This window comes from Sander vitreus, chromosome 5 (assembly GCF_031162955.1).
Source record: "Sander vitreus isolate 19-12246 chromosome 5, sanVit1, whole genome shotgun sequence".
Taxonomy (NCBI): domain Eukaryota; kingdom Metazoa; phylum Chordata; class Actinopteri; order Perciformes; family Percidae; genus Sander; species Sander vitreus.
In genome coordinates, this window is record NC_135859.1 from 20,523,060 (window position 1) to 20,777,477 (window position 254,418).

The 254,418-nt window shown below is 40.6% G+C and overlaps 3 protein-coding genes across 8 annotated transcripts; 1 reads left to right on the top strand and 2 right to left on the bottom strand.

Moving 5' to 3' along the window:
- Positions 1 to 7,938: 7,938 nt before the first annotated feature.
- plk2b (polo-like kinase 2b (Drosophila)) lies at positions 7,939 to 13,397 on the bottom strand. Its single transcript, XM_078250921.1, has 14 exons — positions 13,161 to 13,397; positions 12,962 to 13,069; positions 12,741 to 12,857; positions 12,301 to 12,430; positions 11,902 to 12,085; positions 11,500 to 11,698; positions 11,220 to 11,367; positions 10,881 to 10,972; positions 10,443 to 10,575; positions 10,135 to 10,215; positions 9,574 to 9,733; positions 9,054 to 9,183; positions 8,786 to 8,896; positions 7,939 to 8,478 (listed from the first exon to the last, which is right to left on the bottom strand). The coding sequence occupies exons 1-14, from the start codon at positions 13,344 to 13,346 to the stop codon at positions 8,287 to 8,289; spliced, it is 1,971 nt and encodes a 656-aa protein (XP_078107047.1). The 5' UTR covers positions 13,347 to 13,397; the 3' UTR covers positions 7,939 to 8,286.
- Positions 13,398 to 18,714: 5,317 nt separating this feature from the next.
- rab3c (RAB3C, member RAS oncogene family) lies at positions 18,715 to 30,104 on the top strand. Its single transcript, XM_078250922.1, has 5 exons — positions 18,715 to 18,822; positions 20,587 to 20,811; positions 24,289 to 24,407; positions 27,137 to 27,261; positions 27,443 to 30,104. Exons 1-5 carry the CDS (start codon positions 18,805 to 18,807, stop codon positions 27,631 to 27,633), a joined length of 678 nt encoding a protein of 225 aa, XP_078107048.1. The 5' UTR covers positions 18,715 to 18,804; the 3' UTR covers positions 27,634 to 30,104.
- A 1,655-nt stretch (positions 30,105 to 31,759) lies between these two features.
- pde4d (phosphodiesterase 4D, cAMP-specific) lies at positions 31,760 to 241,610 on the bottom strand. Of its 6 annotated transcripts, XM_078250924.1 has the most exons (17): positions 241,469 to 241,610; positions 219,104 to 219,162; positions 201,459 to 201,697; positions 58,954 to 59,145; positions 56,498 to 56,534; positions 56,329 to 56,405; positions 55,895 to 55,944; positions 49,100 to 49,212; positions 40,190 to 40,283; positions 39,636 to 39,811; positions 39,368 to 39,466; positions 39,103 to 39,267; positions 38,828 to 38,927; positions 36,622 to 36,776; positions 36,407 to 36,529; positions 35,733 to 35,915; positions 31,760 to 35,641 (listed from the first exon to the last, which is right to left on the bottom strand). In XM_078250924.1, the coding sequence occupies exons 2-17, from the start codon at positions 219,146 to 219,148 to the stop codon at positions 35,138 to 35,140; spliced, it is 2,352 nt and encodes a 783-aa protein (XP_078107050.1). In that variant the 5' UTR covers positions 219,149 to 219,162; positions 241,469 to 241,610; the 3' UTR covers positions 31,760 to 35,137. The 6 variants fall into 6 exon arrangements, with proteins under 6 accessions (XP_078107050.1, XP_078107049.1, XP_078107052.1 ...); XM_078250923.1 differs by lacking the exons at positions 201,459 to 201,697; positions 219,104 to 219,162; positions 241,469 to 241,610 and adding an exon at positions 195,623 to 195,930; XM_078250926.1 differs by lacking the exons at positions 201,459 to 201,697; positions 219,104 to 219,162; positions 241,469 to 241,610 and adding an exon at positions 89,680 to 90,935.
- Between the last annotated feature and the right edge of the window lie 12,808 nt (positions 241,611 to 254,418).

The window sequence follows — 254,418 nt, forward strand, 5'->3', positions numbered from 1 at the left end:
ATGCCCAGCAGAGAAGTGGCAGTCGGTGTTCAATTCCTCCACGCTTGTCTCGGTGCCCCCTCTGATATAGAGATGGATGCAGAGATGGTCTTGCTTGTCCACTTAGTCTAGATCAAAACTATAGGTCGTTGCTGATATCTATCTTTACCTTTTCCTCTGATGTTTACATGTGAAAACTTTGACCATCCAGGCTAGCAGAGTCAGCAGAATCAAAAACAACACACTTTCGACGTTCTGCGTGTGTGTTGCGTCACGGCAGTTTCCTGCAGCGTCGTTATGTTGACCAGACACGCTCACCTCACGCATGACGCGAATCTGCAATGGAAAATGGAGTACGTTGCACCGCAGCTGAGTCGAGCCGAGCCGAGCTGGTACTAGCTGTGGGTTAAAAAAAAAGCCAAAAGACACACCAGCTAGCGGGGCCATGTCTCACCCAAAAAGGTCCAACTTCTTCTTAAGAAGGACAGCACTGTTGTTGCCAACTTGGCCTTTGCTTGTGGTGTGACTGATTCACTTTTCAGATACATTTAAATTAAAAAGGTTGATGATTGATCATATAATCATTTTCAAAACATTCAAAACTGTTACTTTATTTCTAAAAAGCAGCAATAAATAACATTAAAATCTAGAGTGTTAATGTAATTTCATACATTAGCAGTGAAATTAATTAATGCATAGTAATCGTGATAATCGTGAAACCGTGATTAGTTTTCAGACTATAATCGTACCAACAAAATATATAATCGTTGCATTCTTAATATGAAGTAACAAATCCTCAGATTCTTCAATGAGCGGAGACACACTGTGTCTGATAGAAACACCTCTGTTACTCATGCATCCGAGCTGCCATAACGAAGAAAAAACAGCCTAGTAGTAGTCAATGAGTTGGGCTGATGAGACAGCTGCAGGAAAGGTCCAGCAGGCAACCCGTCTTTGTGGCAACCAGGTCCGGCGGTGGAGTCCCTCCTCACAAGGCAGTAGCCACAGCGGCTAATTAACACTGTCCTCCAGCAAAGTCCTCGTCTCTCCTGGCCCTCGTGAAAGCTGCGGCTGGCGTTTACAGCCAACTGTCCCAACCGACGGTGCTAGTTTAAACTCCCCGTTTTACAGTTAACACTTAACAATTTTCCAAAGCTAGTGAAAACAACAAACGCGTCTAACCTGCCTGAACTTTACTTAAAAACTACAGGATAACAATACCAAACTGCTAGCTGCACACGACTGTTAGCTGCAAAATGATACTTGTGCCAATAATTTGAAGTACTTTAGTCTACAACTGGGGTGTCTGAGGTGTCAGTCACCTCAACAATTAACTTAGTTTTTCCTCTTCTTCGCTCACAACATGTTTCTCTCTCGTGCTTTACAGTGCTCTACATGTCGTCTCAGACTTCCTTGTTTTTCCTACTTCCCAAAATAGTGATCTCTGATTAGCTTAGATTACCCAGTCAGAAAATACATCAAAACAAAGGATTATGAAAAATGCAGTTTTCATTGAATTTACCCAGATATGAAATGAAACACCATTTATTCATGTATTTAGCTGTATGACAAACACTTTTGTATTTATTTAGCTGTATTTTTGTAGGTCCCTACACAGATGTTATCAGAGTCACAATTTACCCCAGATAACCCAAGTTTACTTTTCAATTTTTTTTGTGTGATAATAATGTTTGTATAGCAGCGTTTTTGCAAAGGTTTTATCTGGGTGGACACTTCCTGTGGGTATCTGGAGGGTAACAGTTAAGGGGAGTATAATGCTGGTGCAACATGAAACGAAAGGGATACAGCAGATACAATTTGGTAAACAAAACAAAAAAGACAAAGCAAGTGAGGGAGCAATAGCAAATTGCCTTATCTGAAAGTGATAAATGAGACCCCAAACTAACTAGAACTAACTAGAATGCATTCAAAGGTGAGCAGCAACCTGTATGTTCAGTACAAAGTCCCAAAAATTCAGATTGTACTATCCTCTAAAAACAAGCTATTCTCTACACAAATGGATTAGGGCTAATGCCTCAGTCTAAATTTAAAAATGTTGTTTTCTGGCCTGCCAGCAAACATGGTGTTTGTTGGAGTGATTCAAATGGTGTGCATGCAAGAAGGAAGACCCTTCTGTTCTGAATAAAATAACCACTGTTGTATGTACAAATGTACACTGCAAAAACATATTCTCCAGTTTTATAAAATAATATGATCTCAAAGCTTAACCAAGGAAATGTACACGCAATACAGGATGACTAACAGAGAGCAGCCAAATGAATTGCAGCTGGGTGTTTATGTGCAGGCGAGGATGAGAATACCAGTTGTCATGGAAACAGTAGTGTGTCTCCCACTCAACTCAATGACAGAGCAAGTGGAGACTGTGGATCTATTATCAGAGATGATGCAATGATTGGCTCTTTGATGGGGCTGTCAGACGAATCCCCGGAAACACTGCCCTACCACGCTAACCTCATGCCACACTCTCCCGTTTCCTCTTTGTCCTAGCATTTTACCTGTTTTTCTGGAGCAGGCAGAACGTTTTTATGAATGAAAGCTCCTAGACTCACAAAGAGGGCAGCAATATGTCGAACAGACAGACATGATTGCAGTGAAACTACTGTCAATGAAAGAACATTTTACTCAGCCAGTTTCAGTTACATAATGAGAGGTGCTGATTTTCCTTTCAGTGAAAATATTCAGCTGAGACCCTGCATGTAACAACATGTGAAGAAATACTAGTTCATGTTTCCTCTGTATGGTTAGATTGTTAAGTCACAGATAAGGCAGTTGTGGTGCTTGTCTGCCACACAAAACTTTCAGTTGAACATAAATTGCTCTTCATTAAAAAATAATAATAATTAAAAAAAATAATATAAAATTATAATGGGATGTCCCTTTTTCTCTCTTTAACATTAGCTGCTTTGAAAATGTCCTGTGTGTCCTGAAATGCCAGAACTCTGAAGCATCATCAAAGTTTAAAAGTTAACCTTTTGGAGATTAATTTCCCACCAGCTGACTTCATGAATCCGATCCTCCTCCATCCGGCACTACAGTCCGTTAGTCCACCCCTGCATCTTTGCTGTGCATGCTGGGAGAACGGCAATTTAGATAACATTACCTTTGGAATTTACTGGACCAGCTTGTAACAGCTGGCTCGGAGTAGGGTTGGTAATATGTCGTTTGCAGTTTTATTGGCACTAAAGTGTGTTAGGGCAAGTATGACATTGAGGAAGCTGTACCACGGAATCAAGCCATAACCTTATATCAAAAAATTTGCATCTATTGCTAGTGCTGCTATTACTGTAATGACTTTGACGCATATTTATATGAACATACATGATTTAGATATTGTATTATTGTAACAATAAAACATACTTCTGTCTAGCAGATTTGATAGAATGTAAAGCTCCAGCATCAACGCATTGAGATGAACAAAAACATTCAGCCGTGTTGAGCATCGCAGCCCCACCTAAACCCAAAGGGTGATGATGTGTGTGTGTGTGTGTGTGTGTGTGTGTGTGTGTGTGTGTGTGTGTGTGTGTGTGTGTGTGTGTAGGATTTGCTTTGTCCTTCTAGCTCTACTGTGAGTCACAGGATTGAAACGCTGCTTTGAAGCCTCTGGAGTTTCCTCCCTCCACAAGGCAGGGCTGTATTTAAACACTTCACAGATCTTTGTGAAATGCCTTGCTTTCCACAGTGACACCAACACTGTTCAGCTTAAATAGCCTCTGAACCACGTGGTTATAATAGTTGGTGTGATGGAATGATGGGAGGAGGACTACATGTTTTTCTCTGCTGATGACTCATACATGAACTTTGTATATCAAGTTGATTCATAGATAGATAGATAGAATAGATAGATAGATAGAATAGATAGATAGATAGATAGATACAAAATGCAGTAAAAATAAATGTAGTTTAAGTAATAAGTGATGAAGAGATGTAAATGCACTGCACGATTTTTAAGCATTATAAGACTTTATAAGCAGTTAACCCTCAGACAAGTTGAAACTTTGCAAAGAGGAAATTGAGTATGAGAAAGGAAACTATAGCACACCCTTTCATTTGCCTGTATGGATCGTATGCAATTCATCTACTTTGTTGCAGCTATTTAGGGATTTCACCTTAACGATAGAAGAACTGAGGGAGTTCAGTAAATTTGGTACACAATCACTAAATTTGGAATAGTATGTATAGCTTCCCTAATGCTGGATACTACTGTATACACACCATAGTAATAGCATAGCCATTATATTGTATATTTTCAACTCATTAGTAATGGCTCAGGAAAACTCAATGTGTTGCATTTTTCATTGCTGTGGCAGTTCATGCAGAGTTTTTTTCATTTTCCCCTCTTCAGTCTTATCTTCACCCTTTGTCTGCCCACACACAACCCTGTGATGTTTTTATTAAAGAAGTCAGCAGGTCGTTACCCCATTTACTGGAAGTCACATTCTCTACTGACATCATCGAGGAGGGTGCTGATGCAGTACAAGGAGACATAGCAAAAGCGGTGATCACAGAAACTGAACGGGACTAAATTATAACAATCAGCCTGTGATGCTCATCCACTGCACATGACAGCTTTTGCAAGAATCCAGCAGCAATGTGACGAAGACTGTGTACAACGGTTCATCTCAGGTCACTGCAGCTGAGCTAGTCTGACACATGTGATCAAGGTCTGAATAAAGAAAACCTCCATTACATGCATTTCACAAAAGGCCAAACATTTAAGTGATGCTTGGAGCTCTGTGCATATGTTGTATATCGATTGCATTTGGGTTTTTCAGTCATGACCCTCGTGTTTAGGTTTTAACCATTTATTGCAACAATAATACATATTTCAGTTTGGCTCATGTGATGCTCCGAAATTAATCTGACACAGACCCTAAGCTCACAGTGGATATAATGGATGTTATATGAAACATGCCTGTCTGAACTACAGTGTGACTCCATATGCTACAAGCAAATATCCTAAACGGACAAAAAGAAAATACAAGGAGTGATTAACAAATGCTAAGAGATTTCCTTTCATGGATTGAATTTGAGGGGGCCTCGTTGTCTTAATTCCTCCTTTACTCTTTGCTGCTGAGTTGTCCAAACATTTTGATCCATAAATGCAAAAAGAAACTATTGTAGCAATCCAAAAAGTTTTTATTTTCAACCAGGAAAAAAACCTTTTAAGATTGCTGTACTGAGCATGTACTGTGGCTACTGCATCATACATGATGACTCATTCCCAACATTATACTGTACGTATTTGAACATGTGGAAGGAAACCAAATATGTTGAGAAGCAAACACACATTGTTACATGCTTGAACACATTATGGACACTTTTTCTTGGTAAGACTAAAGTATTTGACTAAGTTTGCACTGGCAACTTTGTACATTTGACTGCTGTGCATTGCTCATCTCTCTAGTCAATACTGTAGGCTACAGCAGATAATGGGCATAGCTACAGTCATCCCAGCTCCCTCTGCAGTACATCTGTTTTTGTCCATATAGTAGGAGTGCTGACATTTGATATGCAAAGGCCTTCTAATCCCCCAAGTGCATCCCATGGTTTGCACTTATAAAAGCATGTTTTTCTTTCTGGCAGAATGTGCCTACTATCATTTTTAATGCCAAACTGACTCACTCCTCTGCCTGCAGAGAACTTTATGATAGAAGCTGAGGTATAAAGATCCCCTTTGTCACTACAGCTTAGACTCATTTCAGAGCTAAGCATGTCAGCATGCACTAAACTTTTCCCACTGTCAACGTGAGGAGCAGCAGCTTTGTGTGGGTGATACTGAAAACTACCAGTGTTATAACATGACAGTGACACTAAAAACATCAAGTGAACTCGTGCTTTTCGCTTTTTGAACTCCACAGGGTTTTCTAATTAGTTTATCTATGTGGTATGCTCACAGACGTGTAGGAAGTTGAAGCCAATAAAGTTGATCAGCTAACATTTGCTGAGTCACAGAAGAGATCACGACTTGACCTGAATTGTCGCTTACAATAATTATTATAGGAGCTGAATCTACATTGGACTAGGAAATGTTTTTGCAGAGTAACTGCCACTCTCCCTCTCGCTTTCATGGAAAGAGGCAGCAGTCTGTTATTAATTTGGTTCATCCCATTGCATCCATCTGATGAAGATGCTGGACTCCCTTTCAGATGTTAGGACCAGGGGTAAAAATGCCGTCAAAGGCCAGAAAACTTCACATCAACAACGAAATCTATTTGTGTCTGACTGATGCATCCATTCCAGGGGCCATTACTGTCAAATAACGCACACTCAGACCTGGAGGTGCTGTCATAAATAATTCCTGCTCCTTCTACTTGTAGGCTACTTCCTGTTCTGCTTCTGTCTGTGTGGGTATGGTTATGCATGAGACATTTATTATTGACCTCTGAAGAGCAGAGATATTCTGAGTGAACATCCGAAGGTATGACTCAAACATCCATGTTCAACTTCCATCATTACATAAGCTCGGAAGGTGAAGAGGTGTCCAACAGACAGCCGGATCGAATACTTATGTGGAGAACAGAGCAAGTGCAGCGGAAGAGCCAATCAGCCGCAAAAAACACAAGTTACAATTAAAGCACAAGTATGTCAGGAAATGAGCTTGACTTTCAGCAAGGACAAGTGGTGCCAGTGTCTTAGGCAGCTTTTATTGATTTCCGACTCTCACCAAATTAGTCAGTGGATGCTTGTTTCCATGGTTACAGTCAGTGAATGTGAAAGGAGGTCTAAGAATGATTGTAGCCTCAAATGCTCTGATGCAATCGCTGACATAGTAAAACAGAGTCTGTCATATTATTAGTCTCTCCTTCTAGCCATGTCGTTATTTGGCCACCTTTCCTTCTGTATTTCCGACCCACCCAGCTGGCCTGTTGATCAGTGCCTTTGTTTGTATGCAAAGTAACGTGCGCCTGTTTGTGTGAGACAAGGTCACCCACACTGCACAGTCAAGTCATCTTTGCCATCCTTGATTTATCACTGCGGAAGAAAACTCAGTAAAGACATGGCCTTGAGCCAGAGAATAAACAACTTCACTGACACTGTAAACCTGCCCTTCATTATGTATCCATTGCTTTTTGTGGGTGCCCATTTCCTGTTGAAGTTTAGGATCAAATACTTGCTTTGACTTGGACCAGTGCACAGATGAGTGTATAATCCAATTCTTACCACACCATACAGTACATAAACTCAGGAACTGCTTCTTACACATGAAATAAGGACACCGTTCATTTTCAGGTTTGTTTGCATTGCATTAAAAAAATCACAATACCAGCATCTATTTTGAATGCAGACTTGTCAATAAACATCTAATAATATCTTTGGGCAGACAGAAACAAAGTTGTGTTTCCGAAAATAAAAATGGGTACAAACACTCAATGAGAAGGACAAGTACTCAGTAGTAGATTTTTTTTTTTTTTTAGAAAATGCTCTTTAATATTAAATAAATAAATACTGCCATAATTTTTACACAATAAGTTATTTAGAACATTTTCTACCATGGTGATAATGGCTCTTAAGGGATCCTTTAAGAATCTCTGGTACTGTTTTTTATATGTAATTCTCTCCCTGTCACTCTTCCGCCTCACATCACCCCTCTGGTTCCCAGCTCAATGTGCTGAGTCCATCCGTCATCAAAGAGAACAAATCACAGTTTTAGAAGTGAGTGTGATGTTACACCCCTCCCACTCACGCTCACACACACACGCTCACACACACACACACACACACACAAACTTTGTAGCATCCAAATCATTTGTCTCCATTGCTAAGTTGGCTGTGACAAACACTGTACATAATTTACAATTTTCCACAGTCTAGCTCTGGTTACATTCAGAGCATCAGTGTATGGATTCTATAAAACAGCATCAACTATACTATACACATTTAAACTGGTGCCAGCCCAGCGTATGTCTTTACTTCCCAAACATCCCTCTTTCACCCCCCCCAAACATCTGAGGTTCACATTCGTACCAACATACTCATTCCAACATGCTCAGTCTTTCCTTTCCTCCAACAATCAACATACAAATCAGCCCTTTACCATCGTAACTGTCATTGTGCTACATTTCATTCCCCCATCCACAGAGTCTGTCCGTGTTATTTTTTTCACCTGCACCTCTGCTGAGTCATGAAGGTGCAACAGTGAAGGAATGTTCATTAACTTTTCACAGATCCATCCTCAAACTTGTCCTTAACACACAGATTCCTTTCGAATCCTGGTTCCACTGCAGCACTGCAGCAGCACAATGTGTAGATTTGGCTGTGTAACGCCATCCAAAACACATTATTAGATTAGCTGCATCTCTGCAGAAGCATGTTGAGGGAGTACACCATGCGTTCACGCAGGTCAGTGGGACATCCAGACGTCAACAGGGAGCTGAGTTTGAAGGTTTTGGAGACGCGGTCCTCATTGATGTAGGTCAGCATGTACTCATCCCTCTGACAACACAGGATAATCTTGGTGTGGTCGTGATAAAAGTTGATCTATAGAGATTAAAAAAAAAAGTTTATTTGTTTATTATCTATCAATATTCTCTATCAATTTTGGGCAAAACTTATTTGATTTGTGGTCTAACCCTCCTCTGTTGATCTGTGTTATGCATTCCAATTAAAAATGTGCTCCTCTGCAGCAATGGCTGTGTTTCCTGTGATAGTGTGTTTTTATGTCTTTGGTGTTTTTTGCCACCAACGTCTCCTTCCAGGCAGCGCGGCAATGGTTATGTTTAGGGTTAAGGTTAGCTGCCTGGAAGGCGCCGTTGGAGGCAAAAAATACCATTGAGCATGTTTTTACCTGGAAAGTGCCATCGTTAAAGAGCATCATGAGGGCGCGGTCGGACTTGAGCCACTGCAGCAGGTAGAGTCTGGGCATGTGTGAATCCGTCATACTACCCAGGTCCCCGCCCTGAGAAAGCAAAAGAGTAACACAGCCGGATTAGACAGGCAGCAACATGAAAGATACCGTTTCTAATGCTTCAAGGGATGGAAAGACAAAAGACACATTATTGCAAGAGAGATACAGGTTACAGGGGGGGGGGGGGGGGATAGAGAGATTTACTTACATCCATCAGGTTCTCCTCCATGTAGTGGGAAAAGTACTTGAGGACAGTCACCTGGCTCACAAAGTGTTCAGGAACCTCGCAAGTGGGGAAGACAGAGCGCTGGCCCAACTCTGCATAGTAATGGATGTTCCTGAAGAGATGGAGAGAAGGAGATAACAGAGTTACACAACCACTCAAATAAACACTACATAAATGGACCAAACATTAATGGATTTCCTTGACATTCAAAATCTGTTGTTATTCTTGACTGAAAATATTGCTCTTGCTTGAGAACAGTCTAGGTGTCAGTGAGAACATTAGCTAAGATATTTTGGTTGAGATGGAGCCTGTAAAGACATAGGACTGCTGAAACCTAACAAGTCAAGCCATCCCTTCAATTTGGTACTTATGTCAAACCACTAACAGGTTCTTCAAAGTAATGTACTCTTGCACGTTTACACAAGCCATCTCAATTATATGTAGTGATTAATAACTGTCAAACTGAAGGTGGAGTGTTGTGAAAGCATAGACTAGTGCATACTTTCGGTCTGGCAGGAGGCTCATGTGAGTGCCGTTGTTGAAGAGAACTCCCACAGTGTGATCAGACAACTGGTAGCCAAAGCCGTACTTGTTGGAGTAGTCCACCCATTTAGTCACCCATTGAAGACTGCAGCTGTTTGAGCCCTGAGGAATGTCGTCGGCTGCAGGGTGAAAACACAGAGGAGGAGGATTAGAATACAATTACAAGGACGATTTAAAGAACCAACCACCTTGACTGTGAAACCATGAACAATCCTTGACTTTGTTAAAGCAAATAACTAAACTCCAAAATTTCCTCCAGGTTCACTGTTTGAAACACGAAGAATGAGCTGGGAGGAAATTTGGGTGTTTTAAAATCAGGGAGGGTTTCTTTGAAAACTAAAATATGGAACATGAATGCAAATATACTTTCTGAGTCCTTTGATCAACGTGTCTCTCTGTTTAGACATGTCATGGTCAAATACAGATAATGAGCTTTAGTTGTATCACGAAACTGTTCAATGTGTAATCATCTGATCAACAACTACATGTACAGGTCTCTCATTTCAACAAGTCAACTCACCTTTAGGCATGTTCTCCAGACATCCCCTCAACACGCTTGCAACAGTCTCAGCCACGCTCCCCGTCGTGCTGTCTTCCAGGCCTTTAGGAACAACATCACAGGCTCATTTAGCTTGATGTGATGTCAGTACAGTACAAGAAATTACTTTGCACTCTAGCTGTTGCATCAGATCTCTCCATCATTGTTGCACTTAATCAAATTGATTGTGTTTAACTTACAGTTTACACGTCAGAATAGAGTATTATATAACATCAATTTCTGTCTGTGATCACTGGGCTGTGTGTGTGAAACGAGGCTGGTAAACTCACATTCACTGCTGCTGCTGCAGCTCCCCAGACTCCCCCTGACAATCAGACGGATGGTATCTCGCGTTGTCGGGGACTGACTCTCCGTTGCAGGGCCACCAGGGCTTTCAGCAGATGGCGGAAGTGGACTTCCATTCTGAAGGTGAGAATAAGTGACGACAGGGTTTAGAATCTGCAAGTTTGGATAATCTCTTCCTACTATGACTAAGCAGTCACCCACAGATTCTAAGTGGCTGGCTTAAATGTTAAAAATAAGTGCTTTTATAAGTGCTTTGCTCTGAAATTGGTAGATATGAAGATGGACATTGGATTCTCCTCAACATGATATCTCAAATCTACCTATTAATTTAATGGCTGCATGAATAATGTGCCTTCGGCATCGCCTATACTCTAAGTAAGTGAAGTAAATATCTGTTTTGTGTTGAAAGAATGATCTCTTACCTCAGAAATCTTTTTGCTCTGTTTGCTGATGACAGTTCTCTCCAGGTCATGCTGCAGTTTGTAGATCTCCTCTTCCTCTTTAGTTAACTTATCTAGCAAAGGCAATGAAAGAACACAACATGTCAGAACATGACCTTTAAACCAGCAGCTACATACACTGATATCAAAGCAGTATGGGATAAAATGTAACTTGTGATTCCAATCGTCTGATAAACTAGATTTAACAGTGTTTCTTGTAGCAACCACAATTGTATAAATCGAAAGATAACTGACTGGTGTGACGAGTGGCATATAAAGTGGTACATACTGTAAGTGCTCAGTGGTTGATGTAATACTCACTCAGAGTCTCGTAGTATTTGACCTTGTCTCTCTTCCCACCAAAGAGCGCAGCAGCAGCTTTCTTGAAAAAGCTCTTGGCTGGACTAGAGACATGGAAATCTGGTGCTGAATGGCAACAGCTAGCTGACAGACGCTCTGGACTGAAGCCCTATGGAGAACAAAAGTGGGTCAGTGTGCGGCTGGTGCGAAAGGGCTCACTGTTATACTCCTACAGAGTGACATTTAGTGAGACAGACGGTGAGCAGAACAGACAGACAGGGAGGAGAAAATAGGGTCTAACCTGTGTGAAGAAATCATGCCTCAGAATGTGGTCCAGGTTAGGTCTGTCCTCTGGGATCTTGGCTAGCAAACTGGTGATTAGCTGCTTAGCCTGTGGCGACAGTGAGGAGGGCAGGGAATAGCGCGCCTCTCTAATACACTTGTATGTCTCCTTCAGGTTGGTGGTTTCAAATGGGGGCCTGCCCAACAGCATGGTGTACCTGGAGCGGGAAGGGCAAAAGTGAGGTGATTCCCTTCACAAAAAAATATATTATACTGACTGATTGTAGGCAAAACAGAAATGCACAAGGCCATGAAATATGATGCCAATGTGTCTTTTCAAGCTGATTGTTATTCAATAATGGTTTATATCGTTACTAAACCTTTTAAGTATCTAATGGTGAATTACAGTTTTCCTACTCACATTACACAGCCAAGGGCCCAGATGTCTGATTCACAGCCGTGGCCCTGCTTGTTGAGCACCTCAGGGGACAGGTAGTTGGGAGTTCCGCAGATCGTCTTCCTCCTGTTTCCCGCAGGCTCCAACTTGGCAGCCAGACCAAAGTCCCCGACCTTCAGCTCCATCGACTCACTCACAAAGAAGTTACCTTTCGGGAAGAAAAAGAATGAAATGATGAGCACTTGATATTTAACCCAGGATCAAACGCTAAATACTGCATGGATCCTCTGATGAAATGATAACAGAGGAAGAAGTGGGTTTGTATGAGAAAAAAATATCCTCACTGTACAGAATGCATCTTTACAATTGTTCATAATGTGTCTCAGCACTGTAGTGTGTCACTGCTGCATGAAGATTCCTTACCAAGTTTCAGGTCTCTGTGAAGAATCTCTTGTTCATGCAGGTACTTCAGCCCAGATACAATCTGTCTTAGATAATAACGCACCTCTGGCTCAGTCAAAACTTTGCGAGCCTTCAGGATGTGGGCTAACGACTGTAAAAAGACAAAACATAAAGAAGAGAATGATATAGATGTTTCCTGAAAGTGTAATCACTATAGAAACACAGTTTCCTCTGAAAAAGAATATTTTCTTTAATCTCATAAAACTGTAGGGAGGTATGTAGAGTTACTGTACCATACAATTCATTAATTATGTCATTAGAGGTCTTTTATAGTGGGGGCATACCAGTGCTGCCTCATTGACTTTAGGTGCAATGCAGGTGTTATTCAAATTTATAACACAGCAGTGGCAAGAACAAGGTACAGTTGTTGGAGACCTTAGTATGTGACAAGTAGCACTTACTTTTCTACTGCAGTATTCCAACAGGATGTAGATGTTCTCCTTGTCCTCGAAATGATGATAAAAGTGCACAATGTGTTTGTGGTGCAGTGCTCGGTGCAGCTCAATTTCTCTGTCAATCTAGCAGGGGAAGAGACAAAATGGTCACAATAGTAACTGGCAATTTTGTGATATCTGCTGTCTAGCCACACCAGTGCGCACAGGCGCCGGAGCCGCGCGCTTACCTTCTCTCGTTGGTGAGGTTTGGAGACGCGTGCATGCGGGATGATTTTGGCTGCGTAAACTTTGCTGGTGGAGAGGTCGGTCATCTCGTAGCATTTAGCAAACCCTCCCTGGAAAAAGAACACACACTGTTAACATGCTGCGTCTTCAGGTTACGTGATAAATCCAAAAAGTCGACTACAGTCTCTATGCGTGAGCTACCTTTCCCAAAACTTTTCCACGGCAGTAGCACTTCCCAGTGGCAGGGTCAGTGATTATCCTGGCCATCTCCGAGGGCGCACTGCGCTCATCCATTCGTTTTCGACGAGGTTCGCTCGACCTCTGTGTCGATTCACACATGCTGCTGCTGTTTGTATGTTGGGGCCCGATATTTCTCTGTATTTCCATTAGCGGTGGTTAGTTGTCTCGCACTCAGAATGCAGTCCGGAAAGCTTGTCTCCGAGTTTTTATGCTCTGGCATCCACCCCACCTCCCTGCCTGCCGCCCTCTCTCTGACGTCACGGTGTGAAATGACAGCATGAGATCTGCCAGATGTCAATTACCTTGCACGTACATTATATTGGTGTTAAAGATGGCACGTCCATGACATCAAAGGGGATAAAACAGCCTGTGGATTCTGTTATTTAATCATTTCTAAGGGTTCATATGATTATTATCACCTGCCGCCATTCACAACAATAATACAGAGACATATGTTCTGCAGTTTACCTACTGTATTTTGTTCATGGAATCCGGAATCATGGAAAAAAAGATATTTTACATTTTGGTCCAAACTAGAATTCAAGGCGTTGGAAGTCGGATGCATTTGGTCGATAAAATATCCACTATGCAGAGGATAAACATGATCTGTATTCTACTCAGGCTCAGCTCATCCTGTGTTTCTGCACCAAACTCAGTTTGGAGCACTAGCACCCTCAGGTGGAGATTGTAGACTAAGTCTAAGACTAATACTGTATTACAACTGTGCATGGACATGTGAGACTGTATTAGACTGTTAGGTGGAGAGTGAGCAGTAGTTTGAGTGGAAACATTGTAGAGGTAGCAGTATACTGAAAGATTTGTGCTTTAGCTTGCAGATGAAGGTATATTTTAATGACCTACTGTATGAACAATTAGACAAATGACAGCGTCACTGCAGGTGCTAGTTTCCGTGATATGCAATACAGAGAGTAGATTGCTCAACCAAGGCTGCACAATTTCCCAAATGTGTTATCTTAACAAAACCAAATGTTTTGTAAAATGAAAACCAGAGAAATTGTATCTCCCTGTCAATACAATTTTCATAAAAATGAATTGGCAAATGGCCTTATTTTCCAGCAAATTTGATTGAAATATCGTTGTACTGCTAACAAACAAACAGACAAACAACGGGTTACACATATAGCCATGGTTCTCAGACTAATGTGTCTATTATTCTAGATATTGGTGGTGCACGATGGTATTTATAACAAGGTTGTCAGCAAATTGGCAAAGGCTCAGTCGGTTGATGTCAAAATCATCATGACATCTTGCTTAGTCAGAGTCCCTCTCATCCTTGCAATGTTCAAAGACATCGTTCAAAAGGAGCACTCCTGATCAGTGCTCACACGTGACAGATATTCTCAATGTATTTCCCCAAAGTGTTTACGATTACCTGCTACAAATGTGTTTTCTTTGTCTGGTTTTCCTTTAAATATATTATAAAGAAAACAGAAATGTGTCTGGAGGGGTTCATGCTGTTGAGAATGACAATGCTAAAAACAAAATAACCCAGAGAGACTGTGACTTAGTACTGCACTGTTTTCGGTACTTTTCTTAGGTGTGAGTGCACATTGCTAAAGTCATAAGCAAAAGTTTGGTCAAGACCGGAGCCGACAGACGCTTGTCGTGGCCAGTTGGGGAAAGAAAAACGACTAGTGATGACACACGCACCCTCAGAAAGCTCTTTCAACAGCTTCTCACCCAGGACCCCCATCTGTAAACCAATCAGAAAAGGTTACATTAGTCACTTAGCAATCAAATGCTATGTAATGCTATATGATTCATACAACATAAGAAGATTTTCAGGGAAGGAAAGAAATAATTCTTCATAGGAGAACTCACCACTCCTGGAGCAAGGAAAGCTGTCACATTGTTGTACGTCACAAATAGGGTCATATGCTAACTTTGATCAGGCTTGAGAAAAGCAATATTTTTTGTAAAGGTTTTACCTTCGAGAAGTCTTTTTTAACAAAGGTGCACTACTGTCCAGCGGGCCTTGCTCCTGGCATAGGACACTAATATTGGGTTAATCTCCAACCCTGTGCGCACTGGAAACCAGAAGAAAGAGGAGAAAACACCTGGAAAATCAAATCTGAAATCTGTAAAATACAACTACAGCACCCAACAGAAGAACACACCTGTATACAAAACACTCAGATTTAAACTCTGGGAAATCATGAAAAACAGTTTTCAGAGTTAGATTTTCACTCTAGTTTTTGGCCACATATGAATGTATTTTTTTCTGAAACAATTGCAGCTCACTATTCAGTCTTCCATCTCCTGATCCCAGATCTTCTAAGGGACCTGTTCAACCCTCAAGCAACCGCATAATGTTCAGTGTCTGATCTTTACTGGAGGGCAAATAAGGGACCTGGAACACATAAGTAGTAGTTAGTAGTAAGTCAATACAAGTCACAATACAAGTCTTTTTAATCTGTCTATCAGAGTCCCCCTATCGCAGATAAGTCTTTATCAAGTTCTACTGAAAGGGAGAATTACAAACAAAATTGAAAGTTATTATAATATCAGTATAATAATCGTGACACTACAGCAATTTCTTATTTTTTTGTGAAAACATCTCTGCATATGGTTCATGTAAAATGTGTCTTACATGAACATGTCTTTTGAGTGCTGTGACTATAACGTTGAATCTGATCTCCCACTCACTGTCAGTGGAACTGTTTTACAAAATCTGTCTGAGTGACAGATTCTGCAGGGTTCTCTCTTGTCTAGCTGTGGTGAACTGGGTTTAATCTGTGATCATGTAAAATTCCACTTTTCTTTTAGCATAACATGTTTTATGTGAGATATAGCTGGAAGGATAAACAAAACATATTATTCCAAAAAACACAGGTCAGAGATATATTAATCATTAGCACAAAAAATCGTATTTAAAAAAAATTATATTTTGATCATATTTTTTAGTTTTTAGTATAGTATTAGCTTAAAAACTGCTTATTTCTATGAACAAATTCAAATGATCAATGCAACAACAAAAATCTTCAGCACTACTTAACTTCTGATCTGCTCCTGCTGCTTCTTGTTCATCTTGTACTAACACTGAACAAAAATAGTGCACGATCCATTATGTTACAACAATGAACGAAATGCACTTCAGACTGACGTACTCTAGAAGATGGTGCAGTTCTCCATAAAAACTAACAGTTTTAGGCTTACCATTTTCTTCTTGCTAGCAAAATGAAATGAAATGAAAAAAGCAAGTTATGCTTCAAAATATGCCATTCAAAATATGCAATTTATCGTTACTGTTCAAGTTGTTCCATCTTGGTTTTCACACAAACATGCAGCATATGGTATTTGAAAGGGTGGAAAGCAGGCAAAACAGGCAGAAAATAACAGAAAAGCAAAAATTAAATTGCAATAGCTTTGCCCTAAAATGTCAAGATTTGTACCTGAATTCATCAACAAGACCACTAAACACCCATATACATTGGTTTTCAGATGAAAAAAATGGTGTGCTTCTACGTCTACTGAAAATGACGTAGCCGAAAATATACACTCACTAGTAAGTGATTGGTTAGGGATAAGCTTATAATACATCAATGGGGATAAGTAGTTGCCCTTTCACACATGTAGCACAGGAGATTGTCCGTGTCAGACTCTTTCTCACTGTCTGGAAATACTTGTTGGTTTTGGCAAGGGGTGGTGCCTGGGTAGAGCGTGCTGGAGGCAGTACATAACACGGATTACATCGCGGTCACGTTCGTTATTTGGTCCAAAATAAATCTCTTGCAGTTCCTTGTTTTTGTCTGAGGATTTTGTCATCGGCGCTTACCGACAGAAGTTCCTAAATCTTGTCATCTCCTCAGTGAGACATTTTTATTGCTGTCTTCTTCTTGGATGTTTGTTTCCTTCCGGTTTCGCACCAGCCACATAATAGAAACATTATCAACACGCCCACTCCCTCACAGTGAATTTTGTTCAACTTTGTTTGGTCGGTAATTAACGCGTGGCATCGGTGTAGATGCGTGCATTTTATGTACTAACAATTGCCAATGAATAACTTGTTGTCCAAGAGTTCAGACTTAAAGTTGGATATGACGATCCGTTTATTTTAAATAAACAGTAAACTAATCAAATAAAATAATAGTTCCTCTTTTAATCTTACCACGTTATCATACACTTAACCATGGTCAAAAAAACTGTGACCTTGCTGTGCGCAACACAGCTGAACCAATTAGGCCACATTTAAATAAACCTTTCCCAACCCCAGCGTCACACGCTGGTTCCCAATGAAATGGCTCCAACAGAAACCAGTCACCATCTAGGTTTAAAGAATATCTTTCCTAATGTCTATGCTTTTATGAAAAATAAATTATTGGAATATACATTTAGACATTATACAGTTATTTTGTCAAATATAATGATGTAAAACATTTGTCATCAGGATATCTCACACTCTTGAATTTCATTTAACAATTTTTGCAAAGCTTTGACCTTAAAATTGTGTAAAGTTGTTCAGAATAAAAATAACTAAACGGTCTCCATTGGACAAAAATATCACCTTAGCTCAGTTGGTAAAGCGGGCGCACACATGTAAGGGTTTGCTCCTCATGGTTTGAAACTGTCTGAAACGACAGGTCCGTTCATTAAATGTTATGTTAACACCACTATACATTTAAACTGCCTTTAAACTTTCAAACACGCCAACATATTTTTTAGGATTTCGGATTTTGGAAAACAACGGTGCAAAATACTCAAAAGTAAACGAACGAATGAATAATTGACCTACTTACGAGCAGGATACACACATGTAGCGAACAGATTTGGTACATTTGATAACTTCTTAACATATACTGTATGGTTCTAACACACAATCAAACACAAACATGTGTGTGCAGTTTACCTGACCCGCCCCTCTGCTGCGCACTCAGCAGCCTGCGCACACAGATCCTCCAGTCAAAGGGGAGTCAGCACCACATCCCGCCCTATACCTTCATACTCGCCTATCAAATGTATGCTAACTGGCCGATACAAGACTCATGCCAGCTAGAGCCAGAATTGGTATTCGAGTAGTCCACGCTTATGTAATGTCTGTTAACATTGTGTCTGACTGTGGTGCTTCTTTGCGCACGGTGGACTAGGCCTACTAACCTCCCGGTGTGAGATGAGTAACATAAGATAGATAGCCTAATTAACACCAGTAAGACTACGGGAGAATAATTGCTGGAATGAGCCAATTGGTCCTCACCTCGTTATGACAATGGTACAGTTTCACATTTACATCTCTCAAATTAATTATACAGGCCAGGTACACTAATAAGTCTAAACGATGGCCGATGTGATTACAATTGCAAAGATGCCAATTTTCTTTCACTTCCGCCGCGGCCTCATCCTGCACTTGCTCCCATTGAAAAGGCCCACAATAACAATATTCATCACCACTCAGACCTCTCTTATTTGCTCAGCCGCTTGTTCTCTGAAGCGGAGCTGGCTGCATGGGCGGGGGGACGGCAGCAAGACAGACCGCGAGTGACGCAAAAGGAGAGGCCATTATATTTGCTTCCTGACAAATAGAAAGAAAAATATACTGTCTAGCTGGGAGTTTATTATAGCTGCTGGAGTGAATTTAAAACAGACAAAAATGGACTTGTATGGGAAGGTAAGATGCATGATTGTATTATTAAGCTTATAAAGCTCATTATGAAGAGAGAGAAAGAGGGAGAGATCATCCAGCGTTGAAACCAGCACATATATAGCCTGTGTGTAGCCTACTGAGCAGTGAGGCTGAACAAAGGTTTCCTGTGTAAGTGCAGTCTTTCTGTAGGCGATGTCTGATGCCTATTGAAGAACGAACTACAAAGCATTTTCCTCTGCTTCCACACATCTGCTGACAGCTGTGGAGCGCTGCATGCTGAGTAATGTAGTCGAATCTCGACTTTTGATGCCATCCTCCGCTCCTGCGCCGATACCGTGCAAAAACTACAACCCCCATCTTCTTGACCCTTTCGGTGACGCCAGAGACACGCATGACACGCACTTTCCCTTTGCTCGTGCTCGTCTCACGCGAGCCAGCCTCGTCAGCTCAGGGGCGCGTGCCAAATGCGAAGCGGAGGAGGGGACAGCTCCCAGGTGCTGAAATTGGTCGGCGCTCGAAAGGGAAAGAGAGACACAGAGAGGGGAAGAAAATCAACGCCTGCATTAGACACAAATACAAAAATCGTATTCTGCAACACAGGGGCAGATACAGATAGAGCCAAGGTCTTCAAAACAGGTTTGTTCACACAATGTCCTCAACGCGTTTTGTTAGTTTAATTTATTAACAGTTATGTGGAAGAATTTCATTAATACATAAAATGACCTCCTGCCCAGAATTGCTCGTCTAGCATTAGCTGGCATGCAGCTCCATGTTCAACTACATCATGTAATTTCATATCAGATCGTTGGTTTTATCTTGGTGTGTGTAAATACCAGAATTACACTGATATTTTGAAAGCGATGTCCTTGCAAATACTGCCTCGGTGTTTTTTTTTTTTATTCATACACGGAAGTGAAAAGAAACCCCGTGCAGGATGTGCAGGATCGAGGTCCGGCATCTTTTATAACTGGGTAGGCTACAAGGAGAGCTCGGCTACCCATGTTTGACATATAATCGCAGCTTTGTCAAAACATTCACCTTGGAGCAAAGATGACTGTGCTCTTGACATCTTGCTCGTAGCAGCTTGTCCTCTTAGGTCGTTCCCTGCTGACAGCTTGCATGGAAATGCTCTGTGTAGATGCGTTTTTAAGGTAAAAGATACATTTCTATTGTACAACAGTAGGCTATGGCAGTTGTAATATGGGAGAAGATCTAATGCTGGTGACATTTGATTGTATTTCTAGTAGGAAAGCTTTTTAAATATAAAATCAAAACATCACACTCAGAACCGTAGTAACATTTTAACTGGGATGTTTAATTGTAGTTTGACATGTTACAATACAAATAAAATATGGGTGTATTTTGCCAAGTAGGCTAAATGAAAAGCAGTGTATCTGAATTGTATTCATGAACTCTTTAGGTAATTAAAGTATTGACATCAATTATAATAATCCTTTAGTTTCATTAAAGTAATCATTTTGGCTTAAGAGAAGACAAAGTCAGCTTTTTAAAATCCTGGTTATCTAATACTCATCAATACAACAGCTTGCTGCGTTAGTCATGCTGGTTTTGCCTGACACAGCCTTCTGTCACCTCTGATCTGTGGCCTGTACAGCAAGCTTGTACTGGATCTGCGTACAACATTGAGAGTCAACTGAAAAACAAACAATCCGTTTTTTTATAAGATGGGTCAAATCTTCTGTGTGTCACAGCTCGGATAAGCTTCATAGTAACTCAAGGTGAAGCTCTTAATACATTCGTTTCAGTGTCTCTCTTTTTTTTTTGCAGATGGCTGCCACTCAGGATGTAAAAGGGAAGGGAGAGGGAGGGGACCAAAACTTTGACTACATGTTCAAACTGCTAATCATCGGCAACAGCAGTGTGGGCAAAACGTCTTTCCTGTTCCGCTACGCCGACGACGCCTTCACTTCGGCCTTTGTCAGCACAGTGGGCATTGACTTCAAAGTGAAGACTGTGTACAAGAATGACAAGAGGATCAAACTGCAGATCTGGGTATGAAATATTAACATCCAAGCATTAAACATTTAGAAGGGAGCCACAAAATGTTGCACCAGATGAAAAAAGTGGACTATAGCTATCAAAAATGTTATTTCTGCTTATCCTGCACTCCTTGGCTGGTCAACACAAGACAATTACTTACATATTTGCTGTTAACTCTTGAAGGACCTGCTTTTTCTCCATTAATTTAGAAGCCAAACTCTATATAGAATTTGCATATGCTCTAATGATTATAATTTCTAATTTATAGTAGGAAGAAAACACATTTCTAGACTACAAAGCCGCAAAGTACAACAAGCTGTAACTGTGGTTTTCCTTTCATATCAAAGTTTCTTCTGCCATGCCAACCATGCACAAATGTCCATTTCATACAGTTACATTGAAAGCATTTGCATGTTGAAACATAGTTAATGTATGGAAGAAATCTGTTTCCTGTTGTCCTCCAAGGTCTCCTGGAGGGCTACCAAAGCTCTAAGGGGCTCTTCAGAGACGCCCTGCCCCCTCGTTTCTCTCCGTCTTTGTGTTCCTGCGGAGTGACTCCTGTCTGTAAAAGGCTGTCCATCTATACACAGAGACCACTTTCTCCTGACCCCTGCCCATATCTTTCTCTGTAGATCAATATGTTTCAAGGGCTGTGACAGGTTGTTGCTTGATAGCTGTATGCTTGGCCATACAAAAAAAGTCCTCTACACACGGGATTAGCTATGTATTAATTATATTTAAGTCAGGGCAGGTCTCTTAGGACAGATCATGCTTGCTTGGTAATACTAAGCAAGCATGATCATACCAAGTTGGTATGCTTGGAAACATTTCCCTTTTGATCCTTTGTTGTTTGCATTATGTTATATATACTTTAGTCAAAGTATAGATTGTATGTTTGAAGCTGATCCTGTTTTTTTTCACTATTCAGCTTTGTAGGTTTAGATAGATAAAAAAATAAAGAACTGATGTCATCGCGAGCAATCTTTTAAAAGATCAATTTAAAACACAAAAAGACCATTTCACTTATAAAGTGATAAAAAGTAAAAAAGTTTTCACTGTCCTAACTAGGGAATTTTATAATATAGTGTTTAAATTTGAGCATATGGCACATCCTGAAGCTTTAGCTTGCTGTATTGTGTTTTCTTTGTTTAACATTCCACACTCCATTCAAGTATGGACACAGATGGAAGTCTCAATATTACTGACAGGAGACTAGTAAGTGTTAGTTTGGCACACAGCGGAGAAGAACACAGAAGCAACACCTTCCTCAGAATGTGTGGGAAACTGAAGAGTGTCTGAGGCTGTTTAATTAGGAGTTCATCTGAGCTGTTAAAGCAGATTGTCTTGTCATACCTCTAAGATAGTGAGGGATAGATATGTAAAAGTTCCTCTCTTTCTCTCTACTTCTTTTTTTTTCTATTTTTCTTTTGTGTGCCTCACCAAATAGCAACTTTCCTTCTGAGTTTTTGCTCTCTCTTATAATACCAGATACATTTTGCAGCAATTAGTCATCCCCAAGACATTTGTCGTTTGCTAACCACATAAAGAGACAAAGAAGAAGCCCTCTAGCAGGATATGAAAACTAGATTTGAACAGTGGCTAATCTGGATAATGTGTTTGCATTATTGGCAAAGACAAGCATATTCAGAGAGAAAAAGGATTGCCCTTGTATTCAGTTAATTGGTCTGTCTTTTTTAATTGGGCTCAAAGAGAGCTGAGACGTACAATAAGTGGCCCTTTAAGGTGAAGGCTATTGGCTTATGTCAATGTGGTAGTCGCACTATTGATCTGCTAAGAGATAAAAGCATCAAAATTCATCACCGATTTTTCCCTGTTGTCGTATTAGGCTGAAGTGAATGAAGCACATCGCCGAGAGTTGCTAAGATGAACCTTGTGAAAAAGTGGAACTCACTTTACTGAATGAAGAAGAGTTCAGGCGTGTCAGCCTCTGCTCACTACTTCTCTATTTGAAGCAGTCAGCTCTTTGGATTGGACAGACCAAAAGCGAAGCTTTTTAAGGAGCTCCAATTTACGGGACTCAGCATTTCTTTCCCTGTCCTGCTCTGTCTTTTTAACTGACAACAAGCCGGCTCACTGAATTAACCTGGAAATGCAAAGGTCATTGTCAAGCACTTGAACAAGAATCAATGGGCTACTGAAATGTCTAAGCCTCAGAATTCAGACAAGAGAAAAGACTGAGGTTAAAACAGGAGGACTTGTACATACTGTATTATGACTTGGTGCATGCACAGTAACAGTAAAAAGAAATCAATGAAACATATTCTTCCTTCTTTTCTGCTGTTGAGAATGTCACTCCACAAACGCTGCTCTTTATACAACACACACTAGCTGTTTAAATTAAAAAAATGCACACATTCACATGCATTTTTGGTAAACTGACAAAAGGTCTTAGCTGTGGTGTGTGTGGAAGCTCAGCAGGCTGCGAGCTCTGTCTCTATGAAGTGAAGGTCAGAGCTGTCCTCCGGCTATAACAGGCACACTGTTGCAGCTATGTGCAGACTGACAGAAAGCAAAACCACAGTGGCAAATTCAATCCAGTGCTGCCTGTCCAGCTTCTGTTTAACATGAGCTAAGTGGAGCAGCTAAAAGTGCTCCATCATGATTCACAGAAGCCGGCAAAAACATATGTTGTGGGTGGAACAACAGCGCAGTAAACACACAGTATAAACAGGAGGGACATCATTGGGATTTATTATTATATAATGTATCATAAAATAACAAGTATACACATCTTTGAACAAACTATACATATTCCTGAGCACACATTTCTCTGCCCTCCTCATGGACACACTCTCTACAGAAGAGCTTCATCTGTCTGCATCAGGAGCTATTAGCAATTTTATTGACATTCCATAGCAAAGGCTGCAGTTGGCGCTTGTTTCCAGGGTAATCTGTGTACAATACTCCTCGAATGCTGTGTAATCACCCGCTTGCTTTGCCTTTGAGCAATTTGTTCAGCCTTATTATGAACAGCAAGCAGTTCCCCAATGTTGAAATCATTTTATCTCTATTTCTAGCCCTTTTTCTAAGAAATGCATGCCATGAGCTGAGCTCTGAATACTGCACTCCACAGTGTTTAACACAGCTGAGCGATTATTTTATCGAGGAGAGGAAAGAATCAATCACATCAGCCGAAACTGAATTGCTGTTTTTGGCATCTTATCAATGCAAAGCCAGTGAGGCTGTGCGAATAATGATTATTATTTGCACATCACGAACACAACATAGCCATATGTAAATGTAGATGTAAAAATGTAGATCCTGAATTGTGCTCCGATTTGAACTGAAGAATCTATTAGCATGTATAAATAGGCGCAGATTAATAATGTACATGGCTTCTCATTTACAGTTATGGACTTGCATATACAGTATGTGCTGTGCAGGATCATGTCAATGTTGCTGAGCCTGACAGTATAAATAACAGTCAGCTGGCTAACAGCAGGGCTAAATCAAGTTGTCTGTGTGTAGGACACAGCAGGCCAGGAGCGCTACAGGACCATCACCACTGCTTACTACCGCGGGGCCATGGGCTTCATCCTAATGTACGACATCACCAATGAGGAGTCCTTCGGCGCTGTGCAGGACTGGTGAGTCGTTTTGAGCTCATTGGAATCAATGTTGGTCTGTTTTTGACAGGGTTTGTATGTAGATGTCATATCCTATCCTATTTCTTTCTGCGGGTTATATTGTATTGTTATGAGCATCAGATCAACACAGCAAAAGGGCTTCCTGTTTGTTGCTGTGATGCAATCAGTTGATATCCTGCACACTCAATATTGTACATTGTTTTTCCTTTTTCCAAGACAAATCTGCAAACAGTTTAGCATCCCTATCTCCTAACAGCTACTGTACATTTCTCTCTCTCTCTCTCTCTCTCTCTCTCTCTCTCTCTCTCTCTCTCTCTCTCTCTCTCTGATATTTGACAGTGTTATGTAGTGTGCATGGAGGCTTGGAGATCTAGGGGTAACTTGTCAAGGTCATGACTCTCGTCCATTTATGAGTCACACAAGCGTCTGCAGACTGAAGAGCAACTCTGAGCCAAGTCCAAATGTCTGTGATTTATGATGAATCATTTGTGTCTAAAACAGAACTTGGTAGGCAATGTTCAATTGGCTGCAGAAACCAGGTTTCTGGGTTGTGATTCTAGCTCTAGAAGCAAGCACGTTCTCATCGGCACAAACAGTGTGGCACTACAGCGAGAAGCTTTGGTGAAATGCAGAGGAATTCCAGAACTGCCAATTAGAGATAAATGTGCGTATTGATTTACAGTTTGCTGATGTTTCTCCTTACACCCTCACTCTCCACAGGTGTTGTGGTGAGAAACTGTCATTTTCCATTTTATTTACACCCTGCTGTCCTACAGTTATCTCTGTCTGCCAGTGCAAAGAGATTATGGGAGCACAGAATGAGCTTATTTTGAGAGGAAATATTTCAGAATCATCATATTGTCATGATGTTACTGTTTGAGCTGCAGGAAATCACGATATAACTCACACAGACTTGATATAAGATGGTGATATTTTTGCAGTTAAGACTTAGCTGAATGCCACATGGCTTGCATCCATTTAGAACTATAACAAGCACTATTAAGGCCAGTGTCTACTTACCCCACATCACTTAGCTACAGTAGCAGCACTTGGCAGCTGCTTTAGGAGCATCTGTCATGGTTAAAACGGTTGCATTAGCTGCATTTAAAGTGAGCACATATTTTAAGCCTGGTGTTCTATAATTAGGGATGAAATGTTTAAAAGAAGGTACAACTGGGATTTATTTATTATTAGCATACATTGTGTTAAAATGCTTCACATTATCAACCTGTTTTGTATTTAACTAGATTTCCAGTCATTCTACGCAAGAAAAACAATGCTCTCCTGTTAAGAGAGGTCAGAGCCAGACACACCTATTATTCTTTTAAGGCCTGTCTGACACTTTGATGGAATACTGCAGTCTGAGCTCTGTCTGTGATGGGTATCTTAATTAACAAAGCCAAGTGTGTCGCTGGCAGAGACAATCCCGGAGAGTTACCTGTGAGCTTAAGTACCAGACATTGCACAAATCAGTCAACTGTATGGGTGATGCTTTTTTTTTTACCCTTCATATAACCAAAATTCTTCTTTTTTTTGCCTTTGCCACAGGCTTTAATTCCACTTTCCCTTTCCCTTGTTCCTTGTGACAAGGTTGTAGAAAAAAAGATGTTGCCATGGCAACGGCTCCTTCGCCGACTCTGGCTGAATTAAGCTTATGACGTGCTCATTTCCTGCCAGTGACAGAGACAAAACAGGGAACTATTGTAATGCTGACATCAAATATAGAAATCAGAAGAAGAAATCATGCAAATGAATTACGCTATACACACCATTTAATGATAGCAACAATCTCAAAGCATTTACTTCACATTTTTCATGTTGTCCTCTGTTCTCCAGGGGCTAAATTGTATAAAAATGTTTTATAGCCTTTGTAGCTGTGTTAGACTTGATACAAACACAAATGTTTTTTCTGTCAGTGAACATTATCAGCAGTTGGCTTCAAAATGACCCACATCTGAACCGCTATCAAACGTCAGAACTATACAGAAAGAAATGAGCGCTAACATCATGCTGCTGCTGCTCTCGCTCTCTCTCTCTCTCTCTCTCTCTCTCTCTCTCTCTCTCTCTCTCTGACTCCTTGTTTCTTCCTCTCTTTCTTACTGGCTCTCTCTACTGTTTTCAGCCTGTGGTGTGTTCACTGCCCTACTTTTAATCAGACTGCAACACCACGGGAGATGTTTGTTCTCTTAATGTGAATGTGTGTGCTCACAATGCAAATTATGTCATACATCAGTACATACATACATGCATACATACATTCACACACACATACAAACATACAGTACGTACATACATACATACATACATACAATGCCTCATTTCATATACACTATCTAGCTGTTTTATCTGGGATGGGAATCCTTTTTCTGGCAGACTGAAGCTCAGATAATGACCCACATGTGCAAGGTGTGTGCATCCAATTAATTAATTAAGACATCCAATTAATAGCTTACCAATCAGAAGTAGGCAGAAGCCAAAGAACAAATCTAAAGGAAAGGATAAAAAGTATGACAAATATCAATGTCAAATAGCTAGAAAATACTTAATGATAACCTACCTAACTTTTCCACTGATACTATCAGTGACTCAAATATTACATGTCAAACACAAGGTGATGTAATCACTGTTTATGACCGGTCTAAATGGCGAACAAACCTTACATCATGTCCTTCACTCCAAACGCAGCAACAGCATTTGACTGTGATGCTTTTGTTTCTGATTGTGTGCAGGTCAACCCAGATAAAAACCTACTCGTGGGACAATGCACAGGTTGTGCTGGCTGGAAATAAGTGTGATATGGAAGAGGAGAGAGTGGTCTCGGTGGACAATGGCAGACTGCTGGCAGAACAGTTGGGTAAGTCTTGGAGCAACATTCAACCCTTTTGGGATATCATCAAAAATACTGCAACATGGAAGCAGCTTTGTTTTCAATAGCTTTTCCTAAAAATGTAATAATAAATATGTATTGTATGTTGTTGTCTTAGTCGGACCTGTCTCTTCCTGTTCTCATGTTACTTGCTCTCCCTCTTTCCAAGGTTTTGAATTCTTTGAGACCAGCGCCAAGGACAACATCAACGTGAAGCAGACCTTTGAACGTCTCGTTGACCTAATTTGCGACAAGATGTCCGAGAGCTTGGACAGTGATCCGGCCGTCCCCACAGGAGCTCCCACTGCCAAACTCACAGACAGCGCTCCGCCCCTCCAGCAGTCTGGATGCAACTGTTAGTGACTGATGTCAGGAAGCAAAAGGGAGGGCAGCGCGGGTCCTCTAAGGTGGTAGTGTGCAGAGTTTTGTTCTCCCTTATCACTCCTGCTAGTGCTGCTTTCTCTGGACTACAGCTCAAACCCTGTTTAGTAGTAGAATTACAAAATGCTTTCGTATTATCTCTCAACTTTATCACCTTATATCAAGAGCAAATAACCAGACAAACAGACATGGCTATTGTAAAATGTGTAACATTACAGGATATCTATAATATAGAGACACCATATTCTCATTCTTCAGCTAGTTAGTATGGTTATAAACCAAGTATGTGTGATAAGGCTGGAAATAGTCCATAGTCATGATGTACAGTTAATCCTTAAAACCTTTAAAAAAATCCTTAAGACCTAGAATAGTTATAAAATGAGGGATAGAGTCAGTGAGTGCTTACATTTTTATTTTTTGTACAGTATGTATTTTCCTTTTATAGGACTTTTTTGTCTCCTATAGCTGCCAAATCTATGATTTAGTGCACTATGGTATGTAGCGGCTTTCCTTTGTGTAGTGAGTGTGTGGTTGTTGTGTGACTGTACAGTAAGTGTGTGTGGGTTTGCATGAGTGTGAGTATTATGTCTGAGTCACAAATGAGTGCTGGAACTTTGTCATCTAAAAAATAATCTACCTTGGATAAATAAGTGGCCTTTTAGCATCTCCAACACGGCCTCTGTAAGTTCCTCTGTCATGTTTACTTTTGGAATGAATCCAGTATGTATAATGTTGATGTGAGTACTATTCCACGTTTTGCTGTCTGTATATGTGTAATTTCTCTGATAAGTATATCTGTAAATCTTAAAAGCAACTATTTCTATGTGCTTAGCCTCTTAGATAACCCTTTATAGTTTGATGCGATGAGCATGCTGCCAAAAGTCAATCATACATGCTGTTTTATCTAAAGATAAAACCTAAACATCATCAACTCCATATGATAGATATGATCCAGCATTTAATTAAATACAAATCTCACACTGACAAGGCACAGTACAGTGTATGATATACAACAACTGATCAGCTCTGGCATGGAAGAAACAGCCATATACAGTTTAAAAAAAATCTTTATTTCAGCATGCTACAATTTCATGTTTGTGCTTTATTAAAATGAATTCCCTGCTTAGAAAACACCATAGACATAGACTAAACAGTAGTTTAAAATCTGAATGCAGGCATATACTGTGCTGTAGTGGTCTTGATGATTACTGAAGACCATATAGTATAAAGGTTGTAGCTTAAATCCAGAAAGCCTTTCAGTCCTACAACTCATAGAAAAAAAAACATTTGTGCCAAAACGTTACAATTCCTTTAGCATCGTCAGTTGTTTGTTGCATAGTTGAATAAAAACTCCAAAAAATTGCATGAAGCCAGTTCTGACTTATCTATGTAGATTTATATATAATAAGATAGTGTATATATCACTCTGTGTTACAGTTTTAGAAGCATTGTCATAGCAGTTGCTGTGAGATGCAATGGGCCAATAAGTGCAATATTTTATGAATGAAACTCTGTACATAGTTTCTCCTGTCCTCGAGTACAACGACTCTATCTGCAGTATGTGAGTGACAGTTTGGTCAGAATGGCTCTGAAACTGATGTACAACCCTAAAAAAAGTGAGTATGTGCTTCATTCAGTGAAAGCAGCCACTGGATGTGTGACTTGGTGTGTGTGTGTGTGTGTGTGTGTGTGTGTGTGTGTGTGTGTGTGTGTGTGTGTGTGTGTGTGTGTGTGTATATGTGTACCTGCCATATTGAACAGACAAATTACGTAATATAGTGCATTGTTTGTGTATACCTTTTGTACAAATGTATTCACGTACTATATGCTGTTCCTGCTAACTGTTGGGTGTTGATTGATCTTGTATTATCATGTCAAAATACAGTGTTATTGTGAAAGATAGTCAGGGAGATAACTTAGTCCATGCCATTTGCCATACTGTTGAAATTCCAAGAAAAGGGATACACATACTCTGTGTGCATCTGTGTATGTGTGTGATATTATAATTGTATGCTAGTAGCCATGATATCAATTATTGTGTTGATCTCCAGTCAAGAGTCATTTAATAGAGGAATAATTACAGTATGTGGCAATCAAATCTCAAATCTGGTCCAATCTCATTTTAGAAAGTATGACTTTACATATATAATTAATATATATTGTTTCTCAGAGTGCAAGCAAAGTTAGAAGTATGTTTTTGAGATTATAAGAAATAAATCAAATTCTATCAGTGGGTCTCTGTGTTCTCTCTCGCTCTCTGCTGACTATATAAAGGCATGAACGAGGGATTGGGTGGCTGCTGCCCTCTAACCCGGGCCTGCTGTCTCAGAAGCATTGCTCTGTCCTGTTGTTGCAGCTCAGACGCCTTGTTTCATTTTGAGGCAATGTACACCACCTAGTGTTGGAGGGCTACGCTTGCATCGCTGGCGATTAATGTGAAACATTTGACATTATATTACATTTGCCTGCTTTGGTGGTCAAATGCAGTGGTGGAAAGTACACTTAAGTACTGGATTTAAATAAAATTTGTGGGTACTTGTATTTTACTTGACTGCTTACATTTTATGCTACTTTACTTATATTTCTACTTCACCTCATTTCAGAGGCAATTATTTGACTTTTAACTCCACTACATTTATATTACAGCTATAGTCTTGAGATACTTTGCAGATTAAGATTTTACTTATAATGAATTGATGTACATTAAACTACCCAACAGCACATTACAATTGGCCTCACCTTAACAGCTTCATTAAAATGTCACTTACATGTTTATGCATCAGCAGTAATAATCTAATATTCAATAATATAACACCAGTGGTGAACTGTAGCTAAATACAATTACTAAGTTTTGCACTTAACTACAATTACTTTCAATGTTATGCTACTTTTTATGTTTACGCACTTACATTTCATTCAAATGTGCTTTTTACTCCACTACATTTATCTGAAAGCTATAGTTACCAGTTATTTGGAGACCAGTTATACAGTAGTACTGTAGCTTCATCCTCACCAGATACAACATGAAACTACTACTTAAACAGTGCATGCATCAATAATAATAATCCAATGATACTATAATATATAATATAAAACTGAGGGGCCATTCTGCTCCAGGAATACTTCTTATAAGAGTATTTGCTTAAGTAAAGGATCTGAATACTTTTTTTGAACACTGTACACACACATGTACCAGCTTTATATACCAAAGTGTGTAAACCTGTATAACCTACTGTTGTGAAACAAACATGTCAAAGAGGGATTTATTGATCACTTCATAACTGGTACTATCACAGTATCATATACAACATATTTCGTTTACACTTTACTTGAAGGTATCTCCATAAGAGTGATATGACACTAAATGTGTCATAAACATTATAAACAAGTCATAAATGTTTATGACATAACACTTCTTTGAGTAAGTGTCATTCGTTTTTTGTCAAGACAAGTTAGGGTTAGGGCTATAGTTAGGGTTAGGGATCATGTGTCATGACAGTGTCATGTCACTCTTATGTAGATACCTTCAAGTAAAGTGTTACCCATATTTCTTTGTCTTTATTGCACTTTTTAGGATATCCATGGCTGGTGACGTGTAAAAAAAACAAACTCTTTAGACATACAAAGTAAATGTGACAATAAACACAAATCACAGCCTTTTCTTCCTCATTAGGACTGCAGTGATAACTGCTCACTGAGATGAACAGCAGATTACACTGTTCAGTTAGAACGATGGACAGAGCTGAATGAACTGCTCATGCCCTTCAGCCATGGTGGCTCAAAGACAGATATGATCACCCAGAGATGGGTAGTGCATACAGATTATAACAATAATCAAAACAAAGAATAAAAAAATTGAGCATATCTTCTAAAAAGTGTATTACTGTAATATGAATCTCTGTAAGACGCTGTATAGGGACACAGAGTAAATCTAGAACAACTACAGACCACACCCAGCGGTCTGTGGAGAGTTACTGAAATGCCAAATATAGAAATTTTCCTCTCAGACTGTCATCTCTTTCATCAGTGAAACAAATGTACAGTGCATCCATCCCACACTTGACTGTGTATAACACTGCAAAAATGACAACAAGAAACCAGTGAGTAGGCAGAATCAACCCATGCTTTTATTTAATCCATTGCATATAAAAACTTTTTTTTCATTCTTTTTTATTTGTTTTTTTACATAAAGTTGTATGATCTACAGTGCTATCCAATAGACTGCAATTAACAAGGAATCCATTAAAATAACATTTTAATTGTCCTGTGAAACGTCCAGACAAGTTGGCATTCTAAAGACATAACCCAAAAAATAATTGTCCTGAAGACCTTTTTTTAAGTTACAGTTTGTGTTTTCCTTTCATACCATAAAAAATAGAATGCAGAATGAGAAAAGAACCCACTGTTTCCATTGGTCCAGGGCTGTTTAGAATCTACAGTATGTGTGTCAAAATAAGAGTCCCTGTTTCGGGACAATGATTCACTCACCCAAACCCCTATCCCACCCACCCCAATCTGCCCTTCACTACATAAATAGAATAAACCCTTCTCCTGTCCGGCAGAAAGATGTCAGTTGTTTTGAATATTGCAAGTAATGCGAGTGGAAGTGTGGGCTGAGCATAGATAAGCAACACACTGTCAGTGTTTCAGCCATAATTAATGCAGCAGTGGCTGAACATGCAGATGTGTCTCAAAGCCTCTGTGCTTCGTAGGCTGTGGTCGCGAAGCAACTACACACTCCTGTTGCACCCCATTCAGTGTTTGGAGCTGTGGTACAACCACTTGGATGTAGACGACACTGCAGTAACTCTGCACACACACAGCAAAGTTACTCCCATATCGTTTAAATCCGACCGGTTGGGTCACATCTTTGAGTGTAGTGGCAGGGCGTAAGGAAGGTGTGAGTTGTTTCGACCAGGTCTACAGCAAATACGACTCATGTACATCCGGCTATAGGCCACACATCACTCAAGTAGTACATCTATGGCTTGTGGTTGACCTGAATCCCTGCAAGCTTCTGCACTGCAACTGAACATATTTTCTTCACAGAGACACATTTTTGATGGAGCAGTATGTGTTTGGTTGTGATAGTAAAAAGGCAACATTTTCCAATTCACAACAGGAGATCAGGCCAACCCAAGCCAAATATTCACTAATGCAGCAAAAGAGAACTAGAAAAAAAAAATTGAAAAAAAGGCTAAAGTAAATGACATGCGTTGAATTTAAGGCACAGCCCATGGGCCAAGGAACAGTTTCTTTTTAAAAAACAATTTGGCTTTCCCCTCTCTTCACTGAGCTACTTCTCAGATAAGCAACATGTCAATGGATCATTTTTACACTGAAGCTCTTACACTGTAATAAACATTCTCTCAACAAGATGTACGTAATACAGCCACACCATCATCAAAAGGGATGATAAGAATCAACCATTTACAGCAAACGGCATTATGATAGTAATAACATTAATAATTATATATTATATACAGCACAATAAATATAATTTTGTAAACAGCGATAAAACCAGAACATTTTATTACAGGTAAGGGCATTGGGTGAGGATGAAAAAGAGAGAGAAAAAAAATCTTGGCACAAAATGAATGAATGAAGTTTCGAAATTAAAATTAAAATAAGCCCCCTTTAAAAAACCACTGTGCAGTATTTCAAGTGTTTTTTTTCTTTTTATATTTGTTGATTTTTCATATTTTATGTACACAGAGAAAAAAAAGGTATATTTGGGTATTGTAACTGCCAAGCCTGTACTGTGGTCTATGCTACAGTTAAATATTTACTGTACCACCTTTATATTGCAAAAATGACTCAACAATTAGAAAAATATACCAATAAATAATAGCATCAGGTGTAAAGTGAAAAATGATAGAAACATGGAAAAAGGAGTCTTGGCCCAGGTGTAAGACAGCACTGTTCAAGCCTATGTATTCATGAGTGAGTGTTTTGGCGCGTTTAAACATATTACAAATGTTGAAGTGGTGATATATGAACATATCAGTGCATTAGAATATCTACGTAGAGGATAGATTTATCTGATGACTACGCAACGGAGCTGATTGTCTTGTCGAAAACAAAGACAGCAACTGGGTTTAATGTAGAGATAGCAAAATGAAACATTATTTTGATGAAAAAAAATGCATACCTCTTAACAGAAAAGAAAGTGTCTGAAAACCAACAAGTATGCAGCTGTTTGTGATGTGGACGTCAAACAAAATGGGCAAGAAAAATAAAAGGACAATAAAAGCTTTCAGAACATTGGTATAAAATCACCCCAGTAGTTTTTACCACCATTACTATTTCTGTATACTCTGAGCGCTAATCAAGCTTCTAAAAAAGGTGCCTTTTGTATCAACTACAAAGCATTGCATTGTCTCAGGATGTGTTCAAAAGAACTGCAGGCAACAATAATAAAATTGAAAGACTTCATCATAAACAATTTCAATGAGAGTAAAGCATAAGACTTTGGGTACCTGCTTCCTAGTCAGTAAAAATTCTCACCAAAATAATAAAAAAAAACTATGAATAAATTCCAATTTTCAACTCCCAGGAATAACCAAATAGGGGTATAGTGGCATGGGAATAGTAGTATAAATGCTATTGGAGCAAGTGCAAACACATCAGAACACTCCAAATGTAATCCAGCCATGAAGACATCCCTTCAAAACACTGAATATCTGTTACACATTTCTCCCCATTGGTTTTCGAAAGTTCTCTGATCTTCTTTGCTAACAAAAGAAAGCCTTTGATTGCAAAATTAAATTCAAAAACATATCTGAATCTTACATACAGTACAATACAAAAATGAAAGTCTACGACAGCATCATGGCTGTTTAGTTTGAGCTTTGTATCAGTTAGGTTTTAAAGGAAGACTTCCACATCAGAAATGCATCTCGAAAAGCTCCCCTGTGTGCTGCAGCTTTCATCTCTGCGGCGTCATCTGCCATTAGGTTTTCAGCAGACAACAGCATAAAATGCCTCCTAATTCGGAAAAAGAAAGGAAATGGCCTAATTGAGAGGGGGATTCTCCTTGAACACATCGTTAGCCGTCTCTGTGGAGTATGGGCACTTGATAAAACACAGAAACACCGCTAAACTTTTAGACAAGGCTGAGACGAAGCGGAGGAAAGGAAAATTTGATATTATGTGAACAGCACTGAGCAGACTGTTCTAAATGTACTAAACTTAAGTTTGTAAAAAGGAAGGCGTAAATGTGAAATAAAGACACACCACTTTAGTACAAACAGGTATGGAGAGGAGTTTTCCTGAGTGCAAAAAAACTTGAAGTACCGGTGGGCGTGTCTGAACGAAGCTGACAGGCGGAGTGGCAAAGGTGGAGAGCAGCACACGCTTTGGAACCATAAACATAGATGTATAAAAAACACAGACAGACCCCACAAAACCCCAAAAAATATTCTATAAATAATCATCTGTCATTACTAAGAAGAACAGTTAATCAGGTGCTGTCCATAAACTGCTATGTGTCGGGGGTTTCCTCTTTCTCCTCTGCTACCTCTTCTTCCACGGCACACGGTTGTGAGCAGGGTGTCTCCCCCTCTTCCGCTACCTCCTCCTCGTCGTCCTCCCCCACCTGTTCGTCTAAAGGAATCTCTGTTGATTCAGAGTCCTGTGTACAGAGTGTTTTAGAGTCAGTACAGCTGTTTTCCTCGTCTTCTTCCTCCTCCTCATCCTCCTCCTCCTCCTCATCCTCGTCCTCCTCCTCCGGCTGGCTGCCGCTGTCTTTCTCAGTGTCCGACTCCCCGTCCTCCTCCAGGGTGAGCTCAAATTGGAACTTGTCCCCTCCTGGGGGTCGAGTGCCGTCCTCGGGCTCGTCTAAGGTAGGAGAGGGGCTTTGGGGGATGGTGCTTTGGTACCACTCCCTGTTGTCTTCCAACGTGTCCAGGATGTCCTGGGCGTCCGGGTGGACGAGGTCAGCCCACGTCTCCCACAGAGGGTGAACAATATAATCTATGAAGCCAACCTACAGGAAGCGAGGGGGAAAAATATGTAAATCAATGTGCGTCTACGCACAATATGCATATACATGTACAGTACATTTGTATGCGTATTACCTGGCTCTTTTCTACCGAGGCGTTGTGTTTGTCACACATAGGGCTGATCTCCATGCTCCTCTCCCGCTCTCTGTCACCCTGGCTGAAGAACTCCTCCATGATGCGGTCCGTCCACTGACGGTACAGCTGGAGAGGCTTGGTGGGGTTGCTCAGATCTGCACAGTGCACCATGTTCTGTAGAACCTGAATACAACAAATAAAAAGGTCTAAAACATGGGGCCCAAGCTAGCCACATGTTCCATGATTCAGGATAGAATGAAGCATAAAAGGCTCTGTCACAGCATCATTTACAACAGTGATATTTCAGGCTGAGATTTTAATGAATTTGTTGTGATTAGTGAATTTGCTTGCAGAGATGAAGTAAATTTGTGCTTTGGTTTCAGCATTCAAACTTGCTAAAATTTGATGCAACTAATTTGGAGTCCAAAATAAAGGAAGCTAGCATATTACAGTCATTGTGTCCTGCAAGTAGTCACAGCCTCACCATGGTTTCAGTACCACACATGTTGACACCCAACCATATTTCATTGTGCCACTTCAGAAGGCACTTAATAATGTATTTTTATAAAGATGTGAAAGGTTTTCAGAAGCCGAAGTCTTTGAATATACATGAAAATCACAAAAACACAGTGATATGGATACTTGGCGTTACTGGTCTGCAGCTTTATTCTGACCTGTATCCTGTCAGAGTAGTTGTCCAGCAGCAAGACACCAGAGCTGGTCACCTTCTTGGTTTCCACCATAGTTTTCAGATCAGCCAGTAGATTCATGTGCTTCGACATGTCTGTTGCTAGCACCTGGTAATACCAAAAAATATAGAATAAAGTGATTGAATGAATGTATAATGTAGTGCAAATAATGCATTGCACTTAATATTTTTTTCACTTACAATGTCAATGACCATCTTTCGCAGTGATTGTCTTTGTTTTTTGGTCATGTTTTGAAAGATATCACAGTTCTCTTCTTGTAGAAGCTTGAAACCAACTGCTAGATGGTGGTTCTCCAACACCGACGAGTCATTGTACATCAACGCTAGCTCTGAATCTGCATGGAGGACACAATTAATCCTTTTAGTTAGTGGGATTGTGGTTTTTCAGGTTTTAAATAGTATAATAAAAACATGGCATTAACAGAATTTATGCATCAAGAAATTTGAAATGATTTTGCCGGGATTATTTTGTAAGATAACACAATGCAACAAAGTACATCTCATGAACAGAATGAGGTGCTAATTAGAGTTACAACATTCACTGCTAATAGGCCTGAACAAATTTGATATGTGCTGCTGTGACACATCCAACCCTTGCTCTGTGCATGGCAGAAGAAAGCCCCAGCACATTTTCCACTGAGAGGTTTCCCCACTCTGGGTCATTTGAAGGTCCTCTAGCTGTATTTAGATTTCCCATTAAGATGCATTAGTCTCGGCCATAGTGGAACAGAGCAGCAGAGGGGAGAAAGGGGATCCTGCTCTGTTGCTCTGTGGCTGACAGAAGATCAGTCTGGTGGCTCCTAACTAAGATGACTCACACTGCCTTTACTGCAGGGATTCCCCATTTGGGCTTATGGGAAGTGTGTGAGACTGTGCTGTGTCTTTTTAGTTCTGATGAAAGTATTACTAATAGTCTTATGCAACGCACACATTTGGAGTGGTTTCCAGAATGGCCCACTGGATATAAAATCTATTTGTTTGTGTTTTCCTCTAAATTGCCAAAGCAAGGCGATATTCAGGGCACCTCCAGACATGAGCGAGTGAGTCAGTTAAAGCAGAGGTTCTGTCTCTTGCTTGAGGACACTTCATCTACCAACACAACACCATTAACCCAGTAAGTCTGGTTAAAGGCTCAGTTCACTCACTTCCATCATTTCCCTGGGAGGTATCTAGTCTTGCAGATAGTTTTGCTTTCATCTTTCCAGATTTTAAAATATCTTTATGATTTCTGCCTCCACTTTACAATAGAGGCTGCAACGATGGATATCTAACAACCACAACTATCTTCAGCCGCCTGCATGGTTAGATACCACTAGAGGTAAAGGAGAATATATGATTTATTTATTTATTTGTAGCTTTTGTAATTTAGTAGGCATAACTATTATCCCATTTTATCCCAACAACAGCATTTAAACCACACAATACTGTATGTCAAACAAAGGGTTTCCCTATGCAGTGTTGTCTACTACGTCCTGTGTTGGTAAGGATGTTTTTTCCCCCCTGAGAACATGTTTGCCTGAATGATGTTGTGTTACAAGGAAAGGGTACCATTGTGGACAATATTGATTTCCTCTTTGAACCCCTCTTTGTTGAAATCACTTGTCAAAGCCATCACACATGAGGTATGATGGCCGCGGCCTCCCTGCCACTGGGTGTCCCTGTGCCTGTTGGCTCGGGTCTCGTGTTGGCTGTGTTGCAGGTGCTGATTGGCGCTGACGAGCTGCACCTGGTACAGGCTGCTATTTCTGGCTCCTGCCTTCAGGTCTGGCTCTGACAGGCATGGCGTGATGGCGACTTTAGCCTATTTCTTTACTCTTTGCTTAGTTACGTTGGTTAATGTTATGTTGTTTTTTATTATTATTTTTGATTGTTTAAAAATAAAATGGTTTTCGGGCGCCTGGGCAACTCACCTGGTAGAGCGTGCGCCCATATAAAGAGTCTTAGTCCTTGACGCAGCAGCCACGGATTCAACTCCGACTTGCAGCCCTTTGCTGCATGTCATTCCCCCTCTCTCCCCTTTCAAGTCTAAGCTGTTCTGTCGAAAATAAATATTTTTTTTTAAATGGTTTTCTTTAGCAGCCTACTCTTGTCTCCTATTTTTGTCATGGTCTAAGAGCCGGGCTGTGACACTAAAAAAACACTAACTGGTACGTGTGCATGTGTGTTCCGTTTTGAAAATGTTTGCCATCCATGTACAGTAAATCTGCATCCAAGTTTGGTCGGGTTAATTGTCTGCAAATTGCAAGTGTGTGTGCCAGTGAGGCAGAGGCTACAGTGTGCACCTGGGTATCAGACTGTGAGTGTGTGTTCGTTTCTGTGAATATGCACTAATGACACTGCTGAGCCACTGACGTAGCTGCTAAGACAGCACCGTATATAGACTCACTGGTGTTGATGAGGAACTGGTTGGAGACACCAGGATGGTCCACGTCGTGAATTGCACTGGCAAAGATGGCAGCTAAAATCTCAAGGTCTGTGAACACAGCCTGGTATAAAAGAATCAAGCACAGAGGGGGAGGAGGGAAGGCATTGATGAGAGAATGAAATCGTTTGATAAAAATATCCTTGCAAGTAAGAGCCAATGATTGGACTTGAAGCAGAAGTTTGATTGAAGCTGATTGTGGTGAGAAGTGTGGGCTTTTATGCGCACATGCGCCTCACCTCAAGGGCGGGGGTGGATAGCAGCACATGAGTTGACTGGGTGACGTCAGCAGCATGAATGTTGTTATGGTAGGCCACATCGCCATGATAATGGTCTTCTAAGGTCATCAGGTATGTTATAAAGGTGTCAAGTGGAATTTTAAATGTTTTTAACAAGTCTCTTTCCTACAAACACAGGAGAGAGTTCATGGTCAAAACAATTTCAAGATTCAACATTATTTTGTAGTAAAAGATTAAGACAAAAAGAACAAGTGACAGTGCTTACCTGGAATATAGTGTGCATCATGACTGTCAGTGGCCGATTCCCAGAGAACTCTGAGATTTTAAAAACATTAAGGCCCCATTTATTCACATGCTCAAGCTCCTGAAAAAGGAATTTGAGACACAATTAGAAACAAAACATCCTTTTGTGCTTCTTTCTGTTCCTTCATTATTAACTGAGCCCCTACCCCAAAGCACATTTCAGATGTGTGACTTATTTTAGTTGCTGCACAATCTGTGTGTACACTATTTGTCAGGACACACAAACACACCTTAGCGAGTTCATCCTCCGTCTCAGTCTTAACTCCGAAGCGAGGGATATTAGAGTTTGTGAGGCTGGAGGAGTGTTGCAGCTTTTTCACCCCGCTGATCTGAGACATGGGCTTGTTCTTCTTCTCCTTCTCCTTCTGCGTCTGAGGTGTTGGCATCTCCACTTCATGTTGCTTGTCTGGAGAGACCCAGTGAAACACAAGTGAAAGGTGAATATGATGATGATGACGTCTCCCACTTCATTTTGGGATTATGTTGGAGTGGTTGAACCAGAAAAGAATCTAGTTATCTTCCTGAAAATGTAGCCTGAATTTGATATGATGGTACTACTATATCTGGGTTTAAGTAAAACACTTGTTTACGAGATTAATCGTACTGCTGTTTAAACAGGGTTTCTGAAAAATTATGTATACTGCATGTGTATGGCCATATACGAAACATGACACCACAGACTCACTCTGAAGCTTGGCAACATATTGTTTTTTACATATCAGGCAGAAGGAGATTTTTTTTAAATTCCAAACCAGTAAGTCTATCTTCCTGTGTCATCACTCACCCAGGAAGGTGCTGGAGATGAACTCAGAGACCTGGTTCCCAGAGCGGCTCATCTCTGATAGGTGAGTCAACTCCCTGTTCAACATCCTCTTGAACTAAAAGAGAAACACACACATAAACACACACACAAATTAATGAGGGGTGTCACACTTTGTGATACAGGGCAGAAAAATCCCACACATATTTAAATAAATCTTACGGCAAACACAATTCAAGAGCTAAATAGACTATGCTCATTTGACTATAAATGTTCTCTAAATATGTTTGAGGCAAAAAGTATGAGTATGACATTTTTTCTTTTATTAAAAACACATTTTCCTGATGGCAGTCGGGAAATCAAATGGTTTCATCAACACAGACCCTTTTACTAACAGATTCTTTAATTCCCAGTCATACCAAAAGAGCTGCACTGCACCCAGGAACATCACTCTTTGTGGTTTAACACACACACACACACACACACACACACACACACACACACACACACACACACACACACACACACAGGGTCAGAAGGGGGATGTACTTAATCAGTAACCTAATTTCCCAGTTTCTTTCTTTCAATTTCAGTTTTTCTCGTCCGCACTGCCTGCTCCTCCCTGCCTCTCCCTCACCCCATTCTCTTTTCTCTCTCCTGTGCCTAATTGGAGTGGCAGACTCAAATTTAGCTCCGGGATTTGATTTTAAGACCAAACTGATTGACAAGGAGGAGAATGCTTGAAATCAGGGATTTTCTAAAGTGGCTGCAAAACAACAGAGTTACAAAAATGGATCGCAAATTAAAAAAACTCTCAAACTAAATTGCTGCATTATCTGAATCATTCTGGCTTCAGTCCAGGTGCATAATTTATGTATATTGATTAAGTATACACATTAATATTGATCACTTAAAATAGACCATTACAACACTGCAGAGTGATTACTGCGCAATTGTGTACTGACATCCAATTGAATAACACCCACAGGCATTTATTAGGTGGCTTTTTAAAAGGGAGAGACACAAGAGCCATCTGTAGTGTGCTTTTGTCAGGGAATAAAAGCCAATAGAGTAGAAAAGCACCAAATACGTCACGTAGAGCTGTATTCACATGACGCATAACTATTAAAACAAATAAATGGAATGCCAGTGAGATTAGATCACTGAAAAAAGGAAGAATTAAAGATTTTTGCTTTTTTAATTAAAATGTATGGCTAACCTAAAAAAAAACATCCCTCGTAACATCCAAAAAATATGGAGCAACTCAACTACCCAGAGGATTGTTGACCTAAAAATGTTTTCCCAGAGCTCTATGAGTTAGTTTTATTCCATCTAAGAGACCCTTTGTGGCAATAAAAAAAACTGAAATGACCAACAAGTATTTAACAATTTACACGTGTTGTAAATATATCTCTGCTTTTAAATCCAAATTCACTTAACAGTGTATGTTCTTCTTTGCCGTTCATCCAGCCCTAAGTACAGTGCAAGCATCATCAGCTGCATCACAGATGCATCAAAATAGATGATGGATCCAGAAATGTCACACCTTTGAAGCACTGTTTAATGTGCGACATAATGTGCGAGGAGCTACATACGTACATTATGTGGTTTCTATTTGTGGTCATTTAACCCTGCATCAAAATCTGTGTCATGGATGCACCTCAGTTACAAAACACACAATTTAAACAATCACATTAAAATAGGTGTAGAAAAAAAAGGATTACACCTGAATAATGAATTAAAATAGATTCATCCGAGACCCCATCTTACCTTTATATATCCCCAGGACACAGAGAGCAGATAATTTGCTTCAGGCATTTTGACAAATCAACAAAATCAATCCAGAAATACAGTTCGGGTGATGAAAGCGCTAGACAGCTAATGAAATAAAAACAGTCGGCAGCTCTGGCCACTAAAATACTTCAACCTGAAGAGCCTTCAGAGTTTGGTTCAATGTCCATAAATGAAGCATCATGTTCCTGTCCTGCAAATATCCACATAAAAGAGTCCATGTTCCAGGAAGCAGAGAGGAAAAGCAAATTCTGAGAGAGGAGCAGTGGGAACGTGGCTCCCCAAAGATCCGATGAGAGCATATCGTGACCACACACACTGTGATGCACATGATATGTGCACACACTCACACACACACACACACACACACACACATACACACACACACAGTTGGATACAGGGACACACTGCTGAGGTTGTGAATAATTGATAATAGTGCGGATGCTTGGTAGATGCCAAAGCACCAGGACAACAAAATAAATTCTGTAAATTCTCAGCTCCCAAACAGGGCTGGCTGCCTGCCTCTATGTGTATGACACAAGCTCCCATGTGACGAGCACAGGCTGCTTCTCTCTGTGTCACACAACAGCAGCAAATCAGAGCCCAGATATGGAAGAAGTGTGAGCTCATCATCACCTCTTATTGGCTTGGATTGAAACAGACTTGAGGTCACCTGCTGTGTGATTGGCTGGGATTGAAGTCAGTGGAAAAGCCTGACCCCTTCCTTTTCCTTCCATTCCTGCAGTGCAGCGGGATGTGGTTTTGTGTGTGTGTGTGTGTGTGTGTGTGTGTGTGTGTGTGTGCGTGCGTGCGTGTGTGTTCACATACAGTACATGCTTGTGTATTTGTATGCAAGACATACATGTATTTACATTACATGCAATAGTTTGTGTTTTTTTATGCGTTTACATGTTGACTGACCTAGCCTTCTGTACAATACAATGTACAAGCACAAGTTACCTCATCCAACATGATCCAACACAAAGAAACTGAGGTCAGCTTTCACGCCTGTATTCATGGTAGATGAGTCACAGTAACATCACTGTTGATATGATGTATTACATGAAAACCAATTAATCTTGCAAAAAGAATGAGCGTGAAATGAGAATTAGCTGAAGTGGGCTCAGTAGGACAGAAACTGAAAGCACTGTGTCCACACAGGCTGCTGTGTGTGTCACTGAGCTCGAGACGTTGTCACTTTAGTTGAATACAAGGATCAAACCTTATTGAAGGAAGAGTTTTAATGCACTTTTGCCATCAGTAACAGCATGAATGGTTATAAAAGAAATCATGTGTAAATACAAATATGAACAAATATGAAATAATCATAAATGTATTTCATGTCTCTGGAAGTAATTTCTATTGCAACTAATTTAATAGCACCTAATTATATTCCATTTCAATGCTATTGTATTTGATAAGATAGTCTCATAGTGAACCTTAAGAGAATAAAAAATATTTAAAGTCAGACCTTATAACCTTATATACCTTAAAATATCAAGTCAGACGACCAAAAGCCAAGCGTTCCTTGCAAGGGTCTGCTTCGTCTGACAACAATACTATGAGAATGGTGAGAGTGAACTTAAACAGTAAAGTTGCGGACCGGACAGCTAAACAATAAGCTAAAACTCTCTATAAAGCTCAATAAAGCTCTGTAAAGCCGATCTGAGCAGCAGAGTTTGGGAATAATTCTCTGTAGCTGTATCATTATGAGCGACCCCTTTTTACATTGTCACATTCTCCTTAGATACGTTATTATAAAAATATTGTATAATATAAAAAGAATATTATAGCCTTTATACAGAATTAAGTTCAGGTATAAAAGTTGTTGGAAAAATAAAAAAATGGTTTATGATATAGAAAAGATTTGATTTTATACAGAGAATATGTAATTGTTCAAAAGTTTAATCTTGAATCACAAATCTAAAAAGGATGTTTCTTCTTTCTTTCTCGTGGTGTTTTGTTTGTGAGCGCATATGTGCATAGGGGTGGCTGTGGCTCAGCGCTTTGTCTGGTAAGGTAGAAAGGCACTATATAAATGCATTATGGTAAATACATTATCATATACAGTACATACATGTGTCAGTGATGTTCCAGTGGCTACATGGATTGAAAAGGGACCAAACCTGTCTCTGCTTACTTTACACCCCACCTCTGTAGCCAGCCTGGCACTGTGAGTAATTTACAGCTACGCTGGAGCAGATGAGTCAACTGTCTAACTGAGATCCAGCAGCTTTGATTGACTCTGAGCCAAGCAGGCCAGCACAGGCCCACCACACACACACACACACACACACACACACACACACACACACACACACACACACACACACACACACACACACACACACGCACACACACACGACCCTCCGAGTCCTATCCACAAAAACTCTTTCTCTCCATCACACAAATACACACCCATATTGACAGCTTAGCCATGAGGTGTGAACACAAACTATTGGGTAGAAATTGGAAAGTGTCACAGTAAGCTCAGCTGTGACTTGTGTGTAATTTGTTCCTCGGCGGAGTGACCAAAATTCTCCACTCGTAGCTGTATATAGCCCACGACACCTCCAGATCTCTGTTGCATTTGTTTCTTTTCTCACATTCCACATTTATTCTGGTGGCTAACGCCCCCCTCGCTACTGAATACAGGAGAATAGGAACACTCTAATTGCCACTACTGTTTTCAATCAATGTACCACTGATCACTTAGATGTAAGCCTGCTATCCATTTATGACCTTCACAAAATGTTGAGAAGGAAATCTATACAGTATGTAGGAATCTAAACGGTTATGGTAAGTGGTAAGATAGTCTCGCATTGCCAGACCTTCCTCCACAGCGCTGCAGAGGAGGGTCTGGTGAGTCCACACAGAGCAAAAATGTGCTCTAGTTTATTGGATACTTTTTTGGGCTTTTCCACCTTTAATTTTTGACAGGACAGCTAGGTGAGAGAGAGGGGAAAGACATGCAGGAAATTTGTCACAGGTCGGATTCGAACCCTGGACCTCTGCGTCGAGGGACAAATCTTTCAGTATATGTGTGCCTGCTCTACCACTGAGACAACCCAGCCACTATTGGCATTGGCATTGGCACCAACCACAATTGGCTTGGGCGGCACTAAGTGCCGCACTCTGCAAAATAGCCTCGGGAAGGAACTTGTTTGGGTGGAATTGTACGTTCAAAGGTTGTTTTAGTCGTGCAACAGTAAACTCAGATTGGACAGATAGTCTAGCTAGCTGTCTGGATTTACCCTGCAGAGAGTTGAGAAAAGGTTAACCATAGTCCTCATAAATCGACCGGAGTTTAAATGCCAACACACAGAAAGCCCAAGGCAATGGATATCCGGCCTAAATGAGTGAAATCCGGCGGAATTTCCATCGGCAACGGAGCAATCCCGGAAGTGGAACATCGTGGATATAGACTAGTGATAAGACTTTTGTAAAAACAAAAAAACTAATAATAACAGAAAGATGCAAAGATAAATAGATCATACTGGGAATGGAGATAGGCAAAGAGCCATTCTATCATCTTTCAATTCAGAAAGTTCAAAAGACAAAACCAACCAGCAACTTGTTCAGTTACTGAAGAATGACTTCAACCTGCACTTGTAAAACTAACGAGTTACTAACAGAATGATGACACAATACAGAGACGTCTCCTGGCTGAAGTAGATCTAACTTTTGAGGACATAGCAGGACGTAGTGAAGTACATTAAAATGTAAAACGCATCAACAAAACCTGAGCACAAATCAACTACTGTATAAATAGCCTTTGCTGAATAAGAACTCATCCTGTCTGATATCATCACTGTATGGCATCAGAACAGCACCGTCACAGTAATACCGATCATGAGCTGCTCATATCTCTTTTCAACCTAACAAAGCAGATTGCCTAAATGGGATCTCCACAAGTGTGGGCTGTGTGCATGAGTGCAAATTACAACATTGCCAGCAATGTTTAGTTATTTTTATGAATTCAATACCATGGATAGTGCCACTCGGCCAGGCATGCCAAAACACTTATTTATGAACTTCAATGGAAAATTAAATACATAGCATAACGTGGTGTCAACATATAACATAGCATTTTCAAGCCAGGGAGCGGAGTTCACTTCAAAAGTTCAAAGCAATATACTTTCACAAAGGGAAACACTCAGGAGTGTTTTAGTCTAAACCACAATCTTTTTCCTAAACTTAACTGTCGTCACTACATGACGCTTACTTTGTCTTGACTAAACTAACGCCACTTCCATGGCCCCTGAAAGGACCGTCACCTGACGGTGCCTGTGGCTGTCTCACAGTCACCTATTGGCGGCTAAACACATCTACCAACTGCTGCTGATACGGCGGACCTCTGTAGCCGGCATCACGGAGCTCTGTAGCGGCCTACAACTAGCAACTGCTGCTTGTATTTTATCATTCTATCGCACTATAGACTGTTCACGTTACAGCTTTTTGCTTAGCCTAGTTTAAAATACTTCTACTATTCTACTATTTTAGAAATGGTCTATTGGTGAAGTAGCATTGATCACTTTGAGGGGGGGGGGGGATACATTTTTTGTCCCCACCGGGGATAAAAAATAATTCAGCAGAGACAGGGATATATAAACCAGAAAGGAGGAAATCCCACACATGTTATTACCAAGTAATGTTAGATTCAGGTCAATATGCCCATGTGTTGTTGCTTGATAGGCTTGAGTTTGCCATATTATACTTTCAGCATATTTGTTTAACCTCAATAGCATTTGAGGTTATTCCGGAGAATATTCTAGACATTATTTATCATTGTTTTGGATTATTGCAATAATAATAAACATTTGCATAAAGCAAGAATATTTGTCCACTCCCATGTTAATAAGAACATTAAAAACTTGAAAATATCTCTTTAAAAGTACATTTAGAACAGGATACAAAATGTATGATTAATTTGCAATTAATCGCCAGTTAGCTATGCACAATCATGCGATTAATCACGATTAAATATTTTAATCAATTGACAGCCCTAGTTTGTGCCAACAAGAGGGAGAAACAAATGTATTTAAAACGTTGCAACAGACACATTCAGGCATATCAAGAATTAAGGTTTTAGCCTAGTTGTATAGCATGTGTGGTGGCCAGTGGAGAGGATCCAGGCAAAACACTGCAGGTGTCCACCTAGACACTGGTTTTAGTTAGCAGATGTCACTCTGAATGGCTAGACATTTACATTACCAAGGCTGCAACACAGGATGCCAATTTTAAGAAGCTATTTCAAAATTTCAGTATTGCATTGTGTGCATCTCAGACTTTTCTTTGTTGATAAATGAAGGCTTATGTTGAGTACTGATTTATGAAAGTCTGCAGGATACAGACACAAAGTACAGTATGTGTGTCAGATGTAGTGACTGTATTTACCTATGAAGTGTGTGTGTGTGTGTGTGTGTGTGTGTGTGTGTGTGTGTGTGTGTGTGTTGCTGAAGTGAGATAGCAGACTGGTTGGGCCTGTGGCTGTTGCCATGACAACCAGAGATAGCTGTCCTGGTGAGCAATAGTGAGGCAGTGCATAATTTTGTCTTTCTTTTAATCTTTTCACTTTGAAATAAGGTGATGTCTCGGTCATGCATGTGACCGCGGTAACATCAGCGGTGAGTGTGTACGTTTGTGTAAGTCCTTTGTCTGTCCATCCTCCCTGATTCTCCTCTTGGTCCATTCCCCCTCGTGTGACATCACAGTGTGTGACATCACCAGAGCTAATCAGCATTCATAGCGGCACAGCAGCCTCCATCTACACACACACACACACACACACACACACACACACACACACACACACACACACACACACACACACACACACACACACACAGACATACACAGACACACACACACACTGGAGGCGACTGGGCATGCTCACAGCACAAGTCCCTGTCTGCATGACGATGCTATAACTAACACACATAAAAAATATAACACAAACTGTCCCACGTGTGCTTTGATGGCTGAGTACTGAAAAAGGCATCAAAACACATCATATACAACCAAATAAAGATTGTAGAAGAAGTTTGCTCCTCAGGCTCCAATAGTAACTGCTATGGGTTGATAAAAACTTGACAAATAAACAGGGAGAGGGGCTTGATGACAAAGGAGCAGTTCACACACAGAGGAGGTAATGTCTAATAAAATTATACTACACCCATTCAAATGAATCAATTCAACGACCTGTAATGTATTGGATCTATCTGCTCCTGGTAATTTTCATAAAGTTGTGCTGCACAACAGCTTGGCCTATCATTAAACAATAAACACCATTCCACTACTGCTGAATGACCATACAGTATATAGTACATTTCTTTGTAATTTTATATGTCTTTATTTATGTATGGAAATGCAGCTGTAGCAGCGGGTTGATTAAAAAGTCTGCTTACAGTAAATGGTGTATTCACGGGAACTCTCCCTTAAGTTAACCCATGAGGACAGTGCTGTTTGCAGCCAATTCCAGATATTTCTAATAAATAATCTAAATAGATAATGTAACCTGAAACAAACACTAGATATAATATACAGTATATAATAGTGTTGGGTGAAGATCAGTATATATATATATATATATATATATATATATATATATATATATATATATATATATATATATATACACACACACACACACACACACACACACACACACACACACACACACACATACACATACTATGCATCACACACAGAATGGAATGGTTGTTTAATTTTAATGCTTATACGTTGAATACCTTTGATTCTATGGCTTGGAAAAAACTGCAGGATGGTTTATTTGTTTATTTGTAAATGATGTTGCTACTCTGGTTTCTGGTCTCTTTTTCTAAATAATGGTGTCTTGCAAGTCTGCTGTGTGTATTGTTTATGCACGACACAATAATAAAAATCCAATTAATTTATACATATACATCCTGTTCTCATCAGCCACAAAAAACACACCACAGTGAATCCTGGGTAGCACCCTCTGACTCTGTTTCAATAAGAAACACAGGAAGTACATTTATAACATTGGGCAATATAAGTCTGACAAAAACAAAACAAAAGCTATACCAATGAGTCCAACAGATGTTATCATCAGATGTTGGCCTCTAGAATTAAAAAAGTTGATGTCATCGTTTTTCTTACCTTGTTGGAGGCCATCTCGCTGACAGAGTGTCTTGTCTGCAGCGTCTCCAGCTGGTCCAGACACCAGTCCAGCTCCTCCAGGGTCTCAGTGGCCAGTTTCTGGTAGGCCTCCTCTGCAGGGGCAAGACAGGAGGGCAAGGGGTCAGTAAGGGCCCGCTTCAGAGGGCTTGTGGACGGTCCAGGCCCGGGGTCTCCCACCCCACATACAGCTAAGCTGGGATACCCCGAGTAGACACATGGGTGACTCTTCATACTGGACAGGTGAGCCAGCTGTGCGGGCCTGGGAGTAGTCCTGTATCCTAACCCACAGATCAGCAGTCACAGGTCAGCTGAAGCAAAGCTTACTGATTCCCTTGGAGAAAAGAAACTTCCAGTGCAGTCCTACAGTTCAAATCGGATTCTTCCTTTTAAGAGTAAGTCAGATACAATCCCAGGAAGTACGCTTGCAGGTGATGGATGGTAAACAGCCACCCTGAGTCACTTCTGGGTGTCCAAATGAATGTTAATAGTAAGAAAATCACAGCAGAGAATACAGAGGTAACCCACAGTGCAAAAGGAGCAACAGCAATTTCTCAGTAATCTCACATAGACAGACTCATTCACTATCTCCCAGACATAGCACACATATCACAGTCAGTGATCTAGGTGTGTAAGGTTTACACTATCATTCTTTAGAGAGATGTAATTCCAGTCATGTAGCAGGATGAACAGCAGTCTGCTTAGCAGGCCCATGTCTGCCATAGGAGAGATGGAGGGAAGACCGGGACGGTGGAAAAGAGGATCCCGTGTGAGACTCAGAACCAGTCAAGATCCATGTCAATACTGTCCAGCAAGGAACAAACACCAGATTGTTCACAGCATGCTGACATGGTTAACAAATACAAGACACCTCAAACACACACGGACGGTAACAGACACACACATGCATACATACACACCAGACGAAATGCTAACCATAACACATCATGATTTTGTCTCCCCTCTCTACCAATGAAAACATCCATGATATCCGTGAAGCAAAGGGTATAATCCGGTACTGTGTGTGTGTGTGTGTGCTGGATAGTGTTTCCTATCGATGCTGTGTGTATAGAGGGTGGGCTTCTGTTGCTCCGGCATCCCTGGTAGCCAAACGTGCTGCTCTCCCCAAGCTGTACCTAAAGCCTGAGAGGACTGCACTGTGGATGGGGAAGGGAGAGTTACAAAATGTGGACTGGAGTAATAAAGGAGTGGAGCCAGAGCTGGGAGCTCCTTATGCTGTGTGTATACTGTCTGCATGCTAAGATATGTTCAGTATACAAATACACCAAAAATAGAGAGGGTAAACAAATGGATGGCTGATGATATGGTAAAGTGTTAGAGCGTTAGCATCACAATCCCTACATCTACTTCAGTTTGTTTTCATTTGAAATTGAAGACATGCCTCTCTCAAAGTCAGCCTTTGTTAAAAGAAACCTTGTCAGAAGCCAATTAATATTGATGCCTTGACTAATTTGGGAAAGCACAGGCTTTTAATGCTATGTGATCTGGGATCTGAGAGGGGGAGGGGGGGTGTCACGTTTAGCTGTAATTCAATTAACCAGACAGAGAAAACAGTGGAAGATTAAAATACACGAGGACCACATTTAATCGCACGACAGTTAGCATTTTGACCCCATTAAAGCCTTTGGAAAAATACTGTGCTGTCTTTATTTAGGCTTAAATGATAAAATGCTGCTTTTTCACTTATCTTTCATTCTGGGACAATCCATCCCTAAAAGTAAATGATGCAAAGTTTAAAGCTCTGGTTTGCATGTGTAGATTTTTCAGCTCCTGAATATTTCAAGGGGCTATCGCAATTTGGAGTGATGAATTATAATATTGTATTGTACTATGTTTGGAAACATGCACCACATTTTTGTTTCAATGCAGAACTATTATTATTATTATTATTAGTAGTAGTGTATATAAGCATGACCACTGACCATTTCTTTTGTCACCTCCTATTATCAAGAATATCCCCCCTCTCCTGCTTCATTGTCTTTGACAAATCTCTCCCTCCCTCCTGCCATTAGTCCCCTTCCTCTCCCACACTCCTCGTTTCCTTCTGCTGATCTATGAACATCCTTCGTCCTCCCTCTTTTGTCTCCTTTCTGTCTCTCTCCTCAGTCTCTCTCTCTCTCTCTCTCTCTGGTGTGGTGTCGGTGGCTGGGGTGCTACTCTTTCTGACAGCAACTGCACTGACGTCAATGACATTCTTCTCATGCTTAGTGCGACATCAGACACCAGCGCTTGGAGAGGCCACTCTGCTGCACAGACGCAGGGCTGCAGCCAAACTATGTACCGGAACAGCTCGACAGTGAAGTCGGACTGTGAGAGGGAGAATATGAGAGAGGAGGAGGAGGAATGGGAAGAAGGAGAAAAATATGCAGAGACAATGATTTATTCCTCGTCCTCTTGTGTCGTTATGCCTCCACATGGAGCATTGATGTCCTTATGCCAATGTTGTGGGGAATTTGAATGGTATGGAAATAAAGCCAAAGGACAATATTGGTAAAATATTCATCTTTAGTACCTCCACTCTACCCCATATGGAAAGATAAAGGAATGTCCATCTCTTTAAATACTCTAATACATTGTAAGAGGCCTGGGCCATTTAAATAAAATATCCTATTTATCTGTCCAATCACCTCAAGCCCAAGTTGTTTCCATATAAAGTACAAGATACAATGTCAAGGAGAGATGGAAAGGTAGAGTAATTTAGAGTAGTGGCCTCACTCATTATATAATGAACTTTATATCCAGAATACAAAACAAATGTTTGAAAAACTACAATACCATTTTGGACTGAGTGTATGGGATGTTAAGTGGTAAAAGAATATTGTCCACAATCTCATGCTGAATGATTATGAATCAATGTTTCTCTCTTTAGCTTTAACCAGCATATATTCTCATCCACAATAGATAAAAGGTCACAGAACTACTGGTAATTTAAAAGAAAATCTTAAGAGAATTCTGAAATATCTTCTTTATCTGAACAGTAAGTCAATGGCAGTGGGATGAGCATAGACAGGAAAGTAGAAATAGAGCAAAGAAGCGTCAAGGTAATCATTCTTGAAATCACTAGTATCCTATCCCTAACTGATGTACTGAGTTACTATTTTTTTAAATTATTCTTCCTTTATTGTCTTTGTCTGCAAGAGGACTTAGGCGCCTCATCAGCAAGCCATTGCGTTACAAGTATTCAATACTCAAACAAGCATGCTCATGACTCACAGCTGTCACCAGTTTATGGCAGGGCCCATAATGGCTGTGCACCAGTATGATTGTGTTCTAAATATAGCAAATGTCACCAGTTCCTCATATATAAGCAGGTTATGTATCAGGAATGCGATTCTTGGGAGAAATGTTTAGCTTGATCTCCCTCAAACGTGGAAGAAGAAAGCACTTTTACACTTGAAAAAATAACAATAGTGATACAATAAATGTTTTTACCCCTTTTAACAATATAAATGACTGTGTGTGCTTATGTGATTATATGGGTGTCTGCGCACATGCCTTAGAGATCATTTTACTAAACAAAACACAGTGAAATTATTTATTAATGATGGAGGTTATATGGTTTCCCCTGCAAACAGCAGCTAGATTACAGCCATTGATACTGCTAGAAAGCAAAGTGACTGTCAAGGACAAGTCTATTCTAGCCATCTAAGACTGTCTGTGCCATGTCCTCCTCACAACAAAAACTCAAAAAGTAGGCCAGAAAGATGCTGTCTGTCTATTGGTTACTATTCAAGTCAGGTAAGACTATATATACTCAGCAAAAAAAGAAACGTCCTCTCACTTTCAACTGCTTTTATTTTCAGCCAACAACATGCATAAAGCTTTGTATGAACATAACAAAATTCAACTACTAAGAACTAAACTGAACAACGTTTCACAGACATGTGACTAACAGAAATGGAAAAATTTGTCCCTGAACAAAGGATTGTCAAAATCAAAAGTTGCAGAACATTACAGGGAAGACATCCTCCTCCCTCATGTGGTACCCTTCCTGCAGGATCATCCTGACACGACCCTCCAGCATGATAATGCCACCAGCCATACCGCTCGTTCTGTGCGCGATTTCCTGCAAGACAGGAATATTAGTGTTCTGCTATGGCTAGCGAAGAGCCCGGATCTCAATCCCATTAAGCACATCTGGGACCTGTTGGATCGAAGGGTAAAGGCAAGAACCATGCCCCCCAGAAATGTCCAGGAACTTGCAGGTGCCTTGGTGGAAGAGTGAGGTAACATCTCACAGCAAGAACTGGCAAACCTAGTGCAGTCCATGAGGAGGAGATGCACTGCAGTACTTAATGCAGCTGGTGGCCACACCAGATAATGACTGTGACTTTTGATTTTGGCCATCCTTTATTCAGGGACACATTTTTCCATTTCTGTTAGTCACATATCTGTGAAACGTTGTTCAGTTTAGTTCTTAGTAGTTGAATTTTTTTATGTTCATACAAAGTTTTACACATGTTAAGTTGGCTGAAAATAAAAGCAGTTGAAAGTGAGAACTTTTTTTGCTGAGTTTATATGGCCTGACAATCCATTACTGAAGTATTGATAAGTCCATGGATGAAATACTTAAACATGGCCACCTCATGGCACCAAGGTTATAATCGTTAACGAAAACGAACGAAATAACAAAAACTAGATGGGAAAAAACATTGTCGTTAACTGAAATAAAAATAAAAGCAAGGCATTACAAAAAAACGATAACTAAACTAAAACTGTAATGTCTGTTTGCAAAACTAACTAAAATAAAATACAATTAGTGAGTAAATGTCCTTAGTTTTCGTCTTTGTCGATGTCTTTCATAGAGCAAATAACGTTATATCTTTCCAACCATGACATTTCCCGTAGACATGTATAGTTTCCGTCTGGGAACCCAGAAATCCCGACATTCCACATCAAATTGCACACAACATAGTCCATGCCCCTCGCCTCGTCGCCGGGCATCATAGCGGGCACGTTGTCACGTTACGGGCATGGATGTATGGATACAGGGCCAGGCAGCATGACAGAGACAACAGCAGGACAGAGAACACTACAGGCCTGCTTTCACCGGTGACCCGATAGCTGCTGGTTAGTAAATATGCAGGAACACCACAAGTGGGAGGAAGCGTGGGTTAATATGTGTATTGATACTGGGATGTCTACACAACTGTGTGAGTCGATTGACTTCAAAAAGTTCGCCACTTTACTCGAACCAAAGTTCAAAACACCTGTTCATGTCTTCTTTAGTCTGCTATTTAGGTTTTTTCCTGGAACACGTCACTTACACATTTTGCACTTACTGCAGCGTCTTGTGTAGACTGTTTACATATTTATGACTATATGTAGGCTACATTTTATGTACTGGTGTTATTGTTGAATACATTGTGAATACATATTTCTAAAATTGTATGATGTTTATGTTGAGTTATTATTACACAATACTTTTTCTGACCTTTTTGAATATTGTCCCCGACAAATAACCCATATAAAAAAAGACTAAAACTAATAAAAACTAAACTAAAACTAAGCATTTTCAAAAAATAAAAACTAAACTAAACTAACAAACCCGCTTTAAAAACTAATTAAAACTAAACTGAATTTGAAAACAAAAAGTCAAAACGAAATAAAAATAAAAACTAATGAAAAATGCAAAACTATAATAACCTTGCATGGCACCGAACTGACATCTGTATTGTATAAACCAAAACTAAACACTTTCTTTAGCTTATCTCTAAGAAAGTAAGTTGATTAAGAATGTGAGGATCAGGAGCTTCACCGACACAAAGTTAACATCCACTATAAAAACTGCCTCGTGGAATATATAGGCAGGGTTCACAAACTGTCTGTCTGTCTCTCTGTCTGACATATGGTTACAATGGATGCCAACTTGCAAAGTACCACAAAAAAGCAGTGAACAAACCTCTCTACCTGTTTACCTGATTTTCAGAAACTGACTGAAGATTTAACAGTATCTTGGCTATACAAACAAATGATATCCACAAAAGGCCACACATATCCAAACTTTACACAAAATAGCAAAACAACAGCTACTGACGGGGAAATATTTGCTCTTGGTTAACCAGTTATATAGTTGCCATTTTCCGCAAAATATGTCTTCTTCCATATTTGTATTCTGACCATGTTGGATATTATGTTCATGTTCTCTGGCTCTGCCAGCCAATCACCACCATGCTGATATCTTACAATAGACAAAAAAATCACTGTAACAACTCCAGCACCCTTTATTGAATCTATTTAGCCTCCAGTTTTAAATAAAAGAGTGCATACTGCTACTACTATTAATACTTCTAATATAGTATCACTTTGCTTTAAGTCCCCTTATTTAGCATTAACTGTACAAGCAGCATATAAACATATAATAAATGGTTTATAACACACCATAATGTTGTTGTGAGCAGATATACGACCATTTGTGTGTGTTAACGTACAGTATTTGTCAATTATAGAGTTTCCTATGATGACATATTATATTATAATTGTTGACAAATACATTATTAAACACTTGTATCTGCTTATACCTACATGATAGTGTGTTATGAATGTCATTTATTGAATGTTAATATACCGCTTATAAATGCTGAATAGGGGGACTTCAAGCAAAGTGTTAACCTCTAATGTCAACAATAGTAATTGTGTTTTCTTTTCCTATAGCTAAATCTATTCCTGATTCCCAGAGCACACATTTAATTGCACACACGCACACACACACACACACACACACACGCCATCATGCTGCTCTGGCTGTACACGTACCTGTGAAGGTGGTCTTGGTGATGGGTGGTGGGTTACACATTGGTGATCTCCTGTCATGGGGCAAACAAACACACACTGGCATTTCCTTCAGAAAACAATACAATCATTAGTTTACCTCAAAATATTTTATTTACAACCCACTCATTTCTATACATGTAGGGAGCACTGTAGCAGAGGTTCCCTTTACAGACTAATGCTACTGTTGTTGTAGTACTCTATAAGAACAGCAGGGGGCGAGCAAAGCCAGACTGTGAGTGAGCACCGGACACTTATTTAGTAAAACTTCTTAGTCATGAAGTGCATGTTCCAAATACTGTGATATGCTGGCATGTTGACCATTGCTGTCTGTAATACAGTCTCTCCTCCCACTATGTCAGATTTAATTTGTATTTGAAAAAACAAACAAAAAAAACCCAGCAAAGCTGGCGACTTACTTATTGGATGCTCGGTCTTGCTGTAGATTAGTTAATGCACCAAAGTTGTTTCGTACAGTTCTCAAGCTGGCAAGAACCTGAATGGAACATGATAGATTAGAACTGAATAAGTTAGTAAAAATATGAAGACAATACATAAAATAAGAAAAATATTTGCACAAGCGCTCACCTGTGCAAAGGGCGTTACAATCATATCGTCACCATGACTGAAAGACACAAAGACAGTGTCTTTAATGTAAGCTGCAGATCTACAGTATATTGACATTCGACAACAAAGGAGTGTGCTCATGTGGTGACAAGGTCAAGGGGAGGACGGGGAGGGAGGAGCGGGGGTCATCACATTAGATTAGTTTCAGCATCTCTGATGCACTCGATCACAGTGACATGTTTACTCATCACATTAGCGGACCAGCTGAGGCCCGACGTCACAACGCGTAATAGTTTCAACAGTTTGAGCTTTCAATAAGGGATTAATTGGTGGACATGTCTCTGTACACATAAGGTGGTTTAGTGAATGCCATTTTCAGAGAGATATTTTCACAGCAAGGACACTGTAAAACCTGCAAGCTATCTTTGCACTTGCTGTACAGCCATGTCCCTCACACAGTCACCCTTTTTCCATGGCTTCTCCCTCTCTTTCCACCCCTCCCCTTCTCTGCCCTAAATTATACCCCATAGGCAGTCATAATTCTATCTTTATATTGACATTTATTTATCCAGGAAAAGTCAGCTTCATATGGTTGACACAGCTTACCATGCTTCCCTGAGGTTCATTACCATGTAACTCACCACTGTAAGTTAATACTCTCGGGTAGGATGACCTGCTCTGGCCACCCATAGGTGCTGTCATTGGTACATCTTAATAAAGCAATTGGTCTGCTCCAATGCTAGCTATTTGTCTTTATCACGCAGAAAAGTGCCGGACATTACTCTTCGCGTTCTCAGGACTTCTTTATGCCTTCTGTCCCAAATGCCCATATAGAAATTGTAATTTGTGTATGTTGCAGAATAACTTGAATCATAATAAATGAATATTATTAAATGCTTTTAATTTTTAAATGAAATAATTAAAAGCAGATTCCTTAAGATGTCAATGTTTTAAATTTACCTGATTACGAAACTGACTCTTTTAAATATCTCTTTTGAAATGTGAGTTCCCATTCTTGATTTTTAGTTACTTTTCATTTGGTCTCTTATTGTATTTTCTGTCTGTAACTGTGTTTTTATTTATGCTGTTCTCTGTCTTGGCTCCCTTAAAAAAAGAGATTCTTAATCTCAATGGGACTCTCCTGGTTAAAAAAGGTTAAAAGAAAGCTAAAGGAATCTTAAACAGTAAACCTTGAGTCCGAATCCTGCTGACCTCCGAGTCAACATTTGTTCAGGTGACATGACTGTGTTAATGGTCATGGAGCTTGCCTCCTCCTGCTCAGTTCTACAAGGCCGCAGCCACTTCATGCACACACACACACACACACACACACACTAGCATGTGAGCTAACATGCCTGGCAAGAATGTCAGAAGAGACGCAGGCTTGTCATGTGCTTCTATCACAAGACAAATAGGAGGTATTCAGAGTAAAGATGATGGGGCTATGTACTCTCTGAGAGTAGACGGATAAGAGGAGCGGCAAGAATATGAGTTAGGATATGGCTGTTCACCTCTGACTCAGGCCTTTTCGGGGCACACAGGCTGCCCTAGCTCTGTTGCTTATGTTTTCTTGTAAAAAATGTCCTCTGGAATATGTTGTTCTAAAGATGACTCTTTGTTAAGTAGCCTACTTTAGGAAACATGCAATTTTTCTTTTACATGTTTACGTTGATTGTGAAACTTTCTTATTAATTTTATAGAGAGCCTTTAAGACAAGTTGCCTCCTAGCTTTCTCAAGTTTCCATGTTTATGCAATTTAAGAAAAAAAAAAGATATGAAAGGATGAGGCATAAATGATAAAGATTTTTTTCTTTTTAGTAACTGGATAGTGGGCGTGGGTCAAAGAAGGGTCTTTGGGTTAATACACCAGGAAGCAGCAGTGAGGAAGAAGTCTAAGGTTACTGCAGGACATTATTTTTCATCCTTTTGTCTATTTGTCATTTCTTCAAGCTGGATCGAAATGCTATATTTTAGTCAATATTTTTATTTCCTGTAGCACTAAGTAACTGGATAGCCACCACTGTGTGGGAAATGAGGAATGTGCTTTCATTATATACACTGACCCAGAAGATGCCAGTTGGTGTGTGTTTGTTTTATCATAATGTCTGGAGTGTGTTCTACTCTATCCATCCCATTATTCTTATGAGTTATACAGACATAATCAGCAATTTGCCAAATATCAAGAGTCACATAAATAGTGCTTGTGGACACTTTGTGACTGACCACCTTGTTTATGCTACTGGATATGGCTAAGAATAGATGTTACACCACACAATCAGCTGTTGGTCATGCACACTTCCCACCAGGGCCAAAGCTAGCCGCGTGGCAGCTTTAAGATCTGGTCTAATAAACATTCAGCCGTGACACAGATTCAGAGAGGCAAAACAAAGCATAATTGACCACATTTAGCACAATAGGCAGCATTTGGGTGTATTTTATGAAGGTCCAGGTGAAAGCAAAAGACACCATGCACTCACATGTCACTGGCAATGGAGGAGTTCCGGGACATAGACTTGGGTGAGAGGTCGTAGTCACTGTCGGAGCGGTACAGGAACGACTCTCTCCGTTGGCTGTGGACAAAATTGGCCTGCAGGATGAGGCCTGAGCCCGGGCTGGCCATGGGGTCCAGGGGGCTGCGACCTGATGACGTGCCATTGTCCACATCGAAACTGCATATGGAGAGAAAGATAGAGGGAGAAAGACACTAAAATCTGAATCTGATACTGTACAGCTGATGCTAATTGTCTTGCATAACTAAAAACATTATTTTGAGGGTATTCGAAAGGTCAAGCAACATATGTGATCATGTTCAAACACTCCAGAAAAGGAAATAATAAAAAGGAAGATGAGGGGAAGATGGTAGTGATTAATTCTCCTTATAATCAATTTAGACCGCCACCTGAAATGATGCCACTCCAGTCTTTACATACAACATCTAATAAAAGTGCACACCATGCATGAATGAATAAATTAACTTCTAAAAAGGTGCTGTCTGTAACAGACTGTACTTATTGCTGCATTATGTGGCTTGTCTGTCCATGTCTAAATAAATCAAAGGCTTTATGTAAACATTAATATGTTAGAGGTATTGTTGACTTCAGAGCTTACTCACATATCAACTTAACCCACATGAATATTTTTTCCATTGCAGCAGAATAGGCTCTGACATGCACTGTTGCTGTTAATTGAAATTATAATCAGTTTATCGCTCATTATCTGGCTGATTATTGGATGATTATGATTGGAAAAATAATTGGCCGCATCACCAACAGTTGGAACTAATGCAGCAATATTCAAAGACATCTACATACAACCACAAGCGATATGCTTTGTTTAAACTCTGCACAGGGGCCACAGGGACTACCTCTGAACTAGCAATGCCAATGACTCACAGCTGAAAGGTGTTTCTAAACCAGTGACACCGTTTCCCACTGGGATGTTACAATGAGCTCCTTAGTCTCCTTGGTGATTGTTCGCCCAGGGGTAACTAATGCCTGTCACCACGGATATCTGCCTCATCACTAAGTCTATCAAGCAATCCCATAATCCCATCCTGTGTGGATGCTAAGGTCAGGGGGGGGATTCCCCCAAGTGCGAAACATAATACGCACAGGGATGACATCCCCTTTCTCATCATCATCATCACTATGGAAACAACCACACATTTAATCCAATATCATCTATGACTAACCAGTACAGAACACCCTGCTCGTGTTAGCGCTATGTTCAATATGGAAAGAGCAGAGGATGTCTTAAGAACAGAGTGAACAGTGTGAGTGTACATACGTGGAAAGCACGCTCCATTGCTGAACTTAAACAGCCAACTAACAACTAAAACCTTGTCATTACACAATGAGAAACGACTAAGATTGCCATCAGTACCCTTCCTGGTTTCCATCTTGAGCTTGTACATTTTCTTCAGGGTATTTCACATCCTCAACAGATGATTCACTGACCTAACAGGTGCAAGTTATTATCACTTTGAATGTGTTTAGCAGGTTTGGTTTGTAAGTTGTGAAAATAGGGGATTGTACTCATGCTTTGGAAATGTTTTATGAGTGTGATTTTAAGAGGAAGAAGTCATTATGCTTCTCACATCTAACACAATACTGTAGGTTATCTCTGAGTATCTGAACATGCTAGACAGCCACAACGACACACAGGACATGCCAGGCATATTTTCCCAGACAACCAAATGGCTAAACGCTGTGTTATCTCTGTGTGAACTTTCAGAGTAGCAGCAGCTAAATTAGTGTGAGCTTTGGTTGTGGAATAGGATAGTTTGGCCGTCTGCCTGATGACTGAGGGAAGGGCAATCATATTGTCCTCTTCCTGGTCTCTAACTTGCTCTTAGGCTACATCCACACTATTACTTTTTATTTTTAAACGGCATTTTGAAACAAAAATGATCTCCACTCATATTAACACGTCTGACAACGCATTTCACATGACCATTCACACTGGGCATGCTCATGACAATGTAAACAGGAAGCAGATTGACGAATGTTACTCTGTGGTTGAAAATTATGGATGTATAAGTAGGGCTGTAACGATAACCGCATCACCACAATACCGCGGTGACGTGACGCTAGCGCAGTAATGGCGTTTTTTGGGGAATTTCTTTTTTCTTTTTTTTTGCTGGTGAAAGATACAGGAGTGCATATGTTGTGTGATATGAAACATAGTAGGGAAGGGAAGGACTCAGCCAGACATTTCTCTATTCTCAGCTGAGATGGGCCTGCATAGCACTGCAGTGTTTTACCATTGCACTTTGCACTGCATAAATTTCCCTCGGCCCATAGCTTAATCCCGACAAAACACCACAGTTGAATTTCAGCCTGCATGCACGTTTTTGTAGCGTGACAGCAGACTGCTGGGTCGCCCTCTCTCTCTGCTCAACTGCTAGCATGCTGTGTGTAAAGGCTTGATCATATTCTGGAACAGATGTATCAGAGAAAGCTACGGACCCCATAGGCGCATAGTAGGTCTGTTTATACTATCCGCTTGGAGGACGCGTTTCTCACATGCACAGTAAAAAAATTAACTAAATTCACTAAAAATTGGAGGTGTGCTGGGCGTCCGCACGGAGCCTACGCGTATACCCTGTGATGATGACATTTATGTCACGTGGACAAGATAAGATTTGCATTTTTTTTTTTTTTAACTATTAATGTTGATGTAGCCTTAAGGCCAATTTATGCTTTTGCGTTAAATCAACGCCTTAGGTACGTGGAGATCCCGACCCTATGCAAAGCCTGATGTGCATAGGGTCACTCACACACACACACACACACACACACACACACACACACACACACACACACACACACACACACACACACACACACACACAATCCCATCCACACCATCTTATCACATCAAGTGATCCATCTGTTTTCTTTACTGCAGGTGTGAAACTAACCTGACGCGGCAGATGGTTTGTTACACAGAACCTGAGAAGCCATCATTGGAAACTGTTTGAAAAAGGTCAGACACTTTCATAAAATACCTGCCAGGCGACTGGATGAATCATCTGTCTATCATGTCTGCCATTATTGTTTTGAATGAAATGAGGCAGCTGTCACACTAGATAGCTTGTAGTTCAGACACAAATGCATTACTTGAAGTCTGACAAGATGGATTTTCGTGTGATACTTGATACGTGATCTCGGAATCCAGCTTCAGTGCAAAGTAAGTGTGAAACCACAGACACACAACAAGTGATGTATTAACTGTCATTCCAGGCACAGGTCGGTCCGTTCTCCAGCTGTTCTTTGTAATAAATGTGTATGGGTGTTTGTATCATGTTTGCATTTGAAACAGAGACAAAAATGATAGATAGAGAGACAGTGAAAGTGACAAAACATAACACCCAGCATATGTTTGACAACTGATTCATTATCACACTTACTTTGACGTCACAACCTACACAGATTGTCAGCCAAACCCCTGACATGTAAATCTACTCACAGTGTGTATGAGTATGTGTGTGTATACAGTCAGTGTGACTCCACACAGAGATGCCCTCTTTGGGAATGATGTTAGCAACAAGTTTACTGAGGTATTGCACCAGCATTGACATCATAGTGGGAATGTCTGGCCTTTTCCCTGCTCTGACACAAAGCAGCAGCCTTTGACGAGCAAGCATATATTGGGGGAAAAAAAGAAAAAGAAAAAAAACTTGATAAAGCTACCCATTACAATTAATTTTCACCTGCAATTTGCGGGTTGCTAGCAGATAATATGTTTGTGTTCATTTGCTGTTTTCTGTATATATTATAAAATCCTCTGGAACAAACTTGTGACATTTGGACTATAAATTTAACTTAAAATCCAGGTATACAGTGTGTTATCTTTGTCATGTCTAAAAATGGATCACTGAAAAATTAAAGCAAGACACATAAACTAAGACATAATTATTACAGTAATCTAAATAGCATTACTGTGGTAAGAAATGTAGCTACAATAGCTGCAGCTATGTGAGTAGACAAGAATATGGCCTGTAGGGACAGTGCTTCCCACAGAAGTAGAGTTTCATGCTTGAGTTTAGGTTGCAGGGAAAAAAGAAAAAAATACAGGATTGCATGTTGCTAAAAAAAAACTTTTAGCTGCACTGTAACAGAGCATTGCTAGGTTAAAACACAAGAAATGTACAGTACTGTAGTTGTAAGGGCACTGAGATAGATGAGTAGTGGCTGACTTTATACTGTAGGACACAGCTGGGTCACATATGCCTCCGGACACCACACGCTTCTTTTTATCCTCTGTCTTTGACTCTCCATCTCTGTTGTCTCGAGCTTCTCTATCCTTCTGCATTTGTCTTTCCCTCTCTCTTACACACACTCTCACACTCTCTCTCTCTCTCACACACACACACACACACACACACACACACACACACACACACACACACAGAGCCCTGGGTCACTTGAGCAATTAGAAACACCACACGATTTGACGTGACAGTGCTGTGAGGAGACATACTGGAGAAAGAGGTCAGGGCATAAGTGTCTTTGATACATAATCAGTTGGTGGGCCAGAAAATGCCCAACAATGCAAGAGACAATATGTAATCCAAACATGATATTTAAGTTCCTTCCCAAAGTGCCAAGAATATCTTGAAAATGTATAAAACCTTCTCTTTCACTAGTACTAGGACACATTATACATTTTTTTTTATTAAAATTGACTGAAGTTGACATAAATTGCAGTTACAGATGTCTTTAGAAAAGTGTGCCATAGTGTTGATCACAACAGAGCTGTGGGTCGAATTAAATACACAGAGGGAAGACGACACTTGATTTATTTTAGAAAGCTGTGAGGACAGGCAGTGGAGGAAAGACAAGGACATGTCAGAGCTGTGTGTGTGTGTGTGTGTGTGTGTGTGTGTGTGTGTGTGTGTGTGTGTGTGTGTGTGTGCACGCGTGCGTGCATGTATGAGCTTTCAAGTGTCTGTATTTAAGAGGATTGTGAAGAGTGTGTTCCCTTGCATGCATGCGGAGTGTAGGTATGTGATCCTGACAAATACAACAAATACAGCTTATACCCCTGATCACTTTAAATGCATAATAAAACCAACACGGTGCAGCTGGAAAACAAATCTGAGAAAAGTAGAGGATTAGTGTTTTTATTTAAGGAATGTGACCTTCTCTGACTCAATGTGCTGTCCAAAGAAAACAATGAATCCCACCAGAGACACAACAGGAGATTAGAATGAGTTATCTTATATGTTGATTTACGAATCAGACAGTCAGGTCAAAGATATTGAAACCACCAAATATATTACTAATTTATCCTCACTGACATAAACATAAAATGTCATTTTTATGTATGAGGCTAAGGTACTGAAAAATAATGATTTAGTACCAGTACTGAAACTCAGGTACCATCTGTATTGAAAAACCTCCAAACCTCCAAAAACAATTTGTCCCAAGTCACTTGGCCGTGGCTTGGTAGCGTTGCATTTCCCACTACTCATTTCCGGGTTCTCCTTCTCCATAAACAACATGAAATCGTGAAGAGGGTTAACTTTTCCTGCTACAGATTTCCCACCGTGGATAGAAAGCACAGGGGAGACACTTTGTTTCTGTTGGAGTCGGCACTCGCTCAGAAACTAATTATCGTCACTCTCTCACTCGCTCTACCACACACTATCCATGCACATACACACATGCCGGCCCTGCTATTTTCTATAAGTATAAACTTCAGGCCACTATGGTGAAAGCTCTGCGTGGAGCCTCCGCAGAACCATAAATCAGGCCTTACACACACACACACACACACACACACACACACAATCCCATCCACACCATCTTATCACATCAAGTGATCCATCTGTTTTCTTTACTGCAGGTGTGAAACTAACCTGACGCGCCAGATGGTTTGTTACACAGAACCTTCTGAGAAGCCGTCATTGGAAACTGTTTGAAAAAGGTCAGACACTTTCATAAAATATAACTATTTTATAAAATAAACTAATAAAATGTATCCTCACTGACATAAACATGAAATGTCATTTTTATGGATGAGGCTAAGGTACTGAAAAATAATGATTTAGTACCAGTACTGAAACTCAGGTACCATCTGTATTGAAAAAAATAAGTTCATTTAAAGTTTAAAACACTGCATCACTGTAATCCAGCCTTAAATATCACATAGACCAGCTAGCTCTACAGTAGGTGAAATGTGCCAAACTTAGAATGAGTAAAGGGATAGTCAAAAGACGGAGCATTCAGTTCTGCTTCTTTTTCTTTGCCTAAGCTTGCACATACAATAGGGAACTTAATGTTGCAGCACATGTAGGCAAAGCAGCAAATTCAGTTCCATTGGTAAATACTCTCTTTAACATCCTGGCTAAAAATGGCTCCAAGAGACAACATGTTAAGTGCTCATAAACCTCAGCACTGTCTTTGCCATCTTGTATGGACAGTCAACAGGGGAGTGGGCAGAGCCAAACAATTCCTTACCACCAGAAAACTTAAGACAAATGTAACAGAAAAACACACAGGGCACTCAGACCATTTAGATAAGTGACTGACTACTTGCTGATAACAAAGACACGTTTTCTCTATCGGCCGTACTCATACAGTACACACCCCTTCTTAGACACACATCACACGTAAACGGTAGCAGTCATGCAAACACACATGCACTAAGTGAAATTAACACCAACCAAGTGGAAAATCCTGGCAAAATTGGTCTTTGGCAAATAAATCAGTAAGGTGTGTGTGCCACATTGGCTGGTGAATTTTATAGTTGATAGCATTTCAAAGTAAGGGTGGGAATCACCAGAGACCCCACAATATGATATCATCACGATACTTATGTCATGATACGATATTATTGCGATTTTAAACATATTGCAATATTCTGCGATATATGGCAATTTATTACCTTTTTTCCAACTTCAAATGATGTCCCCAAAGGAAAACTTGCCACGGAAAATATTGCGATACTATGCTGCATCAATTTTTTTTTCCACCCCTATTTCGAAGTCTTTACATCAAAGTGCAGTTTCTCATTAATGTACAAGACTTGAATCTGTACAGAAAGCTGCACTGAAAGAAGGTAGGGGCTTCTTTTTCTCCCTCTCATTCTGGTTTTTCTTGCCCTGTCAGGTATAAGCAAACTGAAACCTTCCCTTTTAGTCGTAACACTGCATTAGTGCTCGCAGTCACTGTGCCATTCAGAAAACTCAGTCAATCATGAGAGACATACAAAGAGGTGACCATGGCAATGCGTCATCTCAGGTCACATGGTTCAAGGCAAAGGGGTACTTTGCACTTAACTATGAACTTATTTTCAGTCCCATTCATCATCTCAGGTCAGAATTCCTAAAGGTCAAATTTGAAAAATATGTTAGATAACTGGCATGTTGTCAGACCGTATGAGAGGCCAGATAACATGTATATTTACGGCCTGCCTGAGATGCCTAACTGCGGACTGACAAAGGCCAGAGGCAAACACTTGAGTTTAAAGTCACACATTCCCCACTTATCCACGCTTTATCACAGCATACCAAACATCCCTACGGGTTTTAAAGTGGGAAAGAGGCGTTACAATAGGTGTGGAGCTAAAAGGATTTCATAAACATCTGATCCCCAAATCCTCATCTTTCACCTTTTACCAAACTCCCAAAAAGCTAACACGCTGGTAAATACTCAAAGGTTTGTGTACACAAACCTGCATTTACACAATTGGGTGGAGTGGGGTCTGAATTTGGTCAAGCCAAGGGGCACGTCACACACAGAGACCACATCGTTGTCTTAAATACATAAGCACACAAGCACTGATGCAAGCAGACACAGCATACACCGTCACAAACATGACTGGATGCTCTCGCTGTTTCACTTCCTGCCTGGTCCGGGTGGCTAGCATGAAAATAGACCTGGCGCGTATCTTTAGCGGAGTGGACCAGAAAGCCGCTTCACGCACACTTCTGGGACACGCAGTTGCGCGGCTGGCGGAATAGCAAGCATTGACTTGTATGGCCGTGAATGCTTGTGGGGCCCACGGCGCCTCTGGAACGCAGCAGAGACGCGCCCAGTGGAAAATGCCTGTTAGAAACACACACACAGATAACTGGACATGTGTGTTTTATTTTATATGATCAATTTTCTTCTTTTTTTAACATACAGAACAGAAACACAAATTGAACAAGAACAAAAACCCTCTCCCACCCCCCACCCTCTGCAGTCTCGAGGAAAACAAAACAAAGAAACTAACGGAAATCACACCTTGCCTAATCACTCTCCTCTAGTTGTTGTGGCGCTGAGGTCATTAGGTCTGATATTTGTGCTGCTGCGCTTTTCCATAGGTCAATTTAGTTTTGTTAATCCTTGCTGTAGAGAGCTCAAGCATAACTATGTCTAGAAAATAAGCCAACCACTGTTTTATACAAAAGCGAGTGGGGGGGGAAAGAGAGAGCCAGCGTTGAGCTATCATTTTCTTGGTTGCAGTTGAGCCAAATTTTCTTCTGTCTCCTAAGCAGATGTAGTTTAGAGTCATCATTAAATAACAAAACAATCGGGTCAGAAGGAATTAGATATCCTATCACATCAGATAGTATTGATGTTGTTTTATTCCAGAACCCATGCACCTGTTCACACTCCCAGACCATATGTAGGAAAGTTCCAGTTTGTTCATGTTGACAGAACGTGCAATAGGGAGTGGGAATGACTTTAGAGACATATCTCTTCTGAGGAGTCCAATATGTCCTATGACATATGTTGTCAGTGGACATAAGTGGATAAGTGGATCTGCTGGTGGTTTGGGTTCTTGGAACAATGGAAAATGTTGTCCCAAACTGTCTCCCAATTAATTGCGTTCCCCTCAGGGCTCAGACATGTGTTTAATGTACTTCTCTTGATGAGAATTAACTGACTTTCTGCATTACACATGCATACATTGCACAAGCACACCCACCCTACCACAAATAGCTTATCACTAGAATTATCACCTACAACTCAGGTTTAAAGTGATACTTATAGTCACAAATCTACTGTAAATCTTGTAAGCTCATTGATAACAATTGTGAAATACCAAGCGATGATGAGAATTAGTAAAAGAAGCCTTGATACAACAGTAAATAACAGAAGAAAAGAGGGCAGGACAGATGGAACAGGCGGTATGCTTTGTCCAGCTGAGTACCGCTTTTGGTAGTCAATCAAGAAGATGGCTCATACAAACCTAACACTGCCAGATTATTAGCTTTTAACATGAGAAAAAGCTACATTCAGCTCTAACACTAATATGAGTGTAGCTACACTACACTTCACACCCTCAAACCACATCACGTATTGTCTGTAATCTGCACCGCTCAGCGAACTACTACCCTCAGAGACCTAATTAATATGTCTTAATTTCACACAAGCGTCATTTCCTGCTGGAGAGGTTAAAGAGCAGATTTATAAACTGACAAAGTGAGAGTACTGTGAACCTCCCACAAACGCTGTGTATTTGACCAGGGTTGTTCTGATCCATTTACATCTCTGCCTCAGAGTACAACAATGAAAAAACTGTGCTACAGGGCCGAGTGCTGACAAGCAAGGACAAGTTGAGACGGGAGGGGAAGGAGACATGAGGGGGAGGGCAGGGCGATTTGTGCCCCTGGCATGCACTCTGCATCCTGCATTTATCTGGAGCCATTTGCAGACAGGAGAATGTATGGTGCAACACAACACATTCTTCAATGAATGATTCCTTTGCTGTTTTACAACTTTGTGTTTTACACAATTTCACTGGAGGAATAGACAGTGAGTTCTAATGAAAGCACACTGAGGTTAAGAGACCAGGGTAATGACAACTACAGCAAGTGTCATGTCGTTATTAAGTCCGTCTCATAAAGCACAAAATAAACTAGAGTTAAGGACAGACCAAATCTAAAACCAATCACATATCTTGTCATGCCATGCACACAAAAACCCTGTAACTGACATATCTACAGGGTACAGAGGGTTTCCACAGCAAACCATGGAAGAGGCAGATAAGTTTTAAGGTCAAGAAGAGTAATGGCAACCAGGTACAAACAAAGTAAAGGAAGGACTTAAGAGAGGAAGTATTTCGGAGAGCGACAAATAGGCGGATGGAGAACAATAGAGAAAAACACACACACAACAGGATTAACATGGAAATGTTACCAGCAGGACAAAGTTCCCCGTCTATTTACCATAGTCCCTCTGTGTTCTTCAATGAGCTGGTGGAGCGCGACCGTGGTTTAAGAATGATACTCATGGTCTGGCTTTTCCTTCCACATTACATCTGCAAACACACACACATAGAGCCACACACACACACACACACACACACACACACACACACACACACACACACACACACACACACCCTCTGGGCTACCTGGAGTCCTCTGACCAGCCCTCTGCAGTGCCTGACCACAGTCCTAACTGGTCTGAAGTGATCCAGTGGGAGCTTCCTTCCCTCAGTGTTAGTTCGGTGGAGTGGTCAGGTCTGCCAAGCTGCTTGAGAGCAAACCCGAGTACAGTCAGATCCAACCCTCCATCCAAGATTATTCCACACCGCTGCTCCTGCTTTTCCCCGAGCTCTGAGCGTTTGACAGTATGTGGTTCTTTACCCGGCTCTCCCTCTGTCACTCACTTGCGCTTCTCTTTCTTGCCAGCGTGTGATATTCTTCTTTTCTCATGCACCCAGGCACACACAATCTGTTCCACTTTCTCAATCTGCTTCTCTTTTTCAAGTCCCTGAGGTTGTTTTTTTTCCTGACTGGTGGAAGTAAGATCTCCTCTTCCTCTCACGGTCTTTTCCCCCTCCCTCCTTACCTCTGTCTCTCGTTCTCTCTTTTCACGACTGTGTCCCTGTCTTTGAGTTACTTGACTCTCCTGTGCTGTCTCTCTGCTTCCCTAAGCTGCAGCTTGGGTATGTCTGGAGTGGGAGTGGTTGTTTTGGTAGTAGTAATTCCTTGAAGGGCGGGACTTGTGTCAGTCACTCGGCTGCCACACTAACTTAAAACCAACAGCTTAAGCATGTCAATGACCTGGAGAGAGCGTACAAAGATAGTGTTGGTTGACTTTCATTATTGCAAAAAAAGAAGCAATGAAACAAGGATTTAATGAAAACCTCATGCTTATTTTGTGTTAACATGTTAGCATTATTAAAATTGCGAATAATGTGTGGGAGTGAAAATAGGTGAAAGGAATTGAGGACAAAATTAATTTTACTTTTACTATTAATCGTAGCAAGCGGTTTTAATAATGACACATGGTATCTAATGATGTATTCAAAGTTTATGAATAATATAATGAATAAACTTACTTGCCAGCTTACTGAACAGAAGCAGCATGCTTTTTTAAATTGCCTAAAGAGTTTTAACATTGATAAATATATAATTTTAGTTTCTAATTTATGTATGCATGTAGATCATTTTCTGTGATGTTAAAAGCCATTGTGGCTTAAATGTGTCACAAAGTCTGACATTGTTTTTAAAGCAAACAGTCTTAAAACAGAAGAGAAGAGAGAGAGTAGGTCCCAGTAACGTACCGCGTTCAGGTACGAAGCACAATTTTCCCTAGAACCAACTGAACCTATTTCAGTTACTCTATTCAAAGACTTATTATTATATTCCACCGTAACAGAATGGCTTTCTTTTATTTCTTATCATTCCCAAAACAGAGTAGGTTGATTTGGTTTGGTTATTTTTATCTTAATGTGCTTATTTTCACATAAAGATAAGTGTCCTGTGCCTGCTGGCTATAAAATAGAATCATCAATGTGTTACTATCTATAAAATAGATTTGAGTGTGGAGCTCAGCTGGCATTGTCTGCTGTCAGAGTTGTGGTCAAAGGAGCTAACATTAGCACTCCACCAGGCAGACAGGTGTATCAACTGTCTGGGATGTCAATCACACAAAACGAGTGAAGCCAAGCAAGCTACTCCACTTGTGTATGCACTCTATGTGTTTCATGTGTGTAGCTTATAGTATGTTGGAGGACCACAATGGAAATTAGACATATACAATAATGTAAAACACACAAAAACAAACAAGTATGATGGGATATAAAACTCAACATAGTATGCATGTGCTATTTCAGCCTGGTAGACAATATAAAAAATCCACATGCATATGCAGACACATAGCGTATGTAAGGATTGTTTCACTTTTAAGCATTGTCTTGCATCTTCATATTCTGTTCTAGCACTGCAGACAATTATTTCAGGATTGTGTGCAGTTTTTTCTGTTGCAGTTATCTATTGGGGATGAAGTGAAAACAGCACCAGATCAGCAAACGCAGTAAAAAAGTAGGACACAACAATTGAAAGAAACACTGAAGCATCAGTGTACACATTACGCAAGTCCTCTCATCTTGTAAACACTGAATATGTACATGTCATCAATACTGCATAAGTAACTGGAGATGGATGTCAGTCAGAGAATGCTTCTCTTTTGTTGAGGGAAGAATAATTTGCTCATTGCACCAATAGACTGATAATACTGAGGTCATCCACTGGCCACTTTAGAAATTATTACGTACAGTACTGTAGATGTGCTTTTATGTCATGGAAGAAAGGAGACAGACCTGAGGAAAAAGCGACACAAATGACGTATCCTATTTTTTTGTATACGCACATGCAGATGAGCTCTCATTCAGAAAGAAAATGACACATGGACAAAACATGGCCACTAGGGCAGGGTTGATAGTTGATACTATATGTTTTACATTGATATAAAAATAAAATACGTAATACAAATATGTGTGGACCACTGTAAGTGAGTTACAGGAGTTGAATAGGCACATCTAATGCTTTCAGTGTAGCATGGCAGAATGATGGAGTTTATAGCTGAGTCAAAGTGGTGAAACTAATCTTATTACCACGGTCTGCACATTCCATGCGGTCAAGGAAAGAACAACAAAAGAGAACAGTTTCCTTAAGAAAACTCTTTCCTCCCCTGCCTTAAAACCACATGAATCCCAAATCAAAACACAACAGACACCATGATGACAAGATCTATGCAAACATTCTTTATCCCATGTCACCATGCTGAGTTCCATATTTAAGAAACTGGACACATTCAGACCATATTATTTTACTTTAAAGACAGATCTGTTTAGATTGAAGCAATCAGCAAACTGGGTCTTAATCAGTAAGAAACTGATATACCTACAGTTTGAGAGGCACACTATCGCATCTTGTTTTTCTCTCTCTGTCTCTTGTGAAAAACAACGTAGCCCACTGGTGCATGCATCCATTCACACAGACACACACTCACAAATAATGAGTATTTACTTTTAGACTATACTACTGCCATCCCCAGGAAGCAGAGGTGTAAGACACAGACAAAAATAATGAACCTGGTCCTGCTTAACAGGGGTTGAATTTGCAGGAGGCAAGAATGTTATTTTTCCTACGAGTCATAATCAAATTGTAAAATCCGCATGAAATCAATGTAACTTGTACTACTTTCAACACTATGTAGGTCCCTGTATGCCAGAAAAGATCAATACCTCAGCTTCCCCTTGCGGGATCAATAAAGTATGTCTTAATCTTAATCTTTGAATCTTAAAAGAAAATGCATATATTCTTATTAATTTTTTTCTGTTAGAGGTGATAATGTGTTTTATTCAAAAATAAATAAAACCAATAACAACCAGCCAATTCTGCAGTGATCTTGATTATACATTTCTCACCACAGTAGAAAAAAATTGCCTCCCATATATATTCCCAATAACTGATTTTTTAAGCATTTAAATTTACAAAACAGTACATCACCATCTTCAAGATTACTGCATTTGTCCCTAGGGAACTTTGTCTTGGACATAAAGGCTGCCCCAGGCCACAGACAAGTGCAGACAAAGTACATTCAAATACATGCAACACAGACCCTCATTTCACACCCTCCTTACAGTATGTCCTGAGTTTAGGAGATCCACTGATAAAGGGATGAAAGAGTTTTTACCTATTCAAGCATCTTCTCTGTATTTAATAGGAACCCTATAGTATCTAGCTGATGGGAGCAGTTTGTATTCTGAATACAGGACATGGAAGGGGTCTGCCATAATTTGTCTAAGCCTATTTAACTATAATCTTCTCAAAGAGCATTTTGAGGGGGGGATGCTCCCTCACTCCTATCAATTTCATTGCTGTGTGGACCAGTCAAAATAACATCATTACCCTCTGTCCAACCCCAAACACCCTGAGCAAAAAGTAAAGTCTCTGTTGGATCCTAGTGCTTACAGAATTCACATGGACATTCCAAGACAGATTACAGTCGATAGATGCAAGTATTTGCAAGAATAAACCTGGTTAATACAAGCGTTATGGACCAATAGTGGAGAATAATCCTCCCAATTGTCCTGGATCAAAAATAATTTCCTCTTCTTTCTTAAGTGTTTACAGGTGCTTCATTGCTAATGTAATAGAAAAACAAAAGAAAACGAAAACAACCTTTACAGTAAGAACCCAATAAAACTGAATGAATGAACTGAGTGAACTAATAAATATTTCAGTTTTTCGGCAAAATAGAGGATGCATTCAAGCAATAGAAGGTCACTGCTATGACATTATTGTAGGCTAAATATATTATGTTAATGGTGACGTATTAAACCCTACCTGCACTATCTAATAAGCACCACTTAATTCTATGATTATTTTGTCTTAATCCTGTTCTATGCAATTCTGTGCACATCAGAGAACCACTGCCACCTAGTGGTAGATTCCGTATAAGTGTTGTTATAAAAACCAGTTGCATAGATTGAGTGACCAACAAAAATAATTGATTTTGTTTTGTTTTTGACCTCTCCCATGAACCAGGTTCAGTATATGGTGCAGATAAACACACTCAGTAAATGCTGATATAAATAGCACGTCAGTAAGGAGCAGGCAGTGAGCACAGATGGCTGGTCCACAGTATTGACAAGGCTCCTTCCATATCTATATGTCTACAAACGCCACCAGCCATTACTGCGCTCCATATTCAAATACTATAGGTGCACAAACACACGTACACAATTGAATTTCATGTTTCACACACACACACACACACACACACACACACACACACACACACACACACACACACACACACACACACACACACCAGATGATAGCACATCTTAGGTTTTGTCAGGGGTCGCTGAGTACGTATTAGTCAGAGAAATGCAGTATAAAAATGGGTCTAACAAGGTCTTAACATTTTTTGTGTGAGCTTTAATGGACAGAGAGTGCTCTGATGATTAGCTTACGCTCTGCTGTGGTTAATGAATGGACTTGTCCTCTTGATCACCTTGATGCTTTAGATGATGACTGGATGAAACCTGCTTATTTATCATTTACCTGGCTCTTAACCATGTTTTGTAAAAGCAGAATAGCTACTCCGCATGGAACACAGAGAGACACAAACATGCACATACACACAATTACACACACTTCAGGTCGACACTATAGGTTCAGCAGAGTAAAGAGCAGAACTACAGCTTCGACAGAGCTCTAACAACACAACCAGCCACCAAGCAACCACCATTTACACAACGCTCGGTTGTGAACACTGTTCCAGTTCTGTGTTGTCCAGGTGGAGCTATTCATCAGCTAATGTTCTGATAAGAGATACAAACACAAAAATCTGCACACTAATACATTACATAGTCACAGTTTACACTCATGGAGCAATGATAAAGACAGATTTTTAGCTCGGCTGATGTACAACTTCACCAAGTTGTCTTCTACTTGTTACTTTCTTATTTACTCTATCTCAACTTTTCACATGCAAGCAATGGTTGGATATTAATTATAGAAAAAGCAACACAAACAGAATCTACCATTAAGTAACACCAATGAATACCAGATGCATTTAAAGAATGCAGCTACTATGAAATAGTTCCACATAAAAAGAAATCCTCAGTACAAGACAGAAAGTTTAGGCTAAGGTCACATCATCGACATGCTGTCCCCCTTCCTCCCACAAACAGTTTTAGTCCCAGTGAGCAATCATACCCTCTCCTGCCACGAGGTTTGATGTCGATGGGCTTGTTTGTAGCAAAGGGTGAGCCGTTGGAACAGGCGTGGCGGTAGCGGGCTATCCTCTCCAAAGATAGATAATCTGAGTTCACAGGTAAACTCATTTTGGTGAGGTTCTTAACCACAGCCACACACACACACACACACACACACACAGACTTGTGTCAAGACAGATGTAGAGAGAGAAACGATAGAGTGACAAGCCTGATAAAGCTATCTCAGTAGGAAGGAGGGAGGGGTGTGTGAGAAGAGATGGGTGAGGAGAGGAGAGGGCTCAGCATGGGTGTGACTTGATCAGGAAAAAGAGAGAGTTGGAGATTGAGAGAGTTGCAGGAGAGGGAGGAGCAAAGTGCAGAGGTAGAGCAAACTTATGTTTTCCCTCAGTTAACCATCAAGAGTCAGTAATGACATCCACGAGAATCTTTTTAGTGATATTGTAGACTTGCAGCAAAGTTACATAATCATGTTGTATGTACAACGCCAATCTACATCAGGTAAAGCTTTATGATGGATAAGTGAGTAAGGCAATCAATGTACAGTAAAGATGAAAAGTAAGATGACATTGATCATGTCAGTTCACTTTTCATCATCCATCAGAAGTCCAGATTTAAACTGAAACATTAGTTTTAACAATAAAGTTGCTCCCACTGCAAGTAATGCTGTAGTTTGTATCTTCCATACTGCCTGCTTCTTCATGCACACTGCCAGTAGGTGAAATTATACCAGAACCTACATTTTTGTTTGGTCTTGGGTGATCCCTGAGATTGTGGGTGAAGTGTGTTTTTGTGTGTGTGTGTGTGTGTGTGTGTGTGTGTGTGTGTGTGTGTGTCATTTAATCTGTTGTTAACAAACAAAATACTGATGTAACAGGCTACCAAATAAACCGTTCCATATACTTTTAAAAGTGTTTTTATCTTTGTTTTCTATCCATTTTTCAAAATTGCTTCTCTGATCATGATGTAGTAGTAAATGTAGTATTTAGTTACGGTGTGAGGGGTAAGCTTTATACCAGTAGGGCATGTAAAACACACCAACTTTCCAAGTATATCCTCCCAATATATACAACAAGCATTCATAATATGAGTAAAAACCAGAACACCTTAAAGAATGAAGAAATTTGCTTCATGTAGCTAAACGACATTTGATTTACATGTCAAACTAACTTCTGATTAGCACACAAGTGAACAGTGGGAGACAACAAACATACAGTACATAAACTGTAAAACTATTTGGTTAAATACATATTTGAAATGCTGATAAAACCAAGAACAAAATGACTATTAGTCACTTCATGTCAGGGCTTTTTTTTTTTTACTCAAAAAAGTCAAATTGTATGTATTGAAATTGAATGAAACCAACCTAAAGCCTCAAGCCCTGTCTCAACCATAGACTGTAAAAATAATGGACAGAGCATGTGTGACGTCACCCATTGGTTTGTGGAGATCTGCTATGAGTCGTCGAGTTTTTCGTCACGGGCGCAGCCATCCTGGTTGCGGATGTGACGATTTTAGACGAGAGGGAGGAGTGAGGGAGGAGCCCTTACACTCTACATTACACACTTTCACTGGCAATCACATCATAGCCACGCCCTAAAACAGCCCCTGCTTTATCGCCGATTTTAAAATCAATGAGACCATAATTCAAAAAATGAACATCATTCTGTGTTGCAGAAGACTTAAAACTAGCAATTGAGACCATAAACTCATTATGAAAATGTTTACTGAGGTAATAAATCAAGTGAGAAGTGGGTCACTTTCTCATAGACTTCTACAGAAACCGACCTCCTTTTGCAACCGCACGTGTCGCCCACTGCTGGAATTCAGATAGAATGCAGGTTTAAGGCACTTCTGCATTTGCAGCACTTCACCGAACTGGATGCCCTGTCAACTAATTTTACAGTCTATGGTCTCAACCCCCCAACCTTGGTTATAGCTAATTTCCACCACAAGGGGGGAGCAGAGTACCACAAAAAAACGATCTGGAAACAGCGGTGCAAAACCTTGTATCAGGAGAAATACACGTCAAATTAACAGTAACAACAGTGAGAATTAGTAGAGCATGTATATTCATTTCTAAAAATAAAGCACACAGCTGTTTGTAGATAGGATTTCATAATAATAATAATAATAATAATAATAATAATAGGAGCTGTAGGTGGAACAGGGTCAACTGAGCATGCATATTTATGATCTTTCAAATGAGATTACTGACATTTGTTATCGTGAAATGTAGTATAATTTTCAGTCACTTTATCACTAACAAGATAACATCTAAATCACTCCAACTGATACATCTCTTAACTGTTCCTAGCTGTCAGCAGGGGGCAGTCTGCTCTGCAGAGAAAATGCAGTTACAATAGCTAAACCATCAGCAGTTCAAACACACGAGTCGTGAATCTCTGTGGAGTTACGGCTTCTGCTCAGCTCTGACAGAAGCAGCCAGCATGTGACAACAGCTCCTGGGTGGACAGGGAAGCTGTCAAAGTCACAGTCACTCGCACTGAACATCTGAACACCACTACATGTACAGCCAGATAAAATGCACACAGATCAATACAACAAGGCTTCACAGATCTCTACTTCACTTGCACCCTCTGGCAAACACACAACCTGTAACACAAGCATATGTCTGCCTATCTGCCTGAGTTGGCCACACACTGTCAATGGCAGCGACGAGCTGTGACGGAGCATCAGGTGACGGTGGACTTTCGTCACTCAGTGTCCCTGAAGCTCAACGCCATAAAATCAGAACCCCCCTATCTGAATGTTCAAACGTGTACATACAAGCAGCAACACCTTTTCAAATAGAAGGTAACTGTATATTCTTATTTTCAATAATACATTGCAAATCATATTTTAAAGGGATGTACATACTGGAAATATTGTTGATTCAACCCAGTAGAGAAAGAAAGCCATACAAATGAAAATGTAACATTGTCAATATATAACAATGAGACCATGGTCTTATATTCCATTGCTACCTTAAAAATAGACAACAAAGTAACACAAGCGAAAAAAGCTGACTGCACTGTAATCAGTGATAGAAATGAGCAGGCAGGGCTGCAGACTCCACGGGTTAAGTACAAAAGTGCATAGTTAATTGACTGCCTGTGTGCCAGAAATACAGCAAGGGCTTTGTGATGCGCTCTCCTCTCATGACTGGCAGGGTCAGCCACCTTGTTAGGTGATTAGGATTGATGTTGCATGACAGACTGGTGACTGGGACAGAGGCAGAGGGAGGATTGAAACAGCAGCGTTAGGTAATTCCATAAAAAAACATATGACACGTGGCCGGGTTGGTTCAGTGAGTAGAGCAGGCGCACATTTACTGAGAGGCTTATGCCTCGACGCAGATGTCTAGGGTTTGAGTGCGACCTGTGACGATTTCCTGTATGTCTTCCCCTTCTCTCTCCCCTTTCTCACCTAGCTGTCCTATCGATTAAAGGCGGAAAAGCCCAAAAGAAATCAAAAAAAGAAAAGAAAAAAATGAGAGACCAGCTGAATGGCAAGTTAAGTCAGTAAAAGATGACTGGTGAAAGAGAAAGGCAAGGGAGAGTGAAGACTGAAAGTTAGTAACGCTTGGTATCGTTTTCTTTGAATTTTCCAATACTATCGCTGATAGAATTCCTGAGTTGACCGATACCGATGGTACCGATACTGATACTATAGAGTTTAGGACATGTTTTTCTTCAAACTTTTCCCCACATTTTTAAATGTTAGATCTCTGAACTAGGGATGCTTCAATTCAAGTCACTGATGACAAATTACCATTAAATACAGTTTCTTTGTCACTATAAAATTAATTGGTTCCTCCATCAGTTACATTCATTGAGTAATGGTACTTTTTAGGTCCACAGCAATAAGTGGATTTCTGGTTCAACAGCTGATTTATTAGCTTCAGCTTCATGTAAGCTAACTGAATTTTATAAGAAAGCAACGGGCAACAGTATGATATAGCATGATGAAAAATAAGGTATAACTGTGTGGCATAAAGCTGCTGTTACAGCCTAGTGCCGTGACAACTGCACTTCCACTGCCGTTGCAAAAAACATTTAATATGATTACAATGATTGGATATTTGTTTTCAAGTATGTAAATCAGCAAAAATGTAATGGGATTAAGAGACAACAATAGAGATTCATGCAGCACTGTATTTACGTAAATGAAACGGCTCTCAGCCAGTCATGTTATTATGTGTCAAGGAGCAATTTCTTTGCCTCAGCTAGGCACGCACTTACTGCCTGCCTTTACAGTCCCCTGCTACATTCATGTTTATAATGTGGTTGCCATGGTGACCTGCCAGAATTCAAAAGGGACAGGTAGGTCCTGACAACCAATCAGCTTTCAGTTGCTAAGGATACAGCGGCAGATTGTGTAATGAATGACAGTGAGCTTCTTGGAGGGTCAAGGATGGAAAGATGGAGCGGAGCTATCAACACTGATTGTTATATTTGAGGTTTAAAGATGTGCATGTTAACATGCACTCAAAATGATCCACCCAAACATTTCATTGCAGAACGTGACTGGGTTCACGCCAAGAAATTAACTAGGCCTATTCATTAACTATTCGCAGCAGCTATGCATGACTTACCTGTGCTCTATCTATACATCCAGCTGGCTCAAGGACTGGTGAGAGGATTTAAACTGGCTAAACTATTGTTTGTCTCACAGACTCACCAGAGCACAAAGGAGAATAGAAAGCAGCCCTTACCACATAATAATAAAAAGAAAAAGTCTGGAGAAGCATGATCGCTGAAGATAAGACCAACAAAAGCTCCTGCTTGTGCTGTGCATGTGTGTACTGCAAGTGTGTGTGCATCTGGCTGCGTACACTGACAACAAAGTGTGTCGTGACGCGTTTAGGCTGAAGTGAGTTTGGACACTATGAATGTGAGAACCATGTACTGAGACCAGCATGATGATATCTGGCTCAGAGGCAAAGAAATACTTCTGTCAGCACAGCACTCTGAGTCACATCCACATCAGAAACCCCTACCAGCATACCAGTATCATAAAGGGGTGAAATAACCATTAAAACAATAAAATCATGTGGAAAAACTGTGAGAACTCAGGTTGAGGAAGCATCTCAGTACAGCTTTTACTTAACAACCTATCTTAATGTGCACAAATGCGGATTCCATGCAGACTAGAAGGTTTGTGTCTCAGAGCTCAAACACATGTCTGAAACATGCCTGTTTCATGCCTGTTTCAGACATGTAATTCAATAAGCAGTGCTGTTTAAGTACTGCTGCCAGTCATGTACAGTACCTGTTGTCAATGTGTAAGCGGGGGTTATGATATCCCACATATGGTCTAAAACAGTCAACTGTGGTCACAGTGTTAGCCATTAATCTCAAAAGCAATTTTGTAAATGACATTTGTTGTGCCAAGTTAGGCATTGAACAGCACAACAAACCCTCACATGAAATGCTTGTTTGGATATCATATGCATGTGATGTGTCTATGAAAAGCACACAAGTTATGTCAGTAATGGACATCAGACACTGTCTTGGCCGGCAAACGGAGACCGGTTTTTGATGGACACATTAATGGATGGATGATAACAGGATGGAGACACCCATGGACTGCACCATTTTCTTAATGGGCTCTTGGATGTCACACAGGGACACACACAATTCTAGCTGTAGTGCACCGCGAGCACATAGTGAAGCTAATAGGTTTACCTTGGAAGCAGTCCCAGTGATGTCAGAGCAATCCCTCATTAAAACCCTGATGACTTCACCACACTGGTGAGCGTGTGAGAGCTGAAGCCACATGCTTATGGAGAGGTTCGTAGAGTGTGTGTCCAATGTGTGTCCAATGTGTGTGTGTGTGTGTGTGTGTGTGTGTGTGTGTGTGTGCGGGAGGGAGGGAGGGATACCCTGCCATTGAGTGCCAAGAGTGTCCCCGCTGCAGTCCAGGTAATCCAGGTAATTCAGGTTAAGATGTTCCTCAAAACACACACAGGGAACACCAGCGTCACAGGGGCTCATCTTCATTATAATAGGTCCTCATATGCAGTTCATTAAGTACACCTCCCAATTTACACAAACAACTTTAACATCCAGACAGAGGTGTAAGAACATTGCAGAAAGAGTAGGGTAGAGTTAGGGACCTGTTAACCCTAGATGTAGAAATGTGCAGGCTGTAACTAACTGCAGAGATGAACTTATGTAAATGCATAGGGACCCTTTTTCCTCCATATGTTTACATAGTCATGATGTTTCAGGAAAATGCCCTGCAGATCATCCCAACAAGTCCCCTAATCTCAAGCTCTTAAAAGCATATTTGGGAAGACATAAAACAGGATCTTTGTGGCATGAATGTACTTCTGGAAAAAACTAAATGAACAGACAGTAAAAAGGGGTGAGTACTGGCTGAGTGCATGGTGAAAAGCGGATATTAAGTGTAGATATTCAGTGCTGTCACAAATATTCTGTGATTCCTATCCTGCTGAGAGTGTTATTCTACAACCTGCAGAGAGTCTATCATACCGGATGGATGACTAGTGTAACAGTTAGGGTTGTGTCAGTGGGAGTGTTTTTCTTCGAAGGGAGCACTGTACAATTGCATTCAAAATATACCAGCGCATGCAAAAATACAGAGGAAAGTGAAATATGTAGACTAAAATTGGTTATAAAAAAGAGCTTGGATATACAGAGTTTGGAAAAGGAAGTCTGCAACCAATGCAACAATAAAACTGGACAAGAGAGAAAAACAAAAATAAACAATTATCAAATAAAACCCTTATACGAACAGGGTTTTGTGTGAACTTGAACTCTACAGCTCAAATCTATTACACAGCACTGTCCTTGCCAAAATAAAACACTACAAATTAAGACAACTTGACAAGTCATTCACCTTCCTTTACCCTCAGGTTTCCTAGCAAGCATTAGCTGGAATTACAATTCTGTATAAATTGTAATATATCTCTTCCAGCCAGGTATGTCTGAAAGCATGTGTGTGTGTGTGTAAGGGGGCACCCTCTCTGAGCCTAAGCCTTTGTAATCTCTTTGTATGCCTCCTCATATACAGCATCAGGGCAATCCTAATCATCATCACAGACAATTCCCTCCTGAGATAAACATAGTCATCGTCATGCTTTCATGCTAATAAGAGGTAATTGGTTTGAGAAGCAGACCACAAGGGAGGTGGTTGAACTAAAAACAGCTGACAAAGATCTTCTGAGAATGAGTGTAACTTTCTTGGATAAGTCAACACACCTTTGGAAATCTGAATCTAAAAGGGGTTACTTGTTAAGTTGTAGCCTCGCACAAAAGCAGCAGCCAGAAATCAAAGCCAGATGAACCTCCAAACACACACACACACACACATGCCCACACACACCTAGACAGAAAGTTAGCAGTGACGCATAAACCCTTCAATCTTAATGTATGTTAAAGAAAATCCCAGGGCTAGGCCTCCACATTGTTTTTCTCAAAACGATTCTCCACATCTTTTTGTTTTGTTACAGCTGTTGGTTTTTTAGCTGTGGTGGGAGCATATAACAAGCCGTTCTCAGAGCGCTGCTTTGTTCTTGCAGGAAAGGGCCTGCGCATGATAACATCTGTTGGCTAGCCGCAGGTTTTGTTTGGGTCAAATAGTGACGTACACGGCTGCACAGCTGCACTCCAACTCACCACAGACAAACTAATGATATTTCCTAATTTCTTTGTCACCAAATTAGCAATGGCATTTCAATGTTAGGGAAATTACAACAGTTATTTTCATTATGGATTAATCTATCAATTATGTTTCCGATTAACTGTGTATAAAATGGCAAAAATGGCAAAAAAAAATGTTTCATCCAGCCAGCAGTCCAAAACCAAAAATATAAAAAAGCTGATTTAAGCAAATCTTAACATTTGAGAGGCTGAAAACTAATCGTTTGAATACTACGGATCATAAGATGCCATCTTCATGATTTATAATTATGGACACACACTCAATAAAACAAAAAAAACATTCCACTCTAATATTTGATCAAATGGAGCTACTACAGCCATTCAAAACGGCCAGACGGCTGACTACTGTACACAGATCTCAAGCAAAGATGAAGCTGTGATCTACCTACTTTTCATTTTACATTTGACTAACATCTGCCATCACTGTTGGGGAAAAGTCCCAGCTCCCTTAGCTCCAGCTTGAGCTTGTTAAATTTCTACTTTTGATTTATGCTGAGCTCATACAAGCACCTGCAGCTATCCCCCGCCTCCAATATGTCTGGCTGCCACGCTGTATTGTTATTTATCTGTCCATCTCCTTGCCTCAGCCCCGAAGATAAAAACAAGATTGAATGCCCTATCTTGCAGCTGCATTGTGGACAGCGGTGAGAGACAGCACAGGCTGCGATGAATACAATTTAAATGAAATAGATATTTAAAATGAATGTGATGTCAAAGCTGCCTCCAGGTTTTTCAGAAATGTGGCTCATGTATGTGTTTCCAACATACTCCAGTGATCAAGTTATGTAACTATGGAGTTATAAAGCCACAACTGTTGAATCCAGCAGTATGTCTCTAAGGAGCGCATTGTTCCTCTCGGTCTTATTGCTATGTTTTTATTTATTTAATTAATGAAAGGCTAAGGGGACAAAACAGTAAATGCATCCATGTTATAGGCTAGTTGACAGCTAAAAGCACCAAACTAGATCACACTAAATAAAGACCGTAAGTGATTTCTGTTAATTACAAGCCAAAACATCAATACAAAGGCACACATGAGACATATTATTGTTATTATTACATTAGTTATTATATTATTAAAATGCTGAAAGCAGCCCATCATCAACTAGATAAACAGGGACATATGACTAAGGTTAAAGGTCCCATGACATGGTGCTCTTTGGATACTTTTATATAGGCCTTAGTGGTCCCCTAATACTGTATCTGAAGTCTCTTTCCCGAAATTCAGGCTTGGTTCAGAATTACAGCCACTAGAGCCAGTCCCACAATGAGCTTTCCTTAGTATGTACCATTTCTGTGTCTGTAGCTATTGAGGAGGAAAGAGGTGGGGGCAAGGTGGAAGGTGAGGGTGTGGCATTGACCAACTGCCACTTTGCTCGTTTGAAAGCCATGATGTCTCTCTCTCATGGGTGGGACAAGTTCTCTGGGCGGGCAAAGCAGAGAAAGGGGAGGTAACATTGCTCCTTATGACCTCATAAGATTCCAGGTCGGCCCATCTGAGCTTTCATTTTCTCAAAGGCAGAGCAGGATACCCAGGGCTCGGTTTACACCTATCACCATTTCTAGCCACTGGGGAACCATAGGCAGGCTGGGGGAACTCATATTAATGTTAAACTTCATAAAGTGACATTTTCATGCCATGGGACCTTTAACTAATTTTATTTGTCTGGGTGAGAAAAAAATCTGATATGGTAAATTATTTCAAAGTGTTAGCCTATTGTTGTCTGCCTATGTGAAAGTGTGTTTTTGGCTTTGAGATGCTGAAACACTGTCACTAGATATTGCTCATTCTGCACTGTGGGTGTGTTCGAAAACACATGAGGTGTTCCTGTATAACACATAACACAAAAAAGTAAGAGAGGAAAACATTATCATCTGTAAATAAGTGGCAGAATAACACAATAAAAAATCCAAGAGCAGCAAAGTGGGAAAGAGATATTGGATGATAAAGAGAACAGCCCAGCTTGGGCACAGAGACTCTTAACATTGCCAATGCTGACTGACTCAGTGTGTGTGTTCAGACAAACAAACGCTAACAGCAAATGTCCTGCAAAATTGGTGTGAAACAATGAACTGATCATGTAGCAATTCAAAAGAGGGGCTAACTGAAATCTTTCTAACAGAGAGAAGGTGAAACAGTGGAGCCTTTGTGAGCAACACCAGTATGTGCTTCCCTCTATGCAGGCTAAACTGAGAGCCTCAAACATATCAGTAAGAACATGTCTGTCATGCTTCAAGTAACTTGATAATCAATTTAAAGGCCACACTGCCTCACGGGAAAAAAGGAAAAACAACACATTCCAGTTAAATCTTACTATCACAGCTCTTACTCAGACATGACTTTATTACATATTAACTGAAACTGAAATCAGTGAAGACAGTCATCCCTTTTTCAGAAGGCGAGTGTCACAGGATCTGATATTCTACAGCATAAGATTAGTTATTAGTCATAAACCGTGTGGTCAGACGGGGCTGTCCGACTATACACTGCTGTTTGACAGATTGTATAACTGAAAGCAGTGCACACTGCCTGCATCTAAAGTTAAAACCGATTTATCTAGGGATACAACAAAAAATTATTTTGAATTATTAATAATTTTTTTTAGGGTAAATTACTATGTTCAATGTCATGAATCTGCAATTCCTCTCAACTCAACAGAACATTTTAATTCATTCAAAATTCATTTTAGTTTTTACGGCTAGCAACTTTACTATATTGGTTCACTCTCAGCGCTGTTGTCAACCTAATTTCCAGCCACAACAGGCAGCTGTTGGTGGAAAAGGTCTAATAAACCCATTTACACTGCTAACAAAGTCGGCAGCAAGCTGGTGAACTTAGTGTAGAAGCTAAACAAAAAAATATGTCCATGAAGAGTTGGTGGAGACTAAAAGGAGGAGAGTGAATATTGGACTTGTACGTGTAGCACAACTTTTAATTAATGCTAATGTTGCACCGGATCTGTTGGATGTGTAAAAAGGTAATTTTTTGCCAACACGTTTGCCATATCAATTTTTAGCAATCTTATCAAAATGAAAATTAGGAACAATTTCAAATGTGAAACTTAAACTGTGGACCTCTGCATGTGCAGTTACAGTATTTAGTGCATAATGCCAATCAAAACATATGCAAGGATTTTGTCCTTGCGAATCAATTCAACACAATTCTCAAAAACTTTCTTATTCTAATCTAATTTTATCATTAGTCTTTTTTACTTGCTTTTTTATTACACTGAAACTGGAGGCATGCTGTGTCCTTTTATCCCAACTCAGTCTTTTTTCACACATAACAGCCTGGTTTCTGAGGGAGAATGCAGTGGAAGAAAAAGTGTGAAGAAGAGAGGAGCGTTAGACTGTGTGGTCCTGCACAGTAGGCTTGGCAGAGATTGATGCTGTAGGTGAGAAGTGGTTCTGTATCACACACACACACACACACACACACACACACACACACACACACACACACACACACACACACACACACACACACACACACACACCCGACCCTCTGGGACAACCGTGAGTGATGACTTTCTCTCCTCAAAACTGACAGCAGGTATCTGCTGTATCCCAAAAGCCCATTTTAAAAGCTTGGCCCAAGTCCCAGCAATGTAACTTGGAGTGATAGAAAGTAATCTCAAGTTTGGCTGAGATTGACCCAGCAGCGCTAGAATCAATGACAATGTGCAGTGGGAGAAAGTCTCAAAGAAATGAGATAACAATGCTTTGTGTCTTGTTATCTTTCTGACAAAATGTGGTACGTCTGAGGAAGCCACCTTTGGGGCCAACTAGAGGGGGGGGGGGGCGCTGAATTTCCTTTCTGGTTAGTGTTTAATGCAGTTTAGACAATCATACATCTTAGTCTATTCATTGTGGTGCTGAGGGCAACATCCTGCACATTTAAAAAATGTAGGATGAAAACAGCAAGCCAGTTATAATAACTCCCGAGAGTCTCTATACATTAAAGGTTATGTATGCAGTTTAGGGCTGTCAAACGATTATTTTTTTTTAATCACGATTAATCGCTGAAGTTCTATAGTTAATCGCGATTAATCACATATTTCATCACATGATTAAAATTCTATTATTTTGCATTTCAGAACAGGTTTTAAGTACATATTAACAATCAAAAGCAATTCTTACCAGTGTATCTTGATTTGGAATCAAATGAATGCAAAGAAAGTTACTTTATGAACTTGATTTTAAGATTTGTAAGAAAAATGTGTGAATCTGTCATTATTGCACAATTCCTCCAAGTACCTAACTAAAAAACTAAAAATCCATATCCTTACTAGAGTCAATATAGTGTTTAGTAACTCCTAAATAATGTTGATTACTCACTGACGTCCAGTGATCACCGGTTAATGAGCAGCAAGTCCGTGTTAACACAGCCCATCTCCACTCTTACCCGGCGACAGAGAAACAGGCTGGATAGTCCGGTACACTGTTGTTTCCACAACAACAAAAACACAGCAGTCTCTGAACTCGCGTTGGGAATTTCGTTGAAGTTGGATGTAGTCCAGTTTTTGTCTAATGAGCGGACACTCGCAAGCAGGATTGATGGAACAGGTGGCCGGCTACCGTTAGCTTTCCACCTAGCTAGGTTATACTCCAGCCCCCGTTCGCGTTTCACCGCTGAGGATGTCCCCCTGTGATCGCCCGCTCCGGCCGCTGCCCGCTACGGCCGCTGCAGCTGCTCGCTCCGGCCACCGCAGCTGCCCGCTCCGGCCACCGCTGCTTCGGCTTTACACAATGTGCACATGGCTTTCGACTTGTCTACGAGCCGTCCGGGCATTTTAGAAAATAAAAAGCGCCATTCAGGATTTCATTGCTGCTGTCTTTCTCCATCATGCCTGCAGCCTGCAGCAGCAGGATGTGATACGAGGAAGTGGCAGCTTGATGATAAGTAACGGTGCTGCAAAGGGTCAAAATAGTAGCCTGTTAGGCATGACACAAAGCCGAGTGAAGTGTAAAATAAATTAATAAATGCCGGCATGCGATTAATGCGATTTAAAAAAATGAATCGCATCGCGATTAACGCGTTAACACTGACAGCCCTAATGCAGTTCAGAAGCATAGTGATCGATAAAAGCTCTTAACTGTAACAATAATCCTATAATGCAGCGTGGTCTACTGAGAGAGAGGGATACTTTGCCAATGATGTTCCTCCATGGCCTCAATACACTCTGGAGTGAGATGCATTTACCCAGATAAATACAGCAAATACATTTGTGTGTTCATGTCTGGGTAGGTGCATGTGTGAATGCACATTTCAGACAAAAATGCATTTAATTTTGGGGCATAGCTTGACTGTGTAGAGAAAGAGAAGAAGAGATCCCTGCCTGAGGTTTGAATGGAGTCTGACAGGCCCATCTCCCATTTTCAGAGACTAATGCTTGACTAGGACAACCATGACAGCCCTGAATTGTTGTTGTAGCACTGTCACTAGATGTGCTACATCTATCCAATTCAGCAACACAATACATTCCATCAGAATGTGAATTACAGCTTTCTCTTACACACAGATATTTCATTGTAAGCAACTACTGTAAAACAGACACTTTGTGTAGCTTTAAAGTGCTGAGAGTAATATATTGTGAAAGAAACATGACTTACCAATTCACTTATCTTAACTTTCCACTATATGGTCACCTCCACATTCTGTTTATACAGCCTGACTGTGTGTGTGCATTATAATCCCTACCAGTGTGTGTGTGTGTGTGTGTGTGTGTGTGTGTGTGTGTGTGTGTGTGTGTGTGAAGAGGACAGAAAGGAGCAAGGATGTTTAGCTGTGTTTCTGTTTACAATAGATGGGTAGATCCACGTTTGTGTTTCTTTTGTGTTTTGACATCTGCATAGAGTTCATCGATTTTCCACATTCTTTTGTGTTCCATTTACTTCTCCACAGCTCGTTCACTGTCTCTACTGGAAACCTATTAAATTGCATTATCAGGCACATCTCATCCTCCGCAATCTGAGCAGATTTATAAGTTAAATCAATGGCCACTAGTGAGTACAATTTGTGCCACATACTGTAGATTGCATAGACATCAATCTAGATCTCATCTTTCACATTCTCCTGCCTTTACATGCATCATCCACCAGCCCAAAGAGAGAGAAACAACAGAGAAAAAGATGGAATATGGTTTGCATGTCTGTAATTGGCTTTAAAACAAAGCATAGAGAATACTCAGAAGCCCAGGGCTGCTTTTGACTGAAAAAAAAATACATTAAATATGATAAGGTCTAGCAAGTGTAGCATGTGTACTGTCGCACCACAGAGAAGAATAATGCCAAAGAAAAACAATTGACAAACGGGTCTGACAGACAGCAATATAACTACCCCTACTACCATTTGTTGAGTTTAATATATTTTGTGTGAGCATTAAGAACAATAACCACTACAAAAACCAACGTTGTTGGAAATATGAGCATTGTCCATATCCCAACAGCCCACTATGATGACATAACTCCCTCTGTGTCCCTTACCAGTTCATAACGTAGCTGTGACAACTATTCCCATAAGATTCCCAGCCTAAGTATGACTAATCAAAACAAGACAGCAGAGAAACCCAACAATACAGCACCTTTTCCAAGATATTTTTACAGGTAGTTTTGCTATTGAAAATCAGTCTCCAACTAAGCAGTCAAGACCTCTGTGTGCTTTCTATTTCTGACTCACCCTTGACTTTATCTACTTGTGCATTTAGTGTGGGAGAAAAATGACAGGAAATGGCTGGCCCATTTAACAATACATTTCCCTGAATACATCTGAGCTGAGCTGGGGAAAACCTACACTGGGCTGGGCTAGGCTAGCATTAGGGGAGCTCTAACCATACCACAAAAACAACACACATGCACACAAATAAATCTGCGCACCAATTCACGTTGTAAGTATTTTAAATGACCTCATGCACATACTCCTTCATGTTACCAGGAAAGCGGCAGCAGTAAACGCATGAAAAGACAGAAAAACACACCAAAAGTAAACAACTTAAAATGCATCTTTAAAAAATGACTACGTCCATTACTCACCATATCCAGGAGTGCCTTCTGAAAGGAAAATGGCTTAGGTGCATCATGGACCTGTCACTGGAAACACCTGGACATTGTCCAGGCTTCATACCGAAGCTGTGCCAGGACTGATCCCCCTACCTGATAACCTTTCACCCTTTGAGCCCCTGTATCTACCTAGCTATCTATCTACAGACACTGCCCCACAGTATCCACAGGCCACAGCACAATATGTAGTGTCCCATACTGTAGTCCTCTGCTGTGATGCGCCCATTCAGACCAGTCTTCCAGTAAAGAGCCCCTTCTGAACTTCCAACCTCACTGGTAGTGCATCACAACAAAAGGTGCCGGCTTACATCCAACAAGGCAATCTTAAAAGTCAAACATAGCACCATAAAATCCATTGAGTTCCAGAAGAGAAATAAAAAATCCCAATAAATGTGACAATAAAAAAATAAAAACATTAACTGGGGCAGACTTAAGCCCAGTGTGAATGTCTTTCAGCAAGCGTCTCGGCAGTGCGAGCACACATGCGGCCACCCAGCAGGACCAGCTAAGCTCTCCGGCCGCTTCTCTTTTTTCCGTGGGATTCTTCCGGCAAAGGTTTGGAAATTACTGTCCCACATCCACATGGTGAACTGGTTCAGGGACTCATTCCTCGGGAAAACATTCCTTTTCCTGACCGCCAACAACAGCAGTTGGAGAGGCAGTGGTAGTCACACCAGCATGACAGAGCATGTTACACACAGTCACTCAAATGCGCTTTCACCCTCTCAGCTTTGCCCCCTTTGTCTCTCCTACTTTGCATCTCCCTCTTTGTTCTGCCCTTTCACAACCTTCCAGGAAGGGAAGTGAGGAAATGGGGAGAGAAAAAAAAACAGTGAAGAGCCTCTTCGGTATCTTCCCTTCTCTCTGTCTCGCTCGTCTCTCTCCCCCTCCCTCCCTCCTTGCTCCAGTCAGTGCGATGTCCTGACCCTGTGTAAGAGGTGTGCCTGCTCCTGCAGGATCCAGTCAGCTAAACCTATTGATCCTCTTACCACATACTGCTCATCCTTATTCAGATAGGAACACTTCTGCACATGTACAATTTGCATACACACAGGAGTGCACATATTCACACATCCTCTATTGTATTAAGTCATATGGGCAAAGTGTTAGGAGAAGTAATTGCCCTGATTTCCTCCACTTAATTCCATCTTTCGCTCTTCTTTTCTTAAGTAATATGTGTGTCTCTTTCAAAGCCCTCCTTCGTCATCACAACGCAAGCACTGCTATTGCCCTGTCAGTTTTTTTTGTTTTTGCTTCTCTAAGCACACCCTGTCTGTCTCTAGTGTCAGCATGCATGCCAGCGAACCCTGACAATTCAAACCGCACTGTGTGTGTGTGTGTGTGTGTGTGTGTGTGTGTATGTGTGTGTGTATGTGTGTGTGTGTGTGTGTGTGTGTGTGTGTGTGTGTGTGTGTGTGGGTGTGTATATGTGTGACGTACAGTATAGTCTGTGCGTATGTAACTGTGAAAGCATGCAGGGGGCGTCCCCCAAGGCATGTTTGTTTCAAGAAACTTGTTATGTCTTACTTTGCCTTACTATCCTTTGTTCTTACACCAGCGGCTTCAAGCCACATACTGTCTTTTATATCTACTCATTTATGAAGATAACAAGATAAATCACAACTAATCTACAATTCATCATGTTGTTCATTGTGCATGTCTGTCTAGGTAACAGTCTGTCTTTGAATGCATGTGTATAAGTGACTTTGCGTGCACATATCAATTCACACATTTGTGTGCAAGTGGTGTTGGCAATGAAGTTTTGAGTCGAGGTTGAGGTTAGCACACTAAGGTTGTTTCTGTGTGTGTGTTTTGCATTAAAGCCCGTAGTTGTGGCTGAGCTCCAGTTGCTGCGGCCTGAAAAACAGGATCCAGCACTGCTTCTTACACACATCCTGCCCAACACACACGTCAGCAGCCTCTTAAATCCTGCCAAAAGTCAAACCACCTCACAGCCTCTGTAAGCCTGCACCTTCAGCCACAACAGCCACTCTTGAATAGGGTGGAGTGAAGCTGAATGTTGAGGAATGCTTGCGGGAAAATAAAGACAGATTGCAGTTCTCTGGGGGAGTGGTGTGGATGGTGGGTAGTTTTAGTGTGTTCAGGGGAAGGGTTGACAGTTTAGGCAGCAACAGGGAGAACAATTTCAATATAAAGGGCTTTAAAGGTTAAGCAAGAAAGCAGCTCGAAAGCACTGAGGCACCTGTTATTCATTATGTACACATACAGAAAAAAACAACTCTCCATCTGTCTCTCAGATTTATTCTTAAAACAGTCATATTGTTTCAGATCTCTTGCATTTAAATGGAAACTGGGGCCAGCATCTAGCATCTAATAATAGAACATACTGTCCACTGTATGTCCCTGTGCGCATGTGTGTATTAATAATTAATAATCTTAGTCCCTGCTTTAGGGGCTGTTGGCCCCTACTCTGCTCAACACTGGTGAGCTGTCAGGACTCATCCTGCAACCTGAGAGAGAGAGAGAGAGAGAGAGAGAGAGAGAGAGAGAGAGAGAGAGAGAGAGAGAGAGAGAGACTTTGTCAAATAAATATAAAAAAGCAGTAGAGTGGGTGAGAGCGAAAGAGAGAAAAAATCTATTACCCAAACTCCTGGGCAGTTCAGTGCTTGTGTTTTGTTTTTTTTACCCTCAAAGTGTTTAAAAACTTTCTTGTGGCAGCGATATGGCAGTGATGTTTCCTGTTTACTGTACGGGATTTCCACACCGCCTCAAACCATAGTTTAAAACACACTCACATGTCTGATCACTGGTTGGATGATTGGCCACCGCAAGCATTTTTTTTGAGTGTCCCCCCTGCGGCAACCCCCACCGCAGCCCAAAATGAATGGAAAGACCTGCGTTTTTGCCAGACCATCAAACGACCAACGCAGGCAGTGTGAACGTAGCCTAAGAGCATATGCTAGCATCTTTTGAACAAGAAGGGCAATGATGAGGCTTTTCTTTGCAATTTTCTTACCATGGGTCTAAGAGCTGAAAAGGTGGAGGATGAAAGTGTAGCAGTGACAGAATAAGGTAGGATTGATGAATATTAAATTAAAGATTAAATGCAGCCATGCTGCAGGGAGACAGAAACATTGACATATCGACGACGATATGTGCCTGACAGAAAGCCAACACAGTGACATATTACAGCCATAAAGTACAGTGTTAACCCATCATCATCAGTGAAAAAATCACATCATATTTAAATCAGCTGGCCTTTTCCATTACATTAGTGCTCCGACATGGCTCTCTTTAACTGGGCATCAGGGGGAAAGAGGCCGGATTACACAGCGGAATAAGTACATATCGATTTCACGTGTACTGACATTTAGCAAAGTACTTTTCTTTATTTATCTGCAGATCGATGTCCAAAGAACACAGGCTGAACAACCTCTACAGTCAAATCACAGAGCTGGTCCAACAGCATGGCCTGCCAGATGCATGACTGTTTTAGCTTCAAAACAGACATGACTTTTCAGGCCATAAAACCTGAAAGGCAATGTAAGGTTGGCTTCGTACCACGGAAATCAATATTTTAACTGTGCCACATATTAATGCTTAATCACATAATGGAATTGATGTGTAGCCAAATAACATTTCTATACCACAGTTAGCATTTAACAATTAAATCCACACCAGCACAGCTCAATCATGACATTAATATAAAAATCCCATATACTTTACATCCAAATAGGAATCTCTCTAGAGACTAAGAGAAAACTGGGCCCTCGTGCATGTTTTGTTCCTTTGAGGTAGGCCAGCTGTCCATCACTCTGTGTCGCTGTGGAAATGCCTTGGGCCCAGTCCTCCTCCTTGCCATTCACAGATGGTTATGCAGTGGCATTTGAGCAAAGGTTAACACATTTCCCCTTCAAATCATATTTTTGTAATTAGATTCCCACTAATGTCTAACGGGGACATGGAGGCTTCAAGGGCCATTTCTAGAATGTGAAAAATGTTGAAGTGCCCAAAAATTGCTCACTTGTGAAGTGGAGAAGGTTTATGACTCTTTGATTTTTGGTGCTGACCAAAGACAGAAGGGAGGGACTTCCCTTTTGTTGAAAAAAATTCAACAAAGAAGCAGTAGTCAGGTATGAAAGATATGTAGAGTTTATGTACAGTACAGTACAGTATAGTATAATACAGTACATATACTGTGAGTCTCTCATCTTTCATATATCAGTTAATTTACTTTTAAGAGAATGAAAACTGGGCTACATATATTGTATTTATTTATTGGACATTGTATAAAAAAAGCATTTTTCAAAGACTATAAATTCTACCTACCATTTTGTGTGATAATAAAATTGAGAAAAACTAAAATTATTTTGAGTATGACTAAAAGCACCAATCTGTCACAGTAAAGATTCTTCTTGAATGTGTTTGATTTAATAGATTTATACAACTTCACCAACATTCATTTACTGCCTAAAAACACCTAGCTTTACATACTGTTGCTCACGATTTACTAAGAATAATATTAAGATGCACTCAGGTTGGATTTAGCTTAATTTGACAGCGTTCTATTAAGGTAAATTGGGCTTAATTACACAGTGAAATGCAGCACAATATTTACAATTAAATAAGATTTAACCTCCAACACCGGACAAACGTGTATTCCTTAAACACAATTAATAGATTCCAACAGAAGTAAATATAACTGATATATAAAAACAAAGACCAAAGGCAAATATGTGTCACATGTAGTGATTGACTTTCACCTAGAGCAACAGAAAGGATACTTAATCTGCCCTTATTTATAAATCCGCTTCAACCAGATGGCGGGCCAGGCACCATGGTTAGAAGCATGATGAATATCTGGTTAAAAACCACCATTGTAAACTGTGATATCTAGTTTGACTGCTCCATGAGGCTGTCTTCCAAAAGCAGGTACAGATGGGAGCATAAGGAAATATCAATGGTCCATAACCTGCGGCAATCTCCACTACAACACCATCTGGTGAAGGGTGTCTCACTAACAGTCAGTGCAATCAACTCTGCTCTTCTCTCGGATACCTTCATTATCCCATTACATTGATAGAGAAAACATCACTTTTACCATTTTAAAATGTCAATACTGAAATCAACAGAACACGTTTTATACTCATACTGTAATTTGGTACTGAAAACCTGCCAATACACGATGCATTAACAAGGGTGTAAGTACAAAGTGTTCACTTAATACTATTGCTCATACACAGCATTGGCTTACCCTATCAGGCGCTTTATAGAGGAAATTATCTATTTTATATATATATATATATATATATATACTATTTTCTATTTGCTACAGAATACTCACCAAAACATAAGGAATTTGACCTGTCTATGTGGATTTGTATTTTTTCACATGTCCTTATTATTATATGTCACGATTTATAAAAGTGTACGTTCAGTGTAAAAGGTGAACTGCTGATCAGGGAAAACATCAACCTGCTATAGTTGTAAACATGAGTAGGATATGTAGGAATGTATTGCTGGCTTTGGTATTTCCCCCTTGACGTCACAAATTGCAGAGGCGTGTCCACACAAGTGATAGAGAGTAGAGAAGCCACAGATACTGGCAGTCAAAAGTAAGACCAAAATATAATTCTTTAGCAATGGCCATACTAATACAATTAACCATATTTATTTATATGCACAGTGTATTTATCACTCTAATTAGGTACCTGTGGCATACAACATACTGTAAGTTTGTCTTACAACAAATGCCACTGTTCTGTGTTTTATTTTGCTAGTTGACCTTTCCAATGCACCTGCTATCAATAAAGCAGTAATTAAGAGTTGCAGGGCTGCAGGATTTATTGCAGGATTTGGTATTTGCCACTTGATGCCACAAACTGCATAGGTATGTCCGCCCAAGTGATAAACATGGAGGAGCCATATATTACAGATTATTTGTTTTGAACAAACAATAGGCTACTAAATAGCTTTAGCAACATGTCATCCTTTTATTTCAGTTTGCAGTCTGCTGGGTCAATGAGGAAGTGAGAGATCAACCCCTAACACTGTCAAATGATTTTAATAAATCAATGTAATGTCACAGGACTGGTGGGGAATTTTAATAACTTTGGGATACTATTATTTTTCAAATTATTGTGGAGAGCAATGCTCTCTGAAAACTCCAAACTGACCTGCTTTCTCTTCCTCAAACGGTTATACTTATATATACATATATGAATGCAGTTTATGCATATGTAAGTATGTATGTATGTATGTACCGTAATTCCTCAAATAAAAACCGGTAGTCAATTAAAAGCCGGGCCTCTGATAGTGGCCGGGGGTGTGGGCAACACAGACAAATAAAGGCTGGAAAAGTTAGTGTGGATAATCTCCTGAAATGCCTTTTATATAATGTGCATTCAAGTTAATCATAATGTACATTTCTACCAATTTAATTTAACAGATTCAACAATATATTGATGCTTTTTTCCACACTTTTCTGGAGTATTTTAGTCAATGCGGCTGTATGTGTTACCAAAGCCAGTCCACCTCATTGTACCGAATTTGGTTGCAGTTCCACCAGAGTTCCACTGGGCGTGATCGCGGTCCAGTGCTAAATGAATAGGACTCTATGGAGCTAGACGGCTAAATTTGTCTCTTTCGCCTGATTGTCGTTGAGAAATCTCAGATTTGATTGTAGTTTTTGCAAGTTCAACATGGATTATAGGTCAAAAGTTGAATGAACGAGTACTTGTGTCCTTTCGATTTCTTACAGGTTGAGTCGTTGTTGCCCATAACACGCTAGCATTCTGCTAATGAATGCTGATTGGTCAGTGAAGGACTGATTACGATCGGAGATCCCGCTTGACGGCATCCGAAGCACAACCAGAATGTCAGAGTGAATATTTCGGCGTGGTCTTTAAAACATTAGCAAACCTCTTTCTAGCACGTGTATTAACGGGGAGAGGCTAACCTGTCAGCTGTGTTGTCGATGCTTCAAGAGAACAAAGGAAGCGACTCAGAGCTTGCCGTAAAGCAGTATCTCTGGCCGTATATGTGTATGACGTCATTGACATTTTAAAAGGCTTTTTAGAACAAAAAAGCCACTTTAAAAAAAATGTCTTAGCCTCCCCTTTCAAATGCAACATTCAAATTACTAGACAAAAAATGATATCCTGAGAAAAGTGGATTTTGAGGGGTATAGCTCCATAGAGTCCCATTCATTCTGCACTGGCCTGTGAGCGCCCCCTATATGGAACTATGGTGGAACTGCAACCAGTTCAGAAGCCGGAAGTAACGAGAGAGTGGAACTTCTTCCCTTATTAGAAATTCTTTGGTGTTGTAGATGGCAGTCTACATTGGATGTAACACAGGTCTCATGACGGACTTTTCTACAACAAAATGAAAAGAGTTTTAAAGTATGCGGAGGAAAACTCGGGTTAAAAAGCCCCGAGACATTTCGACATTGACCCCAGGATAATCCGTTACTGGAAGAAACAGAAGGATGAGCTGACAAGATTAGCCGACAAGAGCAGAGCACAGCTAGCTAGCTGGAGGTGGGAGGAAAAAAGTTAGCCTGGAGCTAGAAACAAAGCTAGCTAGCTACCGTCTGTAACATTAATCAGATACTGGTGTGCTGCAAACCAACAATGTGTTTTACTAAACTAATGTATGCTCTTATTGTAATCTACCAGCAATACTGTAGTACCTGTATTTGAAATAAACACCCGGTACATTTACAGGTTTCAAACTGACACAATGGTGGTGTTTGATTAATTCTGACCCAAATAGCTTTGTCGCCCTTCTGGCTGTTGTTATATGGTTGTTATATGGTCATATAATATATATATATATATATATATATATATATATATATATATATATATATATATATATATATATATATATAAGTACCGTATATATATATATATATATATCTATGGTATATGGTGGTATTTTTGCAAATGTTTCTTTAAAAGTGAATGATCTCTGTCCACTGGAACGCTATGGCTTTTCATTTAAAACAGTTTATTTAAAACAATTATACTTATCAAACAGATGGAATTAGAAATAAAGGCCTGCCTCTAATAAAAGCCTGCTTCAAATACAAGCATGGTACCTTCTGCAGTTCAGGTAAATAAAGGCCCTGGCTTTTATTTGAAGAATTACGGTGTGTGTATATATATATATATATGTGTGTGTGTGTGTGTGTGTGTGTGTGTGTGTGTGTGTGTGTGTGTGTGTGTGTGTGTGTGTGTGTGTATGTATGTATGTATGTATGTATGTATGTATGTATGTATAAAGCTCACAATAATTATCAAGTGTTTTGTCAATTTCCAGCATTGTACTTTTTATCTGTTGCCATCAGAAAGTAAATAGGACAAATTAGATGCAACATTAAACATTTCAATAAGAGCTTTGTACCCGGGCCATTAAATGAAGCTTGAGTGTATTTTGGAAGTGGGTAAATCTGGGAGCACGCTAGTTAGGGTGTTTCAGTGGTCACCAGTCAGCTGCATTGTGTCCACTTTAAAATACAAGGGCTCATTAATGTCACCACCAATCACCATTCTGCACAGTTGTCATAGAGACAATCCTCAAAGGTGGCAGCTCTTTTGCTCAGTGACAGATGTAGCTTGCTAACAGTAATTATAAGTGACGTTTGATAGTAGAGGTTGGTGACCAGACGGCAAACATTTCAACATGTCATAGTAGGAAACGCACAGGTGTACACAGTAGTAGTACAACATTAGTAAAGACTGTGATCCATGTAGCGGAACAGAGCCATCATTGATGGTATTAATTACACCTGTGCTTTTCCTGCTTTGAAAAAAAAAATGCCTCAAGTAAAAAAAGACCATTAAAATGAAAAGATATCTTACATACAGACTAACAAATTGGTGTGATCCCGTAGGTTAATCCTCATATATCATCCAAAAGCTGAAAAACTAGAATTAAGAGTTATCTAATTGTTGTGGTGGCCAATAGTACTATCATAACTACTCTCAAAGCCTAAAATACTTAAACAAAATACTACACAATATAAATTAAACACTCAAATGGCAGCGTATCTAAGATTATTTTCAAACATTATTCTATTTGTTAAAACTGACTTGTGATAGATTTACCTTGCTCAAATCCAAAATTAAATAACAGCATTTACTGGGCTATTAATTGCTCTGGCTTGTACTCGGTCGATGATTGTGTCTGCAGGAGGACACCAGTGTAATTAGTTTCATGTGATAAATTGTTTGGCTCTAATTTGCCACTTGTAACTGTTCAGGTTTTCACCTGTGAGCTATGAGGACATGTCTCGCAGCTAAGGTTAACTATGTAGAAAAGTGACAAGATACATATTGCTTACAGATGTGTTGAAAAAGATACATGCATGCTCGTAGTGCATAGCCGATGTCATACACGGTGTCACTATTGTAGCTACCTGTTTCTCAATCTCTGTAACCCTGTTGTGTAGATCTACAGTTTGCTCCCACTCGTACCCCCTAAACATCTGTATCTATCCCATCCAATACTTTCTGCACCTCCATTTCCAGCCATAGTGTCAGCTCTGTTGCTCAACCCCTCCAAAAATAGACTTTTCCTGCATTGCACCAACGTTGTGTCACTGTTGCAGCCGAGGCACTCAACTGGCTCCCTCTGCACTGGCTGACTAGTCTGAGCCTTAATCATTGCACTGGATGGAGTGTCTATCTGGGTGTGATTAGTGATTCCTCTGGGGGATGATATGACCTCCAGCAAAGCGCTAATTACTGTAGGCTCAGGGGACAACAAATGTCTGCTTACACTGAATGAATGAAGAAGTATTTAACTTAGATCCTGTTCTGTGTAGTTTGTGTTCAGGCAGTGTATCTAATTAGGGCCTGTGCACATCATTGGTCGGCGGAGGCTGTATTGAAACTGATAGGATAATTATTATTCTGAAAATAAATTGCATTTTTGAGGGGCTAAAAGGTGTTCAGGCATCAGAACCAGTTTAAAATGTGATATTTTATATCTTGTGCTTGGGTGAAACAAAAGGGCTCGAAGCACCCTCTACACAATTTCAAAGAAGTAGCCCTTGCAGTATGTTTCACCTAGATGTATGAAAACTGGTAGGTATATCTATCATGTCCAGACTTACAAAAAAGCCTCTTGGAGCATACCCTAAATGCAACAGGAATTCAGCTATTTTTAATTTACTGTGCATTTTTTGGACGTTTCTGACTATTTGCAGGACTGGACTTCAAACTAGTTCAGTACAATCTAAAAACCTTTGTAAAGCTAAATTGTGAAGCTTTTAATCTGTCGACGAAATGCATCAGCATGGAATTTTCATGTTACACCACGAAACAGGAAGTGGTTTGTAACAAGGCTGTACATTGTCCAATGTGCCCGAAACTTCCCGTTTGAGAAGAGTCCTGGCCTGAAGACATCTACATGTCAATATTGAGTGATACCACACACTACACAGGAAGTAAAGTCTAACTTGGGTGCACACAGTGATCGACCGACACAAATGCAGGGCCGCTTCGACCGGCGTACCACCATGCTACAGTATCATGCGCACAATGACAATGGTAACATGCTGAGGCTTAGCATGTTTAATGTTCACCATGTTCACCAATTAGTTAAGCATGTTCTGATGATCACCTGATGAGAGCATCACCACACCAAAGTGATTAGAAATCATCCTTAGGGGAACATGAGCGTCTATACCAAATTATGTACCATCCAATAGTTATTTCAGTCCGGACCAAAGTGGTGGACCGACAGACTGACATTGCCATACCTAGAGCCATGCAGCTAGCACTGCTAAAGCAAGTCACAGAGAGAACAAGGAAGAGGAAATATTGATTAAAGCTATTGAGATAAACCTGAAAACTCTTTTAAATGAACAAGAGAAGTGATTGACTATTTGGAAGGATAATTGTGTACAATGTCATTGCAAAGCTTTTCTCTCTCATGTTTTTCTCAACTGCCCCAAATTCCATTACAGGGCATGCATTATGAAGAGGGTGCAGAATGTAGGAAAGAGTATTGTGGGGGACTTTGTGACATTAAACTGTTAAAGTAATTACAGGTTAGGAGGAAGGCTTGCAGGCTGTAAAATTATCTTACTCTGAAAATGGCTCAGTCTGTGACATTCTGTCTGCAAACTGTGGAGGAAACCACCGAACTCTGTCACACAGAACAGCACACGCCCTTCCGAAGACTTGCATAATGGGCTCATATTTTAGTTTACATGCACAGTGATAAAACACAAGTAAAGGGGCAGTATGAATGCAGAACTTACACAACTTGTTAAAACACAATAAAGACATGCCATCTGCTGGATTACACGGCCTCAGAGTAATAAAGGGGAAGAAGAGAGCAGTTGTTTTAACAAATGTAATATTACTCAAAGTGATCACGTGACCGATGTGAGGGCAGATTCATCAAAGACGTGCAACACAACATGTGCACATTCAATTATAAAGTAAAAAACTTTCCAAATGGGCAATACATGGAGGATAAATGTACAGTATAAATGTGTTGCATCTCCATTATGTGAATGATAAGCTTATATAACACAAAAACAATGGGTTATAGAGTTATTATAATTATTATAATTATTATTATTATTAATTAACAGAATGTAGCCCACCTAAACAGATTTGTCCTCAGACAAATGGATTATCATATAAAAAGCCTGTAGAATAATGAAGTTTAAAGTGCGATTGATTTACAGTAAATGCCTGCCAAATGAATAAAATGATGAATTATTTTGCAATTGAACTGAGAAAATGACCTCCCTAATCAAAAGTAAGCCTGTGATTACAATGCTGTTCTGTAAATCAGATAATCAAGTATCACATTTTGGAGCTTAGACCATTATAAATAAATTTGCTCTTTAGGGACAAAGACGAATTTAAAAAAAGTAGGTGATGGTACTTTTTGCGAAATGTTTAAGATAATGAAAGGTTTAAATAAGTCGAGGCAGTAGGGTTAACCAATGGCAGGTCATAAAAGTTACGCATTATTTGTGGAGTGGCTCAAAACAACCATTTGTGAATATCACTTACAAATGTAGACTGCCAAGGGGAAAAAAAATTATTATGCTCACATGACCTTTTATGTTAGTATTCACGTTACTCTGTTTCGAGTAATTTATTACTCCCTTAATATCATGGCGATAATAGCGTTCTGTGTTTGCTTCTTGACAAGGAGGTGACAGAAAAAGCTGAGTAATGGCTCCCATGACATGTTAAAGTCAAACGTTCACCTCAACCCAACCACCATGAAGTTACAGACAGCCGGGAAGAGGAACAGACAAATGGCATAAAAAACAGAGAAAAGATTCTGTGAAAGTCACTGCGGGGGTTAAGGTGAGACGAGATCTGTGTAAGGCTTGTTACATTTTTGTGAAATCTGTGTGAGGCTGGTGCAGGTTTATGATTTCAGATTTGGGCCTGCAGCCTACTTCCTGTGAGGCAGCAGTGCTAACCACTGAGCCACCATGTTAAGGTTAACAAGTGCAGTATTACATCCTCCGCTGAACGAAAAGCAACTCATTCAGTCTCACACACTCTCTGCTCTCTGTCTAAGAACTAAAGGTTTGTTTTATAATTGTCAAAAGAGCTGGTTGATAAAATAAAGAATGGATCACAATAAAGTGAACAAGCACTCAAATGCAAACAGATGTTAAGTCCAGTGAAGATTGCCTTCAATAGAGCTAACTTGCCTGTGTGCCTTTCAGTTGGCAGTGAACTTGTGGTTCAAAAACATGCAAATATGAATGATTGTGTGAATACTGTGTGCTTGCAAACATATGGATATGCCTCTCTGTACCATCTGTTTGGTTTGATGTAGTTGCAAGCTCCAACAGGCAGGTGAGTGCAGAGATATTAACCACAATTCTAAATTTTTTATAACATGAGCTCAAAGGAAGAACTTACTGCTCTACTGGAAACTATAAACCATTTGGCGGATCACATTTGTTGAAAAGAGTCACAGAGCAGAACAGAGTGCTGAGCAAAAAGCACCCCCCCTCACTGGCAGGTATTCACCCCCTGAAGAGACTGCTGAGCAATATTCCACCCTTGGATATGTTACACACAATAAAGCTCCCTGATGTTCAGTGCGTTCTAGGAATTATTCTGTAATGAAGTGGTATACACTCTCTCACAAGCTGATCATTTGTTATTGTGAGAGATTGGGTCTCACCTGCACATAAACACAAAACTACACTCCAGTGTTGGTTGGAGAAAATCATGATTTTTGTTACTTTACACTCAGCTGATGCATTTCGTTTTTATTATTTTATAAGTTATACATTTTATAAGCTGCTCAGTGACTGAAAGTTGTTGAGTGTGGGACTTTCACATATAAATGACCGTTTGTTACATTCAAGCCCTTGCCAAACGAGTTCATACAATGCTGATTAATCTAAGCCTATTGCTGCCAGGGAAAGCTGTCTGTATTTCGCAGTATATAGGAGTTGTGGTGTCTGTGGCGACTTTCCCACGCTGGCACACTGGCTTGGAATACGGTGGAAGCTATTCCGGAAAAATCCTAAGTGTCCAAGAAAAAATTCTGGAGTGGAAGAAAAAAAAGCCCTGGCATTCAGGATTATGGTAAAACCTGATTGAATGAAGATGAAGAGCGCAGGGGGAGATGCGGTGAGCTCGCCTGCAAGCCACGCCAACAGTGTTTGTGTAATTACTCGCACTGCCAGAAGAGGGAGACAAATGATCCATATGCAGGTTTAAGGGAGATGGTAATATACTGTAGTATGACAGTCCTGGAACGGGGACAGGAAATGCAGGTATTGTGATTCATCTTCGTGCCATCAATACTTTCCTAGGGGTTGTCAGTAGTTAACCAATTCACCAAAGGACAAAAATGTACCCAGGAATAAGGTAATCTCCAACAGCCATGCTACAATGTTTAAGGCTGGATTTTTCCATTACGCGCAACACATTGTCAGCTGCAGGAGTGCTGTTTTGTATGTGACCCTACATGGTGACTTCTACTGTTAAGGGTGCAAACAAATAGTGAGCTTCCCCACAGAGATCAACAAAGTATCATGTTACTACTATCATTAAAACTGTCCACAAAGGTAATGGTTATGCCATGCTGACAAACACCTGCTCCCACTGACTGTAAAACAGCTGCTTCCAATGGCACAGTTGTGTACATCTATTGTCCAAGCCTGGTATGGTGCAGACATCCAGTCAGCCATTGTGTTAACAGGGAAGAATTAATCAGGCAGATGCAATTATCCATTTCTGGATTCATTAAATAAATCTAATTACATTCATATTGGAAAAAACTGGGCTTAAATGTATCTGTACTGTGTAGATTAGAATTAGTGTAAATTTATCTATAATTTTTTATTTCCTAAATATTCTTTCTCCCCCACTAAAACTAATCTTTTTTCCTGCAACTGAGACTCCAACTGTATCACAGGAGGGTATGCTGCAGAGAATGAGTGGGTGGGGATGGATGCACGGATACACAGATAGAATACAAAAATACAAAATAACAACATACAAAAATATTGTTATTCTACGGGGAAGGCACGGATAGAAAGAGATAGAGAGCAAAGCAGAAACAAAAAAGAAAATGAGAGAACAAACAGAATGCTGATTGGACGCATCTACAAGTTGCTTTCTGCTGCATTGTGGCACACACTTCTTAAATTCTGCATCAGCATAAACAATCCCCTAAATCCCACCAAACACAACTCAACGGCTTTAAACATTGCTACACTTTGCACATACATACATAAAAACACAAAAGTGGAGAGGGATAGGGAAAGGAAGAGAGAGAGTGTGAGAGAGAGAGGGAAAGGGCAATAGTGTGAGAACAGCATAGTTACATAATAGATAGAAGCAGCATGGGAGCTACCAAAGGGGAGCTCCTAGGCTTCTGCAAGTCGCAGAATGACGCATTGCCCACACACACACACACACACACACACACACACACACACACACAAACACTCAATGCAGCAAATGGCACACATTCACATTGATGTGCTCCATACAAGAGAAGCCACTCCCATACATTTATCATAATCTAGCGAACGGCAGCAGGATTGACAATCCATTTATTAAAACCCTGCTTAGCATCAGAAGAGCAGAAATGCAACATGTACAATCAATTTGATTCGTAATACATATGGCATTTTAGAGGCCATAAGCCACAGAAGTTGAGAAACATTGTCGTAAGCCAAAAAAAAGATCTGCTTTCTTTTTTGGCATGGAGTCAAAAACCTTTGGCTTTTTCCTACCAAACCAGAGTAAGAAAAAAAACATTATTGCTTTTTATGCCTCTGCATACAGTTTAAGATTTTTTTAAACTTTTGCAGAGATGGTTGGCTGGTTGAACTAACGTAGAACTTTTTGTGAATATTTACATAGTTGCAAATTACTATCAACAAAGAAATAAAACGATGTCAAGCTCACTATCCACCTACTAATTACATGCACTCATGACAACCGTGGATGAACACACGCTACTTCTGTCATGGCAATAATCCCACTCTGACAATAAGGAGTGGGGACTGTGAAGGGAATTGTCTTTGATCATGTTGTAAGGAAAATGCATTTGACCAAACACATGTTATCAAGTTAAAACTTCTTTTCTATTTGATTATGCTGATTCTCTTAACATGCAACCTTTTACCGAGTGAAACATAACTGATTACGTATGCTAACCCCGATTTTCCACTGGGCACGTCTGTGCTGCCTTCCGGCTGCATTCCGGTTTTGTTCCGTCCTCTGCCACCCGCCATACCACACCGGGAGCATCTCAGAAACGGAGTGTCTTGCCTGCCCGACTCGCAGATTATATATTCTCTACTTTGTACTTTACAGAACAATCACGTGTTTATTAAACTAGTATCTACCTTCCACTCCAGGCACTCTTACAGTTAAACTCCATGCCTTCTCTTTTCTGGCGTTGTCCTTATAAAAAAGATCTGTGGTGTCTATTATGTTTTCCACCTCCAAGATGAATCTCTCGTCGTCTGTGGTGTTGTAGAGGAGACATACGATATTGGGGGGTGTCTTTTGGTAAATGGACTGGATTATCTCCAAACGGCTCGCGGGAAAATAGACCTGGCGCATATCTTTAGTGGAGCAGAGAGCCACTTCACACGTGCTTCTGGGACGCTTCTTTGTCTTGTGTACCATGCTCTGAGCATTAAAAGTGTGACAATACTGTAAGAGATTTTTGTCTTGTTCCTCATTGTCAGAGTGGGATTATTAAATTGCCACGACACGAAAAAGGTTAGTTTCAGACACAGATGTGTTTGAAAAGATTTGTTTGTGAGGTTCTTTCTTACTAACATTTGTGGAAGGCTAGTGATTGCAATGGTAACACAAGCTGTCAGAACCTCAGCAGTGCAAGGTGTATAAGACTATTTTTCATTAATCAGAAATGCATCAAAGCCTAGATAATGTTATGTTATTATAGCCTATCTAGAGGAAGAGTGCCAAAACGATGCTAATAGCCTAATCATTTTTATCACCAGCCATCTTTCTGTCTTTATCTCGAGCTGTCTCTAGCAATCAATCTGCTTTGGTAGCTATTTTTACACCAAGGCATGACTGCAAGCACACAAACACACAGCACAACAACGCTGAGCTGAAATGGGATCGATTGATGAGCTACGAGGAAGGCAACCTGCATTCCTCCCATCTGGGAATGTAGAAGAAGGCTGCTGCAGAGCACTTTGCAATAAATACAGGAAATCAATGTCCTGCAAATTAATGAGAGACCCCCTAACCTCAGCATCTGATTAGATAAACAGATTAGCAGCAAAACACAACACCACCATTAGGTGAAAGCAGTGCCGGCACATACTGCTCATGCCAGACCCATTGTACGGACTGGTAACCTTATAGTTAGTAATTCAAATAGGCTGAGATTTTATTATGTTGCTGGTGCTCAGTTCTGAAAGATAATTCACATTGTGTTTTTATCATTATTTATCACTATCATGCCTACATGATCACTGCTTACAGTTATAAAAGATGTAATTGAATAAATGGTCAGGTCAAGTGATGCTAAAGATGGTTAAATAATTAAAAAAACTTGGGTTGAGTTTCTAGTTTTTGACCACAATAAAGATATACTATTGCACAAAACAGAAAAATCCACAATGGTTACGTTACCTTTCAAGCCATCTTATGTTCAGATAAAATCTCTGCTGTTTTGTTACTTACCTAGAAAGAGAAACAAGGGAGAGATAGAGGGAGGGAGGGAGGGGGGAGACAGAGAAATACAGAAGTTATCAAGACAATCTATTGACTGCAGTGAGATGTAATTTGTACTTAAACAAGCACATTGGGGCACATTGTATATGACTCCTGAAACCACACCTGCACACACGAATAATGAGAAAGGCTGGGAGTGTATATCAATATACTGCAGTGGTGAGAAAACCACTCTCTCTTCATCCCAGTGCAAGCCTATAGATCTGAGCCTCCCATATTTTAGCTCTCTTCTCATCTCCCTCCACACCCTTCACCCTTTGTTATCTAAATCCAGAATCCTCCTCCTTCACAAAAATGCCTGCAAAATTATAAGTAGGGCTGGGTATCGTTAAAAAAATAATAAAAATTGATGAGAAAAAAAATATCGAGAGGAGCATGATACCTTGACTTTGATACCGGTTCCTGAACGATACTTTGTCCGATATCAATTTTATAAAATTCATTTTAACAAAAAGAAATTACGGTATAAGTTTTTTTATTTTTCAGCTGCTTTCCACAGCACACAGTAGTCCTGCCTCTCAAAATACACACACACACACACACACACACACACACAAGCCCTGTTACTGTGCGTAAAGTAGTGTTTTTCCTGCATGACTCTACGACTTGTAACGTTAGACAGCCAATCACCAGCATTATTAGATCTTGATACAAGCATGCTGCATGCTTATTGGCTCACTGACGGTGATGAGATTTTAAGGTATTGAAATTTGGCATTGAATGAGAAGACATCATTTAATACTAGCTAATATAATATATTCGGTCAGTGCCTGAAAGTATTAAAGTTCGGTACCCAGCCCTAATTATAACGATGTCATAGATTACTGTATGTCAAAACAACGAGGGGTGAGATGAGATTAAGCCTACTAACAGGAAAGAATATGACAAATATGAACACAGTGACACTGTCACATATCATCAGATATGCAAAAAGCACACATCACAAGTAAACTGAAGTGGCTCAGGCACCTGGCCCAGGGCACTTCCCATTGGAGCATACTATACGTTCGGACACAGGACATGCCGGTGGGACTACATGAGCTCACTTGGAATGTTGCTCATGATGCGGGGATACAGGATATCTGGGCTATCCCACTCCACAAATCCCCATAATGTCCCTGTACAGAACAAGTAGCTATAAGAGGGATGAATAGTTGGACAAATGACATCTCTTGTACTATAAATATCTCATCTAAATTCTGATAACACTTTAATATCATTGCAAGCTAACTGTTTTTTTTTAATCGGATATCTGGAGCAAAACATGGACCTATTTCAAAAACTGCTAACAAGACGAACACCAAACTATATATTAAACCCACTTTACAAACATGTTCATAAAGTTGTTCAACTGAAGTGTGGTGACACAAAATAAAGTAACACACACGGCCAAGTTGCATCCTTTAATGTGCATCAACGGACATAGGCCTACCAGGAAACTAGACCCGGAACCCTCTTTCTGTGTGCAAACCACTGCACCACCGTGCCACCCACAACATAGACCATGATATAAATTTAGTCAGAGAGAGGAGAGGATTTTATTCTTATTGCCTACACATCTAGTTATATAATACATACAAAATGCAGTACAAATTGGTATCAAAGTCAATTTTTTTATTAACATAACTTTACCTCTCACTTTTCATTCATCAATTCCCTATCCATCCCCATCCTCTACCTGTCTGCATTCCCTGCATCTTCTTTCTCTGTTCTCGCTTGGTCAGACAGGTTGACAACCTGCCTGAATGCGTTGCTTTGGATCGCGTGCAGACCAATAAAGTTGAATGGATCGTGTGACAATCAAAAAGGCAGACTCAAAGAAAATGCAGCTAAAATGTCTATCTTGCACAGTTACTTTTATGAATCCAAACACTGAGACAGACAATCAGCGATACAGACAGAGAAGGAAAGCCAGGCACATGGATAAGCAGTGCTTACTAAAAAGGGCAGATACACAGGTACATAGACAGGCATATGAAAAATGAATCCCTTGCTTGATTGGCTTGCAGCCAGGAGCAACCACCTTTGGCCATTCAATGTATCCTCAAAACTATTTTCTCACTTATGTCACTGTTGAAGCTAGGAAGGAACACACACAATATATACACACAATATATATATATATATACACATATATATATATATATATATATATATATATATATATATATATATATATATATATATGCAGGGCTTTGCTATCAAAACAGCATAATTTTGGCTATTGATATGATTAAACACAGATTCATTTCAACGTAGTTTTCAGGGTAGAACTAAATATTGTGTTACATTGTCTGGTTATTAAATAACTATATTTAATCAGGTGGCTCAAAAAGAAAGACAAATGGAACCTCAACAACTCTTTTGTAACCATCTCAGTCCACTCTGTCATTATTCAGAAATGTCGTTGAGGTGTCTTGTTTGAGGAGCAAAAAGCCTTTAAATGGAAGACGCTAGTGGAGACGTCACATCATCCATCCACAAATTGTCAGTGGTGACATTTAAAGAGAGGTAGTTGGTCTACAAGCAGCAAAGACACCAGCTTTAAAGACATTAGGGATACACAGGCTCTCAGACCCATTTCTCAATGTGAGAACACAAACACAAAATTAAATGGAAAATAGCTACTACACAGGACTAATTCAATATTGCAATCCAAACTCTTGTGAATGTGCGCTTGACTGCATTGAGAAAATGGGGAAAATATGTTCTATTATGTCAGCCATGCTTAAGCCCATATGTGACCTCTACAAAAGCTCCATGACTCATTAAGCTAGGCATTACTGGGCCTTTGATTGCACACATGATGAGCTAATACTACAGTATACCTCGCCTGCATGCATTTGGTGCCAAAGGCTAGGCTGAACGCTACAGGGACTAAAACCCATTCTGCTCCAGGACTTTGAATGCAGGGGTAAAGGATCACTCTCTTCATTTAGCTGATTCTAATGAGGCTTGTTTCCGTGGTGACTAGATTCTCGGCTGGTGATTTATGGCATCACACAGTCATCACCTCTGAAGCGTCTGGTCCTAGAGTGAATGACGACAGCTTGTGATTGGGAACAGCTGCGGAAAACAGGTGTGTGCTTCTCATTACGGCCATAGCAAGATAATGATGGCTTTTAATCACTAGTCCCGGATAGGAGAGAGAGAGATAGTGTGTGTGTGTGTGTGTGTGTGTGTGTGTGTGTGTGTGTGTGTGTGTGTGTATAGAGTTGTGCATAGTTCAAGAATGAATGCACCAAAGACAGAATGGACACAAAGAGTTCCAATGCTGCATCCTGCTTTACCACAAAGTAAAACACATCATCTTTGTTTTCTGGCATGGATTATAACCTTCTTATCATGTCTTTTCACTCTCCTTTCTACGAGGCATCAGAGGAAGAAAAATGAAAAATAAAAATAATAAAAAATACTAAGAAGGGGGAGTATGATGTAAAAAAAAAAGGAATGCAAGTCTGAGGCCCTCACCTTAGTACTCGCTTAAGAACTTAAGCTCCACAACAAACAAAGATACCAGAACTGGCTCTACCTAATCATAGCGGCTTATTCCTCATGATTCTGTCTACAATTGGGAACCCACCAATAGCTGCTTTCCCACCACTGGCAGGCATTGCTGATGCCTCCACCTTCTCCTAGCACACCGCAGGCTTTAACACATACTAGCAAACATACAGAAATATGCACACAGACAGAAGACTGAAAGAGATGCTAACAAACAAATGCAGGTACTGCCAGACATTTTCACTAGAAAATCATGTACACACATGATCATATACTGTACAGAAATTATGTAGAAATATACAGTATAGGGTGTAATTGTAGTGATAGGGAATGTATAGCTACTAAATTAGTATGCATTGACGTCACTCTTTCACATACTACCCACCCTCACCACCACAAAATACTACCACCCTCACCACCACCACCACCGAGACAAATATAAAATACAAATATAAAAAATATCAAACAAATATGCAGGTGGCTGCTATGAATAGAAACCAATAATTCTAAAACAGTGGATACACGGTTTTAGAATTATTGGTTTCTATTAGGACTTCAACAAACGATTAATTGTTTTTAATCGCGATTAATCGCTGAAGTTCTATAGTTAATCGTGATTAATTGCATATTTTATCACATGATTAAAATTCTATTATTTTGCATTTCAGAACAGTTTTTAAGTACATATTAACAATCGGAAGCAATTCTTACCAGTGTATCTTGTTTGGGAATCAAATCAATGCAAAGAAAGGTATTTTATGAACTTGATTTTAAGATTTGTAATTATTTATTTACTGTAAACAAAAGAAAAATGTGAATCTGTCATTATTGCACAATTCCTCCAAGTACCTAACTAAAAAACAAAAAATCCCTATCCTTACTAGAGTCAATATAGTGTTTAGTAACTCCTAAATAATGTTGATTACTCACTGACGACCAGTGATCACCGGTTAATGAGCAGCTCATTTCTGCACAAGTCCGTGTTAACACAGCCCATCTCCACTCTTACCCGGCGACAGAGAAACAGGCTGGATAGTCCGGTACACTGTTGTTTCCACAACAACAAAAACACAGCAGTCTCTGAACTCGCGTTGGGAGTTTCGTTGAAGTTGGATGTAGTCCAGTTTTTGTCTAATGAGCGGACACTTGCAAGCAGGATTGATGGAACAGGTGGCCGGCTAGCGTTAGCTTTCCACCTAGCTAGGTTATACTCCAGCCCCCGTTCGCGTTTCACCGCTGAGGATGTCCCCCTGTGATCGCCCGCTCCGGCCGCTGCCCGCTATGGCCGCTGCCCGCTACGGCCGCTGCAGCTGCTCGCTCTAGCCGCCACAGCTGCTGCTGCTCGCTCTGGCCACCGCTGCTGCCCGCTGGTCAAACTAACCTGTACGGTGGGCCACACAACCTCGTTTCCGAACATTCATCTCTCCCCCGCCCCCCGAGGGCTGGTGGTCTAGCATCACGTTAACTGTACTACTATGCTTAGCTCCGTAGGTGGTAGCTCAAGTTTGACGTGCTTCGGTGATATTTTAATTCAGCTTTACACAACGTGCATATGGCTTTCGACTTGTCTACGAGCCGTCCAGGAGTTTTGGAAAATAAAAAGCTCCATTCAGGATTTCATTGCTGCTGTCTTTCTCCATCATGCCTGCAGCCTGCAGCAGCAGGATGTGTTACGAGGAAGCGGCAGCTTGATGATAAGTAACGGTGCTGCAAAGGGTCAAAATAGTAGCCTGTTAGGCACGACACAAAGCCGAGTGAAGTGTAAAATAAATTAATAAATGGCGGCATGCGATTAATGCGATTAAAAAAAATTAATCGCATCGGCCCTTAATCACATCGCGATTAACGCGTTAACGCTGACAGCTCTAGTTTCTATACAAAACTAATTTAACTAGTCTGACTAGTCAAAATTACTTCAACAAATTGCCTTTAGACACTGGAGATCAAGGCGTGCCACTTTATTCTGTACTAGCTGACGTTTCCTTAAATCGTTTTTCGTGGGCATTCGCCCATATTATCTGGCAGTAATTGGGCTGGGAAAGAATAAGAGTATTAAGTACAAGATTGGTTAATTCATTTGTAAACTATTTTCTGCATCGCCATACTAACGCTAATGCATCGCCCATTTTATTGACATTCCTTTGATATGTTTTGACCAGGACAATGTATTGTCTAGGGTAATGCCCAATAGCTTAGTTTCCTTTACTTGCTGGATTGATGTTTTATTTATAAAGAGTTTGAGCTCCAGCTCTCGTCTTAAAGAATGATTTGAACCAAATACTATGCTTTTTGTTTTGGCTGCATTAAGCATCAATTTGTTTTCACGGATCCATTTCCCAGTCATAGCTAGTTCCCTGTTCAAGATGACAGTCAGATCTTCAGGTGTTGTTGTTGTTGCTACCATTAAAAAAGACTCTTTGTGATCCGTTTCCCAGATAGCTTTTCATCCAGCTAACTGCAGATGGTCTAAATCCGTAACACTCAAGCTTTTCAAGAAGAAGCTTATGGTCTATAATGTCAAATGCTGCTGTAAAATCTAAAAGGACTGCTCCACAGATCATTTTGTTGTCCAAATCTTTGTACCAGTCATCTGCCATTTGCACCAGAGCTGTACATGTAGAGTGTTCCTTTCTGTATGCATGTTGGAAGTTAGTAATTAGATTATTTACTGAGAGGTATTCTTGCATTTGATCAAATATTGCCTTTTCAAAGATCTTACTTAGTGCTGGTAACAAGCTTATGGGATGATTATTAGGGGCACTAAAAGACTTCTTCCTATCTTTGGGCAGTGGAATAACTTTTGCTTCTTTCCATGCCTGTGGAAAAGTTGATAGTTTAATGCTGGTATTCAGTATGTGACAAATTGGGGACGCAATATGATCTATGACCATTCAAATCAGTTTATCATCTATATTATCAGTCCCTGGTTGTTTGTCATTACATGTTAACTTTATTATGTTGTTCCAACTTTTAATACTCTGAGTTCAAAATTATAGGATTTATCAGTCATATAATCTTTAATATTAGAAATGGATAAACCATTGTCTATCCCATATGATAATTCTTTCCTCAAGTTATGTACCTTGCTTCTGAAATAATCATTCAAGTTATTTGCTATTTCTATGGGTTTTGTGATAAAAGTACCTCCACACTCAATAAATGTGGGTTGTAGAGAGGTTTTTCTTCCCATTATGCTATTTAGTGTACTCCAAAGCTTTTTCCCATCACTCTTCGTCCTGCTTAACTGTAGATCATAATATTGTTTGTTTTTCTTTTGATTAAAGGAGAGTTCCGGCCAATTTTTACGTTAATTTTGATCGCTATAGCTACGCGAGTACTTTCGATAGAAAACCCCCCGACCCGAATCAGTGCAGGTAACACGGAGAAGCGGAAGCTACGTACCACAAGCGTCCCACTGAGCTAAAACGGCAGTGGTCGGGGCAAGTTTTAGAGTGCCTTTGTGCCTCTTAACAGACACAAAATGCAATGAATATGTCTGTGCCACATGAACAGGGCCCTTACGTGTCAACAAGATGCGTTTTCAACTCAGACATTGTTTAAATTCACCTACCCTGGTCCCTGTCTCGATCTGGCCGGTAGCTAGCTTGCCCTGCTAGCTGATAGCTATAGCGATCAAGATTAACGTAAAAATTGGCCGGAATTGTCCTTTAAGCTTCGTGACAAAATTCCTCAATTTACAGTATTTTTTCCTGTTAGTAAGACAACCACTTTTTTTGTGCCGTTTCCATTGCCTCATTCTTCTGAGCCATATGGCCCTTTACTTTCATGTCTACCCATGGCACTCTACAAGTCCTCACCATAAATTCCGTAGCAGGTGCGTGTTTGAAAAAAATTGGTTGAATTTTTTTCAGAAATAGTTGTAGTGCTGCCTCTGGTTCTTTTTCATCGTAAATGTTTGACCAACCTATATAGCGAACATCTTTAACGAAAGCTTCCTGAGAGAACCTCCTATAGGATCTTTTGTACACTACTCTTGGCGTGGCCTTAGGTACTTTACTTTTCCTTGCAATCACAACTACATTGTGATCAGTGCAGCCTATTGGGACTAACACAGCCTTGGTATAGAAATCCTTCACTTAATAAAATATGATGGATACTAGATGTGTTGATCCCCTTGTTGTTAGTGCATATTATTGTCGGCTGTGTCACCATTTGTTTCAAACAATATGCATCAGTTACTGTAACTAGTTGGTGTTTTAAAGTATCGTTCGGTAATAGCCAGTCAATATTCAAATCTCCTGTAAAAACAACTTCCATATTCAGTTCACATACTCTATCTAGCATGTTACCCATAGCTTTTAAATAATTACAGTTTGAGCTTGGTGGTTTATAGCAGCAGCCCACTAATATAGATGTAATGTGAGGTTAGTTAACTTGCAGCAATAATACTTCAATTTCTTTACACATTATATCCTCCCTAACTTTCACCAGAATATGATTTGAACATAAAAAGCTATACCACCTCCATATCTGCCCCTGTCATTTCTGTATAAATTATACCCTTGTATGCATACAGCGTCATCTCCAAATGTTTCATCCAAATGCGTTTCAGATATTGCAAAGACGTTAATTGTGTTTGAGAACAACAAATGAGTAATTTCATCCACTTTGTTCCTTAAGCTACATATATTCACATGAGCAATCATCAAGCTTTTCTTTGGAAGTATAGCAGCAATAGCCATGACATCATGACATAAAATAAATTTCCCACCCCAATATTTAACCATTGTTTGTGTGTTCAAATTGTTTATGTCATGTGTTAAAAGTTCCCTTTCTTTCTCCTTCCTGCCTTTTGTGGATGATCAGCTTGTCATACCTCAGAAAGGCAATGTCCCCTCTTTCTCTGGCAGCTTTCATCTTTGGGAGCAGCTCCTTTCTTCTCTGCCGGACTAAGTCAGGATAGTCCTCATTTATGTAAATGTTTGATCCTTTAAGCTTTTTTGCATTGCTCAAAACTCTGTCTCTTAATCCTTTGTAATTTCACCATCAGGGGTCGAGGTCTACCAGATATGCCATCAGCTGTTTTGGCCAATTTTCCAGCTCAATCAACTTGTTCTATCCCAATGGTGTGTGGATCTAGGTCCAATTTGTCCCTGAGGAAAAGCTGAACCTTCTCCTCTGATTCTGACCACCATTCGTTCTCATTCTCAGGGAGACCATCAATAATCACATTGTGGCGCCTGGCTTGACTATCAAGAAAGTCCGCTTTTGCATCTATTAGAATCATTGATTCTGCCAGTTTGTGTATGTCAGCTTCATTTGATTTACAGTTCAAAGATAGAATGGTGCTGGCAGCTTTCAAGTCATCCACCTCCTTTGTGTAAATTGGAGGCTGACTTTTAATTTCTGCAGCTCTTTGAAAATGGCATCCAATCTTATGTTAGTAGTATCCATGAAGGTTTGCACAAAAACTTTAAAATTGTTTTCTTGCTGTTGTAGAAGTTCTTTATAGAAAGCTTTTTGTTTGTCAAGTAATTCACCACAATGCACCTGTTCATGTGAGATGTAATGTACATTGTCCTTTTCTTTATCCTTTTGGTTGGCCATCCTTGCAGCTTGGGGGAGAGTCTTTTAATGTAGGCCCCAACAGCCTATTGTAGGCACCAACTCCACTGAAGGGAAAAAAGTCCAACTCAATTCATTTTAAGTCACAATTAAAATTGTGTGCGTGGAAAGGAAACACATGAAGCCTCTTCTGAAACTTCAGTTGAAGTAATTATGAGGATTTCTGTCCGATTAACACAAACACAGTGTCACAGACAACACACTCCAGTGCAGCAGCGGTAACAGGTGTTAATATATGGGCTACTGTATGTTGAAAATTCTTTTATCATCTGTGTCCCCCCAATTTTATTCACTCCTTAAAACAGACTGGGGGAGGAACTCTGTAGGAGGAGGCTAACACCACGGACCACATTTCAGTTAAATATTCTGATGACACAGGAGTTGTGAGCTTAATTTGCGAGGACAAAAATAAACATTGAGGGAGGGATACAGTTTAGATTTGAGAGAGCTATAATTACGTTGTTTTATTGCTCACTTGTATGTATTAAACCCTCCCTTGTTGCATGGTTTTACTCCTTCACAGTAAGCAACAAAAACAAGATGAATGTGTGTGAGTGTGGCCAGCGAAATCTGGCATCTCTAAGCACAGTGACATCTTCAGTATGTCTGACACTTGTGCAATTAGGAAGGGATTCATTATTGTGAGTGACCCAGCTCATTCTTTAAATAGAAAATATGAGCTGTCAGTATACAGTAACATTTAGTTCTGTTATGTTTGGGAATTACTTGTATGGTTCACTGTAGTTCCAGTTGTTATACGGTTGTTTGTTTTGTAATGTCAACTGACAATGTGTCACACGCAACTAATTTCTCCTAGGGGGCAATAATATCATCATCATCATCATCATCACATTACTCTCACAGCTCGTTCCAGCATTTTCCATCTCCATTAATAATGTAGGCCTCCTCTCCCAATGTGGCATCAGTCTGTGAATGTCAACATTTTAAATTAGGTCCCTAGAAAAAGCAAATGTACGTCATCTGTAATGATATTCAAACATAAAATTTTAAACAAGCTCTGTATCACTTTCAGATATCATGGATCACATCACATAGATTACAGAGTTCACTGATTTGGATTAATGTTAGTTTGTATTGTAAGTATAAGTATGTAAGTAAGAATTCTTTCTTAATTACAAAGTTGTTTTTTTATACATATTACTGTGATGAGAAAATCAGGAAATGACAGAACTTCTGCACCTCTTACATCACATTACATTGCTCAAGGTAAAATGATTTTTGCTGCATCATACCTAAACACACTGGTTAAACTTAAGAAAATTGGCAGATCTTCCATCACTTGCTGCCTCAGCCCTAAATGGGCATGCTTATCTTGCTTATGTCTCTATTTATGATGGAGTAGTTTATAGCACTTTCATAATATCAGTATTTCTTAAATTGCTTATGTTTGAAAATGTTTACTATGAGGCACTGGGAAAGGCCAGATCATTTCTCCCTTCTGCTCTAACAGCCCTCCACAGTATCACCTTGTAGACCTTATATCACCAGTTGCATCATACAGCAGCAGATAAAGACAGACAAGACCTACTGTACATAAACTGTCCGGTCTATTCCAAGCACAAAGCAACCTGGGAAATGGAGACGTGAGGGAAAATTAAATGCTACTGTATTCTGTGATAGAAAGAAAAGGAAAACACAGAAATAGATGTTTTTGATTCCAGTTTGGAAATATGACAGCAATTCTTTAAGGAACTTTTCTTTTTTTTTTGAAGTAATAAGCAAGGGAATGAGAAGATGCGTTTAGTTCAGTGTATCAGTGGTCAGGGTTAGTACTCGTAGTCTAGCCATACATTCATTTTTTGGTTGTTTATGTGGGTCCGGGTCCCAGTGGCAGCAGGCTGGGCAAAGTAGCCAAGATATCCCCCCCCAGGCCATGTCCACCAGCTCATCCTGGGGGATCCCAAGATGGCCAGACAGGATAGGTAGTCCTACCAGAGTGTGGGTCTGCCCTGGGGTCATCTCCCAGTTGGATGTACCCCAAAACCTTCTGTAGGAATGTGACCAGGACGCATCTTTGAGAAGCCCGAAGCACCTCAACTGGCTCCTTTTCAAGCAACAGCGCAGTTATTCTACTCCGATCTCCTTTCCGACGTCTGAGTTGCTTGCCAAATCTCTATCCAGCCTGAGCCCAACTACCATGCGAAGGAAACTCATTCCGGCTGCTTGAATCCACAACCTGACTCTTTTCAGTCACTACCCAAAGCTCATGTCCATAATTAAGGGTTGGAACATCCTATAGGTCAACTGGTAAAGTGTTCACCACCACAGCCCCGTAACGCCCACATTACTGCTGACACAGCCACAATCCGCCTGTCGATCTCTCCTTCACTTGGGGAAGTAACTCCCAACCTCGAGTGAACAATCCATCATTTTTCAGCAGACTACCAATACCTCATCAGGTGCAGACTGTTTTACTAACTGCTGAACGTGTATTCATATTGTTAGTGATAAAGTAAACTTCCAATATGACATCATTTTTGATTTACAACCACATATGAATTATGTTGTATTACTGTTTAGAGTCAAAGATAAGATTAATCTTCATCTTGAAGACTAAGATAAACTCCAAAACATGCAGCTGTGCAGTTTGGTTTTGCTGAGTCAAATCATTTTTGGGTGGTTTCATATGATGAGGATAAGTCAGCAGCACAGATTAGTTTTACACTGAACAGCAGCAATATATCGCTTTCACTATGATGAAGGAAAAACTATTCCTTTTAATACTGCAGATCAGTTTTATTCAAGGGATCGTACTTCGATATACAGTACACCTTTCTCTAACATTGAAAGAAAAAGAACATCAGCTATTTTACAGTGGGTACAGTGTTGAAAATGGTTGGCTTTTGGCTTTTCTCCAAAAACACAGATTACCATTCCCTGGATGCAAGTCCCATGCTTCATTCAACGGAAGGAGTTAAGTCTAAACAAAGAAGTCAATGTAGAATCAGGCCAATGACGCAGAGACACAGATCCCACTTTCATTTCTTTCCTCCTCTCCTTTTTTCTCCCTCATCCACCTCCTCCTCTCTGGCGTTTGAGATAAGCTTTCTGTCGTATACCAATTTTAAAGAAGATTAAGCAGTTCTGGCTCTCAAATCAATTTTACCCACCACTGCAACATGAAGACAAGTGCATACGCATACACACCAACACACAAGTGCCTGCACGCATAGACATCAACACACAACTCATACCACAGAGAAGACATGGCATTGCAGCGCCTTAATCAAACACACACCAGAAGTAATTAAGAGAAGCTGAGGCATGATAGCCATTATTTCCTTAGTCAAATATCAAGGCACATTAAATTCTAAAATTAGCTCCTTATTTCCAGTTGCTATCAATATATAATACAATACAGGAAGGCTGGAGTCCAGCACTCCTGTTCCTTTGTGCTAACCTAGCTAGTGCTAGAAGTTGTTCTTCATTGGAAATTTGAGCACAGGTGAACCCAATTATTGGGAAACCTCGCAGCAAGTCAGGAAAAAAAAAAAAACTAACCAATATCTAAAATAACTAACAACCATAGAAAAAAACAGGTCCACAGAGCGTCTTAGCAAAGCACTGAAATTGAGGCGTGAGCACCCTGGATTAGATACTGTTGACAAGACACGACACAATCAAATATCATGCCAAGAAGAGAGAAGGCACACAGCGATACAGAAAGGTCAAGTAATAAGAAAGCAGAGGGGGTTTGAACTCAAAGCCTTCCAACATGCTTGGACACACAGCAATCCCTTAATGCTGCTAGTCACAAAGAGTTCACATCCAGGTTAGCTGCCTGTTGTCACGGAAACCAATGAGTATGTTTTAAAGAGGCCAGTGGATGAAAGCACCTTGGAAATCAATGAGCAGTCCAGATGCGACAAGCTCCTCTGAGAGCTTCCTTAAATTACAGCCCTGTTGACTGAGAGACTCCAGGGTATATACAGAAATCCTGGAGGTAAATTCAATACCTTTTAATACCATTTTTAATACCTTCTCAATATCTTTTAAAACCAACACGCCATTGAGTTGTAGGTTTATACAGCAACACGTTTCTAACCATTAAACGGAACAATGCAGATAGGGACAGTCAACAGAATAGATTCACTGACTTTGGAAACATCTTGCATTTATTCCACCTTTAGAATAAAATTAATAGATGAAATAAAATGATAAATGAAAGCAGTTCAAAGAAACAAGCATTCACTGATGCCATTATAACCACTTAAAACCAAGTGAACCTTCTTCTGTACGTAGCCTATAGACACCTTATGCACAAATGAGTACACATGGAAAATATTCCATGAGGCAAGTGAAATACAAGAAAACAGACATACATACAGACAAGCCAACAAGCATTCACTGTTTGAACTTGTGATGCCATTACAGTATAACCATTTGAAACTAAGTGAACCTGTGATCTCATGGTAAGTGCTTCAATTGAATTGCTTTTCTTCCATGAGTTTATCAACTTGCCCTCCTCCTGAGGGTGTTAGATTTAGTAATGAACTGGGCCATTTATACATAAAACATAATGACGGAAGAGTTGCGACGGTTCTGCGTGAATTCCCTGCTACTTGAAAACAAAGAAGATGGCTGCTGCTGCTGGCGAACAGCGGTCTTTCGATTCGGCTTTGGCCGCGACTCTGGAAGACTTGGAGTTAAGCTTTTCTTTGAGAAAAGAACAAAGAACGGCACTGAAGTCATTCTTAAAAAAGTCTAGTATCTAGTCTTTAATCTATAACTATATAATAAACTAGCTCCGCTACCTTCTTCGTTGCTCTGCTTGGTTGTAGCACTATCCTATTGCGTGCAGAGGGAATTTGAAAGACAACCGTTTATCCCGCCCCTCGGATTGAGCCCTGCCAATGGTGTGTTCCCAGACCCAACATCTTGATGTGGGTCTGGCTTGTTAAGCTAGGCTATCACCCGATGCGGGATAGGATATAATATCACACAAACTTTACAAGATCAACTTAAATAGACATAATAAAAACAAATGGACAACTCATTGGTTGCAAAAAAATAATTTAAAAAATGAATACCTCGAAAAATGGTGATTAATACCTTTTAATGGCCTTAATTTTTACTAACTTGATTTACTACCTTTTAATACTTTTTAAAACCCCGCGGACACCCTGGACTCATTGTATCCTGATGTATACATCTACCTTCACAGTAGATGCTAAAGGTTGTAATCACTTTTAATGCTGTTCATGATGTGTGAATCAGTCTTACTCACTTGTCTCTCAAACTGTGGCAATGTTAAAATACTGGACAGTCTATGTTCAGGATGGAAAGGATGTGTTATATTGTCTTTATGGACTGTCACATTAGTTTGTTGTGACAGCATTGACATAACCATGTCAATGGAAAGACTAATTATAAGATCATCATCCTTTTGACAGGTAAGTATTAATGACAATTATGTAGGTCTACACATGAATATCTGTCTATCAAGTAGTGCAGCAAACAGTTTGACAAGGTAAAAAAAAGAAAGACTATAAACATGAGATGAGCCATTACCACAAACAAAAACTCATTATAAAACAAAGTATTCTATTGACTCCAAAAAAAATAATAATCTACAGACTGATCTTAAACTTCAAAACATAGTAACCCTGAACAAGTTTAAGGCTATGGTGAAATCCATTGAGTCCAGGTTGTGTTTTACCTGATTATTTTTGTTACTCAAATCTATGTTTGTTATTTTTTTTTGTTAACACTTTTTGTCGCTGCTATTCTTGGCCAGGTCTCCCTTGTAAAAGAGATCTTTGATTGTAATGGGGTTAACCTGGTTAAATAAAAGCTAAATAAAAAAAGCATAAAGACTGAATACAGGGCGAACTGGCTTGACTCTGTCGAAAGGTTTTAAAAAAATCCATGACATTGCCACCTCTCCCCCAATGCCAACCACTTACTTTTAAATTAAGAGTACTCACTCAAAGCACTGTGTTACCAAAGCTGACGGCAATCATTTGATGCCATGTGGGGCTGACTGACACTGTCATCACTCACTGTTAGCTAGCTGGATCAGTCATCGTGAACAAAGTGGATTGTGTCATAGAGAACACATTTAAAGTGTTAATTAAAGTGTACCTATTAAAGACAGGTTTAACTCCCCAGCAGCTGCAGGATATTGTTTAAAACCGTTGTTTGCTTGGAACAGCAAACATCGCTGCTTAAAGTGACAGTGTATTCAAACATTAAACCAGCAAGCTGAGGAAAACAGCCTCAGTCAGTTTATCACATCTGACGCGAAGTTTGATGAAGGAGACAAACCCAAATGCCTAGTTTGTGCACTGCTAAGCACAGCAGCTAATTCCCACTTTACAGCAATTAGGCTCTGCCTTGGCGAACATCAGGTGATTGAAGTTTAAAACAAAACTGTTACTGCAGTCTGGGAGAAACGTGCAGTGCTGCTTCAGAACTGCAGCAAAAAGGGGATGACACCACCATCGGAGCTTTTCAAAAAAAATATAAGGACCACACCATCCTTTGCTCATGCCAGAGCTGTATGTTTTGAACAGTTTCACATCCCACTTATGCAACAGCAGCTTGTACTATTGAATCTGATTAACCTACAGTATACAGATATAGCTAACAGCACCTTTTGTCCAGAATTTGTTTTACCCTTTCTTGGTTCAGAGCTGAAAATTAACTGTGCTGATATCTAAAGCTCTGAGGCAGATTTTTATCCACATTATCAGACAGCACAACTCAACACCCTGGACACTGTAAGTATACTGGCCATTTCACCTACTACAAACACCACTGGGATAATTAAACTCTTTCAAAACCCCACAGGTTTTGGCCAGTTTACATCACAAATATATCTCTTATTAGTGTGAGACATTTTACATATATTTTCTTTTTATAAAGGGAAGAGAGCATTTGGGTCTGACACTAGTAGCAAAAAGTATGTTTGGCTATATATTTGGATTTGTGTGCGTGCATACGTGTGTGTGTGTGTGTGTGTGTGTGTGTGTGTGTGTGTGTTTATACATGTTGTGGGGGAAGTGTGATGTAACTGTTTCCCTGTTTACACTATGTGTGGGCATTACTGCAGTGCATGTTGCCAAGCTACTGAGCCTTTGGGATTAAAGAGCAGACATTGTTCTTTATCTGCAAAACTTCTCCGGAAAAATCAGAGATGTCAGAGAGCAATATATGAAGCCAAGTTTATTCAGCAAAAAAGGACAACACTATGTGAACTTTTTAATTATCCACGTATAAACATTCCCAGCTGAGAAAACATAGCGTTATGTGAGTGAACTTAAAGCAATGAAAACAATTTTGGTGGGTGCTTCAGAGGGGACAACAACTAGATCTTAGGTAAAATAACTGTGTAATAATAACGTAACGGTTTCTGTGTAAAATAACGTGAAAAATCTCAGGACCAATAATATCTATATTGACAAGAAATGTTATTACAGTGTATGTGCAATTTCAACTTTATTTATCTCACAGCTGTTTTGTCTTTATATTGTTCTTCTACTTTATATGTATTATATTTATATATATTTTCTTTTCCCATTGTATTTCTTGTTAAATTTTTTTGTAAAACTGACTCTAAGAGCAATGCACAAAAATTCCAATGCCCCTATATGGCGCTGTACCTGTGCAAATGGCGATACATATCTAGCTAAAATAAAATTACAGTTGAGGGAAAATATTTACGATTGGTGTTGTAAAAACCGCCCAGCAGATCATAGCTTACACACTCCCACCCCCTTAACCAATACCCTATCTTTTCACTCTCCTGTGTCATGACAGTTGCTCTGGTCGAGAACATCCATTAAAAGCCATGAGAGGTGGTCTGAGGCACTGATCTGTTTTAAGTACCTGCACTAATCCTTCCACTCTAGGCCAATATCCAGACACTCCCTGAAAGCTAGCAAAAAGACCTTGTTAATGCAGTCAGACACAGCACACACAAGCCCCTTTCACACATGCACCGCAAACATGAAATGATCCAGATTAGTTAGTTAGTTAGTTAATTAGTTAGTTAGATTGGACATCAAACAGAGTTTACCCTGCCAGCTTCTTAGTAAAAAGATCTCTGTGTGTAATCTCCGAGGAACTCATTTGAGAATAGAGCTGCTCAATGTGCGAAGGTTTCACGGAGTGGGCGTATTGATGACATTACGAAGAAGACAACGAAAATGTCTAATTGGAGAGACGACGAGATTCGGTAACTTCTGCCGGTAAGGGCCAACGCCGAAATCGTCAGAAAAATTCAAGGAACGGCAAAAAAGACTCAGTTGTTTATGACCAAATTATAAACCGGCTTTCCCTGACGGGGTGTAATTTGTCCTGTCTGCTGCACGCTCTACCCAGTGCCACCCCCTCCTCTAATCCAAACAGAGTATTTCCAGTAAGTGAGAACGCATCTGACATGGACTATCTCCTGTTGTGTACTACATGTGTGAAAGGGAAAGGCCAGACTATGTCAGGACCTGATTCCTTGGACATTGTCCAGAGTTCATATGTGAAAACGGCTATAGCTGGGTCTGCTCCATTATAATACCTGTTTGTTACAGACTGTGACTTCAAACATCAATTTTGATGTTGTCAATATTTTGTCCTGATTCACAGTCAACAATCTGAACATATAGATGTACTGCACATGCACATACAGTATACACATAGAGCCGTGCACATGTGGAGTTTTCCATTCATCTCCCTCATCCTCTGCTTCCTAATATCCATGATAAACTAGGTTCCACCCCATTACCTTATTCTCTGTACACTGTTTTTCTTTTTCTTTTTTTTTCTTTTTTTGTCTTCTAATACTGTGGGGAGAAGCACTGAATCGATGCAATCAGAGAAGACAGCCCCAGTGGTCAGACAGACAGAAAGACAGCAGAAGACTAGTAATTAGGGTAGGCACTGACACAAACAAGAACACACACTTGTAAAGATGTGCAGATGTATTTGCACAAATATACGCACACAAATGCGAGCACATAAAAGATGAAAACACACCCTCATAAAAGAACAGGATATTGGAAGCAGCTGTGAAAAATGATCAAGGGATGACATCAATAACAGGATGGCTTTCACAACACAGGATGCAGCTGCATCTTAATTGGGCATGCAACTCATTAGAACAGCTAGAGGTGGACACTGTCTCTCTGTACTCAGGCCCCATTCAGCCAGAGAAATGCAAGGTGGATTGAACAAGCTGTGTGGGTCACAAAGAGAAACTCATTGGATTTCCCTCGTCACTCAGTGGTCTCCTGTTGCAGTTTGCTGCATCTCTTCAAAACTATTTTTTAACATTATTTTTAAATTCTGCGACAACAAAAAGGCGCAATGTCAGAGTGCTCCCCACCCCACCTGACCACTAGGAGTCACAGGCGTCTACAAATCCTTTGTGCTACTTCTACCTCTTACTGTCATATGTCGTCTTTGCAATTGCTGCATGGATGACAAGATGCAGCTTGCCATGTCATTACATATCTGGCTTGAAGCTATAGTGCGCAACTATTTTAAATTAATGAACGTCCGTTACATTCAAGCCATTTCCAAATGAGATGATACAAACTAAGTAAGCCTATCAGCTCCACAAAACTCTATGTATTTCACAGTATGGGTATGTTTACAAAAATGGTGTCGTCCGGTGACTTTCGCGAGCAGAAGCCAATGGGGTAAGCTTCTCCTCGGAACGCGTAGCTCCTGGCGCCATTTTGATGCTAACAAGCCATCACCTCCCGTTAGCATTCCATTGACTGCCATTCATTTTGGCGCCACTTTGACAGCGAATAACTTTACATCTGAAGCGTTTAAAGATTCTATTTGTCCATTGTTTATTTCTAAAGAAACACAACAATGTATAAAAGGCTCCATTACCTTGCATCTCACGTTATGGTTCCGTAGCAGACGTTTTTGTAAAAATAGGCTAACGATTGTGTCATAACCACGCGACTTACTGTCGCACAGTAGAGGAATTACCGTATAGTACAGGAGAAGCTCGCAGGCAGTTTTGACTCACATTAGCTGTTTAAGTTTTATTACTAATTACTAATAATTAGCCTGTGCCTATGTTATCTCCTTACATATACCTACGCTCTCCGTCTCTGTAAGATTGGGAATGATTGAGATTTCTCTTGGCACAGCTACCAGAAGACTTACAACTTTCAGACAGGTTGCTCACGTCACATTTACGTTGTCTCTCTCAGTTGGATGCTGCGCAGTAACGCTCAGCCATCACCGGAAAAGTGCTTCTAATATTCTTCACTGGTCTCTGTCCAGAGCAACGGGATCTGTTGGTCCATTTTATACATGTCAATGGCAGAAGCTCGAGTAAAGTATTTTACGTCCCCGCCCAGAAAGGACAACAGCAGTGTTCAGCTTTGGAGACAAAGGGGACACAAAAATTACAAGAGTCCCTCATGTTTTTAGTGTTAGTGTTTAGTGTTAGCAACTGCATGGAGGAGGGGTGGGGGTGGTGCGCGATCATCGAAGGCTTGCGTCATGTGGATGTTCCGACAGTGTTGTTGTCATTACTAAGAATTCCTAATGGGAGCGACAAAAACTACGCACTATAGCTTTAAGACCACTAAGAACTAGAGTGAACTAAAGTGAATTCAAAAGGATGAAACAGGCCCAGGGATCTTGTTACAGTAGATGATGGAAGATGACACAACCTCAGAGGAGCCATACACTGTACAATGCCCTTGCTGCGGCTCCTCATATCAGACCGAGCCTTGAAAAGCTGATTTAAGATGCACACAGAATAGGTATTGGGTGAGTAGTAGCCAGAGGAAAATGGTAGGTTCTCTCCACTTTCTGGGCAAGGACAGACTTTTCTTTCTTTCTTTCAGACTACAAGTTTCTTCATGACATCATTTTTTGTCTACTGTACATCCTTTATGCGATATCTCTCAAACACATGTCTAATCTTTGTGATAAAGACAAGTATGTGTCTCCTCTCGTCTTTGCAACATATGGTATCAAACCGAAAAATCTAATTCTCATATTTGATTTCTTTTCTTCATTTGGAGATCTGGCATTAACTAGAATTTAGTTTTTCATTGTGTTCCACTTTCTTAGCATAGAAAATACTCAAGTGTATGAATCTACCAAAGTTTGTCTGTGGAAATGCATATAAAGATTATGGAAATAATACAAACTATTGACATTCGATTATGAACCAAATATTATATTCCCTTCCCTCCACAATATACACTAAACAGCTGTGTGTTTACTTAAAAAAAACAGATGGCCTCTAAAGTTTTCTATCTGCCTACTTCACATATACTCTGCATCTGTAATCCTGTAAAAACAGCCACCAATCACTGCCTCGCGGTGCGCTTGGAAAGAACCAATACAATGCCTCCTTGCTGCACGTACTCTACCCCTCCCGTGTACGAGCCTGAGCTCAATGTGCGTCATTGCCACATCGCTAACAGTAGTGAAGTTTGTTTTAAACCTTCGGTATGATAACATTCGGAGTTTGGCTGCCGCTGAAAGAGACATGAAGTAAAATTGCGACCCTTTCTCCGCTCTGCCATGAAGCAGCGGTGCTCGTGTACGTCTGTGTGGGTCGGAGCCCCGAGGGCAGGGGGAGGGGTTAGACGGAGCCCAGACGAGATGCTACTTTCAAATCTTGCTAGCTTTTAAGCATTACCAACCCTTCACACTGGGTGATCTGTATCTCGGTGGCATATTAAAATCCTTTGAGTATGTGGTACAGCAATTTGGAATCCCTAGGTCTCAATTTTTAGATATTTGCAACTTAGCCATCTGTTAGTGGGGCTTTTTGGATCCATTTCCTCAGCCCCGAAGGCACCAGAATGTTTAGATAAGGTGTTGTTGAAATATGGAAAAGGTCATGAGGCTTCTGGGTATTATTCAATGCTTATGCAGAACCTGGAAGATGGAGCCTGAACAGCCCTCAAGAAGACATGGGAAAGGGATCTGAGTATTAAACTGGATGATGAGGAGTGGGACAGAATCTGTAGGAATATTAAAATGATGTCACGTGATGTGAGGGTGCGTCTCATTCAGTTCAAGATTATGCATCGCTTCTATTGGACTCCCTCCAGATTGTCTAGAATTGGTCTGAAAGAGACACCAAATTGTTGGAAATGTAAGACAGAGGACGGCCAATTACTTCATGTCCTATGCTCCTGTGATAAGGTCCAGGAATTTTGGACCAGGATACATGATAACCTGTGTTGGACTGCAGGGACCCAGATTTCATTCAGCCCAAGATGATTTGTTCTGGGAGATGGGTCAATCCTAAGTGGGATGAATAAGCTTCATAGAAACTGGGTCCAAACTAATTTAATGATAGCCAGATAGATTATTTTAAGAGGATGGAGGAATGAAGGGGTGCCGTCAATCCAGGAGTGGGCTTGTGATATGGCTAGGGGTGGCGGCGTTTGAAAAAATGTTATTTAAACAGTTTGCCCGATTGGATAATACCAGAAAATGGGGAAAGTACCTGAACTTTCGGAGGACTCCTAAGAAGCCTTGTGCTGGGGAGAGACATGTATGATGGGCTTATGGTGCTGTCATTTATACATATGTTTATTTGGTTTATGGTTTATTGTCTATTTTGTTACTATTTTGTTGAATTATCTGGAATATCGTAGTTACTGTGTCGTCTTTTCTTGTTTTCTGAGTTGTATGTTTTTGTTATTGAAAAATAAAAAAATGTTAATCACAAAAAACATTACCAACCCTGCCTTTAAGAGGGTTATACTTTCAATTATTCTTTAATGAGCTGAGCCTGTACACTATAATCATGAAATGACCAATGGATTTACCACAGCTATGCACCATTAATGGATCTCACTTCAGGCTAATAAGGCTCTCTCAGAGAAAATTATAATGAAAGCTTTAGGCCACATCCAACCCTCATTTTGTGTGGTGAAAATTTTCTTTTTTCTCTCTGTGATTAGAAAAAATCTTCACCGCGGTGAGAATGGAGCTGTGAATAGGGAAGGAAACATAGCCAATACCTCTCAACCTCCACAGCGGCCATATCAGAAATGCACAAAAGAGTACATGGCCATCTGCAGTCCATTACAAAGATACTTATAGCTATTAAAAACTTCCCCTCACATTGGCAGTCATCTTCTCAACTCCATCCTCAGGCTATTCTGCCCGAGGCTCTGGTGCAGCTGCGTTTATCAGAGCAGCCTCCTAATCAGTAACTGAATTCTCTCTTAGCAAACAAGTCAATGTTCTGGTGGTGAAATCAAAATAAAACACAGCTGACGATAATAAAGAGAATTAAAGAAGAGAGTGTGAGAGACACAGCAGGAACAGTCCACTAATTAGATAGACCTCTGAAACCTTGTAGGGTCTAAGTTGAAATTACTTTCATGTGAAGGGATCACACTCCTGTTTTCCTTACTGAATAACTAAATTAATGGTAAACAACTGAAATGCTACTGTAAAGAATAATAAAAGGATAAAATATACCACACTTTTGTTATACTCCCTACAGAGCCATTATCCATCTGCCTGTATGTGTATTCAGTGGAATAAAGTTTACATAAAGACTTACAACATTTATAATCTATACATTTTATTTATGTATTGCAGCAAATTAAAGCCAATCAATACATTTCATATATAGAAATATAAATATATAGAAATAATATATATATAGAGAGAGAAATATTATTACTGTCAAAGCGTTAATAACGAGAGAACGCAAGTTCCTTTTAATGCCACTAATTTTTTTAACGCGCGATTAACGCACAGACCTTCTTTGATTTAGCTCCGTAGTTTGGGAAATGAGGAAGCAGCAGCAGTAACATGGACAGTGTTGGCAACTTAGCGGCAGAGGGGCGGGGGCTGCAGAACAGGGGCTCAGTTAAGTTAACTAGGACACTCATGCGATTACTTGCGGTTAAAAATTTTAAGCGATTGACAGCCCTAATAAATATATATAAAAATGCATGAATGGCTGACATGTTGGAGCATGCATTGACAGAATGTATATTAGCATGTCAAAAGGCCTTTGATAAAGTGCAGCATATGTGGCCTCTTCAACTTTGATTCATTCTGTCATTTAATTATACCATGGTCTGGTTGAATACTCAATTCTGATTGGCTGCAGTGTCCACTAAAAAGGGATATAAGACACCTATTAACGAGTTCTGGTGAAACAGTTTACTGTTCTAAATGAATGCACTACATTAAATGGAAAAGAAAATCTGAATATCTTATTTCCAACACTGAGTGTAGTAGATATTAACATTTACCCACCCCAGATTCAACATACATATAGCCCATCAATTTAAAATAGTAATTTCTACTTTCAGATATGTCAAAATTAAATCATCATTTCGTCTCAGTCATGCACATTTATTGAATAAAAGTTATGTACTGGAAAAGTAAAGCTAGAGGTTTAAACTGTTTTTATTTGTATAGGCTTGTTCTTTATGCTTCCAAAATGTGTGCTTTATTTTGGTTTGATTATTGTATATTTAACGTTCTACCAAAATGTTGCAGGAATAAAACTATAGAACGTACTAGGAAGTACAGTGCATGGGAGTTTGTTCCATTTTCACCTTTCAAAATTTCAAAAAGACACTCTCTTTCCAAATCTGGTTATTTACAATGAATGAATTCTTGATATATTTAAGTTTTGAAGAACCTTTATAGAAGCTTTTCAGCGGTAAAAGGTTTCTTAAAGGTAAGCTTATTGTGAAGAAGCCTTCCTGTAACTTTTTTCTGATAATGTATGACCGTTCTGCAGTCATTTGAGGTCAGTCAATGGCCACTACACTCATACACAAGGTGTAACACAGAGTAGAGCATCAGGGGTTATATTTATAAAAGGGGCAGCGTGGCACTGATGTAGTATTTATAATATCCATTTATTAATGAGTGCAGTTCTGTTCTATAGCTCTATAATATTCAATGGGATGATTGGATTACAGCAGTATATACAATCTTGTTTTATTCACCTCAGCCAACACCGACTCGGCCACACGCTCAGAATACAGAGTCAAAGCTGAGTCATAACCAGTTTCCTGTCTAATATCTAACAGTAAGAGAAGAATGTTTGTGTTAGTATAAGTTTGTGTGCATGTATGCAAGATTATGTGCATGTCATCTCATTTATTAGTCCAAATCTGCCTGTCTTTGAGAATTAAGACGCTTGTACTGTGCCGACGTGTTATGCAGCCAGCACTGTTAACACAGCAGCAGCAGCACTGCTCAAATGCTCATATGTATGCAAATCACATGCGCTGTATTCTCCTGGGTGGAGAGCAGTGTTTGGGCTGATAAAACCTGGAGAATCCTCCTTGCTGCACAGCAGGATGACAGCTGCAATCCAAAGCCACCTCAAAGGAATGGAAGGTTATTACTTGAGCAAAGCTACACCCTGAAAACAAAGAATGTTAGGAAGGTATGGACCCTGGACTGGGAGGCTGGGAAAAAAAAAAAAAAAAAAAAAAAAAAAAGGCAAAATGGCGCTTGCTATTAATAGAAATTTCATCTAAAGTGACAAACAGAGGTAGCTATAGAGTCCTATTTCACCTGGAATACCCACTTTACAGTGACTGAAAACTCACTGTGGACACTCACTGAGGAGGCAGTAAGAGGGCTTCAGTTGAAAGGGGTAAACGCATCGATGGACAAATCACCTCCACATCAAGGCACTGAGAAACAAACACGTTACTGACGTTACTATCTGCTGAAGGGCATTTTGTTACAGAACTGTGTTACTTATTAATTTACCCTAAACAAATTTGCACTGCTCTTGCGAACTAAATATTTTTCGACTAAATTTTGCCTCCATACTAAGATATCCTATTGATTAGGGCCGAAACTAACATTTATTTTCATTATCGACCAAAACAGATTTTTTGAAAATAGCCAAAATGAACGTTATAATATCCAAGAGTATGTGCTAAGGTGACATACTGAACTTGCAGAGAATTACAAAACATCAATCATTTATCTTTTTTTGGGCATTTTCAGCCTTTATTTTGACAGAACAGCTGAAGACATGAAAGGGGAGAGAGAGGGGGGAATGACATGCAGCAAAGGGCTGCAGGTCGGAGTCGAACCCAGGCCTGCTGCATCGAGGAGTAAACCTCTATATATGGGCGCCTGCTCTACCAACTGAGCCATCTGGGCACCCAATCATTTATCAAATTTGTTAATAGATTGATCAACAAATCATTTTAGATCAAATATTACTAGAACTGATAAACCAAGTACATCCAACAAAATAATAAAGCCTTCCACAACATATTGAACTACTGTAGTGTTATATTTACTCTTGCACTATATTATATTCTATTAATACAGAAAAACACTTGAGTTCCATTACTTAACCATATCAAATATTAGTCAGGTGTACACTGTTTATTTAAACTTGTTGACTCTGCTGCTTTTAATCATACCACTGTCACTTTATCAGCACTACTTACTTTAAGATGTAATTTGTCTCCAAATACTCTGTATAGTTTCTATTTTATTTAAGTTTTTATACCTCTTATTATTTATTTCTATACTTATCCATACTCATTTCTGTTGTTTCTATTGTACTGCTGCAACAACTGAATTTCCCCACTGGGGATCAATAAACATGTATTTTATCTTATTTTAACAATTTTAAATAGGAATAGTTTTGGGAAATGCACTGAGAGTTTGATCAGAAGATTGATACCACTTTTACATGTGTATGGTTATTATGAACAGCGAGCCTGGCTCTGTCAAAAGGTTACAAAATGTGCCTATCAGCACCTGAAGCTCACCATTTCACATGTTATATCTTGTTTGTTTTAATCTATACAAAAAGTGTAAAAATGAAAAGTTGTGGTTTTATGAGGGATTATGTACAGGGCTGTCTCTTGGTCAGGAGCAGTGACCCCCTCCACTCACTGTCAAACTAATTCTTTTATTTTTAAAAAGCGCATTTTGTCAGATTCCAATCACGTCCAACCAAGAGTCATATGTACAGATACTTGTAAACAATTGCAATACTTTGACTTATAATTACTGTAGGAACTCCATCATCTGTCTTAAAGTCAGAAATGGCAAAGAGAAATGAGAGAGAGCAGGAAAGTCATACAAAGAGAGATGATACAACCCAGTCAGAAGTAGAGAGAGTCATTCTCTGCCTAGATTAGCACCACTGTGTTTAGCTTGAGGTCCTCTACTCCTACACTCTCCCTCTCTTCTGCCATGGCTCCTTCCTTCCATCCCACCCTTCCTGCATTCACTCACCCATCTATCATCAATCATTCACCCAGCTATCCATCAATCCATCATGTCCACAACACTCCAGCCATCCCAACCAAAGCTCCCTAGTCGGACCACTCAGCCAGAGAAGAAGCACTGGCATCAGCACCACCAGTCAAATCCACCTGATCTCCCCTCGCTGAAATCCCTCTCCTGTTACATAAAGAGACACTCTCAATGTTGCAATGCAGCATAAGACGCTGTTGTGCAAAAGCATTAAAAATACCTCAGGGTCAGTGAGAAGGCAAGTTAAAAACAGGATATCAACAGAGTTATTCTGGTAGAGAGAATGAAAAAAGTAAGTCGTGAGTGTCGGTCTGTCTGTCACTTGAATGGGAGAGCACACCATTCAACCCTTGTTTTATATGTACTGTGTCTTTGTGAGGCTGAGAGCAATCGATTAATAACTTTGTGAGAGAACATTTCTCAATCACATCTCCTGTGTGCATAATACAGGGGCATTTATTAAATAACAGCTATTATGAAGCAGACACGACTCTTGAAAGCAATTAACCTCCTGTCATACTGCAAGATGTAAGCATGTTAGAGAAGGTGCAGTGTGCTGGCAATGATTATGTGTCAATATATCTGAAAGACAGTTGCTCATACAAGTAAAAAGTTACATATACATCACATATGAAGGAATTATTAGCAATTGCTGTGTACATATCACAACCATCAACTCCTGTCCCTCTCAAATTGACTATTGCACTGCTAATGTGTGTTAGCTTTTGTTAAAAACAAATCAAATCCTAAACATAGCCCTTGATAGCAAGGCACAATGTAATACTGAGTCTTAAGTCTGTTGTCAACACACCCAGTTTTGCAGATACCCTCTTTAATTCCGTACAAAAGGCGACACTAATGCTTCTACTGCTGTTGGAGGATGTGCTGCAGCTTAGGTTGTAATAATACTGGCAACAATTGAATAATAACCACCACACTTAACTTAAAATCCTCTCAGACAAATTAACTCCCAGTCAAATATTTACAGCTTTCAAAATTCCATCATACCATTAACACATTTTGTCAACAGTTGGGACTGTTAAAAGTTAAAGGTTTGCTGTAAAATGAGACCAAACCCTTTTTGCACTGCACTCAGAAATCATTCCATTTCATTAAATCCCCAGAAGTGCCTTCTTTATGTCTTTGTAAATGAATGCAGCCAATCAAATTCATTCAGAGAAGCTAATCAGCATTTGAGATGCATTCTCTACAGTATTCTCAAAGTGATTGTAAAACAATTTGTGTATGGTGTGCACGGTGTTGTGCCGATAAGGACAGTGAAGCAGTACATCAGGCCAATCTGTCCATAGAGAAGGATTGTCTTGTTAATGAAGTGTAGAGTGGAGCCACTGAGGACTGTGTATTTCACCAGATTTACAGCGCAGTGGCCCTGTGATTCCCTGCAGCTGTTAAACAATGAGGAGGTGATTGGAGCAAATTGCACTGCAGTTGTCAACCTCCCTCCTGCTTACAGCCAGGGATGGTGTCTCTCTCTTACAAATTGTCTCTCTCCAGTGTCCTTGCTCACACGCATGACAAAAGCACAGCAATTTTTCTCCAAACCTCCCACACTCTTTATCTCTGTCTGACATTCTGTCTGCCACTTGTTTTTTTTTTTTTTTCAAATGTCAAGACACAATACAAGTACATGTACACAGTAATTAAGTGGTCATTGTTCTTTCTTATCACTGTCTTTTCCTACTCTTACTCTCCCGTCACCCAAACAGTCATGATGCAAAGACCAGTGTCTAATAAAATACACATGTAACGTCCAAATCCTCAGACACGTGAAAGCAAATGTATTCCTTCTTTCTATTTCATGTGATGTTTTCCACAGCAAGCTCAGGTGAAGGCCAAACAGTATCAAACACTGACTGAAACCAAAAAAGCTTTATATAATATATAGTTATTACAATTTATATAATACGTTTTATTCAAATGTACCATAAGTGATAAGAGATCAAATACGCATCACTACGCTGCTCTCGTGTCCGGTGTAGCCAGTTTCATTGTTTATAGTGGAAGCGTAGTGTTGGAATGTCCGCTCTGCATACATTACGCGTGCAATGTAGCTAGACCGCAATGGTGACTTTATTTTTTAGAGAGAAGATGTTTTTAAGAAATCCCTTAAAATTACCCTACTCAAAAGTATTGTCTGTGGAGCCACAGCCTGATGGGCTACCGTTCTGTGCCACAAACTTCATTTTTGCACCTAAACTAATAAAAACACTTTTATTTTTTCAGAGTAGCTCTGTATCAGGATGTCGCTGCTTGTTCTAGCCGTTTGGCTAAAATTGACTTGAGATTGACTGGAGCCGAAATAGAATTTTAAAGAATTGGGCTTATTTTCTGGGTGGTTTATAGCTCTGATTGGGCTACTTTTTTGAAGGGAGAGGGAAAGCAACTCAGACATACTTACAATAGAAGATGCTTGGAAATCCATGGGACAACTAGATATTACGTCATGCTAAAAAGCACATTGACAGTAGATCTCAAAGAGGGAGCAGGTGTGAATCGTTGATACTAAAACAGTACTTGAAGACACAATTCAAAATGTATTCCCACCTTAAAAGAATGACCAGAAGGCTCCCTCCAGGCGCATACTGAGTGTCATCATGACAAAATATGCTGAGTAGCATTTTTTCTTGTCTATAATGAATGCACCATCATGCCACTAGTGCCACTTGCTCTTTTCACCCCTGCTGTTTTCATTAGTTGCAGATATCCAACAAGTGGGACTTTCTTGAAAATCTGACTCACTTGCCCCACTGTCATGCTGCTGACAAGGCTGAGTGTCAAAACAGAACAGGGAAAATCCATTCCAAGAATGAAAGTGTGTCTGCTTCCTAATATGGAACTGTGATAGCTTTCTGCTTAAAGTGGCACATGGAGAATGATGGTGGTGGTGTGTGAAATTGCATACACTGAATTAACAACTATAATATAAAAAAAAAAACTATAATTATACAGACACACAGGAAGCAGTGTGCCTCAAAATAGCAAAAAGCTATAGGAGCCATTATCTCCCTAAGCTATTAGCACCAACAGATATAAGAAGCAAAGGGAAAAGAAAAGAAGCAGGGAGGAGAGATGATACAATATGTATGTATTCATATGCAAAAGAGTAGAGGAAAGATGAAAGAAAAAAGAAAAATGGGGAAAATGGAGAAAGTGAGACTGAACAGTAAGTGCAGAATATGAATGGAAACTTGAAGCAACTGTCTGCAATCAAACACACCTTAAGGTAGAAGCAGAGGGGGGAATTAAGGAGAGAAATGAGAAGTAACAGAGTAAAGTATCTCTGATATGTGAATTTATGCGTGAGAATATGTGAATTTTTGAATTACATAATGAGACGTTACAGAGTCCAGAAGGGAGGTGCGTAATGGGAGAGATTGTGAGTAAAGGTAGAGGGACACAAGCCAATGCAGAGAAATAGAGAGAAACATGGAGAGGGAAGAGAAAGACATATGACACACAAATAAATGAAGGAGATGAGAATGCTGGAATCGGTTAAAAGGGAGGGAAAAAAATGAGTGGGGAGGAGGCAAGAAGTACATAGGAGGAGAGTGAATGGGGAATAGATATGAGGCGAAGGGAGGGGATGAGGCGTGGGCGAGTGCAACAGAGGCTGATAGACAGCCAGGAATAGAAGACTAATTAATAGTCAAAAACTGCAGGCAGCCAGGTGTGGAGAGAAAGCCACAGCAGGATGGTAGAAATGTAGCGATGGATGGCTTCCTACTCTACCTACATGTACCTAACAAGACAGGCAGCGTTGGGGTTTATCTCTTCCCATATTGTGTTGTATATCACACAAAGGTAAAATGAGAGAAGGCATGGGAAGGGTGTGGGGGACACACACGGGGGATAGCCAGAGAGAAACTCATAATCTAAGGTGAGAAGAGGGTCTCCAAGGAGATTTGACATGCATTACCTACAAGAGAGATTTTCTCACACACACTCCTGCCATTTCTTTGTGAGAGGAAAGCATTCAAGTTAAACTGCAAACAAAGTTTGATTACTCAAATGGCTTATCACACAGCCACCTCCCTCGCACACAGGGTTCAACAAACACAGTCCTGACATTGAAAGTTTGCCAGGGTGCGGTTTACACCACACGACAAAGACAAACACATATGCACTTTGTAAGCCTATGCAGCTCCCCATCCACCAACATACAACAGTGAAAATAGCTATCAATCTTCCAATCACTATCTGTCCATCTGAGTCTCACCATGTGTGTGCGACAGTGAAGCGCCTCTGTTTATGGGTGTTATTGTTGAGCAGCATGCGGCGAAGCAGTCGCGGCGAGTTGCGGGGGGAGAGCCGGGGGGAGATAGAGGAGGGCGACCGCCGGTGTCCTCTTTGCCTCTCTGGCTGCAGCAGGTTCTCCCGCAGGATCTTCACCAGGTCTTCATTCAGGCCGGAGTGTTTGGGCATGGGGGGCACTGCCAGGGTGTCCTGGTGGGTCACCCCCATGCCTGCCTGCTGGGCCATGCCTGCCCCGGCTTCACCACGAACACCAGCAGCGGCCAAATGAATGAACAGCAAAGGCAGCCAAGATATATCAGAAATAAAGCAATACACACGTCAATATATGCTTCTTCTCTGTCAGAGTCCAAAGGTTTCCTTAAAATTTAGGAATCTGTAGAAAAGAAAAGGGGAAAAAAAGCAGATCCAAAAATCCTCTGAATGATTAACTGAAAGGCTTAGCTGGAAATTCCTCAAACCAGCAGCTCCTTCTGTACAAAAGCAGGGGATAAAAAAAGAGACAAAAAATCCCTGTTCTTTTTCTCCTTTTCCGTCTTTTAAGGAGCCAGCAGATGAACAGAAGCACTGCCTTTGTCTGCTCTGCAAGACTGGATGTCTGCTGTGAAAGTGCAAGGGAGAAGATAAAGGGAGGATGGAAGAAAGAAAGAGGGAGGGCGGAATGCAAAAAAAAATAATAATAAAAGGGAATTCCGTCTATTCCAGCCCTGTCTCCCCAAGGACTGCAGGCAGACTAAACACAGTAAGTGGAATCGAGACCAGCGAGTTTAGCTAAACTAATTCAGTCTATTCCAGCCCAGAAAAGCCCATCTCTGTCTGGTAAAAGCCAAAAGGGAACCTGTGTTGGTTCACCCATAAAAACCCAGCCTAGCATGACTCAATCCAGTAAGGCTTGGTTGAGTTCTGTTGCATCCAGTCGCAGCAATTTATCCTTCCTTCCTCTCACTACACAGAGAGACTGACTGCTGACTGCAGCCAGTTTATAAGCTACTGATCATTTGTGTGTGTGCCACACAAAGAGAGGAGAAAAACAGGGAGGTATGAGGAGAAATATGGTAAGCTTCAGTAACACTAAAAATGGTGTACGCATGCTCGCATGCGTGTGCTTGAGAGCCGAGGCATCTGTGAAGGTGCATTTGTCAATGCAGCAGACCACACTTAAGTACCCATTAGTTATAGCCTGGATGCCAGCCGAACTTAGCCCCGCCCACAACACTTGAGGTTGGGAAGTTCAGTCTGGACTTGATCCGTTGTGGAGCAACTATGCTTGAACCAGAGCTGTTTGGACCAATCAAATTGTCAGGGCGGGCTTTATACAATGATGGACAGATGATCAACAGTAACGTAATCAACCACATCACCAAAAAGCGCTTGGGTTGAATTTGTTTACAACAAAGATGGCTGCCGCTGGAGAATTGAGATGTGTAGATTCCGCCATCGCGTCTGTTATAGAAGATATCGACAGCGCATTCATTTTAAAAGAGGAACAGAGAACCGCGATCACATATATATATATACACATTGCCACACCCGTCCGCACGACACGAAAACTGCCGCCTATGCCTTTGCTCTGTCGAAGCCTGCATTTGACTTGCAGCTTCTGTGACGTCTGTCTCCGTTGCTCTGATTGGTTGTAGGTCTATCCAATTGAGTGCAGAGGCATTTTTTCCATTTTCCACTTTCCTGGTTCTGTTGAAACACGCCCTACAATCACAGCCCAATGGAGCAGTATCAGACTCATATTCTGACTAGAATCTGAGTATGACGATGTCAGGCTACATTAGTTATTGAGTAACCCCAAATCCAATCTCAGTTTGAGAGGACATACCTGGGAAAATGCCATGTGTATATGTGTACATGTGTACAAATTTACATTTGACTAACATTTTAACCAGCACGTTTTAAGCATTTCTTATCATTGCTGAATCATCCCAATACAAATGCAAAAATATACAATTAAATGAATTATTAGTTTATCTTTGGCTGTTGTCGATTATATACTCAAAGTATGTGGCACTTATAAAGCTGTATAGTAAGCTGCTCCCCATCAAGGCATTCCAGATATGCAGTAACAAAAAGCTCTGGTTACAGTTCACATTCCTGAGATTTAGGGAAACAAGACTAACAGCCATGCTAACTGCTCTACACAGCAGTGGCACAGTGGTGATGTGATCTAACTGCTAACGTCAGCTTTGCAACATGTGCACAATGACAATGTGAACATGTTTATCAGGTATAGCCTAAAGTTTATGCTCACCATTTTAGTTTAGCATGTTAGAATATTTGTTTATGCTAAACACAAAGTTCAGCTGGGGCAGGTGGGAATTAGTTTTGCAGGAAGCATGTTTTGCAGGTGGCCAGTGTTGGGACCGGGGAACTCGTACCCTATGAATTCCCAACACCAGACATTTTAATTTCAACCAAAAATGTCAACCTGTTGGTGGCCCTAAATGAATAGTCAATAATCAGAATACATTGTCAAGGAACCATGAATGTGTGTCCAAATTTTGTGGCAATTGACCCTTTGTTAAGCCCCGTCCATTTGATTTTTAGCCGCTGCTACTCCGCCAAGCTGTCGCAGCTAGCATGGTGCCCACACTGTCACTAACTGCATTCCCCTAAGAAAGATGATCTAATTTTGGAAAAAACTGAAAAGCAATTTCAAAGTGAAGCAGACAGAAGGGTCTACAATATGCATTTGAAGGATCTCCAGGATGTCAAACTGACTCAGCAGCGAAAACAGGTGGCGGTGAGCGGGGGGAGCTCCAGCATGGCGGGAGACCGAGCGCTGTTGCATGCATCTACATGTACTGCCCACGCTGCAGTGACAACTGTCACTGTAAAGCAGGGTATGTCTTTATTCACTGTTACAATCATTAAAAAGCAAAAGCGGCATGTGTATACATTCGCTATACCTTCAGTAGCTAGCATAGCATAGTGCTAGTTAATGATGTGCTGTACTCTGCTAATGTTAGCTCCACAGGTTTTAACATCCTCCTTCCAACCTCTCCGGGTAACGATTATCACTCTTACACGTGCCCCAGGCACAATGTTTTACCACGTCTGGCTCGAAATCCACAAAACCAGTCAAAAATGTAGAAAATCTGAAATGATTGCATGAGAGACTATGGAGCAGAGCCGCACAGTTGTCGCACCCCGGTTAGAGTTGGCTGATGCTACACTATAGTCGCTTTTCCATTACATGGTACCTGCTCGACTCGCCTCGACTTTTTTAGTTTTCCATTACGAAAAAAAGTACCTGGTACCTGCTAACAGGTACTTTTTTTAGTACCACCTCAGTCGAGGTTCCAAGCGAGCTGAGCCGATACCAAAAGGTGACGTGAAAGCGACAGATGGGTGTCCTGAACAAACCCGCTATTTTTAAACAGTTTAACCAGCTGTTTTTTTTTTTTGCTGCCTCCAGCTTCATTTGAAACTAAATGTGTCTTCTGGCTGTGGCAACAACAACACACCTTCCACGTTCTGTGTGTGTGTGTCGCGTTAGGTCACGGCAGTTTACTGCGGCGCCGCTTGTTTTACAGTTCTGCGGAGGCTCCAGGCAGAGCTTTCGCCGTAGCCTACGTACACACACACATGCTGGCTCGACGCACACACCAGCGCACAAGTATAAACATCAGGCCACTTTTATATAGGCTACGGCGAAAGCTCTGCGTGGAGCCTCCACAGAACTGTAAAACAAGCTCAAGTGGCCTGATGTTTATACTTGTGCGCTGGTGTGTGCGTCAAGCCGGCATATAAAACGACCAGCCACGCTGAGGCGGTACTAAAAACTGCAATGGAAAACGGACGCACAGTGTGTCGAGTCGAGACGAGTCGAGCAGGTACCATGTAATGGAAAAACGCCATATGATTGGTCTGCATTCGAGGGGCGGGGCTTAGCAAAGGTTTAATTCATCTTAGATTTAAAGAGATTTCACTGGATAATTTGCTAGATGAAAAGTTAGGCAATCAATATTCTGGATCAAGTACAGTTAATTTACGGGATAATCGCTGGCCGGGTGTTCCACAGGATGTCCCTCGCCTTGCAAAACTTCATTTCGGGAAACAACAACAACCTTCGAGCTAGCAAGCTACACACTGAACATGGCAAGTTTTGAAGAAAATTTGGATCGTGCAACAAGGCAGGCCTGCTTGGTTATTTCGGGGTTATGATTGTAAAGATTTGCAAATAATGTTTACGGCATTTACTATAACTGGGAAATTTTGGGACCAAATACTGGGGATTTGCTATGGACAAAATACACACAGCAATACAATGTTAAGAGCAAATTGCGTTTAACCATGTATCCAGCTAATTTATATAGCTCATGTTACTGTATTGTGTGAACAGTTAACTTTAAAGTGCCCATATTATGAAAAAAACACTTTTTCTGGGATTTGGGGTGTTATTTTGTGTCTCTGGTGCTTCCACACGCATACAAACTTTGAAAAAAAATCTATCCATGCTGTTCTGAGTGAGATACGGTTTCTGAATGTGTCCTGCCTTCAGTCTCCGGGTGAGCTGTTCAAAATCGGCACGGCTTCTGACGTCACAAGCCGAAACGAGCTGGCTAACCGCAACAGTTAGCTCGTAGCGTTATCATGCTAACGCTAATGCTAACGCTAGCATGCTACCTCGTTCTCAATAGCAAAGCACTGCTACAACACACACAAGTTCACCATAATCTACAAAAGAACTACTTCCATGTGCGCCCTCATTTAGAAGTCTCCCAGCTAATCCTGCCTTGTAACTGACCGAAGTTGGAGAAACAGCCTCTCTTTTACTGTCTATGGAGCTAGCTAGCTGACATGATCTACATCTGAGCTACTGCACATGTGCGAGTGCAATCAAAGATAGTACAGAAGAAGAAGAAAAGACGTCTCACTCTGTAGCTAAAACAGAGACCAGGTGAAAAGAGGATCTGCAGCAGTGAGAGAGAGCTGTGCAGTACAACAAAAATATGGTAATTTTTGAAAATTAAACCATGTAAACCTATTCTGGTACAACCTTAAAATACAATTATGAACCTGAAAATGAGCATAATATGGGCGCTTTAATATTGTGTGTGGCATTTTCTTTTGCAGGGTGCAAATGTTCCACCAAAACAAGTTCCTTTCCGAGCAAGGGGGTAAGCTTCTCCTCGGACCACGAACCTCCTATGGCGCCATTTTGATGCTAACAAGCCATCACCTCCCGTTAGCATTCCATTGACTGCCATTCATTTTGGCGCCACTTTGACAGCGAATAACTTTACATCTGAAGCGTTTAAAGACTCTATTTGTCCATTGTTTATTTCTAAAGAAACACAACAATGTATAAAAGGCTCCATTACCTTGTACCTCACGTTATGGCTCCGTAGCAGACGTTTTTTGTAAAAATAGGCTAACGATTGTGTCATAACCACGCAGAAGCGCGCAGGCAGTTTCGTCTCACATTAGCTGTTTAAGTGTAATTACTAATGTTAACTAGCATTTTAGTTAGCAATAATTAGTCTGTGCCTATGTTTTCTCCTTACATATACCTACGCCTCTGCAATATTCGGAATGATTGAGATTTCTCTTGGAACAACTACCAGAAGACTTACAACTTTCAGACACGTTGCTCACGGCACATTTACGTTGTCTCTCTCAGTTGGAGGCTGCGCAGTAACGCTCAGCCATCACCGGAAAAGTGCTTCTAATGGCCTTCACTGGTCTCCGTCCAGAGCAACAGGATCTGTTGGTCCATTATATATATGTCAATGTTTCCGAGTCCATTTTGCAGATTGACCATCTTTGCGACCGGAGTTTAGCGCCGCCCAAGACGATTGTGATTGGTTTAAAGAAATGCAAACAAACCAGAGTGTTTTTTTTCTCTTATCTGGGAGTATGTGTGAAAGGGGCCAGACCTTTCTCCGCAGCGCTGTGGAGTAAGGTCAATGCGTAAAATGCATAAAATGATTGTTTTATTCATGCAACAGAAAACTCAGATTGGACAGATAGTCTAGCTAGCTGTCTGGATTTACCCTGCAGAGATCTGAGGAGCAGTTAACCATAGTCCTCATAAATTGACCAGAGTTTAAAATGCCAACACAAAGAAAGCGGAAGGCAACGAACATCCGGCCGAAATGAGGGACATCCTGCGGAATTTCCGCCGGCACCTGAACAATCCCGGAAGCTGAATGTTGTTGATAAAGACTAGGCAATGCGAGAATAGGCAATCACCAGTCTTTAAAAGTGCTAACCCATTCTACCTCCATACCAAATTACATTCTCAAATGTAACATTTTAAAGTTTCTATTCTTTAAAGACGATTTAATTATTTGAAGGAACTTTAGAATATTTATCAGTTACTTCAAAATCCACATATCAGAATAAATTAGATGCACCACAGAACACTCATTTAAAAAGAAAATGCATACATTCATTTTTATATAGCTGGTTAGCCTTTCTCTCGTTATTTTTTTTCTCCAAAACAGTGGTGAAGAACACTAGGAGCAAATGTCAGGAGTTAAGTTTCATTAAAACAAAATTATGACTGGTGTGTTAATTGCATGCCAGATTCATCAGAGCACACAAGACCAAATTGCCTCCTATACCATATGACCGGTTGCTGACAAACAATACTGTGGGCAAAACAACATTACCGATCTGTTTTAACTGAATACTTAACTGAATACTAGCTTAGCTAATAACAAAGATTTTTTTGGGGCAGTGTATTTGGGCCATTTTTTGCCGATTTTCTTTTGATAATTTAATGGTTTGCCTCCGAAGAACGAGTGAGAGCCGCTGGTACAACGCTAAAACGAAGTGTGGACATACAGTAGGTTTGGGTATAAAGACTACTCAGCGACAGACTCTTGTTCAGCGAGCTAACCCAGTAACACAACGTGGCCAGCAATGACAGAGAGACAGCTAGTAAATACAGTAATGTAAAGCCAACATATTTTCAAAACTAACTCTGTGAATTAAGGGTTTATTTTGACCAAACCAGAGTTAGTGGGACTCATCTGAGTCTCATGCCTTTGGCCTGTCAACATCATCAAAATGCAACCACCAGTCAAAGGCAAGCTGTGGCAGTCAGTCAGACATTCAGTCATGACAGCTATGAGAGCTGTTGTCCTTCATTTGACAGCATGCAATTAATCATCACCTCACAAAAGTCAAAAGAGATGAATGCCATTCTTTGAGCAAATGTTTTATTTGTTTTTGTCTCACATGAACATATCATTACTGTCATTCTTTCCCACTCCTCTCTTATACTTCTAGCTTTCCTTTCCTCTCTTATGCTACTTGTCTTACTGCCTGTCTTTTTTTCTTCTTTTCTTTGTAAAAGTTTTTTTCCTTAACCCCTCCCTGTTGCTGCACATGACTATGAGCATTTCCACATGGTTACCAGGGGCAACATGGATGGAGAGGGACAAGTGGATTTGGCTGAACTAAAGGCTGGAGGAACAAAAACAAGAAAGGGGGAGCCAATCTGCAGGGCAAAACTGTAGTATATGCAGACCTTATTTTTACAGTCTATGATGCAGATGCTCAAACAGACCCACAATAACACATACAGAGAAACTGGCACACAACACTGGCATGCACTGAGAACGCAAATGAAAGTGCAACGTGCACCTAGTACAGGCCTAATGTTTTTTTTTGGTTTTTTTTAATTGTTATGAAAGAAAAAAATCTGTATGGCGATTGCTAAACAGAAAGTGCAGTAGTTGTGTTTTTTGTTGTCTTCAGCAAAAAATGTGATATCACTGGAATACAAAAAAGTGATAAGGAGCCCCAGACTTTCCCCGCTTTCTTTAATAAACAGGCAGTGGACACAAAAACATTAACATCTGACAGTGAAGTGTAATAGTCCTCCAAAAAATAATTTTGATGAGTCAACACCTCTCAGAGTGTCTTAACAAAAAAATTACATTATAGGTTTCACAAATGTAGCATTCTGTGTATGTATTGATGATAAAATGTCAAGCTTTGTACATTGTTTTAGCCTACATAGGTATGATTCGTACCTGATCGGCAGATAACGCATCTTCTAACTTCACCATACAAAGAGGAAAACCGAAGATCAGAGTATTTAGTCGTGTATGTATTCACCATAATTCGGTTGTGACTCAGTTTTGACAAATGTTTTGTCTAATTGTCCCATTTCCCTTCTTTGTAAAACAAAACCTTATATGAAAAATGAGAGGGGAACACTGTCATCTTAAATAACACATCAAATCTGTGTGAAAATCTGAGCTCATTGCCCACTATCTCCTTGCAAAACATTTTTAATCTTCACAGATTGAATGCCTTTCTTTTGGCAGTACACAGCATGCCGTCAGCTCAAAGAGCACAGTCTGGAGTCTGGGTTGTTATTGGCAAAGGGGTTCATTGTGTGATACTTGACTATCAAATCAATGCACTTAATTTCATGTTTTGTCCAAAGGATGTCTATGATGACTAAGATTGACTACAAGATGACATGTACTGTTGCTATAGTTACCACTTACATAAATGTAATGTTCTAGCAGACATATGATGGTGAGGGGACAGTGCTGAAATACTATTGAAATAATATTTAGTGGGAGGAGAGGGGGTGGCAGGCAGTTAAAGAGACACTGAAAGGGTGACTTAAACAACGGTTTTTCTACAGTTCAATGTAGACCCTAAGCAGTCTTTAAAAGCCATTATATTACTAACGCAAGCATCCAAAACCATAATGCAGCTCTGCCACCCTCAAGTGGACATTTTCTACCACTGTGAGGTCCAGTGGCAGGTCCAGGAAACACGTACGGTGGTTATAAATGGTTATAAATGTGTGTTTTCTCTTTTTTTTTCTTGTATTGTGATTTTTGACACTGACACTGACATGTATTCCTGGTATTCCTGATTAAGTTGATATCATCAGATCAAATGAACATGAACATTTGGACGCAATCAAATTACCCGAGTGATTAGCTGACGACAAATGTTAAAATGGTGCAGCAGAAAGAAAAACTTGCTGAACTAATAAGCTTTAACTCACTCTGGTGTACAGATTGCCATTTACAAGGTTCATGAGTTAATCATGCTTTATGTGGAGGCATTTCTATTACAAAACTGTAAAATGGATTGAGTATTTTTAGCAAAACATATCTGCCTCCTTCCAAATAAATTGGTAGAGTGTTCATGCATTTGTATTAGTAAAGCTGGAATCATGTTTTCACTCACAAACAACTAAGCAGTCCCCTTCTCATATACTTGATTACAGCCTGCTTACACACTATTTGTTGCCATATTGCAGAATATAGGCAAAGCATATTCATACACACAACAGAGAAGTCAGAAGATACTCACCAGGGGACATGTGGTTTCCACAGCTGCTCAAAATGTGCATGTTCATTTTCTACAAAAACAAATTCATTTGTAGGCATCCCCAAATATTTGGTACACATACAAAATGCCACTATAAAATGCTACTCAGGCTTGCAGCTGCTGTTGGTTTTTGCACTATGGAAAAAATAATTTTGTATTTAGGTTAAACTAATAGTAGTACAGGCTTGTTTCTATTACAAATTTGAATATCAATTCTAGCCATCACACTCTGTGATTACTGACATTATGTCTATATCTTAGTCAAGTAAGAGGAGTATAAAAGTGCCTTCAGTATTCATTTGTACATAATCAGTTAAAGGGCCACATATGATAGCGATGATCAACAGAAATTGACCATAATATAAACATCATGAAAGCTCTGGTAGAGAATCCATTATCAAGCGCAGAGAGAATTTCATGTATTTGACCAATAGATGGCAGCATTTGTGTAGAAATGTTTTCTAGTGAACAGAAAGTTATCAGTAAGATGCAGACCATGACTTCATGCTGCCCAACCTGCTCGGGCCAACAGAAATGAGACTCTTTATGCAGTTACACCTTTGTTAGTCTTTGATATGATAGCCACTTTATTCAGGGCTCATCCCCATCTTAGGCCATGTGGGGTGATTATACCTACAATTTTCGTAGAATCTTATTTATATCAACTGTCATTTTTATCCTGAGCATGCAGTACTATTAAGAAGTGGTTTCCTCCTTTAGAACAGTGTCATTTTTCTTAACATTTAAGGAGCTCTCGCTTCAGATGACTCACTGCCCGTGGTGAGAGCAGTCGACCTTGTGAATGCAAAATAGAGCCAGTCCACTCCTCTAAAAAAAACACTGAGTGAACACTGGTTCTGCATCACTGTTCAACATCACAAATAACCAGGCGCTGGCTCACGAGAGAGAGCTGAAAACTTAAGTAAGCAAAACAAAACCTGCATGCACTGTAAGTATATCATCAAAACAAAACCCTTTCAAACACACCTGTACAGCTGGTCTCTCAGCCACAGTGAGGTTATCTCATGGACAGTTAGTTGGCTAGCACAGCTGTTATAGTGTCCCTGACAGGGACTGTGGTAAAATTCCCTCCTTCCCTCTCACTGATGGTCACAGGTCACATCCTCTCCCTCCTGGCCTAAAAGCACACAAATGCACACTCAAACACATACAAAAAGAGGAATTACAACTGACAGGGTGGCTGTGGTAGAGCTAGTTACTCTGTAAATAATAGGCAGCAAATGTTACAGTTTTAGATGTGTAGATTCAAAGATCAGATTGGTAATTAGGTTAATTCTGCCTGTGGGCCCTAAATAAACTATGGCTTGTGTTTTTGCATTCATCATTATGGAATAAAGTGAGTTGATGCTTTCTAAAGCCAACAACAGCATTTTAAATATCTGGCATCCAACACTAGCCCCAGTGGCTCAAATTACTTCAAAAACAATTTTAACAGAATCAGGAGACAGGAAAAATAATGGAGCATAGGCCTATATGCAATTCTCAAAGCATTATGAGTCGTAGCCAGTGTGCGTCAAGACTGAATAACCCAGTAAGTTAAAACTTCAGGGAGTCTTCAGTTATTATTGGATTCACTGCCAATGAAAAAAGTAATGTAGACCCTGGCCAGGATCCATAATAATACTCCGCGGGAACGTTTGATTAAATGCGTGCGAGTGTGCATGCTGTTGAATAGCAGACTTTGTGTATCCGTCTTATGTTCAGTTGCATTTATTTTTGAGCATGGCAATAGTTATTTATTGAGCAGCACCCTGATATGAACATAGCCTGCCACGATGAGAGGAAATGGGTAGGGGAGATGCAGAACAGAGGGACCGAGGAGAGTAAGGGAGGAAAACGAGCGGAGCAGCTTTCCAAGAGAGAGAGGAGTTCAGAGCAGGCTGTGACTGACGCAGGGTGACAGCAAATGGAGGTGGATGAATACAAATGACCACAGGGAGAAGGAAGAGAGGTTAAGGGGGGAGGGGACAAGGGGAGAGATGAGGACAAGAAGATCAAGGTAGCTCCAAAAAATAGCCTGTGATTGTGAACATGGGGGTCCCGGGTCCTGTGTGTCTCTGTGGATGCATATTATATATATATATAGTGAGTTGGTGGAACACAATAATGCTAGTGGCCTCTTTTCCTCCTTCTCTACATCTCATTGGTATACTTCATAAAAGAATGAAGTACTTATCATGGTACATGACTGCACACATCCAATTCACACACACACACACACACACACACACACACACACACACACACACACAAGACAAAGCATTTTAAGTAAACACAAAAAAAATGACTTTGCTCATTACAAATGATCTGTTAAATGAGATAAGAGTGTATAATAATACGTCTCATTTAGGAGCGGAATAATATGGGGATGATGTGGAGTGGCCACTGATGCATGACGAGAGGGGAATTACTACTCAAAATTGACACTGAATAATTAATCTCCACATTTAAAAATAACACCTAGGAATTGTAGAAGAATATTCACAAGACTTCAAAAGTGGAACTTTTAAGTAATGCTGTCAGTTAAAGGGATATTTCACCGTTGGAAAGACGAATATATCTTTAAATTGGGTCACTTATGTAGTAGAAATGTGGGGGGAAAAAAGTATAGAAATTGGTGCCTTCTAGGCCGAGATAAGCCAGAAAATGTGTTTTTGGCTTATATGGATGAAAGACACCAAATCCCAGAATGCACTTGCTTCGCTGCTTTAGACTCCACTCCCAAGCCACGCCTACCGTTTACAGACAGACAGTGAGGCAGCATTCAACTCAAATGTGTTTTATTGTCATTTCAACCATATACACAAAACAACGTTTCACCGTGGCTCTAGTGGTGTTACACATTTAAAATATATAAAAACGACATTATATAAAAACAACATACGAAACAGGCTACATTTAGCTAGTGCACACACATATGCTCCGTAAAGTTCAGCTAACGCATACTAGCATTAGCGCTTGGTGGACTGTAAACACGATTATAAACACAGTCGTAAATTTGCGTGTAATGTAGAATGGTCGGCATTTAATAGTCACAAACTCCACCAGCAGTTAGCATTTAGTTGGATACAAGCAGCTCATTTCTGCACAAGTCCATGTTAACACAGCCCATCTCCACTCTTACCCAGCGACAGAAAAACAGGCTGGATAGACCGGTACACTGTTGTTTCCACAACAACAAAAACACAGCAGTCTCTGAACTCGCGTTGGGAGTTTCATTGAAGTTGGATGTAGTCCAGTTTGTTGTCTAATGAGCGGACACTTGCAAGCAGGATTGATGGAACAGGTGGCCGGCTAGCGTTAGCTTTCCACCTAGCTAGGTTATACCCCAGACCCCGTTCGCGTTTCACCACTGAGGATGTCCCCCTGTGATCGCCCGCTCTGGCCGCTGCCCGCTACGGCCGCTGCAGCTGCTCACTCTGGCCACCGCTGCTGCTCGCTTCGGCCGCCGCAGCTGCTGCTGCTCGCTCCGGCCGCCAACGCTGCCCGCTCCGGCCGCCACTGATGCCCGCTGGTCTAACCTGTACGGCGGGCCGCAGCAACCTCTTATTCCCGAACATTCATCTCTCCCCCGCCCCCCGAGGGCCGGTGGTCTACAAAATTTCCCGGTAGATTTTTTTGTCCCACTCCGCTGCAGATTCCGTCTGTCTGATAGTCCAGTACACTGTTGTTCAGCCATGTTTCCACAACAACAAAAACACAGCAGTCTCTGCACTCGCGTTGGGAGTTTCGTTGAAGTTGGATGTAGTCCAGTTTGTTGTCTAATGAGCGGACACTTGCAAGCAGGATTGATGGGACAGGTGGCCGGGTAGCGTTAGCTTTCGAACCTAGCTGCTTTCCACTCCTGCACACTGCTGCTCTCGTGGTGCATTCAAAGTTATTGTCAAATACCCTTTTCCCATCCAGTGGTTGTTTTCGCTGTTTTGTGCTCCTTTTTTTTTAGATCAACTTTTTATTGTTTTATATTTTTTAACATACAGAACAGACAAACATATATATATATAAATAAATCTTTCGGTTCAGGAACCATTTTAAAAGTATCGTTGTATCATGTTGATAAGAGCATTAAAATGAGAAAAAATAATGGGACAAAAAGAAATCAAGGGACATTTAGAATAGAGAAAAATGTGCGATTGCGAGTTAACTATGACATTAAATATTTTAATCGTTTGACAGCACTACTTTTAAGTTTTAACTATGCCACTACACAAACCTCATAACAAAGGCTGAGAACAGTGGCAATTGCATCATAGTCTCAGAACACTGTGCTGCATTAGGACCAGGACATGGATCATTTGAAGACCCATGGAAATAATGACAGGCCATGAGTACATATAGTAAGCTGAAGCACATGTGGCCGTTACTGACATTAAATGAGTACTTCACAGATTTAACATTGCTCTCTTATAACATTGTTGGACTAATGATGGACAATTTAATAAACAGCAGTTATCTTCTTTAATTCCATGCATTCTTCCTCCTTGACAAAACCTGCCGCCTACATTACGCAGAATGCAACTCAAGACAGTTCGGTCAGAGATTTGGGTGTATTATGCAAGTAGCAGCTTATGTAGCCTCGAGCCACTAGCCTCAAGCAGAGATGAGGAGCGGGCTACAGAAGGCTGGTAAGCTTAGTTTATTCTAACTTCGCACGCCCAGATTGTTTTTCACTGACTCAAGTGACATCACTTAAAACAATTAATCTGATTTCTGATGGAAACTTGTTCAACAAGGCAGAAAAATAAACCAAAAGTGCAGTTCCCAAACAGACATTTGCCTCATTAATGGACTCACGATGGTGCAATCCACAAAAACATGTGTTAATCAGCAACCCGAATCAGACCGGGAGACGAACTCAGCCAACGCCGGCAGTGTAAGTGTGAGAGAGAGAGAGTTTTTATTTTTTGACCGAGAGCCGAGCAGCCCAGAGCTCCGCCGCTAAATTTTCTTTTGTTTACCTTTATTGTGCATTCGCTTAGTTTTAGTAACAGTTTAAGACCTAGTTTATTCACACAAAAGTATGTTGTGTGACGTCATTTGCACACGCGGGTAACCATATGCACGTGACAGCCAGACAACAGGCAGAGACTCATGGATTTATTAGTTAGATGAGCATGTTTTATAAGGCTATGGATATACAGTACAGTATATGTAAATGAAGGGGCTAGTGTTAGAAGGGGGAGAATTGAGGAAGATGTTATAAAAAAGGGAGATTTCTTTGTAAAATGAATTACAACTGTATGTAAAACTGTGCATGATACTTATTGTCACAACAAGACAAAATATATCAAAATGTATACAAGAGGCATTACTATCCACTATCACCAAATAATGTCTATTGTTAAATCCAAACAGTCCAGCATTTTGTATCTATCTAGTATCACTTATTTTAATAAAATGTGTACTTTAAAGATAACCGACAACTATACTTGGTTAGTAGCCATTGTATACATTTCAATATATCTGTTCACGTCTCTTTCATTGAATTTTTAAAGGATTTCCCTAATCCTCTATAGACAATTGTATCTGATCTTTTTCTTCCATGGACTACGTGTCTGGAAATAAAGTAAACTGACTCTCAATTGGTAGATGATGACTTTCGTATTATTCATGTTTGCACTCAGGCTAAAGTGATGATACATCTTTTAGGTTTTGATACAGAGTCAAACCTCACACAGCTTTACTGGCCAGTTTAGCCACCGGCTTCTTAGGGCCTCTTACGTCTTCAGTATATTGACAGAGAGAGACAGACAGAGAGAAAACCTTGAATCTAAAGCAAACATATTAATCTTTCACACACCCACGCAATGGCGTGGTACATGTTTTGACACCAGCCAAAGCAAAGCACTTCCATCAACAGTTTCCAAGCCACACTGGCATAACAAAGAGCACAGTGGAAGACCGCAGGGACTGCTAAATCATGGGAATAAAAGTGAGGCAAATGGGGAAAATTAAAGTTCAAAGATATTTTATTTCTGCTGAGCTCATCACAGTGGAGAAAATGAGGGCAGTCAAATAAACCAACATCAATATCATGTTATTCCCTGGGATACTTTCTTATTTCTCATTTTTTGTTATGTAAATCCACTACTTCATTGCCTTCATTTTACAGTTCAGTCTATCCATTTAAAAAAAGCATAAATAATCTTGTGGTTTGGAATCATTTCCGTTATTTGATGTATTTTATTGAAAACATAAATATCTAATCATTGAAATTGCAGATAAGAGCACCAAGAAAATGATTGTTCCGTACATTCTTTAAAAAAATCCAACAATATAATGAAAATGAAAAAGTGACTTTGTTGGTTGAGGTAATTATTGGTTCTATACAAGACTACAGTAGGTCATGTTTCTATTTCATATAATTGTTAATAATGGTACTAATTTCCTGAAATAGACGATGGACTTCGTTGTTGGGGTCTAGAAAGTAAAGATAAACTGAAACTGTGGCTGATGTGTAGTTATTTTGTATGTTAGAATTTTATACACAATCAGAGGCGGGAAGTAGGGGTGCTGGAGGTGCTGCAGCACCCCCTGTTGGCAAAATGCGATGACAATAAAATGATCGCTTATAAATATCTCTGGTTGTTGTTTCTGTTCCACGACATTTTGTGCAATACACCTTCTGTCATGAGCAGATGATCCATGAAATGAATGAAGCGGTTAGATAGAACAAAACAGGTTTTCTTCCACCCACTTTAAATCCCATACTTTTCCTGAGGCAGAAATATGAGAAAGTATGTCATGTTTATCTACTGCAAGATTGAGCGCCATCGACTTTTCTAAGATACTCTATAATGGATTCCGTGTATGATAACATCTATGAGTCAACATAGTGGTTTTAATCTAATTTCAACCACACACGCTCTCTGCAGTGATAGCTTTGTATCAGTAGTCGTGCTCTATGCTTTTCCACAAAGCACTACAATATCTGTTCTAACTGCTGACTCCTCAGAGCCTTGGAGTACAGCACCATCCACTCTACCTCCCACTGTTCCTCTACCCTTTCCTGCATCCTTGTTTCCCTCCCAACTTGCACTCCGTCGTCCTTGTGGCCCCAGTGGACATGGTTGGTGTGACCCTGTCTAAGCCTGATAGTGGTGGTGGTGGTGGTGGGATGGAAAAGAGGGGCTCTTTGTCCTCTCCACTGTTGTCCCTTTCACTCCTCTGCTCCCTTTAGGAGGAAGCATGCTGAGTGCCTCCATGCACATCTCTTCTCTTAGATGTGCACGAGCCATCCGCAAGCACCAAGTAATTATTGTAGATACCCACTGTGCTCTCATCCTTTTGCTTTTGAGCTGCACTAGTGTTTGTAGTACTTTTTTTTCACAGTTGGAAAGCGAATGACATGACTTCTGAATGCATGCCCTTATATGCACAGTATACTGAAAATATATAGAAATTGCGTACCTGACAGATACATGTTAAAAGTCGCACAAATATTAAGAACAATCACCAACAGTTTGTCACATGTGGTTGGACTGCAACGTTTTAAGTTGTAAGCACCAGCCTGTGGCCACAAATTCGGAGCTGGAATGTGGAAAAGAATAGCCTGACATTCAGATGTTGTCCTAGCCCTTTCCCCTGCTTCCAGTCTTTATGCTAAGCTGAACTGGCTGCTGGCTGTAACTTTTCTATTTAAACAGACATGCGCAAATAAGCCTGTTTCCGAAAATGTCAAAATATTCCATTAAGGTGTCAAATACTGATCTTAGGTTATCCAGTATCAGCACACAGGGCACACATCTTATTGCAAAGGCACAAGCTGGGGCATGCAGGGCTCTTAACTCTTTACCATATGCCTCATGTTGCTCTGAGGCTCCCTTGCCAAACCAAGGGTCCTCTAAAGGTCTACTCACAAACACACTAATAAGAGAATAAGTCTCACTAGACCATATAGTACTACTTAGTATGAAAGGCTCTCTATTCCTTCTCTAGAGAATTTTGAGAGGTCAACCAGAGATACAAGAACTTCAAACATTTAAAAGTTATCAATAAAATTAAAGATGACAAAGTAGGGAGAGTAAGATATGGGTAAGAAAAGGTAACATACACTAAAAGTACAAAAGAGAAAGGAAGAAGATCAAGAGATTCACAGGCAGGAGAAGTTAAGTGCTTACACTCATGTTGAGTAGAGAAACACTACAACCCCTTTGCTCAAATTCACCCTGCTATTCTGTGCTTGTTACTGAAGCGTCACTTAAGGCTCTGAGCTCTGCTCTACTTTCATCTGTTCTGGTGTAAACCTCTCCCTGCCTCTCTGATGTATAGCCAATTAGTACACCCATGTACAGTATGCAAGTTTTGGCAAGGTCATAATATATTCATATATTTGCTCTTGGCTCCTTTTGTGCTAGCGGACATCTCCCACACATACTTATGTTGTTTCTGACTGATTATTTCATAATTTCATTCCTTTTAGCCTTGGGTGATTATATTAAACATAGCAAATCAAATTTGCATGGATCAAGTGAAAGTACAAATGCATGCTGCTTGAGTTTCAGCCAGGCAATTTCTATATTTCAACAAGTGCATCTGCATTATTTATTTCTCTAATTTGCTTAACGCTGGATATACTTGAACAGCCTAAGCCTTTTACTTGTGGCCACTGAGCAGCTTTCCTGGGCTGTAAAGTGCCTTGCTCAAAGCCTATCAGCAATATCTATTAGGGCAGGGACGATATGCTTTTGTCCCGATTAGATTATTTCACAATACATGGGTGCTATTTGATTTGTATTGCGATTTTCATTCATTGCGATTCTAGAAGTATTGCAATTCAATAGTATTGAGTTTTGTGATTTTCTTTTCCTTCTTTACCAAAAACAAAAGTTGAAAAATACACTTCAAGAGACAATATATCATGAGGCATTTCTAAAAACTATTTGTTTTCTAAAAAGAATGAACATCACATGTCAGTCAGTCTGACATTTATTTCATTTGTAAAGAAGTACTTTCTGCATTTTCTGCTTTCGGTCGGTTTTGCTGAAAACGGATATGATGTAGTCGCTGTCAGCGGTACCATATAAACAAAAAAAAACATTTAGGTGAATCATTGGTAAAAAGACAACAACAAAAAACACTGACTCTAGGGAAAAGAACCGATTTTAAAAATTGTCGCCAAGAAAATCTTGATGCATACGATTTTCAAATGTTTTTCCCACCCCTAATATCAACTAAGAAAACACAAGGCATTTGCCGGTCATTGTTCTCCATTTAAATTGTGCCGACATGTCTGAGATTCAAAACAGTGAAATATATTTGTTCAGTCTCTTGGCTCGATTCTGGGCGGTGCCCCTGGTTATGCGCTTTCATCAAAAGCAATGGCACTGGCTAGGGCTAGGCGATAAAACGATAACGATATGTCTCGCGATAGACACGTAATCAATATCAATAAAAAATGCGTTCAAAAAAACCGTCAGATAATTCTTTTTTCTTCATCAGAAAAAACCAGAGGTTGCGAAGCAAATTTGGTTGCATGAACAAAGGCACTCACTCTCTGGTCCTAGCAACGTAGGGAATGACAGCTAACAGCCAATCATGTAACAGTATCATGTTTGGTTGCGCCATATCGTTGTCTCGTGTTGGATTCTTCAATAACAGAACCGGCGTGGAGTGATAAGTGGAAAATGAGTGATGCAGCGAGCAAAGAAATTGTTGATAAAACAGGAAAAGTCAGCTCGCCAGTATGGCAGTTTTTTGGATTTTATAAGTCTGGCTGTAGTCAGATCAATGTCGTCTGCAAATTATGCAAGACCGTCGTCCCCACCAAGACCGGTAATACCACAAACTTGTTTTACCACCTTAGCCGCGCTCACCCTTTGGAGCACAGCCGTATTCGCCAGCAACGTCCAACAACATCTGCAGCTGCAACACCGCACAAGCAGCAGACCACCATGGAGAGGTACTCTGCATCAGTGCCTTATGACAAAGCATCTAAACGGTACAAAGAAATAACGGAGGCAGTGGCATATCATATAGATCACAAAGACATGCTGAGCACTGTCGAGAAGCCAGGTTACCACCCCCGCCCCCATGTACGGTTTAGGCTGTAGCGTGACTTTTAGACGGAGAAAAATAATAATAGCTTTTACTGTACTGTATCAGTTTTTTATTTTTTTATGTTACAGATGTAAAGTCTACCTCAGTTTTATTTTAATTTCTCCTATGTTTACAAAACACTGCACATATTTTAAAACACTTCATTCATCAGAGGGGGAATCAGCTTGTGAACTTCCTAGCACTAAACTTGCAGTAAATAGTTCTTCTCAGGTTTCTCTATGTTCATATTTAACACTTTGCACTATTTTATTACACTTTATTAAGCATTTCTTACGTATTCTTTAATTTTGCACCTTAATGTTAAGAGATAATTGTTAAGTGTTCATTGTGATTTTAGACTTACGTATGTTTACATTTTAATTATTTTAGTGTTTTCCATGGTTGTGTTGCCATGTCTGCCTTTATAACTGAGGGGATTATAATCAGAGGAAGGTTAAGTTTAAAGAGAGTGAGGAAGGACACCACTTGGCTGGCTGGCTGACTGAATGCCTAGGTGCTTGGCAGATGGTGAATCACCTGACTGCCAGCCTGCTTACTGAATACGTGTTTGCTTGAGTGGCTGGCTGGTTTTTGTCTCTGATCTCTTCTCAGCTAGGGAATTGGTTTTATGGTTTCAAGGCTTATTGGCCGACTTGCCAGCTAGCCCACCTTCTGTTTCCAAGAGGATGGATCCACATAACACACACACAGTCTCATACACATTTAACCTTTTGTCTCCTTTACTACGCTCTGTGTATACCTCAGCTTCCCAGAGTGTTATTAATGAGCACCATAGAGAGATGTTGCAGGGGATATATTCACTACCTGTACCATACACACCTTTATATCAATGTCACTGATTTCCCTGTTACTGTTTGCTATAATAAACTACATTTGATTAAGAAAAATCTAAATCTATGCATGACAATTTGTTTGTCATTGTCTTCCATGTTACTGTGTACACTAGACTCTGCATTGCCGTGTTTAGCATCCATTTACTGTAGCTGGAATTAACACAGGTCTATATGCTCAAGGAGCCCTAACACAATCACTAGCCACAATTGATCTGTGTTGGTAAGAAAACCACTAATACATCTCACACAGCTTTGATATACATCACCCGTAAGCAAAGATCTGCATGACCTCTATGAAGCAACCGCAGCTCACCTCAATATCACGTGCCATCTCTATACAATATCCCCTTTGATTAGAGACAGCATGCACGTTTTCACCTCTCAGCCAGCCCTCTTAGGTCAACCTCTACAAAGCTATTCACTCCCCATTGTGTGTCTACATCCCTCTATTCATCTTTTACAATTTAACATTTGAGAATGTCACCTTCTCCCTGAGATGGAGCGAGAAGAGCTAATACAAAGTAAAGCCACACTGGAACAGTATGCCTGAATACACTGACTGAGTATTGCCTCCAGTCCCCAAACAAGCTTACATTTCCATCCCTGTTAGTGAGTGGATCTGAAACTAAGTAGAATGTCTCAAAAACATATGAAGGATTTAGCATGAAATAAACTGTGAGATAAGGAACAGCTGATCACAGTGTGGCAGTGATCCCCAACTGGGATTTCCCATTTTAAAGAAGAGTATCCGTTTAGCCTTTAATGGCATATTAACCAAAGAGAGACTTGATTCAGCAAGTTGGGTAAATGTCTACAGAGGTTTGTATTCTAATAAATGTCTTGTCATTTATAAATTAATTATCAACTTTTCAGAGGAAAGTTTGATGCAGTTGCATGACTTCTTTTACTGGAATTAAATTCGTCATTTTAATGCATTTCTTTCTTCAATAATGGCTAAAGGAAATAGAGAAGACTAATTATACTGCTGTGTTCATTGGAAAAGTACTGGCTTTCAGAAACCCCAACAAGCTTTCAGCTCCACAGCTGCTTCTGATGACAACATTTAACAACGATATCCCAGAGGGGATACAACTGACTGTATGTGATACCAAAGAAGTGTTTAATAATTGTGTTGCACTGTTCAGTACTCAAAGTTTAAAAACGTGAACTCATTAGCATCGACCATCGTTATCCATGTGATTTAAGCCATGTGGAACAGAGCACATGTGGCGTATCTCATTTCAGCTCTTTCCATATGTCTTAGCAGGTCCTTCTTGCTTTCGTTATCCAGCTTTAGAAGGACCCAGAGAGGCTGCTAATTTAGGTAGCCCTCTCATCATTAGTACAGCACAAATCAGGTAACAGACATCTACAGAAGATAGAACCTCGTAACACTTACTAACACCAGATGGCTCTGACAGGATGAACCCCACAGAGACCACTTAGAAACGGCTACAAAACTGTCACAATTTACATGTCCCACGGTGAACTTAACACCAAATGTTTAGTGGTGCAATTTCCAAATTGTGAACAGATGCATTTTTTTAATGACAGTAACACTCCTGCTATACAAAGCACACTGCTGAAAGTGTAATGGAATGTAAAAAAAAAACATTTAACTGTAAATTACATTAGAATATTTAAATTACCTGAAAACATAATAATAATAATCCTAACCTGCTCTTTGCCCTGTACTCTATTACTTACACTCAGTCTATTTCAAAGCCACAAAGAATTTTTTGAATAATGTGCCGTAAGGCTTTTGTGACATTTCAAATGTCATGAGGCAGTCTGACCTTGCATTCACTTAATTTTAAATGAACCTAGTATGGAAAAAAAACTGTTGATGTTTTTCATGGTATGTGATGTTTCATGTTTTCTGCATTTATCCTCTGCAGGGATCTGTGGTTGTGAAAAAGGCTCTTAGATTACCCGATATGAACAGACACCGGCCTCTCTCAGTCTTAATAACTGCATAACAGCGACAACCAATCAGGTTGCTCAGAATTGAACGATTCATTAGTTGTTTTTTGCTACTGTTATTCTTTCACATTGAGCTTTAAAATGTGGTGGCACAAGAGGCCGGCTGAAACAAGCAACCAACAAAAAGATGTTGATAATTCAAAGAACAGTAAAAGAAGACGTGTTAATACCAAGTGGACAGTTGGCAACGACGGCAAGGTTCCTGAATGGCTGATTTACAACAGCATTACAGAACAAATGTACTGCAGTGACTGTCGTGTGTGTGGCTCAGAGAAAGCAAAGGTAAATCCTTTTGTAATAGGGACTAAAAACTCAAAATTAGATACCTGAATGCTCATTGAGAGAATGCCCAAATCAGTGAAACTAACATTCCACGTTATCACTGTTACAGTACCTTGCACCCAGGCAGGTTCTCATTCGAGTGTACACACACATACACACACATGCGAGCGACAGAGCGCCGCAGTTTGAGATAAAGAGAAGAGAAGGTGAACTACTGCATGCAATGTTTCTGTAAGTTATTAATAACGTACTCTGAACGCTGCTTTGTCACTTTTTGACCTGCCCGAGCCCGTGATATTTTCTTGTCCCCTGAACCGGCCCGACAGCAGTGTTAGGTGTGTAATAATGTGTGTGTAAACAAAACTACGAAGTTAACTGGCTAACAACATCATTTTTGAGACATAGATGTCAGGTCCTGGTGATTCATCATAGTAGTAGAAATGATTGGAAGATGAATGTAGTTTATTGGAGAATGCATAGGGGCACTTTGAGTACAGTTGTCCTTTCCACTAATTCATTTGATAATATTAAAGCAATTAAGTTAACAGAAATTGCAATTGCATGCAAGCATAAAAATATCCTCAAATTTAACAAGTGGTTATTATTAAGGATGGCTCTAAATTAGTCATTGAATCAATTTCTGTACTTTTAGCTTTTTAATATCTTAAAATATGTGATATGGGGCCAAACACTTACTCTGGGTGGAATTACAAAAATGCATGCATGCATTTTTCTCATGCTAGTATAGCCAGATGCAAATATCAAACCCCCTGTTAAAAAGGAACCAAAATACAGACACTGACATCTGCTCTGCTAAAAATAAAGTAGTCCAGCCTCACAAAGCCGCTAGACTCTGTCTCGTTAATGTACTGTTTCTGCCCTTTAAGTGCTTGTACTGAATGCATTTACTCAGCAATTTTATTTTAAGTATTTTTATATTGGATGACATTGGGCCTCATTCACCAACCGTTCTTACAAAGAAATGTGTTCTTAAACCCCACTTACGCACTTTTTACGAAGATGCTGACATTCACTAATGTTTTCTTATCTTGGATTTGTTCTTAGCTAAGAACAAAAACTAATAATTGGTTACTGCATTTTATTTAATTATACAGTTGTTTACAATGATAGTATTGTACTGTAATGTATTTCTGATCATTTGTTGAAAAAAAAAAAAAATCATAGTACGCAAAGAAACACTAACACTGCAATTTACATCAGCAATTAAACTGATTAAATCCTGCGTTACTTGGTGATTGATCGCGCTATTTATAGGGCCAAAATGGAGTGGTTTTTACTTCGTTACATTTAGCAGCAATTATCTATACTTTCTACTCACTACATTTCTACAACGTTCCGTTACATTTTCTGATCAGTTTTTCCCCCTGCCAAACCGTCTTCCTGACCGTCACACGTTTGTCTCACCAGTGAAGTTTGGTTGCCATAGATACTGTATATATGTGGGCACCGCCGACACTTCGTTCATATCTTATTTATTTGGCTGGACCTCTTCACATCTCCTCCCCATTTTCGCTGCTTCACACACTTTATTTGCTTACTTGCATGGTTAAAGAAAGTAAAATCGTCTTAAAATACATCCATGAATAAAACCAACCACATTCCGATTCTAACAACATATTTCCGTTTTATGCTGGTTAGGATAGGAACTTCTTTTAAAAGTCAGGCCTTGTTTGTGGTAGTGGACATCTTCTACTTTTACTAAAGTAAATATGTCTCTGGTTATTTGTACTTTTACTTAAGTACTGAGATTCAGTACTTCTTCCACCACTGCAAGTCATCTGCAACTCCAACAATTATCTCTTGAACGCAGTCTACCGCTTCCCAGGAGGTGCACAGGAAATGGCATGTCCTTATATGGGTATTTGCGGGGCGTTTTCTTATGCTAATTAGGAACAACTGGCACGCACTTTCAATTACGAAGACGTGGGATTCATCAATCCTAAGAACACAGGTGCAAACAATTCTGCTGTTTAAGAACACGTCATGAATCCGACGTAGACTTTTCTGAGGGACTTTCTTAAGAACACATTTAAGAGAAAACTTAGGAAGATATTGGTGAATGAGGCCCATTGCCTCTTTCTTCTGTGCTCACAATAAATCTGTTAATGCAGATTAGGTGAGAGAAAATCAGTTAAGTTATTTACATGATTGCATGAACTGACAGCTCACCATAACAATCCTGTAAAAATTATTTTGAAAAAAGATTTTAGCTTAGATCAGAGTAAGCTGCTTTAAATTTTGCTTTAAGAAAAAAAATAACATGAACTGTGATAATGCCTCCTCCATGCAAACTTAAATGCAGGAAAGCACAAAATGTTTTCTTTTACTAGATACCGGAGATGTTTCAGAGGATTGAATTACTAAGGATACTCACACTGTTGACACATGGGTAATTACTCGCAGCACATTCCTCAAATTACAGATTGCAGATGGGTCGGATGTACCACTCCTGCTGCTATGTGATATAATTGTTTGGTCTATAAATTGACAGAAAATAGTGAAAAATGCTCAAATGATACTAGATAAGAAAATAATGTACATCAAAGTGAAAGAGGCTAAACTCAACATACATGAAAGGCCTGTGTGTGTGCCTTCGCCAACAAAAGCTACAAACATGGCACTTTGCAGTTGGTTTTGCAATGAGGGATATAAGCTGTTGGAAACACAAAACTGCACTGCATTAATTTTGCAAAAAGAATTGCAAAATTGCAAATGTGTGTGTGTGTGTGTGTGTGTGTGTGTGTGTGTGTGTGTGTGTGTGTGTGTGTGTGTGTGTGTGTGTGTGTGTGTGTGGCCAAGTAAACCCTTCACATTCAATCAGGCCCTCATTGCTTTTCAGAACAGCAGCAGAAGACAAATTCTTAACCTTTAGTTTGGATGGATCTTGGTTGTGTGGCAGCATAGGGACAGTGGTTTATAGCCACTATGTATTTGGTGCAATTTAAATCCTGACTGCTTATAGATCTATGGAGCTCTATTCATCTCCAGAGAATACTCAAGAGACACCAGGGAGCAGAGACACAAGGATACTGGGGGGAAGTTATATACAGTATATACACAACTCTTCTCTGGGGAGGATGTAAGAAACTCAGAGCGCAAATGAAACAGAGGAAAAGAGTGGTGAAAGCAAAAGCATTAGAGAGTCAGTATCAGTGAGTGTGATCTACACTAATAGAAGAGGTATGCAGAAAGGCTATAACCACATAAAGTTCACAGACCTCAGCAAGACTGTGATGGCTTGCAATAACTCTGTAAAGTGCACTTTCAAGGAAAGATGATCAACAAAAATATGCATATTCATTTTAAAACAAAGTCAAGATTAAAACTCAAGGCACACAACTACAAACATGCATTTATGAAAATTTACATATGTGATAATCACGCTTTGCTGAGTTCAATAAATCTCAGCCATCATCATCAAACTTGCAGCCTAATGTTAGGGTTGTGCCGATGAATAATATCACCGACATCACGATGGAGAGCCACCATCATGATGTCACACCCCCCAAACTGTCAGACACACTAACCCTAGTCGCAGGCGCTGGACAGGAAATTGACAACTGCGTCGGTCTTAAACTAGCAAAGACAATTTGCACTGCGCAGGGTGTAAGATAGGGCCCATTAAGTGGAAGCTACTGTTTTTTTTTTCCTTACGTGCAACCTATTTGTGAAAAAACCATCACTTTGAGCAGAATGGATTGGCTGTAGTGATACAGTCTCTCTTTCTCCCTGTCAGTAGCAGCTCGCTCTACCTGGACTAGTAACAGACTAGTATCAGTATCAGCATGCAGTAAAGTCATGCTCTGCGCCTCGGCTTGGACACAGCGGTTTCGAGCGAGAGAGAAAAGGCGTTAATGTGGAACGCTATGACACTTTCCTTTCTCCCCTCATTGGACTACGTTTGTGGACACTACTGTGTGCGTGCATCAATAAGTAAGTCTGATGTCCTGTGGGTACGGGACGATGTTATACAGGATTTATGAATGTACGTTAGCAACAGTAGGCTAATTCACAAGGCTGTGTGAGCTAGTATTGTGCATCTGTTCATGTGCGCTGCAAGAGTTATGTTTCGGTTTATTGAATGCGTTATTCAGTGCAAATATAACCGAGAATGTAGTTTAATCTCAGTGATGATGGTATATTAGGTTATTACTGTCGCTCTTGTCAAGACATTGTTTGTGTTAATAAAGTTGTACTTTCCAGTGACCAATCAGAGAGCGTGCTGCTAGGCAGACACGTATCATAACAGGAAGAGTTCTAAAAAAGAGTGAGAAAAAACCGTTTGATGTATGTTACCGAGACGTCAGCAGTGAGACAATAAAGAAAGCCAAGTTAAGAGCAAATAAACTGTGTTCGCCAGCAGCATTATTTGACAGCTCTGTTAAAGGCAAACGTTCCACTGTACTGTCCTTATGCAGATCATAGAGATTTGATTGAGTACAGACTTTACGGCGCCGTAGTTAAGTGAAAGTGGGTCAAATTGTAATTTACTGCCAGCAGGCGGCAGCATAGCTATTTCATATTTACAGAGGGCATTTAAATGTATGTCTGATTGTTTCTATGTCAACTATTAGCCCATAGTAATAGAAAAAAATATGTAAAGAAATATAGTAGCGATGACAATATCATCGTCCATCGCGATGTTTTACTGTAAACATCGTCAACTGCCAATTTAGGGGACATTGCCCAACCCTACCTAATGTACACTTCAGCAATTATCCATAAATATTAACATTATGTACATTATTTTCTTCTCCCACATGAACATATGATGTAGTCTCCTTGTTATGTGGGCAGCTGTTCTCTCCCCATTCTGTGTCCCTTTCCTCCCTTGTTTTGTCCCCACTTTGTCGGTGGTGTCTGTATGTGTGTGTTTGTGGTGTCTGCCGGTGTGTATGGCAGACTCGCCTGAAAGTAGGTCAAGGGGCGTGGCTGGAAGATCTACCTCTCCGTACAGCTGTGGGCACTTCCACTGATTCTTACCTGCGCAGCTGCATCTAATTCCACTATCAACCTGGCAGTATTTATTCCTGGGCATGGCTCTCCATCAGTGCCAGATCGTTGCACCTACCAGTGTGGTAACTAGGCTCCCAAGTTGCAGTTAGCGAACTCGTTTGTTTTGTCTCCTTGTTAATATCTCTTGCTCCTGCTAACGTGCTTTATTTTTGCTCCGCTCAGACCCACACCACTCAACCTGCTGCCGTGGCGTTCCGTGTCTCCAGCTCTTTCACCTCCAGTTTTCCACCACCTCATTTGGATTCCTGCAAAAGAAACGTCTGGATATTCCACTGTCTGCCGGCCTCAGTCGCTCTCCAGTCCGGAGCCGACCTACTTAGTATTTTAATTTTTTCATTACTTGATGAACTGAACTTTCATTAAAACCACTTTGTTTATCTACACTCTGAGTCCGTGGTTGTATTCTGTGTGCTGGGTTTGAACCATAGCCTAACAGAACGATCTGGCCATGGACCCAACAGAGAAACGACACGAGGCGAACGAGGAAAGTTTCCAGCGAGCTATCCAGGCTCAAGGAACTTTGCTGGGACAACATGACCAATTGATTCGGACGTTATTGGGAAAACAACCACCAACTGCTTAATCAGGTGACTCAGCTAACCGCTCAAGTTTCAAAGTTGTCAGTTCTCCATCTCTCTCTGATCCCCAGTTTGTCGCACCCCAAGTGGTTACCTCGGACATGGCGCAGGCTTCGCTCCATCGGGAACCCCCTGTCACGTCGCCAGAGCCGTTCTATGGAGAGTTGGACATGTGCCGGGGGTTTTTGCTACAGTGAGTTGATTTTTCGGCAGAGACCACTGTCTTTTTCTACTGACCCATCAAAGGCACATTATGTTCTGGGGTTGCTGAGAGGGAGAGCTCTGGTGTGGGCTGAGGCTGTGTGCTCAAACCAAACTTTGACTGGACTAACTTTTGCTGATGGGGGGTTCTGCCAAATTGAAGACTGTTTTTGACCATGTGGGAAATTCTTCCAAAAGATTATTTAATCTGAAGCAGGGCTCTAACAGTGTGGCGGAGTACTCAATTGAGTTTTGGACGTTGGCAGCGGATTCCAAGTGGAACGAAGAGGCACTTCAAGGGGCATTCCTAAACGGTTTGAATGAATCAATTAAGGATGACCTGGCTACCCGTGACGAGCCAGCTGACTTACATTCTCTCGTTTCCCTGTCCATTAAACTTGACAACAGGTTGCGGGAGAGAGGCTGTCAGCCACACCTCGGAGGACAAGTTTCCCAGCCTTCAACCTCCCAAGCCTCACCTCCCCGGAGTCGGCTGCCTCCTGTTCCAGGCCCCATCCCCAGGACGGGGAAGAACCAATACAAGTGGGTCGAACTCGGCTACCTCCTACAGTGCGGCAACAACGCCTCCAGGTGGGTGATTTCCTATACTGAGGGGATGCCACACACATTCTGGCAACATGTCCTAAGAGACCAAAAGACAAGGCTCGCTCGTAAAGGTGGGCCTACTTGCGAGCCCCGAATTGGATCCTGAACCCACCATTCCCCAGTTAAGTTACTTTACGTTTCCAGAATCAGTTCCTGCCACTCTCAGCTCTCATAAATTCAAGTGCAGAGGACAACTTCATTAGTCACCAGTTGGTTACACAAGCTGAAATCCCCGTTGAGCCACTACCTACCCCCCTTCGTGTCACAGCCCTTGATGGGCGCCTCCTTGCAGAGAACTCATCAAACCACCCCTGTTTCCTTAGTGATTTCTGGCAACCACTGTGAAAGCATTCAGTTATGAGTCATGTCCGACTCGGCTACCCCATAATCCTTGGCTACTCCTGGCTGGATTTTCACAACCCACAAATTGACTGGACTCCTCACACCATTCTCAGTTGGAGCACTCACTGCCATTCGGATTGTCTTAGGTCAGCTGTTCCACCCACTAAAAATAACCCAACTCATCCCATTTCTCATCCCGATCTGTCATCTGTCCACAAGGTATACCATGACCTAGCTGAGGTCTTCAATAAGGACAAGGCGCTGTCTCTACCGCCACATAGACCCTATGATTGCCCCATAGAATTGCTTCCTGGTACTCCCTTGCCCTCTAGCCGCTTATACAATCTGTCCCGACCTGAAAGAGGCTATGGAGCAGTATATTGGTGATTCTCTGGCTTCTAGCATAATCCGTCCCTCGTCGTCTCCTTTTGAGTGCTGGATTCTTCTTTGTAGAAAAGAGACGAGTCTTTACGCCCCTGTATCGACTTCCGGGGTTTAAACAACATCACCGTTAAAAACAAGTATCCCCTTCCACTCATCAATTCAGCCTTTGAACCCCTGCATGGCGCCACAGTGTTCTCCAAGCTCGACCTCAGGAACGCCTATAACTTCGTCAGAATCCGAAAGGGAGATGAGTGGGAAAACTGCATTCAACACTCCACGGGTACATTTTGAGTACTTAGTCATGCCTTTTGGGCTCTCTAACGCCCCTGCTGTTTTCCAAGCCATGGTGAAGAATGTTCTTAGGGATTTATATTTTTTTTTTTAACTGTTTTGTCTTTGTTTAGCTTGATATTCTTGTTTTTTCCCAAGTGCCCCGAGGAGCATGAGTCACACGTTCGTCAAGTCCTTCAACGACTCCTGGAGAATTAGCTGTACGTCAAAGCAGAAAAGTGAGTTCCACAAACGGTCAACATCATTCCTTGGTTTTATCATTGAGAGCAGGCAGGTGAAGGCGGACCCCGAGAAGATCCGGGCAGTTACGGAGTGGCCCACTCCCACCAACTGTAAGCAACTTCAACGGTTTTTGGGCTTTTCAAATTTTTACCGTAGGTTCATTAAGAGTTTTAGTAAAGTGGTGGCACCTCTAACTAGACTCACGTCCCCTTTCCTGTGGTCCCCTGAAGCAGAGCAGGCGGTTTGAGTGTTGAAGGAACTGTTTTCTACCTCCCCCGTGTTGATGCATCCCAATACCTCACTGCAGTTTATTGTGGAGGTGGACACGTCAGACTCAGGTGTGGGAGCAGTCCTCTCCCAGCGCTCCCCCACTGACCAAAAGCTTCAGCCTTGTGCTTTTTTTCCCAAGAAGTTGTCTCCCACAGAAAAACGACGACGTTGGAAACTGGGAGCTACTGGCGGTCAAGCTTGCCCTAGAAGGGCAGCATTGGCTGGATGGAGCTGAACAACCGTTTGTGGTCTGGACTGACCACAAACTTGGCACACATCCAAGCCACAAAGAGACTCAACTCTCGCCAAGCCAGATGGGCCCTATTCTTTAGTAGGATTAACTTTATTTTAACATACAGACCTGGGTCAAGAAATATTAAACCTGATGCTCTGTCCCGCCAGTTTGCTGACCCCTCGGAGACCGGGGAGCCTGAGGCAGTCCTACCTTCTTCGTGCATTGTGGCGGCTATACAGTGGGAAATCCAGTCCGTAGTTAAGGCTGCACTCGCCACAGAACCTGGACCGGGTAATGGACCTCCCAACCTACTTTTTGTTCCTGAGACAGTCCGGTCTCAGGTGTTACAGTGGCTCCACACCTCCCCGCTTTGCGTGTCACCCTGGGATGAGATGTACGTTGACGTTGTTAAAGAGACATTTTTGGTGGCCATCAGTGGAGGCAGATGTCTGGGCTTTTGTGGCAGCCTGTGCCCAGGGTAAAGCCTCCCATCAGTCCCCTTCTGGGCTGTTGCTACCCCTCCCAGCCGTCCCTGGTCCCACATAGCTCTGGATTTTGTCACCAGTCTACCCAAGTCTGGATCCTAAACGTTTCGTTTTGGATCCACAGCTGATTACGGATTTCCATCTTGACCACCCAGACAAGCCTGGTGGGTCACCAGGAGGCGACCGTTGGGGGGTACTGTTATGTGGGCAGCTGTTCTCTCCCCATTCTGTGTCCCTTTCCTCCCTTGTTTTGTCACCACTTTGTCGGTGGTGTCTATGTGTGTGTTTGTGGTGTATGGCAGACTCGCCTGAAAGTAGGTCAAGGGGCGTGGCTGGAAGATCTACCTCTCTGTACTTCCACAAATACTTCCACTGATTCTTACCTGCGCAGCTGCATCTAATTCCACTATCAACCTGGCAGTATTTATTCCTGGGCATGGCTCTCCATCAGTGCCAGATCGTTGCACCTACCAGTGCGGTAACTAGGCTCCCAAGTTGCAGTTAGCGAACTCGTTTGTTTTGTCTCCTTGTTAATATCTCTTGCTCCTGCTAACGTGCTTTCCTCCTCTCCTCCTAATGTTATAGTATGATTATCTTCTGGCTCATTAACTACCAATCTGTGCTTACCATAGCTACTAATTTTAACAAAGGGGGGGGGGATTTATCCACAATATAAAGGAGTATCACATCTTTTGCAACAAAATAAGTCAAGCAGCATTGTGTCTTCCATCTCAATGCACAGCCTCCACTTCTGACATCTCTTTTCACTACTGAGTGTTATCTCCTGTAAAAGGCAGAAAATAATTGGTCATAGCTACTCATTGCGATAAAGATGGTAAAAGGTTCATGTTTTAATTGTGATTTATATGTACTGTATATATAACTGCCTCACTGCCCACATATACATCTATTAATAGTATTATAAAGCAGATAGACTAGAGTCACTATTGAGCTGAAAAGATTCACACTTATTATTCAATAAAATGCCTTTTGTGATGTTATCAGCCCAGCTGACTCATAAAAGGTCTGTGTAGTCTTAGTCTGGCTCAATGGATGTACATTGCTGGGATACAGCCTGACCTCCATTGTGTCTCTCATGCAGGACTAGTGTATGTGTGGTTAAATGGCAAACAGAGTACACTCTAACAAAAAAAAACTCCATTTATGTAGCACTTTTCTGAAGTGTTTACAAATCATTTACAAAAAAGATCAGAATCATGTTATACCCTTGTGATAGGAACACCAACTGTAAGCAGGCAAGGACAAACCCCCCAAAAAACTGAATTGGGAGAAAAGACCACTTTCTCTGTGAAAAGTACAGTATCAGCTTTCAGTCTGTTCATGCACACCATATATCTCATTAAATACTGATTTAGGGGAAATATGCTAGAGGGCATAACTGCACTCATTTTGACACACACACACACACACAGCCAAGTTTATGTAATGTGCAGCTCACAACTTTAAAGCCACTAGTGGGTAAGTGCAATGTGCTTAAATATATTTTAATGAATTGTGTAAAGTAAAAAATAAAATTGTATTCTCAATGTAAATGGGTTGGATCTTTAACAATGTGACAGACATCAAATAAACTAATTCTCTCTTCTTTTTTTTACAGTAACAATTAGGACATTGACAGCATTAAGGGAAACAGTAACATGTAACATGTAAAATTGCATCTACAAACTGACTTTCTCTCTCTCTCAGGCGTACACACACACACACACACACACACACACACACACAGTGGCAAGGTGTCCGACTCACTGTCCCTCATGTCATGGCAAGCTGCAACGTATTTCGCAGCCAGCAGAGCAGTTAGTCCTTCTCCTAGCAGGTGGGCCAATTTATCAGAGTCTTTAAGGGAGCTAAAATTTGGAATTTTGTTTGAGAATTGTAAAAAGAATATCCTTTTCTTATCTGTTCAAACTTTGGACAGTATAGGAGAAAGTGCATCTCTGTCTCAACCTCACCAGTCGTACAGTGACCACAGATCCGCTGCTCTTTTGGAAGCCATGCTTTTTGTACCGGCCTCTCTCTATGGCAAGGCTATGGTCACTTAGCCTGTACTTGGTAAGAATCTGTCTCTGCGTTGTATCTCTGGCGGTGGAGAGGTACTCTGCCAATTCATAATCTCTTTTTAGTGACAAGTAGCATTCTAATTTGGACTGTTGATTTTGTTTGATCATCCCAATGTTCCAGATATTTTTTCTTACTTAAATTCATAATTTGTTTTATTTTGATCTGATTTTGGAAAGCCGTGTTGATCTGAGATCGATGGGTTAGTGTATTAGTTAACTACGGAACCAACTGACAGAGGGGACTGGTTTCAGGGCTGACCTCTTGGCTTTTGATTGTTTGAAACTTTATGGTATTTTCTACACTGGATTTCAGATGTATCCAGAATTGTAATGATCTTTTTTGTACATTTAAAGCCAATGTGAATCTGCCTAATTCTGCCCTGCATGCATTTGTGGGTATTTTCCTTTGGACCCTGAGAATATTTCTGATACATTCTGCATGCAGGGATTCTATGGGGTGTTTATCCCATCTAGTGTAGTCAAGCTTACTGAGTGGACCCCATATCTCACATCCATACAGTGCAATTGGCATGATGACACTGTCAAATATTTTGCACCAGGTGTTAATTGGAATTTGTATTTTACTAAAATTCCTTTTGATGGCATAGAGAGCTCTGCGAGCTTTCACTGTTAGCACATTCACTGCAAGGTCAAAGCTTCCTGAGTTTCAGGCCTAGGTAATCATAACATTGTGAATGCTCTAGAACCGTGTTTTCCATGATCTGGCTTTCTTTTGGAAGATTACAATCTTGGTTTTTGCCAAATTAACTGTCAGGGCCCAGTTCTGACAGAAGTGCTCTAGCAGATCCAGGTGCTGCTGTAGCCCTTGTTCGGAGGGCGAGAGCAGCACCAGGTCATCTGCAAAGAGCAGGAATTTAACTTCTGTATTGTTTAGGGGGAGTCCAGGAGCTGTAGATTGTTCCAGTAACCCCGCAAACTCATTAATATAGATATTGAACAGGGTAGGACTCAAGCTACAGCCCTGTCTCACCCTACGCCCCTGAGTGAAGTATTCTGTTCTGCTGTTATCAATTTTCACAGCGCATTTGTTGTCCATATACATGGATTTGATTATATCATATATTTTACCCCCTACACCGCTTTGTAAAAAGTGTTATAAAATAATTCATCATGCTAAATTGAGTCAAATGCTTTCCTAAAATCAACAAAACAAGTGAAGATTTTACTTTTGTTTGCTTGAATAACATGTTTGTTGATTAGGGTGTGTAGGGTATAAATGTGGTCAGTGGTACGATGTTTTTGTAAGAAGCCAATCTGACCTTTATTCAAGACATTGTGTTCGGTAAGGAAGGCCTGTAGACGGGCATTTAGAATACAGCAGAAAACCTTCCCCAGGTTACTGTAAACACAGATGCCTCGGTAGTTATTGGGGTTGAATTTGTCTCCACTCTTAAAGATAGGGGATACTGTTCCAGACCTCAGGAAAGCAGCCAGCTTGAAGAACAAGATTGAACAGCTTTAAAAGGGCCTTTTCCAGCTCAGGGGTGCTGTGTTTCAGCATTTCAGTCCTGATGCTGTCAGGTCCACATGCTTTTTTTGGTTTTAGTTTATGGAGTGTGTGTGTTAATTCCTCTTAAAGTCAAGTGGGTTTTGTCTTTTATGATTTTTTTCAAGGGTGTGTAACTTTTGTGTAATGACTTGTTGACCAATTGTAAGGTTATTTGATGGGATTGTGTTGTAAAGGTTTTCAAAGTAATTCCTCCATGTTTCTCCATCTTTCAGAGGTGTGTCTTGGTTTTGTTTTGGGTTTAGGTTATTCCATTTTTCCCAAAACTGATTCTGGCTTATTGAGGTTTCAATTTCTTCTAGGGTTTCATTATAGTGTGTTTGTTTTTTCTTTTGAATCATATGTTTATATTCTTTGAATTTGCTGCAGTAGTTTTCTCAAATTTCTGGGTTGTTTGGTGTTTTTGGTTGGAAATTTTTCTAAGGTTTTTCCTCATTAGTTCACACTCCTTGTCAAACTATTTTTCTTTGTGGGTTTTGTTTTGGTTGGCCTCTCCGGGGACCATCACCTTATCGTGGTGGAGAGGTTTGTGTGCCCCTATGAACCTGAGGGCTGTGTTGTCTGGAGCTTTGTGCTCCTGGTAGGGTCTCCGAAGGCAAAGTGGTTTCAGGTGAGGGGCCAGACAAAGAATGGTTCAAAAACCCTATGAGTGACCGAGGTAGAGATGGAGTGACCCTGCCCGGAGGAAGCCCGGGGCCCCCGTCTGGAGCCAGGCCCAGATGGAGGGCTCGTCAGCGAGCGTCTGGTGGCCGGGTTTGCCACGGAGCCCGGTCGGGCACAGCCCGAAAAAGCTACGTGGCACCTATCTCTCCATCCCATGGGCCCACCACCTGTGGGAGGAACCGCTGGGGTCGGGTGCGCTGCCATATGGGTGGCAGTGAAGGTCAGGGGGCCTCGACGGACCAGACCCTGGGCAGCAGACGCTGGCTCTGGGGACGTGGAATGTCACCTCTCTGTGGGGGGAAGGAGCCGGAACTTGTGCGGGAGGTGGAGCGCTACCGGTTAGATCTGGTGGGGCTTACCTCTACGCACAGTCTCGGTTCTGGAACCATACTCCTGGATAGGGGTTGGACTCTTTTTCTTCTCCGGAGTTGCCCAGGGTGTGAGGCGCCGGGCGGGTGTGGGGATACTCACAAGCCCCCGGCTGAGCGCCGCTACGTTGGAGTTTAACCCGGTGGACGAGAGGGTCGCCTCCCTACGCCTGCGGGTTGTGGGGAGGAAAACTCTGACTGTTGTTTGTGCATATGCACCAAACAAGAGTTCGGAGTATTCGGCCTTCTTGGAGACCTTGAGTGGAGTCCTGCATGGGGCTCCAGTCGGGGACTTCTGCTGGGGGACTTCAACGCGCACGTGGGCAATGATGGAGACACATGGAGAGGCGTGATTGGGAGGAACGGCCTCCCTGATCTAAACCAGAGTGGTTGTTTGTTGTTGGACTTCTGTGCTAGTCATGGATTGTCTATAACGAACACCATGTTCGAACATAGGGATGCTCATAGGTGTACTTGGTACCAAAGCACCCTAGGCCAAAATGATCGATTTTATAATCGTTTCATCTGATCTGAGGCCGTATGTTTTGGACACTCAGGTGAAGAGAGGGGCGGAGCTGTCAACCGATCACCATCTGGTGGTGAGTTGGGTCAAGGGGTGGGGGAAGACTCTGGACAGACCTGGTAAGCCCAAACGGGTAATGCGGGTAAATTGGGAACGTCTGGAGGAGGCCCCTGCCCGACAGACTTTCAACTCACACCTCCGGCGGAGGTTTTCGTGCATCCCTGTGGAGGCTGGGGGCATTGAACCCGAGTGGACAATGTTCAAAGTTTCCATTGCTGAAGCTGCGGTGAGGAGCTGTGGTCTTAGGGCCTTAGGTGCCTCAAGGGGCGGTAACCCACGAACACCGTGGTGGACACCGGTGGTCAGGGAAGCCGTCCGACTGAAGAAGGAGTCTTTCCGGGATATGTTATCCCAGACGACTCCGGAGGCAGTTGCAATGTACCGAAGGGCCCGAACGGGCCGCAGCCTCTACCGTGAAAGAGGCAAAGCAGCGGGTGTGGGAGAAGTTCGGAGAAGACATGGAGAAGGACTTTCGGTCGGCACCAAGGTGCTTCTGGAAAACCGTTCGCCACCTCAGGAGGGGGAAGCGGGGAACCATCCAAGCTGTGTACAGTAAGGATGGGACGCTGTTGACCTCAACTGAGGAGGTAATAGGGCGGTGGAAGGAGCACTTTGAGGAACTCCTAAATCCGACTAATACGCCCTCTATGGTAGAGGCAGAGCTGGAGGATGATGGGGGGGATTGGCATCAATTTCCCTGGTGGAGGTTGCTGAGGTAGTTAAACAACTCCACAGTGGCAAAGCCCCAGGAATTGATGAGATCCGTCCAGAAATGCTTAAAGCTCTGGGTGTGGAGGGGTTGTCTTGGTTGACACGCCTCTTCAACATTGCGTGGAAGTCTGGGACAGTGCCTAAGGAGTGGCAGACCGGGGTGGTGGTTCCCCTTTTTAAAAAAGGGGGGACCAGAAGGGTGTGTGCCAATTACAGGGGTATCACACTTCTCAGCCTCCCCTGGTAAAGTCTACTCCAAGGTGCTGGAAAGGAGGGTTCGGTCGATAGTCGAACCTCAGGTTGAAGAGGAACAATGCGGATTCCGTCCTGGTCGTGGGAACAACGGACCAGATCTTTACTCTCGCAAGGATCCTGGAGGGAGCCTGGGAGCATGCCCAACCAGTCTACATGTGTTTTGTGGATCTGGAGAAGGCGTATGACCGGGTGCCCCTGGGAGATACTGTGGGAGGTGCTGCGGGAGTACGGGGTGAGGGGGTCCCTTCTCAGGGCCATCCAATCTCTGTACGACCAAAGCGAGAGCTGTGTCCGGGTTCTCGGCAGTAAGTCGGACTCGTTTCAGGTGAGAGTTGGCCTCCGCCAGGGCTGCGCTTTGTCACCAATCCTGTTTGTAGTATTTATGGACAGGATATCGAGGCGTAGTCGGGGTGGAGAGGGGTTGCTGTTCGGTGGGCTGGGGATCTCATCGCTGCTTTTTGCAGATGATGTGGTCCTGATGGCATCATCGGCCTGTGACCTTCAGCACTCACTGGATCGGTTCGCAGCCGAGTGTGAAGCGGCTGGGATGAGGATCAGCACCTCTAAATCGGAGGCTATGGTTCTCAGCAGGAAACCGATGGAGTGCCTTCTCCAGGTAGGGAATGAGTCCTTAACCCAAGTGAAGGAGTTCAATTACCTTGGGGTCTTGTTCGCGAGTGAGGGGACAATGGAGCGGGAGATTGGTCGGAGAATCGGCACAGCGGGTGCGGTATTACATTCAATTTATCGCACCGTTGTGACGAAAAGAGAGCTGAGCCAGAAGGCAAAGCTCTCAATCTACCGGTCAGTTTTTGTTCCTACCCTCACCTATTGTCATGAAGGCTGGGTCATGACCGAAAGAACAAGATCCAGGGTACAAGCGGCCGAAATGGGTTTCCTCAGGAGGGTAGCTGGCGTCTCCCTTAGAGATAGGGTGAGAAGCTCAGTTATCCGTGAGGAGCTCGGAGTAGAGCCGCTGCTCCTTCGCGTCGAAAGGAGCCAGTTGAGGTGGTTCGGGCATCTGGTAAGGATGCCCCCTGGGCGCCTCCCTAGGGAGGTGTTCCAGGCACGTCCAGCTGGGAGGAGGCCCCCGGGGAAGACCCAGGACTAGGTGGAGGGATTATATCTCCAACCTGGCCTGGGAACGCCTCGGGATCCCCCAGTCGGAGCTGGTTAATGTGGCTCGGGAAAGGGAAGTTTGGGGTCCCCTGCTGGAGCTGCTACCCCCGCGACCCGACCCCGGATAAGCGGACGAAGATGGATGGATGGTTTTGTTTTGGGGTTTAGGATTACCCCTCAAGAGATTTGCTTTGAGGGCAATCCTGTGATATAGTTCATTTATTTGATTTACTGCCATAGTTACATCTGCATGATTTGGTGTGAATGTTGTTACTAAAAAGATTAGTAATTTCAACTGATTTAGCTGCATTGATGAATTTGCATACACTGTGAGATGTCCATTTAGGACATATTGAGTTTTAGAAGTTTTTTAGTGTCTATATTTTTATTCCTGGTGTCCTTTTCAGAAATACATTTATCTGGCAGTGGTCTGAAAGTGGTAACTGTGGTCTTGTCTTGACAGTGAATGAGTTGATGGAGGAGGGGTCCATGTCAGTAATTGCGTAATCAACTACACTAGACCCGAGAGCTGAGCAGTATGTGACCCGGCCTAATGAGTCCCCTGTCATCCTACCATTAAGAAAGTACAGGCCTAGGCCTCAACACAGATGCACTAGCTCCTTACCATTTCTATTAATGGCAGAGTCAGGGTTGTGTCTAGATTTCATCTGATTTTCCAAGTTTGGTGATGTAATGAATTTGTTATCTCTCTCTCTCAAGTCCTGACAGTGGGTGTGTATGATAAACGGAGCAAGACAAGAGAAGACAAATGGGTTAAGATGCCAATGAGATTTCAGTCCCTGATGGTGCACCCACAGTATTCCATGGTTTTAGAGTGTCAGGTGAGGCTGAAACCACAGCTGGCTGTGAAGTTTGCCTGAGAGCAAGATTGACAATGCTATAAACCTCTTCCACAACCTCAAGCAAAGGCATGTTGTTGAACATTAGTGTAGCAAACTTTGAGGGGAGACTTGTGGCTTTTACAAGTCAAATTACCCTGCATGGGGTGTAGATTTAAGTAGTAGCATTTGTTATTTGGTGCCTTCATTACCAGCATCCATAACCATACCAAAAACAAAAGTCTGAGAACTACTGACAATCTTGAGTTTAATGTTTGACTTTACACCATATTAGCTACACAAGCAGTAGGAAAAACTGAGTTGTCTCAAATGGGCAAGATACATTTGTATTTCCAACTTTTTTTTACATTCCCAAACCCTGCAGCCTTTGAAATGTGAATTTCTGATATGTTACATTTGAGCCTTGAGTCATCTTGCAAAGTAGGGCACAGTCATTTGGTGCTCCAAGACTCCCTGCAGACACATAACAGTTTTGTTATCACTGTTGCATCTAAAAACATAGATCAAATGTAACAGACTACCACATTCCCCTTGCCCTGCCCAACTGTGCGCATATATAGCCAAGTAAAAACATATGGCAGAAAAAGCTGGACCTCTACAACTCCTGTATTTTTGACTGTGAGGCTATGAGCCCTTTCTATGTCTCCTTCCTTGCACATAACCCACTGCCAGGCAAACCTTTCATGCCATGATTTTGGACAGGTATCAATTTTTCCCTCATTTCTAGGGAAACATCAACATACCTAAGCATGCCTTTATATGCATGTTTTTGGTGCATTTACTCAGCAAAGAGTACGCAGAATGCATCGTGTGTATCCTCGAGGTCTGATAAACATTGAAATGATCTCATTCCTGATAAAAGCAATTTCACAGCCGATTTTCATTAATATTCGTGCCATGTCAACAGCGGCTTGACCAGAAGTGTGTATTGCATATTCACATGCCTGCATGCACGTATACCATACAAACAAAAGGGGAACCCACTGGTTTGCTATATACATAGCACTGCTAGTGTTCAAAATCTCCAAAGGGTAACTTTAGATTTTTTATGTTTCGTATTTAAAAAATGTGAGCACCCAGTTAAGAGTTTGATGAAAACTGCTTTAAACCAGAACTTTCCCATCTTCTCCTACTCTACACAAATAATCTCCTCATACCCCTCTTTCATGCTCTCAGCTCACTGTCCTCAAAGCATCCTCATGAGACCCCTCCAACTAATGTAGTCATGACGACTATTTCCCAAATGAGCAAAGTGACCTTCTGTGAATGGAAAAAAAGCAACAGGACAAATATTTTTTCAGGCTTAATAAATATAATTTAATGTACAACTGGCCTTTAAGTTGTGCAATGCAAATTAACAGTACAAGTCAAGGAGTGGTTGGAATTGTTAAAAAGGAAGCCATTGTCAACATTATCTCTGCTGGGGGCTCAAAGTTAGCACTGGTTTCTACAGATCTGCCATTGTTATTTGTCCCACTCTTAAGATTGACAGATAGGGCGTAGTCTTCTGTAAGTCACTAAGAAATGCTGAAGATGTGCTGTCAAGTGGCACAGTCTGTGAAAGGTGAAAGCTACAGTCCTTACTTTTAGGTTTTTAGCTGATACTTTCTGTGGGAGTGACACTGACATGTTTTGTTGTACATGGGAAAACATCCACCTTTGGAGTCAGACGAGACGTGAGTATTTCTACTGAGAGCCAATGTTCACTAAACAAAAAATACATTGAAACACAGGCAGCTAGTCAGTCAGCTTGTCACAAATGGGCCAGGAGAAGCGCTTTATTTTTAATCATTTTGAACCAGTTGCACCACCAAACTTAATAGTACAGACAGAGCTACAGTATACGGCAGCAAAGTAGATGGAAGAGCGATTAAAAAAAAAAAAAAAGACTTAGCTACTGTAACAGTTCTAACCAACATAACTGAGCTACTGTGCGGCAGTGGGTATTTATGTGTACTGTTCATTGTTGCTTGATTCTGATGTGGACAGGGGGCCAGAGATTTCTGAATGTGTGTGACAAAGGGGTCTTGGAACTGAATAAACTAAAAAAAAACTAAAAAAACAAACAATACCAAATAATACTAAAAAATACTAAATCCAAAATATGTTTTAGTATAAAATACTCACCCCCTGTAAGCTTGGAAAGTGGAGTGGTTTTAAAAGGTTTATGAGGATTTTGTTACTTTTGTTCACTGTGCAAACTTCAATGTAAGTGAATCAAAACATTTAAAAAGGACCACAACCTTGTTCTCTGTGAAGACGGAGCCACCCTTTAAAACCTACAGCAAGTGTGTACTTTACATGCTACTAGTAGCAATTTAGCAGTACTGATATTATAGTTCCATTTGAATTTTTCAGCGTTATACAGAAATATAGCTATTATTCAGTCATTGTGTATTATACAGTGGTGGAGGAAGTACTGAATCTCAGTACTTAAGTAAAAGTACAAATAACCAGAGACATATTTACTTTAGTAAAAGTAGAAGTACCACAATGACAACCCTACTTAAGTAAAAGTAAAAAGTACCTGATTTTAAATGTACTTTAAGTATTCAAAGTAAAAGTACCAGCATAACGATTTATTCTCTTAATCTTATTTGTAAATAAGAAATAAGAAAAAAAAGTTGGTTAGTTGGTTAGTTTGCAGCTTGGTCAGTGAAGGCACTGTGTCTAGTGACCCGTGATTTACAAAGGGGTGGTTCAGTTATTTTTGATGCTGAGCTTCGACAGTATCCATACTGTCCACTACCACAAACAAGGCTTGGCTTTTAAAAAAAGTTCCTATCCTAACCAGCATAAAACGGAAATATGTTGTTAGAATCGAAATGCGGTTGGTTTTATTTATGGATGTATTTTAAGACGGTTTTATTTCCTTTAAACATGGGAGCGTAAGCGAATAAAGTGTGTGAAGCAGCGTAAATGGGGAGGCGTATATGAAGAGGTCAATATATAGATAAGAACGCGTCTTACGCAGCCTGGCAGAGAAGTAAACGATGCTGTGGAGAGAAATAGATGGCAAATGGTAATAATAAAAAACAAATATTTTAATTTTCACTTTTACCGGAGGCTGAATTACCGAGGGTCAGCGGCGCTGCGCCTGGGCTCTGGAGCACCGGAGCCGGCTTGGAAGCCGATGAAGGATCGGCGGTGCCCCATATAGATGCACAAAGAATCTCAGCCTTGGCTGACAATAAAGTTGTATCGTATCGTATCGTATATACTGTATCTATGGCAACCAAACTTCACTCTTGAGACAAACGCGTGACGGTCAGGAAGACGTTTTAGCAGGGGGAAAAAATTTTACGAAAATGTAACGGAACGTTGTAGAAATGTAGTGGAGTAGACAGTATAGATAATTGCTCCAAAATGTAACGAAGTAAAAGTCAAAAGTATGCACTATTGAGTCTACTTAAGTACCGTACAGATACGTGAAAAATTTACTTAAGTACAGTAACAAAGTATTTGTACTTCGTTACATTCTACCATTGGTATTATAAGTAAGAATATATTAAATGTTTTTGTACATGTGTGGTTATACATCGTCAGGCAATAAGCACTTGCTCAAATACAAACTTTAGCATGCTAATATATTAGCGGTTGTGACTAGGCAGTGTCATTGCATAGGACTTGTTGAATCTCAAAATGCTTTGTTTGTAGTGAATGGTGTATTGGGTAATAATGTATTGTTGGAATTGGATGTTATTAGGGGTGGTACGGTTCATGAAAAGACATCCGAACCCCTCGGGTCGCATGTCGCGGTTCGGAGCGTGTGTGTGTCGCACGGTTCGTCAGTACACTGTCAATGTGCACTAACCACTTACTGCCGTAGTGCCCACTTTCGACACCTATGTTAAAACACTGGAAACGACGAGGGGGATGAGTGGGACGAATGCAACACATGGCAGCTGATTGGACGAACACGTCACATGGTTCTTGCTGCTCCCGAATTTCAAAACAGACTTTAATGGTGTCTCGTTCTGAATACGATCTCGTATTTTACGAAAATAGTTCACCGAAAAGTGTTTCTGAAAACATTTTAAGTGAGAAATAGGCCATACAGTTGCTGAATCTGTCTGTTTTATTGATCGACAAAGGTCAGTTTAAAAGATTTTTGTCCTATTTTGAGAGGCGCCGAGCCGACGGCTCCTCAGGTGGAGTGTGGATTGCTGCAGGTCATGTCACATGCAGAAATTGTAAGTGGGAGAGATAAGGAAGGCTGCCTGGAGTTGGAGGATGCGCCAGCGTTGTATATAGTCTGGTGTGTGGGAACATTTTGGATTTCATGTTACTTATGATGACAGCGGAAATAAAACAATAGATAGAACTGCCACTGTATGCATGTATTGTGCAACATGCATTCAATATGCTAATTGTAGCTATATATCATATGCTGAAGTATATTCATAGTGTTAAAGATTAAAAGAAAAAATAACAAGAACTGTACAGAACCGAAAACCGTGACCCTAAAACCGTGATACGAACCGAACCATGGATTTTGTGAACCGTACCACCCCTAGATGTTATGTTATTGGATTCAAATAATGGATTTAAAAGAGTTGTGATTCTATAAATACAGTAATTCTAAAAGGTGATAAACCAAACAACGTTGGATAATATACAACAGAACAGTCTTGGATGGTGATGCAACTATAAACATTGGTACACAATGTGAAGAGTTCCACTAATGGCTCTGTAATAGGATCCATCAGGACCAGCCTCTTCATTCTTCCCCATGGGTCTGATACAAAATCCATCTCCTGTTAATAAGCAAATGGTCCTGGGCCGATTTATTAGCCTGTCAAATCCCTACAGTGACATAAAATCAACTCATGAGTCACAGTCTTAAACTGCTAATCCACCAAAAATCTTTTCAATATCAAATGCACACACCCTGTAGGCTTGTATTAGAGCTTAAATCAAGCCTGACCCAACCGGAGCCCGTGCACGTTATGTCCGAGACCGGCCCGGCCCAACACATTAACTGGAATTATGAGCCCGAGCCCGATTTCAACCCGACACTTTTTTAATACGTGGGCCGTTATAACTGACATTCTCAACTACAATTCAGAGTTGTTTGAACTCAACGCATTTCTCTGTGAGGGCTTGCTTCGCCCTCATGCAACGTTTTATTCCGTTGAAGGCTGACTATCATCTTTTCTGCCACGGCGAGCCTGCTTCATGTGTCTGTTCATCATCCAAGTCTCCGTTTTATTTGCTGTCATGGGCGAGCAGTGTGCCGCACTTAGCCTAATGCACTCGACAAAGCCGACACATATGTTGTCACTGCCCACGACTTGTTTAAAATGGTTCCATACTTCCGACTTTCCTCCAAACTTGCCAAAGGTAATTCTCCTGTTTTTCTTTTTTTCTTTACATCCTCAAGCTCCATGTTGCACTTAAGCTACGCCATACAGCCCAGCAGGCCCGGTGATGCTACGCCATACAGCCCAGCAGGCCCGGTGTGATGTGTGCGAGAGGAGGAGACTCCGCGCATGACACGTGTTGCATTTTGTAACTGTAGTCCAACTTGTGTAACTTTTTGGACACATTTGTTATTTTGACCTAAATATAGCCTATATAGATAATATTTCTGATTATGGCATAGCTTTCTAATCTAAACTCTAGCTTGTATATTAGCAGAGAGCTTGCCACGGTCATCTTAAACTCATGTCAGTTACAGGCTCAAACAACTCCTGCAGCACAATCCACTTTTCTGCTGTCCATCACCTATGCTCAGTATATTCCTAACACTCAGGTTAGGTTTATGTTTGCTTGCGTTTGTCATGAGCGACAGCATGCAAGCTACAAAGGGAAACAGTGTGACCATAGAGATAAACAAACTGCTGTCAACCTTTCAGGGCTATACAGATTTTAAAGCAACACTAGAGAACGTTTCCCGCTTCGGTCCCCTTACAGGTTGGAAGCGGAATTGTCCCAGTATGTCTCATTCGAACTACGCTACCCAATCTGGCAAACTTGCATAGTGCGGTTATAGCCGGTAGAGCGCCGCAAAGTGAATGCAGAAGTGCCGTTCACCCTGTTACGAGTTGATGAACCACTGAAACAATTTTGTATTATTTTAAGTTACAAAAAGTTCTCTAGCGTTGCTTTAAAATTAAATTATCAATTTTGGGAGAAAACAGGTACAACACTTTTTTCTTCCTAGCACAGTTAATCTACAACAGCACTGATGAACCATGAATTATGCATGCATGTCTTCAGGTGGGCGGCTTTTTTTTTTATCTGTCTCAAGGAAACAAAAATGCAAATTACAGATGACCTTGTGTTTTTGAACGGAAGTTACACTGTACACCACACAGGCAGTGGCATAACTGCTGGCAAGCCTTGACATTTTATTATGTTTTAATGCTGTGCCACCATAATAACTTTCAAGCTAGATTGTTTTCCCTTCATTACAAATTTGATTTAATTTACTTTATGACCATCATAATACTACTAATACTAGTCACTAGTCTAATACTAGCATTGACAGACCATACTCCAGTGCAGTGTCAGTGCTGGAGTTTGGTCTGGCTACACTACTATCTATTCTGGGATTGGGAAAAAAGACAATCTGGCTTGTTTGTATTTCTTTCAACCGTCCTGGGCGGCGCTAAGCCCAGGATACAGCAACGGTGCACTTGCAAAATAGATAGCGCGTATGTCAGGCTTCATGCAAGCAATGTGCATCCGTTGAGCCAGACTATCATAATACTGAAGCTGTATTTACTGTAATTTATTATCGTGATGTGGTCCGTTAGTGAGTCAACCATACATGCCAACAAACACAATGCAGAAAAAACCAAACAACTATCTGTGTCGGTGTTAGTTTTGAACTGTATCCAGATAGACAACAGACTCTGTACTACACACTACACTAAATATTAAATTTAAATAATAATATATAATTAATAAATAGCCAGCTTTTCAAAATAACCTTTGCAACGTGCAATTTTAATCCATTAAACTATTTTTAAAAAATGTGCACATTGCTCCCATTATCGTGACACGCTCTCTTCCACTTCGCCTGACAACTCTTCTCTAAAACAAACAGCTCTGAGATAACAGAGCTCAGCCCATAGCTTCACTCACTCAAAGCAGATAGTATGCGTGAAATAAAAAAAGGGCATGTAATTTCACTGTGTGTAGTGTTTAACTACGCTAACTAACCGTGTGTTGTGAACCGCGTGTAGTGATAACAGCTCACGACGGTGAAATGGCAATTTATCCCTTTAAATGTGAATAAATGACTCAATAAGTTACACTCACTGCCAGCAAATGCTCTTTCCGTTGTGATTGGTGGTATCTTGACAACTCGCCATTACCTTGTTTCCTACAGACTGTAGGAAATGTTTAAACATACAGAACAGATAAACACAATTGAACAAGAACAACAACCCTCTCCCATCCCCCAACCCGGAAAGAAAACAAACGACTAAACAGAAAACAAAAACAGGGATCTGGAATCACACCTTGCCTAGTCACTTTTCTCTAATTCTTGTGATGCTGAGGTCATTAGGACTGATACTGCTGCGTTTTTCCATATATATATATATATATATATATATATATATATATATATATATATATATATATATATATATATATATATATATGTATTTCTTTTTTGAAGACTTAGTTAAGGCGGCCACCTAAACTGCAAAGTGCTGCAGGAAACCCTGGCCAACTTACACATAGCAGAAACAAAGCGACTTGGGTATCCCATTGAGTTTTCGTGCTATTAAACAAGTGTCTCTCACCTCACTTCCTGCCATCTCTCTACTGTCAAAATCTCATATAAATAGTCATACAAACATCCCAAAACTGGCCTTCTAATTATAGCTTCCACTAACTCTCCAAGAAAAATATCTGGGCCTCTTTACTATGCCAAATGTTTGACTGTCTTTACTTCATTTCTGCTCTCTACCATTTCATGCAATGGAGGAAAGAGGAGAGACGTTGTCTCTGCAGTTTTGTTTAAGTCACAGTGAGTCACGGCAATGCAGAGAAAGCGGTTGCAAGTGTAGTTATACTTTCCAAAACTTCATGCAGACACCGTTCGCTGCGATATAATATATTGGCAAGGCGAAAGCAGTCGCAGTGCTGTTAACGTTACACTTCCTTTAGAGGTTTCTATGCCCTGGTGACTGACGGAGGTTGTAAGGCAAACACATTTCAGCAACAAGGCAATTCAAAGTGCTTTACATAAAACATTAAGGAGCAATTAAAAATCGTCATGAAAATAAAACAGGCTAAAATAGAATATACAAATACAGGAATAAAAGTTACATTGCAGCGTAAGAAATGAATAATTATTTGTTTTAATAGGTTGAAGGGACAGGATTGGGAGGGGGGTTGGAGGTGTTTTATTTTGTTGTTTTTGTTGATTTTGTTTTGAGTGTAAAATGTTCTAAATAAATAACATGTTCTAAGTAAATAGGATGGAATTATTTTTACAACTGAAATTAATGTTTTGTTAACCGAATTTCAGGTACCGGTACCGATGCTTAAAGAGTAAGATCAATAAATAGAAACAGCATTTTTTTAGAAGAAGAGAGAGACAGGAAAAGACAATTGGGAAGATGGAAGAAAAAGATGAAAACAGGGGAGTAATTGTTTGTCAGTACATGCACAAACCAATGTTGTTATTTGTGTGCCCAGGTTTGCATCAGTGAATCAGGAGATAGAAAAAAATGTGTCTCAAGACAACATACTGAGTGAAAGAAAAAAAAATTGGCAAAGGAAAAAAAGAATAATCAAAAACTGAGGGAAATAATCTTAGTAACCATGCACCGTGCCTTGCATGACTGAATGTTCCCACAACAGCTCCCGTCACTACAGTGCAGTACAGTATATGAAACCCTGTTCATGTTCAGAAAGCCTTGCACCTTGCTGTCAGGCTGTTTATTGTTAGCCTGTTTCTTCCAGCAGGTGGTACTTAATAGCTTGCAACCTAATTGCTCTATTACAGCCATTGGGTGAGATTACTGGATGCAAAGGAATGTATTGCTCCCCAGTGTTGTTTACTTGATCAGCATGCCGTTGAAAGAAAGTAGCGTACATTAGCGGTCTGCACAATGGTTTACTGATATGCATGCATTTACAGTGTATGCAGGCTTAGGACCAAAAACAGCCTCTCATAGTCGTATACAAAAATTTGTATATGAAGGTCATACTATATATCTATAAATTGCAGGAACGTCTGTCTGTCTGTGTCTGTGTGTGTGTGTGTGTGTGTGTGTGTGTGTGTGTGTGTGTGTGTGTTTGTTATGCGCATATCTCTCGAACCGTTAGTTCGATGGATTTCAAACTTGACAGTTGTCTTGCTGCGGGCACGGGTACGTGTGGTGCCAAGTTTGACGTTGGTTGGATTAGAAAAAGAAAGATATCGTTAAATATATAATTGGTAAAAGAAGCACACATTGGCTTTTGCTGCTCTAGCCGCATGGATGTATTAAGGAACTTGTTACCGCCTTTGACTCTTTTCCTGCTTCCAACGTTAGCTACATGATTGCTGGATACACCAAACTTACTTTTCTTCACTTTCCTGGAGCACGAGTGGATAGCTGAAAGGAACAGCGACTGTTGTGTGGAATAAGGTTGGCGAAAAAAAGGTGTACGCTTTTCCATGTCTATTGTTTCGCTAAGAGGAAACTCAACAAAAAGCCATTTGCCAACACAAAATATCAAACAAAAGCCAGACACTATATAGTATTAAGTTGCTGTGAGCTGTAGCCTACATTCACCACTTCTAAAGAGAGGCAGAATATAAAGTAGGTTAATCTCGGAGATTATTCCTTCAAAGCGCTGTGCAATGTGAGAAAATCTCAGAGCTGAACCGGGCAGACACATCAGTTTTCATCAGACTTACCCCGGGTTAATTAAGTCTATTGCTAACTAATATTACCGTCGCCAAAATGCCCCCGCGAATCAAATCCCTACTTCACTGTTAACTGTCAAGCCACTAAACCTGTATGGAAATGAACACCTGAAATGTTAAATTTGTACACACACACACACACACACACACACACACACAGTTGATTAATGTGCTGATTAGCTCTCATAACGGGCCAGGTGGGTAGCGCACTGCCATGAGTCCAGGACACTAATGTCTGATTACTCCACATTTTCATTGTGATATTTTGTGATTACATTCTGAATCTGCAACGTTCTCTGTCAGGTAAATCAGTAAGTTAGTAGTAGGCTATACAGGGGAGTTGCATATGAAGTGGTTTGTGGTCCTTCTGGAAGTAATTTTGGGATACAATTTGGTTTTGATGAATTCTACAAGCAGCAATACCACAGACCAAGCAATCGGCCCGTTCCAAACAGGCACATTTCAACAGGCACTGCACTAGTATGTTTAAATTCAGACCCATGTGCAAAGATATAACAAGCAGCAACACAAAAAAAACATTAACTACAGACCATTACCTACAGACCTACTAATTTATGGCATTGAAATGTGTTTTACGTTGCGGTTAGCTTTAAAGTGGCACAGATATTTAATGACTTCTGCCACATCAAGACCATTTTTTTTAATATGTAATAAATGCTGAAAAGTAATTCCTGTTGTCATAGATCTCTCCACAGCTTTAATACAAATATCCTGACAGAAACAATCACTAATTCATACTGTATGTCTGTATTATGCTCTCTTAAAGCTATCAGCAGTCCCTAGACCAGGCCAGTCGTGAGCCCAGCTAGAGTCTTTATCACCCTGTTGAGTGTAATGCGATCAGTATAGCACAGCCAGCCAAGACCTCAGGGAATCACCCAGCATCAAGCAGGCAGTCGAGAGAGGCTTTGGCTTGTGGCCATTTACAAGGCTGTCCTTCAAAAATGGTTTGATGCATTTTATTAGCCTAGCAGATGACCAGTGAGGAAAGGGAAGCCAGGGGAGTGCAATGAAAAACAAGTGCCTGTTCCTGCTGGTCAAAATTAGATGACCAATCCTCTCTGCTTCACTTCATACACTGTGGGAGCTCTGTTTCTATTTGAGATATCACCATTTCAGTGCAACTCATCTCTTTTATGAAGCAAGGCTTTCCTACAGCAAGTCACACTCACTGGTCTGTGGATCCTGCTGGACATTGTCCAGTTTTCACACCGGACGAATATGTTCCCCACATACACAACCCCTACCATTATGTTGAATCAGTGTCAACATACAGCATGCTCTATATGAATATATAAATATATATGTGTAGCCAGACCAAGTAAACTCTTCACATTCAATCAGGTCCAGATTGCTATTCAGTACAGCAGCAGAGCAGAAGACAAATCCTCCCCCTTCAGTTTGGCTTCAATGGATCTTGGTTGTGTGGCAGTATAGGGACAGTGGTTTATAGCCACTGTGTATTTGGTGCAGTTTAAATCCTGACTGCTTATATATAGATCAATGGAGCTCTATTCATCTCTAGAGAATACTTAGAGGCACCAGGGAGCAGAGACACAGGGATACTGGAAGAAAGCTTTTATGCAAACGCTCCAAATAGGTAATGGCATAATGCCATTACCTATTTGTGTTAGAATCAAGAGGATGCGTTAAGGTAAGGGCAATCCCTTTCACAGACTGTATTGCCCATCACATTTCTGCAAGATGTCATTTAAAAAAAGGATAACATGCTAAAGGTATTCCAGACATCGTTTATAATCCAAATAAAACCTGCATTTATCCCAGGGATCAAATACAGCCATTACTGATTTCACAGTTAATTCAACATGAAACATCAGAGACGTGTGTCGAGGTCAGTGTTCTTGAGTGTACCCTGGCTTTATAGATGGAGGTACGGTAACTTTTCAACTGAATTAAAGTTAAAGAATGTCACCTTATGATTGTATTACAGACAAGGCTGACAGGAAGACTGACTAACACAGCGAATACTTTAGACTTGCTAATGACTTCTGAGTAGCTATCAATTGGCATGGATTTGGTATGGTTATCCATGAGAGTTTTTGGTTATATTCCATGCACGTCGCATGCATATGTTGTATGCATATGTTGTATTACATGTACCAGTGTCACAATGTATGCATGTTGGGAAACATATTCTGCATCCAATGCATAGAGTACTCTTTGATAGATTGTTTTGTGCATATAGCTGAGGTAGGGAGAAATCTGATTGCTACTTTACATAGAAAAAAGTATCTATAGCTGTAGTATAATAAAATAAAGTTCCAGGATTAAACATAAATCTTTATCCTATCAGTATTGACAGTATTTACTGTATACATCTATTACCATGATGATTTTAGAGATGTCAGAAAGCTTCTGACAAGAATGAAGCCTGCAGCACTATCGCCTGCAAATCTAACATCCTGTATGATGAATGACCTTTTGCCTTTCTCCTGGCTTTACTCCATGTTTGACTAAAATTGACTTCCCCACTTCAATTTGTCTGCACCATTGCCATCCTAATGCACATGTTCCTCTTTCAAAACCAGGGTAAGTCACAGACCTCGTCTGAAGAACATTCTCAATACACCTTCTCTTTCTGCCTGAATGAACAGGTCAATAAGACCCAGACAACGGGCTGGGCATTGTAATTATCAGCTCTGCCTGCCTTTCATACTGTGACACCAAACACATTTAAAAAAAAATTCAGCCAGAAATGATCACTCATAACCCATTTCATTACCCAAGCTACATGATGCTTGGGTAATGCAAGTTAGATCTCTGCTAATTTAGTACCATGTCCGCAATGTGTTCATTAGCATGTTCTGGACATATTTCACATTTCTGGGAGTCTATGTGTAGCAGCCTATGCAGTATGACTGGGAGTATGGCTGTGACTGGGGTTATATATAGTCACGTACCAAATAGCAGTTTCTGACTCGCTCACTAACATCCTTGGGATCTGATGACATAGCCAGGGGATTATGCTTCATACTGGCTAAAAACCTCATTCTGGCAAGTCACAGTAGGACAAGGAGGATTGGCTGAAGAAAAATCAACGACTGTTAAATACAACGTAGTGTGAGAGGGCAGGGGTACGTTTTCCAATCTGCTGCTGCTGAGGGGACAAAATGTCCAGTAAGGAGCTTCCATCGCTTCCCTCCTTAAATGTTACATACTTTTTTGTTTTGACATTTTAATTGCCAAATCTTGATTGCTATTTGACAGAGAGAATATAAATCATGATCCTCCTCTTCAATGACATCTCCACAGACAAAGAACCCACCCCCACCCCGCAGCATCTCCAAACAAGCAGCAGGAGAGCAATGGGAGAAATGCCATCTCCTCATTAACGGATGCTCCAGATTCTTGCTGAAGCCTTGAGCAGCGTCCAGGCCCAGCCTACATTGTGACACATTTGGGTGATGTGTTTTACCTTGGGGCTGCTGGACCTTGCGCAAACCAGCTACTCGGGCACACAAAGCTACAGCCACAGTCCTCTGAGGGAAAGATTTGCTGTCTCTCTCTATAACCAAGATTGATATCAACTGTATGTGTTGAGCAAGTAGCTGGCTCTTCTCATACGTTTTCTACAGGGGCACTGCATCAGAAATTGTTTATATCTGTCTGTAACAATCAGGAAGTATGTCTTGTTGATCTAACTTGCAGCAACAACTTGATTGCTGAGTTTTTCATGTGAAGACATTCTGGATTAGCTTTTTTTTTTTTTTACTAGGAGCACTGTTTTAACTCTATTACTGATAAATGTTTTGGTAATAAATACAGAAACTACAATGTGCTGTTTTATTTTAGTTCACAGTCACATTTTAATTGAATGGGGCTTAATAAATGCACATTCAGAAATTCTAAGTATAATTACTGTCATTACAGTGCAAACACCAAAACTAATACATTAAATGTAAACATGAGGTAAGTGGTCACTGGTCACTTTACTGTCATTACAGCATCAGAACAAGTAAACAACTTGTGCCTCTTCTTACTCTCCCTTAGAGTCCATCCCCCTGTGGGACACTGGAAGGCTCTGACGGCCAACCCTTCAGTTGGGCCTCTTTGATCTTTTACTGTGACAGAACTACTGTCCATGTCCTTGGCGTCCAAACTATTCAAAGCTAGATCCCTCCATACTTATTCTACACCAAATTTCTCACTCACTTTTAAAGCTAGTTCCCCTTTTACTCTCGTAATTTCCTTCTTCCAAAACAGCTCAGTTCAGTTCAATTTTATTTATATAGCACATTTAAAAACAACCATAGTTGACCAAAGTGCTTAACAAGCTCCGAAAGAGATAATATACACAAACAATACACAATATACAATACAAAATAACCAACAGTAGAGAAAGGTCAAGATATCAAAGCTCAACTTGAATTGAAAGCCAATGCATAGTAATGGGTCTTAAGCAAGGACTTGAATGTTTCAATGGTCTGAGCTGTTCTTACATGAATAGTTAGACTATTCCAGAGGTTTGGAGCAGCCACTGAAAAGGCTCGGTCACCTTTGTTTTTTAACCTGGATCTGGGCACACCAAGGAGCATCTGATTGGAAGACCTCAGTGCTTTGACAGGTTTGTGGACATGTAAGAGCTCCGATAAATAAGAAGGCAACAATCCATTTAAGATCTTGAAGACAATTAATACAATTTTAAATTCAATCCTGAAACAAACAAGAAGCCAGTGGAGCGTGGCCAAAACCGGTGTAATGTGGTCGTGCTTTTTGGTCCCGGTTAAAAGTCCAGCTGCTGCGTTGTGGACTAACTGTAACCGACGAAGGGATGACTGATCCAATCCAACATACAAAGAGTTACAGTAGTCTAATCGAGACGTAATAAATGCATGAATAGGTGCTTACCGATAGTACTTCCAAAAGTACACTTCTAAGCAGTTCTAAGAACTACTCTCCCCCAAAATCTTTTTTTCCGTTTGCATTCCCACTGGCCAAGTGGCCAAAGGGACTGGTAGGAGGGGTAAGGGAGTGACGCAAGCACGGCAACGGTCTTTATAGCATCGTCACTAGACCTTAGCGCCACATACAACAACAACAACAACAAAGCAGCATTCCTTCCATTCTCGTAGTAATTCACGTAATGTTTTGCACAACACAGACAAGGCTTTATTATACTCAGAACAGACCCCGCCTCTGCCTGCTGCCCTGTGGACGTGTGTGTGTGTGTGTGTGTGTGTGTGTGTGTGTGTGTGTGTGTGTGTGTGACGGCCGGCGAGCCGCAGGACACGCTTGTGGAGTTTAACTCCGAAAAGATAGTTAACCACAGGTTCCCGTTAATCTTATGATGAACATGTGTTGTGATATTTAAACAAACAAACCGTCAACGGCGAAATAAAAGGTGTCTGAGCAAGACTGGCCGAGCGACGAGCTAGAGGCCGGGGCAGGCGCTTGCTGGCTGTCGCCTCACTTCATGGAGGTTCTCCAATGAATCGTCAATTCGGCATCAATTTTCGCAAGACTGCCTATATTCAGTTAACAGTTATAACTGTTAATAACAGTTAATTTCTCGCCTAAAACGTTGTCAGAAGTGAATTTAATGATGAATAAGATGAAAATTGTTAAAAATGTCCCGTTGTTGCTCTGTCTGCAAGTTCCGAGGTTGGCAGTGGGCGTGACTTATAAGTTCGACCAATCAAGTACACCTAGGAAAAGGGAAAAAGGAAAAGACCCTGCTCTGAAGTAGGAGCTAAAAAAGTATGCTACTGAGGCCAGAGGAACTTAAAAATCCCCAAATTTTTCCTGTCGAAACACGACAAAAAAAAGTGTTCTAGGAACATTTAGTTCTAAGAACTGCAAAAACCCCTCCGGTCGGAAAGCCCCTTATGACTCTTTCGAAGTCATTGCATAGCAGGTAGCGCTTGACCTTAGCCAAGAGTCTCAGCTGGAAGAAGCTGGTTTTAACAACAGAACTAATCCCTTTGTCAAATTTAAAAGCACTGTCAAAAATCACACCCAGATTCTTGGTAAAAGGACGAATATGGGAACCTAAAGTACCAAGAGCATCTACACAGGCACTAAAATGTACAGCACGACCAAACGCAACAATTTCAGTCTTATTATCATTGAGACAGAGAAAATTCTGATCCAACCAAATTTTGAGATCACTCAAGCAGTTCAACAAAACAGTGGTGAAGAACACCAGGAGCAATTGCCAGGAGTTGAGTTTTCATTAAAACAAAATTATGACTGGTGTGTTAACTGCATGCCAAATTATTCAGCGCACACAAGGCCACGTGACCGATTTTCTGACCATAGACTGAATATAAAGAGAGTCCGACGTAGTCAGTTCACATAAAACACACCGGGGCTACATTCACTACAGCTGATTTCACGGAGAACAATGAGGGCAAAACAGTTTTACTAATCCATTTTAACTGAATATTCTTTGTGAAACTCAGCTTAAAACACCAGATCTGCAGCAGGTTACTGTGTCGCTCACTACCGAGCCTGTTTGTAACTGGTAGGCTACCGACAACGTGATCTTCACCTGTTCAACTGACTTTACCAGATAATACGCAACTGTCCTGCATAGGAACTAACCACAGACACTTGCCTTGTGCATGGACTCACGGCGGTGCACTGCTGAGAGTGAATAGGGAAAACATTGGAATAGATATTTGCCGTTATTTTAAACGAACATGAAACACTGATGCCAATTAGATTAATCTACGCCGTTCTGACCCTTTCCCTCTTACACACATTGGCCAACTCTGGCAGACTTTTCAACAAGAAATACATTTTTAAAAATGTTGTCACATTTGCAGGTCGCACATGTGCGAGTAGTTGTAATAAATACTCGCACTTGGTTGCAGTCTGGAGCCCTGGAAGATATGTAACCTGCTGCTGCCTTGTTGATTGGAAAAGTTAATCAAATGCATGGCTCAAATGTAAACACATGCATCACCTTTATATAAACATATTCTGTTCTGCTTTCACACAACAGCTGCAGTTCTGATTGTCTTGCAATATGTTCACCTGCATTGTTATTGTGGACAGTGTGTCATGATAGGATTGTATATTATGATTCCTACCCCTAAGGTGTGTTCATTTAATGAAATCCCCACCAGATGAAGGCCCTTGGGAGTCCCAGAAGACATTGAAATAAGAATTACAGAAACATGCAAACCAATGGTTGCACATAAGACTCAAAAACACTCAAATTACCTTATTGACCAGCTACAAATAATGGTGTGCTGGGCTGTGGTGTACAAGGGGGCAAATTTGATTTAGCCTGCTGTGAGTGTTCCTAAATATGTGGAGTACAATGTGCCTCTTACGTAATTAGCCTCCTATGCAAAATTTGATTTGTTTGGGTTAATCTCCGTGTAATTACCCTCCTGAAGCAAATATGAAAAGTGCTTGAATGATCTTTGATACAGTTAAATTACATGAATATCTCCTGTTACATTTCACTTTGTTAGGATAAAATGCAAGTTCAATTGAACATTTTAACATCAAAATGGGTGTTTTGGTCCAGCACACCACTTTGCAATGTCACTTCCATCTGTGCTCTACACGCTGCCTACCTCCCTCCCTCCCCCCATGTGAATGCTCTGCCACTGTGACAGGGACCATTCTGTCTATCGGCCAGGCAAGCCTGTGTGCTTTCTATAGTTGACTGGACATGCACGCAAGTATTACTCAAATCTATACCAAGAGAAAGAAAGGAAACAGCGAACTGTTTGAAAGAAACTTACATCGCCAACAGTCACTTAAGCCTGGGAGCTGAGGTGACCTTCTCAAATTTAATTTCTTTTTTTTTTTCTCCCTCCTTCCCAGAACAAGTAAGTAGTTAGAGCAGAAACATTTCCCCACACACCCGGGCTGTCAGAGTGCAGAGGTGCTTTTGTGTCTGTCTGTCTGTCTGTATGCAGGCAGGCTTCACTAAAACTGTCTTTACTGCAAACATTACTGCTGTCATTTTACAGTAGCTGCTCAGTAGCTGCCTTGGTTAAATAATGTGCAAGCAATACCTGAAGACCCAGCACTTGTCATACATGCCTGAAGATTATCCATGTGTAGTGAGTCAGATTATTGTGAGTGTCAATTCAGAGAATGTGGTCATCATGTAATAGTGATGATGTAAAGCCCTCCTACTGTATCTCTTTGAGTAATTTGACTTACAAACATGAACACTACGGATCCTAAAGCCAGTGGTATTAATCCCTAAAGATCACTTAACACTATTTTAAAAAAGGTACAAAGGGGCTGACAGCGTGTGTTGTGTTTAGGGCCATGTACATATGAATATTCCCAGTGACCTACCTTTGGTCAACGCCTACATCTCTGCCTGCCTAGTGTACCAGATAGAAACTAAAAGATATGAGCATAAACATAAAAGCCTAACTATTAAGCTAACACTCACTAATTTATTTTTGACTTTTTCGAGAAACGAACCTGTCATTCTCGGCTGACACATATTTCTGACAAAAATAAGCGCCAGTAAGCTCCGTTATTATAAAACATATTAAAACAGATTTAGGTTTTGGGATAGCGTGTGTCTATGAGTGAAAAACAAACAAACGGCAATGTTTTTATGAGGATAATTTTGCGACTATTTTATTCTTTTTTTACCTTTTCGCTATCGACTTACCAAGCATATAGCCTACTTTATCCGTCCTTTCTTTACCATTACAGTTAGTGTACACAGTAAATGCTTTCGACGGTGCGAAACAAAAAGTGATGAAAAACAGAGGTCGAGCATAGGCGAAGCCAAAAATGAATAATCTCCTCAAAGTTAGGACTATATACGAGCCGAAAGACTTCTCTGCTCTCGCGCGTCAGGCATGCACACAACGCCCATCTTCATCGAGGGGAAAAAGAGACACAAGATGAAGAAATACAGTTTCCCTTTTGCCCTTACCGTCGAAGACCTTGAAACGACGACGGCCACGACATCCTGGATTTCTTCAGCCCGGGTCGGTGCCCCGTGTCCACTGCGTAAGTCCGGTCCATGTTCCTCGGGTTGAGGTATCTCTCGGTGTCCGAAAAGCCTCTTTGTCTCACGCGGTCGTTCTTGCGCACTACCAGCGCGTGGCGGAGCGGAGAGAGCGCTGGCTGGTTCTGCTGCCTCCACAGATGTTTGGGCGCCTTCGCACTCACGCCGGTTCCGCCGCCGGCAGACGCAGTCTCGACTTTGCCGCAGGCAGGGTCCATTCTCGCCTGGTTGGTTTTTAAATACTTTGTAAAAGAAATAAACACTTTAGGAGCATTCAAATGGAATGACCTGGAGGAAGGTGATGGAAGGGAGAGGGGGGGACTGAAACACTCCGACTTTAAAGGTGTTTTTAGAAAATAAATAAATCCGAAGACAAAATTAGAAATATAAGTAATCGAGACAACTTTTTAGTTACTCCAGCTGCTTCACGTCCACGTTGTTTTTTGGAGCTCAAGTAATGAGTTTAACTCCATCAACTTTATTGTCACTGCCCTGCAGAAACACACTGGACAGAGCGAAAAATGAATCCATTTACGCATCACGAGGTAGACCTCTATGCGGTTTGGAAAGGGGGAAGTGTCCCAGAGCGAGGCTGCGAGGAGGAAATCGACTCAAATGAGTCTGGTTTCCAAGTGCTCCCCGCTTTCTCCGTACACGCCCATTTAAGCAAGGTGTGCGAGCAGTCCACACGGGCGGATGGTCTTTCCATAATATGCAAACTTCAGTAGTTGTGGTTATCTTGATCCACGGTGTGCGTAAATCCAGCCAGACGTGATGACACTGTTCTTCCTTTATCAAGTCCCCTGGAAGGAACAAGCGGCGACGGAATATAGTGAGCAGGATGATAAATCAAACATAAGGGACCCTCCCGAAGCACCTCCCCTGAAATCCTCTGTGAGTGAAAAGCAGGCCATGGGTGTGGACAGAGAGCCAGGTGACCAAATCATATAACAACACTGAACCAGTTTCAATATCCAATAGTCCAAATTATATTTAGGCTTATCACAAAAATGCAGTTTTTGTAGTGTAGAAAAGGTGGCCATAGCTAAAAGAATAGAATTAAAATACGGAAAATATATAAAACAGCAGGCATTTAACACTGCATTACAGGAGGGCCATTACAGGATGTATGTATGTGCCTGTGTTGTCCACAGGGCACAGAGGAGTGTAAACATCCAGCCACCTTGTTAAAGCTTTCCTCCTCTGTTCTGTTTGTCATCATGGGGAAAGGGGACTTTCTTAAACTTCCGTAGCAGCTCAAGCCCATTACTCTGTGAGCAAACAGTGTGGGGATTGCAATCTCTCCTGTTTTAACAGAATACATGTTTTTTCTCTCAGAAACAAGGTGACCTAAAACAGAAGTGGCAGGTAACTGAAATGGTGGCAGGACAGCACACAGAGCAGATAGAATAGGTGAGTGCCTACCTTTACTTGTGTTGGTCCACCTTTACTTCTGAAGTTAACCATACTCCCTGCAGGAATGCACTGATACAACAGCAAAACTGAATACTGCACATACTGACAACTGACCTGAAACCTAATGTGTATATTCATTTCATTTATTTTCCATTTCTTTGTTCCTAAACAAGGTCATGGGAACGTTTGTATCCCATCATGCAATGGAAGTCATCACCAAACAATGTACCGGATGCAGAACCTTTTACATTTGCACAGGTTGCAAATATGGATATTGGATTTCATTTGTAAACATGTTGACATGTGAATCTGTCAGTAGTCAATACGGCCATTTCAGTCAGCATGACGAAAACAGTATAACTAATATGTTTTGATATACATTATCTTCAATAAGTTTTAGATTGTAAGGCAGTTCACAATAGACAGCAGTCCTCCCTAACCCTTACAAAATGTAATATGTAAATGTAATACTGTAGGATAATGACTGAGATAACTATTAGTGCGGTATCTGCGCCAATGCTTGTTTAAAAGAGAAGCTTATCAGCCAAACCTGACTAACTCACAGTACGTAGTTTCTTAGGTCACGACACAATTTTATAACCCTTACAGAATATAATGAAAGTAGCGAATGTAACTACGGTTTGCGGTCAGTAATGATGAAATAGAATATCTGAATTTAGGGGAGAAAAAGTGGGATCTTAAAAAGAAAATGAAATTTAAAAGAAAATTAAAAAGAAAGTAGAAAAACATAATGTATATGACTCAATTCAATTCAAGGTGGCTTTATTAGCATGACAGTAGGTACAGTGTTGCCAAACTCTTGGGATGAAATTTTAGTGTTAATCAATGTAGCTGGTTTTGATCCAGTATTGAGCCAATATGTAATACTATTATTGGTACTGGTACAGCGTTTGTCAGTACAAATTTATATCTTAACAGGCTCTCTTAGGACGTGTATCCACCAGCACAATCAATGTATGTTTATGTATTTAAGGCACGTATTTTAAGGCATGTATTTTAAGGCATTGAGGGCTATAAATTATGTCAAATCTCTGTTCTTTCTATAGATTAAACAAAAGAGAGAGCATGACTATGAGAGCATCTAATGGAAACACGCAGTGGTGCACTACTTTGTGCAACTTCTTGCCCCATGCATTAATACTGCAGATAGTCTTATTAAGCCACATACAAAGTTAATGTCACTAAATTATCTCAAAAGTTGCAGTTGGAGAATTTTGTGAGGCACGTCTTTCATCCTTAATGGTTTACAACTGTATATTTCTTCTTCACAGCTGTGCTGAATTATAGATGATTCTAGCTCGAAGCAAGGTTAAGATGTATGGCCTTTGTTAGATTCTCCCCATCGACCATTTTTCTCTCTACAGTCTATATTTTTTTCTTAAACTTAGTATGTCCTGTTATGAAAGCAGTCAGTCTTGCTTGATGTGGTGTTAACACGATGGGACATGACTGATGGTTTAATCGGTGGGCTTTTTACACATTTTGATTTCACATCAAGTTGTGTCTTTTTTTGGGTGCTGCAGGCAATAGTTTTGAAAAGTAAAATGACAAAAATAACTAGTTTTTGAAATCCTACAAGAAAAAGATAAAACAAGAAAAGGCAATGACATAATTAAAAATGGTTGATACAACCGACAGTGACAGGCCTGTCCTGCCTTTGTCTTTCAAATAATCACACAACCCCCTTTCATATAACCCAATCCTTATCCAGCCAGTGTAACATCATTTTAAAAAAATGGTCACACTTGGGAATAGTTTGCCCTTTTCTGAAGTTCACATAAAGGTTTTCTGACAATTATTCAAAAAGAAAAGGCTGCCTTTAAATCTGATGCCTGACACATTTTGGCATTATCATGACTGTAGTACATTTTTCGGTATTGACTATGTTTCTTCATTATGGTTGACAGTTTCTGTGTTGTGAGCAATGTAAATGTGTGACGCACCTAGCTACAGACAAAATATATTCTATTTCCTGGAATCAACACATTCTTGAAATTTAAGCACTAACCTTAAAGCAGAGAAAACTATTTCAGCACTGTAGTGCATCTGAGTTGCCATGAAAATTGCTCTGCCTGCCTGAAAATGTAATTTAGAGCTTATTGACACCAGCTTTTCTTGTTTCCCTCAAAAGAAGTCTACAAGTCAATAACACTTTCTCCTTGTTTAAAGTCTCTCCTTGTAACATATTATCTAATTAAAGCCTTTTTAACAAGCGTAGCCCTTATTAATGAGCTGTAACTCGCTCATTACTCTATTATTTATTTAATGTAGGTCTCATCATCCTTGGTGAAGAGAGAGAAAAGGGCAAGACAGCAACATGTAGGGAAAAGTGGATGCATTTTCTGTCTCATCTGGCACATGGCGAGCCATTACACTGTGTTATGGACATAGCATGATGCTGGTAAGGGATATACAGAGTGTTCTGAACCATGCCATCACAATCAAAGACATGTCAGAGGAACACCACTTTCTCTTTGATTGACGAGAACTGTCATCCCGTTTCCATGTACAATACTAACCCAGGGCAATGGGGACTGAATTTATATGCTATTTCCACCTGTCTGGGTATATTTCTGGACCATTCGTTGAGTGAAATTAGGACTTCTCCATTGGACCACTGTCTTTGATACAGAATGCTGTTTGCTGTTTGTTTCTGTCTCCCCTCAGAGGATGAAGCTGGTTAGAGACTTGGTGTCTGTCTCTGCCAAACTTCATTTCATCTAAAACCGCTCTGATACAACACATTCTCCGGATAGGGTTTGACTCTCTTCTCATTGTTGTACAGTAGGGTCCTGTTTTCCAAGCATGATAGACTGTGAGTACACACTAAAACTAATACTGAGCATTTCTCATACAGCTGTTTACACTCTATTTCATAAAAATAAATAGCTGTCATGACCTCTAAAAGCCTGTATGATATGTTACAGAAAATGTAACACAAAAGCTTGGATAATTACAGTTAGAACTATATAAATAAATGACATGTATAAGACTACTGGGTTGTATAACACTGTAAATTAATCAAAACCACAGTGTTAAATGCTTTTTCTGCACTCCTCTGAGAGGTTGTTTTTATTTTGTTTATCATCTTTCAAACGGTAAATTATCAATCTTTTTATTTCACACAAAATCGTACGAGGTACAATTCCAGTAAAATGTTATCCCATCAGCTCCTTCAAGTTGTGCATGATTCATCATAAAGCAGAATGTGGCACATAGAAAAATAGTCACCCGGTTGAATGGCACCGGCACTCTAGGATCCAGTGCATTACTTTCCCCGTTTTAAGATTAGTAAGTGACCGTGGTGACAAACAAAACATCTATTTGGCCTAGTTATTTGATGAGTCACACATGAAAGCAAGAAGCCAGTCAGCGATAATTTACATACCAGTTGTTTGCATGGTGTTAGTCCACGACACATCAAGCATACTATGCATTACTATTATTATTTGGTGTAGTGGTGGCCTAAAGGTTAGCAAGCTTGTGACCTGGGAGGTCGTTGGTTCAATCCCCAGACCGACAGAATACAATCTGTGTGGGGAAAGTGAAAGAGCAGCGCTTGTCCCTCCTTCATTACCACCACTGAGGTGCCCTTGAGCAAGGCCCTTAACCCCAACCGCTCCAGTTGAGCTGCTCAGTGGCCAGCATATCAGACTGTGGTTGTACTGGGCAGCTTCTAGGTATGAATGTGTAACTGTGTGAATGTGATCAGGGCGATCCTGCAAAAGAGAGTTTGCCTTTCAGTGAACCTTACCTGAATAAATAAAGGTTAAAAAAAAAAAAGAATTACTGCCAACCATTTTCCAGATAACACTGAATTGATTTCCCACCTTTCAGGCAGCCAACTGTTAATTTCACTACAGTATGAAGCTGAATTTGCAAAGGTTTGAAAGTTGCGTGGTAAAAGGTAATTGCTATTGGAGCAGGTTTGAACACCTCCAAGAAGAATTTTCAAATAGTCTATTTGCAACATAAAGTTTATGAAATGTTTACTGTGATGGATTGCATATCGCAAGTGAGTTTTAAGTCTCTTTAAGTAGATTTTCATACCATACTGACATTGATATTGACCAAAAACACACTCAAAATGTGTGGGATTCTTTGGATTGCAAGCATGTAAACTACACACAATCTGTAGCTGATGAGAAAACATCACACAGCCATCAAATGCATTTCAATCTGTACGGTACTGAGCGAGTGATGTGTCCTCAGTCACTTCAGACAGCTGCTGTACTGAACCACTTCACTCACCCTCCCCCCCCACTCGAATCACCCATTCTATTGAAAGACATTTTCTAGTTAAAAAGAACACACACAGTCCTACCTGCTGGTGTCAGCGGAAGTGATGGCGATGAGTGGTGGGGTGCGTAGTGACAGTGTTGTGGGCCGTGGTGGAACTGTGACTGTGTCTGACTCTGACTTGCGATCACAGTAGTACTGCTCTGCCAGTCTAAAGGCCAAAGGGGGCAACTGGACTGTCCGGCAAGACAGCCTCCGCACCAGGAAGGGCTCCATGCAGGTGACTGGCCCCGGCTCTGGGGAGTCAGATGAATTATCGGACACCTGGATGAGGAGGACAGACGTGTAGGTGAATTCAAGGAAAAGATAGATCAGAATAGAAAGAAACAACAAAGGTGAGAAAAGGACTTCACGCATATTAGTAGTCAAGTGTAAATAGTAAATTGGTCAGTAGTGGAGGCCTGGTTAGCTCAGTTGGTAAAGCATGCACACATAGAGATTTCCTCCTCAATGCAGCAGCTGTGGGTTCAACTCCAACCTGTGGCCCTTTGCTGCATGTCATTCCCCCTCTCTCTCCCTTTCATGTCTTCAGCTGTCCTGTGGAAATAAAGGCCTAAAAATGCCCCAAAAAATTATCTTTAAAAAAAAAAGGCCAGTAAAGGGTTTTAGTCAATGCAGAATCCAGTTTTTAACTAAGTTCAAGGTGTGCAATGTTTGGATGGTAAAAGCAATAAAAGGTTAACAAGTGTAATTAAATTCATTTGATGTGTTGCCATGAAAGGCCATAACAACCAACATATGGCATAAGTTCCAGCTGTCTTTGTTTTATCTGCCCAAAGTCAAAAGGTTCCTAAAGTAATGAAAAGCCCATTCAAATGTAAAGACATCCAGCTGCCTCGGTCCATGTATGTGATACATTATGTTAATCAGCACATGGTTCCTAATCTACCGCTACTGTCAGGTAAAAGTTTTTACTTGATCATTTATTAATCAAGAAACTTTTTGTGAAAAAACATGATTTCATTTTGCTTAGAAAATACTCCAGTTGCCAGTTTATTACTGTAGGTGCACTTAGCTAAAACTAATGCAGTCTAATAAAACAGTCTTGCAATAAATCCTACCTTCATGAAGATTACAACATTCAGTTTTTTGTTGAAACTGTTTTGGAGAGGGTGATTCAACTGTATGATCATTTTAGAGGATGTTGTTTGTGGTGTTGTTAAACTGTATTGCATTATACAGTGAGGTGTTTATTTAGACTACCCTCGTTGCCATAAACCTTTCAAAATGCTCGTCTATTGTATAAGACTGCATTAGCTTTAGCCAAGTGAAAACTGTCACCTGGGAGTATATTTATGTCTACAAGGGAAAAAGCCACAGCGCAGATGCTAAATAGCGAAGATTTTTCTTTGGATTCCTTTTGGGATGTTGTTGATTTTCCAGCAACATGTTGCTTCCAGCTAGCTTCCTCCAGTGACGCTCAAACATAATCCAAGAAACAACCAAGGCAAGCTCCTCCACCTCTACAAAGTCTTTTAGCATCTTACAGCTCATTGTTGTGGTTATTTTTTAAGCTTTTCTCGTCAAAAAAGCTCTGATGAAAATACTCCACCTTCCCAGCACCAAAGGTCACACAGAAAAAGTTAGTGACTAGCTGGTCAACATAGCGTAGCATTAGCTAGCAGATGAAGACCCAGTAAGGGTCAAAGGTTTCACATTGCCTCGAGCTCGAGCACCCACGGAAAATACTGAGCATCCACGTGTGCCAGACTGCCAGTAGTCTACATTCATTTAAAATTAAACATTGCAGTTGTTGCTAAGTGGAGCATGTGAGCGCTAATTGCGGTTACGTGTCAGTTAAACTTCTCATCTTCAATCCTATCTGTATTTGTGAGAAGTGGTGCTGTCCTGAGTTGAAAGATAGCCTACTTTCCAGGTTTATTATCGAGTTAATAGGCGTGTGTGTTCGTGTCGGCAGCTGTCCATTTCCTAAGGTTCTGAAATGTAAACATTTTTTGACTACTTTTTTTTTAAAAGGGCGTGCGCCCGTGAGCACCCACAGAGGAAAACATAAATCGGCGCCTATGATAGAGGAAGACTGACAGATCTAATATACATGTTATAATTTATTAACAAGACTGTCAAAGGGAGACGGACCCGTGCTCTCCCTCTCCTCTGCCTGCTCTGTGGCCGGTGTGTGTGAGTGACAGCCCGGTCAGCGAGCTTTACGTTAAACCCGCAATCGCTTGTGGACCATTATAACTTCGAAAAACCACAGGTTCCAGTTAATCTTATAATGGATATGTGTGTTGAGTTATTTAAACAAACAATTGGGGAAATAAACGCCTCTTGTACGCGAGTCTCCTGAGAGAGCTCCAGCCAGCTCACAGCGGGTCTGTGAAGGTGGACAGGCCGACCGGCATGCCAGCAACCCCGGCAGGCACCCGCCAGCTGCCACGTCAGACTGTGGAGCTTTTGAACTCCGACACAGTTGGACCAAATTTGCAATTAGCCATACATTTTTGTAAAACTGCCCATATTTTAGCTCTACATATTGATTTCTCGCATTAAAAAAAAGTCTCAGAAGTGAATTTAGTAATGAAATAGCAGATGAGCAATGTAAAAAGTTTCGAGTTGTTGGCCACAGCAAACAGCAATCCATGATTGTTGTGATTGTTGCAGCGCTTTGTCAGTCAATGCCTGGACCCAGGCCCACAGGTCCCGGTGATTGGAAATTGTGTAAACGACAGCCTTTTCAAGGCATTTCAGAAGGAAGGAGTGGTAGCATGCAAGCTCCCAAATTGACGCACGTCTGAGAAATGGAGTTTTGGATAATGTTCAGCTTCAGCAGCTTTACCTATGTGCTAAAATATACAATGACTGAGGAAGCCTAGTGACGAGTCCATAGCAACCAGTTCATGTGTTGAATTTGTTATTACCCAGTGTGCTTTGTTGAATGGTCTCAATGTTTTATTGTTTTATTTCATGTGAATACTAGTTTACTAGAGGAGTAACTTAGTATTTTAAGTAATACAGTAATGCAGGAAGTGTGCATTTAGTTTCCATGCTTATTGTACGGTGGCCGACAGGGGCAAACGCCCTGCAACTTAAGAAAACACACACAAATAGACAAAACACAAGCAAATTAAGAAGACAACTTCATTAAGACAACACATGTGCAGCATTCAGCAAACGCACTGCAAATACACACAACACAACCAAATACATAAACGCACTGCAAATACACACAACACAACCAAATACATAAACGCGCTGCAAATATGAAACGATGCAAAAAGAAAAGCACACAAACCCAGAAAACAAATGCAACAAAAAAACGCAGCATCCAGATTACACAATCAGCAGAGACGTCTGTAAACTCGTGGTAATAAAACATTTAAAACTGCATCAGTGTTTAACGTTGACGTTTGTTTAAGCCATATTACATGAGAGGGTTTAATTTCGAGGTCCGAAAGGCGCATTACTGAAGTATAGGCCTCCTCAAGTGTAATATTGTGATTATACAATAACGGTTACCAACAAAATAAGTGATCAATCTGTATTCATATTGTGGAGCGATTCGCTCTTGAAATACAAAAAACAGACAGGATTTATAGTCCCTCCCTGTTCAGTAAACCAGCCAATTTACCGTGGGATTTATCAATCTGAATAAATCCCGATTGCACATATAAACACAAAACTGCTTTGCTAACTCCAACGTATTGTAACAAAGACATCTGCAAAAAAGTTATTGTATTCATTAGCATGATTGCCGTACTGTTTAGTTCACAAACATCCAACACACCAAAGTACAAACACATAGCGGACCAGACGCAAGCTTTTATTTTGAAAAGCCGAAGCTCGGGGACGGGAGCATAGACTGTATATTACTAATATATTATGTTATTAATAATAATAATAATATGAATTTAATATACAGTCTATGGAGTTCTCCAGGCTGCAGCCATACCCGACTCTGATAAAAAGGCAGAGCGCTCTCTCCCCGTGGGGTCGAAAATCAAGCTGTTCCACTAGCTGCTCCCTCTAGAGGTCTGGCGTTTTTTTGTTGCATTTGTTTTCTGGGTTTGTGTGCTTTTCTTTTTGCATCGTTTCATATTTGCAGCGCGTTTATCTATTTGGTTGTGTTGTGTGTATTTGCAGTGCGTTTATGTATTTGGTTGTGTTGTGTGTATTTGCAGCGCGTTTGCTGAATGCTGCACGTGTTGTCAAATTAATGAAGTTGTCTTCTTAATTTGCTTGTGTTTTGTCTATTTGTGTGTGTTTTCTTAAGTTGCAGGGCGTTTGCCCCTGTCGGCCACCGTATTATTGTGTTTCCACAACAATGTTAGTGAGTAAATCTACTGAAATGGCCACCATAATAGTGAAGTGTGATGTGTAAGATGAGAAAGCAGAGGTTAATTCAAGTATGTCATGTAGTGATGGGACAACCGACTCTTTTACGTGAGTCGGTTCAACCGGACGGTCGCCGGTTGGCCTACTGAGTTAACAGATTTGGTCACCGGTTTGCGTGCCCTCGGCAGCAGTGGTGGCGGTGGGGGGCGCGTGTTTACTTCCCCCGCCAGGAACCAAGACACCGCTTGATTACATTAGACTCGAGCGGTTGCGGTTACGTTCAGTCTCGACATACTATGTACACACTCATACTGACCAACACTAGACTCACGCACTGGTCACGGTTACATTCGGTAGCCTGGTGCGTGGTCTCCTCGTGACAGTCTAACTACCATGTAGCAACATTCACTTCTAACATTTAACTTAACATAACTACCAAGATAACATTACGTGTATTTGTATGTGATATAATACTTTCCCCTTGGTAATGTAGCCTATGAATTTCTATGAAGACAATTCTAAAATGCACGAGACAAAGGCTTCTGGGATCGGTTGATAACTAAAACTTGCCGAGAACCTAGACACCCGTTTGATTACATGCGCGGTCTCCTGGTGACAGCCTACCTACCGTGTAACAAACATTTAACTTAACATAACTACTAAGATAACATGACGTGTATTTGTATGTGATATAGCTATATATATATATATATATATATATATATATATATATATATATATATATATATATATATATATATATTGATAATGTAGCCTATGAATTTCTTTCTACACAATCATCTAAGCTGCACGAGAAATAAAGGCTTCTGGGATCGGTTGATAACTCAAACTTGCCGAGAACCTAGACTCATGCAGTACCCTCGGTTACGGTCCTTACGGTCACGTTATGTAGCCTGGTGCGCTGTCTCCTCGTGACAGTCTACCTACCATGTAGCAACATTCACTTCTCTAACATTTAACTTAACATAACTACCAAGATAACATGGCGTGTATTTGTATGTGATGTACTTCCCCATCGATAATGTGTGAATTGCCATGAACACAATCATCTAAGATTCACCAGAAACAAGGCTTGATTAATAACTCAAACCTGCCGAGAACCAAGACACCGCTTGTTTACATTAGACTCGAGCGGCCGGTTGCACGGTTACATTCGGTCTCGTTCAGTAGCCTGGTGCGCGGTCTAGGTAGCTCATTTCGTGATTGATTCTACCACCACTTCAGTGGAGGTGCTAATGATCTAGATTACTACACACACAGTAGCAGAAGAATACCAACTACATACACACAACGGCACCAAATATTTTACATTATTTGCATTTTATTGATTTGAAAACGTTAAATTTGCACAATGTGCATCTCAATTTTTCTCTTGCATGTGACTCTAAGAATGGTTTATGTACTTCAAATGTCTGTATGCATTACATTATTGATCAACGATAGAATAATCAGTGATGCATCATGAGGAAAACCTGTGGAAAACAAGTGTCGTTAACAAGATCATAATGCTTTTAGGAGGAATGATGATGTCCAGGGATAATTTGTTGAATAAATTGCCAAGAGAGAAAAAAGTACAATGAATATAAGTTAGTCTTAATGTTGAGGACTTAACAAAGGTTCAAACAGAAAGTCCTATAAAGAAACTCACTTGAGAAAAAGAGGAAGCTCAAAGTGTAAATGACAAATCACACCGGGTCAAGAGTAGAGAAAAAAAATCAAAAGATAAGAATTTCAGCGGGTGGCAAGCGCCATCTGAAAGCTGACAGTGTACATCTGAGTTGAGACCAGTGTGAGACGAGAGGAAGTCATTCTACAGTAGCAAGTTAACCTGGAAACACATCATGTGGTCAATGTTCCATTTAGTAGTTATCAGAAAAGTTGATTCTGCTGCAGTGAAGGCAGCAGCAGAGCCTCTCCTTTAAAAACAAGACCGCTTCAAGCTGCAACTATAATGAAACCTTTCAATGAATGTATGTACCTGGAAATCCATTAGAAAATATCAATCTCATTTTGGCAAAGACCAAACATATTACCTAATGCAAATGACTATTTTTATATGCAAATTGCTGTTTTGTTTTCTTTGTAACAAATACAACAGCCCCCCCCCACCCTGAACACACAATACATCCAAGACTGCTGGACAGAAGTGGATAGAAGAAGCTATTTTTGTGTTGTTTCTTTGGTACCTTGGGGACAGCTGCACAAAGTGAATCCGTTATTTGCGTACTGAGTGGTTACAGGAGTATCTTTGATTCAGGACACACTTAAATACACAAACACACACACACACACACACACACACACATATGGAGTGAGCTGGCGAAATAGCATGATAATCATTATTCATGCCACAAACCACAAGTTGTCATTGTTTCTGCATTAAGGGTAAGGATCAAGAGTTAGCATTTACATTCCACACTCTTTTACAGGTGACACACCCTTACATGATATGCCTTTTTAATGAGTACAGATCAGGCCTCTCCTTTATACACAGAATCTCAGATACGGAGAGTACAGTTAAAAGCCCTGGTTTTCTGAAATATCATCGCCGGGTTAACCTGTCAAGGGGGTTGGGGGATCGTTTTTGACAAAAGATAAGACAAAAAAATACTCCTAAACTGGAATAATACTTAATTTTAGTATTTAAATGAACACAACATAGTAGTATGTATCATGTGAGCAAAAAACAAACTAAGATGATAAAACTCTTAAAACTGGTTAAGCTGGTTTTGTACTTTAATGGTGAAAATACTTAAAATACAAACTTTCAATGAATTAAATTACATAAAACCATTTGACATGCAGTGGAACTAGTCAATAAATCAGTCCTACTTATAAAATCATGCAACGATAACAGGCTGAAATTATTCTTATTTTGGCCTTTTTCTTGTAATGCAGACTTTCATACAGTAGAGTGATTCGCTGCGTCAAGCAAAGGTGCATGACCTGGGGCAGCCATAAAAACACCTATTTGCCCTGCTAGTGCAAACAAATGAATTATCCTGGCAGTTAGCACTATACGCTGCCCCTTATAGCATTATACTTCTCTATTAGACCAGGCAGAAGGACTTACTGCCAGCCAAGAATGAAGAAAGGAGGAAGAAAATATGTGCAAACGTGTGTGCATGCGCTCCCCTCTCCATCTTTGTCGTGACTGTTATGCCTCACCATACATAATGCAGCCAAAACACCCTACCCCCGTCCACCCCTGCATCCATCAAGATGCCAATCTTCATCCAGGAAGCCATCGAGCCTTTCATTCCTACATAATTACCTGTAACAGACTCATTGCTACAAACAGTGGCTTACAGAGAAGAACAATGGAACCAATATGATTAACACTCACATTTCATTTGGCTAAAGGTAAAGCAGATGGATGATGGATCTAATGAGTCAGACTACTAAACAGTTGATGTAGTTGCCGTTTGATCTTTGTTACTCTTACATTGATACAGGAAATTGCTGTTATATTTGCACTTGCACGCAATACATTTTAGCCCTATTAATTCAATCTATAAATGATTTATGCACTTAAACTCATTACTTTTTTCCTTTTGCATTATACTTGATTGCATGTCCATACATCTGTCACACTCCTTTACAGAAATAGTCCAAAATGAAAATTTAAAGTTAGTTTGTGTCCTTTGGTGTTTCTTCCTAGATATATACTTGACATCTGAGGAAAGTCAAATATAATAAAAAGAATAATATGTAAATAATAGATTCCCTGAAGAAAAGAAAAGAATAGTAAAAATGTATGTGAAAATGACTTTAGTCACGTCGAAGACCATGGGTCAGAGGTATGACACAAGAGACTGCAGAGAGTACAAAGGTTATGACATCCAACTCTGTATGTTTCCCGACTGCAAATTATACACACAGTCCTTGATATGCACTCACTTGTGCTGGCTCTCCTAATGCCTTAAGTGGCCCTTTATGATAAGTGTGATCAGTGAAAGGTTAATTGGTCTGCTGTGACTCTTCTGTGCTCTCTGTGTACTTCATGTGTCAATCCAATGATGGTCTGGTCCCACTGTTTGGGAAGGGCGGCTGCGGGTTTGGGCATCAGCTCTGTGTTTTGGTTGAAAGCATAGCAACCCAGAAGTTTGATTTATGCTTTCCTGTTTGTATTTTCAAACAGTATGTTTCACTTTTTCAGGACAAAAGGCCCTGAGCATGTGTAAACTTTACCAAATCCAACAAAGACCAGGGAGCTGCTAGTGTTAGCCTCCGAAGTAGCACCCAAGACCGGCTCTAACGCAGTGGATGTTCCAGTCAAGTCTTTTCTAGTCTCGCATTGCCAGACCTATCTCTAAAGCACTGCAGAGGAAGGTCTGGCTAGTCCACACAACTTTTCTGGATAGGAGAAAAACGTGCTCTGGTTTATTGCCATTTCTTTAAACCAATCACAATCGTCTTGGGTGGCGCTAAGCCCTGGACGCAGGTATGGTGCCTCCGAAAAATAGCTTCGGGAAGGAACTAGTTTTGGTGGAACGTGCACGTACGGAGGCGAGCTCTGGGATTAAAATGGCTGTCAAGTGTGTGATGAGACTTTTACTCAAAAATAAGATAAATATAATTTAATTGTCCATTCTAGCTCGGAGGATGTTTCCTGAATCGATCGGAGTTTAGAATGCCAACACAAAGAAAGTGAGGGACATCTGGCCGAAAATGAAGGACATCCGGTGGAACCTCCAGCGGCACCGTAACTATCCCATAAATGGAACTCCTTCAATATAGACTACTTCTTTTCTAACATAACCCCACAAAATACTGCAATGTAGTTAGCTAATGACAAGCTCGCTGGCCGTGGAAGTAACGATTGGCTACTAGGTAGGAAGCCAGCTAGCATGGCATGCTAACGTTTGCAGCTTGCTAGATAAACACACTGATTAATCCATGTGTTACACCTTTTGTATTTTTGGTTCCGGAACGGTGATTAAAAAAAGACATGACCATTCTAACAATGTAGATACCAAGCATTTCTCTCACAAGAGTGCCATGCACATTGAGAAATCCAAACCATGACAGTCTGGTTGTGCCTAGTTACGGTTGCTATATTGATTGGACAATTGGGGAAAGGTTCAGCAAACAATTTAGCGTAGCAAACTAGCTATCCAAACGTACATACAAAGTAGTAAAATGACGATTACCTTCAGGTCTATAAATCAGCCTTGAGACATATAGTGATTCCCTCATTTTATGCCATGGTTAAGAATGACTTCATTCAATTCAGAAAAAATCTGGTTTCAGTGGGCATTTAATCGGGTTTTGGTGGCTGAGAGAGTAAATAATTTAATGCAAAATGAGTCCTGTTCTGACTTGAACCCTTAGTTTACATGTTTGCACATCCCTGAGAAGAAATGTGATAGAAAAGAGTAACTGTGAGGACAGTGAGGTAGAAAGTTTGTTTAAACAGCCTGATAAAGCTTTGATCATGACAGCATATCAATATGTATTACCGAATGAAATCTCTGCACCTATTATAAAATAGATACACACAACTTGGGAAAAACACACACACACACACACACACACACTCTGCTTTGATTTATTTTATAATGGAAATGGTTAAAAATGTATGTGAATTGGAATTTATTTGCCAGAAAATTATTCACCAACTCTTCTGCAGCGTTTGATGAATACTCTTGATGTGAGGCTTCTTAGATATGCAGGTAGTTCAATATTGGTTCCATTTATGTATTTTTCTCACATACAGCTCTTATTTATTCATGTAAGGACTGAGAGGCGGCCACATCTTTTCTTATTTTATTACATTCCCTTCATCCTATTTCAGTCCTCTTCTTGTCTTGTCCTCTGACTTTGTGATTGAACCAAACAATCTAGGCTCCTTTTCACTGTTCTACCTTTCTAATGGTCTTGCTGCACACCAGAAATCAGGCATCTCTGCATTTCATCTGTCTCTATTGTCAAGCTACATTGCTATTAGAGCTTTTAAGTTACTCCCTCCCTCATGCATGATTTATTAACTATTCATATCAATTAGACCATTTTCTCAGCAAACAGGAAACCATCCCTTTTTCAGAAACAGAATTTTTCATTAGCACCGTTTTTTCTGTTGACCTTAAAAGAGATTAAGATGGCACCAAGATGGTTGTTTCTTGGCTGTGTTCACAGTGAAAACAGCATCTGGACAAGACCGCAGTCATGTCAGCTCTTTTTGTTTTACAATTGTGCCCTTATAGAAATTACTGACAATAATGGAGTGAAATCATCAGTATGCAGTGGATGTGTCGATGTCTAGAAGAGCTCTCTTGCTTGATGCATTTTTCTTTATCTTCCACTGAGAGTGTCAGAGCATTACCTGGGGCGAGCTGAGAGGCATTCCCTCCCTTTCTTTTTCTTCTTTTCTTCCTTCTTAGTTGAGCTCAGTGTCCAGCAGGGTCGGTTCCACTCTTGCAGCTGGCTTCACTGGAAGTTGCCCTACTCTTACGAAGGCGGTGATGTTGAGAATGCGGTGATAGGGGGAGAGAGGGCTTTGGTGGTAGCTCTTCTTCCTTTCAATGTAATCGCCAGTCGTTGCAGGACCTGGTTGTGCCTGGTTTAGGTTCATGGGTGTAGGGAGAAGATCGTAAGTGGCTCTGATGGTGAAACTCAGTGTGCTTTCCTCCATCTCCCAAAGATCCTTCCAGATGAGCTTATGATGCTCCAGATTTCCAGCTCCAGCTAGTCCATTGGCTCAGTTTGGACTGTGAGATTGCCTTTGCACATCTCTCTGCCTTGCATCACCATTTCAGTTTCTGATGATATTATAACAATGTATGTTTGCATCAATGTATGCATCATTTTACATTCCAAGACTAGAGAGACTGAATCAGGATCCATGTTGATAACAGGTGTATTGATCTTGGTAACAAGTAAATTGATCTTGGATCAGGTCATAGGACCACACCAACACAACACAACACAACACAACAGACTCAAACTCAGCAGAGCGGTTTTGCTATAAGCTACTTAACAAAACGTCCATGATCATGAAACGTTTTAAGGGTTAGATTATCTACAATCTTCCCTCCTCTGCCTGAATAGCATTGGCTCTAAAGAAAACATGTATGCAGTGTATGCAACCTGATTTATTTAGGAAAGTTTGATATCCATGGCTCATGTTACTCTGCAATCTCAATGTCTCCACCAGTCACAGGTTTGCTTGGCACATGCCATCTTAGTTGCTTCAACAACCCAGGTTTATATATGGCTTCATGGTGAGAATTACTGGTATTTACAACCAGGGTGTGTGTTTTTACTGCTTGAGCTAATGGTTTACTTAGCTGTAAAACACAGTATCCTGTGGGGGAATACAAATTAACTCAGTTCATCAGTACACAGTGCTCACAGCTTCACACAGCAGATTTATCAGGGTCAGGGGATGATGTAATATTGGGAATATTGTACTGTTTACTGTTTCACTACTCTTTTTGCCTTGGGTCCACATTATGAATAAATATGCAGACATACGTATGCAGTTTAATATTATGTTTTGCATTGGAGACAAGTTTACAAGTTTTTTTTTCACGCCTATAGGTAACATAATAATTTTGTGGATTTACAGTACTAGAGACGGAAAAGCAGAAAGACGGTGAACACAGTGAGGTGATTTCGCTATAATTTTTTTTTGCACACTATAGACAACAGAGAGGTTTTTCACCGAAAGTGGCAGTAAATTGTTTCGACCTTTAGTGGTTCTCTAAAGGTTTTGATTCTCCTTCAATCATCAGAAAACCTCAGTTTCATCACACATTTACTGTGTGAAATACAGAGTGTGCATGCAGCTGCACCACATGTGGCAGTAATGCTGAATTCAAACATTCTTTGTGTTATTTGCATTATTTGCATGACATTGTGTGGGATATCAAACACCTCCATACCATAATTATGGCATACATTAGGCCATGAGACTCAAGTTATACACGTCTTACATTTCCATTTGCATCACCCCTTGGGCTGTACAATGGCTAGCTTCTAATGAGGTTGCAAAAAGTATCCAATTTGTCCAGCATGATAGCAAGATATGGTAGTTTGTAAAGGCAAAACAAACACAGAGGACACTATGATGACACATATTATCTTGTTTCCAATTTATCTCAGCAGGGAAAGTGACAAAAATAAGACTAGCAGGACAGATGATAAGGAAGTAACACTGTGCACGGTGCACTTAAGTGTCTTATTGGAGGTGAGGGAGATGAATCCCTTTGTTTCAAAGAGCCCCTCTCTAGCCTTTGAGGCAGGAGAAGAAATGTCTGGCGGGGACAAGACCCAGAGTCTTCCTCAGCTTCAAACATGGCTCTGTGAAGCACTGGTCTGTGCATGACAAAATTAGATGCAATACCCTGGAGGTGCCCCAAATCTACTTTTTCTAAAACAAATGCACTCATAGGTGGCTAATAATAAGTATTAACCCCACAAAGTAACCCCACAACACATTTTCTGTATTTTCCTCATCTGTGGAAAGGGTCGGGGTCACTGTACTGTAATATAGAGACATAAAGTGGAGCCTACTTGCAATGTTTTGTATCTACACACAATAAGTTGCTCTGAAGATAAGGTGTGAGGGTCTGGATTGTTTTGTAATAGGAAAGTGAGACAGAAAGATACCACAAGTCATCCATGAACTGAATCTGGGTAAACTGTGACATGAACAGGACGACAGATTCATCACTCCATGAATCCTCCATGTCAACCTTTCACGGGCAGAGTTTACACACCAACCTTCATGCATCAGCCCCTAAATCCGCGCTGAGCATGCTGCTAAACACCTTATGCAAGATTAATCACACAAACGGGCTGTGAAATGAGAACGCTGAGCGGGTGGTGATGTTTCTTTACACAAATTGTAGCAGAATAAATAAATATTGAGCCTGCCGACCTATCTACCTATGTGTGTGGATGATGCTTTTATGTGCAGGCTCCCCTCAGACAACAGAACAGGCAGAAAGACCCTGACAAGTACATGTGGACCAGATAACAGAAATTTGCCCCGTTGAGTTTTGGCAGGCTTCAGGAGAAAAACACATGTAATTTCCACGAGTGCCAGAGTCCTCATTGTATGGAATTGCCAGTTAATCTAATTACATGTATCAAATATGCAGTAGATTAATCCACTCTCTCATAAATAAATAAGCAGCCAGATAAGCAGTGGCTCAAAAACAATTAACAATGTTTGCACTGGGCTTGTCAAATCAATGATAAGAAGACTGCTTTTATCTGGTTTATCTAACAATGGCCACTGCTGTGTATGATGCAGTAAAATGTTCTTTTGGGTGAAAAAATAGTGGAGGGTGGTTTTAGAGGAAAGACAAAGAGCCCTTTCTCCCTGAGCTGAGATATTAAACAAAAGCATTATTGTTTTAGATAAGTGGTATCTGTCTTAAATGGCTCTCTCAAATCCTGGAGGGGATTTCAACAAGTGTTAAAAGCTAGAGTAGAGGCCTTTTAGGAATTGATCATCACAAAACTGTACTTACAATTTAGAGTGTTGTTGCTCTTTTTAAGATGTCTGTGAGGTTAGGGAATTATATTATTCGTATATATATCATTAAGCCCTTTATTCCATATCCTTTGTCCATTTTCTTTATTTGATCTCCTGCAGCTGTCTCTTGTCCTGCTCATCCTTCAGTCACTTTTCTGCTTCTCTAATAATGTTCCCCTCCTCTGATTCTGTTAAATCTAATTCCCCAGCTCTTTTCATTTAATATCGTGTCATCCACTTCCCCTCTACTCATCCTGCCAGCCTTCAACCGTATGAGCTGAGTGTCAAGTGGCTTTACTGGTGATTAATGTGATTTTAAGTCATCAAATAATTCAAGCTGAATCCTCCTCCTCCCTCTTTGCATTCTTCCTATGCATTAAATCCTAACCATAATCTTCACCATATCGCCCTGTTAGGTGTCCTCACTCAAAACCTGCTCCCCTTATCCTCAAGGCCGGAGAGGCCCAAACACATGGCCTAAATGCTCCCCTGCTGGGCTCTAATTGGTGATCAAGATGTGCGCGGGAAGGAGACGGAGCGGCGTTTGGCCCATTTCTATTCCCTCATCACATTCACATGGCCACAGTCACATCTGCGTAACCATGGTGACGCTAATAAGGTGACTCATGACTATTCATCAATGGCGCTGCCTGATTGGACAGCCCCCGAGAGCCTTGTGAAACATATTCATCAGCGCAGCCTGTGTCCTTGCTCTACCTCAATATGCCCCTCAGGATGATGAGGAAGCATCTCTGCTGCTCTCAGTATGTTTTTCCACATTCACTTCTGATTCACTTGTCTTAATCTCACCCCCCACACCTCCTCTCTTCTTTCTAATTACCTGTCCTCTCTTGCTGTCCCACCCATTTCTCTCGCAACACTTCTCTTTGCCCCCTTGCGCTGCTCTTTTCACTTGGCCTTAATTGACCAAGGCATTAATCACAGGCATATCTCACATGAATTATTGCTCACCTCGCCAAAATCTCTTACTGCTGCTTGGTTACAAATCCCGCCCACTCCCGATTCCCACTACTAACCAAGGGAGAAAACATTCGAAATTCAATAATTTCCCCCAGGACATGCTTTAAAATCCATTGTCTCTTCAATGACACACAATGTGAATCATCAAACCGCTTTGTTCCATTAGTAGTGGTTTTATTCCATTTTAAAAGTCATGTGTTCCTGTCGCTGTTGGTTTTTTTAATAAACATTTACATTTATGCAGCTCTTTTTAATATTATGCCAGTGGGACTACATGCTTTTTGTTTTAATATAATGTTATGCCTCAGTTTGAGAAGTCTATCTTGCAAGCAATCATGTCTTTGGATATTTTCTTTTTTTTAATTGGTGACCTCTTGCTGTCCCATGGAGCTACAGCAAAGTGCATTTGAACTGTAGAACTAATAATTATATGGTTTCTATACATGCCAAGACAATGTTAAATGTGTGGCTTTCTGTCTTAGCTTTCACTATGATTCACATGGAAGGGTGGACCATGTGGCAAACTTACAGCAAGAATGGAAATCTTTTTTTCTCTCTCTTTTATATTCTGGCTGATATTCCCACAAGAGTCTTTTTTTTTAGGGGAAATACTCTGCTTCTGCATACTCAATGTATTTCCTCTCTGATGTCAGACAATTTGAAAGACTTGCACACTGCCCCTACGTTTGAGCTTCAAGTCAAGGTCAGCAACCGAGGAGTATGATTGAATATCTTATTCACGCACGGGGGGGATATGCCTCATAGTGTCTGCTGCTGCTCTCTCCAAGCTCCATCTCTAGTTGAACAGCAGCTCTGATCTCCCTAGTTGTCTGTAGGATTTCCAGGAAGCTGCCTAATGAATCCAGATGGATATTGGTGGGTGACTCCGACAACATCATGTGAGAGCCCAGCTACAGTCGGTTAGATATAGCTATATAGTTATGGGGGATGGGTGATGAAGGAGATAGGCATGAAAGGAAAATACCAGTTTTGAACTTGTGTGGAGATTGTATAAAATAGTGCTATAAATGGCAGTATTGGATACTCACATAAAGGATGAAATCATTCATCATCATAAAAGATTCCACCTCACTAATCCGGGGATGATCTTTCTCTTGTCGTGAGCAGCAGAGTGAGTTCAGGCACATTCACAAGTCTGTTCCATGTTTGTGAAATCCAGTCTGTATTTGAATCATCTCACAATTAAATGTGTCACATTTGGGGGTTTCCATCACATATCACCACTAATGGCCAAAACTGGTGTGACTTGGGACTTTCCAGAAATGATTGAGTAGCTCTATAATTAACTGTGTTACAACTTGCATTTTCATGGAACCAATTATTGCCAGAAACATAATCTGAATCAGGAAATCCACAAGACCTATATAAACCCCTTAGAATTACATATATAATGGAGTACAATAGAATACATACAGTTGAAACCAGATATTTACATACACTTCAGAAAAAAAACACAAAAACTTTTATTTCTTTACTGTCATACATTAAATCAGAGTAAACTTTTTTCTGTTTTAGATCAATACATATTAACATATTTTTTGCATTTGTTAAATGTCAGAATCGAGCGAGGGAGAATTTCTATGCATTTTATTTATCACTTTCATCAAAGTCAGAAGTATACATACACTTCCTTAGTATTTGGTAGAATTGCCCCGAAACTGTTTCACTTGGGCTAAACGTTTTGGGTATCCTTCCACAAGCTTTCTACAATAGTTTGCTGGAATGTTGGCCCACTCCTCTTGACAGAACTGGTGTAACATTTGCTCCCAAGCTTTAACTTCCTGGCTGATGTCTTCAGATGTTGCTTCAATATATCCACAACATTTTCTTTTCTCATGATGCCATCTATTTTGTGAAGTGCACCAGTCCCTCCTGCAGCAAAGCAGCGCCACAACATTATACTACCACCCCCATACTTCACAGTTGGGATGGTGTTGTGAGGCTTCAAAGCTTCGCCCTTTTTCCTCCAAATATACCGTTTATCATTATGGCCGAACAGTTCAATTTTTGTTTCGTCAGACCACAGGACATTCCAGAAATTAAGATTTTTGTCCCCATGTGCAGTTGCAAACTGTAGTCTGGCTTTTTTATGGTGGTTTTGAAGTAATGGCTTTCTTCTCCCAGAGTAACCTTTTAGCTCATGGTGGTACAGGACTCGTTTTACTGTGGATAATGACACTGTCTTACCAGTTTCAGCTAGCATCTTCACAAGGTCTTTTGCTGTTGTCCTGGGATTGATTCGCACATTTCGCACCAAAAAACATTCCTCACTAGGACTCAGAATCCGTCTCCTTCCTGAGCGGTATGATGGTTGTACATTCCCATGTTTTTTATACTTGCGTATTATTGTGTGGGATCTTCAGGCATCTGGAAATTGCACCTAAGGATGAGCCACACTTGTCCACAATTCTTTTCCTGATGTCTTGGTTGATTTCTCTTGATTTTCCCATGATGTCAAAGAAAGAGGCTCTGTGTTTGAGGTGTGCCTTTATATGCATCCACAGGTGTGCCACCAATTAACTCAAATGGAATCAATTAACATCAGAAGCTTCTTAAGCTCAGAATGGAATCATCTGGAGTTTTCTTTTTGTTTAAAGACACAATAAACTGTATGTATACTTCTGACTTTGATGAAAGTGATAAATAAAATACATAGAAATTCTCCCTCGCTCGATTCTGACATTTAACAAATGCAAAAAATATGTTAAAATTTATTGATCTAAAACAGAAAAAGTGTTTGTGTTTTTTTCTGAAGTGTATGTAAATATCTGGTTTCAACTGTAAGAATGGTTTTGCCTATGAAGAGTTGTGTAAAGATGAAAGGATGTAAAGGGAAAAATAAAAAGACAAAACTGCTGGTCACTTACATTGTCCCGCTGGTTTTCGTCCCCGGACCGGTCATTCTTTTGCATGGTGCGTGCCACCTCTGAAAACAGGCAGGCTTCAGTCACACAGTTATTCGGAAAGGGGCAAATACAAGCAAAATATTTGTGAGGAGGTAGCCCATCTCAACTAATTCCCAAACTGATCATGTAAACTTTAACAAGTACATCAAACATTCTGCTAGATTTTTCAAAAATTGATTTAGGTTACTTCATTTAAGTAAATGAAAAAACCCAGATTGTACAAATCTGTGACACATTTTTATGCAGTGTATGGAGTTTTTGAAATGTGTTTATAGTTTTCAAGCAAGATAGCACTTGTCAGTTTTATGATTTGAGAATATGAAAGCTTTGATCTCCTAGACAACCAGGTACGTGTGTGTGGTGAAGGGGGAACACGATGCATGTGTGTGTGTTGTGTTGGTTGAGAAAGGAGCCATGCTGGGATCCACTGGCCTATTAGAATGCATTAGAGTGTAAAAGGTAAAGGTCAGTGAATTATCAGCCAGAATTATGTTACACAACCATGCTCTGTTTACCTGGCCTAATAACCCTGAGCCTACACCTGCCTCTCTCTCTCTCTTCTCTCTCTTTGTCTCTCTTTTTCACACACACACATACACACACACACACACACACACACACACACACACACACACACACACACACACACACACACACACACACACACACACACACACACACACAAAGACGCCAAGACCCATTGTGCTGAACTGAATTCACACAACCGTTGATAGTGTTGAGACTCATGGGAAAAATCCTGTAGAACCTCAAAGAAGTAAACAATCAAATTCTGGTGTGGTTTGATTGGAGCATATACAGTACGTCTACTTGTGTTTTGGTATTCCTGTCACGTCTAACATTGTCTGGTTGATATCAACCAGCAAGAAGTATCAAGAAAGTAAGGAGACAATTCAGTACTCCTCATTTTGCTCTGCTTTTTTTATAACAACTCACGCTGTCCTCTCTGTGTATTTCTATCAAGTTCTGTGTGAATGCATATATGCAGTCCCTGAATAATATATTTTCCCTACTACATCAACTTCCTTTATGGTTGTCTGTTGTCCTTAATGTGTCACATTAGGGAACGCAGGCTAACATTTAATTTTTCATCAGCCTATTCCATGCAAGGCAACACATGCATGTCACTTTCCATTTACTACCTACACCTTCATTTACATGGTCCATGAGCTCAGAAACAACACCAATTTCACTTAATCCCTGTCTACCAGGACTCATAAGCAACACTAGATATACTTTGAAAAAGAGTGATCAGCCAAACGGGTAACACATTATCCTCCACTCCGGTCCCTTAGTTCGGGCCCATCTCCACTAAATAGATGTGGAGTGACAGGACTGCCAGGTAATTACCAAAGACAGAAAAACCGACAGAGCTGACTGGACAGTCTCCATCGATTGGTCTCTGAGGAGAGGAGAGAGATTGGTTATGACATGGTGCACAGGCTTTGCATGATGTTGATGTTGTACTAAAGAGCACCATGTGCATAGAGGCCAGAATGTATGCACAGCACCAAGCATGCACATGAACATATAATATCAACACCTTGTTTCAGTAGACGGTGGCCGCATTCCTTGTTGTCAGAGCTTCTTAGGATAGTCTCCTTCCCGCTGTATACGTATACATTTTGATTATCAAATTGTCAGAAATAACAGGAAAATGCATAGATTTCTGTCAAATAAGGTAACACAGACTGATTGCCTTTACTGTACGCAGACTGATCATGCTTACTGCCGTGCGTAGTTCTCTTCCATAGAAGGCCCATTCTAAACTAGGAAAAACCCTGTTCACATTGCAAGTATTTACACCTTTAGTTAGATCTTTAGGTTTGTTAATTCCGGCTGGTGAGAACAGCGCCATTCAGACTGAGAGGTGCAACAAATAATCACAGCAAGACAATGTGAAAATGAAGATTTGTTAATTTTCTGCTGTAACTGAACTGCAGTGGGGTTTGATAGAGTGGGAGTGTCATCTGCACACGAGGCACAAGATAACTCAGGGCAAACCACAGCCTTGACCTATGCTCATATTCAGCTATCTCTGCAATTGTTAACTGCTATGAACCGTCATGCTTAACCACAGTTACAGGCTCTGGAATCACAACTGCTTTGTCCCTACACAGCCACCAAAATCCCTCAACATAGCAACAGTGATATGTACATTTTCAGTCTAAAAAATGTCTTGGCATCTCACATTTTACCATCTCTCTGCAGTCATTAAGTGTTATAATGATGCAAGTCCATATGATTAAGCTGTCTGCAAAGCACTGCTGGCTATGTTCCGGTGCCTGTCAGGAAAACCCAGTCAATTATTTCGAATTTGTCTAGACTAAAGATTTAAAACTGTAAACAGCTATTTCAGTCAAGAGCTGGGCACAGACTGAGAAAACTCTAATTAATGATACAAGTATAAGAGTATAAGTGATACAAAATTTCCTGAATGTGGTCGGTGCAGTTGACATTTTGTCCAACTACTTGACCAAGTACTTGAAAGAATTAAGCTAGTATCTACATTCCACTCCAAGCACTTCTGTAATTACACTCCATGCCTTCCCTTTTCTGGCATTGTCCTTATAAAAAAAGGATCTGTGGTGTTGATTATGGTTTTTCCACCTTCAAGATGAATCTCTCGTCATCCATGGTGTTGTAGAGGAGGGGGGTTTCTTTTGGTAAATTGACTGGATTAGCAACGTATATCCATTGAGAGACTGACATATATATTGAGAGGCAAATTGGGGGTGTATGAGAAAATCTGGAGGCCATTTGACCGGTTTGTAAAAGAAGAAGACATAGGGGAGCTGCTACTGTGATACTGTCATATAATTTGCTTTTTGTTTTTTGATTGTTGTGGTACGGCAGAGGTTGAGAGAGAAATGTTGTGGGTTGGGACAGGGGGGTTGTTTTAAATTGTAACTGCAATGAAAAATGAATTTAAATTAATTCATTAATTAATTGAATTAAAACATTGTTAAAACGATTTTTCTCACTGTTTTACTTCGTGAAAATAGACCTTGCGTGTATCTTTAGCGGAGCAGAGCCGCTTCACGCACACTTCTGGGACGCGCTGTGAGGCGGGTGGTGGAATATCAAGCATTGACTTAAATGGCCGCGATTACTCGCGGAGGCCGCGTGGTGGAAATACCCCTTTAGTGCACACTGTTTTGCCATTAACAGCCACTTATCAAAATTCACAGTGTCATGATCAACTTTGCAGTTTATACATGGTAGCTCTAAATCAGCTAAAAGTCTATCATAGCTTGAAGGAGCTGTTGAAATTAATGAAACAAACTCTTCCTCTTTCCATCTCTCAGTGTCTCTTCAGGGTGGGCCAAGAGCCCAAATATGATGATTCTCCAGAATAAGGGACTGTTCGTTATTTAATTAAGGGGCCACCGGAGGAGTTTTGGGACCTCTAGGCTAAAAAGATGTGACCCTCCCCTCGCCAGTAACAATTTTTCTATGACCTTCCAACATGATTTGAAAAAGAGGCATGACTCTCCCCTTGTATGCAAGTTTGCACTTAACATAGAAGTACAGATGCCATTTGATTTTTTACAGCCATGATGTACAAGAGTTAACCTCTGCATTCTCATCTTACACATCCCACTCCATCCCACTATGGTGTGGTGGCCATTTCAGTAGATTTACTCACTAACATTGTTGTGGAAACACAATAAGCATGGAAACTAAATGCACATTTCATGCATTACTGCATTACTTCAAATACTAAGTTACTCCTCTAGTAAACTAGTATTCACATTAAATAAAACAATAAAACATTGAGACCATTCAGCAAAGGACACTGGGTAATAACAATCCAACACTGGTTGCTATGGACTTGTCACTAGGCTTCGTCAGTCATTGTATATTTTAGCACATAGGTAAAGGTGCCAAAACTGAACATTATATTCCAAAACACATCTGTTTATTTTTAAAGCAGATTTTAAATTACATTGTAACAATTTAACAATTTGCCCTTATGAAATCCAATCGCGGCACGGCTGTTTGGGAACGCAATAGACAGACGGTGCCGGAATGCCCTGACTTAAATTCAACTAAAATGTGACAGGGAACAATCAGTGTTGGACCTACAGTCTGTTGAGATGCCTCTCCAAACTCACCATAAAACGTTAAGACACGTTAAGAAAAAAGTTCCGTATTTTGCCGTAATCCAATGACATGGAAAAAAAGTAATCCACAGCGATCAGTAGATCCACAAACAGAGTCACGGTTTATCCAGCAAGGCCGATACGAGCATCACATTCACCAGCCAGCTCCGAACAGGTGAACGACGCCTCTCCACTTCGCCGTTTAAACAAAGTGGAATAAACGTATAAAAGTCCAAATCTACACAAAACCCGCAATCAATTAGTAAGCTGACATCACATTTATATACATTGCATTTAGGAAACCTTTATTGCAAGGTTGGCACGGCAAAATGTCCAGACTAGTGCAACAGTAACTTTTGTTTTTTGTGTCCTGCTGCTCCCATCGTCAGCCAGATAATATTTTTTTTACTAAAGCAGTATATGAAATCTGATGTTACCTACCACCATTTAGTTGTTTTGTGTTATTTAAGATATTTATAAAATATCTGGTAATGCCAGACGTAATTATTCCACTCATTTTTTAAACAACGCAATTACACATTTGAGCCACCAGGGGGGCAGTGTTCCTCCTGCCCCCCCCCCAGCAAACTCTGCGTATGCGGTCAGACCCATCTGCTAGGGGGCCGAGACTGAGAGCTACATGGATAAATATGCACCAAACAAGCCACTTTGAAATTGTGCTCTTTTCATGAATACAAAAGTTGGATGACAAAAACTGAATCAGTAGGAGAGAAGGTGCAGATACAAAGAGAGAAATGAATGGCTAAACGACATCACACTCTTGATCTCAGCCAGCCATTATTATTTATACATGCTCCTGAAAGCTGCACTAAGAGGATTCAAGTATTTTGGTGCAAATTCTCAATTAACACAGCAGCCAATGACCACTCATGCTTAATAAATCTTTGCCACCACAGTGATCTGAACTGGGCTGCAAAGACTGTTCATGTATGTGTGAACTCTCTGTGACACAAATACATTTTTAGACTCTAGATTAACCAGTCACATCACGCTCTTCTTTTTCAGACACAGCAACACTGCAGTGACAATTTTCTAGTCTCAGTGGTGATTGCAAGACTGGCCAGTTAGCAACATACACTGACTAAAACTAAAACAAACAGAACTTGTCTTTTCTTTTGTATTGCAGGCGGGAAGCCCTTATTGTTTGTGAGTCTCGGTGTATGTGATGGAACAGTGTGGCTGCCTACAGTGCAACCACAGGGGGTTGATTTCTGTCTGAGCTCAAGTATTAGTTACGTGAGGTGCTACCGATCCCCCACCAGAGAGATCCAGATATGAAAACCGCCCTCTGCAGATGATATTTCTCCCCCTGTCCCTTTGATACATCCTTTGTTGGCTTTTTCAATTAACTTCATGCCATCTTTAGGAGAGTGATGAGAGTTTATCCTGTGTGATCACGTTAGGCGAGTGAGCAAAAATGGAGCTGAGCTATGGTTTCTCCTCACCCAGCAGTAGAAGGTCATGGCTGTCTCTAATATGCTCTAAATTTCAGCTACTGTGTGAAATGTCTCCTTTTTTCTTGTTGAGCTCCCGCAGCTGCTTATTGAATAATCGCTCAAAAGTATCTCAGCCGTTTATTGTAGCCATTCAATCAGCCGAGATGAGCAGGCGCTGTGGCTTTGTTGAAATAGCTAGTCACTTTTATTCTCTTTGTAGGCTGATTAGCAAAGACCCTTAATCAAGTACGCTTTTTGCTAAATTTGTCAAGCTCATATTGTGGAGGAAAGCCACTTGAAGAGTATACATTAATAGTTAAGCTTAGATGGCAAATACTAAAATGAAGCAATCAGTTAACAAATCAGTCAATACTGTTGCAAAACTCCATCTTAGAATCTTCAAATTAAAATATATTACAACCCATTATAGGATACATCAAAATATTTGCAGGGTAAGAAGAAATTACATTTATTTGAGGCTCACTAAAAGCTCCTCGTGGTGTACCATCCAATCAGCAGCAATTAACTAAAGTGGATTTTCCCACCTCGTGGAGTTCCTTTACCTAACTAAAGATTGCAGCGTTAATTATCATCCTATTGATTATGTTATTGTATTTTGGTCACTGATTGCTGCTTAAAGATCACGGCTGAACCCCTTTTAAAGTAAGATGGGTTTGTTGTTTGTTTCTTGTAGGAATATATATATATATATATTATATATATATATATATATATATATATTTTTTTTCATTTCTTGTAGGGGGATGTGTGTGTGTGTGTGTGTGTGTGTGTGTGTGTGTGTGTGTGTGTGTGTGTGTGTCTGTTGAGCAGCAGCAGCAGCAGTCTGCCGAGCCACTGAGTGAGCCAAAACATAGCAGTGGCTCCTCCAAGTGGTGCTGCAGTTACAAGACATGATAGCACAAATAAAAAAGATGAGTCTTAATTTTATCTGACATATGTGGAGAGACACTACTGAGGAGCAGATCCTCAAAAGTCCCTGCCTTTCTTTGGCTGACCTTGTCCTGTCCTTTATAATGAGGAGTAGCCTTAGTTGCCACCGCAATCCCTCAGTCCATACATCACATAAATCAGCTACGATCCAACCACTGGAGGGCTGTCCTGTAATACAATCGCACACCCTCATGCACTAAAACTCAAAGGCATGCCAACATACGTGTGCACACACACTCCCCTAAAACATGACCTCCAAATGATGTATGTATGCTGTCACTTGGTACAGACTTTCTATTTCAGGATGTGTGATAGTCCTTATTCTATACTTCAAAACCATACACTTGATCCTATGCAGTGCGTGTAGGAGCTCCAATTCATTCAAAGGCTGTTATAAAGCCATATCTGGCAAAACAGCTCAATTTCCTTTCCATTCATTCCTGTAGCACTTTGTTGACAGTGAGGAGCCCTTTTGTAGCAGCTCGAAACAATTTCACAGCAAGTAACCCAGGGAGGAAAATACAATAACATTTACTTGAATTATAAATTAGCTCTCACACCTCTAGCTCTTTGAAAATAACGGTCTTATATTTCACCTGTTGTCTACGCAGAAGTATGAGTCACTCATTTTCTTGTTTGTTTGTTGTGCTGTGAAATTGGGGTCATCAGATGTGGAAGTATTTTGAAAACAGTTTGATGTGCATCAACAATGAAAGTCTAAAATTATTTCTATTCCAGGTTCTTCAGACAATGTATTGGATTACTTACCACTTGGATTACCTTTCTGTAATTTTCTTCACTGGACTATTTAAATAAATTCTTCTGTAAAAATCATGCACTGTATATAAGTGGACATAGTCATCGTGTTGTTGTCATTTGTTTGTGGACTACTGTTTTAAAGGCTCGAGTTTGGCATTTTTTGGCCGTCTGCATTTTTATTTTTGGAGCCAGAAGTGACCATATTTGGACAAGAGGGTGGAGCTAAGTTATCAGCTAGCTTGTTTAGCAAGGTTTAAAAAATAATTTTAGTACAACTGAACCCTGAACAAGACCTTTTTAGGCGACCAAAATGTTATAATTAACTTTCATCAACTGAAAACACACCGGACAACAAGTAGAGACTTTCCGCCGGATGTCCGTCATTTCGGCCGGATGTCCGTTACCTTCTGCTTTCTTTGCGTTGGCATTTTAAACTCTGGTGGAGCTTCTAGACTATCTGTCCAATCTGAGTTTTCTGTTGCACGACTAAAACAACTTTTGAACGTACACATGTTCCACCAAAACAAGTTCCTTCCCGAGGCTATTTTGCAGAGGCATCATTGCTCCGTCTGGCACTTAGCGCCACCCAAGACGATTGTGATTGGTTTAAAAAAATGCCAGTAAACCAGAGCACGTTTTTCTCCCATCCCTGAATGCTTGGCTGAATCCCTGAATGACTAGCTAGACCTTGCTCCGCAGCGCTGTGGAGGAGGGTCTGGCAATGCGAGACTAATCACAAGTTAGCCATCCCCTGCTTTATCGTCTATTTTACAGTACTCTAAATGGGACCATAATGTACAAAATGAACATGATGCTGTATTCAAAAAGACTTAAAACAAACACCCTAAAAGGGGAAAAACTCCTGTCTTTGGGGCTGACAAATCTCGAGGAGATTTTGGTAAAATCAACATCATTAAAAGGAAAAATCTCTGTAATTTATAGTGCTTTGTTGGACCATTACAGCTCTTCCTTGACCCCACTTAGGAACATATGGCGGAAGGATATGGGACGTGCTTTTGATGAAGATCAGTGGGATACGATATGTCAGAATGTTTTTTCCTCACTGTCCTGTAATAAAATAATCGAACAAAATGTGTACACAGGATGTACCTTACTCCACTCCGCTTAAGTAAAATGTTTCCTAACTCATCCTCCAGATGTCATCGTTGTAAAACATGTAAAGGGTCAATTATGCATGTTTTTTGGGAATGCAGGAAATTAAAATATTTCTGGAAGGCAGTACATGATCTAACTGTTAAGATTGTGAAAACCCCGCTGGACATTACACCAACACGGTACCTCTTTGGAACGGATTTGGACAAGACACTGGACACCACGTGCAGGAAGAGGATTATCATAATGTCCTATATAGCAAAGAAATGCATCTTACTCAATTGGAACCAACAAAGACCCCCATCATTTAATCTGTTTAAACAAATCCTAAATGAAATTTTGAGTCTGGAACAACGCACATACACCCTAAAGAATAAGGGGGATGCCTTCCGAAGGATATGGGAACCGCTTATGGACCTCTGACACTACCATATCATAACAGGGTTTGGCATGTTTACATAACATTCACAAAGGATGAACTGTGATCTGTGTCCATGGACTGACTTGATTTAATTTGCTGTATTTTATTATTATTTTTTCTCTTCTGTCTGTTATGTTACAAAAATGTTAAAAATAAATAAAAAGATAATTGAAAAAAAAAAAAAAGAGCGATTGAGACCATAAACTAATTAGGAAAATGTTTACTGAGGTAATAAATCAAGTGAGAAGTAGGGTCATTTTCTCGTAGGCGTCTATACAAACTGACTTCTTTTTGCAACCGGTAGAGTCGCCCCCCCCGCTGGCCATTAGAATGATTACAGATTTAAGGCACTTCTGCATTAGCTTCACTTTTCAGGCCTGGAAGTTGCTGCTTAAAAACATTTAACATCACCTGATGTTCAAAATGTCATTGACAATTAAGGAAGCCTTTTTGTTAGCACCAGTTTATGACTCACTTTTGACCAGTTAAACCAAAGGAAAAGTTGTGTAAAGCCTGCAGCGAGCGAATTACTACAGTGTCACAGACGGTAGCAGCTAGAACCCACATTGATGTGCACAAACAGCAGAATGACCATAGATATAAAATAAGTTGTTATATCTATGAGAATGACAATAACAATTCAGCAAAAAATAACACTAGTAAAATGCAATTGCTACTATATTTTAAAGGTTCAGGATTTGATGGCTGTTGATTAGCATAAAGGTGGATGGTTGGTTTACAAAGTGCAGGACTTTGACATCAGAGGGTCTGAGTCCTGGGGTGGATTAGGTTTAGGCAACATAAAGTACTTTGGTCAAGGTTATAGGAAAAGATCATAGTCTGAGTTGAGTGAGTCTCACGATCATGTCCCTAAACCCGTACAGGCCCTCTCAACCAGCTTCTTACTACTGTAGGAGTGAAGGGGGGGTCCTATGAAAACACACTTTTCTACTTCTCACTAGTAAAAAGGAAAAAAAAGGTGATGTCATGTACTTCTCTGCACCAATCAGAATTAAGCAGTGGAGTGTTAAACTCTATAAGTAACACCTACGCTACAAGTACAAAAAGTTTATATCTCATGAACGGCTCCTCCGATTTTTACAGAATTTGGAGGGTACCATCTAGGGTCACTCCTGAGGCCACCCCTACAGTGGGGTACTGATTGGTCAAAGTGGGTGTGGCCTATGGGACCCACATTTGGATTCACCACTTATACTAATGTGAGCAACTTTCAATTTATGTCTTTAACTTTGATTGTTGCTTATTTATGAATATGCTGTAAAGTTATAAAGGCACACTTCAGATTTGGGCTTTGACTGTGTGCTGTGAGCGCCAATAAACATAATTTAAAAAAAAGTTTGACCCTTTGCAGCACCGTTACTTATCATCAAGCTGCCACTTCCTCGTAACACATCCTGCTGTTGCAGGCTACAGGCATGATGGAGAAACACAGCAGCAGTGAAATCCTGAATGGCGCTTTTTATTTTCCAAAACTCCCGGACAGCTCGTAGACAAGTCGAAAGCCATATGCACATTCTGTAAAGCCAAATTAAAATCACCAAAGCACGTCAAGCTTGAGCTACCACCTATGGAGCTAAGCATAGTAGTACAGTTAACGTGATGCTACCCGCTAGCATGCTACCCACTCAGGCAAAGCACTATTTTGGAGAGTGCTACTTGCCGACCTGTGGATGAAACCAAATCCCAAAAAATTACTACAGCTCTTGCGAAACGGGTGGCAACTAACTGCAGACCTGTCAGCATCGTAGAGGACTCGGGTCTTAAAGACGTACTACGGTTGGCATGTTCTGACCTGTCTCGTTGCCGTCGAGGGGGACTGTAGTTTTCATGGATACACAGCCTGTATGACACGGAGAAAGCAGCTCAACTGGAACAGCTGCGAAGTGCTGCAAACGCTGTCTCATTAACCGGTGATCACTGGACGTCAGTGAGTAATCAACATTATTTAGGAGTTACTAAACACTACATTGACTCTAGTAAGGATATGGATTTTTAGTTTTTTAGTTAGGTACTTGGAGGAATTGTGCAATAATGACAGATTCACACGTTTTTCTTTTGTTTACAGTAAATAAATAATTACAAATCTTAAAATCAAGTTCATAAAGTAACTTTCTTTGCATTCATTTGATTCCCAATCAAGATACACTGGTAAAAATGCTTTCCATTGTTAATATGTATTTAAAAACTGTTCTGAAATGCAGAATAATAGAATTTTAATCATGTGATAAAATTCAGCGATTAATCGCGATTAAAAAAAATGGATCGTTTGACAGCCCTAATAAAAACACATCTGAATCCATACTAGGTATACGTTGTTTACATACCAGCTGTCACTATACTGTACACCCATCTGTTAGAGTTCTGCTGATATAAAAATGCACAATTATAAGCATTTCTAGCGTTTCTCTTTTTATCCTGAACCAAGAGCCTCTTTTTCCATCCCTGTTACAAAAACACACACGAGGCATTGTCTACTATCCCATTTCTCTCATACACATGGCCCACTACAGTCAAATGACATCACTGACCCTAGGCAGAAGCAGGCCCTGCAGAGCTGTGGATGACTCACTCCTCTCTGTACAGTCCAGCAGAAAACAGCAGGCATGCAGTGGTGAGGCGAATCTCAGCCTGCATCTCTCTCATCAGATGTGATTAAATATGGGGACACTGATGACTGACTGAACACAGCAATGCTACTTAATGCCAAGGTCGCAAACCCAGTACTAGTGGTTTCTGCCCCAACAACCCAGCTAGTTAAGAGAATGACTGGCAGCGTAATTAATGCTGGTTGCCCTGCAGTCCTTTTCCATATGTTAACATAAGCTTGGGAAAATACACCAAACTAAACACAGATACAAAGACGAGATGCATTTATGTTGGGGACATTTTTTCAAACATGATGAGGAGCAGCCTTACACTTATTTCATATACTGTACTGTAAGTCAATCTGTAAAATGTAATGATTTCACAGCAGTGTCATCATCTATCTAGGCCAAAGTTTGATTTATTTTTCAATGTAGTGTTGCTTATTGTGAAGCTCACAGCAGACAGTCCTAGTATCAAAGGTTTGCCACACACACACACACACACACACACACACACACACACATATATATATATATATATATATATATATATATATATATATATATATATATATATATAACCTGACGCTTCACCCAAGCACATTAAAACATTTTCACCCAAGGCACAACAAGATTTTTCCTTTGGCACAATAGCTCCAGCTCTTGTAGGCCCTGTCAGTGTTACACCTTTTCTCTCCCACATATATATTTATTCTAAATACAGAAAACTACTGTATAACTATCCATACAACGTCATCCTCTCTATTTAAATTATTCTTGCACGTTGCACTCTCAACTCAAATAGCAGTTTAACAGACATTGTTATGTTGACATGCATCTTTCTACTCCTCAAATACCCTTGTTGTATCATCTGTAGGTAGGCTACTCTTTTAATCATAGCTGTTATGTCATTGTTGATTTGTAATTTATTAATGTAGTTTTTACAATCAGTTTAGCGTTAGCTAGTTCTAAACAAGCTAACTTTAGCTATTACAATATGAGGCTTTTGTCTTGCTAATACAGTTACTTTAACGTTACTGTGGTGCTAACGTTATAACGTTATATTTTTCTTTTTTAATTTTAGTTTATTTTTCTTTTTTAATTGTTGTCTTGTTGTGATGTGCAGTGTTTAGAAACATGTTACAGTAATGTGGCTTATTTTAGTAAGTAACTTTAACACAATTTCTTTTCAAATTTAGTATAACGTTACATTACACTTAGCTAGCTAGCTAGTCATTAATGTTACTAATCCCAGTAACTTTGGCATTTGGGGTTGTTCACTGACTTGCCGGGAGTTTGAAGAAGGGTTCACATCAATTTCATCAGACTGGTCCGAGATGTGCTGCTTGACACAGTGGTTGGAGGTATGGGAGGCCTCCAGCTAACTAGATAAGTTGTTTAATTAGCTAACGTTCTTAGCTGACTTGCTAATGTAGCCACTGGTAAGCCTACATTCAGAAATGTCGTAGGTTTCTTTCTTCCAGTGAAGACTTCAAAGACCAGCTACTGTCATCAACTTATACTGGAGGTGTCTTTTCTTTGTTGTGCATAGAGAGGGCAGAAAAGTGTTTTAGTGTATCTATTTGTGTCCTTAGAGACCCTCACATGATAAGAATGCTATGTTCAAAGTTTGCTCTCCAGTCCTAAGTATGAGCCTAAGCAAACTTCACTCCAACTGCATTATAGCACAAATGCACATATGGCGGTTAAAATCAGCTGAGCTGTCCTTAAGGTATGATTCACAGCAATGATGGTGCGTGTAGTGAATGTTTTTGCCAGTGGAGGAGCTCTCTCCCCTGGGCAGGTTGTGTGACTTTTACACTGGGTTAAGGTAAGCAAAGCAGACAAACCATTCAGCTAAGGAAAGGACTGCCAACACTCTGCCACTCAGAGGTGATATGTTGTTTCTGATTTCTCTTCATGTTATGTAAAGAAGGCCTGGGGTTTAGTTTGGCCTTAGATTGTATGAGGAGAGCCAGAAAGCTGATTGCATATCTGTAATCTTGTTTTTATAAAAAATTTCCAGTGGCAGAAATTTGTAATGATGAAAGGGCTGATTTCTCCAGTGAACCCCTGCAATGATCAGATTTGACAGTTTGAAGCAGCATCAAACCACAGAGAAATGACGGCATCTTGTCTATGTAATAACAGACAACCATAAAACCAAATATTTTCCAGCAGATATGCTTATACTCAATTTATTCATCCAGAGAAAACATTTCCTATTAATTATGGATGAGCAGGATAGTCAGTGTCTTCTGGATGATTCAGAGTCAAAGTAAAATGGCAGAACAGATTTATCACAAACTCTTGATTCTCCTCAGCTATTTACACTGGTGGATGTAATGTAAAGACAACCCTTATTTCACCCTAGGTTTTTTTAATAAGCCAATGATGTAGTGCACTAAACTTCACAAAAGCTTATTTCAGTAGAAACGTCACTAATACCATAACAGATTACCTTAGTATGCAACACATCACATAGTTCAAATATAAAATGTAACATCTCCATTGAATTGAATTCGGTACATGGTTTTAAGCAATGCTACTGCATAACTTGATCATTTGTTTGACTGATTTATGAGACAGAACCGAGTGCAAACACATCTCTATGTTACAGCTCAACATGTTATAAGATATGAGATTAATTTAGGTCTGCCTGAGGCTTGTGAGCCAACATCCTTAGATGGTCACATGGAATTAGACCCTGAAACTCTACCGAATACTCTTCCACCCACTGTCAGTGTTGGGAAGGATACTTTCAAAACGTATTCCATTACAGAATAATTAATTAATTTGTAACGTATTCCATTCCATTACTCAATCTGAGTAAGGTATTCTGAATACTTGGATTACTTCCACATTGAATTGCATTTTATAAATGTAGGAATGCGGCCATCAAATCCTGCTTACTAAACAGGCCTATTCTGTTGTGTTTAGAAAGACAGTAGCTCCCAAGACGGCGGCCGCCTGTATACGAGAACGCGACTGTCTTTATAATCTGTCTTTTTAAAAAACTGTCTGTACACTTACAATGTTCTCAATGCTTCGGTTAACATTTAGGGACCCTCATTATGCTACCGTTGAAGTGTGGTGATATTTTGAGCCTTTTTAGTGGTATAATAAGCAATTTGTTTTTACTTTCCCTGTTCCCCGAATACAATTGTAAGCTAATCAGCGGTCCGCGCTAGCTTTTTTCAAGCTACAAACACATTCGATTAGCATGGAAACATGTCCCAGAGAGCGATCGAGTGGGTACACATCTGTTATTAACTCCTAGGTTCGTTTTTCGCCGGAATTGTCCTTTAAATTATAACTGTAACGGAATACAGTTACTCATAATTTGTATTCTGAATATGTAACACCGATACATGTATTCCGTTACTCCCAAACACTGCCCACTGTGGTGAGAGAAACAGAGAGTAGGAGTGAGAAAGCAAAATAGAGAGTGATGTTTTACTACAGAGAGCATTTTTCTAGCTTGAACCAGCAGACAAATGAAACAAGGAAGAGGGAAAACTCATTTCAAGAGAACATTTTGTGTAGATCCGTGTGCAGTGAAGTCTCATCTCACATCTGTTTATTATGGTGGCCGACCAGGGCTCAATCAGCTGAACATATAGACTGTTCGGGGCATCCACACCAAAACGATAATGATAACAATGTGAGCATCCACACTGATAAACGATAAGTGGCGCAAAGCACATATACACTAATAGAGGCATACATTGCAACATAAGATTGCAAGAATGTCACTAATATCCTACATGAACTCAGCTACATTTTATAAACCTAAAAATAAGGTCATTGTCTACTAGCAGACCTCTGTGCTGCCGCCACCGCCATGCACAGAGCTGCAGAAAGCCAGGGATGAGGTCAACCAGGCAGGGGGTCAGATCTGTGCACAGTACCTAAACAAAAACATATTTTATATATTTTATATTATATTATATATTATATTTATATTTTAATAACTTATTATTAACAAATTTAAAGTGGCCATATTATGCTCATTTTCAGGTCATTAATTGTAATTTGAGATTGTATCAGAATAGGTTTACATGGTTTAATTTTCAAAAGACACCATATTTTTGTTGTACTGCACATTGCTGCAGCGCCTCTTTTCACCCTGTGTTCAGGTTTATGTTTTAGCTACAGAGTGAGACATCTCAACTTCTGTAACATCTTTGTTGGCAGTCGCACATGCGCAGTAGCTAGGTAAGGTTTACATGTTTCTCCAATTTCGGCCTGTACAAGGCAGGATTAGCCGGGAGACTTCTTCTGAACGAGGGCACACTTTGGCAACTTTGCGTGGAATACCTGCAGAACAGGGACATGTAAGTAGTTCTATACAATTTATTTTGTAGATTAGGGTGAATTTGTGTGTTGTAGCAGTGTTTTGCCATTGAGAACGAGCTAGCATGCTGACGGTTAGCCCCCTAGCCCCCTTGTTTTCGGCTAAGTTACGTAGAAAGCCATGCAGATTTTGAACAGCTCACCCGGAGACTGAAGGCAGGACACATTCAGAAACCCGTATCTCACTCAAAACAGCATGGATGCTTTTTGGCGTGTGGAAGCACCAGAGACACAACATAACACCCCAAATCCCAGAAAAAGTAATTTTTTCATAATATGGGCACTGTAACACTTCAACAGAGGTATTCATTTCCAAACAGGCTTAGTGGCTTGACGGTTATAAAGTAACGTTAAAGTATGGATTTAATCAGCAGAGGTAATGTTATTGGTGTTATAATTTAGCACACTTACTTACAACCTATTCTAAGTGAGACAAAGGAAGAGAGCTCTATTTGCCCGGTCAGCTCCGAGATGACGTTATCTTCTGCCGTCTGCTTAGAAGTGGTGAATTTACAGCTCACAGCAGCTTAACACATATCGTGTCTGTCTTTTGTTTGATATCCAACGCTTTACAAACTGCTCCAAATTCCAAACCCCATGTTCATTGGGTACCCAGGAAGCGGACAGAGGGTCCTCGATTTATAGTAAGATGATGTTGTAAAAGATAAAGCAAGCTGTCACACTAACCTATTGATTTTAAGTTAAAACATTTGTCTGATGATTAGAGGAATATGAAGCATGAGAGGAAAATATGAATGTGACATTGTGTGAAGCAAACCATGTTGTGTTTCCCATGAATCCAATACATGTTACGACGAAAAAATATTGTGTGAATGGGCTGCAGCCAAATTACAATATCACCTTCATTCCTGATCGAAGTTTACAGTAAGTCAAAAGCGAAACCCGCTCCAAAAATATGCAAATATGCTGCAAAACCAAATTTATAGTCATAATACAGCATCTCTATTTGTTTGTTTGTTTTGTCTTTACTCACAAGTCACATCAAAGACAAATTTCCGCCACCTTGTGATGGACAATCAAGTTTTTCTGAATCTCAATACTCATAATAACATGAATGATATTCCATAAGAAACTGCACTCCAGCATCATAACACAGTGTTAACCTGCCATCCCCCCATCTTTAAATAATTATCGCATCTTGTCCCTTTCCATGACAGCAGGCTTTTCTACCTGCCTTCAAACACTTTTGCCTCTTGATGTGTACACGCTGTACAAGCTAGTTCTTTTGGAGTATACCCCACCTTAAATCAGGTGGGGTAGGAAGAAACATAGGAGAAACATAATTAAATTCTGCAACAGTGGAAAGCACAGTGAAAACACGATTATTTTTCCCAAACCTATCCTGATGCAACATGATTGGACTGCTGCCAAGCCAGTTTTGCAGAGTAAAAGAGTGGGCAGAGCAACGTTTGTTTAAAGCTATAGTGCACAACTATTCTATATTAATGTAACGTCAGTGTCATTAAAGAGTCCATCATGTTTTCTAAATCCTCTGTGTCCTCCTTGATTTGACGGGATAAACGCTACTAGCAACTGCATGGAGGAAGGGTGGGGGTGGTGCGCAATCACCCAAGGCTTGCGTCATGTGGCTGCGCCAACAGTGTTGTTGTCATTACTTAGAATTCCTCATGGGGGCGACAGAAACTCAAACTATAGCTTTAAATAACTACCTTATTGAAAAAAGTGCATGATATGTGTTTCAGAGAATAGAGTGTTTTACATGCGAGTGTAGCAATGCAAGCAAAGCCTGCCTGATTTAATGTTAGCTAGCTGGCTTCACTCCATTCACAGTGTCCTACACCAAGCAGGGCTCTTATCAGGGCCATGAGCTGATAAATAATGAAGGACACCTGACCAAATGCCCTTGATATAATATAACAATTGCCAACTGGCAAGCCGTCTCTACTGGCAAGAAAGCATATACCTTGTGGATAATCTAATTCAGAGGAAGGTGAATTCAATCATTCCGAATATTGCAGAGACGGAGAGCGTAGGTATATGTAAGGAGATAACATAGGCACAGGCTAATTACTGCTAACTAAAATGCTAGTTAACATTAGTAATTAAACTTAAACAGCAATGTGAGACGAAACTGCCTGCGAGCTTCTCCTGTACTATACGGTAATTCCTCTACTATGCGACAGTAAGTCGCGTGGTTATGACACTACGTTAGCCTATTTTTACAAAAACGCCTGCTACAGAGCCATAACGTGAGGTACAAGGTAATGGAGCCTTTTATACATTGTCGTGTTTCTTTAGAAATAAACAATGGACAAATAGAGTCTTTAAACACTTCAGATGTAAAGTTATTTGCTGTCAAAGTGGCACCAAAATGAATGGCAGTCAATGGAATGCTAACGGGAGGTGATGGCTTGGTAGCATCAAAATGGCGCCATAGGAGGTTCGCGGTCCGAGGAGAAGCTTACCCCCTTGCACGAGCCGTCAAAGGCACTTAACTCCAATTACTCTGCGGTGTGCGCTTACCCCAAGCACTGCAATCACTTCTCAGTGTTGATATGTTACGGTGCAACACTATCCAGTTGCTTGACTCTCTGTTGGAGACGCTGTCGTGGGGCTGGAACATCATTTAGTGCTAAATGCACCCATTTCACTGTCCTGCTCAACTCTCAAACTGTTGAAAGTGGTGTTCATTTTTTCACTATTGTATGTGATTCTGTCCTGTTCTGATAGTGTTGGACAGACTCACTCCCTGTGTTTGTGTGTGTCACTGCGAGAGCATAAGTGAAAAAACAAAACAAAGGAGTTGGATTTCAAGGAAAACGTTTGTTGCAGTCTGCAGAAGCACAACGCAATCTTCTGTCTACATCTTGTGTTTTTAAAAGCAACATGCCGTGACCCAGTCTAAACATCGAAAATGTCAACCGTTGTTTACGGAAAGTTTTACTGCAGTGCAGGAAAACAAAGTATTCTCTATTCGTTAAACAAAGCACCAGGATGTGCCGTGCGAGAGATGACCAAAAGATGACCAGCGCATACCATCTCTCTCTCGAGACATTATCGAGCACCCCCCACCTATTCCCTACGCAATCCGGGCAGATCCCAGATCACTAGCTGCTGTGCGTCTGTAAGAAGACTAAAGAAGCTAACAAACACAATGACAGGACTTCCAGTGTAACAAGGGGAAAGGGAAGTTACCCGAGGCCCCAGCTGTTTTTCTCTTCTTCTTCTTCTTCTCCTCTCTCATGTCCCTTGGAGGTCATACTTCCTGCCTAACGTAACAGTCATCACACACAGATGCTGCTGCAGAGATCCTCGTCATCTGTTTCGTCAGTCCCTGCGTATATTGTTGTAAATGAAATTAATTAAAGACTATATATCTGGCTTGATAGTAAGACGTTGTGTTATGGTTCCCTTGATACCACCCAGCTGTGCTGAAGGTCAGTGTTTATTGGCTCCAGTGGTGGAATGTAACGAAGTACAAATACTTTGTTACTGTACTTAAGTAAATTTTTCACGTATCTGTACTTTACTTAAGTAGAATCAATAGTGCATACTTTTGACTTTTACTTGGTTAGATTTTGCAGCAATTATCTATACTTTCTACTCCACTACATTTCTACAACGTTCCGTTACATTTTCGTGAAAATTTTTGCCCCTGCCAAAACGTCTTCCTGACCGTCACAGGTTTGTCTCACCATCTTTCATCGGCTTCCAAGCCGGCTCCGGTGCTCCAGAGCCCGGGCGCAGCGCCGCTGACCCTCGGTAATACAGCCTCCGGTAAAAGTGAAAAGGAAAATCAGTTTTTTTTAATTATTCCCGTTTTTAAATCATAGTTGCCATCTATTTCTCTTCACAGTGTTGTTTACTTCTGGTGCTGCCTTTTAAGGGTGTGCAAGGGGAACAGAGTCCATTAAAAGTCCAAAAAGTCACACACCTTGAATTTAATATTAACCAGCACATTCGTCACAGGACTCATGACAATATTGCCAAACATCTGGAAGCAAGGAATATCTTTTACCTTAGCAACAAACCATTCTTGATTCCAAAACATGTTTCCTGTCACTTTAAAGTTAAAAACAGATGTAAAAGTAATTGATGAAAATACGCTTTCAAGCATCTCTTTAAAAGGACTGGACTTTTACAATCAAATACCCGGCCCAGTAAATGTTACTGAAGCTCGATAGACCAGCAAAGTCCCAGAATGGCCTCTAAAAGCCCTAAGTACACAGAGACGTCCCTGCTCATTGTTATGGGAACGGAGTTTCCAATAAAAAAAGATACTTAAATGCTTTTGGCATTGCTGGTTTGTATGTGTTTATGTATGTCTGTGTATATATGCATATTGCAGTGCCTCTGCACAAGAGATTTAGAGGACTTCTGCATACTCTCCCTTGCCAGAAAAACCGAGGAAAACAAACACTGCCTTTATTACAGTAATGAATATGCTTTGGGAAGCAAATTATAAAATGTTTCCATTAACCCCCACTCATGAAATGCCAAGAATGGCTCAGGGAAACCTGTGACATTTGACTTTGTTGGCACCAAACACTGCAGTCCTCCACTGTTGCTTGAACCCTGACCCTTCACCTCTGGAAACTCATAAAAGCTAAATCCCATACTATATCACATAGTTGGTCCCACTAACAGCCATCTGAATACAAACAAAGTCTAATAAACACTTGGGTCAACATTGTCACTTAAAGTTTAGGTCTTACAGAATATCGTCAGTGAAGCCAGAGGAGGATTTATGCGTGTACATTCAGACACACACCCCTGCAGATCCTCCTTCAGAAGACGGATGGTGCTTTTTGTCTCTGTACAGTACACACAGAGTACATTGAGCCAACCTCATTACTCTGTGCTCTTATTCACTCACACTGGCAAGCAGCAATACTCATTCAGAAATGAGACCTAGGGGAACATAACAACAAGGATACAGAGGTTTGTAAGAATAAAGTTATAGCATGTGCTCCATAATAACTGTCTCTGATGTTGTGTGGTTTTAAAGTTATTCTCGAGTCAGCGCAGCCATCCATTATTTAGCCTAATCTGACTTGGTCTTATCTCTGCACAGTAGATGCTTCATCACAGAACTAGAAGTGAGGAGGAGAGCATGGACACCCCTGTCATAAAGGTCTGTCTCCAGCCTTTATCTCAGCACTCAGGTGATGTACAGGTGAAACAATGGGCTTAGTGTTCTGCTCAAATCTCACGGACTCATTCACATGGAGGTGGAGTACAGTGCTGGCTGGCAGTCTGACAGTATACAGTATATTTTCATAGTAGAGGTCAGGTACAACACAATGCTCTGTGTGTTCTACATTGCAATTAAGGAGCTCTGAGACAAGTAGGCTGACAGACAGATATTAGAAACAGCAGGCTGAGCCCCCTGCTTTGAAGCAACTAAGGACAGGAGACAGCAGCTTGTTTGGATACATTTTTTTAGTTGGTGTCAAAATGAAAATGTGGACTGAAGAGCTATCATGGCAAGCTGCTTTTTCTATGGAACAAACTTTATAACAATGCCATTTCCGTCTCCACCTAAGAGGGGAGCTGGGATATGAAACATAAACAGGTCCATATGTTTGTCAGATGGTCAGCTGGATCAACATGAAATCCTCCTGGGTTTAATTTGTGTGTAATGATATGATGTCACTTTTTAAACTCACTCTTCCTGTGTTTAAGTGAGTACACATCATAACAAGACAAAGCTCCACTCCTTGTATGGACCGCAACATTTGCAAAGTTGTACTTGTAAAGAGTATTGCTCTGCCACATGTGGCAGTGTAACAAGGAAAACTCTGACACATGCTAACACTTTTAATCCAAACACACACACTGACAGACATGTACTATCATCTTCTGTTTGCCTTTCTCTCACTCTATTAGATTATACTCTGTATATTTTTTGTAGCTGCATAGAGGATCAAAGTGCTGCCAACTCAAATACAACAATGACTGTGTCATTTCTTGTTCCCTCTGAATTTATGTGTGACTGCAGCACTATTGGGAGCAGACCTATTTATAGCTGACTACCGCCACCACCACCCTGCAGCCTGAAAGTCACACCTGGAGATTTTGGGAGTGAAGTCCTTGAGCTACTCTGTCAATGCGAAGCATTGCAGTGACAAGTTTGCAGATGAGGTTGGTCACTGTGAAGACGCACTGCACCGTTCCCTACGCTAAAGCACAAGGCTATATCCTTCAAAGAGAGATTGTAAGTATATACTGTCAGTAATCCAGTGCATGTACACATCTAAGTGCATGCATGCCCATGTACAGTATGTGTGCACAAAACACAAACACTAATCCCATGTGCACACACTTGCACATGCATGTACACAACTTCTAATCATATGATCAACTGTGGTAGTGCATTTGTTATCATTGTCAAATTGTGTGCTGTACTTACAATTACTGATGTGTTAATCTTTATGCGATGTGATGTGTCACTTTTGCTACAATACTAAGCACATAGCAAGAAGAGCTGCTGTACCACAGTTACAGTTATCACTTTAGAGTGAAGGGGAGGAAAATAGGTTAATATAAAAACTTACTTTTTATCTTTTTGAGAAAGTTCCAGAAAGATGTTATTATCCACTCCTGGCTACCGTACAGTGTCTTCTGTTTGCTCTCTGAAAATCCCAATCACAGAAACCAAAACACACTAAATGATCTGGTATGCATCTCTTAACACAGCAAGTCCCACTCCGATGCTCACTGATGCTCTCTGGAATAAGGAGGGAACTCTGCTGACAGCTCCCAGGCTCTCAGCCAATCATGTCAGAGTGATTCCTGCCTCTTGGCCAATCATGTGCCTCTCAGCCACCCTCCCACCCTTCTCCTCCTCCTCCTCCTGCTGAAAGTTCCCATGGCTGTAGTTGAACACAAACTCAAAAGGAGAGGAGAGGCAAGGGGTTTATGAAAGAGAGTACCAAAGAGAGGAGTAAGAAAAAGTGGGAAGGATTGCTGTAGTATTTGCAAAATGGGGGAATTGAGCAGTTGTTAAAACATTTCCATTAGAAAAGAGTAACGTCAGAGTAAGATGACAAAACTATGAAAATTGTGTAATCTGCTAATGGTTGCCAAAGAGCCATCAACCCGGTTATACAGCTAAGCTCATTTATTGTATCCTGACGTTTTCTTTGCTATGATTCATTTTTCAAAAAAGGTTTAGCTATAGTTATAAATTGTCAAATTGTGATTTTGCTCCTTTCTTTGAGGTGACAGTTGTGCTGATTATATCCAGATTACCCTTCTTTACTACTGCCTATATCAGTAATATTAAAGTAATAGTTCATTGAGAAATGAGAAATACTTATTGTCTTTCTTGTTGGTAGCCAGATGAGAAGACTAATACCACTCTCATATTTGTTTGTAAACTATGAATCTATACCCAGTTTAGCTTAGCTTAGAATAAAGATAGTAAACATCTACCTGTCTGAAGGTAGCAAAATCCACCTACGAGCACCTCTAAAGTTTACTAATTAACAAATTGTCTTTTGTTTAATCAGTACAAAAATTGGAGTTTATACATGCGTACGGATATATACATTCCTTTATTTACGATGCAATTCTTTCCCTCTCCCTATGTTTCACAGTCGCAGCTGCCTGTACAACTCTCGATTGTTGAATTGGTGCACGAAGAATTATATCTGCGCGTGTAAAATGATATAATTTGCTCGTGAGCATGTTTTATCGCTAGTGAGATATGACATAATCCTGACGCCATAGGTATCGATCTTCTCAATTTAGGAGGAGGACTAAGGAGTGTATTTCCCAAAATGTTGAAGTATTCCTTTAATGTCAGCTCTCATTAAATGGGGGACAATAGGATATTCCTTTTGGAGATGCCCAAAACCCAGAGGTGAATGAAAGGTCAATAATCTTCAAATTAAATCCTTTTCCATCTTTTTTTTTTAAAGATCTTTTCATGAGAAAATAACTCAGAAATACAGACTGTAACGTATTGAAAAATAAAGATTAAATCTCTTTTGACATATTAAACTAAGTAGCACACTCACAGATGCATTTGCACATCCCAGAGGTTGTGACTCTCTTGCTTCAGCGACTATGGAAAATACAGCGCACCCTGGCAGAGACATGAATTGCAAATGTTCTTTGTGTACAACACATTGACAAGACAGATATGGCTTGTGTTGCAGCTCCAATGAACATCATATTTATTTAGGCTCTAAAGCTATCAGTAACAAACTGACAAACACTGAAGCACACATTCACACACACTGAGTCTCAGACACCTTTCTTTTTTGCCTTGGAGGGACTGGAGCCATGGTGTTTGGTCAAGAGAGATTCTCACCTCAGTTAAGAGGTGAATTTAGTCAGGCAGACATTGAGCTGCCGCCTGGTTATCTAGAATATTTGGATAAAGATCTGAGATAAAAACGACTGTGCGCAGAGCTTTGCATGCATATTATGTGTGGACAGTAATGGTGATGTAATGCCATGATGATGTGTATGAGTGCAGTGTCTGTGCTCTTTCAAGAGTGGAGTAGCTAGAGCGCAGGGATACACAGACACAAAGTAATTGTATTGTATTGCGAGCCTTAGAGGTGCAGGTAGGATTTCTGGTCATTGTGTTAAACGTACAATTATGTAATTTTCTGCCGCTAGGGGTCTCTCAATCAAAACGATGAATGGTAAACACGGACTTTTGTTGTAACGGTACTCAACGATGTTGATAGACGGGTGCGGGTTGGGATGGCTGGCGGAATCTCTGGGGCGGCGAGGACGTCTGATGGCCTTTGTTGTGCAGAAGATCTCCCAGCTGCCCAGAATTATCTCTCCCTTCACTTTTTTGTAATCTAGTCGTTTTGGTGCCTAACCCACCTTTTGTCGGGTAAATGTAACTGTAAAGACAGCTAAACGCGAAGGGGGGAGGATTTCGGCACTGAGGAGATTTTCGGCACGAACACCGGTAACGTTAACGGAGAAGTAACGTTATGGATGGCTGCTGTTCTGATTCGGGTGCCTGGGTCTGATATGGTCTGTTTCCTGACGGTTTATTAAAATGCCGTTAGCATCCTTTGCACCCGGCACTGGAGTTAAGTGCTGGCCGGGTTTCGATTGCTGTAATGGTAGTGGCTGGAGGCTAACGTTAACTATACATCCCAGGCAGTGTTGGGGAAGTTACTTTTAAAAAGTAGTGTTTGCTCGTTACTCGTTACTTCTTAAAAAAGTAATCCGTTACTTTACTTAGTTACCCCCTGTGGAAAGTAACTTTTTACTTTACTCGTTACTTTTACGTTACTTTTAAAAGCAGGGGTCCCTGGCAGAGACTGAAGTTAATTATACAAAAACAATCTTTGACCATAAAGCCAATCTATGGTTTATCAGTGAAGTGTCTGAACTACACTGCAGACTGTATTCTCTCCTCACAGAGTGACGGCTGATTCATTATGAACGAGTCCAGCGCAGGTTGAATGCACATCAGCAGGTCATCGGCATTACACGGTGTTAGTGTATACTATGTAATGTCTGTATCAACTTGTACCAGTCGCGCAGCCACAACGGTCCGTGCATTGTCGTAGACACATGCAGCCTCTTTTCTGGAAATCCTTGCGTGTCCGTGCAACCGACACAAGTCCACAGCGGTCCGCTGCGTGTATGTATGAGGCCATCTCCACCGCATCCATCTATGAGGTTGTCAGCTTTGTGTCTGCCTGGCTCAAAGCACCGTCTAGCAAAAAGCCACGAAGTTTAACACGCTCTCAAAAGTTAGCTTTGGCTGCTTCTCGCTTGCCATGATTACTCTGCTATCTCTGTCACGTCTCGTGTGGAGCTTGTGAGCGTGCAGCTGAGAAGGCAGTGTCGCTGTTAAATCTGTCCCCAGGAAAAGTAACGCTGCACCGAATTGAAGAAGGAACTATGTTTCGTTACCAAATTTTCAGTAGTAGCGTGTTACACTACTTTTTACCCGAAAAAGTAGTTACGTTACTGTAACGCGTTACACCCAACACTGGTCCCAGGGCTGTTGTCAGCTGTCATCCCGACTGAAGTCTCTTAGCGCCGGGGGAGTGAGGCAGGCAGACCGGGGGGTGCTAGCTGGCTAAATTAGCATTAGATTGGTCATCTGTCTATACAGCTAACATTACGTGGCAAGCATTAGCATTAGCTACTTGTCAACCAGCACATTGTAGTAACGTTAAGCTGGATCGATTAATATTGAAATGTATCAATCTGCTGTATTACTGTTGAAAAGTGGCATGTAATCAATGACAAAATGATGCCATGAGTATAACTCTTTCTGTGACATTGTATGATTTACAATTACTCTTAATCTGGGTTCCCGTGTTTTGACGGAAGTTAGAGGAACTAGAAAAGTTATGACGCGACAGGCGACTAAACGAAACGACCCGTTGAAGAAATGAAATTACAGATTTCTCTGGGTTTGAAAATGGTTGGAAACATTTGGGATAATGTAAGTACACAACTTGACAAAATATATAACATAGGTATAGTCATTTTTAGACATTTTAATGCAGAAATGTTACATATTGTACCTTTAAGCTAAGGTAAACTGTTGGCTGGAATGGTAATGTCATAGCGATGTCGTCAGGTTTATCTCAGCTTGAGCTTGAAGAATTTTAATTTAAACCATAAATCCTGCTGTTTTGCAAACTGGGGGCATACAGATTGAAAGACATGGGTGTTTACCAGACAGGAAGGGTCATGAAAAGACCATAGACTGTTAATATGAATTATTTTTTACAGCCTATGGAAAAGACATAGTGCCTCATTGCATTATGGGAAATGTATGATCCAGCAGTTTTCCAGCTTGACCCTTAAAAGGGACTAGCTAGTTGGGATAGCACCACTTTTTTTTTTGTCCCTCGCAAGTCTCACAGCATTAAATCATTAAAGGCCCCAAAATTAAATAGGACTGCAGGTCAAAGGAAGTTCAATTCAGTCAGTGCACATGTGGATGTTCTAAGGTAATAAGGACTTATAGGAGCTCTGGCCCATGAACAGCTTGAAGGCTAACTTCAAGTCAGCACCTTGTGTTGCAAACATCAGGAAGAATCAAATCAAATTAAATTGTGTACCTTATGAGAGGCCCCTCTGGACAACTGTTGCCAAAACTGCCTCCCGTCTGTTATTACATGTCTGGAACATGTTCAGCTTACGGCTCTCATGGACACAAACCGCTCAAAACATCATATTACTCACAGTATTCTTTATTGCCGATTCCTGTGGCTGTACGTTCTCCAACACTTTGTCCATGTTCAGAATGCAAAACAAATAGCAACTACAATAACAAAGATGAACAAAGCTCAGAGAGTCCATAAAACCTTACAAAACACATGCTGAGGTAATGTTCCCATTTCTCCATGATTAAAGAGTAAATCTCTTATAAATACACACTGGAGAGATAATGTACCTCCTCCCACATCCAAATATTGACTGGGAGCATGAACAGATGTAACGGCCAGCCAGTTTTTACACAGTGGAAAATAGTGATGCTATTTGAATCAGACTACCGTTTCAGCTTGTCTCATCAATCTCTGGTGCAAGACAGTTCAGTTATTTGAACATCTCGCAGGAATCTTCATTTCTAAGCTTATTTCGAGTCACAAGTTTTAATTTATTACTCAAGGCTGTGTGTTGGTTGAATGTAAAAACAGAAAATGATTGGTCAGCAGTTAAAGGAGCAGTTAACATTCAGGGAAACCCGCTTATCACTCTCAAAGTTTACTTTAAATATGAAACTGGAGCCAGGAGACAGTTATCTTAGCTTATCATAAAGACTAAAAACAGGAGGAAACAGCTAGCCTGGCTCTGTCCAAATGTAAAAAAGAATCTGCCGGAGATTAAGCCCCAGACTATTTCTTAGCCTGGAGCAGTGAGTTCCTAGAGTTTTGTTTGAGGTCGCCAGGCAACAAAGAAACCCCCGCGAACAACCATCCATAAAATCACAACTTGTCCTTTTTATTAGTCTTTGATTTTTGCACGGATTAAACAAACGAAAGAATGTTAATTAGTGAGTTTTAGGGATGGTGGCAGGAAGATTTTTTTGTACTATGGACAGAACAAGGCTAGCCATTCTCCCCTCTTTCCAGTCTTTATGCTAAGCTAAGCTAACCATCTTCTGGCTCCTGCAATATTCATATTCTACAGATATCAATCTCCTCATCTAACTTTGCAATGCATATCTCAATGGTAAATTAAAGAAGCAAGACAGAAGAACAGAAATACAGGCAGTAGAGTAGGCAGGCCCTCGGGGAACAGCCTGGCAAACAGGCATGCAGCCTGGGATTCAGCAAAGCAAGCAAGCAGAGTGCTTGTTCGAAGCTGTCTGGCCCCAAGGCTCGTCAAACTCACAGGAGCGGAAGGGTTATGCTAATGCTATGCAAAGGGTGTACGCTTTGTTCCTCTTTCGTATGGTTGCTTCAAAACATCATACGCTGGGTAAACAGTGGGAAAATGATTACAAATTTACATCTGTAATTTGTCAGAGCAAAGGGGAATAGTTTAGTCTTTAATCTGTAAACCCTGAAGGATGTAAGGTTGAAAATTCCTTGAACACATGAAAAATCTGAAAGCAGGCTACATAAATAGCCTTTCTTTGCCGCTTGTCCTTAAGCAGATATGACAGCATACAGCCACAGAGGCAGCAGCAGCTGACACACACACACACACACACACACACACACACACACACACAACACTGAGGCCTTATTGGAAGACAAGACGGCGATCAATAAGTCAGCTTTAGGACAAATGATATACTGCAGCGGGGTAGATAAGAAAACAAACATTCTGTATATTTTTTTTTCTACTGATGTGCACCCAGAGTTACAGCAAAAGCTGTTGACAGTTGCCATCACAGAGGGGGAAAGAGATGTTCTTCATGGCGTGAGGTGTCTGCAAAAAGGCCCAAAAGGACAAACACACAGTTGAAAATGTGCTTCTAGAGATGCAAGGCAAGGCAGCAATATTTATACTGTATAGCACATTTCAGCAACAAGGCAATTCAAAGTGCTTTACATAAAATCGTAAAAAATCTGTTAAAAACAATTAAACTAAAGACTAAATAAAAACAGCTAAAATAGAATTTGACAGGTATGAAATACAAAAGGTAGTGTAAAGGTGCAGCTGCACAGGAAAGCCTGCAGAGTTGAATGCAAACCAAATGCACTGTGTGTATTCATGTCACAGAAATGCTTGTTACTAACATAGCTCCGGGGGAGCTTATTCTCCGGAGTCCTTATGTTCTTTTTCCGCCCAGCATCATCATCTTGGATCATGATGGCACCTACATCATGGTGGCAGCTGTCGCCGTGGTCCTGCCCTACGCCCTGCTGTGCCCTATTACACCCTGCTACGTCCTGCAATGCCCGGCTTCGACTTGCTATGCCACGCCCTGCTGTGCTCTACGACACCATGAACTATTATAACTATTACAATATCTTTATTGTGACTATTATTGCCATTGTTCATCATACCCCCAACCGGCACCGTCAGACACCGCCTACCAAGAGCCTGGGTCTGTCTGAGGTTTCTTCCTAAAAGGGAGTTTTTCCTTGTCACTGTCGCACTTACGCATTCATGCATGCTCTTGGGGGAATCACTGGAATTATTGGGTCCTTGTAAATTATAGAGTGTGGTCTAGACCTACTCTATCTGTAAAGTGTCCTGAGATAATGTCTGTTATGATTTGACACTATAAATAAAATTGAATTGAATTGAACTTCAATTCAAAAGAAAAATGTCTTCAAATTCTTAAATGTGAGAAATTGCACAATGGGCCTATTTCATTATTTAAAAAGAACTAAAAACTGTTTCAGCCCTAAACATTACCAGTGTTCTCTCTTTCGTGGTCCTGAGACTGAAATCTAGTTCTGTTCTGCCTAAAGACTATGAAAACTACGAGATTATGCAGTATTGTTGACTTTAAAGAGACAACACAACATGACATTATCCATTTGTGGTGACTTGACATTAAACACAGAAACATAATAAGGTACAGAGTAGAGCGTCAGTTCTGGCAGTTGTAACAGTAATGGAAAAAAAGATGCCAAGCTTCACTTTAAATAAGCGTATAAAACTCTAATCAGATCCATTTCACACACAAGCATCTTCAATTTGGTGGTATTACAACACCATAAAAATGAAAGCAGATTCTGTAGAGAGCAGAGCGTGGGTTCTGTAGAATCTTAATAATCCAAATCATACAAAACATACTGACTTTAATTTGTTTTTTTTTACACTGAAATTCTTTTTAAAGTAGGAGACAAACAGACAGAAAAAGGGACATAAAAGGGAAGATAAGTTATTATTAGGGCAACCAAATACCCACAATTATCTAAAATACCAATAATTGTACTCAGAGAGCCATCTGTCTCACACACACAATAGACCGCCTGGCCAACACTTGACTCACTGACATATCTGGCAAAATGTACTCTGCATAATCACCATTTGAGAGGTTCATGATATGTGACCAAGCAAAATTAGATTCACCTTCATCAGTTGAGCCACTGCATGTAACCAGGCCCGGATTATCCATAAGGGCACTTGGGCCAGTGCCCAGGGGCACCAACCATTCACAACCAGGGGGGGGGGGGGGCACCACATGACACAAGCTTTAACAACATTGTCCGTAAATTGTTATATTATTCACTTGAGGTATAGTGCCCAGGGGCACCACATTGTCTTAATACGGGCCTGCATGTAACCACAGATTTACACTTCTCATATCACAGAGGCGTAGAACATCTTAAGAGTGGAACAGAAGAAGTTTAGGCTCCTCTCTTTTGTTTATCCTGCTGTACTTTTTGTTGTCTTTTTCTCCTCCAGCACCCTCTGTTCTTTCCCATACAGTGAGCACTTGTCTTTGTTCATTGTTGTCCTTCTGTGGAAATTTCCCACGTTGCTGTCACCCCTCTACAACATGGAAAAAGCAGGAGACACATGGATGCACTTTTTCCAAAGTCACAACAAGTACTGCTAAGAAAACCGACATGCTCAAATGATGGTGCCACTGCCTGGAACCATCATGTTTTTTCTGAAATGACAGTACCCTTAAAGAAAAACAATTACCATCTAGCTTTTTTTTCGTTCTCTTAGCTGCAATCAGCTCCTCCTGTCTACCATGACTGCCATTTCAAAAAGCCTCATGAGTCCTCCTGACAGTCACCACTGAGGTAGACAGCACTTTATTTCATATTTATGTCTCCTTTGATTGTGGCATAGTGTGACAACTGAGGCATACTGTATGGAGTCACCATTAATGACTCTGAAGACTTAGCTTCAAAAAATAAGTATTTCTATGTAACATTAAAGCAGATATTATCAATATTTTCATGTTAACAATGAACCACATGAATACTTCTATGTGAAAGGTGCAAAGTTACGTAGCCACAGATTATCGCTAGACTCCAGAGTTCCCTCAGCTCCACGGAGTGTTTTAGCCTCTTTCAGTTCATTGTTTTGGTTTTGCAGCACACAGCTTTACGGTTTGGTTCAGTCTCACTGCTCTCATAGCACCATTTCCAACTGCAGCTGTGTTCAGCAAAAGAGCACTAAAACCCCACGACACGCTACCTGCCCAGCACCAATCAAATGACGTTAATCAGCTGATGAACATAGTGGAGCGTTTAGCATCTAAAGAGCCAGATATTTCCCTTATGAGTGAATGGAGACCAAAAACAGGGCAAAAAGGAAGACTGAGAATTGGACTTACATTCGACAGAAGAAAACACTCGCTAGAAACACAACTCCACATGAACGATAATGGGTTCCACATCTGCTGGATGCCATTTCAAACCACTGAGAAAACAAAAGCATGAATACAGATGTGTCTCCTGTGAAATAGCTAAAAGAAAATCCTTTAACTCTGACAGAAAATGTTATGTTCATGTCAGAGACCATAGTAAGAAACTGTGACTTTATAACCTTCAAATATATCTTTATTTAACTAATTTCAATGTTATTGGTCAGGATACTTTTATAAATATATTATGGGTGACCAATATGGATGAAATGCTGTAAATCAAATTAGACTGAACTTTAACACCACTGGCAGTGGTCCGTTTGATTTTGAAACAGATCAGAACGCAGAAAAAAGGTCACTGCACAGACACAATTGAGTAATGTTGGGATATATGTTGATAAATGTTTAAGTCCACTATCAGACCAAATTGAGATTAAAGCTGCAACATATTTATGTAATTGACTAAGGTTCAAGGTAAGGAAATAGTTGCTGTTCCAGATGTTATTGGACATAGGTCGTTTTTCTTACAAACAAGTCTCTGGGGATGGCAGATGTCGACAATTAGTACGATTATCATTTTTGGCTTCTGCTGTTCTTCATTAAACAAATTTGGGTAAAATGTTTTGCGCAAGGCAAACATGAAAACACTGAAATGATTAAAATGTTTCTAAATCATTGCATATCTTGTGGTGACAGGCAGGAACAAATCCTGCTCGCTGACTCACCTCATTTGTGTTACACATATTTGCAGCGATGAGCCGTCTCACACATTCAGCCTGATAATGACCTAGTTATCCCAGGCTCTCTCACAGTGCAGGGAGAGACCTGCGAGGGTGGCTGGGAGACAGACGGGGGTCGTTGGAACTCATCACGGCAGTGAGCGATCATCCATGCCCTCCAAGGGTTGGGCTGTCCTGCTGCCTGCTCTCATCTCTCCATTCAACCAGTTAGTTTCAGCACTCCTATAACCCACAGTCTATTTATATGGAGAGCAAAACAGACTTTAAATCACTTCTGTAATTTGTAGTTGTATCTTACACTGACGTCAGTCCCCTTTTATTTGTGAAAAGCTCTCATGTTTTCCATCACACAGCTGAGTGTCATTCAATAAAAAGCTCAGGGGCCTGTTGTTTGGTGGCACAATCATTATGTACCACTTAAGTGCAGAGGCACGTACTGATATCAAAGACAGGTCAGTGAGCTCTTTGCACAGTCAGTGTGCCATTTCCTGGGTGTGATGTGATGAAGAGGGGGAATCGTGCCAAAATTAGGGATGCACCGAATCCAGATTTTTGGGGTTCGGCGGAATACAGAATCCACTGGTTAAGAGTATGCCGAATCCGAATACTACTCCCATCCTCAGTCTATTAACACAGTAAACACATTAATGAAGTCAACAACGTTGCACAACTCGTATTCTTTTGGATGTTTCATACGCAAATGTTTTAACAGCGGCGATGTTGTGTAATGTTTAGGGTCCTTGCCACCACGAGACAAATCGGCGTTGCAAATTGAACACGTAGCTCGACTTTCAATCGCCTTCTTTTGACTGAAAGTACTGCCAAACAACACTTTTTCTGCTCACAAGTTCCATTTTCACTTTCTCACAGCCTACTGCATTGAACGGTCCACAGACATAAACCGAACCCTGTCAAAAAGCCCAATATTCGGCCGAATCCGAAGCCGAATCCTGGATTTGGTGCATTCCTGGTCTAAGTACTTGTTTGCATAATTATTCACCCCCCTCCAAAGTATTTAGTGGATGCACCTTTGGCAGCAGTTACTGTACATCCTTGAGTCGGTGTGGAAAGGTTTCTGGAGGTTTTCACATTACACTCCCCCCCCGCCCCATTCGTTGAAAAACTGCTCAAGCGTTGTCTGGTTCAGTCACAAATTCTCAATCAAATTGAGATCTGGACACTCTGGGACATCAGCATGTTGTTCTTGAGGCACTCCTGTGTAGCTTTGGCTTTATGCTCATTGTCTGGCTGGAAATCTAATCTTCTCCCAACTTGCAGGATATAAATTTAATTAGTTTCCATGATTTAACTTAGAATAAAAATTAAATATATATCCATCTCTCCAAAATTGAATAATGTATGGTTTGTAGGATAAAAATATATTTCTCTGTTCTGGAAACACAAACAGTTTAGATAAACACGCTTTTCACCTAACAACAGCAAAATACAATTCAGTGTATTATCCTGTAGATCACAGAGAACCACTAACAGGTACAGTCAATACTCTGAGATTAGAATAGAGCGTTGCTCAATAATATATTCAACCTGGGCACCTGGTTAGCTTACCTGGTAGAGCGGGAGCCCAAATTCTAGAGGTTTACTTCTCGACGCAGCGGCCGCGGGTTCGACTCTGACCTGCGGCCTTTTGCTGCAGGTCATCCCCCCTCTCTCTCCCCCCTTTCATGTCCAAGCTGTCCTATAGAAATAAAGGCCTAAAATGCCCAAAAAATAAATAAATAAAATAAAAATAATACATTCAACCTGATGACTTACACCAGGGGAGCCATGCTTTGTCATGAATGGGAAATTAAATGTATTGTTGTGTGGTTATCCATCTTACTATAATGCACTGAAAACTGTACACTGCAAACCTTCACTAGTCTCAGTTTAACAGTGCCTCCTACTGGTGAAAATAGCTCATCACAGTCAGGTCAAAGCATCACTTCTATTAAAATGTGCATTTATCAAAGCCAGCGTTGTTCTGGTTAGAGTTGCGAAATTCCGGGAATATTCAAACTTTCTATTGAAATTTACGGGAATAAAATGGAAATATAGGCATTATCTGCTCCGGCTGTAGGCCATTTACCATGTCATATGCAGATAGAAACTAACCTTTTACCAGATCATAAACAGACAATTTGTTAATTTGCCAAATGCATACAATGTGAAATGTGCCATGTGGTGAGTTGGCAAGTTAACTAATGGTGAAAGATACTTTGGCCTGACAATGTGGGCTGTGTGCAAACTTAGGGTTTAAAGTGAACAAGTAATAAGTCAAGTAAATTAAACAAAACAGCAATAGTAAATATTTATTATTGCTGTGTACTAAAAAAAAAAGGAAACCTGTCCTTTGTATATATACAACTAAGCCCAGGTAAATGTGACTGTACAAAGCTTACAGCAGGGCTATTCAACTACACTGTTCTGGGGGACACATTATTAAGAAGGCTAATACTGAGTGAGGAGAAAGAATAAAGAATGCAGACATCCCCGGCATGATGACGTTATTCACGTGCATATTAAGTGGTCATGCTGGGGGGAGGAGCCGGTTTGTCTCCGGCAGCAGCTAAGTTTCCAAAGATTAGTAGCAAACTAATAAACAGACTACAAACCGACAGCTTTCGTTATAGCTTGTTGGTAAAACATCGCTATTTGCAGAGTAGCATGCTGTAGGCTAGTTGTGTAAAACAGCGCGGTGGACGAGAGCAGCAGACGTTAGTTAGCTACCATGTGTCGGGTTCGCTCCGTGGAATGGATGAGTACACTGAATGTTTTCTACAAAGATGATGTAGTAGCATGTTTGCAGCTTAAAATGATCCCAAACTTTCTGTCGTTTTCTCTCGCCTGTCTCTTCTCTTAGACCCTCGCTATTTTCGTCTTCGTTCATTTGTAATCTGAGCCGTCAGTCTCGTGCATAGACCGTATATAAACGGTCTTGTGTCCACAGAAGCGTCAACCTGTTGTGTGCGCTAGTAATTATCCTCCGTGCGGAAACAGTGAGCCGTACAACCTTAATTACATTGATTTAATG

What these genes read in the sequence shown, in the direction of transcription:
- plk2b (XM_078250921.1), bottom strand. Translation starts at nt 13,346, where the DNA reads ATGGAAATACAGAGAAATATCGGGCCCCAACATACAAACAGCAGCAGC. An exon ending in TGGGCCCTTGGCTGTGTAAT is followed by an intron (nt 11,699 to 11,901) that starts GTGAGTAGGAAA and finishes TTCCCGCTCCAG; the next exon opens with GTACACCATGCTGTTGGGCA. An exon ending in AGAGCAAAAAGATTTCTGAG is followed by an intron (nt 10,576 to 10,880) that starts GTAAGAGATCAT and finishes TCTCACCTTCAG; the next exon opens with AATGGAAGTCCACTTCCGCC.
- rab3c (XM_078250922.1), top strand. An exon ending in GGATCAAACTGCAGATCTGG is followed by an intron (nt 20,812 to 24,288) that starts GTATGAAATATT and finishes GTCTGTGTGTAG; the next exon opens with GACACAGCAGGCCAGGAGCG. An exon ending in TTCGGCGCTGTGCAGGACTG is followed by an intron (nt 24,408 to 27,136) that starts GTGAGTCGTTTT and finishes GATTGTGTGCAG; the next exon opens with GTCAACCCAGATAAAAACCT.
- pde4d (XM_078250923.1), bottom strand. Translation starts at nt 195,915, where the DNA reads ATGGACCCTGCCTGCGGCAAAGTCGAGACTGCGTCTGCCGGCGGCGGA. An exon ending in GCGAGATGGCCTCCAACAAG is followed by an intron (nt 40,284 to 49,099) that starts GTAAGAAAAACG and finishes TTTCTCTTTTAG; the next exon opens with TTCAAGAGGATGTTGAACAG. An exon ending in GAAAGATGGTCATTGACATT is followed by an intron (nt 36,530 to 36,621) that starts GTAAGTGAAAAA and finishes TGGTATTACCAG; the next exon opens with GTGCTAGCAACAGACATGTC.